This window comes from Bombina bombina, chromosome 4, assembly GCF_027579735.1.
Source record: "Bombina bombina isolate aBomBom1 chromosome 4, aBomBom1.pri, whole genome shotgun sequence".
Classification (NCBI taxonomy): Eukaryota; Metazoa; Chordata; class Amphibia; order Anura; family Bombinatoridae; genus Bombina; species Bombina bombina.
In genome coordinates, this window is record NC_069502.1 from 225,908,400 (window position 1) to 226,196,757 (window position 288,358).

A 288,358-nucleotide genomic window follows, 5' to 3' on the forward strand; every position below is an offset into this window, starting at 1 on the left:
TTAGATTAGGGTAGGGAATTTTTTTTTATTTTGGGGGGCTTTGTTATTTTATTAGGGGGCTTAGAGTAGGTGTAATTAGCTTAAAAATCTTGTAATCTTTTTTTATTTTTTGTAATTTAGTGTTTTTCTTTTTTTGTAATTTAGTTTAGTTTATTTAATTGTATGTAATTGTAGGTAATTTATTTAATTAATTTATTGATAGTGTAGTGTTAGGTTTAATTGTACCTAGTTAAAATAAATACAAAGTTGCCTGTAAAATAAATATAAATTGTAAAATAGCTACAATATAATTATTCGTTATATTGTAGCTAGTTTAGGGTTTATTTTACAGGTAAGTATTTAGTTTTAAATAGGAATACTTTAGTTGATAATATTTAATTTATTTTGTTAGATTAAAATTATATTTAATTTAGGGGGGTGTTAGGGTTAGGGTTAGACTTAGCTTTAGGGGTTAATACATTTATTAGAGTAGCGGCGAGGTCTGGTCGGAAGATTAGGGGTTAATACTTGAAGTTAGGTGGTGGCGATGTTAGGGAGGGCAGATTAGGGGTTAATACTATTTATTATAGGGTTTGTGAGGCAGGAGTGCGGAGGTTTAGGGGTTAATAACTTTATTAGAGTAGCGGCGAGGTCCGGTCGGCAGATTAGGGGTTAATAAGTGTAGGTAAGGTAGCGGCGATGTTGGGGGGGGCAGATTAGGGGTTAATAAATATTATGTAGGTTTTGGTGATGTTGGGGGCAGCAGATAAGGGGTACATAGGTATAATGTAGGTGGCGGCGGTGTCCGGAGCGGCAGATTAGGGGTTAATTGTGTAATGCAGGTGTCAGCGATAGCGGGGGCGGCAGATTAGGGGTTAATAAGTGTAAGGTTAGGGGTGTTTAGACTCGGGGTTCATGTTAGGGTGTTAGGTGCAGACTTAGAAACTGTTTCCCCATAGGAAACAATGGGGCTGCGTTAGGAACTTAACTCTGCTTTTTTGCAGGTGTTAGTTTTTTTTTCTGCCCAAACTGCCCCATTGTTTCCTATGGGGATATCGTGCACAAGCACGTTTTTCCAGCTAGCCGCTACCATAAGCAACGCTGGTATTGAGGGTTGAAGTTGCGGTAAATATGCCTTTACGCTCCCTTTTTGGAGCCTAACGCAGCCCTTCAGAGAACTCTAAATACCAGCGTTGTCTTAAGGGTGCGCTGGAAAAAAAAGCAGCGTTAGCTACGCGGGTCTTTACCGACAAAACTCTAAATCTAAATCTATTTAACTAAATTACAAAAAACAAACAAACACTAAATTACACAAAATTTAAAAAAAATTATCAGATATTTAAACTAATTACACCTAATCTAATAGCCCTATAAAAATAAAAAAGCCCCCCCAAAATAAAAAAAACCTAGCCTAAACTAAACTGCCAATAGCCCTTAAAAGGGCTTTTGTGGGGCATTGCCCCAAAGAAATCAGCTCTTTTATCTGTAAAAAAAATACAAACAACCCCCCAACAATAAAACCCACCACCCACACAACCAACCCCCCAAATAAAAACCTAATTAAAAAAAACCTAAGCTCCCCATTGCCCTGAAAGGGGCATTTGTATGGGCATTGCCCTTAAAAGGGCATTTAGATCTTTTTCCACCCAAACCCTAATCTAAAAATAAAACCCACCCAATAAACCCTTAAAAAAAACTAACACTAACCCCTGAAGATCAACTTACAGTTTTTGAAGACCCGACATCCATCCTCAACGAAGCCGGGAGAAGTCTTCATCCAAGCGGCAAGAAGTCCTCAATGAAGCGGCAGAAGTCTTCATCCAGACTGCATCTTCTATCTTCATCCATCCGGCGCGGAGCGGCTCCATCTTCAAGACATCCGGCACGGATGTTAATAGGTAGTTTATGGGTCTAAGTGTACTTTTTAGCACTTTAGTTATGAGTTTTATGTTACAGCTTTGTAGCGTAAAACCCATAACTACTGACTTTCAGTTTACGGTATGGATCTTGGCGGTATAGGGTGTACCGCTCACTTTTTGGCCTCCCAGGCAGACTCGTAATACCGGCGCTATGTAAGTCCCATTGAAAAAGGACTTTTTGAAAGCTGCGGTAATTACGTTGCGTTACGGCCAAAAATGTGTGCGGTGCCCCTAAACCTGCAAGACTCGTAATACCAGCAGTAGTGAAAAAGAGCCTTAACGCTGCTTTTTCACTAATACCGCAAAACTCGGAATCTAGCCGCTAGGTACTAGTTGCTGATTGGTGGAAGCATATATATACTGATTGTCATTGGCTCACCCATTTGTTCAGTTAGAAACCTGTAGTGCATTGCTGCTCCTTCAACAAATGATACCAAGAGAATGAAACAAATTAGATAATAGAAGTAAATAAGAAAGTTGTTTCAAATTGTATTCTCTATATGAATCATGAAAGAAAATGTTTGGGTTTCATGTCCCTTTAAAGAGGAATTTGCCACTCTTAAACAAAATATCAATGAGCTTGGCTTTCGTGTGGAGGCTCTAGAGGATGAAAAAGACCTATTTGCTAAAGATATCGATTTCACCGCCCTACTAGTGCACAAGACAAGACCAACAGATTGCAGAACTGAAATGCAAAATTGATGACCTTGAAAACCGAGGCAGAAGAAACAATTTGAGATTTAGTGGGATCCCTGAAATCATCCCTCCAGACTCACTCCAGCTATATGTCATAGACCTGATTAAAGCCCTTACAGATGAAGATTCCTCTGATATAGAAAACATTTGCATAGAAAGAATCCATAGAGCCCTAAGCCAGACCAACCACCTTGTGATGTCATAGCATACTTTTTAGGATACACAGACAAAGAACGTATCTTATCTTCAAGAAAACTTCCAAACTTTTAATTTCAGAACAACCGGATATAGGTTTTCTCAGGTCTCTCAATCTACACACTCCAACGCCAAAAATAACTCTCTATAACCACCATTCTGAGAGAAAAAAAAATCCCATACCGATGGAACTTTCCTTTTGCAATATCCATAATCTATATGGGAAAAAGATTGTCCTGCAAATCCACCAAAGAAATACCAACCATCTGTACTTTATTAGGACTCTCTATACCAGATCTCCAACAACCCTCTACCTCTGCGACACACAAAGATTCACCCTCTTCAACGGAACATAGCACCCCCAAACAATCTGCAGTCGATGAGGCCCCTAAACAAAAGAGAGCAATGTGGAGTGAAGTTGCAAAAACAAGATCCAGAACAAGACAAAATCTAGGACTATCTCACTTAAACACTGTTGTAACCTGAGTATATGACCTCTTCTTTCTTCTTATTACTCTCAGAAATGTTTAAACTTACATAGTTACATTTTTTACCCATTTGTAAAATGTTTACTCCTTTGGGTAACTACAATATCCCCCTTCCATACTACCCTTAATTCCACACCCTATCCATATCGATATTCTCTTTGAAAAACTTTCACAACAAACCGATCCAGAAGGAAGATTTTTGATACTAGTCTGCCTCCTATTTAACAGGCCTATTACCTTAGTTAATATTTATGCTCCACATATAGCCCATGCCACTTTCTTTAAAAAAATAATGAATAAAGTCTTAGACACATCTAAGGATCCCCTCTTTATTGGAGGCAACTTTAACCTCCCTTTAGATCCTAAATTAGATACATCCAATGGAACCTCACACCTATCAAATCATTTAATTAAATCAGTATAGAAAGCCTTATTAACAATTCCCACATTCGACATATGGCGCACTCATCATCCTTCCAAAAGAGACTATACATTTTTCTCGTCCACCCACAAACGATATTCTAGATTATATATTTACAGGCCATATAGGCCTCGCTTTAATTACTAAATCTTAAATCTCACACATAACAAGGTCTGATCGCAGAGCAATTTTTACATCCCTCAATCACCCAACAAATACAAACCAATTTACAAGAATTTTTCCCTGTTAACAATCCCATAGACACTGACCATTTTACTACATGGCAAGCTCATAAATGTACAATTAGTGGAAAACTTATCAAAGCCAAGGCCACACTAAAACAACACAGACAACAATACACTAACCTGACAGACACCTTAGCTGAAGCTGAAAAACAACACAAACTTCACCTCAAAGACTGTAACTTAGAGCAAAAAGTACAGGAAGCAAGAACTGACTTATCCTATTTACGTTTACAAGACACACGTAGACAATTAGGAATTCACTCAAAATATCACCTAGACAGTAATAAATCTGGTAAACTCCTTTCCAGATACCTAAAGAAAAAAATATTCAAGACTTATGTACATTCTTTGACAGTTAATAATGAAACTTCCACCACAAATGATAATTTAGCCAAAATCTTTCAACAGTATTATGCTAAATTGTTTTCAACTAGCCCTCCGTCTCAAACTTTAACAAACCCTCTGCCAGGTCTGTTAGATTATCTACAGCAAGCACACACTCCTAAATTATCATCAACCGACAAGGACAGTCTAGACGATTATTATTATTATTATCAGGTATTTGTAGAGCGCCAACAGATTCCGCAGCGCTGTGAACATAGTCAGTATACAGGATAGCTTTTGCAGGGATCAAGTGGGTAGAGGGCCCTGCCAAGAGTTTCACTGTTGTAGTCTGCTCTTATGAAGGCGATCTGCAAACAGCTGGGCTCATAGGCTTACATTCTAAGGGTTTCAAGGGGAAAGCAATGGAGTTAGGAAAGGTTAGTGTTGGTTGTAAACATCCTTGAATAGTAGAGTTTTTAGGGAGCGCTTGAAGCTGTTAAAACTAGGGGAGAGTCTTGTGGAGCGAGGCAGGGAGTTCCACAAGATGGGGGCCAGTCTGGAGAAGTCCTGTAAATGGGAATGTGAGGAAGTAACAAGAGAGGAGGAGCTCCTGAGCTGATCGAAGGGGACAGGAGGGAGAGTATCTGGCGGCAAGTTCTGAAATGTAGGGGGGAGCAGTGCAGTTAAGAGCTTTGTATGTCAAAGTGAGGATTTTGTGTTTAGTCCTAGAGGCAAGAGGAAGCCAGTGGAGGTATTGGCAGAGAGGCGCAGCAGATGAAGATCGACGAGTAAGGAAGATGAGCCTGTCAAAGGCATTCATAATGGATTGTAAAGGAGCTATGCAGCAGCTAGGTAGACCAGAGAGGACGGAGTTGCAGTAGTTGAGGCGGGAAAGGATGAGAGAGTGGATTAAAATCTTAGTTGTATCTTGTGTAAGGAAATGACTAATTTTAGAGATGTTTTTAAGGTGGAAGCGGCAGGCTTTAGCCAAGGACTGAATGTGAAGAGTGAAGGAAAGATCTGAGTCAAGTGTGACTCCAAGACATCGGGCATGCAGGGTAGGAGTAATGATGGAATTATCAACAGTTATAGAAAATTTGGGGTTGGAGACATTGGAAGAATTCACCACTCCACCCTCAAAATTAAAGACCGATATCTTTAATCAATATTGATGTCAAAATTTAAGCAAAAATACTAGCAAATAGGTTAAACAACATATTACCAGACCTCATACATCCCGACCAAACTGGTTTCATTCTGGGGCGTGAATCCAAAGACAATACTACCAGAGCTATACAATTATTACATATGGAAAAATCCTCATCGGCACAAACTATCTTTGTCTCTATTGATGCAGAGAAAGCTTTTGACAGGGTGTACTGACATTTATGTCTGCCACCCTGTCTCATTTTGGCTTTTTTCAACCCTTCATAAATACAATTTTCACTTGGTACTCTCATTCCACAGCCAAAGTCAGAATTACGGGGCACAATCTCATCCACCTTCCCAGTTTTAAACAGAACCCGGCAGGGCTGCCCCTTATCCCCCCTATTATTTGCTCTCTCCATAGAACTTCTAGCCTGTCTTCTCAGAGACAACAAACTCATTCAAGGCCTTAGAATCGATCAGACAAAATACAAAATATCACTCTTTGCAGACGATATCTTATTGACACTGACTTCACCTATCTCATCAATTCAACCCCTCATGTCCGAATTTACCACTTATAGCAGATGGTATAATTTTTCTATTAATTTATAACAAATCAGATATACTAAACATATCAGCTACTCCACAGACACTACATGAAATAAACAGATTAACACTCTTCAATAAAAACATGAAAACAATTAAATATCTAGGAATTACATTAGCAGACATATTCCTGACATATTTAATCTAAATTATTTACCCTTATCCCAAATGATCCATACAACACTCTCCTCCTGCATCTCACACCTCGGCCTGTCATACGGCTAGATTTAGAGTTTTGTCGGTAACGACCCGCGTAGCTAACGCTGGCTTTTTTCTGGCCGCACCTTTAAAATAACTCTGGTATTGAGAGTCCACAGAATGGCTGCGTTAGGCTCCAAAAAAGGAGCGTATAGCATATTTAACGCAACTTCAACTCTCGATACCAGAGTTGCTTACGGACGCGGCCAGCCTCAAAAACGTGCTCGTGCACGATTCCCCCATAGAAAACAATGGGGCTGTTTGAGCTGGAAAAAAACCTAACACCTGCAAAAAAGCAGCTTTCAGCTCCTAACGCAGCCCCATTGTTTGCTATGCGGAAACACTTCCTACGTCTGCACCTAACACCCTAACATGTACCCCGAGTCTAAACACCCCTAACCTTACACTTATTAACCCCTATTCTGCCACCCCCGCTATCGCTGACCCCTGCATATTATTTTTAACCCCTAATCTGCCGCTCCGTAAACCGCCGCTACTTACATTATCCCTATGTACCCCTAATCTGCTGCCCCTAACAGTGCCGACCCCTATATTATATTTATTAACCCCTAATCTGCCCCCCACAACGTCGCCTCCACCTGCCTACACTTATTAACCCCTAATCTGACGACCGGACCGCACCGCTATTATAATAAAGTTATTAACCCCTAATCCGCCTCACTAACCCTATAATAAATAGTATTAACCCCTAATCTGCCCTCCCTAACATCGCCGACACCTAACTTCAAACATTAACCCATAATCTGCCGACTGGAGCTCACCGCTATTCTAATAAATGTATTAACCCCTAAAGCTAAGTCTAACCCTAACACTAACACCCCCCTAAATTAAATATAATTTAAATCTAACGAAATTAATTAACTCTTATTAAATAAATTATTCCTATTTAAAGCTAAATACTTACCTGTAAAATAAATCCTAATATAGCTACAATATAAATTATATTTATATTATAGCTATTTTAGGATTTATATTTATTTTACAGGTAACTTTGTATTTATTTTAACCAGGTACAATAGCTATTAAATAGTTAAGAACTATTTAATAGCTAAAATAGTTAAAATAATTACAAATTACCTGTAAAATAAATCCTAACCTAAGTTACAATTAAACCTAACACTAGACTATCAATAAATTAATTAAATAAAATACCTACAATTACCTACAATTAAACCTAACACTACACTATCAATAAATTATTTAAATACAATATCTACAAATAAATACAATGAAATAAACTAACTAAAGTACAAAAAATAAAAAAGAACTAAGTTACAAAAAAAAAAAAATATTTACAAACATTAGAAAAATATTACAACAATTTTAAACTAATTACACCTACTCTAAGCCCCCTAATAAAATAACAAAGCCCCCCAAAATAAAAAAATGCCCTACCCTATTCTAAATTACAAAAGTTCAAAGCTCTTTTACCTTACCAGCCCTGAACAGGGCCCTTTGCGGGGCATGCCCCAAAGAATTCAGCTCTTTTGCCTGTAAAAAAAAAACATACAATACCCCCCCCCAACATTACAACCCACCACCCTCATACCCCTAATCTAACCCAAACCCCCCTTAAATAAACCTAACACTAAGCCCCTGAAGATCTTCCTACCTTATCTTCACCATACCAGGTTCACCGATCGATCCAGAAGAGCTCCTCTGATGTCCTGATCCAAGCCCAAGCAGGGGGCTGAAGAGGTCCATGATCCGGCTGAAGTCATCATCCAAGCGGGAGCTGAAGAGGTCCATGATCCGGCTGAAGTCATCATCCAAGCGGGAGCTGAAGAGGTCCATGATCCGGCTGAAGTCTTCTATCAATGGCATCTTCAATCTTCTTTCTTCCGGATCCATCTTGCAGACCTCCGACGCGGAACATCCTGCTGGCCCGACGGACTACCTACGAATGAAGGCTCCTTTAAGGGACGTCATCCAAGATGGCGTCCCTCGAATTCCGATTAGCTGATAGGATTCTATCAGCCAATCGGAATTAAGGTAGGAAAATTCTGATTGGCTGATGGAATCAGCCAATCAGAATCAAGTTCAATCTGATTGGCCGATCCGATCAGCCAATCAGATTGAGCTCGCATTTTATTGGCTGTTCCGGTTTGGGTTAGATTAGGGGTATGTGGGTGGTGGGTTGTAATGTTGGGGGGGGGGTATTGTATGTTTTTTTTTACAGGCAAAAGAGCTGAATTTCTTGGGGCATGCCCTGCCCTGTTCAGGGCTGGTAAGGTAAAAGAGCTTTGAACTTTTGTAATTTAGAATAGGGTAGGGCATTTTTTTATTTTGGGGGGCTTTGTTATTTTATTAGGGGGCTTAGAGTAGGTGTAATTAGTTTAAAATTGTTGTAATATTTTTCTAATGTTTGTAAATATTTTTTTATTTTTTGTAACTTAGTTCTTTTTTATTTTTTGTACTTTAGTTAGTTTATTTCATTGTATTTATTTGTAGGAATTGTATTTAATTAATTTATTGATAGTGTAGTGTTAGGTTTAATTGTAGATATTTGTAGGTATTGTATTTAATTAATTTATTGATAGTGTAGTGTTAGGTTTAATTGTAACTTAGGTTAGGATTTATTTTACAGGTAAATTTGTAATTATTTTAACTATTTTAGCTATTAAATAGTTCTTAACTATTTAATAGTTATTGTACCTGGTTAAAATAAATACAAAGTTACCTGTAAAATAAATATTAATCCTAAAATAGCTACAATATAATTATAATTTATATTGTAGCTATATTAGGATTTATTTTACAGGTAAGTATTTAGCTTTAAATAGGAATAATTTATTTAATAAGAGTTAATTAATTTATAATTTATATTTAATTTAGGGGGGTGTTAGTGTTAGGGTTAGACTTAGCTTTAGGGGTTAATACATTTATTAGAATAGCGGTGAGCTCCAGTCGGCAGATTAGGCAGATTAGGGGTTAATGGGGTTAATGTTTGAAGTTAGGTGTTGGCGATGTTAGGGAGGGCAGATTAGGGGTTAATACTATTTATTATAGGGTTAGTGAGGCGGATTAGGGGTTAATAACTTTATTATAATAGCAGTGCGGTCCGGTCGGCAGATTAGGGGTTAATAAGTGTAGGCAGGTGGAGGCGACGTTGTGGGGGGCAGATTAGGGGTTAATAAATATAATATAGGGGTCGGCGGTGTTAGGGGCAGCAGATTAGGGGTACATAAGGATAACGTAAGTAGCGGCGCTTTGCGGTCGGCAGATTAGGGGTTAATAAGTGGAGGCAGGTGGAGGCGACGTTGAGGGGGGCAGATTAGGGGTTAATAAATATAATATAGGGGTCGGCGGTGTTAGGGGCAGCAGATTAGGGGTACATAAGTATAACGTAGGTGGCGGTCGGCAGATTAGGGGTTAAAAATATTTAATTGAGTGTCGGCGATGTGGGGGGGGGGGGCTCGGTTTAGGGGTACATAGGTAGTTTATGGCTGTTAGTGTACTTTAGAGTACAGTAGTTAAGAGCTTTATGAACCGGCGTTAGCCCAGAAAGCTCTTAACTACTGACTTTTTTCTGCGGCTGGAGTTTTGTCGTTAGATTTCTAACGCTCACTTCAGACAAGACTCTAAATACCGGAGTTAGGGAGATCCCATTGAAAAGATAGGATACGCAATTGACGTAAGGGGATCTGCGGTATGGAAAAGTCGCGGCTGAAAAGTGAGCGTTAGACCCTTTTTTGACTGACTCCAAATACCGGCGGTAGCCTAAAACCAGCGTTAGGAGCCTCTAACGCTGGTTTTCACGGCTACCGCCAAACTCCAAATCTAGGCCATAGTTAGGTAGAATCACTGCAACCAAAATGACCGTCCTACCAAAAATTCTTAATACATTCCAAGTGGCCCCAATATCCCTACCAAAGTCATGTATACTATATCTACAATCACAGCTAAATCAATTCATATGGGGAAATAAATGCCCCAGAATAAAAAAAAAGCCAACATCTTATATAGACTCAAAGAAAAAGGTGGTCTAGGGGCACCAAACATCCTACAATACTATTATGCCATCCATCTATCCCGTATAATACAATGGAACAACCATCGAACAGATAAATTATGGATAACATTAGAAACAGACATGCTAAAAATAAAAAATTTAGGAGATCAAGGTTAGCTAGCTACAAAAGATAGAGACCCAAATACAATTTTTAACCCTTTGATCTTAGGCACTTTGAAAGTTTGGGATACCCTGATTGGCAAATATCCTGCACTATCAACAATTCCGTCTCTCTTAACACCATTACTTGGAAACAGAGGTTTTGTATTTTTTCACACCTATCTGCTGGTATACAAGTAGAAAACACAATATCCCATCTTCCTGCTTATAAACTATTCGAAGATCACTCATTAAAAACAATGATTGCCTTAAAATCAGAATTCCCAAGACTCTTCAATAATTGGCTTACTTATTTTCAGATTCGCAATTACCTATCCACTCATCCGAACAAAGAGTCTTTCGACAGGCCCTTGACGCCATTTGAAACTTTATGTTCTACACATATCCTTAAAAAAGGCACACTAGGTATCTCATACAAAATTTTATCCGAAATCACATCTAGGACCCTCCCCACTTACACAACCTCCTGGAACAGAGAACTTAATATTGACATAACTACGCAAGAATGGCAAAAAAATTCTTGTCCACAAAATAATCTTCGATTTCAGCATCTATACTTGAAAAAAACTATAAATTGCTACCAAGATGGTATCTAACACCAACACGACTAAAGTCCATATATCCCTCTACATCAGATAATTGTTGGAGAGAATGCGGTGAAACTGGGACAATAAGCCCTATTTGGTGGGATTGTAAAGTACTTAAACCATTTTGGTCACAAATAATGCTCCATATAAATACAATCCTACATGACCCCATCAACATATCCCCCCTGGTTGTCCTACTCAACTACCCACCCAAAATTCCATGCCAATATCAATTAACTCTATTCCAGATAATATTAAATAGTGCCAACGCCTCATACCAAGATATTGGAAAACAACTCAAATTAACTCTATCCTGGAATGGAAACAACTAGTTATAAAAACCTTACAATTAGAAAAACCACACTTTATTAAAACGGGAAATTTAGACTTCTTCCTCAATGCTAAATTCTACTGGAATGAAACTCCCTAAAAACATCATGGTTTCAGAAATAGCAATCTCACCTGGTCATTTAATTTTATTTCAGACCACAAATCACTTCTTCCTGACTTAAATAAAACTGTACTCCCAAATGTCAACACCTGTATTATTATGTTTCTTTCAAAAGGAAAACTTTATTATGTAATATAAACCCAAGTAACGCAAATAACAAGTACTTAAAACAGCAATGTAACACTTTTTGTCATGTTTACTTTCAAAGTCAATTATGTACATGCCTTATTATCCCCTACTTAATGTATGTCATAAATTTACAATGTTTATTTTTCTATGAAAAATTTAAAAAACTAAGGCCTAGATTTAGAGTTCGGCGGTAAAAGGGCTGTTAACGCTCCGCAGGTTTTTTTCTGGCCGCACCATAATTTTAACTCTGGTATCGAGAGTTCAAACAAATGCTGCGTTAGGCTCCAAAAAAGGAGCGTAGAGCATTTTTACCGCAAATGCAACTCTCGATACCAGAGCTGCTTACGGACGCGGCCGGCATCAAAAACGTGCTCGTGCACGATTCTCCCATAGGAAACAATGGGGCTGTTTGAGCTGAAAAAAAAACTAACACCTGCAAAAAAGCAGCGTTCAGCTCCTAACGCAGCCCCATTGTTTCCTATGGGGAAACACTTCCTACGTCTGCACCTAACACTCTAACATGTACCCCGAGTCTAAACACCCCTAGCCTTACACTTATTAACCCCTAATCTGCCGCCCACGCTATCGCTGACCCCTGCATTACACTTTTAACCCCTAATCTGCCGCTCCGTAAAACGCCGCCACCTACGTTATCCCTATGTACCCCTAATCTGCTGCCCTAACATCGCCGACCCCTATGTTATATTTATTAACCCCTAATCTGCCCCCCACAACGTCGCCGACACCTACCTACACTTATTAACCCCTAATCTGCCGAGCGGACCTGAGCGCTACTATAATAAAGTTATTAACCCCTAATCCGCCTCACTAACCCTATCATAAATAGTATTAACCCCTAATCTGCCCTCCCTAACATCGCCGACACCTACCTTCAATTATTAACCCCTAAACTTCCGATCGGAGCTCACCGCTATTCTAATAAATGGATTAACCCCTAAAGCTAAGTCTAACCCTAACACTAACACCCCCCTAAGTTAAATATAATTTTTATCTAACGAAATAAATTAACTCTTATTAAATAACTTATTCCTATTTAAAGCTAAATACTTACCTGTAAAATAAATCCTAATATAGCTACAATATAAATTATAATTATATTATAGCTATTTTAGGATTAATATTTATTTTACAGGCAACTTTGTAATTATTTTAACCAGGTACAATAGCTATTAAATAGTTAAGAACTATTTAATAGTTACCTAGTTAAAATAATAACAAATTTACCTGTAAAATAAATCCTAACCTAAGATATAATTAAACCTAACACTACCCTATCAATAAAATAATTAAATAAACTACCTACAATTACCTACAATTAACCTAACACTACACTATCAATAAATTAATTAAACACAATTGCTACAAATAAATACAATTAAATAAACTAACTAAAGTACAAAAAATAAAAAAGAACTAAGTTACAGAAAATAAAAAAATATTTACAAACATAAGAAAAATATTACAACAATTTTAAACTAATTACACCTACTCTAAGCCCCCTAATAAAATAACAAAGCCCCCCAAAATAAAAAATTCCCTACCCTATTCTAAATTAAAAAAGTTACAAGCTCTTTTACCTTACCAGCCCTGAACAGGGCCCTTTGCGGGGCATGCCCCAAGAATTTCAGCTCTTTTGCCTGTAAAAGAATAAATACAATACCCCCCCCCCCAACATTACAACCCACCACCCACATACCCCTAATCTAACCCAAACCCCCCTTAAATAAACCTAACACTAAGCCCCTGAAGATCTTCCTACCTTGTCTTCACCATCCAGGTATCACCGATCCGTCCTGGCTCCAAGATCTTCATCCAACCCAAGCGGGGGTTGGCGATCCATAATCCGGTGCTCCAAAGTCTTCCTCCTATCCGGCAAGAAGAGGACATCCGGACCGGCAAACATCTTCTCCAAGCGGCATCTTCGATCTTCTTCCATCCGGTGCGGAGCGGGTCCATCTTGAAGCAGGCGACGCGGATCCATCCTCTTCTTCCGATGTCTCCCGACTAATGACGGTTCCTTTAAGGGACGTCATCCAAGATGGCATCCCTCGAATTCCGATTGGCTGATAGGATTCTATCAGCCAATCGGAATTAAGGTAGGAATTTTCTGATTGGCTGATGGAATCAGCCAATCAGAATCTAGTTCAATCCGATTGGCCGATCCCATCAGCCAATCAGATTGAGCTCGCATTCTATTGGCTGATCGGAACAGCCAATAGAATGCAAGCTCAATCCGATTGGCTGATTGGATCAGCCAATCGGATTGAACTTGATTCTGATTGGCTGATTCCATCAGCCAATCAGAAAATTCCTACCTTAATTCCGATTGGCTGATAGAATCCTATCAGCCAATCGGAATTCGAGGGACGCCATCTTGGATGACGTCCCTTAAAGGAACCGTCATTAGTCGGGAGACATCGGAAGAAGAGGATGGATCCGCGTCGCCTGCTTCAAGATGGACCCGCTCCGCACCGGATGGAAGAAGATCGAAGATGCCGCTTGGAGAAGATGTTTGCCGGTCCAGATGTCCTCTTCTTGCCGGATAGGAGGAAGACTTTGGAGCACCGGATTATGGATCGCCAACCCCCGCTTGGGTTGGATGAAGATCTTGGAGCCAGGACGGATCGGTGATACCTGGATGGTGAAGACAAGGTAGGAAGATCTTCAGGGGATTAGTGTTAGGTTTATTTAAGGGGGGTTTGGGTTAGATTAGGGGTATGTGGGTGGTGGGTTGTAATGTTGGGGGGGGGGTATTGTATTTATTCTTTTACAGGCAAAAGAGCTGAAATTCTTGGGGCATGCCCCGCAAAGGGCCCTGTTCAGGGCTGGTAAGGTAAAATAGCTTGTAACCTTTTTAATTTAGAATAGGGTAGGGAATTTTTTATTTTGGGGGGCTTTGTTATTTTATTAGGGGGCTTAGAGTAGGTGTAATTAGTTTAAAATTGTTGTAATATTTTTCTTATGTTTGTAAATATTTTTTTATTTTCTGTAACTTAGTTCTTTTTTATTTTTTGTACTTTAGCTAGTTTATTTAATTGTATTTATTTGTAGCAATTGTGTTTAATTAATTTATTGATAGTGTAGTGTTAGGTTAATTGTAGGTAATTGTAGGTAGTTTATTTAATTATTTTATTGATAGGGTAGTGTTAGGTTTAATTATAACTTAGGTTAGGATTTATTTTACAGGTAAATTTGTTATTATTTTAACTAGGTAACTATTAAATAGTTCTTAACTATTTAATAGCTATTGTACCTGGTTAAAATAATTACAAAGTTGCCTGTAAAATAAATATTAATCCTAAAATAGCTATAATATAATTATAATTTATATTGTAGCTATATTAGGATTTATTTTACAGGTAAGTATTTAGCTTTAAATAGGAATAATTTATTTAATAAGAGTTAATTTATTTCGTTAGATAAAAATTATATTTAACTTAGGGGGGTGTTAGTGTTAGGGTTAGACTTAGCTTTAGGGGTTAATCCATTTATTAGAATAGCGGTGAGCTCCGATCGGAAGTTTAGGGGTTAATAATTGAAGGTAGGTGTCGGCGATGTTAGGGAGGGCAGATTAGGGGTTAATACTATTTATGATAGGGTTAGTGAGGCGGATTAGGGGTTAATAACTTTATTATAGTAGCGCTCAGGTCCGCTCGGCAGATTAGGGGTTAATAAGTGTAGGCAGGTGTCGGCGACGTTGAGGGGGGCAGATTAGGGGTTAATAAATATAATATAGTGGTCGGCGGTGTTAGGGGCAGCAGATTAGGGGTACATAGGGATAACGTAGGTGGCGGCGATTTGCGGTCGGAAGATTAGGGGTTAATTATTGTAAGTAGCTGGCGGCGACGTTGTGGGGGGCAGGTTAGGGGTGAATAAATATAATACAGGGGTCGGCGGGGTTAGGGGCAGCAGATTAGGGGTACATAAATATAACGTAGGTGGCGGTCGGCAGATTAGGGGTTAAAAATTTTAATCGAGTGGCGGCGATGTGGGGATAGCTCGGTTTAGGGGTACATAGGTAGTTTATGGGTGTTAGTGTACTTTAGGGTACAGTAGTTAAGAGCTTTATAAACCGGCGTTAGCCAGAAAGCTCTTAACTCCTGCTATTTTCAGGCGGCTGGAATCTTGTCGTTAGAGCTCTAACGCTCACTGCAGAAACGACTCTAAATACCGGCGTTAGAAAGATCCCATTGAAAAGATAGGCTACGCAAATGGCGTAGGGGGATCTGCGGTATGGAAAAGTCGCGGCTGAAAAGTGAGCGTTAGACCCTTTAATCACTGACTCCAAATACCAGCGGGCGCCCAAAACCAGCGTTAGGAGCCTCTAACGCTGGTTTTGACGGCTACCGCCGAACTCTAAATCTAGGCCTAAAAAAACAAAAAAAAAATAAGTGTAACACTTGATTTTAATGTATTTATGTTGTGCTTGGAGCAACTTTTTATTTAGCCCTAACCCTTTACTTGAGGACTTTAGTCGTGCTAAAGCGACGAGCACAAATATACTTTGCTCTTGTGTGGTCGCACTTACTTTCAACTTGTAATATGAGTCTAGTTAGCGTGCCACATGTAATCTAGCCTTATGTGTTTTCTGTAAACATTTTACTTTTTTTATATATTCTTCACATAGGAGAAAAGATTCTTTGTATTTATAAATATATATTCCTATATATATATTTGTATATAGATATATATTTTACCAAAAGATAATCATATCATATATATTTAAATATAAAAAGAAAATTTTCTTCTATGTTGAAAAACATTGTAATGTAAAATATTAATAACTCATGGTGGGTTGGGCTCACTTGGTCTAATGCAGTGTCAGATTTGCGCGCAAGCAATAAATGTTAGGTTTTTTTAGCAGCATGCTCCATTAAAGTCTAAGGGGAGAACATAGTATGGTCGCACTATCCAAAGTCCTCAAGTTAGTGTACGTCGGCTTTCGCTTGCACACAAACGATTTACTTTAAACTTATAATACGCAATGCTAACCTGCGCCAAAGCGCTAAATATATCACCACTTGTAATCTGGCTCATAGTATCTTCTTGCTGCATCTTTTGAGGACTAACACCAGAAAGATAGGAAGGTTTCCAATTTACATACTTATTATTATTATTATTATCGGTTATTTGTAGAGCGCCAACAGATTCCGCAGCGCTACTTCAGGCTGTACCATGGAAGTGTTTGTCAATTTCAACAATAGATTTCCACTGAGTGGTTAACAAGGCTTAGGTTACTTTACCTTATTGTTGAGGTCAGATTTACACTGCCGGAAATCCTAGGCTCTGTATAAAAAGATGCTTCATACATTTTTCAACTTGTTTCTGGAGATGTTGCTGCTTACATGTGCCTCCTCTTAAACATATATCTGCTTAAATAGACATGAAAGAAAAATGAAACTTGGTCTTATGGTTCAGAAAAAAGCAAGCAAATTAGCACAACTTTTCAATTTACTTCTATAAGAAAAAAAATGTAATCACTGTACAAGGCATAAATGTGTGCAGAATACTGTAAGATGATAGGCTAAGATCACTGGGGAGCATGCCTCATTAACAATAATGGCCCAGACACCATAGTCTTTAGCTAGCTGTAGCACCTGCAGTGCAGTGGGTGCAGACTTTAGGCAGCAAGCACAAGGTAATCTTCATTTCAATGTGCATATTTTAGATCTATCCATGCACACAAATATCTATATATGTGTACACAGACACATACACAGGTAGATATATACACACACAGAAATATATGTACACATATGTAGATGTACAAATATATATACACATAGACATATGCACGCACACACAAACATATGCATATATCTTTGTTGCTGTTGGGGACTATACATATACAAACACTTACAAAAATCTGCCATGTTTTACTTAAAGGGACAGTCTACACTAGAATTGTTATTGTTTTAAACGATAGATAATCCCTTTATTACCCATTTCCCAGTTTTGTATAACCAACACAGTTATAATAATATACTTTTAACCTCTGTGATTATCCTGTATCTAAGCCTCTGCAAACTGCCCCTTTTTTCAGTTATTTTGATAGACTTGCAGTCTAGCCAATCAGTGCCTGCTCCCAGATAACTTCTCGTGCACGAGCACAGTGTTATCTATATGAAATGCGTGAACTAACACCCTCTAGTGGTGAAAAACTGTTAAAATGCAATCTGAAAGAGGTGGGCTTCAAGGTCTAAGAAATTAGCATATGAACCTCCTAGGTTAAGCTTTCAACTAAGAATACCAAGAGAACAAAGCAAAATTGGTGATAAAAGTAAATTGGAAAATTGTTTAAAATTACATGCTCTATCTGAATCATGAAAGTTTATTTTGGCCTAGACTGTCCCTTTAATACCTCTAACATTCACTCTTTCTTTAATACATTAAAGGGAGGAGGTGTGGCTTCAGGAAAACCGCCGTGGATCAAAGCAAGCCTTTGGTCACAAACGTGTTGGAATGTATCCAAAACATCCACATATGAAAGCTTGAGGTGCAGGTCTAGAGAAAAGGACTGAGCATGTCCCAACACTATTGAAAAAAGAAAAGGCAGCTCTAACGGAATCCAAAAAATGGAATTTTAATAAAATGTTCTCAAAGGTATACACAAACACACGTACATGAGGAAAAAAGAGGGCATGTCCTTACGCGTTTCGTGCCGTGCGGCACTTAGTCATAGGATTTGGAGATAAGCGTGGAAAAGCAGCTGAGATTATTGAGAGCTTTGTTCTATGCAGTATATATCTTTAACTGTATTCTAAACCATATGGGGAGATAGTAAAGGGACTGGTAGAGTAGGGTTGATGATATGGATCAGCAACTTAGGTGAATGGGTCTTGCCGATAGGAGGAAGAAAAAGGGGGGTAAGGAGATTATTAAGGATACGTAGGAATAGGTTGTAGCAATCAATACAAGACAAAATAAGTTAGAGACATAATATTTGACGGTCTCTTGGGTAAAGAAAGAGTGAAAAAACAGAAAAGGCAGCACTCACAAAATAAAAAAAACAGAATTTTAATCCAACGTTCTGTTTACACAAACACACGTACATGAGGAAAAAAGGGGATGTGTCCTTACGCATTTCGTGCCGTGTGACACTTATTCATAGGATAACAGGTAAATATAGACTCAGTAGTCATATACCCTAACACCTCCACTCACAGCACAGAGCTCATTCATGGGAGTGGCAGGGCACACAAACAACACATGTGTATTTAAAAACAAACAGATGAAAGGATTATCAAGGAAAATCTTAACATAAAGAAAAAAGAAACAGTTCTAGACTATATTCTACTGGGAACTGCATCAAAGAGTACACTGATAGGCTCATAAAAATACTTTCTGAAGACAATATATTAGCTTTGCAACATTGTAAAAAAAATTGTTAAATTGCATGCCATGCAACAGCTGATAAAACAGCCTTGATAGAAGGCGTACAACAAATCAAAAATTTGTAGTGGTAACAATAACAGAAAAAGGAACAAGCTGTAATTATAAAAGGTTTGCTAAAGTATGCACATATACATATAATTACCCTCAAGCAAATGAAGTTTCTAATGAGATGCAATTTTATAATGATTACATGCAAATCATGGGATAAATAAATCCCTAGAAAATAAAAAATCAAAAAGAAAGAAACTTTTGGGATAAGGAGTAACAGATATGTACATAAAAGGCAAGAAATGATTCTCAACCTGTAAGTCCACGATACTAATTACATCTATAAAAATAAGGAAATAGTACAAAACTATTTAAAATATCATAGCATCTAAATCGTCTAATCAATGAAAAAGCTAATATCCCATTCCTTATTAAAACCATTTGGTTCCCTTGTGTTTAGTGTAAAAATCCAGTATAACTCCTTTTTCATAAGGATCTTATATTTATTACTGCCTCTCGGTGGTAATTTAGCAATATCAATCACTTTAACGTTGAAGTTAGGAATACTTGTAAAATGTAACCCATTGAAGTGACTGGCTATGTTGGAGTCTTTTACATAATTCTTAACATCTCTCTTATGCTCTCCTATTCTGGACCTGAGGCACCATGAGGTCTGACCATCATATTGAACCCCACAAGGATTGCACTCCAAAAGATAGACCACAAACGTGGAAGCACAATTAGCATAATGATCTAACCTATAGTTTAGACCTGTGGACGAATTTTTAAATGAATCACCTCTGGAAATAGTCTCACAAGTGCCACAATTATGGGTCAAACACTGAAAAGTGCCTTTCTTATTCAGCTAAGTTGATTTCTTCCTATTTTGATTGCTGACCACTAAACTAGGGGCTAGTTTATTTCCCAAAGTGGGAGCTTCTCTTGATACAAATTTTATTTCATCTACACAAGTAGAAAGTACCTCATCTCCCTTCAAAAATGTCAAATTACGCTTGATAATATCACAAATCTCTGTGTATTGAGAAGAGAATTCTGTAGAGAATTCAATGGATTTAGAGAAATTATCTTTTCTTTTTTGTGACTTATTCTTAACACTAGCCAAAGGCTTTTCCTTGACCTCCTTTAACGCTCTTTCAAGCAAACTGTGGTCATAGTCTCTGACCAAAAGTCTTTTTATAAGATTATTGGCCTGTTTCTCAAATAGGGAATCTGAAGATGCATTCCTATTCTTAAAAATTGACTCTTTGGGATAGCCTTTAACAAGTGTTTGGGGTGACAGGACTTGGCATGCAGGATTGTATTACCTGCAGTGGGTTTCCGAAAGGTGTCTGTTATGACTGACTTAGTCTGTATAGACCCACTCAGTTTGAGATCCAAATATTGGACCTCAGTATGATGCATGATTCCTGTAAACCTCAATCCTAGTTCATTATCATTAATGAAACTCAAAAAATCATCAAACACAAAGTCACCCCTGTCTATGAAGATGAGGTCGTCTATATATCTCATATATAATTCAATGTTGTCCCTGAAAGGATTAGTTTCATTATAGAGTGCGCCGAGCTCCCACCACCCCATAAACAAATTGGCAAATGAGGGGGCAAATTTTGCCCCCATTACCGTCCCACAAACATAAAAAAATTATGGGATAGTAGGAACTCAACACACTCACAAATGTGCGTACAGAACTCATCTGAATACTTTGTTCTATGACTCAAAAATAATTCTATAGCATCTATCCCTAAATGATGGGGAATGTTGGAATACAATGAGACCACATCAACCACCACCCAGCCTGAATCCTCACACCAACTGGTATTACCCAATAAAGAGATAAGATGGCCAGAGTCCCTTAGATAGCTGCCCAAGCCTTTCACCAATGGTTGCAGAATAGAGTCAACCCACTCTGATAATGGCAAGGTGGGTTGACTGTATCCTTATGGGTCTTGGGCAGGTGGTGAAAGATGGGGGTCACCGGATAAGAAAGTATCAGAGAAGACTTATCATCTTCTCTGAAAATTCCCAAACTCACTTCTTCATCTATGAGTTTCTCCAGCTTCTTCCTCCTAGTATTCACTGGATTAGATGACAATGGTCTATAAGTGACACCATCACTCAACTGCCTCATTGCTTCCCTTACATAGTCAGATTTGTTAATAACCACGACATTGCCACCCTTATCAGAAGATCGGATGACAATGTCGGGGTTATCTCGTAATTGCTTAATTGCCAGCTTTTCTTTTTGACTAAGATTACAAAATTTCTTATTAGTACTTATTGAAACCATTTGGTTCCCTTGTGTTTAGTGTAAAAATCCAGTATAACTCCTTTTTCATAAGGATCTTATATTTATTATTGCCTCTCGGTGGTAATTTAGCAATATCAATCACTTTAACGTTGAAGTTAGGAATGCTTGTAAAATGTAACCCATTGAAGTGACTGGCTATGTTGGAGTCTTTTACATAATTCTTAACATCTCTCTTATACTCTCCTATTCTGGACCTGAGGCACCATGAGGTCTGACCATCATATTGAACCCCACAAGGATTGCACTCTAAAAGATAGACCACAAACGTGGAAGCATAATTAGTATAATGATCTAACCTATAGTTTAGACCTGTGGACGAATTTTTAAATGAATCACCTCTGGAAATAGTCTCACAAGTGCCACAATTATGGGTGAAACACTGAAAAGTGCCTTTCTTATTCAGCCAAGTTGATTTCTTGCTATTTTGATTGCTGACCACTAAACTAGGGGCTAGTTTATTTCCCAAAGTGGGAGCTTTTCTTGATACAAATTTTATTTCATCTACACAAGTAGAAAGTACCTCATCTCCCTTCAAAAATGTCAAATTACGCTTGATAATATCACAAATCTCTGTGTATTGAGAAGAGAATTCTGTAGAGAATTCAATGGATTTAGAGAAATTATCTTTTCTTTTTTGTGACTTATTCTTAACACTAGCCAAAGGCTTTTCCTTGACCTCCTTTAACGCTCTTTCAAGCAAACTGTGGTCATAGTCTCTGACCAAAAGTCTTTTTATAAGATTATTGGCCTGTTTCTCAAATAGGGAATCTGAAGATGCATTCCTTCTAAATCTTAAAAAATTGACTCTTTGGGATAGCCTTTAACAGGTGTTTGGGGTGACAGGACTTGGCATGCAAGATTGTATTAACTGCAGTGGGTTTCTGAAAGGTGTCTGTTATGACTGACTTAGTCTGTATAGACCCACTCAGTTTGAGAGTGCGCCAAGCTCCCACCACCCCATAAACAAATTGGTAAATGAGGGGGCAAATTTTGCCCCCATTACCGTCCCACAAACATAAAAAAATTATGGGATAGAAGGAACTCAACACACTCACAAATGTACGTACAGAACTCATCTGAATACTTTGTTCTATGACTCAAAAGTAATTCTATAGCCTTTATCCCTAAATGATGGGGAATGTTGGAATACAATGAGACCACATCAACCACCACCCAGCCTGAATCCTCACACCAACTGGTATTACCCAATAAAGAGATAAGATGGCCAGAATCTCTTAGATAGCTGCCCAAGCCTTTCACCAATGGTTGCAGAATAGAGTCAACCCACTCTGATAATGGCAAGGTGGGTTGACTGTATCCTTATGGGTCTTGGGCAGGTGGTGAAAGATGGGGATCAACGGATAAAAAAGTATCAGAGAAGACTTATCATCTTCTCTAAAAATTCCCAAACTCACTTCTTCATCTATGAGTTTCTCCAGCTTCTTCCTCCTAGTATTCACTGGATTAGATGACAATGGTCTATAAGTGACACCATCACTCAACTGCCTCATTGCTTCCCTTACATAGTCAGATTTGTTAATAACCACGACATTGCCACCCTTATCAGAAGATCGGATGACAATGTTGGGGTTATCTCGTAATTGCTTAATTGCCAGCTTTTCTTTTTGACTAAGATTACAAAATTTCTTAGTAGTACTCAAAGATGTTTTTTGGAACAAATTTAAATGCATACCCCTAGATTGAACAGGATAAAAGCTAGAAGCAACTCTTTTGGGTTTCTCATTAGAAACATTTTCAGGGTGATCAGTGTTTTGAATTAATTTGCTTGAGGGTAATTATATGTATATGAGAATACCTAATCAAACCTTTTATAATTACAGCTTACTCCTTTTTCTGTTATTGTTATCACTACAAATTTTTGATTTGTTGTATGCCTTCTATCAAGGCTGTTTTTTTCAGCCGTTGCTTGGCGTGCAATTTAACAATTTATTTTACAATGTTGCAAAGCTAATATATTGTCTTCAGAACGTATTTTTATGAGCCTATCAGTGTACTCTTTGATGTCGTTCCCAGTAGAATATAGTCTAGAACTGTTTCTTTTTTCTTTATGTTAAGATTTTCCTTGATAATCCTTTCATCTGTTTGTTTTTAAATACACATGTGTTGTTTGTGTGCCCTGCCACTCCCATGAATAAGCTCTGTGCTGTGATTGGAGGTGTTAGGGTATATGACTACTGAGTCTATACTTACCTGTTATCCTATGACTAAGTGCCGCATGGCACGAAACGTGTAAGGACACGACCCCTTTTTTTTCTTATGTACGTGTGTTTGTGTATACTTTTGAGAACGTTGGATTAAAATTCCATTTTTTGGATTCCGTGAGTGCTGCCTTTTCTTTTTTCAAGCAGTGTTAGGACATGCTCCATCCTTTTCTCTAGGCCTGCACCTCAAGCTTTCATATGTGGATGTTTTTGATACATTCCAACACATTTGTGACCAGAGGCTTGCTTTTATCCATGGTTTTCCTGAAGCCACACCCCCTCCCTTCAATGTATCTATAAAACTTTGTGAAACTACGTGAAAAACTGCTTGAGCTCAGCTACACACCATTGGGAACTTTCAGTAAGTGCTTTTCATGTTCATGCATCTACTGTTCATTACTTTGTGCTTAAGAGACTGTTATGTATTTAGGGCATAGGTGTAATATTCACTGTTTTCTTCACTGTTTTCAGTGTTGAAAAATATAATGCTGTTTTTGATGCAATCATTTTAATAAGGTTGTAATTCGTTTGAATCACCCATAATTGCCCTTACATGACTAATAAGCTTGGAAGTAATAGCACTATTAGCTGGGTCACAGAACTTTCATTTAACCTACTGAAGCTGTGAGTTTTGGATATCCTATATACTATATACACACAAACATGGAGGAAGGGGCTATTAATCTGAATAAGTCTATTTTTAACCTTGTATTGTAAATAGAAAGGATTTATTTGAGAAAGTTTTTTCTACTGGCAATGATAATATAAGCAGAGATTTCAAGAGTATGTTTAATCAGCTGGAGAGGCTGTTACTAACTGATCTACGTTTAATGTAGGACACTGTAGCTTTTGAACACTATATTGGATAAAAGAGAGTACCTAGAGGTCTGAGGATAAGGAAATTTCCCTCATATGACCTGGAGGATGAAGGCCTGACACAGGAGTGGAAAGAGGCTCTTACCACATGCTCTATAACTTTATTGAACATTAGGAGTAAAAATATGAAAAGATAGGCCCATACAGACAATCAAGGCTGAACTTTAAGATCATAAAACAGATGAGATATATTCAGCATTAAAATCCACTATGAAAGCAAGAATTAAGAAGTCTAATGATGATTTAGCTTCATTAAAAGGACATAAGTTTAATCGTGATCAGGAGGATTATAGTAACAACAAAGTCTATGACTGGTCAAGATTTACAGGAAGACAAAGAAAATTCACCACTGGTGGTCAGAGAAGGTTTAAGAACCGTGAAAAATCTGATGCTAAAGATGACGGTAATGAAAGTCTGGATAAGGATGTTGAGAAAGAAAACAATAGAAGAAGAACAAAAAGAAGGGACATTGGATGAAGACATCAACACCAAAGTCTGAACCTAATTCAATTCTAAAGAAGAATACTACTGATCACAGGGTGAATTTTTCTTCCACTGAACCAGAAACATCTGAACCTAATTCTGCAACCTCAGAAGATAGTGAGGCGGGTACCTCCTCCTCTTCCTCCTCTCTCTCTCTCCCCAACCCTCTTTGTCATTGCTGGTCTTAAAAGATAAAGACTCTGAAGGAAAAGAACAGGTTGTGCGCCCCAAGACCAAGGATGAAGAGTTTCCAAAAGGGGATTGAAGAAGGACTAGATCTTGCAGTCCTTAATTTGTCCGACTATACTTTAAATGAGGGCCATTTAAAAGTATTGGCCAAGGGTTTGGGGTTTGCACCCACACATGACTTTTCTGTATTCTCTACTCTGTTAGATATTAACAAGTTTGTCCGCAAACTAGCTCTGAAGAGGTTTTTTTGTGAGTCTGATAGAGAGACTTTAAGTGCTATATTGATAGAGAGGGTACCAATGACACAGTTCCTGATATTGGTCATCTTGACACCACTCTCAATTTTAAAGATGCTGTAACTTTGGAAGTATTGAGAGATCTGGATATGGGTGATGGGGGACCTGATGATCTCAAAATTAACAAACCCAAAAGAGTAGCTTCTAGCTTTTATCCTGTTCAATCTAGGGATATGCATTTAAATTTGTTCCAAAAAAAAGTGGAACAAGATATTATACATTTTGGTCAGAATGTGGCATCTCTGAGTACTACTAAGAAATTTTGTAATCTTAGTCAAAAAGAAAAGCTGGCAATTAAGCAATTAGGAGATAACCACAACATTGTCATCTGATCTTCTGATAAGGGTGGCAATGTCGTGGTTATTAACAAATCTGACTATGTAAGGGAAGCAATGAGGCAGTTGAGTGACGGTGTCACTTATAGACCATTGTCATCTAATCCAGTGAATACTTTTAGGAAGAATTTGGAGAAACTCATAGATGAAGGAGTGAGTTTGGGAATTTTCAGAGAAGATGATAAGTCTTCTCTGATACCTTCTTATCCGGTGACCCCCATCTTTCACCACCTGCTCAAGAACCATAAGAATACAGTCAACCCACCTGGTCATCCAATTATTTCAGGAATAGGCTCGTTGTTTGAGCCATTATCAGAGTGGGTTGACTCTGTTCTGCAACCATTGGTGAAAGGCTTAAGCAGCTATCTAAGAGACTGTGGCCATCTTATCTCTTTATTGGGTAATACCAGTTGGTATGAGGATTCTGACTGGGTGGTGGTTGACGTGGTCTCATTGTATTCCAACATTCCCCATCATTTAGGGATAAAAGCTATAGAACTCTTTTTGAGTCATAGAACAAAGTATTTAGACGAGTTCTGTATGTACATGTGTGAGTGCGTTGAGTTCCTACTATCCCATAATTTTTTTATGTTTGATGACAAATATTATATGCAAACTTGTGGGACGGCAATGGGGGAAAAATTTGCCCCCTCATTTGCCAATTTGTTTATGGGGTGGTGGGAGCTCGGTGCACTCTATAATGAAACTAATCCTTTCAGGGACAACATTGAATTATATATGAGGTATATAGACGACCTCATCTTCATAGTCAGGGGTGACTTTATGTTTGATGATTTTTTGAGTTTCATTAATGATAATGAACTAGGATTGAAGTTTACAGGAATTATACATCATACTGAGGTCCAATATTTGGATCTCAAACTGAGTGGGTCTATACAGACTAAGTCAGTCATAACAGACACCTTTCAGAAACCCACTGCAGATAATACAATCCTGCATGCCAAGTCCTGTCACCCCAAACACCTGTTAAAGGCTATCCCAAAGAGTCAATTTTTAGGTCTTAGAAGGAATGCATCTTCAGATTCCCTATTTGAGAAACAGGCCAATAATCTTATAAAAAGACTTTTGGTTAGAGGCTATGACCACAGTTTGCTTGAAAGAGCTTTAAAGGAGGTCAAGGATAAGCCTTTGACTGATGTTAAGAATAAGTCACAAAAAAAAAAGATAATTTCTCTAAATCCACTATATTCTCTACAGAATTCTCTTCTCAATACACAGAGATTTGTGATATTATCAAGCGTAATTTGACATTTTTGAAGGGAGATGAGGTACTTTCTACTTGTGTAGATGAAATAAAATTTGTATCAAGAAAAGCTCCCATTTTGGGAAATAAACTAGCCCCTACTTTAGTGGTCAGCAATCAAAATAGGAAGAAATCAACTTGGCTGAATAAGAAAGGCACTTTTCAGTGTTTGACCCATAATTGTGGCACTTGTGAGATTATTTCCAGAGGTGATTCATTTAAAAGTTCATCCACAGGTCTAAAGTATAGGTTAGAACATTATGCTAATTGTGCTTCCACGTTTGTGGTCTATCTTTTGGAGTGCAATCCTTGTGGGGTTCAATATGTTGGTCAGACCTCACGGTGCCTCAGGTCCAGAATAGGAGAGCATAAGAGAGATGTTAAGAATTATGTAAAAGACTCCAATATAGCCAGTCACTTCAATGGGTTACATTTTACAAGTATTCCTAACTTCAACGTTAAAGTGATTGATATTGGTAAATTATCACAGAGAGGCAGTAATAAATATAAGATCCTTATGAAAAAGGAGTTATACTGGATTTTTACACTAAACACAAGGGAACCAAATGGTTTAAATAAGGAATGGGATATTAGCTTTCTCATTGATTAGATGATTTAGATGCTATGATATTTTAAATAGTTTTGTACTATTTCCTTATTTTTATAGATGTAATTAGTATTGTGGACTTACAGGTTGAGAATCATTTCTTGCCTTTTATGTACATATCTGTTACTCCTTATCCCAAAAGTTTCTTTCTTTTTGATTTTTTATTTGCTAGGGATTTATTTATCCCATGATTTGTATATAATCATTATAAAATAGCATCTCATTAGAAACTTTTCAGGGTGATCAGTGTTTTGAATTCATTTGCTTGAGGTTAATTATATGTATATGAGCATACTTAATCAAACCTTTTATAATTACAGCTTGTTCCTTATTCCGTTATTGTTACCACTACAAATATTTGATTTGTTGTACGCCTTCTATCAAGGCTGTTTTATCAGCCATTGCTTGGCGTGAAATTTAACAATTTATTTTACAATGTTGCAAAGTTAATATATTGTCTTCAGAAAGTATTTTTATGAGCCTATCAGTGTACGCTTTGATGCCGTTCCCAGTAGAATATAGTCGAGAACTGTTTCTTTTTTCTTTATGTTAAGATTTTCCTTGATAATCCTTTCATCTGTTTGTTTTTAAATACACATGTGTTGTATGTGTGCCCTGCCACTCCCATGAATGAGCTCTGTGCTGTGATTGGAGGTGTTAGGGTATATGACTACTGAGTCTATACTTACCTGTTATCCTATGACTAAGTGCCGCACGGCATGAAATGCGTAAGGACACGCCCCCTTTTTTCCTCATGTGCGTGTTTTTGTGTATACCTTTAAGAACGTTGGATTAAAATTCTGTTTTTTGGATTCCGTGAGTGCTGTCTTTTCTTTTTTTCTCTATTTCTTTACCCAAGAGACCATCAAAATATTATGTCTCTAACTTATTTTGTCTTGTATTAATTGCTGCAACCTATTCCTACGTATCCTTAATAATCTCCCTGCCCCCCTTTTTCTTCCTCCTATCGGCCAGACCCATTCACCTAAGTTGCTGATCCATATCATCAACCCTACTCTACCAGTCCCTTTACTATCTCCCCATATGGTTTAGAATACAGTTAAAGATATTTACTCCATAGAACAAAGCTCTCAATAACCTCAGCTGCTTTTCCACGCATATCTCCGAATATTCTACAAACTGCCCCCTCAAAATCAACCCCTAACCTACTTATGCTCCTATATAGGATCATATTAGTCCCCTAGTTACCTATCCTGCCTCCAAGACTTCTCATGTGCAGCCCTATACTTTCTGGAACTATCTACCCTGCTACATCACCTTGCAGAGCTTCAAGCTCAAGTCTTTAAAAACCCACACAAGAATTATCATCCTAAGCAGTAAAATAAATCTGTGTTCTATCTCACTTCTGTAACTATAATCCATGTGACAAGCTACCCTACACCTTATGTGTCCTAATCCTTCAACCTGTAGATTGTAAACTCTTCAGCGCAGGACCTTCTTCCTATTGTTCTCTTTTGTTTAGTCTGTTAATGTATCTGTGTTTTCTACTATGAATTAGTGTTAGTGTTTACATTAACCAAGTAACCAGCACTACAGAATTTGGTGGCGCTTTACAAAAAAACTAAATTATAATAATACACAATAATAATAATAAATACTCACACAGCAGAGCTCACAATAAGAAAAAGGGCTAAACCAGAAATTCCCATTCAGCTTAGCTCCATATAAAGTAATTAAGCTCCAAGAATGCAGAATCTTACAGAGGAGAGTGAATGTGACAGGGTTCACCTTGCCCTGATAGCATCATTTTTGTTCAATAACATACAAATCAAATGGCGCTGTTCTCAGTGTACAACTTGCATTTGTTCCTAGTTTTCTAAACATCTTTTTCCATCACTTTAAGCTCAATGCATACTTTGAAACAAATCACCACACTACATCCATCGAGAAGAAGCTACAAGACCTACGGCATTATTATGCCGTAGGTCTTGTAGCTTCTTCTCGATGGATGCTTAGGAAATTTCAATAACAAGTGCAGGGAAACTTCATATATGCCCAAGGAACGCCCCTGTGCTATCAGACTCATTTTACAAAAGGAATTTAAGGAACCCTTCAATTTTAATGTCTTGTTTCAATCCCCCCCCCCCTAATTTAAGATTACCTTACATTTGAATGTTGCTGTTTAAATTGAAAATGTTTTTTTCTGTGTATTTAAAGAACAATTTGTATGCCATAATGTAAGTTTACATTTTGCAGGGTTTTTTTTACACCTATGCGTATACATTCTATATATACAAGTTTTTATGTGTAACACGATTCCAATTTTCACATTGTACATTCACTTTTGATATGCATTTTTTATATATATATCAGAAAAGGCATAATTATTAACATTGACACAGTGAACAAATGGAAAACAAGAAATTATAGATATTATAAATTGAATTAATGTATATACAGCCTTCCAAGTATATATCAATATTTTCCCCCATCACCCTAATAAAAAAATAATAATAATAATTTCACCAGATTCCTAGTAACACTATTTCCGTATCTCTAAATGGATAAATCAAATACTCCATTTCTCTAGAGGGTAGGGTTTTAATAAATAGGGACCATTTCTTAAAGAATAAACATTCTTCGTTCATATTGGTATCATGTTGTTCTATTATGCATTGTTTTTTCAAGTAATTTTTAATTTCCAAAATGTTGGGAATAGCTTTCTCTTTCCGTTTCTTGAAAATTAAGTATCTTGCTGCTAAGATTATCATATTGACAATTGTTTATGTTTTAGGTTCTGAGCACCTTCCCATAAAAAGATTATTTGTAAAAGTGAGATGCCCCTGAATGGAAACTTTAATATTTTAATAATCCTCTGGGATCCTAACCATGGGTCCCACCCCCCAAGGCATGCTTTTAAAGGTTCTCGGACAGACCGGACTGTTATCCGACTTTACTCGGCATCTCCAAACTAGAGACGCTGAGTAAAGTCTATACAAAGAAGATTGTCTTGACAAAAGCTAATATTGTTAGCCGAAACGTCGACTGACCATTTGATGATGTTGAAATAAAGAAATATTTTTTTACTGATTCAAGTCCTGTGAGTGCCCTCATTTGTGGAATTATACTATATATATATATATATATATATATATATATATATATATATATATCTATATATATATATATATATAAGTCCCAAAATGGATTTGCACTCTCACCTCCCAAAAACAACTGGGTGTCAGGAAATGTAGGTTCAATCATACAAAACAAAAAATCCTCACTCACTGGATTTAAGTGAAATCAATTATTTTATAGTGACGTTTCAGGGTACAACACCCCTTCCTCAGACCCCGGTCTGAGGAAGGGGTGTTGTACCCTGAAACGTCACTATAAAATAATTGTTGTACCCCGAAACGTCACTATAAAATAATTTTATATATATATATATATATATATATATAGAGTGTGTGTGTATATAAATATATATATATATATATATGTATATATATATATAAACAAATACACACATACATATACATAGTACACACACTTTTTTAGCTAGTGAGAAGTGTTTCATGAAGCTAATATATTTGTTTTACAATTTTATGACCAGGAGCTTCCAAGTTATGGGATTTTTTTCCACCCCTGAAATAAATACAATTGTTTTTATATAACTAGGGGTCACCGGTGACATCATTATATTATTGTGCTTAACACCTAGGAGGATTCCTATCTAATGTGCTACACATTTATTCCTTTTGATGCGAGTTGGTCTGAAACCCATTTCAGGGTTTTCACACATCTCCCTGTCTTCTCTCACAGCTGTGCTATAAAGTAAAGCACTGCAGGTGTCTTAACAGCAAGAATCCTCTGCCTTTTTTTCTGTGTGTCTTTTCCTTTGAGCCTGTAGAATAGCTTGTTCACTGACATCAGCATAGCCTGGGTGGGGGGTGTGGGAGTGAGAATACGCAGGCGTGTTGTGTATTGGGTGGGGAGGGGAGAGAGATGTTGAGCAGAGCAGCCTGAAGCATCCTTATTCACCTACAGTAGTCCCTGCTCTCCCTGTCCTGGTACTGAAGAATTAACTCATTCATATCACACTGCAGACACCTCCTTGTTAACCCTCCTCCCCCTCCCTTCTCTCCAGCATCCCCTCAGCATCCTTTCCTCTTTGCACACACAGGACCAGGTGCCTTGAATCCCAGGCTGCGGGAAGGGATTCTGCTTTTACTCCTGCCCGCCCTGGTCCTGTCTCCTGGTCCTTCCCTGAGCATCATGTCTGCAGGGGGAGATTTTGGAAACCCTCTGAGAAAATTCAAGCTGGTTTTTCTTGGGGAACAAAGCGGTGAGTCTTATAAATAGGGGTGACTGTGATGGGAATACCTTGTAGCTTTATTAAAGGTGATAACCTTTGTGATATGAAACATACTGGTAGTGATCTGCATAACCATGTTTGAAAGATCCTTGTGGCTGCATAAACATTTATAGAGACATTTTCCTAAACAAGTCATATCTCTGCATGCTTCATACCTGCAGGTTCTGCCTATACTCATCAATGAGATTATTCCTTATAAATTTAAAAACCCAATAATATCAAGAGAGGTGGGTGCAGGTGAGGATTTAACCCCTCCCATGTTGACGCAGATCGTCACCCCCTCTCTGATTTTTTTCCCCCCAGTCTCTCATATTTGGTGCCAGTATTACTGATGTTTTTTCCACTCTTTTCTTAGAATCTGCATAAGAAATACAGGCACTACTCTTTTCAAATAATTGCAGCTTAAGTAATGTTTTTTTATGACTCAGATTAATTAAAAAAAAACTGTTAATGCTGGAATGGTAATGCCAGATATGCTAGGCTGGATGTATGGCTCATGTCTATAGGTATAAGCTTCATATAAGTGCAGAGGGCACTGCAATAAATAATATTCAATTTTACTTTGGCAATGTACATCTTTGAAGCTGCAGGATATATGTTTGTATGTATGCCTGTGTAATATTTGTGTGTGTATATATATATATATGTGTATATATATAAAATATTAGTGTTTTCAGGCTTTCAACAATATGAGAGAAGGTCTGTGAGCTGGACACGCCCTTAATTACTCTTGGGATATGAACAAGAGATGCACATGAGACTGTGGGCTTGTGTTAGCAAATGGTGGAAAAAGCTTATTTAATGTGGACTGATATGTATATATATATATATATATATATATATATATATATATATATATATATATATGTATGTATATATATATATATATATATATATATATATATATATATATATAGATATAGATATAGATATAGATATATAGATATATATATAGATATATATATATAGATATATATATATATATATATATATATATATATATATATATATATATATATATATATATATAGAGAGAGAGAGAGAGAGAGAGAGAGAGAGAGAGAGAGAGAGAGAGAGAGAGAGAGATGATGTCCTTGTGTGTGTGTGTGTGTATACATATATATAAATATATATATATTTATATATATATATAAATATAAAATATATATGACACAAATATATCAATGTATATACATAGATATACAGTATATATATACACACAGATAATTATTTATTGCATTAGAACACCATATAAGTTTAATAATGAGCTAGTTATATTTTCTATGGAATAGTTCTTTTTAAAGTCAAATACAATATTGCTTGTATCTCTGAAGAGATTTATGGCAAGCAGTAATAAAGGCATTATAGATTACGTTCATAGCATTGGACCAAGGACATTTCAATTCTTATTTTTTACTTTGCCTGCTGGGGTCAAAGTTTAAAGCTGTGGAATAATATTTAAAGGCCTTTTGACCTCAGGAATGTAATTTATTTCTGAAGTCTTCCACCAATAGTTGTCAAAGAATGGTTATTGAATGGAAATCGGGGGGTATGAGCTATTGGAACTAAGGATGACTGATCACAGACCCTTAAATGATACTGTTAGTTTATGGTTTACTACAGAGGCTTATGCTATAGTGGATTCATGCAGAAAGTGTTTAAAAATCTCTTACTCTCATGTGCATGCCATCCATTACACAAAACCATTAATAACAAGCTTGTCCATCTAAATTCTGGGGCCACATTGTGGCCCTCCAATGCATTTTATCTGGCATTCATTTTATTTATCCCTTCAAGGAGCAAATGTCTTCTGATAATGAAGTGTTGTATTCTACATCTATGCATTAAATCCAAATAAAGTTTTGAACATTTTAAGGTTGTTGATATATATTGTCTGGAATTACTAGTATTTCTTTCACTGGTCCTTTCACTGGGAAAAAAGATTGCAGTGTGGCCCTTCACATAAGTAGGACAGCCTTGTCTTAAAAAAGGATAGACAGTATAATGAGCAGTTATAATAATAAGCTAATAAGCAGGTTAGTAGACTTATCTACTGTTGTCTATTGTCTATAATGGTCTAGTACAAAGTTCCCAATGCATTGTGGGACGGGGGTAACACCGAAAACGTTCATCTAAGCAAAATTGGATTGATCAAATACGGAGAGTGCCTTTCTTATTCAATCTGGTATATATATATATATATATATATATATATATATATATATACGTTTAAGTTATAGTGGAGACAAAACTGTGAGATCTTTTCAAGTATCCCCACTTGTCAGACCACAGGAGTGGTCTGTGTGCTTGCGTGTGGATAGATAGATACACACACAAAATTCATTTTTGTCAATTGCCATCATGGTCTGTTCTGATTAAAACAAATCAACAGAGGTATTTTTGTCCAAAGTCCAAGAAGCCTGAGGCCTAGGAAGGTAAATTTAAAGGGTCAGCAGACAATCACTAAGGCCTGAATCCTGTCATTGTAAGCATAAAATTATCCTTACTGACAGTGCCTGGCTCTCCCTTTCTGGTGGCCACCTCGAAAATCAATTAGACGGAAAGATAAGCAGGAAGAAAAAAGAAGTAAATGAGAAGAGGAGGGAGGGGGAAGTATATTAGAATGGCCCTAGGGCAGCATAAAATCTGAATACAACCTTGCTCAGTACAATTTATAACATCACTGTGATTGGCTTATGAGGGGGATTGTCTGAGAGGGCACCTAACAGCCCATAACGTTTAGTGAAATATTTTTATTTAAAATGTTGTATATTACAAGTCAATTACACTTAGGAAGATAAATGTTCCCTTATAGTAAGGAATATATTTGTGTATAACCCTCTAAAAACGGTGCTAGAGCACAGAAAAAATGTACTATAAAGTGGTATAATCGCTACTCTTTCCTTTGCTGTATCTAAAAGGTATTTTAAAATGTATCACCTTTTTTTGTACATTAGATGCTGAAAACTTTATATTTTTATGCTTTTGTGAGGTCGCTAAAAACTAATACAGCTGTGGGAGTTGTCCTTATTATCCAGTTAGCAATCTGTCCCTGGGGATAATTTGTGCACAAAATATATTTCCTGTTAATTTCAATACCAGCTTAAACAACGCTAACATACCCCATGCAAGATATTTTACGATTTAATTGCTGCTTTTTCCTGTGTATGATGAAATATTAATGGTGTTTAAGTAAAAAGCAATCCATTGATTATATTGATATAATGTTTTACAGTAGAGAAACATACTAGGGTGGGGAAGCTGTATATGTATACATATGAAAGGCCAGAAATGAATTATTTTCTTTCACTAAAAGGGTATTTTAAAATTGCCTAATTTGATAGTGAAATGAAAAACTGATGCTCCAAAATAATTTGCTTACTAAGAAAGAAGTATATCTTCCATTTCTTAACAAAAAACCCCGCATACTTTGTAATCAATAATCAATAATGCTTTTGCATGAAGCTGATGAATAATGGTTCAAAAGTCTGTATCTCTCTCTCACGGTAACTTCCTGTTCTTTTGGTATAAAGGTTCTTCTACTTTATTTTTCCATCTTAAAGGGACATTAATCTCCAAAACCCTGTAAAGGGACAGATTACAAGAGGAGCTGTATTTTGCACTTCCGCTATAGCGCTAATTGCATTAGAATTTCATCTACCTAACAGCAAAGGGCTCCAATGCACATATTTATGTTTTTATAGGTCTGTAAATACATATATACACATATAAATACATAAATGCGTATGTATATATACATATATCTATCTATCTATATATATATATATATATACACACACACACATAAACATCTTTAGACATGTATATGTATGTATCTCAATGTTAAAGTCCTTTGCCTGAGACCTGAGACCTCATATCTTTGATCCCTTATAATATTTTTGTGCAATATTTTTTGTGTTGTGACATTTTAATTGTGCGAAACAGTTAACAACAGCTCTGAAATCGTGGTAATGATTCTAGCGTAATATGAGTGCAATTTTAATGGCAAGCAAATGATCGTGAAAACCCTTGCGCAATTGTTTGCCATTTGTAATCTAGCACAAACGGTTTAATTAAGTAAATAAAACAGCATTGCCGTTTAGATCCATCATTCATTTTTCCTACTAGTACTTTGAAAGAATACCTTCTCCGCCTGGAAGAAGACCTTCTCAGCTGGACTTCAGGAATGGTGAGTATATATTTGGGGCTTAGTTTTAGGATTTTTTATTTTTTTAAGATTAGGGTTTTAATGCGCTGCAAAAGAACTGATTGCCCTTTTAAGGGCAGTAAAAGAGCTGAATGCACTTTTAAGGGCAATGCCCATACAAATGCCTCTTATGGGGCAATGGGTAGTTTAGGTTTTTTTAGTGTTAGGTTTGTTATTTTGGAGGGTTTGCTGGGTGGGGTGTTTTTACTGTTAGGGTAGACTTAGTATTTTTTAAATGTAAAAGAGCTATTTAACTTAGGGCAATGCCCTACAAAAGGCCCTTTTAAGGGCTATAGGTAGTTTAGTTTAGATTAGGGGGTGTTTTTATTTTGGGGGGCTTTTTTATTTTCATAGTGATTAGGTTTAATTTTTTATATTTTTGATAATTTTGTTTATTTTTTACTGTAATTTTAGATTATTTTTTGTAATTTAATGTTAGGTTTTATTATTTAAAGTGTAACTTAGTATTGGGGTTAATTTAGGGGGTGTTAGGTTAGGGGGTTAGTAATAAAATAAGTTATTGGCGTTGTGGGGGGTTGGCGGTTTAGGAGCTAATAGGTTAATTAGGTTTATTGCGATGAGGGGGTTTGGCGGTTTAGGGGTTAATAGGTTAATTAGCTTTATTGCGATGTGAGGGTTTGGCGGTTTATAGGTTAATTAGGTTTATTGCGATGTGGGGGGTTGGCGGTTTAGGGGTTAATATTTTAATTATGTTATTTGCGTATTAGGGGTTAATTACTTTATTATTTTGCGATGTGGGGTTGGTGGTTTTAGTGTCTGTTAATACTTTGTGCGGGAGGTTAGGTTTTTTTTTTTATACTTTGTGCAGGCGGTTAGATTTTTTTTATTCCTTGCGGGTGGTTACGTGTTTTTTTGTTGTTTCGTGTGGGCGGTTGCGTTTTTTTTTAAGGCTTCGTTTGCCTACACTGCATCAAGGTGGATTCAGAAAATGGTAGGGTGGTGAAAGAATCCACCTGCAGTGATTTGCTGCATCCAGGTGGATTCTTTTGGCTGCCTCGCCCAGCCAACATTCCTTTGAGGATGTGTGCGCAACTGGCGATGGCAACGGACACGTTACAAATGCGATTATAGTATAGATATGTGTGTGTGTGTATATGTGTATCATCTTAAATAACCTTTTAAGTTTGCACATTTTGTATCCCTCTTCTTTCTTCATTCCACCTTTTCTGCATCACTGCTCCTCTCCCCCATACCTAATTTCTTTTTCTATTAAAATGTTGCTTTTTAGTTAACGTTGCTGGAATTACTCCCATGAGGTTATACGATTCAACAAAGCTGCAAGGTTCTTCTACTCTGTAATTAATTACACAAAATAGGGTTTCCCTCTAATATACAGCACTCAACAGAATAATAATGTCAAACAGAATCTGTTTTCCAGCAAATAGGATGTTCGTGCTGACAGTATTTCTGTTTCTATAACAGAGCTGTCATTCGCTCAGAGGAGACACAAGTAGAAAGCTGAAATGGTTGGTTACACTTTGGTTACACTAGGTGAATGCAGAACAATCACCTTTCTCTTTATAGCAGCCAGTTCATGGAAGGACACAGTCTTTGAGAAGAATTCTAATGATCTGTATTAGTCTGGGGTTAATTGTTAAAGGGTATCCCAGCTATACAACCAATGCCAAAGAGAGGTGCATTCTGGGATTTATCTCATTCTACAGAAGCAGGACCAGAGTTTTCATGAACAAAATAACTTTATCAGGTATTAGAGCTTTATTCTCTAAAGGTTGACAATTGTTTAAAATTCAGAAAGTGCTTTAATTTTCTTTGCCAAATGTGCTCTTTGAGTCTTCTATAGCAAAGTGAGTTTATTATAAATGTCTGTACAAGTAATTTTACAAATTAAATCTATAGATAAAATATGTTTGCATATATATTTTTTTAAATTAAATGAATTGGTTAGCGAGATTTAAAAAAATGAAAATATTTATAGTGTAGATGTGTGTAAGGTATTATGATTATTCATTGTACAGTAAAAGTTAACCCTTTTTGTTTAAAAAACAGGGGAGTGTGTTGTATGGGTACAAACCCCTTTGTCCAAACTGCTTGGTACCAGAAAAGGGTTGGACTTTGGAATAGTTTAGATGTTGGATTATTTGTATATTTGCATCTGTAAAATAGGAGACATCTTAAACAATATCTTGCATTTAGACAATATTTGCATGTCATAATACAGCTTACATACTATTTCATTTGAATTTTGTAAGATTGTGACTTACTGGTGGGGAAAAAAATGTATTTGTAAAAATTAGATTTTTTTAAAAATGATTAATAAAAAAAAGTGTGTTTTTTGGAATTCCAAATTTGGGGATTTATACCTGTACTGTTATTTACATACGCTGTTATTTCTTTATTTCATAAAATGTTTCTCACACATATTACATTTTTTTTTTTTTATTAAATTCAATATAAATAACACAAACCTGACCCAAATATTCTTTTGTAAAAAACTATACGTTAGTAAGAGTGGGTATGTCATTAACTTACATAGAAAAAGCCTCCCACATATAATTGTATTCTCAAAACAGGGTACCAAATTTGTACATCTTCTTACATGTTTGTGCTACAATTTCCCATCAATTGCCAGATTCTCCAAGCTTGCAAAACCTATACTTATAATAGAAGATACTTAAAATATAACATTTATGAAAAGGGATATCCCATTTTCTTTTAGAATTATGATGGCTTAAAACATTATGAGATCTACTATACAGACGTGATAAAAGCACGCAGCACAAACTAACCTGTGACCTTTAATCACTTTAAAGGGAAGTTCTAATGGATACACATTGTATTATGCAGGTTATGGCTGGTCAGCCAATTAGAAGCAGCATACTCATATAGCAGCTAATCATATACGGGAGTGCACAAAGGTCATTATCATTTTGTAAGAATTATATTATGTTATGTTACAATGTGAATGATAGATTGGCTTTTTCATTTATCGTTTGATCATAGCGAACGTTTTTCAAGAGTTCTGGGGCTGATAGTTTTCTTTATGATCCATAAATTGTATCCTGTTTAGGATTTGCATTGTGCTGCAGCTCTCTCTGGCATTACTTTAGCTATGTTTTTAACTACCTTGTGGGGACTAAAACAATAGTTTGCAAGGGATACAAATGCTAAAATTAAATGCTTTTCCAAACCAGACCATTTTATTTTTGCAAGACAAAATGTTTTATTGTTTAAAAAGATAGATAATCCCTTTATTACACATTCCCCAGTTTTGCACAGAAAGCATGGTTATAATTACACTTTTTACCTCTGTGATTACCTTGTTTCTAAGCATCTTCTGACGGCCCCCAGATCACTTGACTTTATCTATTGACTTGAATTTAAGCCAATTAGTGATGTGTTGTTAGAATCCACAGGCATCAGCACAATATTATCTATATGGCTCACATGAACTAGCTTCCCCTGATGCAAAAAAAATACAAGAGCATGTGATCATGGGGCTGTCTTTAGGGACTTAGAAACAGACAGAAATGTAGAGGTTTAAAGGTTATAAAGTATATTAATATATAAAACCATGTTTTTTGTGCAAAGCTGGGGAATGGGTAGTAAAGGCGTTATCTATCTTTTTAAACAATAACAATTTTTACGTTGACTGTCCCTTTAAACTGTCCCTGTAATGTTCTATTGTTTGTTGAAAATGATATATAACTTGTTTGGTTTAGAAACATATTCCTGTGTGTAGAGGGAGGTACATATTTAGTATGATTTCATTTTCTATTTATAGATATTTTCTGTCCTCCCTATATATTGGATAAAGGACATTTCTTAAACAAAGTCTCCATGGAATGTTCTCAGAAAAGCTGAAGTCCCTTCTGTCTTTGTTGCTATGTTACCATATATCAGAACAAAGAGACTGACAGAACTTTTGGACATTTTGTGTTGCTGCTGCAAACAAACCTTTTATTTTGTGTGAATTATATCTTTTTCTACAGTCTAGTTTATCTTTAATTAATTTTATATAAACGGAGCATGGAAAATAAAAAGGAACCTAACATTTAAACGAACAATTACAAAGGCATAGTGTACTGTGAAATTGGTTTCCTCTTAATGTGTTTCCAATGACTTGTTAAACCAGCTGCAGAGTATAAAATATATGGCAAATTACTCCTTTATGTTTAATTGTGTATGCAAAATAGCCGGTTTTGCTCATTACAACTACAACCCATTCATATGGGCTGAACTTGCAGGGTGACTTGGCATTTGTATCTTACCTTGCGGAACTTCTTATCTTCTGCAGTTAAAACTGTAGTACTGACATTTTCTGTATATCTGGGATACAACAGGCACAATTAACTATTTCTGGTGACAAAATAAAGTTAAATGATTGAGTTGTATACAATTTAATACACTCTACAAGATGGTTCTCTCTCTCTCTCTCTCTCTCTCTCTCTCTCTCTCTCTCTCTCTCTCTCTCTCTCTTCTAAATAAGATAGTCTGGAGACTGATAAACAATTTAACAGAAATACATTTATTTAAAACATTTATAAAAATTATAAGAAAAATTTTAAAACTTTTAGTCGTCGACTTAATACTGCTACTTTGTACCAGAAAGAAACAATGTCTGTTTCACAGTCCAATATAATGTTATCTTAGGCTGATTAAGTTGTTAGCTTTTTGTAGCAATGTCTCTTGATATATTGTATACATGCAAAGTTAGCTGTACTTGCAATAGTTCGGTGTGGATTTAATATTTTTTTTTGTGTATAGCACAATTATCACCAATATCGAAAACCTGGACCACGCTCCTGCGTGTATGGGTTTTATTCCTCTCTAACTTTGCATGTATACAATATATCAAGAGACATTGCTACAAAAAGCTAACAACTTAATCAGCCTAAGATAACATTATATTGGACTGTGAAACAGACATTGTCTCTTTCTGGTACAAAGTAGCAGTATTAAGTCGACGACTAAAAGCCGAAACTGCTAAATGTTTTAAAAATCTATGCTCTTGCCGCTAAACAATATCTGATTCAAGGTGGAATTTAAAGATAAATGTAGTATCCTACAAAGGTGGAATTATTTAGAAAATATATTAGAGCGCTCTTTTTTATACATTGTTTTTTATACATTGTCTCATTTTTAACCCTAAAGGGAGACGTCCCATGGTCAATTTTTCTTATAATTTTTATAAATGTTTTAAATAAATGTATTTCTGTTAAATTGTTTATCAGTCTCCAGACTATCTTATTTAGAATTCAGCGCTCCCAAACTATTATCTATTTTGTTATTTGCTTATTATCAAACGGTAATCATAGGGAAGATTACCTGTAAGGGAGCCTTAAAGGGACAGTCAAGTCCAAAAAAAACTTTTATTTTTCAAATAGGGCATGCAATTTTAAACAACTTTCCAATTTACTTTTATCAACAATTTTGCTTTGTTCTCTTGGTATTCTTAGTTGAAAGCTAAGAAAGCTCTCTCTCTCTCTCTCTCTCTCTCTCTCTCTCTCTCTCTCTCTCTCTCTCGTCCTCGCGCGCCTCTTACAGCTGAGCTGCTGCCGGGTCCTCGCGGCAAGAGTTTGTCTGAACTGCGCAGACAGTTTGGGAGCGCTAAATTCTAAATAAGATAGTCTGGAGACTGATAAACAATTTAACAGAAATACATTTATTTAAAACATTTATAAAAATTATAAGAAAAATTTTAAAACATTTAGCAGTTTCGACTTTTAGTCGTCGACTTAATACTGCTACTTTGTACCAGAAAGAAACAATGTCTGTTTCACAGTCCAATATAATGTTATCTTAGGCTGATTAAGTTGTTAGCTTTTTGTAGCAATGTCTCTTGATATATTGTATACATGCAAAGTTAGCTGTACTTGCAATAGTTCGGTGTGGATTTAATATTTTTTTTTGTGTATAGCACAATTATCACCAATATCGAAAACCTGGACCACGCTCCTGCGTGTATGGGTTTTATTCCTCTCTAACTTTGCATGTATACAATATATCAAGAGACATTGCTACAAAAAGCTAACAACTTAATCAGCCTAAGATAACATTATATTGGACTGTGAAACAGACATTGTCTCTTTCTGGTACAAAGTAGCAGTATTAAGTCGACGACTAAAAGCCGAAACTGCTAAATGTTTTAAAAATCTATGCTCTTGCCGCTAAACAATATCTGATTCAAGGTGGAATTTAAAGATAAATGTAGTATCCTACAAAGGTGGAATTATTTAGAAAATATATTAGAGCGCTCTTTTTTATACATTGTTTTTTATACATTGTCTCATTTTTAACCCTAAAGGGAGACGTCCCATGGTCAATTTTTCTTATAATTTTTATAAATGTTTTAAATAAATGTATTTCTGTTAAATTGTTTATCAGTCTCCAGACTATCTTATTTAGAATTCAGCGCTCCCAAACTATTATCTATTTTGTTATTTGCTTATTATCAAACGGTAATCATAGGGAAGATTACCTGTAAGGGAGCCTTAAAGGGACAGTCAAGTCCAAAAAAAAACTTTTATTTTTCAAATAGGGCATGCAATTTTAAACAACTTTCCAATTTACTTTTATCAACAATTTTGCTTTGTTCTCTTGGTATTCTTAGTTGAAAGCTAAGAAAGCTCTCTCTCTCTCTCTCTCTCTCTCTCTCTCTCTCTCTCTCTCTCTCTCTCTCTCTCTCTCGTCCTCGCGCGCCTCTTACAGCTGAGCTGCTGCCGGGTCCTCGCGGCAAGAGTTTGTCTGAACTGCGCAGACAGTTTGGGAGCGCTAAATTCTAAATAAGATAGTCTGGAGACTGATAAACAATTTAACAGAAATACATTTATTTAAAACATTTATAAAAATTATAAGAAAAATTTTAAAACATTTAGCAGTTTCGACTTTTAGTCGTCGACTTAATACTGCTACTTTGTACCAGAAAGAAACAATGTCTGTTTCACAGTCCAATATAATGTTATCTTAGGCTGATTAAGTTGTTAGCTTTTTGTAGCAATGTCTCTTGATATATTGTATACATGCAAAGTTAGCTGTACTTGCAATAGTTCGGTGTGGATTTAATATTTTTTTTTGTGTATAGCACAATTATCACCAATATCGAAAACCTGGACCACGCTCCTGCGTGTATGGGTTTTATTCCTCTCTAACTTTGCATGTATACAATATATCAAGAGACATTGCTACAAAAAGCTAACAACTTAATCAGCCTAAGATAACATTATATTGGACTGTGAAACAGACATTGTCTCTTTCTGGTACAAAGTAGCAGTATTAAGTCGACGACTAAAAGCCGAAACTGCTAAATGTTTTAAAAATCTATGCTCTTGCCGCTAAACAATATCTGATTCAAGGTGGAATTTAAAGATAAATGTAGTATCCTACAAAGGTGGAATTATTTAGAAAATATATTAGAGCGCTCTTTTTTATACATTGTTTTTTATACATTGTCTCATTTTTAACCCTAAAGGGAGACGTCCCATGGTCAATTTTTCTTATAATTTTTATAAATGTTTTAAATAAATGTATTTCTGTTAAATTGTTTATCAGTCTCCAGACTATCTTATTTAGAATTCAGCGCTCCCAAACTATTATCTATTTTGTTATTTGCTTATTATCAAACGGTAATCATAGGGAAGATTACCTGTAAGGGAGCCTTAAAGGGACAGTCAAGTCCAAAAAAAACTTTTATTTTTCAAATAGGGCATGCAATTTTAAACAACTTTCCAATTTACTTTTATCAACAATTTTGCTTTGTTCTCTTGGTATTCTTAGTTGAAAGCTAAGAAAGCTCTCTCTCTCTCTCTCTCTCTCTCTCTCTCTCTCTCTCTCTCTCTCTCTCTCTCTCGTCCTCGCGCGCCTCTTACAGCTGAGCTGCTGCCGGGTCCTCGCGGCAAGAGTTTGTCTGAACTGCGCAGACAGTTTGGGAGCGCTGAATTCTAAATAAGATAGTCTGGAGACTGATAAACAATTTAACAGAAATACATTTATTTAAAACATTTATAAAAATTATAAGAAAAATTTTAAAACATTTAGCAGTTTCGACTTTAGTCGTCGACTTAATACTGCTACTTTGTACCAGAAAGAAACAATGTCTGTTTCACAGTCCAATATAATGTTATCTTAGGCTGATTAAGTTGTTAGCTTTTTGTAGCAATGTCTCTTGATATATTGTATACATGCAAAGTTAGCTGTACTTGCAATAGTTCGGTGTGGATTTAATATTTTTTTTTGTGTATAGCACAATTATCACCAATATCGAAAACCTGGACCACGCTCCTGCGTGTATGGGTTTTATTCCTCTCTAACTTTGCATGTATACAATATATCAAGAGACATTGCTACAAAAAGCTAACAACTTAATCAGCCTAAGATAACATTATATTGGACTGTGAAACAGACATTGTCTCTTTCTGGTACAAAGTAGCAGTATTAAGTCGACGACTAAAAGCCGAAACTGCTAAATGTTTTAAAAATCTATGCTCTTGCCGCTAAACAATATCTGATTCAAGGTGGAATTTAAAGATAAATGTAGTATCCTACAAAGGTGGAATTATTTAGAAAATATATTAGAGCGCTCTTTTTTATACATTGTTTTTTATACATTGTCTCATTTTTAACCCTAAAGGGAGACGTCCCATGGTCAATTTTTCTTATAATTTTTATAAATGTTTTAAATAAATGTATTTCTGTTAAATTGTTTATCAGTCTCCAGACTATCTTATTTAGAATTCAGCGCTCCCAAACTATTATCTATTTTGTTATTTGCTTATTATCAAACGGTAATCATAGGGAAGATTACCTGTAAGGGAGCCTTAAAGGGACAGTCAAGTCCAAAAAAAACTTTTATTTTTCAAATAGGGCATGCAATTTTAAACAACTTTCCAATTTACTTTTATCAACAATTTTGCTTTGTTCTCTTGGTATTCTTAGTTGAAAGCTAGACCTAGGAAGGCTCATATGATAATTTCTAAGCCCTTGAAGACCTCCTCTAATCACATGCTTTGTATTTGCTTTTCACAGCAGGGGAGAGCTAGTTCAGGTAAACCCTATAGATAACATTGTGAGCATGCCCGTGGATTGTGGCAGACACTGCACTAATTGGCTAAAATGTAAGTCAATAGATAATAACTAAAAGTCATGTGATTAGGGGTGGTCAGAAGATGCTTAGATACAAGATAGTCACAGCAGTAAAAAGTGTATTAATATAACCGTGTTGGTTATGCAAAACTGGGGAATGGGTAATAAAGGGATTATCTATCTTTTTAAACAACAAAAATTCTGGTGTTGACTGTCCCTTTAAGATAAAATACTTGGCGCTGTTCTTTATATATCTATTTTTACAATATAGAATAAGACACCTAATATAGATAAGGTTTCTTTAAAAGTTAACCCCGACTATTATAAATAGCTCTAGAAAAAACATTTTGGAAGAAATTTACATCCACACTAATGGATTAATTTTGTGATGTAAAATAAAACCAAAACTTGAGCAAAAAAATAAATAAAAATAAAAGGTCTTATCTTTATTATTATAATCATCATCATATATTTATAAAATACATTATATTCTGCAGTGCTATAATATTAGGTGTATCTTACAGAGTGAAAAAGTAAAAGGCAAATAGCACAGACAACAAAGAGGTAAAGGCCCTGCCTATAAATTACCATCTTATTGGTAATGGATGCATTTTAGGTTTGAATAGAAGCATTTTTGCAATATACATCTATTAGCAAAAATGCTTCTAATAAAAGTTATGGCTGTGTCAAAAGTGTATTTAAGTATGCACCGTGCACCAGCATATTAAACACAGCACTTGCTCAGAGAGCATAAGGTGCTTGTACCATCTAGTCATGACTCAATTTGTTAATTGTTGACACCCTACAAGCCCCACTTGTGCTCTGAGCAGCTGCAGTATTTAAAATGCTGGTTCACTGAGAATATCTAGCTATGCTTCACATGCACGTGCAGAGAAACATGTTAACACTAAACCAGTGATAACTTTTTCTAGAAGCATTTTTGTCAATACATGTATGTTGTAAATATGTTTCAATTCAAAGATGTAATTCATCTATGTGTATTTATATTTTGACCGGATTGACCCTTTAAGTATTCTTCTTTTACACAAGGTGATCAATAGCTTATATTGGGCTCATGTGCTTACATACTAAAGAAGTACACAAGGACAATGGAGAAGTAAGAGAACTGAGGCAAGAAAGTAAAAGAAACAGGTTAATGTGTCTTTAGAGAAGCATACCATGGGGCCAATTTAACAAGCTCCGTATGGAGCTGTATGCAGCTGTTTCTGCGCGAGCCTTCAGGTTCACCGGAAACAGGAGTTAAGAAGCAGCGGTCTTAAGACCGCTGCTCCTTAACTCGCCCGCTGCCTCTGAGGCTGCGGACAGCAATCAGCCCGATCAGATACGATTGGGTTGATTGATACCCCTTGCTAGCGGGCGATTGGCCGCGAATCTGCAGGGGGCGGTATTGCACAAGCATTGCGTATGATGTCGGCATGTGCGGAGGACATGATAATTCGACCCCCATGTCTCTGGGCAAAATTAATCATGATTGCAGGCAGACAGGTTTGAAAGTAGTGAACATGTCCAGATGGAATACTGCATCACATGGCGAAATTTTTGCACAAGAGGTTTCTTGTACAATGCTGCTTCCTGCTCCTGGGCAACCAACTTGGCAAAAGTAGAGCATGTAATTTACCCAAACAAGCCAGTGTCTGTGAGGTGGTGGAGAGGAAAATTAAGCAGTTTCTGCTTCTTAAATTTGTGGCTGCAGTCTCGCTCATACAAGCCCGCTTCCCATAGCCTCAAAAGCTGCAAAAGCAGCTTCATAAATGTACCCCTCTGAATCAGAAACTCATCACCATCATTACCTGTCCATGGCCTACATCACTCATTACAGGCCACTCCCCCACCTAATGTCTCCAACTACCACTTAGATTGCGAGTTCTCTAGGGAGCAGGACCATCCCGTCTGGATTGTACTTTTAGTATAAAATTTTCATAGTTTTCTTGGTAACCATTGTTGAAAAGCTGGTAGGAAGGCTCATAAGCGTGTAAGTATTTGGAGCTCTATGTGGCAGTAGTTTTGCAAGAATATTTTAACAATGTTAAGAATGTACAAGAGTGTTTGCTGCCATTTAGTGTTTAAGACACATGCAAACTGCCTGCCTAGGTATGCTCTTCAAACAATACAATGAGAATTAAGCACATTCAGTAATATAATCATGAAAGAAAAATGTTGGATTCTATTGGGGCCGATTTATAAATGTCTGGCGGACATGATACGCTGTAGCATATCATGTCTGCCAGCCATCACTAAATGCCGACAGCATACTCTGTCGGCATTTAGTATTGCACAAGCAGTTCTTGTGAATTGCTTGTGCAATGCCACCCCTGCAGATTCGCAGCCAATTGGCCGCGAGCAGGGGGTGTCAATCAACCCTATCGTATTCAATCGGCTTGATTGCTGTCCACCACTCAGATGCAGTGGATTCAGTTAAGGAGCAGCTGTCTTAAGAAAAAGGGGGAAACAGAAACAGGGGGAGCAGGGGCCATTTGGCCCTTGATAATTCAACCCCTATAACGCTTTAACCCCTTAATGACAGACTTCATTCAGGGTACAACATCTGTTGTTAAGTCCCTTAAGGACAGGTGTCGTACTCTATACAATGACAGTGCCCTGGACTGTTAAAGGGCAAGCCATGCAGACAGGAGTAAGACAACACTATTTCTACAGGCCTGTCTAGTGAGGCATTGCAGACATAACATTTTGGTAGCCACTCTAGGCTAACAGTTGTCTCTGTGATTGCATGCCTGTCATTGGAGTGCCTCCATTACATGAGATATACTCTTCGATCAGTGTGTATCTCATGCTGTTGCTGGATGCCTGCATGTGATGCTATCCAGCAACAGTACAGTAACAGTCAAATATAAAATGTTACTGTGCATGCAATCACTGTGACAGTCAGTCACTGTAATTGTATACTAAATGGATCCTAGACACTGGCATGATGCGATGCATGATGTCATCAGGCTCACTAGGCTATCACTGGATGCCTCATGACTAAGGCAGTCCATTAATACCCAATCAAATGCCCCATAATCATGTGATCAATAAGTTCAGTTTCTTACACGATCAAAAGGCATATGGAAACTTTAGGTAATCCTGAAATGAGACCCAAAACCACAACAGAACTAGTCAGCTTTCCAGACAACCACTTCAACATCTTAAAGGGAAATGAAACCCACATTTTTTTCTTTCATGATTCAGATAAAGCATAAACTTTTAAGCAACTTACTTTCTAATTTACTCCTATTATCAATTTGTCATCATTTTCTTGTTATCTTTATTTTTTTTTTTTATTTAAAAGTTTTTTTATTGAGACAAAAATAAAACAACAACATTTCGGTGATGAGATAATTGAATAAACAAAGAAGATATTGACAATATATAATGGAGTCATTTCCACTTTACAGCGAATGTATATTCCAGTAGTGTAGTGTCTAAGTTCTATATCTTTTTGACAACTTGGTGTAAGGACAATGATCTGGGTAGTAAATCAGAACAGTCTCAGTTTCTTTTTAAGAGGGGTATTTGTGTAATGAACAGTCAGAATGGGTAGTTATCTCAGTGATATATATGTAAGTATTTAAGTATAAGCTTTGAGCGCATGTAATCTGCAAAAAGGTAGTAATGGAATAGTATGTGATCTGGGGGGGGAGAGAAGGGTGGGAAGAGGGAAGGGAGAGAAAAAAAAAAAAAAGGGGGAGAAGAAGAGGGGGAAGCAAACGGTGTAAGGAGAAACATAGGAGGGTAGGTGTATTTGTTATCTTTATTTTAAAAAGCAGGAATGTAAGCTTAGGAGCTGGCCCATTTCTGGTTCAGAAACTGGGAAGCGCTTGCTTATTGGTGGCTACATTTAGCCATTTAAAGGGGCTTTGAAATTTAAAAATGATAAAATAAGCATAAGAAATATAATAAATAAGAGTAAAGCTTACCTCACTTACCTCAACAAGTACTTCAATTCATTCCAAACTAGCCAGATTACATAAAACCCTCTCCTACACTTAGCAGCATAATCCTGCTGCCTGTTTTAATGATGATTTGCATTAAGTGACAGTAAAGGATCAGTATAGCAGGAGGTGGCTTGCTGTGGGAGTGGCTTGCTGTGCATGATAAAACGACACACCAGTACTGGGTGTCCAGAGGACCAGGTAAGTAAACGTACACAGGGCTAAAAATAAGGATATGAATGGACCTTGAATCTGCTACAAAGGCAGTAATAGGCATGCACTTGACATGTCTCCTGAGTGCTGTTTGTCTTACCTTATTTACTAAGGCAGATTAGGGGGCAAATATAAATAAAACACATATTATTATTATTATTATTATTATTTGTAGAGCAGCAACAGATACTGCAGCGCTAAAAAACATGGATCTAATATGCAAGGTAACAATCATGGGAGACAAAGAGAATGAGAGCCCTGCCAGGAGTTTCACTGTAGTAAATCATCTCTCATGAAGGTGATCTACAAAGCAGCTAGGCTCCTAGGCTTACATGCTAAGGGGGTTCAAGTGGATAACTGAAATAGGAGAGGGACTGATATAGGAAAATGTTAGTGTATATTATATGCATCCCTGAACAGTAGAGTTTTTAAGGAGTGCTTGACTGTTTGTAAACTAGAAGAGAGTTTTGTGGAGCGAAACAGAGAGATCCACAAAATAGAGGCCAAAATTGAGGAGAAGAGAAGAAGGTCATGAGCAGAGCGAAGAGGATGGGAGGGAGAGTATCTGGAGACTAGGTTGAAGATATAGGGGCATATTTATCAAGCTCCGTATGGAGCTTGATACCCTGTGTTTCCGCTAAAGACCGCTGCTCCATAACCTGTCCACCTGCTTTGAGGCGGTGGAAAGACATCGCCATGCTATTGGCCGCAAATCTGCAGGGGGCGGCATTGCACCAGCAGTTCACAAGAACTACTGGTGCAATGATATATGCTGAGAGCGTATGCTGTCGGCATTTATCGATGTGCAGCGGACATGATCCGCAATATCGCACAATGATAATTCAGCCCCATTGGGTGGACCAGTGTTATTAAGAGTTTTTAAAGAGTCAGGATTTTGTGTTTTATTTTGGAGGTTAGAGGAAGCCAGTGAAGGGACTGGCAGAGAGGTGCAGCAGGTGAGGAGCAACATGTAAGGAACATGTAAGGAAGATTAGCCTGGCAGAGGCATTTATTATGGATTTTTAATAAAGATAGATTGCAGCTAGGGAGGCTGGAGAGGATGGAGTTGCAATAGTCAAGGCAGGAAATGATGAGAGAGTGGATTAAAGTCTTAGTTGTGTCTTGTGCGAGGAAGTGGAGAATTTTGGAGATGATTTAAGGTGAAGGCGGCAGGAATTGGCAAAAGACTGGATATATGGAGTGAAAGAGAGATGTGAGTCAAGTGTGACCCCAAGACATCGTGAATGTGGGGTTGGGGTAATCATGTTATTATCCACAGTTAGAAAAAGTTGAGGGTAGGGATTGCGAAAGAAGGGGGAAAATAAGGAGCTCCGTTTTTTGAGAGATTTAGCTTAAAGTAGTGAGAAGACATCCAGGATGAAATATTAGAAAGACAGTTAGTGACACGAGATAGTAAGGGAGGGAATAGGTCTGGTGCAGAGATGTAGATTTGGGTATCATCAGCATACAAATGGTATTGAAACCCATGGGACTGTATTAAGGAACCTAAGGATGATGTATAAATTGAGAAGAGAAGGGTACCAAGGACAGAGCCTTGTGGTACCCCAACAGAAAGTGGTAAAGGGGCAGAGGATGTGCCAGAGAAGGTTACACTAAAGCTCCGGTTAAAAATATAAGAAGAGAGCCACAAGAGGACAGTGTCACAGATGCTTAAGGATTGGAGGGTTTGGAGCAAGAGAGTGTGGTCAACAAGTAGTCTCTGTGCTGCATTTAGGAGTGTCAGGTTTCTGATTTGCACGTAATACACTGTAGCTTTTCTGGGGCAGTGGAAGAGCTATAATATTATACACAAATTACAGGTAAACCAGGAAAATTAAATAATGAATGTGAACTGCAAAAGTCTTTTTCACTATGCCTCATTAAATGTTTTATAGGGAATTTAAGTTTAACATCACTTTAAAGGGACATTCTAGCAGTAAAGCTATGTCACATAATTTTCGCCAACTTTGTAATACACGTTATTGTTATTGTTTCATCAGAGACAGAAACCATTTGCATGTCCTCTGCTAGACTCACACATACACTGTTACTGATTAATGCATAAATGTGCACTTGATTAAATATGCAGAAAAGTTTTTTCTTTATTCAGATAGAGCATATAGTTTTAAATAACTTTCTAATTTACTTCTATAGTCTTTGTTCTATTGGTATCTTTTGTTGAAAAACAGGGAGTGTTCACGTGTCTAAAGCACTATGTGGCAGCAGTTTTGCAGAAATCTTATCCAATAGCAGGAGTACTAGATGGCACTATTTCCTGGCATGTGCTCCAGACACCTACATAGGTGCCTCTTCAACAAAAAATACCATGGAAAAAAGCAAATTTGATAATAGATAAACATTGGAAACTTTTTTACTATTGTATTCTCTGTCTGAATCACAAAATAAAATGTTTGGGTTTAATGTGCCTTCAAAATGTTATCTCCTCCCATAATGCACTTAACATCATTTATTGCAACGTGAGGTTTCAGTTGTAGAAACTAATGTGGATCTGTTACTAATTTACAGTTGGAAAAACATCGCTCATCACAAGGTTTATGTATGACAGTTTCGACCACACGTACCAGGTAAGAATATATATCTTACACTGAGCATAAAAACTTTATTCTTAGGTTCCAAAGCCCTGGTCACTCCCCCATACCAGCAACCGACTAAAGGACCAGTAAATAAAGTAGATTTGCATAATCAACAGATGCATGAGAAAAAGGCAATACAATAGCGCTTAGTGGTCGATTTATCACGACCTGAATGGGGCTGTATACACCCTGTTTCCACGTGAGCCTTCAGGCTCGCCGGAAACAGGAGTTAAGAAGCAGCGGCCTTAAGAGCTGGTGATTTAAAAAGTGTAAATATAAAAAGACTGTGTTCATTTTGTTAATGGAAGCAAATTGGAAAGTTGTTTAAAATTGCTACTCTATCTGAATCATGAAAGTTTAATTTTGACTTGAGTGTCCCTTTAAGTTTCCATTCAATTAATTGAATGGTTATAACCCTCTTCTTTTACCTTCTCACTCTAGGCTACAATTGGAATAGACTTTCTCTCAAAAACAATGTATCTAGAAGATCGGACGGTGAGTTTTTATTTTTGTTGTTATTGATGATAAAACCAATGGAGGGTTTAGAAAGTGGTCATTCTTCATATAAGGTCATGATTCTTTATTGTGATGCTATGGCTCTTTCCTTTGATGTCATATTTCTTAATTGTGATATCAGGGTTCTTCCAAGTCATTTTATGATAATATTTAGGTGTGACATTAATACAATGAGGACCATTTATCAAGCTCCGAACGGAACTTGAAGGGCTGTGTTTCTGGTGAGTCTTCAGACTCGCCAGAAACAGCAGTTATGAAGCAGCGGTCTGAAGACCGCTGCTCCATAACCCTGTCCGCCTGCTCTGATGAGGCGGACAGGAATCGCCACAATTCAACCCGATCGAATATGATCGGGTTTATTGACACCTCCCTGCTGGCGGCCCATTGGCTGCGAGTCTGCAGGGGGCGGCGTTGCACCAGCAGCTCTTGTGAGCTGCTGGTGCAATGCTGAATATGGAGAGTGTATTGCGGAGAGTATATGGCGGATCAGGTCCGACAGACATTTGATAATTCGGCCTCAGTGTGTCCTCTTTTATGTTAAAATAATTTTTATTGAGATAACATTTTCCAACAATACATCTGTATCATACAATAATTTACAGAGTCATTTTTCCAGACTTGGACATACAAAACTCAGTACATGTTGCTTTCAAGTTTTTACAAGCCTGTTACTGGTATCTTATATGTATGTTAAGTTTTTGAAACTGATGTCTCCCGTCTGCTATGTTTTGTTTGAAAGAAAAAAAAAAAAAACAGATCATCTAGTATATATCTCATTTTTGTATGCTAAGAAAAATTAAAATTAATCGAACAAAAACTAACTGAACAAATAAACTTGGCATTTGGTCTTTCAAGGTCTATTAATCAAATATCCATATAATCTCTTGTGGTTAGTTCTTCTAGTGTGTCACTCTCTTGTCAACTTCTCCGTATTTGTGGCATCCAAGTGAAGCAGGCTAAGTCTGATGCATGATCCAGTAGAACCAGATTTTGTGAAATGTGTCAGTCGTGCCCAGTATCGTTGCTGCTGTTTCATGTAAGGAGTATGTCATTTTAAATCTTTCTAATATTTCATGCCATGTCGGTACCCCTTCCTTCCAGTGTCTAGCAATACTAACCCTCGTGACCGTGCATAGTGTTCTAATGAGAGTATTAATATGTTTATTAAAATTTGGTAAGGGAGCATTTAACAATCCCTGAGGCATGGTTAACAGTATTTGCTCTTCTAAAAGAGAGCTTAAATGGGCTGATAGTTTGGTCCAGATATGTGCAACTCCAGGGCATTCCCACCACATATGTATATAGGTTCCGATTGTGCTACATCCCCTGTAGCAGTTCCTATTCCCCCCCTCTGTGTAGTGGGATGTTCTAAGTGGTGTTAAGTACCATCTGAATATGACTTTGAGGCTATTCTCCCGTAAATCAGCACTAATTAGGCCTCTGTAAGAGGAGTGAAACAAGTCCTGCCACTCTCCCAATTCCATAGTTGTGTTTGTGTCTGCTTCCCATTTAAGCATAATGGGTGTTTTGGCCTTCTCCCTCGAAGCCTGTAATGTTAAATATAGCTGTGAGATTGATTGTTTAGGTCTTATTTGAGCGCTGCAGAGCCTCTCGAGTGTTGTGCTGGGTTGTTTGCTAATGTTTGGTATGAATCTATTCAGGGCAGACATGATTTGCAGATATAAATACCACTTGAGGGGATAGGGTATTAATTTGTCTTGTGTCTGATTGAAGGTCAATGGTTTGCCATTTATTATTAGGTCTCCTACCCTATAGAGACCCTTATTTTCCCATTTGTCTAGTTGTTTTCGGTATTCAGTCGGGATAAGATATTTAATTGGCATTTTGGAGGAGAATTCTGGCATCCCACCCTTCTTGAATGCTACTGTCTTCCAGAGGTTGAGTGAGAGTGTGGTGATGGGGGAGCAATGTTTAATTTGGTGTTTATGTTGCGGTCTGTCCCAGATCAGGTCGTCTGGTGAATCCAGGTTCCCTATCTCTGATTCTAGTGTTTTCCACACTACATCCCCCAGTGGGGAACTCAATAAAGTAATTTGGGCTAATCTGGCTGCTTCATAATAGTCCAGTAGGTTAGGTACTCCCACACCCCCCAACTGTCTATGTCTCGTCAGTGTTGCGTGAGGAATTCTCGTCTGTCTCTTGCCATTTATAAAAAAGTTGATCTCTGACTGTAGGATTTTGAGATCAGTCTTTTGAATTGGGACAGGTAGGGTTCGGAACAGGTATAATATCCTAGGTAGGAAGTTCATTTTAATGGCAGATATTCTGCCGTACCAAGAAAAATTTAGCAATCTCCATTTAGCGATATCTGCCCGCAACTCTTTATACAGGGGGAGATAATTTATTTTATACAGGTCAGTATGTTGTGTTGATAGTTTGACTCCCAAATATTTTATATGTGATTTCACCCAAGAGAATGAAAAGTTTAATTCAATCAACTTTTTCGTGTGGGCTGGTAAAGCTATGGCCATTGCCTCACTTTTCTCCATGTTTATCTTGTAGCCTGATACCTGGGAGAACCTCTGTAGGATATCATATAGACCTGTAAGGGATGTCAGGGGTTTAGTCAATGTCAGTATGACGTCATCTGCAAATAGAGAAATCTTATAGTCTGTGTCTTTAATTTTAAGTCCGGTTATTTCGGGGGAATGTCTAATATTAGCTGCTAGCGGTTCCATGCATAAGGCAAATAATAGGGGGGAGAGTGGGCAGCCCTGTCTCGTCCCGTTTCTTATGTCTATGGTTTTGGAGTGGTGTCCCATGGCCCTTACCGTGGCCGTAGGAGTAGAGTATATACTATGTAAGGCGTCTATAAAGGGTCCCCTGAATCCCATTCTACCCAGGACTGTAAACATATATGTCCAGTCTATTCTATCGAACGCCTTCTCTGCGTCCAGAGATAGGACCAGAGAAGGCGTTCTTGTTTGGTCAAGTTGGGTTATCGCCGTAATTATTCGTCTGACATTGTCGGGGGCTTCTCTTCCCGTCACAAACCCCACCTGATCTGGGTGCACTATACTTGGTAAAACATGTTTTAATCTGTTTGCTAAAATTTTAGTAAAGATCTTTAGATCCTGGTTTATGAGAGAGATGGGCCTATAACTACTACAATGTTGTGGGCTTTTACCTGGTTTTGGTATTACGACTATCCTAGCTCCCAGTAACTCGTGTGGGATCTCATACCCCTGCATGATATAGTTCGAGAATTTAACTAAATGTGGTGTCAGGGAAGATTTAAATAGTTTATAGTATTCTCCAGGCAGTCCGTCAGGGCCTGGAGCTTTACCCGGTTTTAAGTCTTTGATGGCCCTTAGTACTTCTTCTGTCGTTATGTCATGGTTCAAACTGTCCCTGTCTTTTTCTGAAATAGAGGGTAGTTGCGCTTCATTCAGTAAGTTTGTTAGTATGGATTTAGTGGTCGGAGATTGGGCTACATGGGTTCCCCCATAGAGAGTGCTATAGTATTGGGCAAAGCAGTTTACAATTTCTTGAGGGTGAGTGGTTGTTGTGCCATCAGGTGTTTGGATATGTGCTATGGAAGCTATTCTCATACGTTCGCGGATCCTATTTGCTAGATATTTATCTGGCTTATTGGCATAGATATAATAGTTTGTCTTAAGTCGGAAGGCTGCTTTTACTGCTTGGTCATGTAGGATACCTGCCAGCTCTGTTCGTTTGCTTTGAAGCTGTGTCAGTACAATTTGAGATTGTGTGAGCTTGTGTTGCTTTTCTAATGTTTCTATCTCTTTCTGTAAAGCCAGTCTTTGAGAATTGTATTTTTTGAGGAGAGTCGATTTTTCCTTTATAAGCAAACCCCTTAAGTGAGTCTTATGTGCTGCCCATGTCATGATAGGATTAGTCGTTGTCCCCGTGTTAATGTCCCAATATTCTAACATATTGCGTGTAATTGTACTAAGAACCATGGGGTCTTTCAAACAAATTGGGTCATATGTCCATGATCTCGTCCTGTTTGGTACTTGGATATTGCCCAGTGTGAGTTGTACTATTGAATGATCTGACCATACACAAGAGTGGATGGCAGAGCTTATTAGTATGGGTTGTAAAAATTGGCTGATAAATATGTAATCCAGTTTACTATATGTTTTGTGCGCTGCTGAAAAAAAGGTGGTGTCGTTTGTGTGGCCATATAGTGTCTTCCAGGAATCTAGCAGTAGCCCTGTGTTTAAATAGTCTTGTATCACTTTAATCTTCTTGTATTGTTTAGTCTGCTTATTTGTGGGTGTGGAGTTTTGTTTTTTAGTTTGCAATGTTAGATCTACATTGAAATCACCCGCTAGGATGGTTCTGGTGTGAGACCACCCCGTCAGAAGATGTGTAATTTGTCTAAAAAAGGTATCTTGTTTATCATTGGGTGCGTAGACATTGCAGAGTAAGATGTCAGAGCCCTGAATCTGGCCTTTTACAATCAGATATCTACCCTCCCTATCTTCAATTGTTTCTTGGTGTATAAAGGGTAAGGAGGAGTGTATTAGTATGGATACCCCACGTTTTTTAGAATTTGAAGTGGAATGAAAGTGTTGCCGATAATCTTTAGTCCAGTATCTAGGTATCTGAGACTTTACAAAATGTGTTTCTTGAAGAAAGATCACATTTGCTTTCAAGGATCTGAATTGTGTGATCGCTGTCCTACGCTTAATGTCAGAGTTTAGCCCCTTAACATTATGTGAAATTAAATTAATGGTCCAAGGATCCATCTGTCCTAATGCTTGAATGAGTGCTATGATGTAGGAAGTTGTCTGTGAGTAGTATGTAAGTCAGGAGGAGAACACTATAATCTTTTGATGTGTGTATGTATAGGGGTGCGTTACAGAAGAATATATTACCCTTCACCTTGGATCTTCCTTTCACTTTCCTGGGTGCCTCAAATGGAGTCGAGTAGACACAATTAAGTAATGACCAAATGCATGTAACAATGATGTAGCATGAGCAAGCCCATGCTAAATCGGGAACAATAACTATGGAAAAAAGAACAAAACAATAATAACAACAAACCTCATTAACTTTTATGTGTACATTGTACACTACTTCTATCAGCATAAGTTAATTGCACAGTGGGTAAATGTGCAACGTTAAGCTGTACGTATCATAACAAAGAAAACATAATTTTTATAAGAGTGCTTGTATTAGCTTTCAACTATTGCTAATCTGACCAGTAGGCACAGGGTCAGTTTTAGATCTTATTGGCGAGGGCTTGCCTCTGCTACCGTTGTGGTAGTGAATTGTCCGGGTTCCATGCCCTAACTTATCTATTATGTCTTTCTCTGAGAGGCCAGAGTCCGTCAGGTAGGGCATGGTGTTTTGACATTGAAAGGGGTGTTCACCTATAAGGGCGAACTATTAGGTGTAAGAATTTCTCCGATAAGAGATTCCCCTGATTTTGAACAGTCCTTGTAGCCTTTGACTAAGGCTCTTTTCCTATTGTATGAAACCTATATCATGAGTCTCTCAGGTTTTTTGCTTCTTTTTCGCCACCTTGGTCCATCTGTCTCTGGTAGAAAGTGCCAGTTGTGAAGGTCGCTGATCTATTTCCTGTTCTTGCGGTGTTGGCAGGTCTGGGCATTCAAGTTTCAGTGCTTTGCAAATATGTGGTATCTCTTCCAGATTTTTAAGTGATAGTGTCTTTCCTTCATGCAGAATATTAAGAGAAAATGGAAATCCCCATCTGTAGGGTATTTGGTTCTTACGTAACAGTTGTGTGAGGGGGCGCATAGTGCTGCGTCTTTGGAGTGTTCTTAGACATAAGTCCTGAAAAAACTGAATTATTGAGCCTTTAAATTTGAAAGTGGGGTTTTTCCTGGATGCTGCTATTATTTCCTCTTTATCACGGAAGCGTAGCATCTTGATTATAATATCTCTTGGCGGATCTCCTTTTTTGGGTTTTGCTCTCAGCGCCCTGTGCGCTCTTTCCATTTCAAATTTACCCTCTTCTTTGGTGTCTGTAATGGCTTGAAAGAGTTGTAGAAGAAACTCAGGCAGCTCTGGTGTCAGTATTGTCTCAGGAACCCCTTTTAATCGTATATTGCATCTGCGGCTCCTGTTTTCCAGGTCCTCCATTTTATCCTTAATGTCTGCTAATTCTTGTTGTTGAGAGGACATATTTTGAGAGAGAATATGTATATCTTCCGTTGTAGTTTCTTCCTTTTCCTCTAGAGATTCAACTCTGGTACCTAAGTCTAAGATTTCTTGTTTCATTTCTGTGAAACTGTTTGTGACTGTGGTCTGTAGTGAATCCATCTTCTCCCACATCTTGGTGAAAACACTATTAATATCATGCTTAGACATTAGGTTCTGAAGATCTGCTTTTGTTACTGGAGTTAAGTCCATTTTATTAGATTGGGAGTCAGTGTCCGAGTCTATTTCTTCCTCTAGCAGCAATGTGTCTGTTTCTTGGCCCTTCTCTCCTCTGGAGGACCTAAAGAAAGGGTGCTGTGTTGACTGTTTTGTTCCAGTCCCTGGTTTATTTTGTTTTCTGGCAGACATTTTAAATCTTTATACTATGAGGGTTATTCAAACTTTGTCTTTGTCTGTTTTGTCTCTTGCTTTGCAGGCATATACAAAGAAAAAACTATATAAAGTATGTTTTACAGCAGACAGAAAGTTAGTGTGTGTTCTAGACTTATATCAGTGAATGGTTATAGTGCCTTTTTTACCGCCTTAGATTTCCTGTATTCTGCTATACACTGCTATTTAGACTTTCTTGGGATATCTGTCGTAATATGGGGCTTTTGATACAAACTTTCTTCCCACTTTTCAGCTTTTAGAACTTTAATACTGCCATCATAGCGGTTTTATTCCTTCATGGTGTGTCAAAATTAGTAGCTGCAAGAAGCTCTCAGTCTCTTAAACCGTGTATAAGATAAGATATGTAAGGTATCTGCAGTTATCCATTATATTGAGTATCTTTGTAGGTATGTTCATTATACTTCAATTTACCCCATATTCAGTGTGGTTCTTAGCCCCAGCCTGGATTCTGTGGTAGTTGCCTTATAGTGTCAGTCACTGCTTCAGCGCCAGAGTGTAAAGATGGCGGATCTCCATGCCGCGCAGTTCCTCCTTCCTCCTCCCCGGGAGCCCGATAAATAGTGAGTATATGGCGGGTTAAGTATAAAGTGCTTACCCGGTCTGGGGATTGAAGCGGTGGGTCTCTGTAGGAGTGCTGTTTTTCTTGTCTCCGGTGTTATGTTGGTTTATCAGCCTTTTTCATCGCTCCCCTCACATGCTGCAAATTTGTCTGCTTGAGGCCATATAGAGTTGCGCTGTCCTGTTGAGCGCCAGTCGTCAATGTCTGCCCCTACTCCTTCGATCCCCTATGTCTCAAAGGGGTCTCCTTCTGTTTTTAGTTGAAATAGATATCGTGCATGCTGTATTTCACTCTTAGTTTTCTCAGCTTGCACGGAGCTCAAAGATTAAGCAGCCATCAGCTTGCTCCTCCAGGCTCCGCCCCAGTGTGTCCTCTTTTAACCTTGTGATTATGATGAGTTGAGTGTCCAGTCTGTCATATTGCAATTGCACAGGCATCTATACTCTCTCTTACTGGGGATACTTGGCAGGTGCACCCAGGACTTCAGGAACATTTTGGAAATGTGTCTGTCCTTGAAGCTGGAATATGTGTCTGTTTGTGTAATTTGACTTCACTAGAATTATATGCATTTGCTTTACAAGTGAAGATGTTTATTTAAAATATTTATTCATTACACATTAGAGAAACTGAAAATGAGCTTTTGTTAATTTTCTAAGAAAGGAAATGTAAAATATAGTAAAATACATGACTTATATGTAAGGACATGGCATAACTCACTATTCTATCTAATATAAATGTAATTGCATTGTGATTTTAAAAACTCTTCCATACATGATGAAACGCAATTTAAAAAAAAAATTGTATTGTGTTCATGGATTTGGTAATTTATAACCTTCATCATTAGGAGACAACTGGAATGCGGGGATGCCGGTGACTGCCACGTCCATGTGTGGTAATGTCACCAAGCACTAGTGACCTAGAAGTTAAATGGCAGCTCCATAGGACTTAAGGGAGCTGGATGAGGGTAAGTATTTAAACCCCTCAATCTCAGCTCCACTAAGTCCTAGAAACCCCCAAGACCCACCATTTGAAAGGCAATTGCTGCCAGTGTGTCAGGATGTCATCATAGATGTAGGAGTAAAGACATCCGCACTCAAGGTAACATTCACAGAAGTAACCTTACTTCTGTGAATGTAACCTTGATAAAGGTCCAGGTTGAGGACTGAAACGTTGGGCTATATACACCATGGAGGTGGCACAATAAAGCATTGGAGTTGATCTGCAGTACTGGGCGCAAGGTATTTTAAGGTATCTGTTTCCTTTATTTTTTGAGACTCGGCACTGGCTATTTATTTACTTAAAGGAAGTGGGTTTATTGATCTCTCTCTCGCTCTCTCTCGTAATTTTAAGACACTTTTTAGTTCACTTCGTTCTCTTGGTACCCCTTCTTTAAAAAGAATATGCACATATCCTACACTAGTGGGGAGCAAGCTGCTGATTGGTGCCTGCACACATTTGTCTCTTGTGATTGGCTAACTAGATGTGTTCAACTAGCTGCCAGTAGTGCAATGGATAACAAGATAAAACAGCAAATTTGAAAATAGAAGTAAATTGGAAAGTTGCTTAAAATTTTATGTTTTATTCAAATTATGAAAACAAAAGTTGAGGTCTCCTGTCCCTTTAAACCATGAAAACATTGGCAAGTATATACAAAAGTTTATATATATATATACTGTATATATATATATATATATATATATATATATATATATATATATATATATATATATATATAAATTGCGTTTGAATGAAAGATTTGCTGGCCTTCTTTTGTATGTGCTAGAAAGGGAAACTCTGATTGATTGGCATAGACCCCATTCTTAGAAAGAGACTCATGAAATATTTACATTGGATTAGAATGTTCCTTTAAGGTAATGGAGAGGCACATACAAAATACAGACTGTATGGCACTTACAACCAATGACAGACACCGTATGAATGCAGATTAGAGCACTCTTATTCCTATGCATTCTCTGTCCTACCTTTGAGACAGACAAAACTCTGCTCTTTTTCACCATGAGTTAACCAGTTAAATAATTTAATGCTTCACATCAATACAAAGATTCATACACAAATCAAATCAATATTTCTTATTGTATTCATATTGTTTGCATTTCTAATTATTTGTTGTTTATAAAAGATCAAGGGCTGAATTCCATGCAATCAGCTATAAATAGCAACAGTCACAGCGTAGCTGCAGTCTGTAGCCATTAATAGCAATGTTACAGCTGTCATAATCAAGTCGCTCACAATTTAAGTGGCTCAATTACAGCTGCAGTTCCACTTGACAGCAATTGCTGTTTGTTTCTATGAGAGCCTTTAGAACATACTACTGATAGAATCCTATGACTGCTGCAGTCTTCCCGCTGACTAGGGCCAATGTGGTGAAAGTGCAATTCGCTTGGTAGAAAGAATAGTTCTGTGGACATTCGTTTTGGACAATCAAATGTTTATACGAATGAAAATCCATTAAAATTCAGAAATCGAATATTATTTCCAATTTGCTAATGTTACTTTTGTTTTTGAATGTTCATAATTAGATCAAATATCCACATTCGAAATTTAAAATGTAACATTCGATTTAGCAAATACTATACAGAAGTTCAATAGTTCATGTGGTAGGGAATTTAATAAATTGATACAATTTTATCAATTCAAAATTTTCTATTTTGAATATTGCATAATTTGAATATTACATTTAAAGTGACACTGAACCCAATTTTTTTCTTTCATGATTCAGATAAAGCATGAAGTTTTAAGCAACTTTCTAATTTACTCCTATTATCAATTTTTCTTTGTTCTCTTGCTATCTTTCTTTTAAAAGCAGGAATGTACAGTATCTCACAAAAGTGAGTACACCCTTCACATTTTTGTAAATATTTTATTATTTCTTTTCATGTGACAACACTGAAGAAATAACACTTTGCTACAATGTAAAGTCGTGAGTGTACAGCCTGTATGACAGTGTAAATTTGCTGTCCCCTCAAAATAACTCAACACACAGCCATTAAATGTCTAAACCGTTGGCAACAAAAGTAAATACACCCCTAAGTGGAAATGTCCAAATTGGGCCCAATTAGCCATTTTCCCACCCCAATGTCATGTGACTCGTTAGTGTTACAAGGTCTCAGGTGTGAATGGGGAGCAGGTGTATTAAATTTGGTGTTATCACTCTCACATTATCTCATACTGGTCACTGGAAGTTCAACATGGCACCTCATGGCAAATAACTCTCTGAGGATCTGAAATTTTTTTTTGTTGCTCTACATAAAGATGGCCTAGGCTATAAGAAGATTGCCGAGACCCTGAATTGAGCTGCAGCATGGTGAGCAAGACCATACAGCGGTTTCTCAGGACAGGTTCCACTCAGAACAGGCCTCGCCATGAACGACCAAAGAAGTTGAGTGCACGTGCTCAGCGTCATATCCATAGGTTGCCTTTGGGAAATAGACGCATGAGTGCTGCCAGAATTGCTGCAAAGGTTAAAGGGGTGGGGTTCAGTCTATCAGTGCTCAGACCATACGCTGCACACTGCATCAAATTGGTCTGCATGACTGTCGTCCCACAAGGAAGCCTCTTCTAAAGATGATGCACAAGAAAGCCCGCAATCAGTTTGCTAAAGACAAGCAGACTAAGGACATAGATTACTGGAACTATGTCCTGTAGTCCGATGAGACCAAGATAAACTTATTTGGTTCAGATGGTGTCAAGCGTGTGTGGCGGCAACCAGGTGAGGAGTACAAAAACAAGTGTGTCTTGCCTACATTCCAGCATGGTGGTGGGATTGTCATGGTCTGGACTTGCATGGGTGCTGCTGGCACAGGGGAGCTACAGTTCATTGAGGGAACCATCAATGCCAACATGTACTGTGACATACTGAAGAAGAGCATGATTCCCTCCCTTCGGAGACTGGGCCTCAGGTCAGTATTCCAACATGATAAAGACCACAAACACACCTCCAAGATGACCACTGCCTTGCTAAAGAAGCTGGGGTAAAGGTGATGGACTGGCCAAGCATATCACCATACTTAAACCCTATTGAGCATCTGTGGGGCATCCTCAAACTGAAGGTGGGGGAGCGCAAGGTCTATAACATTCACCAGCTCCATGATGTCATCATGGAGGAGTGGAAGAGGACTCCATTGGCAACCTGTGAAGCTCTGGTGAACTCCATGCCCAGGAGGGTTAAGGCAGTGCTGGAAAATAATGATGGCCACACAAAATATTGACAATTTGGGCCCAATTTGGACATTTCCACTTAGGGGTGTACTCACTTTTGTTGCCAACGGTTTAGACATTAATGGCTGTGTGTTTGAGTGATTTTGACGGGACAGCAAATTTACACTGTTACACAGGTTGCACAATCACTACTTTACATTGTAGCAAAGTGTAATTTCTTCAGTGTTGTCACATGAAAATATATAATTAAAAATGTATAAAAAGGTTAGGGGTGTACTCACTTTTGTGAGATATTGTAAATCTTAGCAGCCAGCCCATTTTAGGTTCAGCACCATGGATAGCGCTTGCCTATTGGAGGCTTACAGTTACCCATCAATAAGCAAGCATAACCCAGGTTCTCAACCAAAAATGGGCCGGCTCTTATGCATCACATTCCTGCTTTTTAAATAAAGATAGCAAGAGAACGAAGAAAAATTGATAATAGAAGTAAATAAGAAAGTTGCTTAAAATTGTATGCTCTATCTGAATCATGAAAGAAAAAGTTTGGGTTTAGTTTCCCTTTAAAGAGAGCATTAGAAACAGTATTACATTAAACAAATGTTAGAATGTTGTACAAAACATTCGCAATTCGAATGTTTCAACACTGCAAATAAACCTAACTGAGCTTTTCTGATGCTCCCAAACCTTAATTAATTCTGACAGTAATCTAAATAACCTCCCCATTGTTATGTCTACTCAATAATTTTTATTGTTTAAAAAGATAGATATTCCCTTTATTACCCATTCCAGTTCTGCATAACCAACACTGTTATATTAATATGCTTTTTACCTCTGTGATAAACTCATAAATAACTCCACGGGAGTGAGCACAATGTTATCTATATAGCACACATGAACTAGCGCTGTTTAGTTGTGAAAAACTGTCAAAATGCACTGAGATAAGAGGTGGCCTTCAAGGGTTTAGAAATTAGCATATGAGCCTACCTAGATTTAGCTTTCAACAAAGAATACTAAGAGAACGAAGCAAATTTGATGATAAATGTAAATTTGAAAGTTGTTTATAATTACATGCCCTATCTTAATCATGAAAGTTTATTTTTGACTAGACTGTCCCTTTAACATTCACTGTGACTGAATCATGAAAGTTTATTTTTGACTAGAGTGTCCCTTTAACATTCACTGTGACTTTTTTCCATAACAAATGCCCTTGAAGAGACAAAACACATTTTGTATTTACAACATTTATCTGCAGTCTAAAAAATAAATGCAATAAACTAACATACTGGGTGCGTTTGTTCCTATAGCAGATTGTTTTTTTTATTCCATAAGTTTTTAAGACCTCACAGGTCTCTTATTCAGATGTGAATTTTATTTACATTTGAAAAAGAGTCCTGTGAGGTCTTGAAAACTTATGGAATAAATAGCCTTGATTTTATTGGTTCATTAAAAGGTATCACGATCTATTAAAAGAACATTCTCTGTGGTACTAATACGGCAACAACTGTTTTTCTGGGGGGAAATATTTGAATGCATTTACATCTTGTTTGGTGCAATTGTTTTGAACAAACTCCACCCACAGCTTGCATAGTTTGGAGAAGCCAATCATGTCTTGTTACTGGGGTAGACAGAGCTAGCCACAGTCATTTTGTTACCTCTTTATTGTTTTGCACTTCTTATTATCTCTGCTGAGGACAATTAGGGACAGATATGTAGCAGGGTTAGGCTTGATAACCTGCCATGTGCACTATTAGTTCTCATAATTGAGCATCTCTTAAAGGGACACTGTAATCACAAAATAATTCCTCATAGATCAAAAATATACATCTAAATAAAGACATTTACAATGCATATCACCTAAAAATCAATCAGCCAATATGATTGAACTTTAAAAATAAATCCTAAAATAGCTACAATGTAATTATTAATTATATTGTAGCTATTTTAGGGTTTATTTTATAGGTAAGTATTTAGTTTTAAATAGGAATAATGTAGTTAATAATAGTTATATTATTTAGATTTATTTAAATAATAATTAAGTTAGGGGGGTGTTAGACTTAGGTTTAGGGTGTAATACATTTAATGTAGGTGGCGGCAGTGTAGGGGGGTAGATTAGGGGTTACTATATTTAATGTAGGTGGCAGCGGTGTAGGGGGGTCAGATTAGGTGTTAATACATTTAATGTAGGTGGCGACGGTGTAGGGGGGTCAGATTAGGGGGTAATACATTTAATGTAGGTGGCGGCGGGGTCCGGGAGCAGCGGTTTAGTGGTTAAACACTTTATTTAGTTGCTGCGGTTTAGGGGTTAATACACTTTCGCCTAGATTACGAGTTTTGCGCTAGCCTTAAAAAGCAGCGTTGAGATGTCCCAATGCTGCTTTTTACCTAACGCTGGTATTACGAGTCTGACAGGTACAGGCTCACCGCTCACTTTTCTTCCGCGACTCAAGGCTACCGCAAATCCCCTTACGTCAATTGCGTATCCTATCTTTTTAATGGGATTTGCCTAACGCTGGTATTACGAGTCTTGGAGAAAGTGAGCGGTAGAGCCTCTACCTCCAAGACTCCAACCGCATTTAAAACTCAGTAGTTAAGAGTTTTATGGGCTAACGCCAGAACATAAAGCTCTTAACTACAGTGCTACAAAGTACACTAACACCCATAAACTACCTATGAACCCCTAAACCGAGCCCCCCCCCCACATCGCAAACACTATACTAAAATTATTTAACCCCTAATCTGCCGACCACCGCCGCAACCTACATTATAGCTATGAACCCCTAATCTGCTGCCCCTAACATCGCCGACACCTATATTAAATTTATTAACCCCTAATCTGCCCCCCCACATCGCCGCCACCTACCTACACTTATTAACCCCTAATCTGCCAACCGGACATCGCCGCCACTATAATAAATGTATTAACCCCTAAACCGCCGCACTCCCGCCTCGCAAACACTGTAATACATTTTATTAACCCCTAATCTGCCCTCCCTAACATCGCCGCAACCTACCTACAATTATTAACCCCTAATCTCCCGCCCCCAACGTCGCTGCTACTATAATAAAGTTATTAACCCCTAAATCTAAGTCTAACCCTAACCCTACCCCCCTAAATTAAATATAATTTAAATTAAACAAAATAAATTTACAATAATTAAATAAATTATTCCTATTTAAAACTAAATGCTTACCTATAAAATAAACCATAAGATAGATACAATATAACTAATACTTACATTGTAGCTATTTTATTATTTATTTTTATTTTACAGGCAACTTTGTATTTATTTTAACTAGGTACAATAGCCATTAAATAGTTAATAACTATTTAATAGCTACCTAGTTAAAATAATTACAAAATTACCTGTAAAATAAATCCTAACCTAAGTTACAAATACACTATCAATAAATTAATTAAATAAATTAAATACAATTTTATAAAATAAAACACAATTAAATAAACTAAACTATATTACCAAAAAAACCAAACACTAAATTACAAAAAATAAAAAAATATTACAAGAATTTTAATCTAATTACACATAATCTAAGCCCCCTAATAAAATAAAAAATCCCCCCAAAATAATAAAATTCCCTACCCTATACTAAATTACAAAAGTAATCAGCTCTTTTACCTGTCAAATAAAATACAATACCCCCTCAACATTACAACCCACCACCCACACACCCCTACTCTAAAACCCACCCGATCGCCCCTTAAAAAAAACCTAACACTACCCCATTGAAGATCACCCTACCTTGAGCCGTGTTCACCCAGCTGGGCACCAATGGGCCAGAATAGGACATCTGGAGTGGCAAAAGTCTTCATCCGATCGGGGCAGAAGAGGTCCTCCATGAAGCAGAAGTCTTCATCCGATAGGGGCAGAAGAGGTCCTCCATCCAGCAAAAGTCTTCATCCAAGCGGCATCTTCTATCTTCATCCTTCCGGCGATGAGCGGCTCCATCTTGAAGACCTCCGGCGCGAGGTCCATTCTATTGGCTGATCCAATGAGCCAATCGGATTGAACTTCAATCCGATTGGCTGATTACATCAGCCAATCTGATTTTTTCTACCTTAATTCCGGTTGGCTAATAGAATCCTATCAGCCAATCGGAATTCGAGGGACGCCATCTTGGATGACGTCATTTAAAGGAACTGTCATTAGTCGTTAGTCCGTCATGCTGGAAGGAGGCTCCGCGCCGGAGGTCTTCAAGATGGAGTCGCTCCTCGCCGGAAGGATGAAAATAGAAGATGCTGCTTGGATGAAGACTCCTGCTAGATGGAGGACCTCTTCTTCCCCAATTGGATGAAGACTTCTGCTGGATGGAGGACCTCTTCTGCCCTGATCGGATGAAGACTTCTGCTGCTCCGGATGTCCTATTCTGGCCCATCGGTGCCCGGCTGGGTGAACACGGCTCAAGGTTGGGTGATCTTCAATGGGGTAGTGTTAGGTTTTTTTAAGGGGGGATCGGGTGGGTTTTAGAGTAGGGGTGTGTGGGTGGTGGGTTGTAATGTTGGGGGGGTATTGTATTTTATTTGACAGGTAAAAGAGCTGATTACTTTGGGGCAATGCCCCGCAAAAAGCCCTTTTAAGGGCTGGTAATAGAGCTGATTACTTTTGTAATTTACTATAGGGTAGGGAATTTTATTATTTTGGGGGGCTTTTTTATTTTATTAGGGGGCTTAGATTAGGTGTAATTAGATTAAAATTCTTGTAATATTTTTAGTGTTTGTTTTTTTGGTAATATAGTTTAGTTTATTTAATTGTATTTTATTTTATAAAATTGTATTTGATTTATTTAATTAATTTATTGATAGATTTATTGATAGTGTAGTGTTAGGTGTATTTGTAACTTAGGTTAGGATTTATTTTACAGGTAATTTTGTAATTATTTTAACTACTTAGCTATTAAATAGTTATTAACTATTAAATAGCTATTGTACCTAGTTAAAATAAATACAAAGTTGCCTGTAAAATAAAAATAAATCATAAAATAGCTACAATGTAAGTATTCGTTATATTGTATCTATCTTATGGTTTATTTTATAGGTAAGTATTTAGTTTTAAATAGGAATAATTTATTTAATTATAGTAAATTTATTTCGTTTAATTTAAATTATATTTAATTTAGGGGGGGTTAGGGTTAGACTTAGGTTTAGGGGTTAATAACTTTATTATAGTAGCGGCGACGTTGGGGGCGGGAGATTAGGGTTTAATAATTGTAGGTAGGTTGCGGCAATGTTAGGGAGGGCAGATTAGGGGTTAATAAAATTTAATATAGTGTTTGCGAGGCGGGAGTGTGGCGGTTTAGGGGTTAATACATTTATTATAGTGGCGGCGATGTCCGGTCGGCAGATTAGGGGTTAATAAGTGTAGGTAGGTGGCGGCAACATTGGGGGGGCAGATTAGGGGTTAATAAATTTAATATAGGTGTCGGCGATGTTGGGAGCAACAGATTAGGGGTTCATAGGGATAATGTAGGTTGCAGCGGTGTCCGGAGAGGCAGATTAGGGGTTAATAGTATAATGCAGGTGTCAGCGATAGCGGGGGCAGCAGATTAGGGGTTAATAAGTGTAAGGTTAGGGGTGTTTAGACTCGGGGTTCATATTAGGGTGTTAGGTGTAGTGATGTCGCAAACTTAAAATGTTCCGTTCGCGAACGGTGAACGCGAACGCCCGCAAATGTTCGAGAACGGGCGAACCGGGCGAACCGCCATTGATTTCATTAGGCAGGCGAACTTTAAAACCCACAGGGACTCTTTCTGGCCACAATAGTGATGGAAAAGTTGTTTCAAGGGTACTAACACCTGGACTGTGGCATGCCGGAGGGGGATCCATGGCAAAACTCCCACGGAAAATTACATAGTTGATGCAGAGTCTGGTTTTAATCCATAAAGGGCATAAATCACCTAACATTCCTAAATTGTTTGGAATAACGTGCTTTAAAACATTAGGTATGATGTTGTATCGATCGGGTAGTGTAAGGGTTACGCCCGCTTTACAGTGACAGACCAAACTCCCCGTTTAACGCACTGCAAACAACCGCAAACAGTCCATTTGCACAAGTGCAAACTCCCCATTGCCACAAGATAGATAGATTTGATAGATAGATAGATAGATACATAGATTAGATAAATAGATCAATAGATGCAATAGATACATTTGATAGATACGATAGATAGATAGATAGATTTTATAGATCAATAGATAGATTTGATAGATAATTTCCCAGACAGAGAATTACAAGACGTGCGGTCTGGGACCCATGGTAAGGTTCCCAGAGGCAGTTGCAGCGCCCGAGGCTCTGATTAGAACAGAGCACTCTGGAACGTATCTGCCCTCGGCCGAAATCGGAACATTCTTTAGCTTTCTATCTGTCGGCCAAATGTCCGTCTGCCAAATGTCCGTCTGCCAAATGTCCTTCTGCATTTTGTCAGAGCACCGTGTGCAATCTACTGTGCCAACAGATATGAGTGGTCTGTCAAGTAGTACTATTCTTATCAGTTTAATACCTGTTACGTCCCCTATCAGGGTACGTGTATATGGCATGGATTTTAGGAACCGGGAGATGGAAAAAGATGCTTGGTCGGTCCGGCCACGAGATAGATAGATTTGATAGATAGATAGATAGATAGATACATAGATTAGATAGATAGATCAATAGATGCAATAGATATGATAGATACGATAGATAGATTTGATAGATAAATAGATAGATTTGATAGATAGATAATTTCCCAGACAGAGAATTACAAGACGTGCGGTCTGGGACCCATAGTAAGGTTACTTCCTTTTGCACAATCGAGTACAGGTTGGGGATTGCCTTTTGTGCAAAGAAATTTCGGCCGGGTACCTTCCACTGCGGTGTACCCTATCAGGGGATGTGTAAATGGCATGGATTTTAGGAACCGGGAGATGGAAAAAGATGCTTGGTCAGTCCTCCTACTTCAAATGTGGGGCACTGCGTGTGCAATCTACTGTGCCACCAGATATGAGTGGTGTGTTAAGTAGTACTATTCTTATCAGTTTAATGCCTGTTACGTCCCCTATCAGGGGACATGTATATGGCATTGATTTTAGGAACCGGGAGATGGAAAAAGATGCTTGGTCGGTCCGGCCATGAGATAGATAGATTTGAAAGATAGAGATACATAGATTAGATAGATAGATCAATAGATGCAATAGATACATTTGATATATACGATAGATAGATTTGATAGATAAATAGATAGATTTGATAGATAGATAATTTCCCAGACAGAGAATTACAAGACGTGCGGTCTGGGACCCATGGTAAGGTTACTTCCTTTTGCACAATCAAGTACAGGTTGGGGATTGCCTTTTGTGCAAAGAAATTTTGGCCGGGTACCTTCCACTGCGGTGTCCCCTATCAGGGGAGGTGTATATGGCATGGATTATAGGAACCGAGAGATGGAAAAAGATGTTTGGTCGGTCCTCCTACTTCAAATTTGGGGCACTGCGCGTGCAATCTACTGTGTCACCAGATATGAGTGGTGTGTTAAGTAGTACTATTCTCATCAGTTTAATACCTGTTACGTCCCCTATCAGGGGACGTGTATATGGCATGGATTTTAGGAACCAGGAGATGGAAAAAGATGCTTGGTCGGTCCTCCTACTTCAAATATTGGGGCACTGCGCGTGCAATCTAATGTGCCACCTGATAGGAGTGGTGTGTTAAGTAGTACTATTCCTATCACTTTAATCCCTGTTACGTGCCTTTTTTTTTTTTTTTAAGCCACAGTGCAGCACCAGGGGCCAGAAAAATTTAGCATGTACACATACCTGAAAAATTAGGTATTGTTGCAGCCGCTGTTGGTGGCGGATAAGTCACGCAAGTCATCCTGCATTCGAAGAAAACATACAGCAGCTTGTGGACCATTTATAGCCCAAGACAGATCATCTCATCAGGCCTTTTTTACTCGAATGTATCGCCCAATGTCAGTTCCTTCGGGATCCATCCCTCATTCATCTTAATAAAGGTGAGGTAATCTAGACTTTTTTGACCTAGGCGACTTCTCTTCTCAGTGACAATACCTCCTGCTGCACTGAAGGTCCTTTCTGACAGGATACTTGAAGCGGGGCAGGCCAGAAGTTCTATTGCAAATTGGGATAGCTCAGGCCACAGGTCAAGCCTGCACACCCAGTAGTCAAGGGGTTCATTGCTCCTCAGAGTGTCGAGATCTGCAGTTAAGGCGAGATAGTCTGCTACCTGTCGGTCGAGTCGTTCTCTGAGGGTGGACCCCGAAGGGCTGTGGCGATGCATAGGAGTTAAAAAGCTCTGCATGTCCTCCATCAACAACACGTCTGTAAAGCGTCCTGTCCTTGCTGGCGTGGTTGTGGGAATCAGAGGATTACTTTCACCTCTTCCCCTGTTAGATTCCCGTTGTGCTGTGACATCACCCTTATACGCTGTGTAAAGCACACTTTTTAATTTATTTTGGAACTGCTGCATCCTTTCCGACTTGCAGGAATTTGGTAACATTTCAGGCACTTTATGCTTATACCGGGGGTCTAGTAGCGTGGACACCCAGTACAGGTCCTTCTCCTTCAGCTTTTTTATACGAGGGTCCCTCAACAGGCACGACAGCATGAAAGACCCCATTTGCACAAGGTTGGATGCCGAGCTACTCATGTCCCGTTCCTCATCCTCAGTGATCTCACTGAAGGTATCTTCTTCCCCCCAGCCACGTACAACACCACGGGTACCAGATAGGTGACAACGTGCACCCTGGGATGCCTGTTGTGGTTGGTCTTCCTCCTCCTCAAAGCCACATTCCTCCTCTGACTCCTCTTCCTCACAATCCTCTTCCAGCATTGCCGCTGGTCCAGCAAGCGATGCTGATAAGGCTGTTTCTGGTGGTGATGGTGACCACAACTCTTCCTCTTCCTCTTCACGCTCATCTACGACCTGATCCAGCACTCTTCGCAGGGCATGCTCCAGGAAGAAAATAAATGGTATGATGTCACTGATGGTGCCTTCGGTGCGACTGACTAGGTTTGTCACCTCCTCAAAAGGACACATGAGCCTACAGGCATTGCGCATGAGCGTCCAGTAACATGGCAAAAAAATCCCCAGCTCCGCAGAGGCTGTCCTAGCACCCCGGTCATACAAATACTTGTTAACGGCTTTTTCTTGTTGGAGCAGGTGGTCGAACATTAGGAGTGTTGAATTCCAACGTGTCAGGCTGTCACAAATCAAGCGCCTCACTGGCATGTTGTTTCGCCGCTGGATATCTGCAAAATTTGCCATAGCCATGTAGGAACACCTGAAATGGCCACACACCTTCCTGGCCTGCTTCAGGATGTCCTGTAAGCCTGGGTACTTATGCACAAAGCGTTGTACAATCATATTACACACATGTGCCATGCACGGCACATGTGTCAACTTGCCCAATTTCAATGCCGCCAACAAATTACTTCCGTTGTCAGAAACCACTTTGCCGATCTCCAGTTGGTGCGGAGTCAGCCACTGATCCACCTGTGCGTTCAGGGCGGACAGGAGTGCTGTTCTGGTGTTGACTGCTTTCATGCAAGTCAACCCCAAGACGGCGTGACACTGCCCTATCCGGGATGTGGAATAGTACCGGGGGGGGGAGTGCCGTTGATGTGGAGCAAGACGCAGCAACAGAAGAGGACTCAGCCGAGGAGGTTATGGAAGAGGATGGAGTAGGAGGAGTAGAGGAGGTGGCAGCAGGCCTGCCTGCAAGTCGTAGCGGTGTCACCAACTCCTCTGCAGAGCCACTCATTCCATGCTTGGCAGCCGTCAGCAGGTTTACCCAATGCGCAGTGTAGGTGATATACATGCCCTGACATGCTTTGCAGACCAGCTATCAGTGGTCAGATGGACCCTTTCCCCAACACTGTGTGCCAGACATGCCATTACGTCCTTTCGCACAATTGAGTACAGGTTGGGGATTGCCTTTTGTGCAAAGAAATTTCGGCTGGGTACCTTCCACTGAGGTGTCCCAATAGCTACAAATTTTTTTAATTGCCTCAGACTCCACCAGCTTGTATGGTAAAAGCTGGCGGGCTAAGAGTTCAGACAAACCAGCTGTCAGACGCCGGGCAAGGGGGTGACTTTGGGACATTGGCTTCTTACGCTCAAACATGTCCTTGACAGACACCTGACTGTGGGCAGATGAGCAGGAACTGCTACGGAAGAGAGACGGAGTGGCAGATGGTTGAGAGGGGGCAAGGAGGACAGCAGTGGTTGACATGGCTGAAGGGCTGAAGATGCTGGACCAGGAGGAGGATGGCGGCTTTGAGTTTGTGTGCTGCTTCTACTCATGTGTTCATCCCATCGGCGTTTGTGATGTGAGATCAGGTGCCTTCGCAAAGCAGTTGTACCTTGGTGGGTGTTGGACTTCCCACGACTCTTTTGGCACAGGTTGCAAATGGCATCGCTGTTGTCAGAGGCAGACACACAAAAAAAATGCCACACTGCTGAGCTCTGCAATGACGGCATTCTGGTGGTGGCAACAGCATGCGTTGATTGGCGTGCTGTCTGGCTGACCCCAGGTGCCGATGAATGCTGTCTGACTGTGCCACTAGCTCCTTGCGACGACCTCCCCCTGCTTCCAACTTGTCTCCTCCTCCTCCTCTCTGTCTCCCCATCTGAACTTTCCCCCTCTTCATCTTCTCTTCTAGCGGGCACCCACGTGACATCCACGGATGCATCATCATCAACCGCTTCACTTGTATCTGACAAATCAACAAAGGAAGCAGCAGCAGGTACAATATCATCATCATCACACCGTACGTCCATGTCTGTAATGCTGCCTGCCTGAGACATATCACTGTTATCTACATCCTCTGTCAATGATGGTTGCGCATCACTCATTTCTTCCAACTGATGTGTCAATAACTCCTCTGACAGATCAAGTGAAGTGGCTGTGGTGCTAGTGTTGGTGGTGGCGGCAGGCGGGCGAGTGGTCACTTGAGAGGTGTCCGAAGCTAAGCAGGAGGTGGATGGTGCATCAAGGTTTCGAGCGGAAGCTGTAGAAGATTGGGTGTCCTGTGTTAGCCAGTCAACTAGGTCCTCAGAACTTTTTGCGTTCATGGGATGTGGCCTCTGAACACTGGCCATTATTGTAGGGAATCACAGCACCACGACCACGAGGGCACCTGCGGGGTGGCCTGCTTCTGCCTAGCATTGTTTTTTAAATGTACACTTACACTACTATTAAACAAGATATGAGTGGTGCCACTGGGCAAGTGGGCACAGTATACGCTGTGAGCCTGACACAAAAAAGCAGACTGATGTTTCACAATCCAAAAAGATTTTTTTTTTAAATGTACACTTACACTACTATTAAACAAGATTTGAGTGGTGGCACTTGGCAAGTGGGCACAGTATACGCTGTGAGCCTGACACAAAAAAGCATACTGATGTTTCACAGTCAAAAAAGTTTTTTTTTTTTAAATGTACACTTACACTACTATTAAACTAGATATGAGTGGTGGCACTGGGCAAGTGGGCACAGTATACGCTGTGAGCCTGGCACACACGTGGCAAGCAGGCAACTGCAATTAGATTACACAAGCAGACTGATGTTTCACAGTCAAAAAAGTTTTTTTTTTTAAATTTACACTACTGTTACAACAGATATGAGTGGTGGCACTAGTTGGCAAGTGGGCCTGGCACACACGCTGGCAGGCAGGCAACTGCAATTAGATTACACTAGCAGACTGATGTTTCACAGTTAAAAATTAAAAAAAAAAAAATTAACACTACTGTTACAACAGATATGAGTGGTGGCACTAGTTGGCAAGTGGGTCTGGCACAAACGCTGGCAGACAGGCAACTGAAATTAGATTAAACTAGCAGACTGATGTTTCACAGTCAAAAAAGTTTTTTTTTTTTAAATTTACACTACTGTTACAACAGATATGAGTGGTGGCACTAGTTGGCAAGTGGGTCTGGCACACACGCTGGCAGGCAGGCAACTGCAATTAGATTATACTAGCAGACTGATGTTTCACAGTTAAAAAGTTTTTTTTAAAAAAATGTTTACACTACTGTTAAAACAGATATGAGTGGTGGCACTAGTTGGCAAGTGGGCCTGGCACACATGCTGGCAGGCAGGCAACTGCAATTAGATTCCACTATCAGACTGATGTTTCACAGTCAAAAAATTTTTTTTTTTAAATTTACACTACTGTTACAACAGATATGAGTGGTGGCACTAGTTGGCAAGTGGGCCTGGCACACACGCTGGCAGGCAGGAAACTGCAATTAGATTACACTAGCAGACTGATGTTTCACAGTCAAAAAAGTTTTTTTTTTTAATTTACACTACTGTTACAACAGATATGAGTGGTGGCACTAGTTGGCAAGTGGGCCTGGCACACACGCTGGCAGGCAGGCCACTGCAATTAGATTACACTAGCAGACTGATGTTTCACAGTCAAAAAAGTTTTTTTTTTTTTAAATTTACTCTACTGTTACAACAGATATGAGTGGTGGCACTAGTTGGCAAGTGGGCCTGGCACACACACTGGCAGGCAGGCAACTGCAATTAGATTACACTAGCAGACTGATGTTTCACAGTCAAAAAAAAAATAAAAAATTAACACTACTGTTAAAACAGATATGAGTGGTGGCACTAGTTGGCAAGTGGGCCTGGCACACACGCTGGCAGGCAGGCAACTGCAATTAGATTATACTAGCAGACTGATGTTTCACAGTTAAAAAAGTTTTTTTTAAAAAAAAATTTACACTACTGTTAAAACAGATATGAGTGGTGGCACTAGTTGGCAAGTGGGCCTGGCACACATGCTGGCAGGCAGGCAACTGCAATTAGATTACACTAGCAGAGTGATGTTTCACAGTCAAAAAAGTTTTTTTTTTAAATTTACACTACTGTTACAACAGATATGAGTGGTGGCACTAGTTGGCAAGTGGGCCTGGCACACACGCTGGCAGGCAGGCAACTGCTATTAGATTACACTAGCAGACTGATGTTTCACAGTCAAAAAAGTTTTTTTTTTAAATTTACACTACTGTTACAACAGATATGAGTGGTGGCACTAGTTGGCAAGTGGGCCTGGCACACAAGCTGGCAGGCAGGAAACTGCAATTAGATTATACTAGCAGACTGATGTTTCACAGTTAAAAAAGTTTTTTTTTAAAAAAATGTTTACACTACTGTTACAACAGATATGAGTGGTGGCACTAGTTGGCAAGTGGGCCTGACACACACGCTGGCAGGCAGGCAACTACAATTAGATTACACTAGCAGACTGATGTTTCACAGTCAAAAAAGTTTTTTTTTTTTAAATTTACACTACTGTTACAACAGATATGAGTGGTGGCACTAGTTGGCAAGTGGGCCTGGCACACACGCTGGCAGGCAGGCAACTGCAATTAGATTACACTAGCAGACTGATGTTTCACAGTCAAAAAAGTTTTTTTTTTTTTTAAATTTACTCTACTGTTACAACTGATATGAGTGGTGGCACTAGTTGGCAAGTGGGCCTGGCACACATGCTGGCAGGCAGGCAACTGCAATTAGATTACACTAGCAGACTGATGTTTCACAGTCAAAAAAGTTTTTTTTTTAAATTTACACTATTGTTACAACAGATATGAGTGGTGGCACTAGTTGGCAAGTGGGCCTGGCACACACGCTGGCAGGCAGGCAACTGCAATTAGATTACACTAGCAGACTGATGTTTCACAGTCAAAAAAGTTTTTTTTTTTTAAATTTACACTACTGTTACAACAGATAAGAGTGGTGGTACTAGTTGGCAAGTGGGCCTGGCACACACGCTGGCAGGCAGGCAACTACAATTAGATTACACTAGCAGACTGATGTTTCACAGTCAAAAATTAAAAAAAAAAAATTAACACTACTGTTACAACAGATATGAGTGGTGGCACTAGTTGGCAAGTGGGTCTGGCACAAACGCTGGCAGACAGGCAACTGAAATTAGATTACACTAGCAGACTGATGTTTCACAGTCAAAAAAGTTTTTTTTTTTTTAAATTTACACTACTGTTACAACAGATATGAGTGGTGGCACTAGTTGGCAAGTGGGCCTGGCACACACACTGGCAGGCAGGCAACTGCAATTAGATTACACTAGCAGACTGATGTTTCACAATCAAAAAATTTAAAAAAAAAAAATTAACACTACTGTTAAAACAGATATGAGTGGTGGCACTAGTTGGCAAGTGGGCCTGGCACACACGCTGGCAGGCAGGCAACTGCAATTAGATTATACTAGCAGACTGATGTTTCACAGTTAAAAAAGTTTTTTTTTTTTAAAATACACTACTGTTAAAACAGATATGAGTGGTGGCACTAGTTGGCAAGTGGGCCTGGCACACACGCTGGCAGGCAGGCAACTGCAATTAGATTACACTAGCAGACTGATGTTTCACAGTCAAAAAAAATTTTTTTTTAAATTTACACTACTGTTAAAACAGATATGAATGGTGGCACTAGTTGGCAAGTGGGCCTGGCACACACGCTGGCAGGCAGGCAACTACAATTAGATTACACTAGCAGACTGATGTTTCACAGTCAAAAAAGTTTTTTTTTTTTAAATTTACTCTACTGTTACAACTGATATGAGTGGTGGCACTAGTTGGCAAGTGGGCCTGGCACACATGCTGGCAGGCAGGCAACTGCAATTAGATTACACTAGCACACTGATGTTTCACAGTCAAAAAAGTTTTTTTTTTTTAAATTTACACTACTGTTACAACAGATAAGAGTGGTGGTACTAGTTGGCAAGTGGGCCTGGCACACACGCTGGCAGGCAGGCAACTACAATTAGATTACACTAGCAGACTGATGTTTCACAGTCAAAAATTAAAAAAAAAAAAAATTAACACTACTGTTACAACAGATATGAGTGGTGGCACTAGTTGGCAAGTGGGTCTGGCACAAACGCTGGCAGACAGGCAACTGAAATTAGATTACACTAGCAGACTGATGTTTCACAGTCAAAAAAGTTTTTTTTTTTTTAAATTTACACTACTGTTACAACAGATATGAGTGGTGGCACTAGTTGGCAAGTGGGCCTGGCACACACACTGGCAGGCAGGCAACTGCAATTAGATTACACTAGCAGACTGATGTTTCACAATCAAAAAATTAAAAAAAAAAAAATTAACACTACTGTTAAAACAGATATGAGTGGTGGCACTAGTTGGCAAGTGGGCCTGGCACACACGCTGGCAGGCAGGCAACTGCAATTAGATTATACTAGCAGACTGATGTTTCACAGTTAAAAAAGTTTTTTTTTTTTTAAATACACTACTGTTAAAACAGATATGAGTGGTGGCACTAGTTGGCAAGTGGGCCTGGCACACACGCTGGCAGGCAGGCAACTGCAATTAGATTACACTAGCAGACTGATGTTTCACAGTCAAAAAAAATTTTTTTTTAAATTTACACTACTGTTAAAACAGATATGAATGGTGGCACTAGTTGGCAAGTGGGCCTGGCACACACGCTGGCAGGCAGGCAACTACAATTAGATTACACTAGCAGACTGATGTTTCACAGTCAAAAAAGTTTTTTTTTTTTAAATTTACTCTACTGTTACAACTGATATGAGTGGTGGCACTAGTTGGCAAGTGGGCCTGGCACACATGCTGGCAGGCAGGCAACTGCAATTAGATTACACTAGCACACTGATGTTTCACAGTCAAAAAAGTTTTTTTTTTAAATTTACACTATTGTTACAACAGATATGAGTGGTGGCACTAGTTGGCAAGTGGGCCTGGCACACACGCTGGCAGGCAGGCAACTGCAATTAGATTACACTAGCAGACTGATGTTTCACAGTCAAAAAAGTTTTTTTTTTTTTAAATTTACACTACTGTTACAACAGATAAGAGTGGTGGTACTAGTTGGCAAGTGGGCCTGGCACACACGCTGGCAGGCAGGCAACTACAATTAGATTACACTAGCAGACTGATGTTTCACAGTCAAAAATTAAAAAAAAAAAAAAATTAACACTACTGTTACAACAGATATGAGTGGTGGCACTAGTTGGCAAGTGGGTCTGGCACAAACGCTGGCAGACAGGCAACTGAAATTAGATTACACTAGCAGACTGATGTTTCACAGTCAAAAAAGTTTTTTTTTTTTAAATTTACACTACTGTTACAACAGATATGAGTGGTGGCACTAGTTGGCAAGTGGGCCTGGGACACATGCTGGCCGGCAGGCAACTGCAATTAGATTGCACTAAGAGAGTGATGTTTCACAGTCAAAAAAGTTTTTTTTTTTAAATTTACACTACTGTTACAACAGATATGAGTGGTGGCACTAGTTGGCAAGTGGGCCTGGCACAAACGCTGGCAGGCAGGCAACTGCAATTAGATTATACTAGCAGACTGATGTTTCACAGTTAAAAAAGTTTTTTTTTAAAAAAATGTTTACACTACTGTTAAAACAGATATGAGTGGTGGCACTAGTTGGCAAGTGGGCCTGGCACACACGCTGGCAGGCAGGCAACTGCAATTAGATTACACTAGCAGACTGATGTTTCACAGTCAAAAAAGTTTTTTTTTTTTTTAAATTTACTCTACTGTTACAACAGATATGAGTGGTGGCACTAGTTGGCAAGTGGGCCTGGCACACATGCTGGCAGGCAGGCAACTGCAATTAGATTACACTAGCAGACTGATGTTTCACAGTCAAAAAAGTTTTTTTTAAATTTACACTACTGTTACAACAGATATGAGTGGTGGCACTAGTTGGCAAGTGGGCCTGACACACACGCTGGCAGGCAGGCAACTGCAATTAGATTATACTAGCAGACTGATGTTTCACAGTTAAAAAAGTTTTTTTTTTAAAAAATGTTTACACTACTGTTAAAACAGATATGAGTGGTGGCACTAGTTGGCAAGTGGGCCTGGCACACACGCTGGCAGGCAGGCAACTGCAATTAGATTATACTAGCAGACTGATGTTTCACAGTTAAAAAAGTTTTTTTTTTTTTAAAAATACACTACTGTTAAAACAGATATGAGTGGTGGCACTAGTTGACAAGTGGGCCTGGCACACACGCTGGCAGGCAGGCAACTGCAATTAGATTACACTATCAGACTGATGTTTCACAGTCAAAAAAGTTTTTTTTTTAAATTTACACTACTGTTAAAACAGATATGAATGGTGGCACTAGTTGGCAAGTGGGCCTGGCACACACGCTGGCAGGCAGGCAACTACAATTAGATTACACTAGCAGACTGATGTTTCACAGTCAAAAAAGTTTTTTTTTTAAATAAATTTACACTATGTTACAACAGATATGAGTGGTGGCACTAGTTGGCAAGTGGGCCTGACACACACGCTGGCAGGCAGGCAACTACAATTAGATTACACTAGCAGACTGATGTTTCACAGTCAAAAAAGTTTTTTTTTTTTAAATTTACACTACTGTTACAACAGATATGAGTGGTGGCACTAGTTGGCAAGTGGGCCTGGCACACACGCTGGCAGGCAGGCAACTGCAATTAGATTACACTAGCAGACTGATGTTTCACAGTCAAAAAAGTTTTTTTTTTTTAAATTTACTCTACTGTTACAACTGATATGAGTGGTGGCACTAGTTGGCAAGTGGGCCTGGCACACATGCTGGCAGGCAGGCAACTGCAATTAGATTACACTAGCACACTGATGTTTCACAGTCAAAAAAGTTTTTTTTTAAATTTACACTATTGTTACAACAGATATGAGTGGTGGCACTAGTTGGCAAGTGGGCCTGGCACACACGCTGGCAGGCAGGCAACTGTAATTAGATTACACTAGCAGACTGATGTTTCACAGTCAAAAAAGTTTTTTTTTTAAAAAATTTACACTACTGTTACAACAGATATGAGTGGTGGCACTAGTTGGCAAGTGGGCCTGGCACACACGCTGGCAGGCAGGCAACTACAATTAGATTACACTAGCAGACTGATGTTTCACAGTCAAAAATTAAAAAAAAAAAAAAAAAATTAACACTACTGTTACAACAGATATGAGTGGTGGCACTAGTTGGCAAGTGGGTCTGGCACAAACGCTGGCAGACAGGCAACTGAAATTAGATTACACTAGCAGACCGATGTTTCACAGTCAAACAAGTTTTTTTTTTTTAAATTTACACTACTGTTACAACAGATATGAGTGGTGGCACTAGTTGGCAAGTGGGCCTGGCACACACGCTGGCAGGCAGGCAACTACAATTAGATTACACTAGCAGACTGATGTTTCACAGTCAAAAATTAAAAAAAAAAAAAAAAATTAACACTACTGTTACAACAGATATGAGTGGTGGCACTAGTTGGCAAGTGGGTCTGGCACAAACGCTGGCAGACAGGCAACTGAAATTAGATTACACTAGCAGACCGATGTTTCACAGTCAAAAAAGTTTTTTTTTTTTAAATTTACACTACTGTTACAACAGATATGAGTGGTGGCACTAGTTGGCAAGTGGGCCTGGGACACATGCTGGCCGGCAGGCAACTGCAATTAGATTGCACTAAGAGAGTGATGTTTCACAGTCAAAAAAGTTGTTTTTTTTTTTAAATTTACACTACTGTTACAACAGATATGAGTGGTGGCACTAGTTGGCAAGTGGGCCTGGCACACACGCTGGCAGGCAGGCAACTGCTATTAGATTACACTAGCAGACTGATGTTTCACAGTCAAAAAAAATTTTTTTTTTAAATTTACACTACTGTTACAACAGATATGAGTGGTGGCACTAGTTGGCAAGTGGGCCTGGCACAAACGCTGGCAGGCAGGCAACTGCAATTAGATTATACTAGCAGACTGATGTTTCACAGTTAAAAAAGTTTTTTTTTAAAAAAATGTTTACACTACTGTTAAAACAGATATGAGTGGTGGCACTAGTTGGCAAGTGGGCCTGGCACACACGCTGGCAGGCAGGCAACTGCAATTAGATTACACTAGCAGACTGATGTTTCACAGTCAAAAAAGTTTTTTTTTTTTAAATTTACTCTACTGTTACAACAGATATGAGTGGTGGCACTAGTTGGCAAGTGGGCCTGGCACACATGCTGGCAGGCAGGCAACTGCAATTAGATTACACTAGCAGACTGATGTTTCACAGTCAAAAAAGTTTTTTTTAAATTTACACTACTGTTACAACAGATATGAGTGGTGGCACTAGTTGGCAAGTGGGCCTGGCACACACGCTGGCAGGCAGGCAGGCAGGCAACTGCAATTAGATTACACTAGCAGACTGATGTTTCACAGTCAAAAAAGTTTTTTTTTTTTTAATTTACACTACTGTTACAACAGTTATGAGTGGTGGCACTAGTTGGCAAGTGGGCCTGGCACACACGCTGGCAGGCAGGCAACTGCAATTAGATTACACTAGCAGACTGATGTTTCACAGTCAAAAAAGTTTTTTTTTAAAAATTTACACTACTGTTACAACAGATATGAGTGGTGGCACTAGTTGGCAAGTAGGCCTGGCACACACGCTGGCAGGCAGGCAGGCAACTGCAATTAGATTACACTAGCAGACTGATGTTTCACAGTCAAAAAAGTTTTTTTTTTTTTAAATTTACACTACTGTTACAACAGTTATGAGTGGTGGCACTAGTTGGCAAGTGGGCCTGGCACACACGCTGGCAAGCAGGCAACTGCAATTAGATTACACTAGCAGACTGATGTTTCACAGTCAAAAAAGTTTTTTTTTTTTTTTTATTTACTCTACTGTAACAACAGATATGAGTGGTGGCACTAGTTGGCAAGTGGGCCTGGCACACATGCTGGCAGGCAGGCAACTGCAATTAGATTACACTAGCAGACTGATGTTTCACAGTCAAAAAAGTTTTTTTAAAAAAAATTTACACTACTGTTACAACAGATAAGAGTGGTGGCACTAGTTGGCAAGTGGGCCTGGCACACACGCTGGCAGGAAGGCAACTACAATTAGATTACACTAGCAGACTGATGTTTCACAGTCAAAAATTAAAAAACAAAAAAAAATTAACACTACTGTTCCAACAGATATGAGTGGTGGCACTAGTTGGCAAGTGGGTCTGGCACAAACGCTGGCAGACAGACAACTGAAATTAGATTACACTAGCAGACTGATGTTTCACAGTCAAAAAAGTTTGATTTTTTAAAAATGTACACTACTGTTAAAACAGATATGAGTGGTGGCACTAGTTGGCAAGTGGGCCTGGCACACATGCTGGCAGGCAGGCAACTGCAATTAGATTGCACTAAGAGAGTGATGTTTCACAGTCAAAAAAGTTTTTTTTTTTTAAATTTACACTACTGTTACAACAGATATGAGTGGTGGCACTAGTTGGCAAGTGGGCCTGGCACACACGCTGGCAGGCTGGCAACTGCTATTAGATTACACTAGCAGACTGATGTTTCACAGTCAAAAAAGTTTTTTTTTTTAATTTACACTACTGTTACAACAGATATGAGTGGTGGCACTAGTTGGCAAGTGGGCCTGGCACACACGCTGGCAGGCAGGCAACTGCAATTAGATTACACTAGCAGACTGATGTTTCACAGTCAAAAAAGTTTTTTTTTTAAATTTACACTACTGTTACAACAGATATGAGTGGTGGCACTAGTTGGCAAGTGGGCCTGGCACACACGCTGGCAGGCAGGCAACTACAAATAGATTACACTAGCAGACTGATGTTTCACAGTCAAAAAAGTTTTTTTTTTAAATTTACACTACTGTTACAACAGATATGAGTGGTGGCACTAGTTGGCAAGTGGGCCTGGCACACACGCTGGCAGGCAGGCAACTGCAATTAGATTACACTAGCAGACTGATGTTTCACAGTCAAAAAAGTTTTTTTTTTTTTAAATTTACTCTACTGTTACAACAGATATGAGTGGTGGCACTAGTTGGCAAGTGGGCCTGGCACACATGCTGGCAGGCAGGCAACTGCAATTAGATTACACTAGCAGACAGATGTTTCACAGTCAAAAAAGTTTTTTTTTAAATTTACACTATTGTTACAACAGATATGAGTGGTGGCACTAGTTGGCAAGTGGGCCTGGCACACACGCTGGCAGGCAGGCAACTGCAATTAGATTACACTAGCAGACTGATGTTTCACAGTCAAAAAAGTTTTTTTTTAAAAAATTTACACTACTGTTACAACAGATAAGAGTGGTGGTACTAGTTGGCAAGTGGGCCTGGCACACACGCTGGCAGGCAGGCAACTACAATTAGATTACACTAGCAGACTGATGTTTCACAGTCAAAAAAGTTTTTTTTTTTTTAAATTTACACTACTGTTACAACAGATATGAGTGGTGGCACTAGTTGGCAAGTGGGCCTGGCACACACGCTGGCAGGCTGGCAACTGCTATTAGATTACACTAGCAGACTGATGTTTCACAGTCAAAAAAGTTTTTTTTTTAAATTTACACTACTGTTACAACAGATATGAGTGGTGGCACTAGTTGGCAAGTGGGCCTGGCACACACGCTGGCAGGCAGGCAACTGCAATTAGATTATACTAGCAGACTGATGTTTTACAGTTAAAAAAGTTTTTTTTTTAAAAAATGTTTACACTACTGTTACAACAGATATGAGTGGTGGCACTAGTTGGCAAGTGGGCCTGGCACACACGCTGGCAGGCAGGCAACTGCAATTAGATTACACTAGCAGACTGATGTTTCACAGTCAAAAAAGTTTTTTTTTTTAAATTTACACTACTGTTACAACAGATATGAGTGGTGGCACTAGTTGGCAAGTGGGCCTGACACACACGCTGGCAGGCAGGCAACTACAAATAGATTACACTAGCAGACTGATGTTTCACAGTCAAAAAAGTTTTTTTTTTAAATTTACACTACTGTTACAACAGATATGAGTGGTGGCACTAGTTGGCAAGTGGGCCTGGCACACACGCTGGCAGGCAGGCAACTGCAATTAGATTACACTAGCAGACTGATGTTTCACAGTCAAAAAAGTTTTTTTTTTTTAAATTTACTCTACTGTTACAACAGATATGAGTGGTGGCACTAGTTGGCAAGTGGGCCTGGCACACATGCTGGCAGGCAGGCAACTGCAATTAGATTACACTAGCAGACAGATGTTTCACAGTCAAAAAAGTTTTTTTTTAAATTTACACTATTGTTACAACAGATATGAGTGGTGGCACTAGTTGGCAAGTGGGCCTGGCACACACGCTGGCAGGCAGGCAACTGCAATTAGATTACACTAGCAGACTGATGTTTCACAGTCAAAAAAGTTTTTTTTTAAAAAATTTACACTACTGTTACAACAGATAAGAGTGGTGGTACTAGTTGGCAAGTGGGCCTGGCACACACGCTGGCAGGCAGGCAACTACAATTAGATTACACTAGCAGACTGATGTTTCACAGTCAAAAAAGTTTTTTTTTTTTAAATTTACACTACTGTTACAACAGATATGAGTGGTGGCACTAGTTGGCAAGTGGGCCTGGCACACACGCTGGCAGGCTGGCAACTGCTATTAGATTACACTAGCAGACTGATGTTTCACAGTCAAAAAAGTTTTTTTTTTAAATTTACACTACTGTTACAACAGATATGAGTGGTGGCACTAGTTGGCAAGTGGGCCTGGCACACACGCTGGCAGGCAGGCAACTGCAATTAGATTATACTAGCAGACTGATGTTTTACAGTTAAAAAAGTTTTTTTTTTAAAAAAATGTTTACACTACTGTTACAACAGATATGAGTGGTGGCACTAGTTGGCAAGTGGGCCTGGCACACACGCTGGCAGGCAGGCAACTGCAATTAGATTACACTAGCAGACTGATGTTTCACAGTCAAAAAAGTTTTTTTTTTAAATTTACACTACTGTTACAACAGATATGAGTGGTGGCACTAGTTGGCAAGTGGGCCTGACACACACGCTGGCAGGCAGGCAACTACAATTAGATTACACTAGCAGACTGATGTTTCACAGTCAAAAAAGTTTTTTTTTTAAATTTACACTACTGTTACAACAGATATGAGTGGTGGCACTAGTTGGCAAGTGGGCCTGGCACACACGCTGGCAGGAAGGCAACTGCAATTAGATTACACTAGCAGACTGATGTTTCACAGTCAAAAAGTTTTTTTTTTTTTTTAAATTTACTCTACTGTTACAACAGATATGAGTGGTGGCACTAGTTGGTAAGTGGGCCTGGCACACATGCTGGCAGGCAGGCAACTGCAATTAGATTACACTAGCAGACAGATGTTTCACAGTCAAAAAAGTTTTTTTTTTTAATTTACACTATTGTTACAACAGATATGAGTGGTGGCACTAGTTGGCAAGTGGGCCTGGCACACACGCTGGCAGGCAGGCAACTGCAATTAGATTACACTAGCAGACTGATGTTTCACAGTCAAAAAAGTTTTTTTTAAAAAAATTTACACTACTGTTACAACAGATAAGAGTGGTGGCACTAGTTGGCAAGTGGGCCTGGCACACACGCTGGCAGGCAGGCAACTACAATTAGATTACACTAGCAGACTGATGTTTCACAGTCAAAAAAGTTTTTTTTTAAATAAATTTACACTACTGTTACAACAGATATGAGTGGTGGCACTAGTTGGCAAGTGGGCCTGGCACACACGCTGGCAGGCAGGCAACTGCAATTAGATTACACTAGCAGACTGATGTTTCACAGTCAAAAAAGTTTTTTTTAAAAAATTTACACTACTGTTACAACAGATATGAGTGGTGGCACTAGTTGGCAAGTGGGCCTGGCACACACGCTGGCAGGCTGGCAACTGCTATTAGATTACACTAGCAGACTGATGTTTCACAGTCAAAAAAGTTTTTTTTTTAAATTTACACTACTGTTACAACAGATATGAGTGGTGGCACTAGTTGGCAAGTGGGCCTGGCACACACGCTGGCAGGCAGGCAGGCAACTGCAATTAGATTATACTAACAGACTGATGTTTCACAGTTAAAAAAGTTTTTTTTAAAAAAAATGTTTACACTACTGTTACAACAGATATGAGTGGTGGCACTAGTTGGCAAGTGGGCCTGGCACACACGCTGGCAGGCAGGCAACTGCAATTAGATTATACTAGCAGACTGATGTTTTACAGTTACAAAAAGTTTTTTTAAAAAAAAAATGTTTACACTACTGTTACAACAGATATGAGTGGTGGCACTAGTTGGCAAGTGGGCCTGACACACACGCTGGCAGGCAGGCAACTACAATTAGATTACACTAGCAGACTGATGTTTCACAGTCAAAAAAGTTTTGTTTTTAAAATTTACACTACTGTTACAACAGATATGAGTGGTGGCACTAGTTGGCAAGTGGGCCTGACACACACGCTGGCAGGCAGGCAACTGCAATTAGATTACACTAGCAGACTGATGTTTCACAGTCAAAAAAGTTTTTTTTTTTTTTAAATTTACTCTACTGTTACAACAGATATGAGTGGTGGCACTAGTTGGCAAGTGGGCCTGGCACACATGCTGGCAGGCAGGCAACTGCAATTAGATTACACTAGCAGACTGATGTTTCACAGTCAAAAAAGTTTTTTTTAAAATTTACACTATTGTTACAACAGATATGAGTGGTGGCACTAGTTGGCAAGTGGGCCTGGCACACACGCTGGCAGGCAGGCAACTGCAATTAGATTACACTAGCAGACTGATGTTTCACAGTCAAAAAAGTTTTTTTTTTTTAAATTTACACTACTGTTACAACAGATAAGAGTGGTGGCACTAGTTGGCAAGTGGGCCTGGCACACACGCTGGCAGGCAGGCAACTACAATTAGATTACACTAGCAGACTGATGTTTCACAGTCAAAAAAGTTTTTTTTAAAATAAATTTACACTACTTTTACAACAGATATGAGTGGTGGCACTAGTTGGCAAGTGGGCCTGGCACACACGCTGGCAGGCAGGCAACTGCAATTAGATTACACTAGCAGACTGATGTTTCACAGTCAAAAAAGTTTTTTTTAAAAAATTTACACTACTGTTACAACAGATATGAGTGGTGCAACTAGTTGGCAAGTGGGCCTGGCACACACGCTGGCAGGCTGGCAACTGCTATTAGATTACACTAGCAGACTGATGTTTCACAGTCAAAAAACTTTTTTTTTTTAAATTTACACTACTGGTACAACAGATATGAGTGGTGGCACTAGTTGGCAAGTGGGCCTGGCACACACGCTGGCAGGCAGGCAACTGCAATTAGATTATACTAGCAGACTGATGTTTCACAGTTAAAAAAGTTTTTTTTTAAAAAAATGTTTACACTACTGTTACAACAGATATGAGTGGTGGCACTAGTTGGCAAGTGGGCCTGGCACACATGATGGCAGGCTGGCAACTGCAATTAGATTACACTAGCAGACTGATGTTTCACAGTCAAAATAGTTTTTTTTTTAAATTTACACTACTGTTACAACAGATATGAGTGGTGGCACTAGTTGGCAAGTGGGCCTGACACACACGCTGGCAGGCAGGCAACTACAATTAGATTACACTAGCAGACTGATGTTTCACAGTCAAAAAAGTTTTTTTTAAAATTTACACTACTGTTACAACAGATATGAGTGGTGGCACTAGTTGGCAAGTGGGCCTGGCACACACGCTGGCAGGCAGGCAACTGCAATTAGATTACACTAGCAGACTGATGTTTCACAGTCAAAAAAGTTTTTTTTTTTTTAAATTTACTCTACTGTTACAAGAGATATGAGTGGTGGCACTAGTTGGCAAGTGGGCCTGGCACACACGCTGGCAGGCAGGCAACTGCAATTAGATTATACTAGCAGACTGTTGTTTCACAGTTAAAAAAGTTTTTTTTTTTTAAAATGTTTACACTACTGTTACAACAGATATGAGTGGTGGCACTAGTTGGCAAGTGGGCCTGGCACACACGCTGGCAGGCAGGTAACTGCAATTAGATTACACTAGCAGACTGATGTTTCACAGTCAAAAAGTTTTTTTTTTAAATTTACACTACTGTTACAACAGATATGAGTGGTGGCACTAGTTGGCAAGTGGGCCTGACACACACGCTGGCAGGCAGGCAACTACAATTAGATTACACTAGCAGACTGATGTTTCACAGTCAAAAAAGTTTTTTTTTTAAATTTACACTACTGTTACAACAGATATGAGTGGTGGCACTAGTTGGCAAGTGGGCCTGGCACACACGCTGGCAGGCAGGCAACTGCAATTAGATTACACTAGCAGACTGATGTTTCACAGTCAAAAAAGTTTTTTTTTTTTTTAAATTTACTCTACTGTTACAACAGATATGAGTGGTGGCACTAGTTGGCAAGTGGGCCTGGCACACATGCTGGCAGGCAGGCAACTGCAATTAGATTACACTAGCAGACTGATGTTTCACAGTCAAAAAAGTTTTTTTTTAAATTTACACTATTGTTACAACAGATATGAGTGGTGGCACTAGTTGGCAAGTGGGCCTGGCACACACGCTGGCAGGCAGGCAACTGCAATTAGATTACACTAGCAGATTGATGTTTCACAGTCAAAAAAGTTTTTTTTAAAAAAAATTTACACTACTGTTACAACAGATAAGAGTGGTGGCACTAGTTGGCAAGTGGGCCTGGCACACACGCTGGCAGGCAGGCAACTACAATTAGATTACACTAGCAGACTGATGTTTCACAGTCAAAAAAGTTTTTTTTTAAATAAATTTACACTACTGTTACAACAGATATGAGTGGTGGCACTAGTTGGCAAGTGGGCCTGGCACACACGCTGGCAGGCAGGCAACTGCAATTAGATTACACTAGCAGACTGATGTTTCACAGTCAAAAAATGTTTTTTTTTAAAAATTTACACTACTGTTACAACAGATATGAGTGGTGGCACTAGTTGGCAAGTGGGCCTGGCACACACGCTGGCAGGCTGGCAACTGCTATTAGATTACACTAGCAGACTGATGTTTCACAGTCAAAAAAGTTTGTTTTTTTTAATTTACACTACTGTTACAACAGATATGAGTGGTGGCACTAGTTGGCAAGTGGGCCTGGCACACACGCTGGCAGGCAGGCAACTGCAATTAGATTATACTAGCAGACTGATGTTTCACAGTTAAAAAAGTTTTTTTTTAAAAAAAATGTTTACACTACTGTTACAACAGATATGAGTGGTGGCACTAGTTGGCAAGTGGGCCTGGCACACACGCTGGCAGGCAGGCAACTGCAATTAGATAACACTAGCAGACTGATGTTTCACAGTCAAAAAGTTTTTTTTTTAAATTTACACTACTGTTACAACAGATATGAGTGGTGGCACTAGTTGGCAAGTGGGCCTGACACACACGCTGGCAGGCAGGCAACTACAATTAGATTACACTAGCAGACTGATGTTTCACAGTCAAAAAAGTTTTTTTTTTTTTAAATTTACACTACTGTTACAACAGATAAGAGTGGTGGCACTAGTTGGCAAGTGGGCCTGGCACACACACTGGCAGGCAGGCAACTACAATTAGATTACACTAGCAGACTGATGTTTCACAGTCAAAAAAGTTTTTTTTTTTAAAATTTACACTACTGTTACAACAGATAAGAGTGGTGGCACTAGTTGGCAAGTGGGCCTGGCACACACACTGGCAGGCAGGCAACTACAATTAGATTACACTAGCAGACTGATGTTTCACAGTCAAAAAAGTTTTTTTTTTTTAAATTTACACTACTGTTACAACAGATAAGAGTGGTGGCACTAGTTGGCAAGTGGGCCTGGCACACACACTGGCAGGCAGGCAACTACAATTAGATTACACTAGCAGACTGATGTTTCACAGTCAAAAAAGTTTTTTTTTAAAAAATTTACACTACTGTTACAACAGATAAGAGTGGTGGCACTAGTTGGCGTGTGGGCCTGGCACACACACTGGCAGGCAGGCAACTACAATTAGATTACACTAGCAGACTGATGTTTCACAGTCAAAAAAGTTTTTTTTTAAATAAATTTACACTACTGTTACAACAGATATGAGTGGTGGCACTAGTTGGCAAGTGGGCCTGGCACACACGCTGGCAGGCAGGCAACTGCAATTAGATTACACTAGCAGACTGATGTTTCACAGTCAAAAAAGTTTTTTTTTTTAAATTTACACTACTGTTACAACAGATATTAGTGGTTGCACTAGTTGGCAAGTGGGCCTGGCACACATGCTGGCAGGCAGGCAGGCAACTGCAATTAGATTACACTAGCAGACTGATGTTTCACAGTCAAAAAAGTTTTTTTTTTAAATTTACACTACTGTTACAACATATATGAGTGGTGGCACTAGTTGGCAAGTGGGCTTGGCACACACGCTGGCAGGCAGGCAACTGCTATTAGATTACACTAGCAGACTGATGTTTCACAGTAAAAAAAGTTTTTTTTTTTTAAAATGTACTCTACTGTTACAACAGATATGAGTGGTGGCACTAGTTGGCAAGTGGGCCTGGCACACACGCTGGCAGGCAGGCAACTACAATTAGATTACACTAGCAGACTGATGTTTCACAGTCAAAAAAGTTTTTTTTTAAAAATTTACACTACTGTTACAACAGATATGAGTGGTGGCACTAGTTGGCAAGTGGGCCTGGCACACACGCTGGCAGGCAGGCAACTGCAATTAGATTACACTAGCAGACTGATGTTTCACAGTCAAAAAAGTTTTTTTTTTTTAAATTTACACTACTGTTACACCAGATATGAGTGGTGTGGCACTGGGCAAGTGGGTCTGGCACACACGCTGGCAGGCAGGCAGGCAACTGCAATTAGATTACACTAGCAGACTGATGTTTCACAGACAAAAAAGTTTTTTTTAAAATTTACACTACTGTTACACCAGATATGAGTGGTGGCACTCGGCAAGTGGGCCTGGCACACACGCTGGCAGGCAGGCAGGCAACTGCAATTAGATTACACTAGCAGACTGATGTTTCACAGTCAAAAAAAGTTTTTTTTTTTTTTAATTTACACTACTGTTACACCAGATATGAGTGGTGGCACTGGGCAAGTGGGCCTGGCACACATGCTGGCAGGCAGGCAACTGCAATTACATTACACTAGCAGACTGATGTTTCACAGTCAAAAAAGTTTTTTTTTACATTTACACTACTGTTACACCAGATATGAGTGGTGGCACTGGGCAAGTGGCTTGGCAGGCAGGCAACTGCAATTAGATTACACAGGGAAAAAAAAATAAAAAAATTATGTTCTAGCCCTAAAAAGGGCTTTTTGAAGTGCTGTCCTTACAGCAGAGATTAGATGAGTCCTTCAGGACTGTAGTGGACACTGAATACACTAGCCTAGCTATCAATTTCCCTATTAAATCACCAGCAGCTACACTGTCCCTCCTCTCACTAACAATGCAGCTTCCGAATGAATCTTAAATGGCTGCTGTCCAGGAGCTGGGAGGGTCTGGGAGGGAGAGTCTGCTGCTGATTGGCTGTAATGTGTCTGCAGACTGTGAGATACAGGGTCAAAGTTTACTCAATGATGATGAATAGGGGGCGGATCGAACATCGCATATGTTCGCCCGCCGCGGCGAACGCGAACATGCTATGTTCGCCGGGAACTATTCGCCAGCAAACTATTCGCGACATCACTACTAGAGACTATAAATCTGCCAAATTAAATTGGTCAAGCTATCTAAAAGGGATACTAAAAACAATTTTTTTCTCTTTCATGATTCAGTTAGAGCAGCAATTTTAAGCAAATTTCTAATTTACTATCATATATATATATATTTATTATCACATTTTCTTTGTTCTCTTGCTATCTTTATTTAAAATCAGGAATATAAAGCTAAGGAGCCGGCCCATTTTTTATTCAGAACCTGGGTTATGTTAGCTTATTGGTGGCTAAATATAGGCATCAATAAGCAAGCACTATCCGGGTAGCTAATCTTAAAATGGGCCAGCTCCAAGACTTTACATTCTTGCTTTTTAAATAATAAAAGCAAGAGAATGAAGAAAAATTGATAATAGGAGTAAATTAGAAAGTTGCTTAAAGGGACACTGAACCCAAATTGTTTCTATCGTGATTCCGATAGAGCATGCAATTTTAAACAACTTTCTAATTTACTCCTATTACCAATTTTTCTTCATTCTCTTGCTTTCTTTATATGAAAAAGAAGGCATCTAAGCCTTTGGTTCAGAACCATGGAAAGCACTTGTTTATTGGTAAGTGAATTTACCCACCAATCAGCAAGAACAACACAGTGTGTTCACCAAAAATGGGCCGGCATCTAAACTTACATTCTTACATTTTAAATAAAGATACCAAGAGAATGAATTTTAAGCAACTTTCTAATTTACTCCTATTATCAAATTATTTTCATTCTCTTGGTATCTTTATTTAAAATGTAAGAATGTAAGTTTAGATGCCGGCCCATTTTTGGTGAACACACTGTGTTGTTCTTGCTGATTGGTGGGTAAATTCACTTACCAATAAACAAGTGCTTTCCATGGTTCTGAACCAAAGGCTTAGATGCCTTCTTTTTCATATAAAGAAAGCAAGAGAATGAAGAAAAATTGGTAATAGGAGTAAATTAGAAAGTTGTTTAAAATTGCATGCTCTATCTGAATCACGAAAGAAAAAAATTGAGTTCAGTGTCCCTTTAAAATTGCATGCTCTATCTGAATCATGAAAGAGAAAAAAAATGTTTTTAGTATCCCTTTAAGATAGCTTGACCAATTTAATTTGGCAGCTTTGTAGTCTCTAGTAGTAGTTACAAAGCTGCAAAATTTCAGCAAAATTATATTTAGTGTTTCAAAGTTATGCAACTTTAAAAAAATGGAATTATAATATAATGCAAAATTTACATTATCAAATTCTAATACAATTTAAAGTACATCATTTCCATTTGATAACATTAAAGGGACACTGAATCCAAAAAATTTCTTTTATAATTCGGGTAGTGAATACAATTTTTAACAACATTTTAATTTACTTCTATGATCTAATTTGCTTCATTTTTAGATATCCTTTGTTGAAGAAATAGCAATGCACATGGGTGAGTCAATCACTCGAGGCATCTATGTGCAGCCACCAATCAGCAGCTACTGAGTCTTTCTAGATATGTTTTTCAGTAAAGAATATCAAGAGAATGACGCAAATTAGATCATTGAAATAAATTAGAAAATTGTTAAAAACTGCATGCTCTTTCTAAAGCATGAAAGAGAAAATTTGGGTTTCATGTCCCTTTAAAGCATTAAAAATATATATTTTTAATTTTTTTAATAAGGCAACAATGCCAATATTCAATTTCATAAAATAAATCCTTATTCAAAACTTAGTTTATAATCATGCTTTTTAAAAACAAACAAAATAAAACTAAGAATAAAAAAACACCATATATACACACCAAGTATGTCCAAAATCAATTAATTAAATCAATAAACCTATAAAACGTTTTAATGAATGAAGGCCTGTAAATCAATGTCCCTCCCCATTAAGGTTTCTGGGATTCAGATTGTTCAACCCAAAAATCCACTGTGTTTCTCCTTGTCATAATGGTCTTAGTCAATATCCCTGTATTTCACAGATGGGATTCAATCGATGACTTTTACCAATTTTTAAGGATTATTGTCAAGACATCTTCTGAAGTATTCTGATGATGCTGTGATTTTGAAAAGGTTTATGGATGTTTTTGATGTGTTCCAAAACATATTTTTGCAAATCACTTTTCATAAGTATTGCTTAAAAAATGTAAAAGTATTACATTTAAAATGAAATTCTATATTAAATTAAAATTCAATATATAATCAGTTGTTTAAGATCCATATGTATCTCTCTCTGTGTTGCAAAATTAAATTACACATACTGCACCTACCAGATATATATACAGGTTATATGACTTTCACCAGAGAATTTATCAACTTTTCTGACCCCATTTACAAAATATTAACTGAAAATATATATATATATTTAAACATACTGCAAATGAACAATGATTTAGAATGATAAATAATCACAAATCAACATATGAAACCAGAAATCATTTAGGGCCAGATTACAAGTGGAGCTTTTTTTAAAGCTCCCGCTCGAGCGTTAACTGCGTTAAAAGAAAGCTTTTAGCATGCGCTGGGTAGTGCTCATATTACAAGTTGAAAGTAAACAGTTTTTGCTTGTGCGCTAACCTAACGAGTGTAAATAGCTGTTATTAGAATATTGCATGTGCGATAACGTATTCCCCCATAGAAGTCAATAAAGCAAAAAAAGTGGAAAAAACCTACCCTACACGTGCGCAAACCTGATCGCATATTCCCAAGAGAGTACCAGACATGAAAACATGAAAATATGAATATTTCACATTCCAGTGTTCTTCCAATAGAAGAATATGTTCTATTTATTCATAAATACATATATCTACATTTATCTGATGGTATTATATACAATATATATATATATATATATATATATATATATATATACATATATATATATATATACAGTATCTCACAAAAGTGAGTACACCCCTCACATTTTTGTAAATATTTTATTATATCTTTTCATGTGACAACACTGAAGAAATGACACTTTGCTACAATGTAAAGTAGTGAGTGTACAGCCTGTATGACAGTGTAAATTTGCTGTCCCCTCAAAACAACTCAACACACAGCCATTAATGTCTAAACTGTTGGCAACAATAGTGAGTACACCGCTAAGTGGAAATGTCCAAATTGGGCCCAAAGTGTCAATATGTTGTGTGGCCACCAGAGCTTCACAGGTTGCCACTGGAGTCCTCTTCCACTCCTCCATGAAGACATCACGGTGCTGGTGGATGTTAGAAACCTAGCACTCCCCCGCCTTCCTTTTGAGGATGCCCCACAGATGCTCAATAAGGCTTAATTCTGAAGACATGCTTGTCCAATCCATCACCTTTACCCTCAGCTTATTTAACAAGGCAGTGGTCGTCTTGGAGGTGTCTTTGGGGTCATTATCATGTTGGAATACTTCCCTGCGGCCGAGTCTCTGAAGGGAGGGGATCATGCTCTGCTTCAGTATGTCACAGTACATGTTGGCATTCATGGTTCCCTCAATGAACTGTAGCTCCCCAGTGCCGGCAGCACTCATGCAGGCCCAGACCATGACACTCCCACCACCATGCATGACTGTAGGCAGGGATAGGCAAGGTGTCCGTACACGGACACTGTTGTCCGTGACTGTCCCTTGCAGTGTCTGCCGCTCGTTGTGCGGTGGGTAGGGACTCGGGATGAGTAGATTCCTCCTTGACACATGTGACGCCATGTTTCGCAGGGTTGGGACAGCGCCCACGTGAGGACGCCACTCAGTAGCAGGAAAGTGACTCCGAGTAAGATGAGAGAGGGATGATTCAAGAAGCAAGCTGCCATTGCACTGTTACTTTATATGCAAAGGTAAAGCATAAAAAAGCAGTGCACCGATCTGAGATCTAGTGCTGATTATAAGGAAGCCAGAGAGGTAATTTTAGCTTGTGTCCTGCTTTTGCACATTTCTAGTTTACCTCAGTTATAAATGTATTACAATTTGAATTTCTTCAGCTGAAGACAATAGTTATTCTGATATCCCAGATTGTCATGATATATAAATACTCAATACTATTTTGTAATTTTGGTTATGTACATTTTAATTTAAAAAGCTTAATATTTATTAATTCAGGAGAATAGCTAAGAAAATCATAGTCTGATTTAAAGAAAAAATAAATAATGGAAAACTACTACACATTTTTTATTAAAAATGTAGTTTCATGTTTTTATCACATACAAATTACAGTTCAATCTTTTTCTTTTAAATATATTTATTTATTTCTCTCTGAAAGATTAGATTTTTAACTATTAATAATAATGAAATTGAAGAAATGTGTGGGGTTTCACAAACTAACAGGTCACAAAGAGGCCAGCATTCTATGAAACTTTTTAAATTTTGTTACTGTATTCTTTATGCCCTAAAGCCAACAAAATGGTGATATTTCCTTTTTAACCTTTCGTGCACCACACACAATATAATGTATGATCCAGTTAGATTAATGGAAATGTTTTTTCTATTAACCCCTTAACGACCACAGCACTTTTCCATTTTCTGTCCGTTTGGGACCAAGGCTATTTTTACATTTTTGCAGTGTTTGTGTTTAGCTGTAATTTTCCTCTTACTCATTTACTGTACCCACACATATTATATACCGTTTTTCTCGCCATTAAATGGACTTTGAAATATAGATATCATTATTTTCATCATATCTTATAATTTGCTGTAAAAAAGAAAAAAAAAAAATGAGGAAAAAATGGAAAAAAACACTTTTTCTAACTTTGACCCCCAAAATCTGTTACACATCTACAACCACCAAAAAACAACCATGCTAAATAGTTTCTAAATTTTGTCCTGAGTTTAAAAATACCCAATGTTTACATGTTCTTTGCTTTTTTTTGCAAGTTATAGGGCCATAAATACAAGTAGCACTTTGCTATTTTCAAACCACTTTTTTTCAAAATTAGCGCTAGTTACATTGGAAGACTGATATCTTTCAGGAATACCTGAATATCCCTTGACATGTATATATTTATTTTTAGAAGACATCCCAAAGTATTGATCTAGGTCCATTTTGGTATATTTCATGCCACCATTTCACCGCCAAATGTGATCAAATACATTTTTTTTTCACTTTTTCACACATTTTTTCACAAACTTTAGATTTCTCACTGAAATTATTTACAAACAACTTATGCAATTATGGCATAAATGGTTGTAAATGCTTCTCTGGGATCCCCTTTGTTCATAAATAGCAGACATATATAGATTTGGCTTTGCTTTTTGGTAATTAGAAGGCCGCTAAATGCCACTGCGTACCACAAGTGTATTATGCCCAGCAGTGAAGGGGTTAATTAGGGAGCATGTAGGGAGCTTCTAGGGTTAATTTTAGCTTTAGTGTAGTGTAGTAGACAACCACAAGTATTGATCTAGGCCCATTTTGGTATATTTCATGCTACCATTTCACTGCCAAATGCGATCAAATTAAAAAAAAACTTACATTTTTAACAATTTTAGGTTTCTCACTGAAATTATTTACAAACAGCTTGTGCAATTATGGCACAAATGGTTGTAAATGCTTCTCTGGGATCCCCTTTCTTCAGAAATAGCAGACATATATGACTTTGGCGTTGCTTTTTGGTAATTAAAAGGCCGCTAAATGCCGCTGCGCACCACACTTGTATTATGCCCAGCAGTGAAGGGGTTAATTAGGGAGCTTGTAGGGTTAATTTTAGCTTTAGAGTGGTGTAGTAGACAACCCAAAGTATTGATCTAGGCCCATTTTGGTATATTTCATGCCACCATTTCACCGCCAAAAGCTATCAAATAAAAAAAATTGTTCACTTTTTCACAAACTTTTTCACAAACTTTAGGTTTCTCACTGAAATTATTTACAAACAGCTTGTGCAATTATGGCACAAATAGTTGTAAATGCTTCTCTGGGATCCCCTTTGTTCAGAAATAGCAGACATATATGGCTTTGGGGTTGCTTTTTGGTAATTAGAAGGCCACTAAATGCCGCTGCGTATCACACGTGTATTATGGCTAGCAGTGAAGGGGTTAATTAGGTAGTTTGTAGGGAGCTTGCAGGGTTAATTTTAGCTTTAGTAGAGAGATCAGCCTCCCACCTGACATGTCACACCCCCTGATCCCTCCCAAACAGCTCCCTTCCCTCCCCCACCCCTCAATTGTCCCCTCCATCTTAAGTGCAGTACTGGCAGAAAGTCTGCCAGTACTAAAATAAAAAGTATCTTTGATTTTTTTTTTTTAGCATATTTACATATGCTGATGTGTAGGATCCCCCTTTAGCCCCCAACCTCCCTGATCCCCCCCCCAAACAGCTCTCTAACCCTCCCCCTCTGCCTTATTGGGGGCCATCTTGGGTTCTGGCCAGTGTCCAGTTTGCAAAAAAACAATAGGTTTTATTTATTTTTTTCATTTTTTTCTGTAGTGTAGCTTCCCCCCCCCCCACAGACCAACCCCCCCCCCACCCCCTGACTGATCGTTTTTTATAAAATGTATTCCCCCTCTTTTTCCAACTTTTAACACAAATTTTTCTGTAGTGTAGCGGTTCCCACCCACTCCCTCCATGTGCACGCGCCCGCCCCGCCTCCCCGTGCACACGCGCGCGTCCGTGCGCGCCCTCGGCTATCCCCGCCCACAATCGCACCCCTTCACCTCACAAGGCCCATCGATGGCCGCCACCTGCCTCCCACACCGGCTCCCACCCACCAACGATACCGACTTGCCATCGATGTCCAGTGCAGAGAGGGCCATAGAGTGGCTCTCTTTGCATCAGAGGGATAAAAAAGGTTATTGCAGGATGCCTCGATATCGAGGCATCACTGCAATAACCAGAAAGTGGCTGGAAGCGAGCAGGATCGCTTCCAGCTGCTTTCCAGAGCAAGGACGTGCAGGGTACATCCTCAGGCGTTAACTGTATTTTTTTTTAGGTTGTACCCTGCACGTCCTCGGTCATTAAGGGGTTAAAGGGACACTAAACCAAATTTTTTTTCTTTCATAATTCAGATAGAGCATGCAATTTTAAGCAACTTTATAATGTATTCCTATTATCAATTTCTCTTTGTTCTCTTGGTATCTTTATTTGAAAAAAGCAATAATGTAAGTTTAGTAGCCGGCCCATTTTTGATTGACCACCTGGGTTGAGCTTGCTGATTGGTAGCTAAATGTAGACCTTGGTGTCCTTCACTAAGGTCTGTACTTTGGAAAATGTCCGCCACAGCTTTGGTCCATGCCTATCCCTGCTGTAGGCAAGACACATTTGTCTTTGTACTCCTCACATGGTTGCTGCCACATACACACTTGACTCCATCTGAACCTAATACGTTTATCTTGGTCTTATCAGACCTCAGGACATAGTTCCAGTAATCCATGTCCTTAGTCTGCTTGGCTTCAGCAAACTGTTTTCGGGCTTTCTTGTGTATCATCTTTAGAAGATACTTCCTTCTGGGGCAACAACCATGCAGACCAATTTGATGCAGTGTGCGGCGTATGGTCTGAGCACTGACAGTCTGATCCCTCACCCCTTCAATCTCTGCAGCAATGCTGGCAGCACTCATACGTATATTTCCCAAAGACATCCTCTGGATATAATGCTCAGCATGGGCACTCAACTTCTTTGGTCGACCATGGCGAGGCCTGTTCTTAGTAGACCTTTCCTGTGAAACTGCTGTATGGTCTTGCCCACCGTGCTGCAGCTCCTGTTTCAGGGTCTTGGCAATCGTCTTATAGCCTAAGCCATATTTATGTAGAGCAACAATTCTTTTTTTAAGATCTTCAGAGAGTTCTTTGCCATGAGGTGCCATGTTGAACTTTTAGTGACCAGTATGAGAGAGTGTGAGAGCAATAACACCAAATTTAACACACCTGCTCCCCATTCACACCTGAGATCATGTAACACTAATGAGTCACATGACACCGGGGTGGGAAAATGGCTAATTGGGCCCAATTTGGACATTTCCACTTAGGGGTGTACTCACTTTTGTTGCCAACAGTTTACACATTAATGACTGTGTGTTGAATTATTTTGAGGGGACAGCAAATTTGCACTGTTATACAGGCTGTACAGTCACTACTTTACATTGTAACAAAGAGTAATTTCTTCAGTGTTGTCACATGAAAAGATATAATAAAATATTTACAAAAATGTGAGGGGAGCACTCACTTTTGTGAGATACTATATATATATATATATATATATATACACACATGATTATATATAGGTATAGATCTATACAAATTTATATATACAGTATATATGTATACTGTATATACAGGGAGTGCAGAATTATTAGGCAAATGAGTATTTTGACCACATCATCCTCTTTATGCATGTTGTCTTACTCCAAGCTGTATAGGCTCGAAAGCCTACTACCAATTAAGCATATTAGGTGATTTGCATCTCTGTAATGAGAAGGGGTGTGGTCTAATGACATCAACACCCTATATCAGGTGTGCATAATTATTAGGCAACTTCCTTTCCTTTGGCAAAATGGGTCAAAAGAAGGACTTGACAGGCTCAGAAAAGTCAAAAATAGTGAGATATCTTGCAGAGGGATGCAGCACTCTTAAAATTGCAAAGCTTCTGAAGCGTGATCATCGAACAATCAAGCGTTTCATTCAAAATAGTCAACAGGGTCGCAAGAAGCGTGTGGAAAAACCAAGGCGCAAAATAACTGCCCATGAACTGAGAAAAGTCAAGCGTGCAGCTGCCAAGGTGCCACTTGCCACCAGTTTGGCCATATTTCAGAGCTGCAACATCACTGGAGTGCCCAAAAGCACAAGGTGTGCAATACTCAGAGACATGGCCAAGGTAAGAAAGGCTGAAAGACGACCACCACTGAACAAGACACACAAGCTGAAACGTCAAGACTGGGCCAAGAAATATCTCAAGACTGATTTTTCTAAGGTTTTATGGACTGATGAAATGAGAGTGAGTCTTGATGGGCCAGATGGATGGGCCCGTGGTTGGATTGGTAAAGGGCAGAGAGCTCCAGTCCGACTCAGACGCCAGCAAGGTGGAGGTGGAGTACTGGTTTGGGCTGGTATCATCAAAGATGAGCTTGTGGGGCCTTTTCGGGTTGAGGATGGAGTCAAGCTCAACTCCCAGTCCTACTGCCAGTTTCTGGAAGACACCTTCTTCAAGCAGTGGTACAGGAAGAAGTCTGCATCCTTCAAGAAAAACATGATTTTCATGCAGGACAATGCTCCATCACACGCGTCCAAGTACTCCACAGCGTGGCTGGCAAGAAAGGGTATAAAAGAAGAAAATCTAATGACATGGCCTCCTTGTTCACCTGATCTGAACCCCATTGAGAACCTGTGGTCCATCATCAAATGTGAGATTTACAAGGAGGGAAAACAGTACACCTCTCTGAACAGTGTCTGGGAGGCTGTGGTTGCTGCTGCACGCAATGTTGATGGTGAACAGATCAAAACACTGACAGAATCCATGGATGGCAGGCTTTTGAGTGTCCTTGCAAAGAAAGGTGGCTATATTGGTCACTGATTTGTTTTTGTTTTGTTTTTGAATGTCAGAAATGTATATTTGTGAATGTTGAGATGTTATATTGGTTTCACTGGTAAAAATAAATAATTGAAATGGGTATATATTTGTTTTTTGTTAAGTTGCCTAATAATTATGCACAGTAATAGTCACCTGCAAACACAGATATCCCCCTAAAATAGCTATAACTAAAAACAAACTAAAAACTACTTCCAAAACTATTCAGCTTTGATATTAATGAGTTTTTTTGGGTTCATTGAGAACATGGTTGTTGTTCAATAATAAAATTAATCCTCAAAAATTCAACTTGCCTAATAATTCTGCACTCCCTGTATATATATATATATATATATATATATATATATATATATATATATATATATATATAGGGATATCTATTTATAAATATATAGAACAAATTCTGCTATGTGCAGAACATTGGAATGTGAAATATTTACAGTGAATACATAGTATAACACTTTATTAAAATTAAATATTACATAAATATGATTTTACATGTTTTCCTCTACTTAACTGCAAAGGGCTCCAATGCACTTATATATATGGCTATATTTGTGTACATATACATTTATGTGTTTATATGTGTATATATGTCTGTAAATACATATGTACATATATAAATACATAAATACATGTGTACACACATATATACATACATACATATCCATAATTAGTCATGTATATGTATTTATCGCATTTTTTTCCTCGTATCTTTAAGCCCTTATAACTTATTTTTGCAATATTTTAAAAAATAATTTTTATTAGACAGGTTATTATGAGTGTAACTGTACTTTGTAATGCTTTTATGATGTGTGATGTGACAATTTTTTGTTTCACGAAACAGTTAACCACAGCTTGGAGGCTGAGCTAACCCAACCAAGCAATTGTGTTTACTTTCTAAAAACATAACCCCCTTTTCACTTGCGCTCCACTCATAATCTAGCCCTTAATTAGCTGTACACAGAATGACCAGGAATGAGTTACATTTTGTGAAAATGATGAATGCTCTATATAATGTATTGGCTTCATGATAGATTTTTATGTGGTTTAGAGGAGGATTAGAGTAATCTTTCTACCTAACTTTTTCATCTTGCAGAGTTGTCATTGATACCCAAATGCTCTGTTCTTGTTTGTCATTTACTGTTAAGAATGCAATAACATAATTGTAGTGGAAATAACCTTCTTGTCTACAACAAATAAAACTATATAATCAAATGATAAAATTTCCTACGACGGATTCCAGCATGTATATACTCCCTTAACCTATTCACTCTGGAGAAGTGGTATACCTATATGTACAGAGATGGCCGGATATATGTCCTATTCTATTTCCATGGAAAGGCTTTTGTTTGTTGAGGTTAAGAGGGTATACATTCACATTATATGTAATGTTCTATGACTTAAAGGGACACTGAACCCAGATTTTTTCTTTCGTGATTCAGATAAAGCATGCAATTTTAAGCAACTTTCTAATTTACTCCTATTATCACATTTTCTTCATTCTCTTAGTATCTTTATTTGAAATGCAAGAATGTAAGTTTAAATGCCGGCCCATTTTTGTGAACAACCTGGGTTGTTCTTGCTGATTAGTGGATAAATTCACCCACTAATAAACAAGTGCTGTCCATAGTTCTAAACCAAAAATTGTCTGGCTCCTTAGCTTAGATCCCTTCTTTTTTAAATAAAGATATCAAGAGAATGAAGGAAAATTGATAATAGGAGTAAATTAGAAATTTGCTTAAAATTGCATGTTCTATCTGAATCACAAAAGAAAAAAATTGGGTTCAGTGTCTGTAAGGTGTTGGTTTCGGGGGGGGCCTAAGCCTCGGGCCCACTGTACCACCTCGAGATGACGTAGATTATTTGATAAGGACGTCCGGAGAACAGTAGTAATTGAGACCACGCAACAATCATCTAACACTATTCTGTTTATTGAAAGACACACAACATGTCTTATAGGCACCAATTACAGTGTACAGGGTTAACTTGATGACACGTTATGGCCGCGTCATTTTACACAGTTATACACAGTGTTGTTCAGGAAAGTTACTAGCTCTAAACAATATTTCTATAGTCATAATAAGGAGTGCATCTAGGATGAACACAAGGTAATTTGAACATCTTATAGAGATAGCGGTTTCCAGGCGTTTTGCCCAGAACAACTACAAGGCCAACTAGCTTTGCAGAAACCAATAACAAAAATATATTTCTCACTAGAGAATAAACTACTTATAATAAAGATTATTCAGACAAGATGGATGCCAAAGACAAAATGGCGCCCAAGAACAAGATGGCGCTACTTACGCTAACAATAATTCCTAACATACCACTCTTTTATTCTAACAGAATAACATAAAAATAGACAGGCGCAGAATATGAGGAAAGCCTTTAACAACAGTATGAGCCTAATACTATGGTAACAGAACTCTATGTGAGAAAAATATTCACATGTCGTGGTATAATTTTATAGGCCAATAGGGCACAATTAGTCACTGCACATAGGTGTGGCCTCTCCAATACTTTCCTTCTACCTTCCAGCATCCCCAAAACTACCAGTCTACCTGCACAAAGACCCAACCATTTTTTTATATTTTTTATATTTTTGTGATATTGGCTTTTTTGAGCATTATTTATATACACTATATGGACTTCCATCAGAGACACTAACTATATCACATATAAATTGGTAACTACCACCTCCGGATCTGGCACCTAGGGTGCTGAAGCGGCTCTGTATATAGGAGCACTTGTTTAGATTTTTAGAGATTTTTATGCGTAATTTTACACTCCTGGATTGTGGATATATTTGTTTTAATTTTTCAAGGGATTTTTTAAGACACACATTTTTTCATCTGTCTCTCATTTTTTTCACTTCTCGCTTCATTTTTTTCACTTGTCGCTTCTTTTTTTACACCGGATTTATTATTTATCTAAAAATAACATTTTGGTGTCTATCCGCACACCACCAGAACATATTGTTACACCTACACAAAACTTGGAAGACATTATGATTGATCTGCATTGAACTGTATTTTTTGTATATTTTTTTGTATCATTTTTTTTCACTAGCGCTAGTGTGGATTCACTTTTTTTTGGGGTTAAACACCGAATTTCTCATCAATGCCACGTTCTCTCACAGCCCCTCCTCCACTTGGTCCAATAATGGATCTCACACGCCTTTGATTATTGTATTGATTTTTGAATTTTGTATTGAAGTTTGAACGAATGTTTTTACACAATCATATGCTGAGATTTTAATGTTTATTTGAAAGTTGACATATTGTTTTTTGTTACACCTCGACTATCACATTGTTTTGATTTGAACCACAGTTCACACGTCCTTTTCATCAACAGACAATAGAACCATATCCAAAACTTCATAGTCAGGCAACCGACTCACTAATTAATCTATCCCAAACACACATATGTACTTTGGAGATAGCTACATTCAAGGTTTTGTATAACTAAAGTAGCCAGTTACACAACTCCTGTAAGAGTTTCATGGATCCATGAATTGAATTTTATTGTATGTCTATATGAACATTTTACCTGTGATTTTAATTCGAATGTATATGGAATAAATTATTTGCCAGAATTTAGCTTCCAGCCTTTTAAGCTTACTATCGCTCCCTATTCTGACCCAACCAGCCCCCCATCTACCCCCAAACACCGCTGCATCTTTTATTTCTCCACCTGCATTGCTAGCACCCCCCAATATGTCCAACAGTTCATTCTCCACAGTAAAGCATGACATGGTAACAGCACAAATGTCTCTAGGGGGCCTCCGATCACTTTAAGAACAGTCTTTGTCTATTTAGAGCGCTCCACCTTCCTCAGACACTTTGCTTTAATACAGTTCATTTGCAGTAGGGGTGCTTATCCAGTGTTCTTCCGCAGGGAGATGCTGGAAGTCTGATGGTTTGTTCATGGGGTAGACAAGGTAGCCAGTGGATCCCCATAGCAAGCAGACACTCGAGTCAGAAGGAGTCTGAGAAGGAAACAAAAACAGCACAAGATGAGTACACACCCCAATACAATCACAATTATGTCCAAATAAAACTTCTTTCATCTTTTTTTTGTAAGCATCACAATTTCTTTAGCTTAACTCATCCTATATCATTTAAAACCAAGAAAAAAGCATTGTGGATATATAATACAAACTAAATACATTGATACTTTTACAGAGAATAATTAACAGCTTCTCTATACAATTGAAATGATACTTCATCAAGAGGCTGAATGGCTATACTAAAACTTATGGTAAGGCCTGCCCTGTAGCAAAAATTAAAAAAAAAAAACAGTCAATAAAAATATTTTCTTAAAAAAAAATGAATCTCTTTACACGGTTACTTGGAACTACTAAAAATAAAAGAACCTAGTGTTTCTTTATTCTGCACAGCTACTATCTATAATTTTTTATAATTCTCCCACTAGGATCCTAATAGTCAACAATCTCATCTTATATAAACACTACTAGTTTACTAATTACTTTATGCAACCTAAATTCTCTCACACTCCTGTATGAGGAAAGAATACAATCATAACATCATTTAAAACTACAAAATCCTTTAAAGGAAAACACATCTTTATGGAAAAATAATACCTTTCATTGACAAACCTCTGGAACTACAACATTCAAATTGCAGATACCATACCAATTAATAAAAGGGAAAAATACATTTGCTTTCATAAACTATAATTATGCTACTCCCTAAATAAATATTTCTCTGTATAATTAATATAAACTTCTAGCTGAGACATATCCTCATTGCGTTCTATAGGGTGAAGGGTCTAAAATATTCTGATATATTGCAGCATTTTCTTTAAACTATAAAGGTGCAAACATATTTTCTATACTCAGTGGGCCATTCAATAGGTTACAATACTGCAAGGTTTAGAGTGATGCTTATCTAAAGGGTTACTTTGTTTAAGTACATAAACTACAATATCCACTAATACCAATAAGGCATATATGACTTCTTATAACTAATATGATCAACAGAAAATAACACCAATACAAAAGCATACAAACAAGAAATATAAGTAAACAAGTTAAAACAATACTCCCCTAATTGAATTGGTTGACCCTGTAACAGCATAACAGGTCCTCAATATCAACCGGCAAGGCACAGTCCAGAGAAGGATAGTCTTTATGTCCTGAAGACACACCTCATAGGAAACAGTCATGGATTACCCAGAGTCCAGTTCTGGGGCTTGTACCAGAATGCAATGCAAAGAATGGATCCAAAGATAGTTCAGCAACTTTTACTGCAGTATGGTGATTAAAACAAGCTTAACAAAAGGTATTTTATCCTCATTTTTCTCCATCTAAAAGGTTTACTTGCATTCAATCTTCCAGCTTTTGAAGAGTGCACTTATGGAATTTTATCTGTACAGATTTTACCTAAATATGGAAAACTCAAAAATAATTCAGTTAGTGTCTTTAATCTCTGGATACAGCTGCATGATCTCATCCTGCAAATACAAATATTGTGTTAAGAACAAAATAGAAAAATAAAAACATTTTAGTTTCACTTTCTTACTTAAAATAATAATCATCCATCTCACATAAAGATACTCATCAAGACTTCCCCCTTGTTTGCGTGAAACATCCCATGTGGCACGCAAACACAAGGTAACACGAAACTAAAAGACAAATCATGCACTCCACTCATACATGCAGAATACTATTCTCAATAGCAAGAAAAATCAAATACACCTCACTATTCAATATGCCATTCATACATCACACTTCCACACGCAGTCACAAAAGAGAAAAACATAACAATCTCTTAGAAAACATTTAAAACCAATTGTCACAAAACACAAATTTCACAAAACAAAACATTAACAGCCGACACAAACTTTAAACAACCACAATTAACCTGAAATTCAACACATATACTGACATTCACTGAAACACAGCACTCGCAAAACACTACAAATAATTAAAATCCTAAAAGAACCATCTATACCCTGGTTCTGCAACTTCTACTATGCACAATATTATGAGATCATATTAATGATGCAATCACTGCAGATGCTCAATAAACTCCAGTTGCATATCTACAAATAAAATCCCGAACCATAAATTTACAAAGTAACACACAAACACCTAAGTATCCTATTTTGGGAAAGATCAGATAACCATGGTACAGCCACTGTTCTATATAGCTCCTGCCTGCATGCACCATGCAAATCCACTGTTAAATAAATCAGGTGTGGCACAAATAATTTGTGAAAAGCTCTAGAATCCAGTCTATACTTTTACATAACCAAAATTTTAATAATAACACAATTATTTGATTTAACTTTGTTTATAAGTTGATATTCACCATTCTGCAGCTCTCTAGCCAAATATAACAATTGTATATATATATAAATATATTGTTATAACAGCTTTCTACAAAAGAATAATAAAAAAATTTCCCCTTTAAATTATTCCCAACGATCCATTGGCCTTACTTATAATAAAAATGTATACTGACGTTCATTAAATAGCCTAAGCAAGCATAACAAGCATAAAAACACACTCCCAGTGGGGTGCAGGTTAGTTAAAGGGACATTTTACCCAAATTAAAAATATATATATCTTTAATTGAAACTGCTGACACAGTTAAATATACTAGTGTTAGGCTTACAGTAAACCTCATTGTCTTCTCTGTAAACATTTTCTTAAAATCTCAGATTTTATATCAGTTTGCCTGTATCCCTTTAAATATTTTCTCTCCTCCTTTTTTTTTTTTTTTCCTCCGCTAGTCTCATAGATCGCAACACCAAGATTGTAGACAATTTATCAGTTCAGCTTGCATTACAGAGAGAATTAAGTTACACTGCGTAAATATCTGCTATCTAAACGGCAGATTTAAAAAGAATAATACAAAGAAAGGTCTCAAAAAATATATTTTGCAAACTGCTAATACAGTGCTATTGCTGCTCATGAACTTCTTTCACATGAGTGAACTGGTCCTTTAAATAATAAAATAACAATTTTCCATTGCTCTGTCTAAGCCCTAAGCTTCGGTTTTACAGACAAATATAAGATAAGGAACATAATAAAATATACTTATTATCCGAAATTCAACCCAATGCAATTTACTTCATATATACACATACACTCACAAATGCAACTCTCCTACATTTTAAACTATTCAGCTTGTATAACAAGCCATTGACAATACATTAATATCAAAACTATGTTACAGTGTACTGTCCCTTTAAGGACTAACCATTTATCACGTAAATTACATACGTATACCCTAACCATGATTTAGGCTGCATGTATTATTTACCACACAAATTCTACTGTATCATGACCTGCATATTAATTTACTCGCAACAGAAAGGACCCAAATACTTTTAGATACATTTAATGATATACATATTTTATCTATTCCACTAACTCCGTGCACAGATCTTGCAAATACAATGTTAATCTTTTTCATTTACCCGAACATGACCAAAGGTCCTCAATCATCCGCACATTCACAAATCCCTTAATTGGTTCACTTACAAAAAACAATATATTTATATGCTGCAACAGGTGGACAGTCTTTATATTTACATACAACAATTATCACTTAAAACTAAAAACTGCTATTAATAACACACATACTTAAAACATGCTGTTGACTTTAAAATACAATTATAAAGCTATAACAAGCAAACTTCAAATACCTCATTACAATGTCTGATTTCTTAGCTAATAAAATGGCTTAAATAATTAGCATACAGCACCAAAGTAATTTTTACAGCAATACACACACACAAGCTCATCTCATCTCGCATACCAGAAATTCACTCCCTTTTTCCTTCCTTCTCAGGAAAACATATATTTCATAACATACCAAAGACATATAAAAATACAATAAGATTAACTTTCCACCAAATTTAAAATGTATTTGAAAGTGTCCGAATTTGCAGAGAATGGCCATTTCCCCACAAATTGAGAAAAACACATTACAAACAGGATCAAACATCCTCCATTCTTTTTTTTTTTCTTTTTTTTTTTTATTGCAAACACGCATACAACAGAGCTTCTGTAACAGTCTTTTTCCTTTACACAGCTGTGCTCACTGACAGTTTTTTATGATCCCCCTCCCTTTCTCGAGTGGATGTCTCTCTGCTTCTGAAATACTTCTGTTAACCCCTTTGTAGACATTAAAAATGCAATAACATTCTCCTTTTCGAACACGCATTTATTATCAATATTTTACATGCAAATAAGAGCAGCAATGCTAAAATGCACAGTCACAACAGCACAGCACAGCAATTAAAAGCATGCAAGCAAAGCATCAAATATCAAACATCAGATCCAGGTAGGTAACAAAACTCTATTATAGGAATGGATATGGACAACTTTAACACACGTGAGACTCAAACTCACTGTCACAAAGCGATGCCAACTTGCACGGGGATATAAGACCCTCACGTCAAGTGCATGCCAACTTTTATCTTGCACGCTTCAATCAGACAGAACAACAATATCTGTCTTAAACTAGCACAGGACTATTAACCTGTCTAGAGGGATTATCACAAGTGCTGACAGGACTCAAACCTTCGCACAAACCCTGCTTCTTTCTTTACTGCAGGAATCCCTTTTAACCCTTTATCATATATTACCAACACCTATTACAAAAAATAAAACCAACTAAATTTAGGTTCAGATTCACAGAGGGAAAGTAGAGTAAAAAACACTCATCCACTTACCCCGTACAAATCAAATCCCACGAGCTGACACCAGAAACTGTAAGGTGTTCGTTTCGGGGGGGAGGGGGGTTGTGTCAAGTCAGGCCTAAGCCTCGGGCCCACTGTACCACCTGTAGATGATGTAGATTATTTGATAAGGATGTCCAGAGAACAGTAATTCAGACCACGCAGCAATGATCTAACACTATTCTGTTTATTGAAAGACACACAACATGTCTTATAGGCACCAATTACAGTGTACAGGGTTAACTTGATGACACGTTATGGCCGCGTCATTTTACACAGTTATACACAGTGTTGTTCAGGAAAGTTACTAGCTCTAAACAATATTTCTATAGTCATAATAAGGAGTGCATCTAGGATGAACACAAGGTAATTTGAACATCTTATAGAGATAGCGGTTTCCAGGCGTTTTGCCCAGAACAACTACAAGGCCAACTAGCTTTGCAGAAACCAATAACAAAAATATATTTCTCACTAGAGAATAAACTACTTATAATAAAGATTATTCAGACCAGATGGATGCCAAAGACAAAATGGCACCCAAGAACAAGATGGCGCTACTTACGCTAACAATAATTCCTAACAGTGTCCCTTTAACTATCTGATAGATCGGTCTATATATCTATTTGTCTGCCTGTCTGTCTAATTATAATTTTGAATTCAAATGTAATGAGTAGTGGGAGGGGAAGATACAGAGTTTATCTTAAATGTTTCCATTATGTACAAAAATACATTTAGGTATGTAACTTTCATTGAGAACTGAAAGTTTGACTTTAAGGGGGCATTGCACTGCAAAATTAGTTCCTCCTATTGTGTTCCCAATGGCTTGTTGCAGTATCTGCATAATTTAAAAATGTATGAGAAATGACTCCTTTAGGTTTATGTTTGTATATAAATGAGCTGTTTTTGCTGATTGAAGCTTCAATCCATGGTTGTCAAGAGCATATTCACATACATGGGCTGAGCCTGCAGAAAGAGCAGACCTCCTAAACTAATCTATCTCTCTTTACATTAAGGCCTCCTTATCTTAATGCTCTGTCTATATAAAATGGGCTGTTAAATTCATGTTTTTGTTGGTGGCATTTTAAAAACACTTTACAGTTTTTAATGGATATTCATGTACTAGAAAGATAACATTTTGCTTTTATGTAGATGTTCTTATCAGCCAGTGAGAAATCTATCCCACTGCCTATATTGCACAAACACGTACTTTCTGCTAGTCTCAATATCAAATGAACAGCTTTAACTTAAAAGGACACTGAACCCACATTTTTTCTTTCATGATTCAGAAAGAGCATGCAATTTTAAGCAACTTTCTAATTTACTCCTATTATCATTTTTTCTTCATTCTCTTGGTATCTTTATTTGAAAAGCAAGAATGTAAGTCTAGATGCCGGTCCATTTTTGGTGAACAACCTGGGTTGTTGTTGATGATTGGTGGATAAATTCACCCATGGTGCTGAACTAAAAATTGGCTGGCTCCTTAGCTTAGATGCCTTCTTTTTCAAATCAAGATAGCAAGAGAACGAAGAAAAATTTATAATAGGAGTAAATTAGAAAGTTGCTTAAAATTGCATGCTCTGAATCAGGAAAGAGTTCAGTGTTCTTTTAACCTTTTCCATGGAACAGACATTTTAATATGTTTAAAGGGATATGACACCCAAACATTTTCTTATGTGATTCAGACAGAGCAGACTATTTTAAAAAAGTTTGTAATTTACTTCTTTTATCAAATTTGCTTTGTTCCCATGATATTCTGTGTTAAAGAGATACCTAAGTAGGCATCTTGAGCACTATATGGCAGGAAATAGCGCTGCCCTCTAGTGCTCTTTTAAATTGATAACATTCTTGCAAAGCTGCTGCTATACAGTGCTCCAAAAATGGGCCGGCTCCTAAGCATACATCCCTGCTTTTCAACAAAAGATACCCAGAGAAAGAAGAAAAATTGAAAATAGAAGTTAATTAAAAAGATGTTTAAAATCCATGCTCTATCTATCTGAATCCTGAAAGAAAAAAACATAATTTATGTAAGAACTTACCTGATAAATTCATTTATTTCATATTGGCAAGAGTCCATGAGCTAGTGATGTATGGGATATACAATCCTATCAGGAGGGCCAAGTTTCCCAAACCTCAAAATGCCTATAAATACTATAAATACACCCCTCACCACACCCACAATTCAGTTTAACGAATAACCAAGTAGTGGGGTGATAAAGAAAGGAGTAAAAAGCATCAACAAAGGAATTTGTAAATAATTGTGCTTTATACAAAAAAATCATAACCACCATTAAAAAGGGTAGGCCTCATGGACTCTTGCCAGTAAGAAAGAAATTAATTTATCAGGTAAGTTCTTACATTAATTATGTTTTCTTTCATGTAATTGGCAAGAGTCCATGAGCTAGTGACGTATGGGATAGCAATACCCAAGATGTGGAACTCCACGCAAGAGTCACTAGAGAGTGAGGGATAAAAATAAACAACAGCCATATGCTGAAAAAATAATCCACAACCCAAAATATAAGTTTTTCTTATAAAGAAAAGAAAAACTTAAAACATCAGCAGAAGAATCAAACTGAAACAGCTGCCTGAAGAACTTTTCTACCAAAAACTGCTTCTGAAGAAGCAAATACATCAAAAATGGTAGAATTAAGTAAATGTATGTAAAGAGGACCAGATTGCCACTTGCAAATTTGATCAAGTGAAGCTTCATTCTTAAAAGCCCACGAAGTGGCGACTGATCTAGTAGAATGAGCTGTAATTCTCTGAATCGGGGCCTAACCCGACTTCAATAAGCTTGATGAATCAAAAGCTTTAATCAACAAACCAAGGAAATAGCAGAAGTTTTTCTGACCTTTCTTAGGACCAGAAAATATAACAAATAGACTAGAAGTCTTCCTGAAATCTTAGTAGCTTCAATATAATATTTCAAAGCTCTCACCACATCCAAAGAATGTAAAGATCTTTCCAAAGAATTCTTAGGATTAGGACACAAGAAAGGAACAACAATTTCTCTACTAATGTTATTAGAATTCACAACCTTAGGAAAACATTGAAATAAAGTCCGCAAAACCGCCTTATCCTGATGAAAAATCAGAAAAGGAGATTCACAAGAAAGAGCAGATAGCTCAGAAACTCTTCTAGCAGAAGAGATGGCCAAAAGGAATAATACTTTCCAAAAAAGTAGTTAAATGTCCAAAGAATGCATAGGCTCAATATGGAGGAGCCTGTAAAGCCTTCAAAACCAAATTAAGACTCCAAGGAGGAGAGATTGATTTAAAGACAGGCTTAAATACGAACTAAAGCCTGTACAAACAGTGAATATCAGGAAGATAGCAATCTTTCTGTGAATAAAACAGAAAGAGCAGAGATTTGTCCCTTCAAGGAACTTGCAGACAAAACCTTATCCAAACCATCCTGAAAAAAACTGTAAAATTCTTGCAACTCTAAAAGAATGCCAAGAGAATTTATGAGAAGAACACCATAAAATGTAGATCTTCCAAACTCGATAATAAATCTTTCTAGAGACAGATTTACGAGCTTGTAACATAGTATTAATCACTGAGTCAGAGAAACCTCTATGACTTAGCACTAAGCGTTCAATTTCCATACCTTCACATTTAATGATTGGAGATCCTGATGGAAAAATGGACCTTGAGACAGTAGGTCCGGCCTTAACGGAAGTGGCCAAGGTTGGCAACTGGACATCCGAACAAGATCCGTATACCAAAACCTGTGGGGCCATGTTGGAGCCACCAGCAACACAAACGATTGTTCCATTATGATTTTGGAAATCACTCTTGGAAGAAGAACTAGAGGCAGGAAGATATAAGCAGGTTGATAACACCAAGGAAGTGTCATCGCACTCACTGCTTCCACCTGAAAATCCCTGAACCTGGACAGGCATCTGGGAAGTCTCTTGTTTAGATCCGCCTCCCAATGTCTATACCTGGGATATGCACCACAGAAATTAGACAGGAGCTGGATTCCGCCCAAGCAAGTATCCGAGATACTTCTTCATAGCTTGTGGACTGTGAGTCCCAACCTGCTGATTGACAAATGCCACTGAATGTGATATTGTCTGTTTGAAAATAAATGAACAGTTCTCTCTTCAACAAAGGCCAAAACTGAAGAGCTCTGAGAATAGCACGGAGATCTAAAATATTGATTGGTAATCTCGCCTCTTGAGATTTCCAAAACCCCTTGTGCTGTCAGAGATCCCCAAACAGCTCCCCAACCTGAAAGACTTGCATCTGTAGAGATCATAGTCCAGGTTAGCCGAACAAAGAAGCCCCTTGAACTAAATGCTGGTGATTTACCACCACGTCAGAGAGTGTCAAACATTGGGATTTAAGGATATTAATTGTGATATTTTAGTATAATCCCTGCACCATGGATTCAGCAAACAAAGCTGGAGAGGTCTTATGTGAGAACGTGCAAAGGGAAATGCGTCCAATGCTGCAGTCATTAGACCTAAATTTTCCATGCACATAACCACTGAAGGGAATGACTGAGACTGAAGGTGCCGACAGGCTGCAACCACTTTCAAACGTCTCTTGTCTGTTAGAGACAGAGTCATGGACACTGAATCTATCTGGAAACCTAAAAAGGTGACCCTTGTCTGAGGAATCAAGTAACTTTTTGGTAAATTGATCCTCCAACTATGTTTCCGGAGAAACAACACTAGTTGGTTTGTGTGAGATTCTGCAGAACGGAAGGACTGAGCTAATACCAAAATATTGTCCAAATAAGGAAACACCGCAATACCCTGCTCTCTGGTTTCCATAAAGCAGGGCACCAAAAACCTTTAAAAAAGATTCTTTGAGCGGTTGCTAATCCAAAAAAGGAAAAGCAACAAATTGGTAACGCTTGTCTAGAAAAGAGAATCTCAGGAACTGATAATGATCTGAAAAAAAAAAACAACATATAAAGCAAAATTTGTCAATTTCCTTATATGACAGTTTCAGGAATGGGAAAAAAATGCAAATAGCATAGCCCTCTGACATAGAAAAAGGCAAGAGGCAAAAGCAATGGGGTAAATAAATAATGAAAAAAAATTTGAGCCAAGAATGACGCACAACGTAAATGGAACATTTTTTGGCGCCAACCATGTCCGGAAATGACACACTCGCGTCACTAACGACGCAACCCTGTGTGAACCTCTGCGTCAATTATGATGCTGGAAATGACAAACTTGCGTCAATGGACGTGCCATTAGCACCAAAAAATTCTCGCGCCAAGAGTGACGCAATAAAGTGTAGCATCTGGTGCACCCGCGAGCCTAAGTCAGCCCGCAATTTGAAACAAAGTAGTCAACTGAAAAAAAGACTACATCCCAGGTAAGAAAAATATTTCTTAATATTAACTTTCCCCAAATATGAAACTGACAATCAGCAAAAGGAAATACATGAACCTGACTCATGGCAAATATAAGTACAATACATATATTTAGAACTTTATATAAATGCATAAAGTGCCAAACCATAGCTGAGGTGTCTTAAGAAATAAAAACATACTTACCAAAAGACACCCATCCACATATAGCAGATAGCCAAACCAGTACTGAAACAGTTATCAGTAGAGGTAATGGAATATGGGAGTTTATCGTCGGTCTGAAAAGGGAGGTAGGAGATGAATCTCTATGACCAATAATAGAGAACCTAAGAAATAGACACCCGTTAGGGAAATCATTGCATTCAATAGGTGATACTCCCTTCACATCCCTCTGACATTCGCTGTACTCTGAGAGGAATCGGGCTTCAAAATGCTGAGAAGCGCATATCAACGTAGAAATCTTATCACAAACTTACTTCACCACCTCCATAGGAGGCAAAGTTTGTAAAACTGAATTCTGGGTGTGGTGAGGGGTGTATTTATAGGCATTTTGAGGTTTGGGAAACTTTGCCCCTCCTGGTAGGATTGTATATCCCATACTAGCTCATGGACTCTTGCTAATTACATGAAATAAATATGGGTTTCATATCTCTTTAAACAGTGTTCCTTTGTATGATATAAATGTATGGGGACCCATTTATCAAGCTCCGGATGGAGCTTGAGGGCCCGTGTTTCTGGCGAGCCTGCATACTCTCCAGAAACACCAGTTATGAAGCAGCGGTCTAAACACCGCTGCTACATAACCTATCCGCCACAATTCAACCCAATCAAGTACGATAGGGTTGATTGACACCCCCCTGCTGGCGGCCGAATCTGCAGGGGGCGGCGTTGCACCAGCAGCTCACAAGAGCTGCTGGTGCAATGCTGAATACGGAGAGCGTATTGCTCTCCACTTTCAGCCAGGTCTGAGGGCCCGTGTTTCTGGCGAGCCTGCATACTCTCCAGAAACACCAGTTATGAAGCAGCGGTCTAAACACCGCTGCTACATAACCTATCCGCCACAATTCAACCCAATCAAGTACGATAGGGTTGATTGACACCCCCCTGCTGGCGGCCGAATCTGCAGGGGGCGGCGTTGCACCAGCAGCTCACAAGAGCTGCTGGTGCAATGCTGAATACGGAGAGCGTATTGCTCTCCACTTTCAGCCAGGTCTGTCGGACCTGATCTGCACTGTCGGATTAGGTCCTACAGACCTTTGCTATATAGGTCCCTTAGAGTCCACATACAATAGGATACCACGTCGTTAGTATGAGTAACAATACTGTTCTATAATAGATAATTAAAAAGCATATTAGAAATAAAATTATTCCCATATAATTCCATAATAATTAAAGAGTAACTAAATCTACTAACTTGATACAATATATTGTATAACTAAATATATATATATATATATATATATATATATATATATATATATAAAGATCATATATAAATCAAGATCTATCTTTCTGCCTATATACCTACCTGTCTTTCTGTTTGTCTATCTATCTATCTATCTATCTATCTATCTATCTATCTATCTAACTAAATATAATTTTGAATTCAAATCTTATGAGTAGTGGGAGGGGAGGGTGCAGAGCTTATATTCAAAGTCTCTGTTATGTCTCTGTTATGTACAAATATAAACATAGTAACTTATGTAACTTTGATTGTGAATTGAAACTTTGTTTATGAAGGGGCATTGTAGTGTAAAACGAACTTCCCCTTAATGTGTTCCCAATCGCTTGTTGCAGTAGCTGCAAAGCATAATATGTATAGGAATTCATCTTTTAGGTTTATGTTTGTATATGAAATAGCATCAATCAATTGTTCTCAAGAACATGGCCATATACATATAGCAAACTTCCTAATCTTATTTATTTCTCTTTACATTTAAGGTCTCCGTATCTTAATGCTCTGTCTATACATAATGGTCAATACACAGAGAGAGATATTGGAAAGAAAAATGTATTACCTATCACTTCCACCCCCACTGGGACTTGAGCCTGTTTGCCTCTTGTTTACATAACTTCTCTATAAAGAAAAATAATAAAATATTCATGTTTTCAGTTTAGGTGGTGGTTTTAACAGGCAAAAGCAGGTGTTTTAAATTACAAAATAAAAGGCAAAGGATCTATTTATAAGCAATTTGATACACTCCAGCATGTAAAACAGATAATTGGGAACACATTAAAGTGGAGACAAATTTACAGTACAATGTCCCTTTAACAAAGTTGTCTCCCTTTTTATCCCCCTTGTTTTTTTTCTTTATATAAAGTAGTCATAGAGTAATTGATGGAAAATGGAATTAGAACCTTGTCAGTTATACATCAGGTAGCAACATAGTAACATAGTAGATGAGGTTGAAAAAAGACAGAAGTCCATCGAGTTCAAATATAAAATACTTACAAAAAGCTCCAGTTAAGATTAAATAATCCCACTAAAAGGTGACCCATTTAAAACAAGCAATCAAATCCATGAATTTTGTTTCTTGACAGTGGCATTCTAAACCAAGCACTAGGGACTAGATTACAAGTGGCGCGTTATTGTTAGCTAAGTTGCCTGTGTATTACAAGATGAAAGTAATTGCGTTTGCTCAAGTGCAAACGAAATGAGCACGTGTCGGGTTTGAACAAGTGAAGACCTAGGGGTAAATTTATCATGGTGCAGACAGACATGATCCGCTATAGCACATCGGCATTTATCATTGCACCAGCAGGGATGTGTCAATCACCCTGATCTTATTCGATCAGGCTGATTGCTGTCCCCACCTCAGAGGTGGCGGACGATTTAAGGTCTTAGGGCCGCTGCTTCTTAACTTCCGTTTCAGGCATCCGCTGCTTCATAAATCGACCCCCTAGCGTAAAGTGTGTGTAAATTTGAGTATGAATATATGTAAATATATGTGTGTATTTATGTGTTTATATATGTATATACATAGATATATACACATACATATAAATGTACCTACTTATACACACTGATATATACACTTTGGAGCCCTTTCCTCTCAAATACCTTAAACGTTGAAAACTATTTTTTTTATCAATTTAATTATTTAATTATGTATTTTAATGTGTTTTTACTGTAACTATTTAATATTCCAATGTCCATCATTTAGAAGAAAATGTCCTATATATATCTGTATACATACAGTTTATAGAAAAATTTTAAAGAGAAGGACTTGCACTCACACCTCAAACAGTCATCAGCCAGGGTGTCAAGAAAAATGTATACAATCCATAAAAAGTCAAATCCGAACTCTCTGGACTTATAATAGTAGTAGAAAATGTATTTCCGTGATGTTTCAGTGACATTTCGGAGCCCAAAAAGTCCCTTTTTTGGTCTGAGGAAGGGGTTTTTTGGGCTCCGAAACATCACTGAAATACATTTTCTACTAATACTATAAGTCCAGAGAGTGCGGATTCGACTTTTTATGGATTATTTATATAGAAATATTAATTTGAAAATAATATTTGCTTCTATATAAAGAAAATTGGAATGTGAATGTGAAATACTACTTTCGGGTTTAGCGCTGTAGTTCTAACATGGTTTCGGGTTAGCGCACTAGTGATAAGTTTTTTCTTTTTTTTATCTTTATGGTACATTGAAGTCTATGGGGTAAAGATGTCCTGAAGTTAGCGTGCATTGGGTTTCACTCGTGTGCAAACAATTTACTTTCAACTTGTAATATGCACGCTAACCCGCCCGCGAGCCTCTTGTAATCTGGCCTTATATGTATTAGTTAAAAACAAAAAACATAGCTCAGGCATGTCATAAATATCTGCTGTGGTTAGTCTGTAGCTGGTTTTTGCTGTCTTTAATAATTTCCTAAACCAGAAGCATAAAATTCAGTTCTCTGGAAAAAATCAATTTCCTGAAGGAATCAATGAAATGTTTTTTTTTTTTCCAACTATCCTTGCATACAAATGTCATTATTTTTAACAATTTGCAATTAAATATCTCAGAAATTATATAGATTTAGTTGCCAGCTCATTAGTTTTGTTTGTAAGCATGACTAAACTTTCTCATAAGACCATGTTATACAATGATATATGATATACATCAGAAAAAGAGCTTTTATTTTCACTGACAAATAAAATATGAGTACTAAAATAAGGGACAAACTGTCAGATTGACCTTTGTAGTTAAACTATATTGTTCTATGTCCTTTCCTTTCTCCCTTACACATCTAATACTTTCTTTTCATGTTCCGCTGCCTTAGGTCAGACTGCAGCTATGGGACACCGCAGGCCAGGAGAGGTTCCGCAGCCTCATCCCCAGTTATATCCGTGACTCAACGGTGGCTGTAGTCGTTTATGACATTACAAGTAAGTAAATAATACAAGCTGTGTACAGACAGCCTGCTGACATATTGTGCTGCAATGTACTAATAAAATAGCACAAAATATTTTGCTGAAAAAGTCAAATCACTAAGTGACAAAATGGATGGAGTCAGAGGTGTAACCATAGGGGGTCTCAGAGGTCTCAACTGAGTCTACACCTCTAACGGGCCCATCTGGCCCTGCAGTTAGTAATGGCATCACAACAGGAGAGGTTGGGGGGGAGGGGGCAGAGCCTGAATAAAAAGCAGTCCTGTAAAGATTTTAAGACCAGCCCTATATTCTGTCAATAGAATGCACACCCCCCATTTTTCACAAGACGATTACTGGGATACTCATTTCATTTGTAATAAAAAAATGCCAGATTGTTGTTATACAACTGCCCTACAGCCCAATGTAATCCATGACTCCCTTTCGCAGTGTGAAAATGATCATCCATAGTGTGATCTGGAGAAGACACTCAAAACAGTGTCACTCTGTCTCTCAACATGACTTAACTAGACACTAGAAACCATTCATAAGAAGGCTACTAAAATGGTACATGAAATAAAACGTACAAGTAAATACTTTGAACCACATATAGCTCAGAGGAGAAAAGACTATGATACAGATGCATCACTTTACCAGCAGTACCAACCCCATGTAGCTGTCCATGCCCCAGCTGCTGTGACCCATAGGGAAATCTCCTGGTGTCCTGATAGGCCAATCCAGCCTGAGGTGGGGCCCAGGTTCCACCTGCATAATAACTGGTACCTCTGTTTACTCCCTACAAAAAGGGCTCACAGTTTAAGGAAAGTGTATGGATTTGCCTTTACAATATGGTGGCAATGTTTTCAAGATGGCTGTCATAGTTTTTTTGTCCAGAAAAAATGCCACTATATTTGTACAGAAAGGCTGCACAAGGGCATATTCTTAGGTGTAAACTAAATAAGAGAGAAGGATGACTCACAATCACAGATACTCTTTCTTCTATGCTCAGATTTTGCAAAGGGCCAGAAAGGGCACTGTTGAAATGGGGGCCCGCTACAGCCTTTGCCCTAGGGTCCAGTGACAGTGAGATGTAGTTACGCTTCTGGGGGTCGATCCGATAAAGATTGTCGCCCGCAAAAGTCGGCGACGCCAATATTTGCGCGGTTTGGTATCCTATATACGGCGTAACGTATATTTCTGCCGTCGCCCGTAGTTTTTTGGGCCATAGGCAGGTATACCAAACCCGCGCAGTTTGGTATCCAATATACAGCGTAAGGACTTACGTGGCGAAAATGGAGAAATCTTACTCCATTTTCACCTCGCCACGAAAAGCAGCCGTAAGAAGCCTTACGCTGACTATTGGAGCCCCGTAACTCCCTAAACTGGCTGCTAAAATAAACCTAACACCTAACGCATGCGCAATGTCTATCTCCCTGTCAACCGCGATCCCCCGCCGCAATCCATAATAAAGTATTTAACCCCTAAACCGTTGCCATCTACATAAACTAACCCCCTACTGTGAGCCCCTAAAACCGCCACCATCTAACTGATCTATCCCCTAATGTGAACCCCTTACACCGCCGCCATCTATATTAAAATTATTAACCCCTAATTTAATCTACCTACCCCGCCGCCAGCTATATTATCTCTATTAACCCTAAGTATACTGTAGTGGTGGAAAAGTTGTTTCAAGGGGACTAACACCTGGACTGTGGCATGCCGGAGGGGGATCCATGGCAAATTATTATATAAAATGTATTATAGTTAATATAGTTATTACATTATATATATTAACTATATTAACCCTAATTATATTAGGGTTAATATAGTTAATATAGTTACTATAGTATTTATATAAACTATATTAACTCTATCTAACCCTAACACCCCTAACTAAATTCTTATTAACCCCTTAATGACAACTGACGTACCAGGTACGTCCTGCAAAAACTTGCAGTTAGTGACAATGGACGTACCTGGTACGTCAGTTGTCTAAGAGAGTGCTGGAAGCGATCGCAATCGCTTCCAGCAGCTCTCAGGGTATTGCAGTGATGCCTCGATATTGAGGCATCCTGCAATACCCTTTAAAAAGCATCCGATGCAGAGAGAGCCACTCTGTGGCCCTCTCTGCACCGGTAGCGATGGGGCCGTTCGTTGGTGGGTGGGAGCTTACAGGGAGGAGGGTGGGCGGCCCATCGCTACCCGGCATCCGGTTCCTTCAAGTGCATTGTGAACGCCGGATGCCGGGAGCGTGCGGGGGGGGCTGCGTGCACGCGCGTGCGTGCGTGTGTGTGCGCGCGCACGCGCAGCAATCACTGGCACTGCCACAAATGAATTTTGGTAAGAGGGAGGGGGGCAGAAAACAGTAAAAAATGTTTAATAATAATAGGATCTGGTAGGGTTAGGGGGGTGGGGGTACTGGGGGGGCAGCTACACTACAGAAAAAATGAAAAAAACCCATTTAAAAAAAAAAAAAAAAAAACACTTTATTTTTTGGGGAAAACTGGGTACTGGCAGACAGCTGCCAGTACCCAAGATGGTGGCAATTAGGTAGGTGGGGAGGGTTAGAGAGGTGTTTGGGGGGGATCAGGGAGGTTGGGGGTTAAGGCAGGAGTCCATCACAGCTGAATAATTAAAAAAACAAACAAAAAAAAAAAAACACCTTTTATTTTAGTACTGGCAGACTTTCTGCCAGTACTTAAGATGGCGGGGACAATTGTGGGGTGGGGGAGGGAAGAGAGCTGTCTGGGAGGGATCAGGGGGTGGGATGTGTCAGGTGGGAGGCTGATCTCTACACTAAAGCTAAAATTAACCCTGCAAGCTCTCTACAAGCTACCTAATTAACCCCTTCACTGCTGGGCTTAATACAAGTGTGGAGCGCAGCAGCATTTAGCGGCCTCCTAATTGCCAAAAAGCAACGCCAAAGCCATATATGTCTGCTATTTCTGAACAAAGGAGATCCCAGAGAAGCATTTACAACCATTTGTGCCATAATTGCACAAGCTGTTTGTAAATAATTTAAGTGAGAAACCTAAAATTGTGAAAAATGTCACTTTTTTTTATATTTGCTCGCATTTGGCGGTGAAATGGTGGCATGAAATATACCAAAATGGGCCTAGATCAATACTTTGGGTTGTCTACTACACTACACTAAAGCTAAAATTAACCCTTCAAGGTCCCTACAAGATCCCTAATTAACCCCTTCACTGCTGGGCATAATACACGTGTGGTGCGCAGCTGCATTTAGCGGCCTTCTAATTACCAAAAAGCAACGCCAAAGCCATATATGTCTGCTATTTCTGAACAAAGGGGATCCCAGAGAAGCATTTACAACCATTTGTGCCATAATTGCACAAACTGTTTGTAAATAATTTCAGTGAGAAACCTAAAGTTTGTGACAAAATTTGTGAAAAAGTGAACAATTTTTTTTATTTGCTCGCATTTGGCAGTGAAATGGTGGCATGAAATATACCAAAATGGGCATAAATCAATACTTTGGGTTGTCTTCTAAAAAAAAATATATACATGTCAAGAAATATTCAGGGATTCCGGACAGATATCAGTGTTCCAATGTAACTAGCGCTAATTTTGAAAAAAAGTGGTTTGGAAATAGCAAAGTTCTACTTGTACTTATTGCCCTATAACTTGCAAAAAAAGCAAACAACATGTAACCATTGGGTATTTCTAAACTCAGGACAAAATTTAGAAACTATTTAGCATGGGTGTTTTTTGGTGGTTGTAGATGTGTAACAGATTTTGGAGGTCAAAGTTAGAAAAAGTGTGTTTTTTTTCCATTTTTTCCTCATATTTTATATATTTTTTATATTAAATTATAAGATGTGATGAAAAAAATGGTATCTTTAGAAAGTCCATTTAATGGCGAGAAAAACGGTATATAATATGTGTGGGTACAGTAAATGAGTAAGAGGAAAATTACAGCTAAACACAAACACTGCAGAAATTTAAAAATAGCCATTGTCATTAAGGGTAAGAAAACTGAAAAATGGTCCGGTCATTAAGGGGTTAAATAAATCTAATTCATATTATAAACTAAAATATTCCTATTTAAATCTAAATACTTACCTATAAAATAAACCCTAAGATAGCTACAATATAATTAATAATTACATTATAGCTATGTTAGGGTTTATATTTATTTTACAGGTAAATTGTTAATTATTTTAACTAGGTATAATAGCTATTAAATAGTTATGAACTATTTAATAGCTACCTAGTTAAAATAATTACCCAATTACCTGTAAAATAGATCCTAACCTAAGTTACAAATACACCTACACTATCAATAAATTAAATAAACTACAAATATCTATCTAAAAATACAATTAAATAAACTAAACTAAATTACAAAAAAAAAAACACTAAATTACAAAAAATAAAAAAAGATTACAAGATTTTAAGCTAATTACACCTATTCTAAGCCCCCTAATAAAATAATAAAGCCCCCCAAAATAAAAAATTCCCTACCCTATTCTAAATTAAAACAAGTTCAAAGCTCTTTTACCTTACCAGCCCTTAAAAGGGCCTTTTGTGGGGGCATGCCCCAAAGAAAACTGCTCTTTTGCCTGCAAAAAAAAACACAATACCACCCCCCAACATTACAACCCACCACCCACATACCCCTAATCTAACCCAAACCCCCCTTAAATAAACCTAACACTACCCCCCTGAAGATCTCCCTACCTTGTATTCACCCAGCCGGGCCGAACCGATCCAGGCGATGTGTTCCAGCAAGCGGCAGTGAAGTCTTCATCCATCCGGGCGATGTCTTGAAGCAAGCGGGAGAGAGTCTTCTTCCATCGGCGACGTCTTCAAGCAAATCGGCCAATTGAACCAATCAGCCAATCGGATTGAACTTGAATCTGATTGGCTGATTCAATCAGCCAATCAGATTTTTCTACCTTAATTCCGATTGGCTGATAGAATCCTATCAGCCAATCGGAATTCGGCGGACGCCATCTTGGATGACGTCATTTAAAGGAACCTCATTCGTCGGGAAGTCGTCGTGCCGGAAGGATGCTCCGCGGCGGAGGAGCGAAGTAAGAAGATTGAAGATGCCGATTTGCTTGAAGATGTCGCAGATGGAAGAAGATTCTCTGCTGCTTGCTTCAAGACATCGCCCGGATGGATGAAGACTTCACTGCCGCTTGCTGGAACACATCGCCTGGATCGGTTCGGCCCGGCTGGGTGAATACAAGGTAGGGAGATCTTCAGGGGGGTAGTGTTAGGTTTATTTAAGGGGGGTTTGGGTTAGATTAGGGTTATGTGGGTGGTGGGTTGTAATGTTGGGGGGTGGTATTGTGGGTTTTTTTGCAGGCAAAAGAGCAGTTTTCTTTGGGGCATGCCCCCACAAAAGGCCCTTTTAAGGGCTGGTAAGGTAAAAGAGCTTTGAACTTGTTTTAATTTAGAATAGGGTAGGGAATTTTTTATTTTGGGGGGCTTTATTATTTTATTAGGGGGCTTAGGGGTGTAATTAGCTTAAAATCTTGTAATCTTTTTTTTATTTTTTGTAATTTAGTGTTTTTTTTTTTGTAATTTAGTTTAGTTTATTTAATTGTATTTTTAGATAGATATTTGTAGTTTATTTAATTTATTGATAGTGTAGGTGTATTTGTAACTTAGGTTAGGATTTATTTTATAGGTAATTGGGTAATTATTTTAACTAGGTAGCTATTAAATAGTTCATAACTATTTAATAGCTATTATACCTAGTTAAAATAATTAACAATTTACCTGTAAAATAAATATAAACCCTAACATAGCTATAATGTGATTATTAATTATATTGTAGCTATCTTAGGGTTTATTTTATAGGTAAGTATTTAGATTTAAATAGGAATATTTTAATTAATAATATTAATATTAGATTTATTTTAATAAGAGTTTAGTTAGGATGTTAGAGTTAGATAGGGTTATTATACTTAATATATATATAATATAATAACGATATTAACTATATGAACCCTAATATAATTAGGGTTAATATAGTTAATATATATAATATAATACCTATATTAACTATATTAACCCTAATATAATTAGGGTTAATATAGTTAATATAGCTGGCGGCGGTGTAGGGGGATTAGATTAGGGGTTAATACATTTATTATAGGTGGCCGCGGTGTAGGGGGATGTAGATTTTAGGCAAAAGAGCAGTTTACTTTGTGACAAAGCCCCGCCAAAAGCCCTTTTAAGGGCTGGCAAAAGAGCTGTTACTTTGGGGCAATGCCACGCAAAAAGCCCTTTTCAGGGCTATTTGTAGGGTTAGACTTAGGTTTAGTGGTAGGGATAGTTTAGTATTTTAGGGGTTGAATAATTTAATATAGATGGCGGCGGAGTAGGGGGATTAGATTAGGGGTTAATAATTTTAAAATAGAAAGCGGCGGGGTAGGGGCTCACTTTAGGGGGTAGGTAAGGTAGATGGCGGCGGTGTTAGGGGCTCACTTTAGGGGGTTATAGATTTAATATAGCTGGCGCCGGTTTAGGGGTTAATAACTTTATTAGGTAGTGGCAGTTAAGGGGTTAATACATATTTTATTGTTAGGCTAGTGAGGGGGGATAGCGGATAGAGGGTTAGACGTGTCGGGCTATGTTTGGGAGGCGTGTTAGACAGTGCGGGCTATGTTAGGGAGGCGTGTTAGACAGTGCGGGTGATTTAGACTTTAGTCAGGTTTTATAGGCGCCGGCAGTTTCTAACGTGCCGCAAGTCACTGGCGATGCCAGAAATTTGTACTTGCGCAGATTTCTGGACATCGCTGGTTTGTCAGACTTACGGCACGTTAGCATCTGACGGCGCCATATATGGGATAGCTCGAGTTGCGAGCTGAAACTGCGGGCGATGCGGGTTCCCTCGCTTGCGCCACAAACTGCGATCTATATCGGATCGCGCCCCAGGATGGAATTGTTGTCTAACTTTACATAACATATATATCACACACACACTTAAAGAAATAAATCTGAGGTTAACTCAAGCAACAAGTAAAAGAATCAGCCATTGGTAAGGTTGCCACCCACCTAGTTTATCACCAAAATGGCTGGTATTGTTAAATTTCAGTTTAGAAAATAAAGAATAAACAATTAAATAAAAGTCATGTTATTGTGAAGCTTATTGTGAGTGCATTAGAATCTAATATAAATATATAATCATTTAAATTCAGTCCTAGTCGCTTCATTTTCTGTGTTCTGTTGTATAATTATGAATGCAAATGTATGCTAAGGCACCCAGCAGATATTTTTTTCACCAAGAAAGGTAGCAACCCTAGCCATTGGTTAATAAATCTATTTTCCTTTGAGTAAGTCAACAAAAAATAACTGATTTAATTGATTATATTCTGAATCTATTAATACATCTTTGAAACTACTGATCAATTTTTTTTTATCATTTACCTACATAACATATCATAAAATATTGCACTTTATTAATTTATGTAAAGATTTTTTTTTTAAGGGTATTTGTTACAGTATTGTTTAATTTGATTTAGAAATGGGGTATCCCTTTAAAAGGGACATTCTAGTTAAAATTAAACTTTCATGATTCAGATAGGGCATGCAGTTTAAAACAACGTTCCAATTTACTTTTATCATCAAATTTGCTTTGTTCTCTTGGTATTCTTTGTTGAAAGTTAAACCTAGGTAGGCTCATACACTAATTTCTAAGCCCTTGAAGGCCGCCTCTTATCTGAATGCATTTGACAGTTCTTCACAGCTAGATGGCGTTAGTTCATGTATGCCATAAAGATAACATTGTGCTCACACCTGTGGCGTTACTTATGAGAGGGCACAGATTGGTTAAAATGCAAGTCTGTCAAAAGAACTGAAATTAAGGGGCAGCCTGCAGAGGTTTAAATACAAGGTAATCACAGAGGTAAAAAGTATATTAATATAACTGTGCTATCAACACCCAGCTCAAACTGTTTAACCTAGGATCGTAATATTTTGAAGGTACCTTGTTTTTATGACGTAAGAACCCACTAAAGAAGGATTTTTGGAAATTACGTCCCTAAGGGGGTTAAAAAGGGGGGGTGCATTTTTTTATGAGTATACCTACATCTCAAAAACTAAACATGTTACAGACATGAACATTTGTATTTAGAGTCTCCTTTAAGAATAAAGAAGCATGTGCTTTACCATTTCCCAAAAATCCCCTTAAGGGAGGTGAAAAGAGGGGGGGGGGGGATTTATGAGGATACCTATATCTAAAAAACTGAAGATGTTAGAAAAGTAAAAATAATATAATTTAAAATCTTCATTATAAAGTAAGTTTACATGCCAAATGTCTTGCTCCTAACGTCAGTAGTTCTCAAGATATGGATATTACTAATAAAAATGGTGTGAAAATGCGGGGTGATTTATGAGGATATCTATATCTTAAAACCCAAACATGTTACAGACATAAAAATTGGTATTTAGATTCTCCTTGAAAAATAAAGAAACACGTGTTTTACTACTTCCCAAAAATTCACTTAAGGGGGGTGAAAAGGGGGGTTGATTTAAAATATTCATTATAAAGTAAGTTTACATGCCATATTTCTTGCTCCTAACGTCAGTAGTTCTCAAGAAATGGATATCACTAAAAAAATGTATACTCTTTTTTTCACATCTGACAGTTGAGTCATAATATATAATTACAATTTAATATAACAATAATTCTCAACAGAATAATTAATAACATATTTTTAATGTGCCGGAAGGACGCCACTCCCACAACTTAGCTAATTGGTGCCCATGTACGAGAAAAACACTGAGAATGAAGGAAAACTCATGAAGTTAATGTCAGCGAGTGTGTGTGGCACACACGTGAGGGCACACGTTGTTGTGAGTGGTCGCGTTTTTCGTATATTTTTAATGTGACGGACGCCTCGCCCACAACTTAGCCGATTGGTGCCCATGTACGAGAAATTAAAGTCTAAAATAAACATTGCTTATTACGTTAAGACATCAACCTGTAAATTATATTTCGTAGATTTTGGCCAAAAAAACTCATGTTTCTTTTAAAAACAATTGTACTAAATCACAAAATATACGCGAGCGAAGCCAAGGGCAACAGTTAGTAATGCATAAAATGAAATAAAATAATGAAAATACACTTCTATTAGGACCGTGATAAAAAAGTCTACGATATACATAATATATAAATTAAAAAGTTTAGAATTATGCACAGATTCGGTCTTGAATGCTGCCTCTTTCCTTATTCTCTTCACTAATCTTCAGCCTCTTTTGACTCCAGCCCCTCCAGTTATTCTCTATGGTGCACCGTTGCATTTCATGAGAGAATTTATCAACATTTATAGAAAATTGTACAAATTATTTATATAATTACGTAACTATAATGATCAAATGAGGAGCAGGGCTCAATTTTTATACTCAAACTACTCAATTTTACCTCAGTTGATTAATAAATGTAAAAGAAAAAGAAAAGGCAACAGCAATTACTCTGATTTTTAAATGAACAGAACAGAAAAAAATCAATAATAAAAATAATGCAAAAACTAAACACGTAATGGGGAATTCAGTTGTAGATAGAATGGTATAGTTTACAGCTGGACACTAGATTTGGGCATTATTTGCACTTTTTGTTCTGCACTTTCTCTCTAATACATCCAGCGCTGAAATAAACTGAATGCCGCAAACTGTCAGAATTTGTCTATTGAACACAATGAAATCCTTTAGTTTTTTCCTCCTGTGGCTCCAGCGTTCTTGAAGGTCTTTTCCTTTATTTTAACCCTTTATAGGTGCTGGTTAAGGAAGCTCCATTTTTCATACTTGGCAACTCCATCTTGGAGTTTATATATTCTTGATCCCTGTGACAAATATAAAAAAGACCATATAAATATTATAGTGCAATGTAGTTACTGCATACCCGCAATGTCACTGATCTATGTATGTGTGCTGCTTCTGTCACAGAGTGCTAGAATAGTGATTAATTGTTAGTCAATTATTACTATTAGAAAAGAGTTTATTCTGAAATCATTAATGGCTCACTAGCATTAAAGGGACAGTAAAGTCGTAATTAGCCATTCATGATTTAAAGTGCTCACAATGTTAAACAACTTTCCAATTTACTTCTATTATTTAATTTGATTCCTTCTCTTGTTATACTTTGCTGAAAGGTTTATCTAGGTAAGCTCAGGAGCAGCAAAGAACCTAGGTTCTAGCTGCTTATTGGGTGGCTGCATATATATACTGATCAGGGGTCAAGTCGAGCGGGAACGCATAGGAACAGAGTTCCTGTACTATTTTTGCAGAGGGAACTAAGTTCCCTCTAGACAAAGAATAGAAATGCTTCAGTAAACACTGCTTCTGTTGGTGGGAGGATCTGGAGCAGGGTCGGCTCCAAGGGGGGTCATTGAGGGGCAATGCCCACCCAAATGCAATGCTGTGCCCCCTCAAAAAATTTATTTTTGGTGCCGCATGAGTGAAAATGTTGTAAATGTGGAAGCGGCTGCCTGCTTGTAGTGTGCACACAGAGTTAATCTGCGCCTGGCTGCAATTTAGAAGATATGAGGGTGTGGAGCTTGCTTGCGCTAAGCCTATCTGTGCACAGGGTGGAGTCTGAGAGGGAATATGGGAGCTGGATGCCTGGCTCTGCGTGACACTGACCGAGACTCTGTGTGAAAATGACTCTGAGCCACGTGAATGACGCCCAGGCCAGACCGGTACTGTCTGCAGTGAAGAGGTAGGAGGGCGGGTTATGAGGGTCAGGGTGGGACTCTGGGGGCCTGGGGCAGTCAGGGTGGAGAGGCCATAAGAAGCACCCAGGCCAGACCGGTGTTCTATTGAAAACTCCAATACATCGAGAACACTGGTACTGTCTGAAGTGAAGTGGTAGGAGGGCGGGTTCTAAGGGTGGCGGTAGTCAGAGTACAGAGGCCATAAGAAGTGGTAGCCGTGTGGCCCGGGGCTGTGCACATGATATGACGGTGTGACAGGGACCAACAGCGGCAGTGTGGCACTGTGACAGGCAGTAATTATAATAGTGGCAACTGAAGTCAAGTGCCATTGGCAATTACCACCCTCAGGCAGCTGAAGTGTTGACTTGAGACAGAGCAGAGGAGGACGGTGAGTGCACTGGCTCAGCTGGCAGCCACATTAACCCCATACAATTTAATTAAACAATAGTCACTTACACAGACAGACTCAGTCACAACCCAAATATATTTAAATATATTGGACTTTTTTATTAGAATTGGCTGTTATATACATAGGGGCTGGCAGACTTTGCCCTGGACCTGGGGCCCAGTGAGGTCTACTTAGACTTCTGTTTTTTTATCATCTCTTTGCAGGGGTTAAAGTAATCACATAATTATATGGAAGCATTTGTGAGAGAAAATACAATGTACTTTTATTATTGTATTGTTATGTATGACTGTCCAGGTGCAAAATCAGGATTAAATTGCTTGCTGATATAAAGTATGCACATATTACTTCATTACAGGGACATCGACCCCATAAATGTCATAATTTAGATAGAGAATACCATTTTAAACAACTATACAGTTTATCATTTGTTGAAGGAGCAGCAATGCACTACTGTTTTCTAACTGAACACATGGGTGAGCCAATAACAAGCAGTATATAAATCAAGACACCAATCAGCAGCTAGAACCTAGGTGCTTTGCTGCTCCTGAGCTTAAATAGATAAACCTTCATCAAAGAAAAGGATTACAAGAGAAGGAAACAAATTAAATAGAAGTAAATTGGAAAGTTGTTTAAAATTGTATGTTCTGTCTAAATCATGAATATATAATGACTTTAAGGTACTCCTCTGGCATTCCTTTAATACTATTTTAAATGTCTGTTCAACAGTTTATCGCTTGGCCTGCTGGTACATACACAGTGACATCCTTTTAATGATATTAACCAAATATCTCACAGTGCTTCGCCCACTGGGATTCCTTATGGCTCCTCGGAGTGCGGATACCTAGCTTATCCTTATCTGTATAGACTTAGAAAGATCAAAATCCAAGGAGCGCCTAAGAGTTGACTAAGGATGTATACTTAAAAATATTAACATTTATTTTCAGCAATAAAACTAACAGATAAATATAGTTGTAGATTATTCCAATTCCAATAAAAAACATGGATCCATGTAATTACTAACAAGTTAAAACAGTATATTGCAAATAGTCCTGTAAATCCAAATGGCTGAATATTCCTAATATTCCTAATAAAATTGCCCAGTTATGATTATTTTCTTAGTCTAATAGGTGGGGATAGATGGCAATGGATCCTTAAGGAATAATTTGTTCCTTCCCAAAGTTAGTGAAAAGGATAATGAGTGTTAGATTTGTAGTAAATGTGAAAAATGTGAAAAAAATATTAAAGATGTTGAAAAAACAAAAACCAAAATTCAAATGTTGACAAAATTCAAAAATGAACTCAGTGGGAAAAATTACATATCCAAAAATGTGTGTGTTAGAAAACGTATAAAAAGTAAATAAAAAATATAAAAATATATAATATTATAATCCTTCTTGGTGGTGAATCTTCAAATTGGGATTTAGATGCTGGAAAAACACAATTGGAGAAAAAAAATCAATTTTTTTATATATATCCAAAGTATAAGGTGTTTTAATTCAAGTCCATAAAATTTCAACGTATTTCGGCCCTTCCTTAGGCCTTTATCAAGACTTGATAAAGGTCTAAGGAAGAGCCGAAACACGTTGACATTTTATTTCATGTATGTATCCTCAGTCCTAGAGGTGTCAGTATATGTGTGTATACTCAGTCCTAGAGGTATCAGTGTATGTGTGTATCCTCAGTCCTAGAGGTGTCAGTGTATGTGTGTATCCTCAGTCCTAGAGGTGTCAGTATATGTGTGTATCCTCAGTCCTAAAGGTGTCAGTGTATGTGTGTATCCTCAGTCCTAGAGGTGTCAGTGTATGTGTGTATCCTTAGTCCTAGAGGTGTCAGTGTGTGTATCCTCAGTCCTAGAGGTGTCAGTGTATATGATTTAGCCTTTTTTCTTTTACCTAGTGATTTAGCACATATTCTCCAAATGTTAATAGTGGGGGATAAGCCAGCCATAAGCTACACTTTCCTGTAAAATATGTAGGTCTTCTCTTATTTTGACTCTCAAGCATGCTTTGTAAATGCGTGCCCCCTCGTGAAAAAAAAAATGCCCCCCCATTTCATTTGTTCTGGAGCCGAACCCTGATCTGGAGACCAGTCTCATTAGAGGGATAGTGAGATCCTCTAGTAATGGGCAGTAACACTTCCTACAATACACTAAATGCAAGCCTGTCCGAGGTCCTGCTGTATGATTGCCCTGCACTGTGTGGAACACATGGTGCTTTCATGTCTGTGTGGCTTGCTCTGAGGTTATGTAGCTCCCCTCAGCAGAAATAAGACGATTGCACCTTAAGTGGATGTTATTCTGTGACAGAGGAGGATTCTCAGGCCCAAAGGCAACCATTTAAACCTTCATTTGATTTAATTTGCTTTCATTAACAAAAGTGTACATATTATATACATATAAATACAGTGTGTGTGTGTGTGTATATATATATATATATATATATATAATATATATGTAAAACAATATTCATTGTGAGGGGGGGGGGGGGTTGGATGTCTTGGTGAGTTCCCACACTTTTTTTTGTAGGACTTGACCCCTGATACTGCTTGTCATTGACTCACCCATGTGTTCTGTTAGAAACCAGTAGTGCATTGCTGCTTCTTCTACAAATGATACAAAGAGAATGAAGCAAATTTGATAATAGAAGTAAACTGGAAAGTTGTTGTTAATTGTATGTTCTACCTAAATTATGAAATAAAAATTTTGGGTTTCATGTCCCTTTAATATTTATTACTCTTTATGTACTAGTTAAAGGGACACTCAAGTCAAAATTAAACTGTCATGATTCAGATACAGCAGCAATTTTAAACGGCTTTCCAATTTACTTCCATTAACAAAATGTGCACAGTATTTTTATATTCACACTTTTTGAGCTACCAGCTCCTACTGAGCTTGTGCAAAAAGTCAAGGAATATACGTATATGCATTTGTGATTGGCTGATGGCTGTCACATGCTACAAGGGGACTGGAAATAAACATAACTTTGAAATTTGTCAGAAAAAAATCTACTACTCATTTAAAGTTCTGATTTAGTGCTATTGCATTGTCTTGGTATCATGCATTTGTTGATTATGCAAATCTACTTTATTTACTGGTCCTTAAATAAAAACACAAAAATATACTAGAATAAAATTATAACAATTTCTATTCACTTTAATACTAGTTAAAATATAGGTTGTATCTATATAGTATTAAAAAATATATCTATACATAAAAAAACAGTTTGTCTCCTAATCCTCAGGGACGTCTCCCTTGTTTGCCATCTTTAGGAAAAAATAATAACGAAGTCTCTAAAAAATTAGATTAAATGCCGAACACCAAAGTGTGTCTATAAAATCCTTATTCTTGATTAATTACTTTTATTAGTCGTCCTTGTCAAAGGTATCCCGAGCCAGCCACTTACAAACACTCATAATGGTTTCTCCTGAAGGTCTGGAAGTTGTCTACAAATTATTGGGGTGTCCAAACTTTGCTCTCCAGAGGTTTTGGAACTACATTTCCCATGATGCTCAGCTAGATAAAATGCTGGCTGAGCATCATGGGAAATGTAGTTCCAAAACCTCTGGAGAGCAAAGTTTGGACACCCCACTCATCATGAAAGACAAGTTTTAGGTCACATCCTTTTAAAGTCTTTTAAAATATACGCAAGAAATATGGGTTTCATGTCCCTTTAACCCCTTCTCTATAAGAATGGATTGAAACATATTACATAGCAATTTGTTGCATCTCTCCCTGGTAGTCAGAGGGTAAAACCAATCTACACAGGGTGGAAGTACCAAATAAAATATTTCATTCTGAACAAAGAATAAAAATGCTTGTGCTTAGGTTGCTTAGATTAGATGATGAAGTGCTGCTAATGAGATAAATAAGATGCAGAGAAGGGAAAGATAATGGCTAGAAGACATACATAAGGGCATTTAATTAGAAGCGCCTCCCCCACAGTGTATTATGTGCACAATTAGATAATGAACTGCTGTTTTTAAAGCCCTTTTATTATTGCAGCATCTCATTAGCAGTTTCCGAGTTGCTGTTGAGGGCATCTCATTTCTGAAACCTGTGAAAACACTTTATAAACCTATTAGATAATTAACTGCTATTATTAGCAGCTTTTTAGCATGTTTAAATGATCCCTTTAGCACATTTGTCTGTGTTGGGTTTACAAGCGCAGACTTTGTGTACATGCAGTGAAAAAAGCTGATAGGAGACGCACATTTTAAGCCTAGAGGGAAGGAGAGAATTCACAGTGCATATTTCACTGTAACTTGGCACAAACTGAAGGTTTCGGCAACTAAAACGAAAGATATTGGAGTGTCCTCATCTTTTCCTTTCATCTTTATTCTTACAACCATCTCTTAGACTTTTTTCAAATGCAACACCCTTGACCATTTGAGACCACTGTTACACCAGCTTTTACTTTGGCTAGTAACTTCATAGCCACGCCCCCTAATATCGGGCTCCAGGAAAGGTATTGCAGGAATTCCAGATACTTGGCAGAATATTTTGTAGCACGACACAATCTATCCGCATCCATCCGGACTCAATATCGGTATATACTGCTCACTGCATACATATTGTGGACAGATACCTGAGTGCCTTTTGAAGGGGAGCGATATTGTGGCTTTTTTTAATTAGCTGTATATACTTTTAATAAATATTTGTTATATTTTAAATTCTGAGTATTGCCGGATGAATACTGGGTACCTGGCAGTATAAAATCAGTTGTGCATCATCTCCAGAGCTGGTTAGGCTCATCAAAGTGTGAGTAACCCCTTGGCGGCGCTGGTCCAATATATTATCACTTAAACTGTACTTCACTATATTTATTTTCTTTGTTTTTGAGGCAAGAAATCACTTGCAATACTGAAGTTTCACATTCTTTTTGACAACGAAGACTCAAGATATACCCACATCCTTATCAAAAGATATGGTTTATTTATGGTTTTCACTTTTTTTTAAGTAATATTTGTGTTTTTCATTTAAGTGAACACTGTACTTTTATTATGATAGGAAGAAAAAGACAAAGAAACTGTGATATGCTATGAAACAAGTGAGCTTTACCAAATAGACTAAAGGAGTGGAGAGTTTTCCAAGAGAAAGGAAGGCCGGTTTTGTCAAAGCTCAATAGTGTAGTGGTCCTTTATTTTGCCTTTATGTAGGTTACTAAATATTCAATCTAGCAAATTTTTGTTTATTTTATACACAATACGTTGTGCTACAATATCTAAATGTTGATTTTTGCTTTACAGATATGAATTCCTTCCATCAAACATCTAAATGGATTGATGATGTCAGAACAGAGCGAGGAAGTGATGTCATAATCATGCTTGTCGGAAATAAGACAGACCTTGCCGATAAAAGGTATAAAAAACATCTAATATCTCCATGTTGTGTTTTTTTAAATGATTTTTTCAGTGCATTGATTTTACACATAAGACTAATTTGGCAAATGATGTCTATTATATTAAACGATATGTGATTTCAGTTATTAAAATCTAAGTGGTGTGACTTCATAGATAAAATCCGGGTCCCAGAGCAAATACTTCCTAAAACAGGGATTCACAATTATATTTATAATTTATAAGCTTACTACACATTTTTTAGAAATCAGATATACAGTTAAATAGGGCAGACAGACATATATATACAGTATATATATATATATATATATATATATATATATATATATATATATATATATACATACTGTATATTTATATAGAATGCTCCAAAAAAAGAACAAGAAGTAACATTTTAGAAGCCATGTCTCTTATGATTTGTAACTCCCTGCCCTAAGACAATTTTGATTGCAAATTTCTGTACAGAAAGTGCTATGTAATTTGTAAAATATACACAGAAATATAAAAAGTATGATCCTAAATGCATTGCTGTATACAAAATTGAAATGCATTAAAACACTAATACCTAGATTATAGGTAAAACACTATTACTCATAATCTAGAATTACAAACCAATGGTAAAAAAGATTTTCCAGAGAATGTGTTTTTAGAAATTCCTTTAATATAATACAAAGTTTTTGAGATAAAATGGAGCACTATTGTCCCCACTTTCATACAATATACAATATACTACTAGTTTCAGTGACACGCCCCTTCCTCAGGAAGGGACATGTCCCTGAATCTAGTAGTGGTAACGTATACACAGAGTCTGGCCAGGCAAGTGTTTGCAGTTTCTTTCACTCTTCATTTATCAGAGTACTATATGATTTGTAGTTTTTAAAAAGGTTTTTATACTTGTGATTTAATACTGCATATTTGTATGTTGTAAATTTGTATATTGTATGAAAGTGGGGACAATAGTTCTCCATTTTATCTCAAAAACTTTAATTTGCCCTCCATTGTGCAAATAGTTTTTTAACCTATGTGCTAGGACTATATACAACAGCAACATTTAATATTATTGCTTTGTGAATAGGTATATGTTATATCTTTTAAAATGTTCTAAGACATGGTCTGTCAGTAAAATAAAGTGTTTTTTTCTACACATTGTGTATTTCTAGTTTATATTTGCTGTATACTGCGCTGTTTATATACTCTCATACATACGTATATATATATATATATATATATATATATATATATATGAATAATATATGTATATATATATATACATATACACACTCACCGACCACTTTATTAGGTACACCTTGCTAGTATTAGGTTGGACCCCCTTTTGCCCTCAGAACTGCCTTAGTTCTTTGTGGCATAGATTTAACAAGGTGTTGGAAACATTCTTTAGAGATTTTGGTTCATATTGACATGATAGCATCACAAAGTTGCTGCAGATTTGATGGCTGCACATCCATGATGCAAATCTCCCGTTCCACCACATCCCAAAGGTGCTCTATTGGATTGAGATCTGGTCACTGTTGAGGCCATTGGAGTACAGTGAACTCAGTGTCATGTTCAAGAAACTAGTTTGAGATTTGTGGCATGGTGCATTATCCTGCAGGAAATAGCCATCAGAAGATGGGTACACTGTAGTTATAAAGGGATGGACATGGTCAGCAACAATACTCAGGTAGGCCGTGCCATTTAAACAATGCTCAATTGGTACTAAGGGGCTCAAAGTGTGCCAAGAAAATATCCTCCACACCATTACACCACCACTACCAGCCTGAACCATTGATACAAGGCAGGATGGATCCATGCTTTCATGTTGTTTATGCCAAATTCTGACAATACCATGTGAATGTCGCAGCTGAAATCGAGACTCAGTAGACCAGGCAACATTTTTCCAATATTCTATTGTCCAATGTTGGTGAACCTGTGTGAATTGTAGCCTCAGTTTCCTGTTCTTAGCTGACAGGAGTGGCACCCGGTCTAGTCTTCTGCTGCTGTAGCCCATCTGCTTCAAGGTTCGATGTGTTGTGTGTTCAGAGATGGTATTTTGCATACCTTGGTTGTAAAGAGTGGTTATTTGAGTTACTGTTGCCTTTCTATCATCTCGAACCAGTCTGCCCATTCTCCTCTGACATCAACAAGGCATTTTCGTCCACACAACTGCCGCTCACTGGATATTTTATCTTTTTCGGACCATTCTCTGTAAACCCTAGAGATGGTTGTGCATGAAAATCCCAGTAGATAAGCAGTCTTTGAAATACTCAGACCAGCCCGTCTGGCACCAACAACCATACCATGTTCAAAGTCACTTAAATCCCCTTTCTTCCCTATTCTGATGCTCGGTTTGAACTTCAGCAAGTCGTCTTCACCACATCTAGATGCCTAAATGCATTGAGTTGCTGCCATGTGATTGGCTGATTAGCAATTTGTGTTACCAAGCAATTGAACGGGTGTACCTAAAACAGTGGCCAGTAAATATATATATATATATATATATATATATATATATATATATATTAAAAGAACATTTTCTTCTATGTGAAGAACATTGAAATGTAAAGTATTTCTATTCATAACATAATAAAAAATTAAAAATTATATTGCATGTAAAAAGGTAGTTGACTGGGAAAGTTACAAAATTGTGTGTGTGTATATGTGTGTGTGTGTATATATATATATATATATATATATATATATATATATATCGAATAGAAAACAGCACTCTCTGGTTTTAACAGCAAATAAATTACTTTTATTCGGTAACGTTACCGAATAAAAGTAATTTATTTGCTGTTAAGACCAGAGAGTGCTGTTTTCTATTCGCTATATCTTAACCTACTCTTGCACCCTGGCACCTGACGTATTGTTTGTGAGAGTGCACCTGTTTCTTGCTGTATTTATATATATATATATATATATATATATATATATATATATATATATATATATATATATATATATATATATACAGGGAGTGCAGAATTATTAGGCAAATGAGCATTTTGACCACATCATCCTCTTTATGCATGTTATCTTACTCCAAGCTGTATAGGCTCGAAAGCCTACTACCAATTAAGCATATTAGGTGATGTGCATCTCTGTAATGAGAAGGGGTGTGGTCTAATGACATCAACACCCTATATCAGGTGTGCATAATTATTAGGCAACTTCCTTTCCTTTGGCAAAATGGGTCAAAAGAAGGACTTGACAGGCTCAGAAAAGTAAAAAATAGTGAGATATCTTGCAGAGGGATGCAGCACTCTTAAAATTGCAAAGCTTCTGAAGCGTGATCATCGAACAATCAAGCCTTTCATTCAAAATAGTCAACAGGGTCGCAAGAAGCGTGTGGAAAAACCAAGGCGTAAAATAACTGCCCATGAACTGAGAAAAGTCAAGCGTGCAGCTGCCAAGATACCACTTGCCACCAGTTTGGCCATATTTTAGAGCTGCAACATCACTGGAGTGCCCAAAAGCACAAGGTGTGCAATACTCAGAGACATGGCCAAGGTAAGAAAGGCTGAAAGATGACCACCACTGAACAAGACACACAAGCTGAAACGTCAAGACTGGGCCAAGAAATATCTCAAGACTGATTTTTCTAAGGTTTTATGGACTGATGAAATGAGAGTGAGTCTTGATGGGCCAGATGGATGGGCCCGTGGCTGGATTGGTAAAGGGCAGAGAGCTCCAGTCCGACTCAGGCGCCAGCAAGGTGGAGGTGGAGTACTGGTTTGGGCTGGTATCATCAAAGATGAGCTTGTGGGGCCTTTTCGGGTTGAGGATGGAGCCAAGCTCAACTCCCAGTCCTACTGCCAGTTTCTGGAAGACACCTTCTTCAAGCAGTGGTACAGGAAGAAGTCTGCATCCTTCAAGAAAAACATGATTTTCATGCAGGACAATGCTCCATCACACGCGTCCAAGTACTCCACAGCATGGCCGGCAAGAAAGGGTATAAAAGAAGAAAATCTAATGACATGGCCTCCTTGTTCACCTGATCTGAACCCCATTGAGAACCTGTGGTCCATCATCAAATGTGAGATTTACAAGGAGGGAAAACAGTACACCTCTCTGAACAGTGTCTGGGAGGCTGTGGTTGCTGCTGCACGCAATGTTGATGGTGAACAGATCAAAACACTGACAGAATCCATGGATGGCAGGCTTTTGAGTGTCCTTGCAAAGAAAGGTGGCTATATTGGTCACTGATTTGTTTTTGTTTTGTTTTTGAATGTCAGAAATGTATATTTGTGAATGTTGAGATGTTATATTGGTTTCACTGGTAAAAATAAATAATTGAAATGGGTATATATTTGTTTTTTGTTAAGTTGCCTAATAATTATGCACAGTAATAGTCACCTGCACACACAGATATCCCCCTAAAATAGCTAAAACTAAAAACAAACTAAAAACTACTTCCAAAAATATTCAGTTTTGATATTAATGAGTTTTTTGGGTTCATTGAGAACATGGTTGTTGTTCAATAATAAAATTAATCCTCAAAAATACAACTTGCCTAATAATTCTGCACTCCCTGTATATATATATACACACACATGTGTAAATATCTGTTTATTTACAAATATAAACTGATAAATACACAAATTAACATATATATATATATATAACAACAATTCAAATTATGGGGAGGCGAAAAGTGAGTTTAAAATCCTCCACTAAATACAAAATGTAGAGAAAATAACTCATTACGTAAACTATTTACAAATCTTGACAAGTCAGAAGACTTGTTTTTCCCACAGAAACTCTCTGATTACATTGTTTCCAATGCAGCAAAGGATTCTGGGTGAGATATGCAAATGAGGTTCACAATGACTCACTTTTTTACTTTTAGCCTTTTAGCCTTTACTTTTTTTTAAATAGTTTACACAATTAGTTATTTTCTCTACATTTTGTATTTAGTGGAGGATTTTAAACTCACTTTTCGCCTCCCCATGAGTCATTGTGAACCTCATTTGCATATCTCACCCAGAATCCTTTGCTGCATTGGAAGCAATCACCTAGATTACGAGTTTTGCGTTAGAGGCTGTGCGGTGCTAACGAGCAGTTTTCCCTCACCGCTCACTTACCTACAGAACTGGTATTACGAGTTTTCAGAAACCCATCGTTAAAACACAAGAAGTGAGCGTTGAGCAAAATTTTGCTCATTACCGCACTCCAATACCAGCGCTGCTTAAGTCAGCGGTGAGCTGGTCGTACGCGCTCGTGCACAATTTCCCCATAGGGATCAACGGGGAGAGCCAGCTAAAAAAAAGTCTAACACCTGCAAAAAAACAGCGCAAAACTCCTTAACGCAGCCCCATTGATTCCTATGGTGAAATAAAAGTTATGTCTACACCTAACACCCTAACATGAATCCCGAGTCTAAACTCCCCTAATCTTACACTTATTAACCGTAATCTGCCGCCCCAGACATCCCCGACACCTACATTATATGTATTAACTCCTAATCTGCTGCCCCCAACATCGCCGACACCTACATACTACTTATTAACCCCTAATCTGCCACCCCCAACGTCGCCGCCACTATATTAAAGTTATTAACCCCTAAACCTAAGTCTAACCCTAACACCCCCTAACTAATATAATTTAAATAAATCTAAATAAAATTACTATCATTAACTACATTATTCCTTTTTAAAAGTAAATACCTATAAAAAAAAAAACCTAAGCTAGCTACAATATAACTAATAGTTACATTGTATCTATCTTAGGGTTTATTTTTATTTTACAGGCAAGTTTGTATTTATTTTAACTAGGTAAAATAGTTATTAAATAGTTATTAACTATTTAATAACTACCTAGCTAAAATAAATACAAATTTACCTGTAAAATAAAACCTAACCTAAGTTACAATAACACCTAACACTACACTATAATTAAATTAACTAAATTAAATACAATTACCTAAATAAAATTAAATTAGCTAAAGTACAAAAAAACAAACACTAAATTACAGAAAATAATAAACAAATTACAGATATTTAATCTAATTACACCTAATCTAATAGCCCTATTAAAATAAAAAAGCCCCCCAAAATAAAAAAAACCCTAGCCTAAACTATCAATAGCCCTTAAAAGGGCCTTTTGCGGGGCATTGCCCCAAAGTAATCAGCTCTTTTACCTGACAAAAAATACAAACAAACCCCCCAACTGTAAAACCCACCACCCACACAACCAACCCCCCAAATAAAATACTATCTAAAAAAAAACCTAAGCTCCCCATTGCCCTGAAAAGGGCATTTGGATGGGCATTGCCCTTAAAAGGGCAGTTAGCTCTATTGCAGCCCAAAGTTCCTAACCTAGAAAATAAAACCCACTCAATACACCCTTAAAAAAAATCTAACACTAACCCACTGAAGATCGACTTACCGGGAAAATTCTTCATCCAAGCCGGGCCGAAGTCCTCAACAAAGCCGGGAGAAGTCTTCATCCAAGCCAGGCGAAGTGGTCTTCCAGACGGGCAGAAGTCTTCATCCAGACGGCATCTTCTATCTTCATCCATCCGACGCGGAACGGGTCCATCCTAGTGTTAGGATTTTTTTTATTGGTAGTTAAGTTTTATTTAATTGGTAGTAAGTTTAATTGTAGTTTAATAATTATAATAGTTTAATTGTTAGTTTAAAATTATTTTATTTAATTTGACAGATAAGTTTTAATTGAATTTAAGCTAGGGAATTTTTAATTTTAATATAAAGTTAGGGGGTCGTTAGGTTTAGGCGTTACTAGTTTAAATTGGTTTATTGCATTGTGGGGGCTTTCGGTTTAGGAGTTAATAGTTTATTTTAGTATATTTCGTTGTGGGGGCTTGCGGTTTAGAGGTTAATAGGTTTATTATAGTGTCTGTCTGGGTGGACGGCAGATTAGGGGTTAATACTATTTAAATAGTGTTTGCAATGCAGGAGGGCGGCGGTTTAGGGGTTAATAAGTTTATTATTGTGGCGACAATGTCGGGGAGCGGCAGAATAGGTGTTAATACATTTTTTTAGTGGTGGCGATGTCGGGAGCGGCAGATTAAGGTTTAATAAGTTTAATATAGTGTTTGCGATGCGGGAGGGCCTCGGTTTAGGGGCTAATAGGTAGTTTATAGGTGTTAGTGTACTTTTCAGCAGTTTAGTTATGAGTTTTATGTTACAGCTTTGTAGCATAAAACTCATAACTACTGACTTTAGATGGCGTTACGGATCTTTTTGTTTTAGGCTATATCGCTCCCTTTTTAGCCGTACCGCAAAACTCGTAATACCAGCGCTATGGGAATCCCATGAAAAAATGCGGGACTGACGTTGTGGTACAGGCTAAAAGGTGTGCGTTACAGCTATACCGACAACACTTGTAATAGCTGCGGTGCTGTTTTAATGCTGAAAATGCCATATTTTTAGCGTTACAAGCCACAACGCAAAACTTGTAATCTGGCTGATTGTTATTAATTAACAACTTTACATGCAACATTGCTAAAAACATACAGATAACAATCTATACCAGACATAATCAACTGTAACTTCTTCCAGTCATAATTTATGATTTTTTAAGGTAGTTAGGATTCCGTCTATGTACGGCCCTTTTTATTTTATATTTATATTTCTTCTACCTCTGACACACCCTAACACATTTGGTAATGCAAATATAATATTAACAACGGATAATTTACAATAAAATACAGTTAGTAGCTATTAACCATAAACTCACAGAGTAATCTCTGTTCAACTCCCTCTCTGCTGTTCAGCCCAGTCTCTGCTTTTCAACTCTCTCTCTAATATTAAATTGCTCTTTTTCTGCAAAGCAACCCTGTCTCTGCTCAGAAGCTGTCTGCCCCTACTCCCAATCAAACCTCACCAAAAAGGTGCACAAACTTCTGTTGCCTCCTTTTACATGTGTCCACCACCGCAGCATGATGGGAACTATAGTTCCCCAGCAGCAGGGCAGCTAATAGCTGCATATATTGCATGATATAGCACTTCGATAGACATAAAAATTCAGTCAAAGTAAACAGTCATGATAAAAAAAATAGAACATTCCTTCAAAAGGTTCTGGGAACAAAGGGACAGTGGCCCATATTTGTCAAGCTCTGTACGGAGCTTGAAGGGCCGTGTTTCTGGAGAGTCTGAAGACCACTGCTCCATAACCCTGTCTGCCTGCTCTGAGCAGGCGGACAGGAATCGCCGGAAATCAACCTGATCGAATACTGACTCGCGGCCAATGGGCCACCAGCAGGGGGCGGCGTTTCACCAGCAGCTCTTGTGAGCTGCTGGTGCAATGTTAAATGCGGAGAGCGTATTGCTCTCCGCATTTAGCGAGGTCTTGCGGACCTTATCCACACTGTCGGATCAGGTCCGCAAGACCTTTGATAAATAGGGGCCAGTGTGTTAAAAAATTGGATAATCCCGTTAAAAACTTCTGGTCAACCTAATTTTTCAGAGTTGACTTTTGGCCATTAACCAATATACTCGTTTTCTGAGTTCGGCAAGTGTCCCTCAAGGTAATCCAGTCCGTATTATTCTATGAAACCCAAAATGGCCTCACATCTCTCAATTCTCTAATGATTGAACTCCCTAAACTAGAATTGAAATTGATGAGTCTGAGTATGAAGAGGTAGTTGAATAAATTTTGTTCAAGATATTTATTGAATAACTGCATCCTGTTTGAAAAAAAAAAAAAAACATAGAAAGATACAGTACCTCTTAGGTGCATGAAATGGTTTGTGCACCTAAGCTCACGTCACGTGTGCCAAATATCTTTTGTGAACAGAGTCCAGACTGATTTGTTTTTTTTAAGACAGTGTAAGGGAAAATATATCTTATGCAGCTGCTCAGTTCTCAGGAAATTTCTGTTTCAGATACATATGTGATATGTGTATGCTGGCAAAAGGATGCTGACCCTCCTTGTCTATTCACAACCAAGGAATGAAACATTCTGATTTCTATCTAGACTTTTAAATGGAATAATGGAAAGCAAATGAGGAAGAGAACTGCACTTCTGGTCTCTCCCTGTTGCTCTTGAGCTTCAGTATCTGTAGGACACCTACCCCTGGGGATTAGTGTACAGTGAAGCAGTGTATTATTTATTCATTCGCTGTGAAATGCTCATTCTGCTGGATCTTACCCATAATGCATCAGAGTCACTTAGCAGCATAACAAAACAGCAGAAGAAACCAATGCAAACAATTACTGTATTACATTCCCCCAATACAGAACCTCTCAGATTACAGTGCTGGTAATATTCATTAGATGGATAGTATAGTTGTGTGAGATAATGTTGCTAGGTTATTTTACAGAGGTTGTTTCGTCTGACAAATTCCATTAGTTCATGTATCAAACCTATCCATCAAGTTCTGTTACTGCAATGTTAAAAATAATACAAATATTTGATTACATAATTTTATTATTAATATTATAATAATATAATCCAGTAGTTATACTTTTTTTTCATACAGTAAACAAGGAGAGAACACACAAAATGTATTCCCCTGCTCCATAACCTGTCCGCCTGCTCTGAGGCGGCGGACAGAAATCAACCCGATCGAATACGATTGGGTTGATTGACACTCCCTGTTAGCGGCCACGAGTCTGCAGGGGGCGGTATTGCACCAGCAGTTCACAAGAACTGCTGGTGCAATGATAAATGCCTATAGCGTATGCTGTCGGTATTTATCGATGTGCGGCGGACATGGTTCGCTATAGCAGATCATGTCTGTCCGCACAATGATAAATGGACCCTAGGGTGAACCCATAGTTTAAGAGAAGTTATGATATGTGAGAATGTGCTAAAGATCAACAATAACTGCCCAATTAATACATGACCATGCCATTTTGAGGCATGGGACATTTGTTTTGTTATTTCTCATTTCCTGAATTATATCCAGGTTTGACAAAGTGGACCACCAAAACCCTGCCCATAAAATGCCCAATTTTGCCTGTGAACCTCTATGACCTAGCTCCCAGGCTGCTCAACAGCATTAGCTTCCAAGGCTCTGCCCAAATACTTTAAAGTGAAGGTAAAGTTCGCTCTATCGCATTATCTAATTAAACTTCTTCCCCTAAATGAATAGTACTTTCATTCATCATTTTTTTAATTCTAAGTATAAACTGAGTTTTAGCCGTTTATACTTACTTTTTTTCGATCGGTAAATTCAACCCTGTCTTTTTTTTTTCTCTTAATGGCAGGTCACGTTTTTTCAGCAGCCAATTGAAATTCTGTCCGTTAGGCAGCCGTCAAGCTACGTCATCCGCCTCCTGGATTATCTGCGCATGTGTTTAGAATTATTTCTTAGGCTTGTAAGACAAGCGTGCTCCCGTTTCGCCGCATCCCTATTGCAATCATTATTGATTTGCCATATTACGAAGAATGACGTCTGCATATTGGGAAAAAAAGTAGATCACTGCATGCGCATTGCTGAAAATAGTTGATGCTATGCATATCTGCAGTTCATTGGAGCCACGTGAACAAGCTTTGGAGACACGTATAGAGAGGGTGGGACCGCTCTATACGTCACTCTCTCTAAGATAAGGAAATGGCTGATGGGAGGAGTAAGGAACATAACGGTAGGGGAATATAATACATTGTGGAAAAAGTTAGCGATTGCATTATTTTAACTAAGACTAATTCATTAGTGTTTAGAGATAGGTAAAACTTTACCTTCACTTTAAGTAATGCATATATGTTACTGTAAAGGAGCTGAGAAAATCATTAAAGGTTTGACCATCCATATAAATGTCATAGATATAATGCTGACAAATGTGAGCTGGCATTAGAAAGGTCTAGAATGTCATGTAAACAGCCAATGGATAATACAATCATATCACTACCCTCACTTGTATCAGAAGGAACTGTATGTCGCAGAAAGTAACATATAAGATGGATAATACATGAAGAACAATTATCCCCACAAGTTTTTATAAAATACAGAATACGTTTAAAAAAATGTTACGTCCTATATGCGCTATCCATTGGCCACACTAAGAAAGTTTCTACCACGTTAAGATGCTTTAATTAAAATAGATTATTAGGGGGCGGAGCCAACTTCCGAAGCAGCAAGACGTGCCATCTCAGAGCTCCTGAAGTTTGATCACTAAAATATTAATTTATGGCACTCTAAGAATTTATATATTTCTATATCTGGCTCTTAGCATTTACTAGGACATGGATTACATAACCTGGGACTAAGATAAAACATAATTTATATAAAAACGTTACAGAGGCCTACTAGCTAGCTGAGACCGCGGCAGGGAGTACACTATTATACTTGAAGTCACCTACGCACCATCTCGGCTGACAGAGAAATAACTCCTACACTGTCATTACCCCTTCAGCACTCTAATGGGGAAACAAATCCTCGCTGCGTTGCAAGATTTAATGCGCTCCATGGATTCCCATCAGCAAGCCCTTGTCGCTGAACTGAAAGCTGTTATGGATCCACCACAGAATACAACGCTGATAAGGGAAGTTGCGGGGGAGACCAACTGGTTTGAACCAGATCCACCACAATGGAACAAAGATTCACCCCGAGATCCAGTAGAGTTGTAGACGATAGACATAGAGGATCTCAGTCCTGAGATGGCGGAACAGATGGAAATGGATGAGAAGAACAGTACCTTACAGCCCTTCTCTGTTCTCACAGGGTCGGCGCAGCAGAACAAAGCACATCCAGAGGTGTCGTGGACACAGCTGTTCAGATCGACCAGAGTATGCAACTTACAGCTGACAGCCTATTCTCCCTTCAATACTATGATGACAAACTCATCCGGAAGCCCTCCTGCAGATGTTGGGGCTAAGTCAAGTGGGAAGGCTGAACCGGGAGCTGAGCGGAACGCAACATACTTAAGATATACCGCGCTGTAGAAGACAGGGAAAAATAATTCTAACCATGAAGGATCTAAGGTGCAAACCATTGCTAGCCCATACCTGCAGCTTTCCGAGGCTGGATTGGCCTTATTTACACAAGAAGCCGTTTTTAGACATGGTTACTCACTCCACTCTCCGACTTACGCTGAGGTTCCACCACGGTCTCCTTTCAGGATTGGAGTGGGCTAACGAGTGATTCACTTGGTCCTTTGCTCCACCAGTACCGACCCAGAGTTAGAATTTATACATATACATACTATAGACTCAATATACTTAAGACATTGTCAAACCTCATAAGCCCTGGCGACGCTTAGTATTACTGCTGAACATTCTTTCTCCATGCTTTGGGACGCTATTACACAGCACTACCCTACCCTTGGTTCTGATGAGGAGATAGTTCTGTTCTCCCTCTGTTTTGATTTTTTTTTAAGCTTATCTTATGTAAGGAGTCACACTTTATTACTGCACTATTTCCTAAATTCATATGTATGTTTATAGCTTGTTCGGATTAATTACTTTATCCCCCCTCAAGCATTGCTATAATCTAGGACCTATATTACTCATTGGGAGTTTTACTTGGTTGGAATAAGGCTGTAGGTATATAACACAATGTTCTCTTTGTACAAGTTATATTGGCATCTACATATGTATACTGTGCCTTCACGTGATTTGACATACTCCACATGAGTGTATGGCTCAGCTCCAAGTTACTTGTGCATACTATATTAGTTCCCAGGGGTAGCTTTCCTTTGCCCATCCTTACATGTTAGAGGACATACACAGCATAACCACTTATACTGAAAATAAGAGTCTGTCTTAAATGGCCCCTTCTCAGATTTTTATACCATTAGATAGAGGTAAATGATAACATTGGTGTTTTTATATTCCTCAATTACATGTACCCCGTGTTCCACAATACCCTACTAGCTGAACATATACTCATAGCTATAAAAGGAGGGTTATATTTATGCCTATAAAGACTAATCATCATCTACCGGCTCCCTGACAGAAATCTTTTTTTTTTTTTTATTGCACTTACTATAAGGGGACCATAAATCTGAGATATAACTATATTCACCATGTTTGTATTACCAAGTTATTCATACCATCTATTTTGAACATATACTATGGTACTCCCTTATATCACTGCAACTATTAATATGCAATTTTACCTTGAATACTGTGATTATTGGTATATGTAGCTCCAGCTGATTTTAGTAATGTTATTACATGGCTCCACATTTATTGAAGGAACATTTGCAATGCTTGATCTTCAAAAGTATAGAGTTAAGCTAGTTTAAGGTACCTGGCGATTACTTCATAACATATGCATGTATTTATATCTTGTGTTAAACTGTGCCATTGCTACATGATAATTGTATATTCACTACAGCTATTTTATCTTCCACACATGTGGTCTCCATCCCACACACTAATCAACATTTCTTACAACGTCTCCTATAGGCTAATAAGCAAGAGTTACTGACAGGCTCATGCTGCCTATTCCCTTACATTTTTACACCACTCATAAAAAGATCGGATATACAGGCCCTCCCACATAATAATAGTGCTTAAACCATACTACCCTAGAGTGTGAATGTCTTTATATAAGGTAAGTGTGTAGTCTCGCACACATATATACGCTCCACAATCTACCCATTTCCTCTGGGTCCCTAGACTGCTACATATTCAAAGAACACTTTATCTCTAGTTCCCCTACATCTCGAGCCGCACGGTTAGAGACTCTTTATCTTAAGTCATAATTTACTCTGAGTCTCATTATGGTTACAGACTTACACACAGAAGCATTCCTACACACTTCTCCCCTGTTAGAACAATGTAATCAGCTGATATTGCAGCCCGCAATCTCAAGTTCTCACATAGCTGATGGGCAAGGATAGTCTGAGATTTTCATATATCTGTTTAGGACATGTTTCACTGTGGTGGCCAAAACATTTGAAGAAAGTTAGAACCTAGGTCTGAGTCGCCTAGCGTACTTAGTATTGTATTCCTGGATCTGCGACCAGGACCCCAGAGCATAATCACCCACCCTATTTAGCCTACCGCTAGATCCTTGTTACGATGAAACGGTGCAGCTACCATACAGTAGTTGGAGCATCTCCTACCACACTTTACCAAAACCAGGTAGTTATTACTTTCCCCTAGGTCCTTCACGCCCATCACACATAACAGATGTGTGATGGGTCTTATCATAATCCTCATGTTGTCTAGATTAGACTTGGCCCCTCTTGATTCAGTAATGTAGCCATGGCATTTAGAGTTACCTTAGATCCCCACTATATAGACTGCCCCTCCCCCCCCCTCCAAATTAAGAGTGGCTCTCGCCCACTGATCTCCCTATTATACACCCAAACCATACTACTACCCACTGCAACATATAGGTACACGCTATATAAATTTAACCCTTGGGTTCTTACCCCTTAGAGGGGTTTGAGTACCCTTGAACATTGAAACGCCTATACTCCATATACCTCAATAATAAGTTCTCCAAACTCATACACCTATATCATACTATGACCCGCTATACCATGTAATGTCTGGTTTAAAGAAAAAGAGGTTTCTACTATCTCTACACAGGTTACTCTTCCCCATCCTAATTGTTTCTCTCCTATAAGGTAACTTTGGATATTGAATAGGACAATCTATATTCGCTGTTGTAAACTTCTATTGTAGCATTTTATATTGTATGTAACCTGTGTGGACTGACAATTGAATGTTATTTTTTCTTTCAACCTCAATAAAAAAATGTTATTTAAAAAAAAAAATAGATTATGAGTGGAGCACTAACAGTTATACACGAGCAAAAAGGGGTTTATCGTATTACAAGTTGAACGTAAACGTAAACACTTGAGCGCAATCGTGATTTATGCTAGAATGATTACCGCGTCCTCAGAGCTCTGTTTCAAAGAAAAAAAAAATGTTGCACAAAACACATTAAAAATACATTAAAAAGTACAGTTACACTCATAATAACACTATATGCTAAAAATTATTGTTAAAAAAAGTTGCGCAAAAAAGTAATAAGGGCTCAAAGATATGAGGTTTCAGGTATTAGAAAAAAGCAGACAAAGGGCTTTAACATAGAGATACATACATATACATGTCTAAATATATATATATATATATATATATATATATATATATATATATATATATATAATCTGAATAGGAATAAGCACTCACTGGATTTCAAAACAACAAATATTTATTCGGCAGTGACGTTTCGGGGCATTCACCCCTTCCTCAGACAACCCAAAATGTGAAACAAGCAATGTTAAATAATGACTCAAACCCCTCCCTCATCAAATTTCAGCCAATCAAAATACATCCAAAGCAATCAATAGGGGATGTATGTTAAACAAAAACAATTACATTTCTGTATAATATCAACAAAGTGTATACTTTTACAAAGCACATGTGTGATATAACCATATATAGTGTACTGTATTAAGGTGTCAGCGACAGTGAAGTGGATGGCTGTGGAATATGCCAACAGATAGTAAATAATAAATCTGCCTTCTTATAATACACTCTGTAATCAAAACACGTGCAATTCGATGATCCAGAGCAAAACCTTTCATCATCCGCACACAAATCAGAGTTTTAAGATCCAACACCATCTAACCTGCTCTACCCCATTTGTGGTCTACCTGTTGAATTGCACATGTGGGATGTATTACGTCGGTAAGACGGATGATGACATCAAGAAGAGGATGGCTAACCATCGGAGTGCCATCAGGACTGCACTCAAGGATGGTACATCGGAACAACCGGTGGCACGCCATTTTATACAGATGAACCACACTGTGAAGGACTTGCGCTTCATACTTATTGATCATGTACCACCTTTGATACGGGGAGGCAACAGAAAGAAGAAACTCCTACAAATTGAGGCCAAGTGGATCCATAGACTTGGAACAGTACAACCAGGAGGATTGAACACAAATGTGGACTGGCATTGTTTCCTGTAGTACCTTTTCTAGGGACATAACTGGTAGGATGTCTATAAACATCCCATTTGTTAATGAGAGTCCATGTACACTTTATTAAATACTTGTGGACATATTAAGAATCCACACTTAGCCTACCTACTAGAGATCTCTTGTAATACCATACTCTGGGAGATACGAAGTTCCATTTTCAGGTAGGACTTTAATGATACATTGCCGTACTGTCATGTGTTCAACAATTAGTGTACCCAGTTGGTTAATCTGGCCTTGAGTTAATTTAGACATATGTGGTGTCCTGGATATCTCACTTGTCTATATGCTTAGACCCCTATTAAGAAACCACAGGATTTAGATCATCCCCAATACACTCTATGATTTTCCATTTTGATAGTAACTATTGACCCAATCATTATGCCGAGAGCAAGTCAGTATGTCTAGAACAGGACATTTTTGATCCAATAGTTAACTTATATATTGGCCTTTGTAACATTATAACACACGACTCATAATTTAGATTCGTGTTAGATTTTGATTGAATAATTGGCGGCTACAGATTCCTCAATGTTTGATCCCCTTTAGAAGATTTAATTACACCCATTATAGTCCTAGAGATTTTCTTAGAGTATATTATACACCAGTGAGCTTTAATTCCCATAACCGCTGTTATTTCTATCACTGGATAACTCCCAATGTGTTAGTTTATAATTAACCGCATATCTAGTTGCCACATAAGTATGTTCTTAATAAGCGAAACATTATTCGATCTGACATTGTTTGTTGGGTTGCCATGGTGACCTAGTACAGACCTACGTAGCATGGCCTCGGTCTGGTGTGGTTGGTGACGCCACGATAGGTTGCTATGGCAACGCATAACAACGCTTAGGGCACTGATTTCCAGTAGCGGGTCAAGATGCTAACCCGGATGCTGACACGCCCCCTCCGACCATGCGGTGGCCAGCGTGACAGCTAATGGCGGAGTATCCATACCCTCTGAGGTTTTAGATGCTTTTGATGCACAGTAAGTTGCCTGTCAGTTAAGTGAGTAAATGTCTCTGAGCATGTTATATGCGGTATTAATAAGCTACTTCTCCTGGCAACAACTAGTCTAGTGAACTCCTTATGTTTTGATTACAGAGTGTATTATAAGAAGGCAGATTTATTATTTACTATCTGTTGGCATATTCCACAGCCATCCACTTCACTGTCGCTGACACCTTAATACAGTACACTATATATGGTTATATCACACATGTGCTTTGTAAAAGTATACACTTTGTTGATATTATACAGAAATGTAATTGTTTTTGTTTAACATACATCCCCTATTGATTGCTTTGGATGTATTTTGATTGGCTGAAATTTGATGAGGGAGGGGTTTGAGTCATTATTTAACATTGCTTGTTTCACATTTTGGGTTGTCTGAGGAAGGGGTGAATGCCCCGAAACGTCACTGCCGAATAAATATTTGTTGTTTTGAAATCCAGTGAGTGCTTATTCCTATTCAGATTGTTCATTCCGTTAAGCACCCTGGTCTGTGTCTGGGTTGGCCAGTGAGAGTGCACTAAATCGAAGTCTCTATATATATATATATATATATATATATATATATATATATATATATATATATATGTGCATATTTGCACATCCTTGTGTACCGTTCCATAGACTCAGAAAACAAAACTCTGGTAACCTTACTCACATTCCTCTTGCATCTAAAGTCAATACCCCTTTCATTTGAGGACTCTGGAACTCTCGCTCTGTTTGCAACAAGTTCACTTCTATACATGACCTCTTTATTTCCCGCTCCCTCAACCTTTTGGCTCTAACAGAAACCTGGCTCTCTCCCCTAGACACAGCATCCACTGCTGCTCTGTCACATGGGGTCTCCACTTCAGCCACACTCCTAGGTCTGATAAAAGACAAGAAGGTGGTGTAGGTATTTGACTTTCCTCTCGTTGCACCTTCCAACAAATACAACCCATCTCTTCCTCACATTTTCCTCATTCGAAACCCACATAATTTGCTTATTCTCTCCCCTCTCTATGGGCGCGATCCGATATACGGCGCAGCTTTCGGTGCAAAGGTAGGAACCTGGTTCGCCCGTAATTTCACCTCGCACATCGGGGTATTACATATACGGCGCCGGCATTTCCTAAATGGCGTAAGTCTGATAAACTAGTGATGTCCAGAAATAAGCGTAAGTACACATTTCTGGAGTCGCCAGTGACTTACGCCACTTTAGAAGCTGCCGGTGCCTAAAAAAGCAAAGAAAATAACAAATCTCCCGTAAAAGTCTAACATGCCTCCCAAAAATAAGCCCGACACGTAAGACCCCTATTTATACTTAGTTGATTTTTATTTTTTAAGTAGTGTTAGTTTTATTTACATTTAATAGTAACGTTAGTATTTTGTAAATTAGGTAAGTTTAGTTCATTTAGGGGGTGTTAGGTTAGGGGGTGTTAGGTTAGGGGGGTTAGGTTAGGGGGGGTTAGGTTAGGGGTTAGGCTTATTGTGTTGTGGGCTATGGCGGTTTAGGGGTTAATAGACTTTATTAGTTATTGTGGTGGGGGGTTGCAGTTGACAGGTAGATAGACATTGCGCATGCGTTAGGTGTTAGTTGATTTTTGCAGGCATTTTAGGGAGTGACGTTGCTTTTTTAGTCAGTGCAAGGGTTGCTGCGCCTGCAATTTGTGGCGAGATGAAAATGGAGTAGATTTTCAGAATTCTGCGCGCGTAAGTCCTTACACTGTATATTGGATACCAAATTGCGCGTCTGTTCTTTGTTAGTCTATGGAAAAAAAAAATACGGGCGAAGGCTGAAATATACGCACGTAACTTGTATGCTACGCAGTATATGTAATACCAAAATCGCGCAAAATCTGGAGTTGCGGGCGACACTCTATATGTAATGGGGCCATAGATGTGTTGCAGTCATATACCGACCCCCTGGCTCCTCAACTCAATTTCTAGATCACTTGCCTGCCTGGCTACCTTATTTCCTCTCCTCAGGCACCCCTGCCCTCATTCTTGGCGATTTCAACATTTCTCTTGACAATTCCACTGCCTCCTCTGCAAAACAACTTCTGCAACTCACTTCCTCTTTCGGTTTGTCACAATGGACTGACTCTCCCACTCACAAAGATGGTCACTCCCTTGACCTGATCTTTAGCAATCGATGCACTATTTCAAACTTCACAAACTCTCCTTTTCATGTTTCTGACCACCATCTCCTCACTTGCAACATCTCATCCCTCCTTACAACTCTCCCTCCTTCTACTCCTCACACCAAACTTCACATAAGCATTATGTCATTAGATCAGTAACAGCTTGCTAATTCCCTCGAACATCTCCTCTTACCCATCTCCTCCTTCTCCTGCCCTGACCAATCTATCTGCCACTATAATTCCAACCTTACATTGGTCCTTAACAATCTGGCCCATTGCTCGGAAATCACACACTCATCCTCAGCCCTGGCATACTCCTCTGACACAGTACCTACGCAGATGTTCCCGTACTGCTGAGCGGCAGTGGAGAAAATCTCGGAGTTCAGCTGATTTCCTTCATTACAAGTTCATATTAAATTTCTACTATTCTGCCCTTAATCTCTATAAGCAACATTACTTCTCTACTCTTATCTCTAATCTTTCTTCAAACCCAAAACGTCTGTTCTCAACTTTCAATATTCTTCTCCGCCCACCCCCTAATACAACTTCTCTGTCAGCTCAAGACTTTGCCAGCTACTTCAATAGCAAAATCGACTCCATCAGAAACGAAATCATCTCTCAACATACTTCCATTCTCTCACCCCCTCAAACGCTTGCAATCAACCACAACCCACATAGCCATAAATTTAGCTCTTTCTCCCCTGTTACTGAGGAAGAAGTTTCAACACTTATACTGAGCTCTTACCTCAATACCTGTCCTCTTGACCCGATCCCCTCAAAGCTGCTCCCCACCCTATCTTCTACCCTTACACCTATACTCACACACATTTTCAACCTCTCCCTCAGCACCGGAATATTTCCTTCATCTCTGAAACATGCACTGGTCACACCTATCCTCAAAAAACCTTCTCTTGATCCAACCTCCCCATCCAACTACCGCCCTATTTCCCTACTCCCTCTTGCCTCAAAGCTTCTCAAAAAGCCAGTATATGCACGCCTATCCCATTTTCTTACATTAAACTCCCTCCTAAACCCACTGCATTCTGGATTTCGTCCCCATCACTCCATAGAGACAGCAATTGTTAAGGTTACCAACGACCTACTTACAGCACAATCAAAATACCACTTCTCTCTGCTTATCCTCCTTGATCTGTCTGCAGCCTTTGATACTGTTGACCACCCTCTTTTGCTCCAATCCTTCAGCATTTGTGACACAGCCCTCTCGTGGTTCTCTTCCTACCTGTCAAACCGTACCTTTTGTGTAGAATATTGTTTAAAATTACATGCCCTATCTGAATCATGAAAGTTTAATTTGAACTTTACTATCCCTTTTACCATCCCCTTGTAATACCACTTTTGCATTATTATTTGTAGTTGCACCCTGTGCTATTGATTGTGCTCCACTTGTAATGTAGTCTTTGGTGTTGCACCTGATAATCTTTCTTAACATCACTGCAGGCAAAATGTACGGCTTCATTTCTCTCTCGCTTTTTCACTCTCGCTACAGTTGACAGTAATATTTGTTAAGACTTCGGCACACAGAGAACTTCCAGACAGCCTGGATCATATCCAATAAATCGAATCACTGTGTCTAGGAATAATTCTTAGAAAAGGAATTCTGCCTTCTGACAAGAGAAATAAAAGCAGACAATTCAGCTCACACCTTGTCGCGGTTGATGGCGTACATGAGTTTGTTGTTAATTGCAGTCTGTCAGATGGAAAGAAGAATAGAGGGGTTGTGGCCCCCTATACATTTCTTTTATCATGTACTCCAAAGCTGAAGTCTGTAAAAGCAGATAATGATGCACTTCCAGTTCTGTATAAGCCTATGCACAAAAATCAGTTAAAGGGACACTAAAATCCCAATTCAAAATCACAAATGTTTAGTCAGTTGAACTGCTTTGATCGGATGAAATCTGATTCCTTTGACTTGGAAGTCCAAAAACTTTCTAAATAATACAAGTTTTAAATAAACTGTTGGATTTTTTATTATTTAACCATTTAGAGAATATTATAGAAAGGTTTCCAAAGATGTGGTAATAGTTTATTAAATCTTAAAGGATAGGGCAACATAAATAAATACTACAACCTATGCGGCAGAAAGTGAGAGGGGAATGGGAAGGTACAGACTAAACATATATATATATATATATATCTTAAAGCTAAAGGCCTTTAGGTTTTATATATATATATATATATATATATATATATATATATATATATATGTACATGATAAGTAACACTCTTTGGGGAAGCAAAAGAACAGTTAAACAAAAAATATTATATGTTATTCCCTTAAGAGATACAGGTAGGTGAGAGACTAAAACAGCTGTGAAGGCAGAGACAAAAATAAAAAAAATTGATAAGCAATACCAGAGAGTACAGCCCGATTAAAAAGAATAAGATCAAAAAATTAGAAAGGGCATCCTGGGAGGAATTAAACATTCTTCATGTTGTGCCTTTGCATATTTACTGGAAAGCAGAGCCAGCTCTATAAAGGCACCATGGGACCCAGGCAACATTCGACAGACACATCGCATGGGGCAAGTACCAATTTAAAGTAATCCCTAAGTGTGTCAGAACAGTGTGCCCTCTCAATACCATCTTACAGTACTCTCTGTGTGTGCCAGCACAGTGTGCCCTCTCAATACATCTTATAGTACTACCTGTGTGTGCCAGCACAGTGTGCCCTCTCAATACCATCTTACAGTACTCCCTGTGTGTGCCAGCACAGTGTGCCCTCTCAGTACCATTTTACAGTACTCTCTGTGTGTGCCAGCATAGTGTGCCCTCTCAATACCATCTTACAGTACTCACAGTGTGTGCCAGCACAGTGTGCCCTCTCAATACCATCTTACAGTACTACCTGTGTGTGCCAGCACAGTGTGCCCTCTCAATACCATCTTACAGTACTCCCTGTGTGTGCCAGCACAGTGTGCCCTCTCAATACCATCTTATAGTACTCTCTGTGTGTGCCACAGTGCCAGCACAGTGTGCCATCTCAATACCATCTTACAGTACTCCCTGTATGTACCAGCACAGTGTGCCCTCTCAATACTATCTTACAGTACTTCCTGTGTGTGCCAGCACAGTGTGCCCTCTCAATACCATCTTATAGTACTCTCTGTGTGTACCAGCACAGTGTGCCCTCTCAATACCATCTTACAGTACTCCCTGTGTGTGCCAGCTCAGTGTGCCCTCTCAATACCATCTTACAGTACTCTCTGTGTGTGTCAGCACAGTGTGCCCTCTCAATACCATCTTACAGTACTCCCTGTGTGTGCCAGCACAGTGTGCCCTCTCAATACCATCTTACAGTACTTCCTGTGTGTGCCAGCACAGTGTGCCCTCTCAATACCATCTTACAGTACTCCCTAAGTGTGACAGCACAGTGTGCCCTGTCAATACCATCTTACAGTACTCTCTGTGTTTGCCAGCACAGTGTGCCCTCTCAATATCATCTTACAGTACTCCCTGTGTGTGCCAGCACAGTGTGCCCTCTCAATACCATCTTACAATACTCCCTGTGTGTGCCAGCACAGTGTGCCCTCTCAATACCATCTTACAATACTCCCTGTGTGTGCCAGCACAGTGTGCCCTCTCAATACCATCTTATAGTACTCCCTGTGTGTGCCAGCAAAGTGTGCCCTCTCAATACCATCTTACAGTACTCCCTGAGTGTGCAAGCAGAGTGTGCCCTCTCAATACCATCTTACAGTACTCTATGTGTGTGCCAGCACAGTGTGCCCTCTCAATACCATCTTACAGTACTCTCTGTGTGTGCCAGCAGTGTTTCCTCTCAATACCATCTTACAGTACTCTCTGTGTGTGCCAGCACAGTGTGACCTCTCAACACCATCTTACAATGCTCCCTGTGTGTGCAAGTACAGTGTGCCCTCTCAATACCATCTTACAGTACTCCCTGTGTGTGCCAGCACAGTGTGCCCTCTCAATACAATCTTACAATACTCCCTGTGTGTGCCAGCACAGTGTGCCCTCTCAATACCATCTTATAGTACTACCTGTGTGTGCCAGCACAGTGTGCCCTCTCAATACCATCTTACAGTACTCCCTGTGTGTGCAAGCACAGTGTGCCCTCTCAATACCATCTTACAGTACTCTCTGTGTGTGCCAGCACAGTGTGCCCTCTCAATACCATCTTACAGTACTCCCTGTGTGTGCCAGCACAGTGTGCCCTCTCAATACCATCTTACAGTACTTCCTGTGTGTGCCAGCACAGTGTGCCTTCTCAATACCATCTTACAGTACTCCCTGTGTGTGCAAGCACAGTGTGCCCTCTCAATACCATCTTACAATACTCCCTGTGTGTGCCAGCACAGTGTGTCCTCTCAATACCATCTTACAGTACTCCCTGTATGTGCAAGCACAGTGTGCCCTCTCAATATCATCTTACAGTACTCCCAGTGTGTGCAAGCACCGTGGGACCTCTCAACACCATCTTACAGTTCTCCCAGTGTGTGCAAGCACTGTGGGCCCTCTCAATACCATCTTACATTACTCCCTGTGTGTGCCAGCACAGTGTGTCCTCTCAATACCATCTTACAGTACTCTCTGTGTTTGCCAGCACAGTGTGCCCTCTCAATACCATCTTACAGTGCTTTCTGTGTGTGCCAGCACAGTGTGCCATCTCAATACCATCTTACAGTACTCCCTGTGTGTGCAAGCACAGTGTGCCCTCTCAATACCATCTTACAATACTCCCTGTGTGTGCCAGCACAGTGTGCCCTCTCAATACCATCTTACAATACGCCCTGTGTGTTCCAGCACAGTGTGCCCTCTCAATACCATCTTATAGTACTCCCTGTGTGTGCCAGCACAGTGTGCCCTCTCAATACCATCTTACAGTACTCCCTGAGTGTGCAAGCACAGTGTGCCCTCTCAATACCATCTTACAGTACTCTCTGTGTGTGCCAGCACAGTGTGCCCTCTCAATACCATCTTACAGTACTTTCTGTGTGTGCCAGCAGTGTTTCCTCTCAATACCATCTAACAGTACTCCCTGTGTGTGCAAGCACAGTGTGCCCACTCAATGCCATCTTACAATACTCCCTGTGTGTGCCTGAAGTGTGCCCGCTCAATACCATCTTACAGTACTTCCTGTGTGTGCCAACACAGCGTGCCTTCTCTGTACCATCTTGCAGTACTCCCTGTGTGTGCCAGCACCATGTGCCCTCTCTGTACCATCTTGCAGTACTCCCTGTGTGTGCCAGCACTGTGTGCCCTCTCTGTACCATCTTGCAATACTCCCAGTGTGTGCCAGCACAGTGTGCCCTCTCAATACCATCTTACAGTACTCCCTGTGTGTGCCCGCACCATGTGCCCTCTCTGTACCATCTTGCAGTACTCCCTGTGTGTGCCAGCACAGTGTGCCCTCTCAATACCATCTTACAGTACTCTCTGTGTGTGCCAGCACAGTGTGCCCTCTCAATACCATCTTACAGTACTCCCTGTGTGTGCCAGCACAGTGTGCCCTCTCAATACCATCTTACAGTACTTCCTGAGTGTGCAAGCACAGTGTGTCCTCTCAATGCCATCTTACAGTACTCCCTGTGTGTGCCAGCACAGTGTGCCCTCTCAATGCCATCTTACAATACTCCCTGTGTGTGCCAGCACAGTGTTCCCTCTCAATACCATCTTACAGTAATCCCTATGTGTGCCAGCACAGTGTGCCCTCTCAATACCATCTTACAGTACTCCCTGTGTGTGCCAGCACAGTGTTTCCTATCAATACCATCTTACAGTACTCCCTGTGTGTGCCAGCACAGTGTGCCCTCTCAATACCATCTTACAGTACTCCCTGAGTGTGCCAGCACAGTGTGCCCTCTCAATACCATCTTACAGTACTCCCTGTGTGTGCCAGCACAGTGTGCCCTCTCAATACCATCTTACAGTACTCACTGTGTGTGCAAGCACAGTGTGCCCTCTCAATACCATCTTACAATACTCCCTGTGTGTGCCAGCACAGTGTGTCCTCTCAATACCATCTTACAGTACTCCCTGTATGTGCAAGCACAGTGTGCCCTCTCAATATCATCTTACAGTACTCCCAGTGTGTGCAAGCACCGTGGGCCCTCTCAACACCATCTTACAGTTCTCCCAGTGTGTGCAAGCACCGTGGGCCCTCTCAATACCATCTTACATTACTCCCTGTGTGTGCCAGCACAGTGTGTCCTCTCAATACCATCTTACAGTACTCTCTGTGTTTGCCAGCACAGTGTGCCCTCTCAATACCATCTTACAGTGCTTTCTGTGTGTGCCAGCACAGTGTGCCATCTCAATACCATCTTACAGTACTCCCTGTGTGTGCAAGCACAGTGTGCCCTCTCAATACCATCTTACAATACTCCCTGTGTGTGCCAGCACAGTGTGCCCTCTCAATACCATCTTACAATACTCCCTGTGTGTTCCAGCACAGTGTGCCCTCTCAATACCATCTTATAGTACTCCCTGTGTGTTCCAGCACAGTGTGCCCTCTCAATACCATCTTACAGTACTCCCTGAGTGTGCAAGCACAGTGTGCCCTCTCAATACCATCTTACAGTACTCTCTGTGTGTGCCAGCACAGTGTGCCCTCTCAATACCATCTTACAGTACTTTCTGTGTGTGCCAGCAGTGTTTCCTCTCAATACCATCTAACAGTACTCCCTGTGTGTGCAAGCACAGTGTGCCCTCTCAATGCCATCTTACAAAACTCCCTGTGTGTGCCTGCAGTGTGCCCGCTCAATACCATCTTACAGTACTTCCTGTGTATGCCAGCACAGCGTGCCTTCTCTGTACCATCTTGCAGTACTCCCTGTGTGTGCCAGCACCATGTGCCCTCTCTGTACCATCTTGCAGTACTTCCTGTGTGTGCAAGCACAGTGTGCCCTCTCAATACCATCTCACAGTACTCCCTGTGTGTGCCAGCACTGTGTGCCCTCTCTGTACCATCTTGCAATACTCCCAGTGTGTGCCAGCACAGTGTGCCCTCTCAATACCATCTTACAGTACTCCCTGTGTGTGCCCGCACCATGTGCCCTCTCTGTACCATCTTGCAGTACTCCCTGTGTGTGCCAGCACAGTGTGCCCTCTCAATACCATCTTACAGTACTCTCTGTGTGTGCCAGCACAGTGTGCCCTCTCAATACCATCTTACAGTACTCCCTGTGTGTGCCAGCACAGTGTGCCCTCTCAATACCATCTTACAGTACTTCCTGAGTGTGCAAGCACAGTGTGTCCTCTCAATGCCATCTTACAGTACTCCCTGTGTGTGCCAGCACAGTGTGCCCTCTCAATGCCATCTTACAATACTCCCTGTGTGTGCCAGCACAGTGTTCCCTCTCAATACCATCTTACAGTACTCCCTGTGTGTGCCAGCACAGTGTGCCCTCTCAATACCATCTTACAGTACTTCCTGAGTGTGCAAGCACAGTGTGTCCTCTCAATGCCATCTTACAATACTCCCTGTGTGTGCCAGCACAGTGTGCCCTCTCAATACCATCTTACAGTACTCCCTGAGTGTGCAAGCACAGTGTGCCCTCTCAATACCATCTTACAGTACTCTCTGTGTGTGCCAGCACAGTGTGCCCTCTCAATACCATCTTACAGTACTTTCTGTGTGTGCCAGCAGTGTTTCCTCTCAATACCATCTAACAGTACTCCCTGTGTGTGCAAGCACAGTGTGCCCACTCAATGCCATCTTACAATACTCCCTGTGTGTGCCTGCAGTGTGCCCGCTCAATACCATCTTACAGTACTTCCTGTGTGTGCGCCAACACAGCGTGCCTTCTCTGTACCATCTTGCAGTACTCCCTGTGTGTGCCAGCACCATGTGCCCTCTCTGTACCATCTTGCAGTACTCCCTGTGTGTGCCAGCACTGTGTGCCCTCTCTGTACCATCTTGCAATACTCCCAGTGTGTGCCAGCACAGTGTGCCCTCTCAATACCATCTTACAGTACTCCCTGTGTGTGCCCGCACCATGTGCCCTCTCTGTACCATCTTGCAGTACTCCCTGTGTGTGCCAGCACAGTGTGCCCTCTCAATACCATCTTACAGTACTCTCTGTGTGTGCCAGCACAGTGTGCCCTCTCAATACCATCTTACAGTACTCCCTGTGTGTGCCAGCACAGTGTGCCCTCTCAATACCATCTTACAGTACTTCCTGAGTGTGCAAGCACAGTGTGTCCTCTCAATGCCATCTTACAGTACTCCCTGTGTGTGCCAGCACAGTGTGCCCTCTCAATGCCATCTTACAATACTCCCTGTGTGTGCCAGCACAGTGTTCCCTCTCAATACCATCTTACAGTACTCCCTATGTGTGCCAGCACAGTGTGCCCTCTCAATACCATCTTACAGTACTCCCTGTGTGTGCCAGCACAGTGTTTCCTATCAATACCATCTTACAGTACTCCCTGTGTGTGCCAGCACAGTGTGCCCTCTCAATACCATCTTACAGTACTCCCTGAGTGTGCCAGCACAGTGTGCCCTCTCAATACCATTTTACAGTACTCCCTGTGTGTGCCAGCACAGTGTGCCTTCTCAATACCATCTTACAGTACTCACTGTGTGTGCAAGCACAGTGTGCCCTTTCAATACCATCTTACAATACTCCCTGTGTGTGCCAGCACAGTGTGTCCTCTCAATACCATCTTACAGTACTCCCTGTATGTGCAAGCACAGTGTGCCCTCTCAATATCATCTTACAGTACTCCCAGTGTGTGCAAGCACCGTGGGCCCTCTCAACACCATCTTACAGTTCTCCCAGTGTGTGCAAGCACCGTGGGCCCTCTCAATACCATCTTACATTACTCCCTGTGTGTGCCAGCACAGTGTGTCCTCTCAATACCATCTTACAGTACTCTCTGTGTTTGCCAGCACAGTGTGCCCTCTCAATACCATCTTACAGTGCTTTCTGTGTGTGCCAGCACAGTGTGCCATCTCAATACCATCTTACAGTACTCAATGTGTGTGCAAGCACAGTGTGCCCTCTCAATACCATCTTACAATACTCCCTGTGTGTGCCAGCACAGTGTGCCCTCTCAATACCATCTTACAATACTCCCTGTGTGTTCCAGCACAGTGTGCCCTCTCAATACCATCTTATAGTACTCCCTGTGTGTGCCAGCACAGTGTGCCCTCTCAATACCATCTTACAGTACTCCCTGAGTGTGCAAGCACAGTGTGCCCTCTCAATACCATCTTACAGTACTCTCTGTGTGTGCCAGCACAGTGTGCCCTCTCAATACCATCTTACAGTACTTTCTGTGTGTGCCAGCAGTGTTTCCTCTCAATACCATCTAACAGTACTCCCTGTGTGTGCAAGCACAGTGTGCCCTCTCAATGCCATCTTACAAAACTCCCTGTGTGTGCCTGCAGTGTGCCCGCTCAATACCATCTTACAGTACTTCCTGTGTATGCCAGCACAGCGTGCCTTCTCTGTACCATCTTGCAGTACTCCCTGTGTGTGCCAGCACCATGTGCCCTCTCTGTACCATCTTGCAGTACTCCCTGTGTGTGCAAGCACAGTGTGCCCTCTCAATACCATCTCACAGTACTCCCTGTGTGTGCCAGCACTGTGTGCCCTCTCTGTACCATCTTGCAATACTCCCAGTGTGTGCCAGCACAGTGTGCCCTCTCAATACCATCTTACAGTACTCCCTGTGTGTGCCCGCACCATGTGCCCTCTCTGTACCATCTTGCAGTACTCCCTGTGTGTGCCAGCACAGTGTGCCCTCTCAATACCATCTTACAGTACTCCCTGTGTGTGCCAGCACAGTGTGCCCTCTCAATACCATCTTACAGTACTCCCTGTGTGTGCCAGCACAGTGTGCCCTCTCAATACCATCTTACAGTACTCCCTGAGTGTGCAAGCACAGTGTGTCCTCTCAATGCCATCTTACAGTACTCCCTGTGTGTGCCAGCACAGTGTGCCCTCTCAATACCATCTTACAGTACTCCCTGTGTGTGCCAGCACAGTGTTCCCTCTCAATACCATCTTACAGTAATCCCTATGTGTGCCAGCACAGTGTGCCCTCTCAATACCATCTTACAGTACTCCCTGTGTGTGCCAGCACAGTGTTTCCTATCAATACCATCTTACAGTACTCCCTGTGTGTGCCAGCACAGTGTCCCCTCTCAATACCATCTTACAGTACTCCCTGAGTGTGCCAGCACAGTGTGCCCTCTCAATACCATCTTACAGTACTCCCTGTGTGTGCCAGCACAGTGTGCCTTCTCAATACCATCTTACAGTACTCCCTGAGTGTGCCAGCACAGTGTGCCCTCTAAATACCATCTTACAGTACTTCCTATGTGTGCCAGTACAGTGTGCCCTCTCAATACCATCTTACAGTACTCCCTGTGTGTGCCAGCACATTGTGCCCTCTCAATACCATCTTACAGTACTCCCTGAGTGTGCCAGCACAGTGTGCCCTCTCAATACCATCTTACAGTACTCCCTGTGTGTGCAAGCACAGTGTGTCCTCTCAGTACCATCTTACAGTACCCCCTGTGTGTGCCAGCAAAGTGTGCCCTCTCAATACCATCCCTGAGTGTGCCAGCACAGTGTGCCCTCTCAATACCATCTTATAATACTCCCTGTGTGTGCCAGCAGTGTACCCTCTCAGTACCATCTTACAGTACTCCCTGTGTGTGCCAGCACAGTGTGCCTTCTCAATACCATCTTACAATACTCCTTGTGTGTGCCAGGACAGTGTGCCCACTCAATACCATCTTACATTACTCCCTGTGTATGCAAGCACAGTGTGCCCTCTCAGTACCATTTTACAGTACTCTCTGTGTGTGCCAGCACAGTGTGCCCTCTCAATACCATCTTACAGTACTCACAGTGTGTGCCAGCACAGTGTGCCCTCTCAATACCATCTTATAGTACTACCTGTGTGTCCCAGCACAGTGTGCCCTCTCAATACCATCTTACAGTACTTCCTGTGTGTGCCAGCACAGTGTGCCCTCTCAATACCATCTTATAGTACTCTCTGTGTGTGCCACAGTGCCAGCACAGTGTGCCCTCTCAATACCATCTCACAGTACTCCCTGTGTGTGCCAGCACTGTGTGCCCTCTCTGTACCATCTTGCAATACTCCCAGTGTGTGCCAGCACAGTGTGCCCTCTCAATACCATCTTACAGTACTCCCTGTGTGTGCCCGCACCATGTGCCCTCTCTGTACCATCTTGCAGTACTCCCTGTGTGTGCCAGCACAGTGTGCCCTCTCAATGCCATCTTACAGTACTCTCTGTGTGTGCCAGCACAGTGTGCCCTCTCAATACCATCTTACAGTACTCCCTGTGTGTGCCAGCACAGTGTGCCCTCTCAATACCATCTTACAGTACTTCCTGAGTGTGCAAGCACAGTGTGTCCTCTCAATGCCATCTTACAGTACTCCCTGTGTGTGCCAGCACAGTGTGCCCTCTCAATGCCATCTTACAATACTCCCTGTGTGTGCCAGCACAGTGTTCCCTCTCAATACCATCTTACAGTAATCCCTATGTGTGCCAGCACAGTGTGCCCTCTCAATACCATCTTACAGTACTCCCTGTGTGTGCCAGCACAGTGTTTCCTATCAATACCATCTTACAGTACTCCCTGTGTGTGCCAGCACAGTGTCCCCTCTCAATACCATCTTACAGTACTCCCTGAGTGTGCCAGCACAGTGTGCCCTCTCAATACCATCTTACAGTACTCCCTGTGTGTGCCAGCACAGTGTGCCTTCTCAATACCATCTTACAGTACTCCCTGAGTGTGCCAGCACAGTGTGCCCTCTAAATACCATCTTACAGTACTTCCTATGTGTGCCAGTACAGTGTGCCCTCTCAATACCATCTTACAGTACTCCCTGTGTGTGCCAGCACATTGTGCCCTCTCAATACCATCTTACAGTACTCCCTGAGTGTGCCAGCACAGTGTGCCCTCTCAATACCATCTTACAGTACTCCCTGTGTGTGCAAGCACAGTGTGTCCTCTCAGTACCATCTTACAGTACCCCCTGTGTGTGCCAGCAAAGTGTGCCCTCTCAATACCATCCCTGAGTGTGCCAGCACAGTGTGCCCTCTCAATACCATCTTATAATACTCCCTGTGTGTGCCAGCAGTGTACCCTCTCAGTACCATCTTACAGTACTCCCTGTGTGTGCCAGCACAGTGTGCCTTCTCAATACCATCTTACAATACTCCTTGTGTGTGCCAGGACAGTGTGCCCACTCAATACCATCTTACATTACTCCCTGTGTATGCAAGCACAGTGTGCCCTCTCAGTACCATTTTACAGTACTCTCTGTGTGTGCCAGCACAGTGTGCCCTCTCAATACCATCTTACAGTACTCACAGTGTGTGCCAGCACAGTGTGCCCTCTCAATACCATCTTATAGTAATACCTGTGTGTCCCAGCACAGTGTGCCCTCTCAATACCATCTTACAGTACTTCCTATGTGTGCCAGCACAGTGTGCCCTCTCAATACCATCTTATAGTACTCTCTGTGTGTGCCACAGTGCCAGCACAGTGTGCCCTCTCAATACCATCTTACAGTACTCCCTGTGTGTACCAGCACAGTGTGCCCTCTAAATACTATCTTACAGTACTTCTTGTGTGTGCCAGCACAGTGTGCCCTCTCAATACCATCTTATAGTACTCTCTGTGTGTGCCAGCACAGTGTGCGCTCTCAATACCATCTTACAGTACTCCCTGTGTGTGCCAGCTCAGTGTGCCCTCTCAATACCATCTTACAGTACTCTCTGTGTGTGTCAGCACAGTGTGCCCTCTCAATACCATCTTACAATACTCCCTGTGTGTGCCAGCACAGTGTGCCCTCTCAATACCATCTTACAGTACTTCCTGTGTGTGCCAGCACAGTGTGCCCTCTCAATAGCATCTTACAGTACTCCCTAAGTGTGACAGCACAGTGTGCCCTGTCAATACTATCTTACAGTACTCTCTGTGTTTGCCAGCACAGTGTGCCCTCTCAATATCATCTTACAGTACTCCCTGTGTGTGCCAGCACAGTGTGCCCTCTCAATACCATCTTACAGTACTCCCTGTGTGTGCCAGCACAGTGTGCCCTCTCAATACCATCTTACAATACTCCCTGTGTGTGCCAGCACAGTGTGCCCTCTCAATACCATCTTACAATACTCCCTGTGTGTGCCAGCACAGTGTGCCCTCTCAATACCATCTTATAGTACTCCCTGTGTGTGCCAGCACAGTGTGCCCTCTCAATACCATCTTACAGTACTCCCTGAGTGTGCAAGCACAGTGTGCCCTCTCAATACCATCTTACAGTACTCTATGTGTGTGCCAGCACAGTGTGCCCTCTCAATACCATCTTACAGTACTCTCTGTGTGTGCCAGCACAGTGTGCCCTCTCAATACCATCTTACAGTACTTTCTGTGTGTGCCAGCAGTGTTTCCTCTCAATACCATCTAACAGTACTCCCTGTGTGTGCAAGCACAGTGTGCCCTCTCAATGCCATCTTACAATACTCCCTGTGTGTGCCTGCAGTGTGCCCGCTCAATACCATCTTACAGTACTTCCTGTGTGTGCCAACACAGCGTGCCTTCTCTGTACCATCTTGCAGTACTCCCTGTGTGTGCCAGCACCATGTGCCCTCTCTGTACCATCTTGCAGTACTCCCTGTGTGTGCCAGCACTGTGTGCCCTCTCTGTACCATCTTGCAATACTCCCAGTGTGTGCCAGCACAGTGTGCCCTCTCAATACCATCTTACAGTACTCCCTGTGTGTGCCCGCACCATGTGCCCTCTCTGTACCATCTTGCAGTACTCCCTGTGTGTGCCAGCACAGTGTGCCCTCTCAATACCATCTTACAGTACTCTCTGTGTGTGCCAGCACAGTGTGCCATCTCAATACCATCTTACAGTACTCCCTGTGTGTGCCAGCACAGTGTGCCCTCTCAATACCATCTTACAGTACTTCCTGAGTGTGCAAGCACAGTGTGTCCTCTCAATGCCATCTTACAGTACTCCCTGTGTGTGCCAGCACAGTGTGCCCTCTCAATGCCATCTTACAATACTCCCTGTGTGTGCCAGCACAGTGTTCCCTCTCAATACCATCTTACAGTAATCCCTATGTGTGCCAGCACAGTGTGCCCTCTCAATACCATCTTACAGTACTCCCTGTGTGTGCCAGCACAGTGTTTCCTATCAATACCATCTTACAGTACTCCCTGTGTGTGCCAGCACAGTGTGCCCTCTCAATACCATCTTACAGTACTCCCTGAGTGTGCCAGCACAGTGTGCCCTCTCAATACCATCTTACAGTACTCCCTGTGTGTGCCAGCACAGTGTGCCTTCTCAATACCATCTTACAGTACTCACTGTGTGTGCAAGCACAGTGTGCCCTCTCAATACCATCTTACAATACTCCCTGTGTGTGCCAGCACAGTGTGTCCTCTCAATACCATCTTACAGTACTCCCTGTATGTGCAAGCACAGTGTGCCCTCTCAATATCATCTTACAGTACTCCCAGTGTGTGCAAGCACCGTGGGCCCTCTCAACACCATCTTACAGTTCTCCCAGTGTGTGCAAGCACCGTGGGCCCTCTCAATAACATCTTACATTACTCCCTGTGTGTGCCAGCACAGTGTGTCCTCTCAATACCATCTTACAGTACTCTCTGTGTTTGCCAGCACAGTGTGCCCTCTCAATACCATCTAACAGTACTCCCTGTGTGTGCAAGCACAGTGTGCCCTCTCAATGCCATCTTACAATACTCCCTGTGTGTGCCTGCAGTGTGCCCGCTCAATACCATCTTACAGTACTTCCTGTGTGTGCCAACACAGCGTGCCTTCTCTGTACCATCTTGCAGTACTCCCTGTGTGTGCCAGCACCATGTGCCCTCTCTGTACCATCTTGCAGTACTCCCTGTGTGTGCCAGCACTGTGTGCCCTCTCTGTACCATCTTGCAATACTCCCAGTGTGTGCCAGCACAGTGTGCCCTCTCAATACCATCTTACAGTACTTCCTGAGTGTGCAAGCACAGTGTGTCCTCTCAATGCCATCTTACAGTACTCCCTGTGTGTGCCAGCACAGTGTGCCCTCTCAATGCCATCTTACAATACTCCCTGTGTGTGCCAGCACAGTGTTCCCTCTCAATACCATCTTACAGTAATCCCTATGTGTGCCAGCACAGTGTGCCCTCTCAATACCATCTTACAGTACTCCCTGTGTGTGCCAGCACAGTGTTTCCTATCAATACCATCTTACAGTACTCCCTGTGTGTGCCAGCACAGTGTGCCCTCTCAATACCATCTTACAGTACTCCCTGAGTGTGCCAGCACAGTGTGCCCTCTCAATACCATTTTACAGTACTCCCTGTGTGTGCCAGCACAGTGTGCCTTCTCAATACCATCTTACAGTACTCACTGTGTGTGCAAGCACAGTGTGCCCTCTCAATACCATCTTACAATACTCCCTGTGTGTGCCAGCACAGTGTGTCCTCTCAATACCATCTTACAGTACTCCCTGTATGTGCAAGCACAGTGTGCCCTCTCAATATCATCTTACAGTACTCCCAGTGTGTGCAAGCACCGTGGGCCCTCTCAACACCATCTTACAGTTCTCCCAGTGTGTGCAAGCACCGTGGGCCCTCTCAATACCATCTTACATTATTCCCTGTGTGTGCCAGCACAGTGTGTCCTCTCAATACCATCTTACAGTACTCTCTGTGTTTGCCAGCACAGTGTGCCCTCTCAATACCATCTTACAGTGCTTTCTGTGTGTGCCAGCACAGTGTGCCATCTCAATACCATCTTACAGTACTCCCTGTGTGTGCAAGCACAGTGTGCCCTCTCAATACCATCTTACAATACTCCCTGTGTGTGCCAGCACAGTGTGCCCTCTCAATACCATCTTACAATACTCCCTGTGTGTTCCAGCACAGTGTGCCCTCTCAATACCATCTTACAGTACTCCCTGTGTGTGCCAGCACAGTGTGCCCTCTCAATACCATCTTACAGTACTCCCTGAGTGTGCAAGCACAGTGTGCCCTCTCAATACCATCTTACAGTACTCTCTGTGTGTGCCAGCACAGTGTGCCCTCTCAATACCATCTTACAGTACTTTCTGTGTGTGCCAGCAGTGTTTCCTCTCAATACCATCTAACAGTACTCCCTGTGTGTGCAAGCACAGTGTGCCCTCTCAATGCCATCTTACAAAACTCCCTGTGTGTGCCTGCAGTGTGCCCGCTCAATACCATCTTACAGTACTTCCTGTGTATGCCAGCACAGCGTGCCTTCTCTGTACCATCTTGCAGTACTCCCTGTGTGTGCCAGCACCATGTGCCCTCTCTGTACCATCTTGCAGTACTCCCTGTGTGTGCAAGCACAGTGTGCCCTCTCAATACCATCTCACAGTACTCCCTGTGTGTGCCAGCACTGTGTGCCCTCTCTGTACCATCTTGCAATACTCCCAGTGTGTGCCAGCACAGTGTGCCCTCTCAATACCATCTTACAGTACTCCCTGTGTGTGCCCGCACCATGTGCCCTCTCTGTACCATCTTGCAGTACTCCCTGTGTGTGCCAGCACAGTGTGCCCTCTCAATACCATCTTACAGTACTCCCTGTGTGTGCCAGCACAGTGTGCCCTCTCAATACCATCTTACAGTACTCCCTGTGTGTGCCAGCACAGTGTGCCCTCTCAATACCATCTTACAGTACTCCCTGTGTGTGCAAGCACAGTGTGTCCTCTCAATGCCATCTTACAGTACTCCCTGTGTGTGCCAGCACAGTGTGCCCTCTCAATGCCATCTTACAATACTCCCTGTGTGTGCCAGCACAGTGTTCCCTCTCAATACCATCTTACAGTAATCCCTATGTGTGCCAGCACAGTGTGCCCTCTCAATACCATCTTACAGTACTCCCTGTGTGTGCCAGCACAGTGTTTCCTATCAATACCATCTTACAGTACTCCCTGTGTGTGCCAGCACAGTGTCCCCTCTCAATACCATCTTACAGTACTCCCTGAGTGTGCCAGCACAGTGTGCCCTCTCAATAGCATCTTACAGTACTCCCTGTGTGTGCCAGCACAGTGTGCCTTCTCAATACCATCTTACAGTACTCCCTGAGTGTGCCAGCACAGTGTGCCCTCTAAATACCATCTTACAGTACTTCCTATGTGTGCCAGTACAGTGTGCCCTCTCAATACCATCTTACAGTACTCCCTGTGTGTGCCAGCACAGTGTGCCCTCTCAATACCATCTTACAGTACTCCCTGAGTGTGCCAGCACAGTGTGCCCTCTCAATACCATCTTACAGTACTCCCTGTGTGTGCAAGCACAGTGTGTCCTCTCAGTACCATCTTACAGTACCCCCTGTGTGTGCCAGCAAAGTGTGCCCTCTCAATACCATCCCTGAGTGTGCCAGCACAGTGTGCCCTCTCAATACCATCTTATAATACTCCCTGTGTGTGCCAGCAGTGTACCCTCTCAGTACCATCTTACAGTACTCCCTGTGTGTGCCAGCACAGTGTGCCTTCTCAATACCATCTTACAATACTCCTTGTGTGTGCCAGGACAGTGTGCCCACTCAATACCATCTTACATTACTCCCTGTGTATGCAAGCACAGTGTGCCCTCTCAGTACCATTTTACAGTACTCTCTGTGTGTGCCAGCACAGTGTGCCCTCTCAATACCATCTTACAGTACTCACAGTGTGTGCCAGCACAGTGTGCCCTCTCAATACCATCTTATAGTACTACCTGTGTGTCCCAGCACAGTGTGCCCTCTCAATACCATCTTACAGTACTTCCTGTGTGTGCCAGCACAGTGTGCCCTCTCAATACCATCTTATAGTACTCTCTGTGTGTGCCACAGTGCCAGCACAGTGTGCCCTCTCAATACCATCTTACAGTACTCCCTGTGTGTACCAGCACAGTGTGCCCTCTAAATACTATCTTACAGTACTTCTTGTGTGTGCCAGCACAGTGTGCCCTCTCAATACCATCTTATAGTACTCTCTGTGTGTGCCAGCACAGTGTGCGCTCTCAATACCATCTTACAGTACTCACTGTGTGTGCCAGCTCAGTGTGCCCTCTCAATACCATCTTACAGTACTCTCTGTGTGTGTCAGCACAGTGTGCCCTCTCAATACCATCTTACAATACTCCCTGTGTGTGCCAGCACAGTGTGCCCTCTCAATACCATCTTACAGTACTTCCTGTGTGTGCCAGCACAGTGTGCCCTCTCAATACCATCTTACAGTACTCCCTAAGTGTGACAGCACAGTGTGCCCTGTCAATACTATCTTACAGTACTCTCTGTGTTTGCCAGCACAGTGTGCCCTCTCAATATCATCTTACAGTACTCCCTGTGTGTGCCAGCACAGTGTGCCCTCTCAATACCATCTTACAGTACTCCCTGTGTGTGCCAGCACAGTGTGCCCTCTCAATACCATCTTACAATACTCCCTGTGTGTGCCAGCACAGTGTGCCCTCTCAATACCATCTTACAATACTCCCTGTGTGTGCCAGCACAGTGTGCCCTCTCAATACCATCTTATAGTACTCCCTGTGTGTGTCAGCACAGTGTGCCCTCTCAATACCATCTTACAGTACTCCCTGAGTGTGCAAGCACAGTGTGCCCTCTCAATACCATCTTACAGTACTCTATGTGTGTGCCAGCACAGTGTGCCCTCTCAATACCATCTTACAGTACTCTCTGTGTGTGCCAGCAGTGTTTCCTCTCAATACCATCTTACAGTACTCGCTGTGTGTGCCAGCACAGTGTGCCCTCTCAACAACATCTTACAGTACTCACTGTGTGTGCCAGCACAGTGTGTCCTCTCAATACCATCTTACATTACTCCCTGTGTATGCAAGCACAGTGTGCCCTCTCAATACCATCTTACAGTACTCACTGTGTGTGCCAGCACAATGTGTCCTATCAATACCATCTTACAGTACTCCCTGTGTATGCCAGCACAGTGTGCCCTCTCAATACCATCTTACAGTACTCCCTGAGTGTGCCAGCACCGTGTGCCCTCTCAATACCATCTTACAGTACTCCCTGTGTGTGCCAGCACCGTGTGCCCTCTCAATACCATCTTACAGTACTCCCTGAGTGTGCCAGCACAGTGTGCCCTCTCAATACCATCTTACAGTACTCCCTGTGTGTGCCAGTACAGTGTGCCCTCTCAATACCATCTTACAGTACTCCCTGTGTGTGCCAGCACAGTTTGCCCTCTCAATACCATCTTACAGTACTCCCTGAGTGTGCCAGCACAGTGTGCCCTCTCAATACCATCTTACAGTACTTCCTCAGTGTGCCAGCACATTGTGCCCTCTCAATACCATCTTACAGTACTCCCTGTGTGTGCCAGCACAGTGTGCCCTCTCAATACCATCTTACAGTACTCCCTGTGTGTGCCAGCACAGTGTGCCCTCTCAGTACCATTTTACAGTACTTTCTGTGTGTGCCAGCACAGTGTGCCCTCTCAATACCATCTTACAGTACTCACAGTGTGTGCCAGCACAGTGTGCCCTCTCAATACCATCTTATAGTACTACCTGTGTGTGCCAGCACAGTGTGCCCTCTCAATACCATCTTACAGTACTCCCTGTGTGTGCCAGCACAGTGTGCCCTCTCAATACCATCTTATAGTACTCTCTGTGTGTGCCACAGTGCCAGCACAGTGTGCCCTCTCAATACCATCTTACAGTACTCCCTGTGTGTACCAGCACAGTGTGCCCTCTCAATACTATCTTACAGTACTTCCTGTGTGTGCCAGCACAGTGTGCCCTCTCAATACCATCTTATAGTACTCCCTGTGTGTGCCAGCACAGTGTGCCCTCTCAATACCATCTTGCAGTACTCCCTGTGTGTGCCAGCTCAGTGTGCCCTCTCAATACCATCTTACAGTACTCTCTGTGTGTGTCAGCACAGTGTGCCCTCTCAATACCATCTTACAATACTCCCTGTGTGTGCCAGCACAGTGTGCCCTCTCAATACCATCTTACAGTACTTCCTGTGTGTGCCAGCACAGTGTGCCCTCTCAATACCATCTTACAGTACTCCCTAAGTGTGACAGCACAGTGTGCCCTGTCAATACCATCTTACAGTACTCTCTGTGTTTGCCAGCACAGTGTGCTCTCTCAATATCATCTTACAGTACTCCCTGTGTGTGCCAGCACAGTGTGCCCTCTCAATACCATCTTACAGTACTCCCTGTGTGTGCCAGCACAGTGTGCCCTCTCAATACCATCTTACAATACTCCCTGTGTGTGCCAGCACAGTGTGCCCTCTCAATACCATCTTACAATACTCCCTGTGTGTGCCAGCACAGTGTGCCCTCTCAAAACCATCTTATAGTACTCCCTGTGTGTGCCAGCACAGTGTGCCCTCTCAATACCATCTTACAGTACTCCCTGAGTGTGCAAGCACAGTGTGCCCTCTCAATACCATCTTACAGTACTCTATGTGTGTGCCAGCACAGTGTGCCCTCTCAATACCATCTTACAGTACTCTCTGTGTGTGCCAGCAGTGTTTCCTCTCAATACCATCGTACAGTACTCTCTGTGTGTGCCAGCACAGTGTGCCCTCTCAACACCATCTTACAGTACTCACTGTGTGTGCCAGCACAGTGTGTCCTCTCAATACCATCTTACATTACTCCCTGTGTATGCAAGCACAGTGTGCCCTCTCAATACCATCTTACAGTACTCACTGTGTGTGCCAGCACAATGTGTCCTATCAATACCATCTTACAGTACTCCCTGTGTATGCCAGCACAGTGTGCCCTCTCAATACCATCTTACAGTACTCCCTGAGTGTGCCAGCACCGTGTGCCCTCTCAATACCATCTTACAGTACTCCCTGTGTGTGCCAGCACAGTGTGCCCTCTCAATACCATCTTACAGTACTCCCTGTGTGTGCCAGCACCGTGTGCCCTCTCAATACCATCTTACAGTACTCCCTGAGTGTGCCAGCACAGTGTGCCCTCTCAATACCATCTTACAGTACTCCCTGTGTGTGCCAGTACAGTGTGCCCTCTCAATACCATCTTACAGTACTCCCTGTGTGTGCCAGCACAGTTTGCCCTCTCAATACCATCTTACAGTACTCCCTGAGTGTGCCAGCACAGTGTGCCCTCTCAATACCATCTTACAGTACTCCCTGAGTGTGCAAGCACAATGTGCCCTCTCAATACCATCTTACAGTACTCTATGTGTGTGCCAGCACAGTGTGCCCTCTCAATACCATCTTACAGTACTCTCTGTGTGTGCCAGCAGTGTTTCCTCTCAATACCATCTTACAGTACTCTCTGTGTGTGCCAGCACAGTGTGCCCTCTCAACACCATCTTACAGTACTCGCTGTGTGTGCAAGTACAGTGTGCCCTCTCAATACCATCTTACAGTACTCCCTGTGTGTGCCAGCACAGTGTGCCCTCTCAATACCATCTTACAATACTCCCTGTGTGTGCCAGCACAGTGTGCCCTCTTAATACCATCTTATAGTACTACCTGTGTGTGCCAGCACAGTGTGCCCTCTCCATACCACCTTACAGTACTCCCTGTGTGTGCAAGCACAGTGTGCCCTCTCAATACCATCTTACAGTACTCTCTGTGTGTGCCACCACAGTGTGCCCTCTCAATACCATCTTACAGTACTCCCTGTGTGTGCCAGCACAGTGTGCCCTCTCAATACCATCTTACAGTACGTCCTGTGTGTGCCAGCACAGTGTGCTCTCTCAATACCATCTTACAGTACTCCCTGTGTGTGCAAGCACAGTGTGCCCTCTCAATACCATCTTACAATACTCCCTGTGTGTGCCAGCACAGTGTGTCCTCTCAATACCATCTTACAGTACTCCCTGTATGTGCAAGCACAGTGTGCCCTCTCAATACCATCTTACAGTACTCCCAGTGTGTGCAAGCACCGTGGGCCCTTTCAACACCATCTTACAGTTCTCCCAGTGTGTGCAAGCACTGTGGGCCCTCTCAATACCATCTTACATTACTCCCTGTGTGTGCCAGCACAGTGTGTCCTCTCAATACCATCTTACAGTACTCTCTGTGTTTGCCAGCACAGTGTGCCCTCTCAATACCATTTTACAGTACTCACTGTGTTGCCAGCACAATGTGCCTATCAATACCATCTTACAGTACTCCCTGTGTATGCCAGCACAGTGTGCCCTCTCAATACCATCTTACAGTATTCCCTGAGTGTGCCAGCACCGTGTGCCCTCTCAATACCATCTTACAGTACTCCCTGTGTGTGCCAGCACAGTGTGCCCTCTCAATACCATCTTACAGTACTCCCTGTGTGTGCCAGCACCGTGTGCCCTCTCAATACCATCTTACAGTACTCCCTGAGTGTGCCAGCACAGTGTGCCCTCTCAATACCATCTTACAGTACTCCCTGTGTGTGCCAGTACAGTGTGCCCTCTCAATACCATCTTACAGTACTCCCTGTGTGTGCCAGCACAGTTTGCCCTCTCAATACCATCTTACAGTACTCCCTGAGTGTGCCAGCACAGTGTGCCCTCTCAATACCATCTTACAGTACTCCCTCAGTGTGCCAGCACATTGTGCCCTCTCAATACCATCTTACAGTACTCCCTGTGTGTGCCAGCACAGTGTGCCCTCTCAATACCATCTTACAGTACTCCCTGTGTGTGCCAGCACAGTGTGCCCTCTCAATACCATCTTACAGTACTCCCTAAGTGTGAAAGCACAGTGTGCCCTGTCAATACCATCTTACAGTACTCTCTGTGTTTGCCAGCACAGTGTGCCATCTCAATATCATCTTACAGTACTCCCTGTGTGTGCCAGCACAGTGTGCCCTCTCAATACCATCTTACAGTACTCCCTGTGTGTGCCAGCACAGTGTGCCCTCTCAATACCATCTTACAATACTCCCTGTGTGTGCCAGCACAGTGTGCCCTCTCAATACCATCTTACAATACTCCCTGTGTGTGCCAGCACAGTGTGCCCTCTCAATACCATCTTATAGTACTCCCTGTGTGTGCCAGCACAGTGTGCCCTCTCAATACCATCTTACAGTACTCCCTGAGTGTGCAAGCACAGTGTGCCCTCTCAATACCATCTTACAGTACTCTATGTGTGTGCCAGCACAGTGTGCCCTCTCAATACCATCTTACAGTACTCTCTGTGTGTGCCAGCAGTGTTTCCTCTCAATACCATCTTACAGTACTCTCTGTGTGTGCAAGCACAGTGTGCCCTCTCAATACCATTTTACAGTACTCACTGTGTGTGCCAGCACAATGTGTCCTATCAATACCATCTTACAGTACTCCCTGTGTATGCCAGCACAGTGTGCCCTCTCAATACCATCTTACAGTATTCCCTGAGTGTGCCAGCACCGTGTGCCCTCTCAATACCATCTTACAGTACTCCCTGTGTGTGCCAGCACAGTGTGCCCTCTCAATACCATCTTACAGTACTCCCTGTGTGTGCCAGCACCGTGTGCCCTCTCAATACCATCTTACAGTACTCCCTGAGTGTGCCAGCACAGTGTGCCCTCTCAATACCATCTTACAGTACTCCCTGTGTGTGCCAGTACAGTGTGCCCTCTCAATACCATCTTACAGTACTCCCTGTGTGTGCCAGCACAGTTTGCCCTCTCAATACCATCTTACAGTACTCCCTGAGTGTGCCAGCACAGTGTGCCCTCTCAATACCATCTTACAGTACTTCCTCAGTGTGCCAGCACATTGTGCCCTCTCAATACCATCTTACACTACTCCCTGTGTGTGCCAGCACAGTGTGCCCTCTCAATACCATCTTACAGTACTCCCTGTGTGTGCCAGCACAGTGTGCCCTCTCAGTACCATTTTACAGTACTCTCTGTGTGTGCCAGCACAGTGTGCCCTCTCAATACCATCTTACAGTACTCACAGTGTGTGCCAGCACAGTGTGCCCTCTCAATACCATCTTATAGTACTACCTGTGTGTGCCAGCACAGTGTGCCCTCTCAATACCATCTTACAGTACTCCCTGTGTGTGCCAGCACAGTGTGCCCTCTCAATACCATCTTATAGTACTCTCTGTGTGTGCCACAGTGCCAGCACAGTGTGCCCTCTCAATACCATCTTACAGTACTCCCTGTGTGTACCAGCACAGTGTGCCCTCTCAATACTATCTTACAGTACTTCCTGTGTGTGCCAGCACAGTGTGCCCTCTCAATACCATCTTATAGTACTCTCTGTGTGTGCCAGCACAGTGTGCCCTCTCAATACCATCTTACAGTACTCCCTGTGTGTGCCAGCTCAGTGTGCCCTCTCAATACCATCTTACAGTACTCTCTGTGTGTGTCAGCACAGTGTGCCCTCTCAATACCATCTTACAATACTCCCTGTGTGTGCGAGCACAGTGTGCCATCTCAATACCATCTTACAGTACTTCCTGTGTGTGCCAGCACAGTGTGCCCTCTCAATATCATCTTACAGTACTCCCTAAGTGTGACAGCACAGTGTGCCCTGTCAATACCATCTTACAGTACTCTCTGTGTTTGCCAGCACAGTGTGCCCTCTCAATATCATCTTACAGTACTCCCTGTGTGTGCCAGCACAGTGTGCCCTCTCAATACCATCTTACAGTACTCCCTGTGTGTGCCAGCACAGTGTGCCCTCTCAATACCATCTTACAATACTCCCTGTGTGTGCCAACACAGTGTGCCCTCTCAATACCATCTTACAATACTCCCTGTGTGTGCCAGCACAGTGTGCCCTCTCAATACCATCTTATAGTACTCCCTGTGTGTGCCAGCACAGTGTGCCCTCTCAATACCATCTTACAGTACTCCCTGAGTGTGCAAGCACAGTGTGCCCTCTCAATACCATCTTACAGTACTCTATGTGTGTGCCAGCACAGTGTGCCCTCTCAATACCATCTTACAGTACTCTCTGTGTGTGCCAGCAGTGTTTCCTCTCAATACCATCTTACAGTACTCTCTGTGTGTGCCAGCACAGTGTGCCCTCTCAACACCATCTTACAGTACTCCCTGTGTGTGCAAGTACAGTGTGCCCTCTCAATACCATCTTACAGTACTCCCTGTCTGTGCCAGCACAGTGTGCCCTCTCAATACCATCTTACAATACTCCCTGTGTGTGCCAGCACAGTGTGCCCTCTCAATACCATCTTATAGTACTACCTGTGTGTGCCAGCACAGTGTGCCCTCTCCATACCATCTTACAGTACTCCCTGTGTGTGCAAGCACAGTGTGCCCTCTCAATACCATCTTACAGTACTCTCTGTGTGTGCCAGCACAGTGTGCCCTCTCAATACCATCTTACAGTACTCCCTGTGTGTGCCAGCACAGTGTGCCCTCTCAATACCATCTTACAGTACTTCCTGTGTGTGCCAGCACAGTGTGCCCTCTCAATACCATCTTACAGTACTCCCTGTGTGTGCAAGCACAGTGTGCCCTCTCAATACCATCTTACAATACTCCCTGTGTGTGCCAGCACAGTTTGTCCTCTCAATACCATCTTACAGTACTCCCTGTATGTGCAAGCACAGTGTGCCCTCTCAATACCATCTTACAGTACTCCCAGTGTGTGCAAGCACCGTGGGCCCTTTCAACACCATCTTACAGTTCTCCCAGTGTGTGCAAGCACTGTGGGCCTTTTCAATACCATCTTACATTACTCCCTGTGTGTGCCAGCACAGTGTGTCCTCTCAATACCATCTTACAGTACTCTCTGTGTTTGCCAGCACAGTGTGCCCTCTCAATACCTTCTTACAGTGCTCCCTGTGTTTGCCAGCACAGTGTGCAATCTCAATACCATCTTACAGTACTCCCTGTGTGTGCCAGCACAGTGTGCCCTCTCAATACCATCTTACAATACTCCCTGTGTGTTCCAGCACAGTGTGCCCTCTCAATACCATCTTACAATACTCCCTGTGTGTGCCAGCACAGTGTGCCCTCTCAATACCATCTTATAGTACTCCCTGTGTGTGCCAGCACAGTGTGCCCTCTAAATACCATCTTACAGTACTCCCTGAGTGTGCAAGCACAGTGTACCCTCTCAATACCATCTTACAGTACTCTCTGTGTGTGCCAGCACAGTGTGCCCTCTCAATACCATCTTACAGTACTCTCTGTGTGTGCCAGCAGTGTTTCCTCTCAATACCATCTAACAGTACTCCCTGTGTGTGCAAGCACAGTGTGCCCTCTCAATGCCATCTTACAATACTCCCTGTGTGTGCCTGCAGTGTGCCCGCTCAATACCATCTTACAGTACTCCCTGTGTGTGCCAGCACAGCGTGCCTTCTCTGTACCATCTTGCAGTACTCCCTGTGTGTGCCAGCAGCATGTGCCCTCTCTGTACCATCTTGCAGTACTCCCTGTGTGTGCAAGCACAGTGTGCCCTCTCAATACCATCTCACAGTACTCCCTGTGTGTGCCAGCACTGTGTGCCCTCTGTACCATCTTGCAGTACTCCCAGTGTGTGCCAGCACAGTGTGCCCTCTCAATACCATCTTACAGTACTCCCTGTGTGTGCCCGCACCATGTGCCCTCTCTGTACCATCTTGCAGTACTCCCTGTGTGTGCCAGCACAGTGTGCCCTCTCAATACCATCTTACAGTACTCTCTGTGTGTGCCAGCACAGTGTGCCCTCTCAATACCATCTTACAGTACTCCCTGTGTGTGCCAGCACAGTGTGCCCTCTCAATACCATCTTACAGTACTTCCTGAGTGTGCCAGCACAGTGTGTCCTCTCAATACCATCTTACAGTACTTCCTGTGTGTGCCAGCACAGTGTGCCCTCTCAATACCATCTTACAGTACTCCCTGTGTGTGCCAGCACAGTGTTTCCTATCAATACCATCTTACAGTACTCCCTGTGTGTGCCAGCACAGTGTGCCCTCTCAATACCATCTTACAGTACTCCATGAGTGTGCCAGCACAGTGTGCCCTCTCAATACCATCTTACAGTACTCCCTGTGTGTGCCAGCACAGTGTGCCTTCTCAATACCATCTTACAGTACTCCCGAAGTGTGCCAGCACAGTGTGCCCTCTCAATACCATCTTACAGTACTCCCTATGTGTGCCAGTACAGTGTGCCCTCTCAATACCATCTTACAGTACTCCCTGTGTGTGCCAGCACATTGTGCCCTCTCAATACCATCTTACAGTACTCCCTGAGTGTGCCAGCACAGTGTGCCCTCTCAATACCATCTTACAGTACTCCCTGTGTGTGCAAGCACAGTGTGTCCTCTCAGTACCATCTTACAGTACTCCCTGAGTGTGCCAGCACAGTGTGCCCTCTCAATACCATCTTATAATACTCCCTGTGTGTGCCAGCAGTGTACCCTCTTAGTACCATCTTACAGTACTCCCTGTGTGTGCCAGCACAGTGTGCCTTCTCAATACCATCTTACAATACTCCTTGTGTGTGCCAGGACAGTGTGCCCACTCAATACCATTTTACATTACTTCCTGTGTATGCAAGCACAGTGTGCCCTCTCAATGCCATCTTACAGTACTCCCTGTGTGTGCCAGCACAGTGTGCCCTCTCAATACCATCTTACAGTACTCCCTGTGTGTGCCAGCACAGTGTGCCCTCTCAATACCATCTTACAGTGCTCCCTGTGTTTGCCAGCACAGTGTGCAATCTCAATACCATCTTACAGTACTCCCTGTGTGTGCCTGCAGTGTGCCCGCTCAATACCATCTTACAGTACTCCCTGTGTGTGCCAGCACAGCGTGCCTTCTCTGTACCATCTTGCAGTACTCCCTGTGTGTGCCAGCAGCATGTGCCCTCTCTGTACCATCTTGCAGTACTCCCTGTGTGTGCAAGCACAGTGTGCCCTCTCAATACCATCTCACAGTACTCCCTGTGTGTGCCAGCACTGTGTGCCCTCTGTACCATCTTGCAGTACTCCCAGTGTGTGCCAGCACAGTGTGCCCTCTCAATACCATCTTACAGTACTCCCTGTGTGTGCCCGCACCATGTGCCCTCTCTGTACCATCTTGCAGTACTCCCTGTGTGTGCCAGCACAGTGTGCCCTCTCAATACCATCTTACAGTACTCCCTGTGTGTGCCAGCACAGTGTGCCCTCTCAATACCATCTTACAGTACTCCCTGTGTGTGCCAGCACAGTGTGCCCTCTCAATACCATCTTACAGTACTTCCTGAGTGTGCCAGCACAGTGTGTCCTCTCAATACCATCTTACAGTACTTCCTGTGTGTGCCAGCACAGTGTGCCCTCTCAATACCATCTTACAGTACTCCCTGTGTGTGCCAGCACAGTGTTTCCTATCAATACCATCTTACAGTACTCCCTGTGTGTGCCAGCACAGTGTGCCCTCTCAATACCATCTTACAGTACTCCATGAGTGTGCCAGCACAGTGTGCCCTCTCAATACCATCTTACAGTACTCCCTGTGTGTGCCAGCACAGTGTGCCTTCTCAATACCATCTTACAGTACTCCCGAAGTGTGCCAGCACAGTGTGCCCTCTCAATACCATCTTACAGTACTCCCTATGTGTGCCAGTACAGTGTGCCCTCTCAATACCATCTTACAGTACTCCCTGTGTGTGCCAGCACAGTGTGCCCTCTCAATACCATCTTACAGTACTCCCTGAGTGTGCCAGCACAGTGTGCCCTCTCAATACCATCTTACAGTACTCCCTGTGTGTGCAAGCACAGTGTGTCCTCTCAGTACCATCTTACAGTACCCCCTGTGTGTGCCAGCAAAGTGTGCCCTCTCAGTACCATCTTACAGTACTCCCTGAGTGTGCCAGCACAGTGTGCCCTCTCAATACCATCTTATAATACTCCCTGTGTGTGCCAGCAGTGTACCCTCTTAGTACCATCTTACAGTACTCCCTGTGTGTGCCAGCACAGTGTGCCTTCTCAATACCATCTTACAATACTCCTTGTGTGTGCCAGGACAGTGTGCCCACTCAATACCATTTTACATTACTCCCTGTGTATGCAAGCACAGTGTGCCCTCTCAATGCCATCTTACAGTACTCCCTGTGTGTGCCAGCACAGTGTGCCCTCTCAATACCATCTTACAGTACTCCCTATGTGTGCCAGCACAGTGTGCCCTCTCAATACCATCTTACAGTGCTCCCTGTGTTTGCCAGCACAGTGTGCAATCTCAATACCATCTTACAGTACTCCCTGTGTGTGCCAGCACAGTGTGCCCTCTCAATACCATCTTACAATACTCCCTGTGTGTGCCAGCACAGTGTGCCCTCTCAATACCATCTTACAATACTCCCTGTGTGTGCCAGCACAGTGTGCCCTCTCAATACCATCTTATAGTACTCCCTGTGTGTGCCAGCACAGTGTGCCCTCTAAATACCATCTTACAGTACTCCCTGAGTGTGCAAGCACAGTGTACCCTCTCAATACCATCTTACAGTACTCTCTGTGTGTGCCAGCACAGTGTGCCCTCTCAATACCATCTTACAGTACTCTCTGTGTGTGCCAGCAGTGTTTCCTCTCAATACCATCTAACAGTACTCCCTGTGTGTGCAAGCACAGTGTGCCCTCTCAATGCCATCTTACAATACTCCCTGTGTGTGCCTGCAGTGTGCCCGCTCAATACCATCTTACAGTACTCCCTGTGTGTGCCAGCACATCGTGCCTTCTCTGTACCGTCTTGCAGTACTTCCTGTGTGTGCCAGTAGCATGTGCCCTCTCTGTACCATCTTGCAGTACTCCCTGTGTGTGCAAGCACAGTGTGCCCTCTCAATACCATCTCACAGTACTCCCTGTGTGTGCCAGCACTGTGTGCCCTCTGTACCATCTTGCAGTACTCCCAGTGTGTGCCAGCACAGTGTGCCCTCTCAATACCATCTTACAGTACTCCCTGTGTGTGCCCGCACCATGTGCCCTCTCTGTACCATCTTGCAGTACTCCCTGTGTGTGCCAGCACAGTGTGCCCTCTCAATACCATCTTACAGTACTCTCTGTGTGTGCCAGCACAGTGTGCCCTCTCAATACCATCTTACAGTACTTCCTGTGTGTGCCAGCACAGTGTGCCCTCTCAATAGCATCTTACAGTACTTCCTGAGTGTGCCAGCACAGTGTGTCCTCTCAATACCATCTTACAGTACTTCCTGTGTGTGCCAGCACAGTGTGCCCTCTCAATACCATCTTACAGTACTCCCTGTGTGTGCCAGCACAGTGTTTCCTATCAATACCATCTTACAGTACTCCCTGTGTGTGCCAGCACAGTGTGCCCTCTCAATACCATCTTACAGTACTCCCTGAGTGTGCCAGCACAGTGTGCCCTCTCAATACCATCTTACAGTACTCCCTGTGTGTGCCAGCACAGTGTGCCTTCTCAATACCATCTTACAGTACTCCCTGAGTGTGCCAGCACAGTGTTTCCTCTAAATACCATCTTACAGTACTCCCTGAGTGTGCCAGCACAGTGTGCCCTCTCAATACCATCTTACAGTACTCTCTGTGTGTGCCAGCACAGTGTGCCCTCTCAATACCATCTTACAGTACTCCCTGTGTGTGCCAGCACAGTGTGCCCTCTCAATACCATCTTACAGTACTTCCTGTGTGTGCCAGCACAGTGTGCCCTCTCAATACCATCTTACAGTACTCCATGTGTGTGCCAGCACAGTGTGCCCTCTCAATACCATCTTACAGTACTTCCTGTGTGTGCCAGCACAGTTTGTCCTCTCAATACCATCTTACAGTACTCCCTGTATGTGCAAGCACAGTGTGCCCTCTCAATACCATCTTACAGTACTCCCAGTGTGTGCAAGCACCGTGGGCCCTTTCAACACCATCTTACAGTTCTCCCAGTGTGTGCAAGCACTGTGGGCCCTCTCAATACCATCTTACATTACTCCCTGTGTGTGCCAGCACAGTGTGTCCTCTCAATACCATCTTAGAGTACTCTCTGTGTTTGCCAGCACAGTGTGCCCTCTCAATACCATCTTACAGTGCTCCCTGTGTTTGCCAGCACAGTGTGCAATCTCAATACCATCTTACAGTACTCCCTGTGTGTGCCAGCACAGTGTGCCCTCTCAATACCATCTTACAATACTCCCTGTGTGTGCCAGCACAGTGTGCCCTCTCAATACCATCTTACAATACTCCCTGTGTGTGCCAGCACAGTGTGCCCTCTCAATACCATCTTATAGTACTCCCTGTGTGTGCCAGCACAGTGTGCCCTCTAAATACCATCTTACAGTACTCCCTGAGTGTGCAAGCACAGTGTACCCTCTCAATACCATCTTACAGTACTCTCTGTGTGTGCCAGCACAGTGTGCCCTCTCAATACCATCTTACAGTACTCTCTGTGTGTGCCAGCAGTGTTTCCTCTCAATACCATCTAACAGTACTCCCTGTGTGTGCAAGCACAGTGTGCCCTCTCAATGCCATCTTACAATACTCCCTGTGTGTGCCTGCAGTGTGCCCGCTCAATACCATCTTACAGTACTTCCTGTGTGTGCCAGCACAGCGTGCCTTCTCTGTACCATCTTGCAGTACTCCCTGTGTGTGCCAGCAGCATGTGCCCTCGCTGTACCATCTTGCAGTACTCCCTGTGTGTGCAAGCACAGTGTGCCCTCTCAATACCATCTCACAGTACTCCCTGTGTGTGCCAGCACTGTGTGCCCTCTGTACCATCTTGCAGTACTCCCAGTGTGTGCCAGCACAGTGTGCCCTCTCAATACCATCTTACAGTACTCCCTGTGTGTGCCCGCACCATGTGCCCTCTCTGTACCATCTTGCAGTACTCCCTGTGTGTGCCAGCACAGTGTGCCCTCTCAATACCATCTTACAGTACTCTCTGTGTGTGCCAGCACAGTGTGCCCTCTCAATACCATCTTACAGTACTCCCTGTGTGTGCCAGCACAGTGTGCCCTCTCAATACCATCTTACAGTACTTCCTGAGTGTGCCAGCACAGTGTGTCCTCTCAATACCATCTTACAGTACTTCCTGTGTGTGCCAGCACAGTGTGCCCTCTCAATACCATCTTACAGTACTCCCTGTGTGTGCCAGCACAGTGTTTCCTATCAATACCATCTTACAGTACTCCCTGTGTGTGCCAGCACAGTGTGCCCTCTCAATACCATCTTACAGTACTCCCTGAGTGTGCCAGCACAGTGTGCCCTCTCAATACCATCTTACAGTACTCCCTGTGTGTGCCAGCACAGTGTGCCTTCTCAATACCATCTTACAGTACTCCCTGAGTGTGCCAGCACAGTGTGCCCTCTCAATACCATCTTACAGTACTCCCTATGTGTGCCAGTACAGTGTGCCCTCTCAATACCATCTTACAGTACTCCCTGTGTGTGCCAGCACATTGTGCCCTCTCAATACCATCTTACAGTACTCCCTGAGTGTGCCAGCACAGTGTGCCCTCTCAATACCATCTTACAGTACTCCCTGTGTGTGCAAGCACAGTGTGTCCTCTCAGTACCATCTTACAGTACCCCCTGTGTGTGCCAGCAAAGTGTGCCCTCTCAGTACCATCTTACAGTACTCCCTGAGTGTGCCAGCACAGTGTGCCCTCTCAATACCATCTTATAATACTCCCTGTGTGTGCCAGCAGTGTACCCTCTTAGTACCATCTTACAGTACTCCCTGTGTGTGCCAGCACAGTGTGCCTTCTCAATACCATCTTACAATACTCCTTGTGTGTGCCAGGACAGTGTGCCCACTCAATACCATTTTACATTACTCCCTGTGTATGCAAGCACAGTGTGCCCTCTCAATGCCATCTTACAGTACTCCCTGTGTGTGCCAGCACAGTGTGCCCTCTCAATACCATCTTACAGTACTCTCTGTGTTTGCCAGCACAGTGTGCCCTCTCAATACCATCTTACAGTGCTCCCTGTGTTTGCCAGCACAGTGTGAAATCTCAATACCATCTTACAGTACTCCCTGTGTGTGCCAGCACAGTGTGCCCTCTCAATACCATCTTACAATACTCCCTGTGTGTGCCAGCACAGTGTGCCCTCTCAATACCATCTTACAATACTCCCTGTGTGTGCCAGCACAGTGTGCCCTCTCAATACCATCTTATAGTACTCCCTGTGTGTGCCAGCACAGTGTGCCCTCTAAATACCATCTTACAGTACTCCCTGAGTGTGCAAGCACAGTGTACCCTCTCAATACCATCTTACAGTACTCTCTGTGTGTGCCAGCACAGTGTGCCCTCTCAATACCATCTTACAGTACTCTCTGTGTGTGCCAGCAGTGTTTCCTCTCAATACCATCTAACAGTACTCCCTGTGTGTGCAAGCACAGTGTGCCCTCTCAATGCCATCTTACAATACTCCCTGTGTGTGCCTGCAGTGTGCCCGCTCAATACCATCTTACAGTACTCCCTGTGTGTGCCAGCACAGCGTGCCTTCTCTGTACCATCTTGCAGTACTCCCTGTGTGTGCCAGCAGCATGTGCCCTCTCTGTACCATCTTGCAGTACTCCCTGTGTGTGCAAGCACAGTGTGCCCTCTCAATACCATCTCACAGTACTCCCTGTGTGTGCCAGCACTGTGTGCCCTCTGTACCATCTTGCAGTACTCCCAGTGTGTGCCAGCACAGTGTGCCCTCTCAATACCATCTTACAGTACTCCCTGTGTGTGCCCGCACCATGTGCCCTCTCTGTACCATCTTGCAGTACTCCCTGTGTGTGCCAGCACAGTGTGCCCTCTCAATACCATCTTACAGTACTCCCTGTGTGTGCCAGCACAGTGTGCCCTCTCAATACCATCTTACAGTACTCCCTGTGTGTGCCAGCACAGTGTGCCCTCTCAATAGCATCTTACAGTACTTCCTGAGTGTGCCAGCACAGTGTGTCCTCTCAATACCATCTTACAGTACTTCCTGTGTGTGCCAGCACAGTGTGCCCTCTCAATACCATCTTACAGTACTCCCTGTGTGTGCCAGCACAGTGTTTCCTATCAATACCATCTTACAGTACTCCCTGTGTGTGCCAGCACAGTGTGCCCTCTCAATACCATCTTACAGTACTCCCTGAGTGTGCCAGCACAGTGTGCCCTCTCAATACCATCTTACAGTACTCCCTGTGTGTGCCAGCACAGTGTGCCTTCTCAATACCATCTTACAGTACTCCCTGAGTGTGCCAGCACAGTGTGCCCTCTAAATACCATCTTACAGTACTCCCTATGTGTGCCAGTACAGTGTGCCCTCTCAATACCATCTTACAGTACTCCCTGTGTGTGCCAGCACATTGTGCCCTCTCAATACCATCTTACAGTACTCCCTGAGTGTGCCAGCACAGTGTGCCCTCTCAATACCATCTTACAGTACTCCCTGTGTGTGCAAGCACAGTGTGTCCTCTCAGTACCATCTTACAGTACCCCCTGTGTGTGCCAGCAAAGTGTGCCCTCTCAGTACCATCTTACAGTACTCCCTGAGTGTGCCAGCACAGTGTGCCCTCTCAATACCATCTTATAATACTCCCTGTGTGTGCCAGCAGTGTACCCTCTTAGTACCATCTTACAGTACTCCCTGTGTGTGCCAGCACAGTGTGCCTTCTCAATACCATCTTACAATACTCCTTGTGTGTGCCAGGACAGTGTGCCCACTCAATACCATTTTACATTACTCCCTGTGTATGCAAGCACAGTGTGCCCTCTCAATGCCATCTTACAGTACTCCCTGTGTGTGCCAGCACAGTGTGCCCTCTCAATGCCATCTTACAATACTCCCTGTGTGTGCCAGCACAGTGTTCCCTCTCAATACCATCTTACAGTACTCCCTGTGTGTGCCAGCACAGTGTGTCCTCTCAATACCATCTTACAGTACTCCCTGTGTGTGCCAGCACAGTGTGCTCTCTCAATACCATCTTACAGTACTCCCTGTGTCTGCCAGCACAGTGTGCCCTCTCAATACCATCTTACAGTACTCCCTGAGTGTGCCAGCACAGTGTGTCCTCTCAATACCATCTTACAGTACTTCCTGTGTGTGCCAGCACAGTGTGCCCTCTCAATACCATCTTACAGTACTCACTGTGTGTGCCAGCACAGTGTGTCCTCTCAATACCATCTTACATTACTCCCTGTGTATGCAAGCACAGTGTGCCCTCTCAATACCATCTTACAGTACTCACTGTGTGTGCCAGCACAATGTGTCCTATCAATACCATCTTACAGTACTCCCTGTGTGTGCCAGCACAGTGTGCCCTCTCAATACCATCTTACAGTACTCCCTGAGTGTGCCAGCACCGTGTGCCCTCTCAATACCATCTTACAGTACTCCCTGTGTGTGCCAGCACCGTGTGCCCTCTCAATACCATCTTACAGTACTCCCTGAGTGTGCCAGCACAGTGTGCCCTCTCAATACCATCTTACAGTACTCCCTGTGTGTGCCAGTACAGTGTGCCCTCTCAATACCATCTTACAGTACTCCCTGTTTGTGCCAGCACAGTTTGCCCTCTCAATACCATCTTACAGTACTCTCTGAGTGTGCCAGCACAGTGTGCCCTCTTAATACCATCTTACAGTACTTCCTCAGTGTGCCAGCACATTGTGCCCTCTCAATACCATCTTACAGTACTCCCTGTGTGTGCAAGCACAGTGTGTCCTCTCAATACCATCTTACAGTACTACCTGTGTGTGCCAGCACAGTGTGCCCTCTCAATACCATCTTACAGTACTCCCTGTGTGTGCCAGCACAGTGTGCCCTCTCAATACCATCTTATAGTACTCTCTGTGTGTGCCACAGTGCCAGCACAGTGTGCCCTCTCAATACCATCTTACAGTACTCCCCGTGTGTACCAGCACAGTGTGCCCTCTCAATACTATCTTACAGTACTTCCTGTGTGTGCCAGCACAGTGTGCCCTCTCAATACCATCTTATAGTACTCTCTGTGTGTGCCAGCACAGTGTGCCCTCTCAATACCATCTTACAGTACTCCCTGTGTGTGCCAGCTCAGTGTGCCCTATCAATACCATCTTACAGTACTCTCTGCGTGTGTCAGCACAGTGTGCCCTCTCAATACCATCTTACAATACTCCCTGTGTGTGCCAGCACAGTGTGCCCTCTCAATATCATCTTACAGTACTTCCTGTGTGTGCCAGCACAGTGTGCCCTCTCAATACCATCTTACAGTACTCCCTAAGTGTGACAGCACAGTGTGCCCTGTCAATACCATCTGACAGTACTCTCTGTGTTTGCCAGCACAGTGTGCCCTCTCAATATCATCTTACAGTACTCCCTGTGTGTGCCAGCACAGTGTGCCCTCTCAATACCATCTTACAGTACTCCCTGTGTGTGCCAGCACAGTGTGCCCTCTCAATACCATCTTACTATACTCCCTGTGTGTGCCAGCTCAGTGTGCCCTCTCAATACCATCGTACAATACTCCCTGTGTGTGCCAGCACAGTGTGCCCTCTCAGTACCATTTTACAGTACTCTCTGTGTGTGCCAGCACAGTGTGCCCTCTCAATACCATCTTACAGTACTCACAGTGTGTGCCAGCACAGTGTGCCCTCTCAATACCATCTTATAGTACTACCTGTGTGTGCCAGCACAGTGTGCCCTCTCAATACCATCTTACAGTACTCCCTGTGTGTGCCAGCACAGTGTGCCCTCTATATACCATCTTACAGTACCCCTGTGTGTGCCAGCAAAGTGTGCCCTCTCAGTACCATCTTACAGTACTCCCTGAGTGTGCCAGCATAGTGTGCCCTCTCAATACCATCTTATTATACTCCCTGTGTGTGCCAGCAGTGTGCCCTCTCAGTACCATCTTACAGTACTCCCTGTGTGTGCCAGCACAGTGTGCCCTCTCAATACCATCTTACAATACTCCCTGTGTGTGCTAGGACAGTGTGCCCTCTCAATACCATCTTACAGTACTCCCTGTGTGTGCAAGCACAGTGTGCTCTCTCAATGCCATCTTACAGTACTCCCTGTGTGTGCCAGCACAGTGTGCCCTCTCAATGCCAACTTACAATACTCCCTGTGTGTGCCAGCAGTGTGCCCTCTCAATACCATCTTACAGTACTCCCTGTGTGTGCCAGCACAGTGTTCCCTCTCAATACCATCTTACAGTACTCCCTGTGTGTGCCAGCACAGTGTGCCCTCTCAATACCATCTTACAGTACTCCCTGTGTGTGCCAGCACAGTGTGCCCTCTCAGAACCATCTTACAGTACTCCCTGTGTGTGCCAGCACAGTGTGCCCTCTCAATACCATCTTACAGTACCCCCTGTGTGTGCCAGCACAGTGTGCCCTCTATGTACCATCTTACAGTACTCCCTGTGTGTGCCAGCACAGTGTGCCCTCTCTGTACCATCTTGCAGTACTCCCAGTGTGTGCCAGCACAGTGTGCCCTCTCAATGCCATTTTACAATACTCCCTGTGTGTGCAAGCACCGTGGGCCCTCTCAATACCATCTTATAGTACAGTGTGCCCTCTCAATACCATCTTACAGTACTCCCTGTGTGTGCCAGCACAGTGTTCCCTCTCAATACCATCTTACAGTACTCCCTGTGTGTGCCAGCACAGTGTGCCCTCTCAATACCATCTTACAGTACTCCCTGTGTGTGCCAGCACAGTGTGCCCTCTCAGAACCATCTTACAGTACTCCCTGTGTGTGCCAGCACAGTGTGCCCTCTCAATACCATCTTACAGTACCCCCTGTGTGTGCCAGCACAGTGTGCCCTCTATGTACCATCTTACAGTACTCCCTGTGTGTGCCAGCACAGTGTGCCCTCTCTGTACCATCTTGCAGTACTCCCAGTGTGTGCCAGCACAGTGTGCCCTCTCAATGCCATTTTACAATACTCCCTGTGTGTGCAAGCACCGTGGGCCCTCTCAATACCATCTTATAGTACAGTGTGCCCTCTCAATACCATCTTACAGTACTCCCTGTGTGTGCCAGCACAGTGTGCCCTGACAAGCTCTATCTCAATCTTGCAAGTTTAATTTTGACTTTGCTATCCCTTTATATATTATTATAGGTGAATAAAGAAACAACAAAATATCTAGAAAACCATTTTCTATGTTTTTTTCTACTTTAAAATAATATGGCAAGGGCGGAATGTGAATTTAAAGTGATGGTAAAGTTTCCCATTGCATAAGTAATTAATAAAATAAGCGTTATTTTCCATAGTTATTATCTGGTTAGCTGCTGCACAAAACTACGAAGTAAGAAAACAAAACAATCTAGAGAAGGGAGGTACGCGAATAAAAGGTTGTCAGATTAAACTATAACTTTGGTTTGGCGCATGAAAAGTAAGATCTTATCAATGAACTTTATACTAAAAGCTAAAATTTATTTGAATTATTATTTCTACAATGGGAAACTTTACAATCACTTTAATCTTCACACACATTAAAGGATTTCACAAAATACCTTGTTGAAAACCAAATTGTGCTAGAAAACCACTTGCTCTGAATTGGGTAAAAAAAGGCATATCCTTGCTCTGATAATGGTATAAAAAGCATGTCCAAGCTTAATATGCTTAGCAGTCAGCACGTTTGATACAGAGAGATAGCTATCAGCATCATGGTTCAAATAAAGTTGTATTTTGTGAATTTTCAATGTATCAGTGCAAAATGATGGTCCTTTGTACCTGTGGTTTAACATTAAAGCTATGTATTTTACAATTAACAGTTGGTTCACGCATCTGTTGCTTAAAGGGACACTGTAATTCAGAAAGAGCATGCCATTTTAAGCAACTTTCTAATTTACTCCTATTATCAATTTTTCTTCGTTCTCTTGCTATCATTATTTGAAAAAGAAGGCACCTAAGCTTTTTTTTTGGTTTCAGTACTCTGGACAGCACTTTTTTATTGGTGGATGAATTTATCCACCAATCAGCGAGGACAACCCAGGTTGTTCACCAAAAATGGTCCGGCATCTAAACTTACATTTTTGCATTTCAAATAAAGATACCAAGAGAATGAAGAAAATTTGATAATAGGAGTAAATTAGAAAGTTGCTTAAAATTTCATGCTCAATCTGAATCACGAAAGAAAAATTTTGAGTACAGTGTCCCTTTAATTGCTTACCATTTTTATTTTTATTTTTTATATAATGTTCATATGCTTTCAAATGTTTTTAAATTATCTTCTTTAATACTGGCCTGAATACAAAAATATTCTATAGAAAACTGGAAAAAGGACATACTGTCTGGAACAAATGGTTCTCATCTAACCTTATCTTCTATGCCTCACCTCAGTTTATTTCTTCTCTATGCTTCTATAGGCAAATCACAATTGAAGAGGGAGAGCAACGAGCGAAAGAACTGAATGTCATGTTTATTGAAACCAGTGCCAAAACCGGATACAATGTCAAACAGGTGACTTTACCCTCCCATTTCTAAGCTATTAAGCAATAATTAGGATCTTAAACACAGCTTGGTATGGTTTGCAAAATATCTAAAACATGGGTGGCCAGATCTGCTTCAGAAGAATTCAAAGGGACAGTCTAGTCCAAAACAAACGTTCATGATTCAGATAGGGCATGTAATTTTAAACAATTTTCCAATTTACTTTTATCACCAATTTTTCTTTGTTCTCTTGGTATTCTTAGTTGAAAGCTTAACCTAGGAGGTTCATATGCTAATTTCTTAGACCTTGAAGGCCGCCTCTTAAGAATGCATTTTAACAGGTTTTTCACCACTAGAGGGTGTTAGTTCATGTTTTTCATATAGATAACACTGTGCTAATGCACGTGAAGTTACCTGGGAGCCATCACTGATTGGCTAAACTGCAAGTCTGTCAAAAGAACTGAAATAAAGGGGCAGTTTGCAGAGGCTTAGATACAAGATAATCACAGAGGTAAAAATATATAAATATAACTGTTTTGGTTATGCAAAACTGGGGAATCGGTAAAAAAAGGGATTATCTTTCTTTTTAAACAATAAAAATTCTGGTGTAGACTGTCCCTTTAAGTATACTACCATAAGTCGGGTCATCAGTGGCTTGGTTTAGCATGAGTATGCTACTTACATGAAAGCCTGACTTATTAGAACTCCAGTAAAGTGTACTTAAATAATGGTCTATTATGGGTTTTCAACCACAAAACTATTACTGATATTAATGATGTTTAATGGCACAGGCTCCTTAGTCCATCTATGCTGTTGTCATGTTAAAATTAAATTCTTGCACTGTTACCATTGAGCTGGGAACATTGACATGACAGAGAAATAAATATACATAAATAGTTTTATTATTGTGATAAAAAGGAATGAATTTAACTTGTTTAACGCTAAATTGCTGATAAAAAGAAAACTTTAATTCAGAATACCACAATGATTTGTACAGAGATGTTTGGAATATAGGAAAGATTTTGCAACAGACTAAAGACATGATTGAAAAAGACACCAATTATGAACCATTGCACCACACTGACAATGAAGTCCTTGAGATCATTACACAATTGGGTGTGCAGACCTTTGATTAATAAGATTTCCATATAGACCATCAGGCCTAGGCCTGAAGGGGGAATTCAATCATTTTTTTCTAGGATGCAGATATTGTAATTGATAACTCGTTATACTAGATTCATATTCTTTTGTGCACCATCTATTGACCAGCCAATAACGATTTCCATCTTCACACACTTGATTTCTTTTGTTTGTCTGCACAGTTATTTCGTCGAGTGGCCTCTGCTCTCCCTGGTATGGAGTGTGCCGAAGAAAAGACCAAGGATGGCAGTATCCTTTAATTATCCCTAAATCTGGCAGAGATGCAACCTTTTCATGGCTTGTCAAAAGATACTCTGTAGGTTGCTATAGATTTAAAGGGACATGGTACTTATAAAATATTGTAGGATGTGTATGATTTTTTTAACGGAAAATAATTAAGTAAAAGATGTTTAAATTTTAACTGAAATGCAGGATTGTATAAAACTGTGTCCAGGGGACTCTACAGGTCATTGGCTAACATGGAAAATTTCCACAGCAATATGTGTTGGCGTATTCAGCACAAGAACATTTTTTTAAAATGTATTATTATAAAATCATTTAATACAATTTGAAACCATGTCCCTTTAATTTGTCATTTTTATAAATAAATTAGCAGACAAACAAAATATAATAATGTATTGCTAATTTATCTGTATTTGAGGCAAGGTATGTATACTATATACTCTAGTGCAATATTTCTCTTAACCACTTTACTTCAGTGATTGACATCAAGCTTGATAAACCCCAAGAACCGCAGGTGACTGATGCTGGATGTTCTTGCTAATATGCAGTGCCAAAGGGTCAGCTGCCAGAGGCAAAGTGCTTAGCCTGAAATGATTTCCTATTGGTTAGCCTGGAAAAACAAACATTCAGATAACACGTCTAGAGAATGCTGTGACCATCCACTACACCAAACTTTTACCACAACATGGAGACTTTGCTCATTCTCTTCCCCTCCCTCTTTGCACCTTCTGTCTTGCCATCTACCATCTTTCACAGCTGTTAGTCATTTAATTCCCCCTTCTACCTCTATGTGCTTAGATCCCCAGCTTTCTGCCTTTTTTCCTTAGAAATAAGTCTCTCACTCAAGATAAGCCAATCATTTGCAAAGATGTATTCATGAAGTCACTCATCTATTAGCAATCTAGACGCTAGAGATTGACAACAATTCACAGAGTGGTTGTAATATATTTTGACTGGTATTCCAAGAACACATAAAACTTAGTGTAAATGAGAGTTGAAGTTATTATGCACATTTAATCCAAGTTCCCACAAATCTTTCTTCTACTTGATATTAAAAGTTTCACACTAAATATTTCTTTAGATTTCACAAACTTTCATCCTTTTTATTCATTTGAAGAGGAAGGAAATCCTGGCTCTAAATGCTCTTACTAACATTATTCCTTTTTCACTTTTTTTTGTTGTAATATATAATTGTACTTTATTAAAATTGCCAAAAACTGTAAGTAACAGGATGTGTGTGGTACTGTGGTATTTTGGGGCTGTGCGTTGAAATTGATTCTGTCAATCAAACAAAAAAAAAATTGGTTAAAAGCCCCCCAAAGCTGATATGTTCAATTTTCCATTAATTTCTAATGAATGCATTTTTCAGATAATTTATAGCCCTGATTAAATTAAACACCTTTATTATATGCAGTACACAATTGCAATATACTTTCATTATTTAAATGTACCCTTTTCATATTATTTATCTCTAAATATTGTAGACCAGTTCCTATTTGAAGAGCAGACTCCAGACCTATTAACTCTGCTATATTCTACACAGCCATTGGCTCCACATTTAAGTGACTCATTTATAGCTATTCCTAATTGGTCCCAGCAGAGGAGGAAACTGATGCTACAATAATTAAATAATATATATAATTTTAGAAATACAGTACATCTGCATATTAGTCTCAGGCTAATACGTACGCATTGCAGTGAAGCTTAGTGCTCACAAGAGCGCACTCCCATAGGCTCCAATGGGAGCCTCGTTCTCATGCCTAGAGAACCTAGCACAGCGAAGGGGGTAAGTTGCGCATCGATGGGCAGCTCAAGTGAAATATATATGTATATGAATATATACACATATATATTAATATGTTTATATGTGTATATACATATATTAACACAAATCTAAATGTATATAAGCATATACATATGTATTTATAGAGAACACACAGTTCCCATAGACCGCTATGTAAAGGCACTTTTCAGTGCCGAACACCCCACACTCGCACACCTTAACCCCTAAAAACTGCTTTGTGCAGTTATTTAAAAAAAAAAAAAGATGCCATATTTTTTTATTCTAAAAGGAACCTAACACTTAGATAGATTAAGCTCCACACGTAATCTAGCCCTTAAAATTTAATTTGTTAATCTTGCAGTTCAACCCCTCTCTCAATTAAAGGGACAGTCTAGTATAAATTAAACTTTCATTATTCAGATAGGACTTTTAATTTTAGTCAACTTTCCAATTTACTTTTATCATCAAATTTGCTTTTTTCTTTTGGTATTCTTAGTTAAACTAAACATAGGTAGACTCATATGCTAATTTCTAAGCCTTTGAGGGCAGCCTCTTATCACAGGCTTTTAAATCTCCTTTCAACACAAAGAGACAGAAAGTACACGTGGGCCATCTAGATAACACTGTGTACAGGCACAGGGGGTTATTTAAGATCTAGCACAAAACAATGCTAAATTTAAGACAATAGATAATAAACAGTCACAGTCATGTGATCAGGGGGCTGGAAGAAGGCTCCTAGGTACAAGGTAATAACATAGGTAAAAAGTATATTAAAGTGTCAGTAAACCTAAAAAATAATGTTATATAATTCTGCACATAGTCCAGAATTATATAACATTATTTTAGTGCTATTGTTATAAAAGCTTTTTTTCCCTTTGAATTTTTTAAAAATATGGCGCTTTTACAGACCCGCTCTCTGCTGAGCGGGTCTGTTTTTTTACTCAGCGCATCGGGCCAGCTGTATAGTCACAGCCCGGCCCGACCGCGCCATAACATTAAGTGCAGCTCGCTCCTGCTCTGTCTAACAGCAGGAGCGAGCTGCGCTTAATGCTATGGCGCGGTCGGGCCGGGCTGTGACTATACAGCTGGCCAGAGTGTGTTGAGTAAAAAAAACAGACCCTTTTAGCAGAGAGCAGAGAGCGGGTCTGTAAAAGCGGCATATTTTTAAAAAAAATCAAAGGGAAAAAAAGCTTTTATAACAATAGCACTAAAATAATGTTATATAATTCTGCACTATGTGCAGAATTATATAACATTATTTTTTAGGTTTACTGTCCCTTTAATATAACTGTGTTGGTTATGCAAAACTGGGGAATGGGTAATAAAGGGATTATATATCTTTTAAAACAATAACAATTCTATGGTAGACTGTCCCTTTAAACAAAGGGATTTTGAACTGGCCAGCAGCACAGATTTCTTTGAAAGTAATAAGTGTGCATGAATTTTGGATGTTACCCCCAGCCAGGTACAAATAATTTTTACAAATCCTGTATTGACAATACCTGTTAATCTCTCTTTCCCAGCAAAGCCTTCATTCATTTGGTCACTGGCACATTCATTCTTTGAAAAAGAACCAAACTAAAGGATCATGTATAGTGACATACACACAATATAGATATACATTAAAAAAATGCACTAACACAGCTGGAGAATTAGAACTTGGTAACAATAATGTGAATAAACTTTGCAGTTTCTGCTCAGGACTGCTGATCAGTACTTCTATGTGTTTGCCCCTTTGCATACAGGTGCAGGGTCACTAATCTTAAAAATTACATGCTCTAATGAATTAGAAAATGTTAATTTTCTGTGTTTTTCAAGAACATACAGAAATGTATAGGCATACAGGCTTAATAAATATATACTTACATCACTATTATAAACATTGCCGAGAAAACATGGTAAAACAACCAAAAGTAGTTGTCCTCATTTTTGTCCCTGTCAAAATCAAACAAGACTACTATTGGGTCTTAGGTTATAGTAAAAAATAGAGATAATATAAAGATACGGTCTATTAAAGGGACATAAAACAGGTTGAGATCTGTGCATATCCTAAAAGGGCTAATTAATTAAAAATAGTTTTAATAAAAAAATGTTTAAAAACTGATGGAAAGTATTTTAAAATAATTTTCAAAAATAAGCAAAATGAATTACATAGCTTAGCTGCCTGGAGCAGCCAACTCCACCCCCCTTATCAGTGTTTAGACACAGGCATTGTATTTCAACTGAGTTCACAGCTTCTAGGCATGTTCCAGCAAATAATCCCGATTCACTTTTGCATTCTACCAAAAGAACAATAGATATAGATACAGCTATAGAAGGAAATGTGTGGGGGGAGTTAGAGCTTTATGATTCAGAAACTAAAAAGAAAGGGTTAATGGCGAGGCACTGTAGTATAAATTTGCAGGTAAACCAAATAAAGTACATATTATTATATTTTGTCTCTATCCCAACTCGTTTTATGTCCCTTTAAGAATGATGTATGATTATACTAACTTTTGAGACAATTGAAAACACTATATAAAGCTGTTAAAGTATGGTAAATAGGAATTAAGACCAAACTGAGGCCATTGATAACTGTTCTAAAATAAAAAGAACACCTTGTAAATGTAGCCTTCTTAAACATGGACAAGTGGCATACGTGATAAAAAATGGGAAGTAGGGAGTGGGAAATGAAGGTAGACTACCATAGCTTCATGACTAGCGATATAGGAAACATTGTTCTCCAAATTTGCTGTTGTAATATATCAGTATGTTGTGGTCATCTAGTGGTAGGCAAGAATCATTAACATCTGACATGGTGACTAAAGATGACATATTATACATGCATAGTGTATATTGTTTTGTCCCTCCCACAGCCACGGCCGCTGGCTGCTGAACAAGGATCAGAACATATGCTAATTGTATAAGCTATCTTAGATGTTGTTATTACATTGTTGGTACAAAATATGACCTAATCTTTCTATCCACCCTGCAGGTCTTTGAGCATTTGACGAGTAGTTTGTATGGAGATACGGGGTATAAAGCTGAGGCAATAACAATATTAAAGTAACATCTTCTAAGTTATAGTTAGCAATGTTGATATTGAGTAAAGGGGTTATACTAAAATATAGATAAGCATATAACTTGAAGCATTCACTCTTGTATTGAGGGTTCTATATATCTAATGCTAGTGGAGAACCTATATGTCTTAATTTACACAACATAAACATCAGATAAATCAGGTTCGTCTCATATAAAACAATTTATAATACTTTCTATAGGTAACTAATACTAGGAACATGAGTCTTTAGTAATCTCTAACTGGCAGTTATCACTAAGGGCAATGATAGTAGTGCAGATAAAGAGTGATCTTTAACCCTCTTCAAAATGTGTGATTGCTTGGGCAGTTATATTAGGTAAATACTATGTGCGCCACTTTATAATGATTAGTGAGTCACTTATGATGGGTATGCCGACCCAATAGATTATATGTGAGAGTCAGAGTGCTATTCGTCCACTCCCGCTTGAAGGTGATCCTCTGCAAGATTCCCTCTGGAAGTTTCCTGGCAACTTGGCAAGTAAGGTTGGGCTTTGCCCTTAAGGACATGTGGTATGATTTCAGGGAAGTTTTCTTTTGCTTCCGATAGTTGCTCTGATGATACGTGTAGCGATGAATTGGGTGGCATAATTATGTTCATGACTGGATGTTCTTGATGATTAAGTGTCCAAGTAAGCAGCGGTATGCTGGGGTTATGCAGATCCTCTTGAGGAACATTAGTTAGCTTAGATTCTGGGTGTGTACACATCTATCTACTACACAGTGCGGGGAAATAAAATTGTATCCTGCATCCTTGTTTCTCAACTTGTGGTACAAGTACTCCTGGGGTACCTGAAGCATTGGTAAGGGGTACTCCAGCCATTGCCCTGCAATGATGCCGCTACGGTTATCAGTCAATGTAACACAGAAATCAGTTTTTTCTCAGTTCTACAATTAGGTAAACCTTACAGGCCAGATTCTCGTTCCTTGCTGGTCTGGTTAGTTGCTCACTCACTGAGGCTGAAATTCAATATATAAGAGATAGAAAAGAAAGCATCCTCAAACACTTATTGCCCAATTAAAAGTATCTTGTCCAAAACAAACTATTACTTCATATAGATACTATACTATGACCTCACCTGTTCTAAGGAAAATAAATCCTTACAATACGGCCAGTTAGTGACATTTTAGTAATGAAGTTGAGAAATGCTGATATAAAACGTGTCATAAAGAAAGTGTCAGGTAAAGTGTATAGCACTGTAGAAAAGTGTCATGAGATGTGACATGTAGGGCCACAGTTAACCCCTTAACAACCACAACGTACCATGTACATCACCAATCATTAAGGGTTTTCTTGCTAATAATAGCACGGGTCGCTGGCTATTAATAATGCAAGCGCCATTAAAAGACCAGCGACATACAGGGTACGTCACTGGTCCTTAAGGGGTTAAATATCACAAGGAAAATATGCCATGGGAAATGTGCCAGGTAAAGTATTCAGAAACCCAATTATGTCGAAATAAAATGAGGCTGATGAAGTTAGAAGCAGAAATGTGGTACCATGAATAATACTTGCCTCTTCATAGTTTTTTCTAATGTAAGTGGCATAATATTTTTTTTTTTTATATTTTAATAATCTTTTATTGAGGGTTGTGCATGTTACAACAAATGATACATGCTCTTTCACAATAATAAGGAAAATTTAGGTGGTTCTTGGGGGGTATGGTTCTATAGCCAACATAATAGAGTAGATTGGAGTACACATAACTACATGACAATACTCTAGATCTTAAACTTACACATGAAATTTATATACTCTATATCGTAGCAAATGAAGAGGAGTAATTACAGCAGTGCTTATAACAGTATAATAGTAGTATTCTAGATATAGAGTGCACAAAGAAAACAAAACTACGTCAGTAACCATAGGTGATGCAAGTATCCGCAATAGGATAGAATGGAAGAACATGTCAGGCTGAAACCCCTTTTTTTAATATTATAGATATAAAATCCTATCAAATTGCAGAGGGCCGCTCATGGACCCCAGTAAGGAAGTAGTTTGGTTGAGGAGGTTTAGTTACTGAAAACATAATAGATGGTCACTTTTGGACCTTGGAATGATATAAAATGAAATAGCTTATGATATGGACACAACATAAAACAATGAAATCATAATAATATTAGAATATAAATGAAGTGAACAATATGGCATTCAGACCTTGGGATAATATAGCATTAGATAGCTTATGATAGAGACGATAAAGTAAGGATAAAGTTGGGAACTGATAAACAGTGTACATAAACATATATAGAAGCATTTGTAAGATATAGATAGGAAAACAGCAAATGAAAGCCGCTTCAGCGTAGTCCCTAAATATCTAGGGTTGCTAAATGTAGTTTCTGGACCTTAAAGAAACATTTGTAGTATAAACATGAGAATTTAAGCATTAATGACTCCGTAATTGGTAATGCACTCTAGACATATAGAGAAATGTAGGACTGAAGTAACCTTGGTTGAGGGAAAACTATCTAATCTAATAACCCTTGGTCGAATGAGACTAGGTAGTTAGGAGAAGGTAGACTCAGATAAACTAAGAGGGTACATATGTATCAAGTTGTAGTGAGTGCAAGTGCTCCTTATCAAAGACATGATGGTAGCTACTAGTAGTAGTTTAGAGAAGTCTCATCAGCTTACGTGGCTCCTGGATAAGTTAGCTATAGTAAGATAGTATCTGTTTAAACAAATTTTAGAAGTGACTGGACTCCACTGTCTCGGCCGCAGACAAGGAGATACAGCCCCTTATTTATGATCTATATATGCTAAATAATAGGACTCATATCCTGAGCTAGCATTCCTATATATGGAGTCTTAGGAATGAAGGCTAAATTCAAGGCTCGTGTAGTACAATGAGATTAGTATGTATATGGTCTCTTATTTACAAGACTCACTGCACCAGGTGACAATGAGGATTAGCTCAAACATACTTCAATTGAGCTCAGAAAGAAAGTAAACCGAATTGGAACAATAATGTGTAAATAATTCCCTGCAACCCATTTGTCCTCTATAACCTATTCCCCCATAGTACCAAGTACTAAGAGTTTGACCATGGAGGAACGACAGAATCATAAAAGAAAAAACAAGGGAACCCCTGTAGCTAGTATGAGACAACATTGCAGATGTTAACCTATGCCTGCTTTCAATGGTCGGGAGCTGTTGATATTCAAGTCTACATGGAAGATAATAGTACTCTGCAGCATGCCAAACGAGAGTGTGGTAGTGACTATTGAATAGAGCCATGTGAGAGGGTCAGAGGGTAAAGTCTCCGGTATGAGTGTCGCTGCTCTCAACGTCAGGATCCGAACGGATCAGTGATTTCCTCTGGTAGATTGGAAACGAACAATCCGGTGTTTTATCGACAACTCTAATACATCAAAAACTCCAAACTGACGTCACTTCCGGTGATTTCATACATCTAAATTGGTCTGTGTCCAGTAAGTGACAGGATTCACAACCAATCAGATGGGCACTGTAATCGCTTATATTCACTATCAATTCTGCCTCCGCCGCGAAGCCCCCCTTGTAAACCTCATACCCCAAAGTTTACTTGGGGTGTATGCCAGAGGATCGGCGTTGTTCCCCCCAGACAGAGGCAAAACAGATATTAAAATAGAATTGGAGTTTTCGAGGAATTGGAGTTCTCGACAGAACTCCGGCGCCATATAAACGACCTTGACTAAGGACCCACTGGTGATGTCTGTGACATCTGGATCCTCCACAATAGCTTCATCAGCGATCCCGTTATCTGCCGATTGCCTAACCTTTCCAACAAAAAAACTGTTCAAAAAATAAAAAAATAAAAAAAACATTAAAAAATCTTAGCACCCAGGTGGGAAAGTGCTTAGCACTCAAAGGGTTTTAAAGGGATACTAAACCCAAATTTCTTTCTTTAATGATTCAGATAGAGCATGCAATTTTAAGCAACTTTTTTAATTTACTCCTATTATCAATTTTTCTTCATTCTTTTGCTATCTTTATTTAAAAAGCAGGAATGTAAAGCATAGGAGCCGGCACATTTTTGGTTCAGGACCTGGGTTATGCTTGCTTATTGGTTTGCTAAATGTCAGCCACTAATAAAGCAAGCGCTATCCATGGTGCTGAACCTAAAATGGAACAAAGTTGATCCGCCCTAGTTAATACAGCATTGATTTTGAAATGTTTGACATAATATACGCTCCCGCGAGATCAATCAGATGCAAATCATTGCTTGCGTTATTCAAGCATAATACAGATCATCCGCCTTCACATTCTACTCCATTTGAGCGTATTTCTGATGATCCGCCTTCACATTCGACTCTATTTGACCATCTTACCAATTTATCAAAGATTGAACAGGTACGCTCGCGTCTATTCCAATGCAGCATACCAATCCTTCAAACCGCTACCTCTGAGGCCGCGAATGTCATAGAAATCAATGGGAGTCTGAAAAGGTTTTTTTCTATGCCGTTTGTCATCACAGACAGTTAACAATGAACATGCAAAATATTTTAAAATTTGTGATACTTTTATGATGCTGAAGGAGGATATTAATGAGCCATCTGAATCATGAAGTATAATAAAAATGTTTCATATCCCTTTAACCTTTTGTGATAACAAAATGTGTTAGGATCTGCCCTTATTACTTAATAAAATCAAGTAGGGAGATGTTACCCTACTTATGGGTTATGTTTCATCGCTCTGTCGAAGAGTTCATTACAAAGCAAGGGGACAAATTATTTATACAGGAATTAAAGAAAGGAACGCAGCCCCTGACCTTTCAGACGCAGAAGGAGGAGATTAATAAACCAGCATCAGGCTGCACAAGTTGATGTGCGCTAACAAAGACGCATATGAGTGTCAAGAATATTTCTCCCAAGAATTGGTCTATATCCTTTGAGTGAAAGGAAAGAACTCCTTTCACTAGTAGATGCTGTCAAACATATTGGGATAAAAGAGAACAAAATAGATATTATATAATATATTTAGATTACCAAAGAGTATAACTTAATTTGTTAATACATTTTTGGCGTCATGTTTAACGCATGGAACAACTACTCCATAGTTGAAAGAACTCTCACAACATTTCTGCTCCTTCTTTCACACAATACTCCAACTTCTAATAACCACCAAATAAGTCAATTATCAACTATGTTTTATTGGAAAATAGACGTGATTAATTAAATAAACTAATCAAAAGTTAACATACATTTTCTACTCTCTATAACGAATCGAATTGGTCAATACTGGTGGTATTGGCGTCGCAGTAGTAGTTATATCCGCATATCTGGGATAAATTTGACGCAGGGAATATGTATAAGGCGATATAGTGACCTTCGACGACGCAAAAAACAGTGTTATAAGGATATCAAATCAATTGTCGAAAATTGTAAGTGACATTTTTTAGATTGTGTATTATAATTGCTAGGACATACAATGGCTGTCACTTTCACATTATCAACAATTGGTTGTCACATGAACATAACCAAAAAAGATCAGACAATTAAATATTCAAAAAATACATAATTAGTCAACATTTGTAAGAGTATTATAATCAAATAAAATCTGCAAATGATGTTTGATTCAATATAATCTTAAGCAGAAAAGCATAGTCTACATAAAATTAAACTGGCATGATTCAGATATATCAGCAATTATAATCACCTCTATGTTTTCCGATTATCATTGTTTAAATCCCTCTCTTGAACGGTTTTAGAATTTAAAGGGACACTGAACACAAAATTTCTTTTGTGATTCAGATATAGCAGGAAATTTTAAGCAACTTTCTAATTTACTCCTATTATCAATTTTTCTTCGTTCTCTTGCTATCTTTATTTGAAAAAGAAGCCATCTAAGCTTTGTTTTTGGGTTCAGGACTCTGGACAGCACTTTTTTATTGGTGGATGAATTTATCCACCAATCAGCAAGAACAACCCAGGTTGTTCACCAAAAATGGGCCAGCATCTAAACTTACATTCTTGCATTTCAAATAAAGATACCAAGAGAATAAAGAAAATTTGATAATAGGAGTAAATTAGAAAGTTGCTTAAAATTTCATGCTCTATCTGAATTACAAAATAACAAATTTGGGTTCAGTGTCCCTTTAAAGGTTTAATCTAAAAGGCCAGCCCATGATTTTAACACCTGTGTAGTATTTGTCTTGAAATAGAGACTCCAATCAGGAAACAATACACAGATGTAGCACTAAAACCCGGCCAGCACTTGAAATTGCATCTTTTGTAAATGAAAATAAATTAAAAGATGAATAAGACATGCAAAAATGTTTGCAAAAAATATCAGAAATAAAACATATATATATACACAAGTATGTGTAAAAAGAGATAGGTACATATTTGAGCATTAAGGGTGAGATTACATATGCTGCGTCGCCCCCAAAAGCCGGCGACGCCGGTGTTTAGTCCGATTTTGCTATCACATATACGGTGCCATGTATAAATGCGGTGTGTATATTTCACCCGTTGCCCGCTATTTTTACTCTCATAAGCTAACATAGAACAGCGTCGCAAGTTGGTATCACATATTCAGCGCAAGGACTTACGCAGCGAAAATGGAGACATTTTACTCCATTCTCACCTCACCACACATAGGAAGACGCAGCAAGCCTTGCGTTAAAAATGTGAGCACCGTAACTCCCTGAAAATATAAAGTAACACCTAAAGCATGCGCAATATCTACGTGTCAACCGCAATCCCCCACCGCAATAACTAATAAAGTATATTAAGGCCTAATCCGCTGAACCCCCCCATCGCAATATGTCTAATTAAACTATTAATCCCTAAACCGCCATTCACCCACATCGCAAACGACCTAATAAAGTATATTAACCCCTAAACCTCCAACCCCCCACAACGCAAATAACTAATTAAATTACTAAGCCCTATAACCTAACACCCCCTAAATTAACCCCAAATTACCTAAAATTAAAAAATACTAAATTAAAATTAAAATAAAAAAACCTAACATTACTTTAAAAATAAAAAAACTAAGTTTAAATTAATCTAAAATTACTAAAAATAAAAGTCTAACATTACAGAAAATAATAAACCAAATTATCTAAATTAAAAAAATTAAACCTAATCCCTATGAAAATAAAAAAAGCCCCCCCCCCCAATAAAAAACACCCCCTAATCTAAACTTGCCCTAAATTAAACAGTTCTTTTACATTAAAAAAAAAACTAAAGTTCCCCCTAACAGTAAACCCCCCCCACCCACAAACCACCCAAAAAAAAAAAAAAAACTAACACTAAAAAACCTAAGCTACCCATTGCCCCTAAAGGGCATTTGTATGGGCATTGCTCTTAAAAGGGCATTCATCTTTTTTACCGCCCAATAAAATCCCTAATCTAAAAAAAAAAAAAAAAAAATTTAACCAAAAGCCTAAGTCTAAACCCCAGATAGGTACTCACGGTTCCTGAAGTCCGGCGGTGAAGTTTTTTCCAAGTGGCGCCATCTTCTTCCATCTCAGTGACCTCTTCTATCTTCATCCAGGACTGCGGCACTGAAGACCGGCGACTGCGGAGCCATGGAGCGTGGAGGATCCTTTTCGTACGATCACCGCCGTACACTGAATATTGAATGCAAGTTACACGTTTAAATATGGCATACCTTGCATTCCTATTGGCTGATTTGAATCTTCAAATTCAAATCGGCCAATAGTATGAGAGCTACTGAAATCAGCCAATAGGATTTAAGTAGCTCTCAGTTCCGCGGTCGCCGGTCTTCATGTCCCCGGTCCTGGATGAAGATAGAAGAGGTTGCTGCAATGAAAGAAGATGTCGCACCTATCTGGGGGTTAGACTTAGGCTTTTTCTTTTCTTTTGTAATTTTTTTTTTTTTTAGATTAGGGATTTTATTGGGCGGTAAAAGAGCTGAATGCCCATACAAATGCCCTTTTAGGAGCAATGAGTAGCATAGGTTTTTTTAGTGTTAGTTGTTTTTAGGGGGGGGGGTTTGGTGGGTGAGGGGGTTTACTGTTAGGGGGAACTTCGTTGTTTTTTTTTTAATGTAAAAGAGCTGTTTAACTTAGGGCAATGCTAGACTTATTTTTTGTAATTTTAGATTAATTTAGTTTAAAAAAACAAAAAACTAAGATTAAAGTACTGTTAGGATTTTTTAATTCAATTGTAATTTAGTATTTTATGTAATTTTGGGTTAATTTAGGTGGTGTTAGGTTTGGGGGCTTTGTAATTAAATTAGTTATTTGTGTTGTGGAGGGTTTTAGTGGTTTAGGAGTTAATAGATTAATTAGGTTAAGTTAGTTACTTTGCGATGAGGGGGTTTGACAGGTTTAGGGGTTAATAAGTTAATTAGTTACTTTGCGATGTGGGGGTTTGGCAGTTTAGGGGTTAATACATTTATTAGGTAGTTTGCAATGTTGGGGTTGGCAGATTTAGGGGTTAATACTTTTATTAGGTAGATCAGGATGTGGGTTAATAGTTTAATAAGGCATATTGCGTTGTGGGGGGTTGTCGGTTTAGGGGTTAATACTTTTATTATTAGTTGCAATGTGGGGGGATTACTGATTATATGGTTTTTTACGTGTTTGGTTTATTTTTTGGAGGCGGGTTAGACTTTAACTGGAAATTTAAATTTTTTTTTTTTTTTCCTAGGCACCAGCAGTTTCTAAAGTGCCTTAAGTCACTGGCGACTTCAGGAAATGTGTATTTATGCATATTTCTGGACATCGCTAGTTTATCAGACTTATGGCACTTTATGAACTGCCGGTAGGGTTTATGTGATTCCCCGATGTGTGAGGTGAAATTACGGCTGGCGCGGGGTTCAGCAGTTGCACTAAAGCCTGAGCCGCATATATAATCTCGCCCTACGAATCATATAAAATTGAGTATAAATAGTAAGATTGAAGCTTTTTGCAAAATATTATATATCCACAGGTACATTTCTATGATATTTATGGTTTGTTCAAGTATAAATCTAGCTATTTCAAGGACATTAATAGATGAAAAATAAAAGATTATCTTTAGAGAAATTTGCTTGTTCATGGACAGGAATGAAATGGTATAAATAAAGTTGAAAGAAGAAGAACTATCTTTATTTGATGGACATTCAGGGTAGATCATTTGATAAATGAGGATATCCGCGACATTGATGACTCTTATTTATCAACAGTCCGATACTAATCGTGCCGGACTTGATGTGCGTGTTTTTGACAGACTTGTTGATAAATAAGGCCGCCGAATGTAGATTGAATGGCGAGTGTATAGCCCATCACGAATGCGTTGAAATTGACGCCTTGATAAATCGGCCCCTATGCCCTAGGTTTGTCTTTTATGACCCTACAGAGCAATTTATATCCTACAATTCAATATCTACACACTTATCGAATACAGGTAGCCCTCAGTTTACGCCGGGGTTAGGTTCCAGAAGGAATGGTTGTAAATCGAAACCGTTGTAAATTGAAAACCAGTTTATAATGTAATTCAATGGGAAGTGAGTGAGTTAGAATCCAGGCCCCTCTCAAAATTGTCATAAGTAACACCTAATACATTATTTTTAAACCTTTGAAATGAAGACTTTAAATGCTAAACAGCATTATAAACCTAATAAAATATTCACACAACACAGAATATATAATTAAACTAAGTTAAATGAACAAAAACATTTGCTAAACAGCATTATAAACCTAATAAAATAATCACACAACACAGACTTTACTTGCATTTTTCTGTAAATAGTTCTTTCTATGCATTCCAATCTGGACTGATTTATAGACAGGAAGATCTTGTTCCTTTGAAATCTGCTCGATAGCTCAGGTCTGGTTAAACTGATTATTTTCAGCTTGCTTGGCTTGCATATCTTTGCTGCAACACAAGCGGACAGCTCCACCTAATGGCTATTTTAATCAATTCACTGCTTCTGAATAGCAGTCACATGACTGAAAAAAAAAGGTTGTTATTCTGAAACGGCGCAAATTGAACCGTTGTAAACGGAGGGCCACCTGTACAGATGTCTAATTTGTAATGGTCAGAACTTCAATGGTTATGAAGGTGTTAATATGAAATTGAAAGAGCAATAGATTCTAGTACCCTATTCTCTCATGCACAGCCTATGAATGTGTGTCCTTAGGCAATCACTTTAATCTAATGCTCAGACAGCCTGTCAAAATAATAAAGTAGTTACAATGGTATGAAATTAATTTTAAAATGTATTTGTTTTAACAAAACGATCTCTCAAAGTCAGAGAATGAGCTTGACAAGACTTTCCTTGGGTAGGATTGAAGCTTTCTTGCAGATGAGCCTGCCTGGCACATGGTAAAAATATGGCATTTGAGACAATATGTGTGATTCCCTATGGTCAGAGTGTGTTATTTTTGTGAATTCTGACATTATTATAAAATAAAAGGCAAGCACATTTAGGGCTTATGGTAATGATGCATGAGGAATGAGTCTAATACAGAGGTTTTCAAAGTCTTAAGCAGTGGGCCTCCCCTTTAGTGAAGCTTTCAAGATGACCCCCCCACCCCCACAATAGATGTTATTAAATGTATGACAGGCTTACAAACAGGAAAGAAGTTCAGTAGTTTATACCATAAATATATCATGGATACATATAAAAGCCTCATATGCAAACACACAAACTCATGCATACACACACAAACACATGCATACATACAAACTCATACATACACACAAACTGATGCATACATACACACACACACACACAGACACACAATATATGTTATTAAATGTATGACAGGCTTACAAACAGGAAAGAAGTTCAGTAGTTTATACCATAAATATATCATGGATACATATAAAAGCCCCATATGCAACTCATACACACGCAAACAAATACATACACACACGTACGCATACACACACGCACGCATACATACACACACCAACACCCACACACGAATGCACACACGCATACATATACACACAATATATGTTATTAAATGTATGACAGGCTTACAAACAGGAAAGAAGTTTCGTAGTTTATACCATGAATATATCATGGATACATATAAAATACTCATATGCAAACACACAAACTCATGCATACATACACACAAACTCATGCATACATATACACACACACACAAACTCATGCATACATACACACACACAAACAAACTCATGCATGCCTACACACACAATAGATGTTATTAAATGTATGACAGGCTTACAAACCAGGAAAGAAGTTCAGAAGTTTATACCATAAATATATCATGGAAACATATAAAAGTCTCATATGCAACTCATGCACACGCAAACTCATACATACACACACAAACACACACATGCATACATACACACCCACACATACGCATACATACACCCCCCCACACGCATACCCACACATGCATGCATACACAAACTCATGCATACATATACACACACACACACACACACAATAGATGTTATTAAATGTACGACAGGCTTACAAACAGGAAAGAAGTTTCGTAGTTTATACCATGAATATATCATGGATACATATAAAAGCCTCATATGCAAACACACAAACTCATGCATACATACACACACAAACTCTTACATACACACACACACACACACAAAGTAACTCATACATACACACACAAACACAATAGATGTTATTAAATGTATGACAGGCTTACAAACCAGGAAAGAAGTTCAGAAGTTTATACCATGAATATATCATGGATACATATAAAAGCCTCATATGCAAACACACAAACTCATGTATACACACACACACGCATACATACACACACGCATACATACAAACAAACTCATGCATACATACACACACAAAAACTCATTACATACACATTTAGCCACTAATCCGCAAGCGTTACCCTAAAATGGGCCGTTTCCTAAGCTTTCAAATCCTGCTTTTCAAATAAAGATACCAAGAGAGTGATGAAAAATTAATAATAGGAGTAAATTAGAAAGTTGCTTAAAATTGCATGCTCTTTCTGAATCTTGAAAGTTTAATTTTGACAAGACTATTCCTTTAAAAAATTCTCACACTGTAAATAGTGTTACAAAATACAGAGATTGCCACTATTTAAAAATAAAAAGCCGCTTCCGCCATACAGAACAGATTTTTAAAGTGCAGTAAACACCGTTTAATTACAAGACATTTCTGTAGTGATGCTATAGCATATATAACGTGAGCCAAGTCTTAAAGGGACACTGAACCCAAATGTTTTCTTTTGCGATTCAGAAAGAGCATGAAATTTTAAACAACTTTCTAATTTACTCCTATTATCAAATTTTCTTTATTCTTTTGGTATCTTTATTTGAATTGCAAGAATGTAAGTTTATTTGCCAACCCATTTTTGGTGAACAACCTGGGTTGTCCTTGCTGATTGGTGGATAAATTCATCCATCAATAAAAAAGTGCTGTCCATAGTCCTAAACCAAAAAAAAAAAAAAAGCTTAGGTCCCTTCTTTTCAAATAAAGATAGCAAGAGAACGAAGAAAATTTGATAATAGGAGTAAATTAGAAAGTTGCTTAAAATTGCATGCTCTATCTGAATCACAAAAGAAAAAAATTGGGTTCAGTGTCCCTTTAATGTTTTTAAAACAACCATTTTTTTACTACATTTAGTTTTCAGTAGCTAAACTCCACTCATCATTTTCCTTATTTGGAGGAGCCAATCTGGGCTATTGTCAGCAGACAACAAGACTAGACACTGTCATAAAGTTAGTATAAAGCTAATTGTTTTGCAGTTAGTTTTAGCCTTGGAAAGTCAGCAGGTGCATTTCAAGGTCTGAGAGTTAGAAATTGCTCTATTTATAGAGCTAAATTACATGAAAAGCAAAATAAATAATGAAAATATATTAAAAATCTGTTTCATTATGAAGAACTAAACATTTTATATAAAAGTATCAAGGTCTTTACTGTCCCTTCAATGTTAAGATCCCGTTTTTGTACAGTGAGAAATTACAGTATGATGTGACTGCTCAGCAGTTTCAATGGTGAATATGTTGTATTCTTTCAAAAGCACAAGTGTGTGATCTTTTTAAAACCCATTACTGTAAATGGGAAAAGTATGTATTAGTGTTTTATTTTATTATTGTATTTGTATGATCATACTGAGGTTTGCATGGCTAGATCAGCAATGTACTACTGGGAGCTGCTAGCGTGCACAGAGTGTAAGCGCGGTGTAGCAGCGTCCGGAACCGGCAAAGGTAAGTGAAATTCTCCAATAGAAGTAGCTGGCAGAGTGCCGTAGCCTGCGATCAACTCAAATCGCTGATATTGACTGAAACAGGAGGGCAAATGGCAGGCACTTCGAAAACCAAATAAGCGCAACTAAATTGTGTAAAAAATGAAAAACTTTAATGAAAAAAATATATATAAAATACACATAAGGCTGTACACAGAAACAGGGGGGGACAAGACAAACAAGCCTGACGCGTTTCGCACCCTCTAGTGGCGCTTATTCATAGGCTGCAGCACCAAGTGAGTAGTGCCTTTTTAAAGGGAAGAAAAACCATTAACCCTTTATGTGCAAAACATGATTAAAAACAGAAATATGTTAAAAGCATTAACAAATTTACATTGGGATTACTTACTTAAATATATACAGCTTCAGACATACTATGACAGTTAGGTGGAGTTCTAAGATACCTAAACATGATAATCAATTGAATGGATACCAATTATAAAAATTAAAATAATAATAACAAATGGAATCCCTATCCTCCAAAAATTGATATACTTACTTGATATATATACTATAGGAATTACATTGTAATGTAATTCCTATAGTATATATATCAAGTAAGTATATCAATTTTTGGAGGATATGGATTCCATTTGTTATTATTTTAATTTTTATAATTGGTATCCATTCAATTGATTATCATGTTTAGGTATCTTAGAACTCCACCTAACTGTCATAGTATGTCTGAAGCTGTATATATTTAAGTAAGTAATCCCAATGTAAATTTGTTAATGCTTTTAACATATTTCTGTTTTTAATCATGTTTTGCACATAAAGGGTTAATGGTTTTTCTTCCCTTTAAAAAGGCACTACTCACTTGGTGCTGCAGCCTATGAATAAGCGCCACTAGAGGGTGCAAAACGCGTCAGGCTTGTTTGTCTTGTCCCCCCCTGTTTCTGTGTACAGCCTTATGTGTATTTTATATATATTTTTTTCATTAAAGTTTTTCATTTTTTACACAATTTAGTTGCGCTTATTTGGTTTTCGAAGTGCCTGCCATTTGCCCTCCTACTACTGGGAGCTACCCGAACACGTGTGTAGCCACCAATGACCAGTAAGCTACCAGCACTGCATTGCTGTGGTTATTCAGGTATGAATACAGAAAGAACAAAGTGTATCTGATAATAGAAGTAAATTGAAAACTCTCTAAAAATTGCATGCTCTATCTGAACTATGAACATTTCATTGTGACTTTTATGTTCCTTTAAAGCAGTGTTTCCCAAACCCAGTCCTCAGGACCCTTAACAGGCCACATATTCATTATATCTTAACTAGAGCACAGGTGAAATAATCAATTCACCCATCAGCTGATCAGTTCACCTGTGCTCTTGTTAGTTAAAGGGACATAAAACCCATTTTTTTTCTTTAATGATTCAGATAGAACATACAATTTTAAACAACTTTCCAATGTACTTCTGTTATCAAATTTTCTTCATTTTCTTGATATCCTTTGTTGAAAAGCTGGGATGTAAGCTCATGAGTGTGCACGTGTCCACAACACTATATGGCAGCAGTTTTGCAACAAGGTTATGCATTAGCAGGAGCACTAGATGGCAGCACTATTTCCTGTCATGTAGTGCTTCAGGCATGTGCACGCTGCCTACCTAGGTATCCCTTCAACAAAGAATAACATGAAAACAAAACAAATTTGATAAAAAGAAGTAAATTGGAAACTTTTTAAAAATTGTATTCTCTATCTAAATAATGAAAGAAATGTTTGGGTTTACTGTCCCTTTGAGATATAATAAATATGTGGCCTATTAAGGGACATAAGGACTGGAGTTGGGAAACACTGCATAAAGGATAGCAGCAAAAACACAAAAGCTTTGTGTATTTATAAATTTTTGTATAATTTATAATCATCTGCATTTTTAGCAGAAATAATCCCAACAACATGAGCTGCCACGGGACACTTTAATAAAATAAAAATAACTAAAAATGTATGTAGCGAAAAAAACAACTTGCCCTCAACAAATGCAAACTTCTATACCCTTTAATATACCAAAATAAACAAAATGCATTGCTTTTTGTAAGCTTTACTTTGCAAATAGAAATACACATGTATAAACATAAAAATAAAAAGGTGCCACTTAACCCAGTTGTTGGAGTCACATGAATGGGCTACAGCAGCTGCTATGTAACACTGTTTTAGATGTCAAAAGCTTACAGTTCCGCCAAAGGTGTCCATAAACAAATAGCTGCATAATATATCCAACAGTTCTTAGTTTGGAAACCACTGTTGTTCTTGCAGAAGTCTAGCGTTACATTCTAGATAAGAGCCATTGTCCTTATATGTTGGGATCCTTCTGTTGCAAGTAGCCCTCTCACACAAGTTTCGCCAGCCACCCTTCCACGTTGCTTAAATTGGCATCGCCCTCCTCTTCCTTGCTGTCCCGGGCACTGCATTCCAGGAAGTCAACCTTCATTGGCAGCTGGGAAAATTCAAAGTCTTTTCCCTTCTTGCCCAGCTGTGTGGCTGCAGGAGAGTTGCTGCTGTCTAGAGTGCTGGGAGCGGCTGACCGAGTGACACGGAGTGTATTCCTGGAAAAGAAGGAAGGGAAGTGAGAGTCGTAAACTTTTAAAACATAAGATCGTATCAACAAACTGCACCCTACAACTATTTATTTTGTTTTCTAAAGGGGGGCGGGAAATTTGAAATGAAAATTCACAGGGTTGACAGAAAATTCTTCCGTTAAATCATGCACAAAGTAAAAAAATAAATCTGCTCGACACCATACATTCCTCCTCTTATATCTCTTTGCTGCTCCAATATCCATGTCTTACCACATGAAACTCGAAAAGAGCTGAAATGTTTTGCACAGAGATATTCTGTAGTAGAGACAGTCTCCACCCTTCAAAAACACCTTTCTTAAATCTTATGTAAATCTTATGGTTAAGTCACACACTATATGAGCAACTGAAGAACCATCACACCTACACCTGCCCCATTAACTGTGTTATAACATAGAGCTTACTGACTTCACTTTTTATCTTTACAATGGTTAAACTGTGTGGTCTGTCAGCCGCTAACCCCCTGCTGGCTCTTCTAGTCTGTGCTCATCACATAAGATAACTTTATAGCTTTTAGTTTGCAACAGATTCATTTTATTTAACAAAGATACAACACTACTTTTGAATACTTACAACTCTTTCTCCAACTGTTGCTGTATCAGTTTGGCTGACTTGGCCATTGAGATATCTGTATAATTAAAGGAGAGTTAGAGAGATACAGGTTAACTAATCAGCACCAGAGTTTTCTGCATTAAAGGGACAGTCTACACCAGATTTTTTATTGTTTTAGAAGATAGATAATCCCTTTATTACCCATTCCCTAGTTTTGCAAAATCAACAGTTATATAAATAAACGTTTTACCTCTTTGATTGCCTTGTATCTAAGCCTCTGCAAACTGCCCCCTTATTTCAGTTTTTTTGACACACTTGCATTTAAGCCAATCAGTGCTAACTCCTAGGTAACTCCACGAGCGTGTGCAGAGTATTATCTATACAATACACATGAACTAACCCCCTATAGTAGTGAAGAACTGTCAAAATGCATATAGATAAGAGGCGGCCTTCAAGGTCTAAGAAATTAGCATATGAACCTCCTAGGTTTAGCTTTCAACCAAGAATACCAAAAGAACAAAGCAAAATTGGTGATAAAAGTAAATTGGAAAGTTGTTTCAAATGACATTCTCTATCTGAATCATGAAAGTTTATTTTGGACTAGACTGTCCTTTTAATCTAAAGAAAAAAATGAAGTTCTACTATTCTACCCATGAAGGAGCAAAGACTATAGAGGCATAGAAGGGATAATGAACATTTTGTACACTTTACACATCACAAACCGTAGGTCATTAAAACAAGAACACTAGAATATTTTGGGGGATAAAGCCAAGCAGATGGCATGTCAAATTATGTCTATATAGAACATGTATTTCTCTTTATAGTTGAATATTATGCAGTTTTATTAAAAAGAAAACGGAGAACTTCTAACATTACACATTAAAGGCTTAATATAAATCTACTCAACAGATGAATCAACTTGACAAGGCCACTTTTTGCCTTAAAAGGGACAGTCTAGTCAAAACTAAACTTTCATGATTCAGATAGCGCATGTAATTTTACACAACTTTCCAATTTACTTTTATCATCAAATTTTGCTTTGTTCTCTTGGTATTATTTGTTGAAAGCTAAAACTAGATAGGCTCATATGCTAGTTTCTAAGCCCTCGAAGACAGCCTCATATCTTAGTGCATTTTGACAGTTTTTCACAGCTAGACAGCGCTAGTTCATGTGTGCCATATAGATAACATTGTGCTCACTACTGTGGAGTTACAAGGTAATCACAGAGGTAAAAAGTATATTAATATAACAGTGTTGGTTATGTAAAACAGGGGAATGAGTAATAAAGGGAATATCTATCTTTTTAAACAATAAAAATTTGGGAGTAGATTGTCCCTTTAAAGGGACATTATACACCCCAAAAAAATATGGGCTATTTAAAGAAGATAAAGTTTGTAATTGACATTTATTATCAATTTTGCTGCTAAAGGTCCTAAAAATTATGATGAAATTAGCATTGCTCTTACTATATTTAAAGGGACAGTCTACCATTGAATTGTTATTGTTTTAAAAAGATAGATAATCCCTTTATTACCCATTCTCCACATAGACTAACTACTTCAAGAGAAGAACCTACCTTGTTTGTTGCATGCGATTAGTATTGGGGGAGCATTGCGCAGTATTATGCTGTCTGTCAAAAGGAGATAGAGGAGTTCTGCAACTTCCTTCACCTCGCGCTGGAACGTAGAACTGTCCACCACGAACACCAGAGCTCTGCAAGAAACCAGCAGTTCATTAACAAGACCCCTTTTCTGTAATGTGTAGGACTGACTATGGAAATCTGTGCAAAGGCCGACAGACTTAAATTGGAAAATAAGTGCTTTACAATATTTAAATGCCATCATTTTGTTAGAACAATGTATACGGTTTACAAATCTACAACAATTTAGGAATACGTCCTTGAAAGGACTGTAGGAAATCATGATCCTGCAATCCTTTGCTGTGGCCAAAATGAAACAAATGTAAAATGAATTTGTATTCTAAGCAAACCAGTTATTCTGTAGAATGTTGCATGCTGACCATATGAAAGATAAATGTTATGTTTTATGTCCCCTTATTTAGTATCTAAATTTCTCTTTGATAATAAGAATCTTTAAAGGGACATTCCAGCCAAAACTGAAATCCACATTTATTAGCAAAATTGCTTCTAACAAAAGCTTTAGCGATTTCAAAAGGGTATTTAAGTATGCACTGTGCACCAGCATTTTAGATACAGCACTTGCTCATATGTTTGTTCCATCTGATATTGGCACAATTTGTTAATTGCTGACATGATACAGGCCCCACTGGCGTTCTGATCAGCCACAGTACTTAAAATGCTGGTGTACTGAGAATATCCAGCTATGCTTTACATGCACGTGCAAAGACATTTTTTTATCACTTAAGCATATATATATTTTTTTTTTTTACTAGAAGCATTTTTCCCAATACCTTAATATTGAAAATGTTACTATTCAAAGATGTTATTTATCTATGTGCATTTTAATTTTGACTGGTATGTCCCTTTAAAATTTAATTTCTATGATTATAATCTGCTCATGCATTTGGGAAACCTCCACATTTTAGTAAGCAGACAATTTAGAATCACAAAGGGATTTGAGAGAACCTCAACTTGTACCTAAGGCACTGGGGTATAAAGTGACCTCCCCAAACATCAGAACCAGCTACACTGAACTGTACAAGTCATCAATGAGTCATAATCAATATTGTAAGTTATTATGTTTACCAAATTTTGAGAAGGGACCAGGAAATTCTGCACAGCTATATGATTCCCCCCATCCCCAATACCTGACTGCGACTTTATACTGTTCCAGGTACTGATGCCTCAAGCTTTCATGACCAGGCAGGTCGACCAAGGTCAGTGTAGAGCCCTGTGGGTGCAGGAAAGAATGAATAAATCACTACAAAACATCACCAAGGTTATTTCCATTAGACAAAACCAAGTATACTTAGCATTTATAAATGAGAATAGATATTAGTCCATGAAGTTACACATTATTGCAATTATGTGTGAATGGACCAGTTCAAGAAAACAGCAGTTGGTACTTTGCTGTTGAGCATAGCAATGTTCAAGTACCTTATCCATGTACTACTGAAGGGTTTCTCAACTCAAAATGGCTGTTGCATTCTTGATTAAACCAATTTCAGTACAATAACTCCATTGTAGGGCCATTATAGTGTTAAAATTACATGCTCTAATTTGCTAAGAGTATGTTATTTTAACATTAGCAACAATGCAATTCTATGTGTACATAGTTAAAGTACCACTTTGGAGCTGCAAAGAATTTCTGGTTCTAAACAGACACGTCCGATGAGCCAATCCGTAGTGCTAGTCACATGACCATACTTATGAGCTAGAGCATGCCATTTAACACTATAATGGCTTTTTAAAATAAAAAAAAGGTTTCTGGCAAAAATCTGTGTGTTATTTAATATGTTTACTACATTAATGATGTTTAAATCAACATTAAAGGTGAACTAATAGACAGAGTGTAGAGCTTTCCCAGCCACAAGTTTTCTTCAAGCAGCATGTTTTTCTTTATTAAGAAATCTAAGAAGTTGCATTCAGCTTGTCACATCAGACACTAATTCAAACACATCTGTGAGTGAACACTATTTTGACCATGGAATTCCTAATTGAATAATCATAATTGATATTTAAAGAAATTCTGAATCAAACAAAGAAAAAGGAGTCTGGCAGTTGATATACATACATATTCAGCATACAGTTGTGCTCATAATGTTACATAACCTGGCAGAATTTATGATTTCCTGGCCATTTTTCAGAGAATATGAATAAAACAAAAACTCTTTTCACTCATGGTTAGTGTTTGGCTGAAGCCATTTATTATCAATCAACTGTGTTTACTCTTTTTTAAATAATAATGACAACAGAAACTACCCAAATGACCCTGATCAAAAGTTTACATACCCCAGTTCTAAATACAGTGTATTGCCCCCTTTAACATTAATGACATCTTGAAGTCTTTTGTGGTATTTGTGAATGAGGCTCTTTATCTTCTCAGATGGTAAAGCTGCCCATTCTTCCTGGCAAAAAGCCTCCAGTTCCTGTAAATTCTTGGGCTGTCTGGCATGAACTGCACGTTTGAGATCTCTTCAGAGTGGCTCAATGATATTGAGGTTAGGAGACTGAGATGGCCACTCCAGAACCTTCTCTTTATTCTGCTGCAGCTAATGACAGGTTGATTTTTCCTTGTGTTTAGGATCATTGTCATATTGGAATGTCCAAGTACGTCCCATGGGCAGCTACCGGGCTGATGAAGCAAACTTTCCTCCAGTATTTTTTGATAACATACTGCATTCATCTTGCCATCAATTCTGACCAAATTTCCTGTGCCTTTGTCGCTCACACATCCCCAAAACATCAGCGATCCACCTCTGTGTTTCACAGTAGTAATGGTGTACCTTTCATCATAGGCCTTGTTGACTCCTCTCCAAATGTAGCGTTTATGGTTGTGGCCAAAAAGCTAAATTTTGGTCTCATCACTCCAAATGACTTTGTGCCAGAAGGTTTGAGGCTTGTCTCTGTGCCGTTTGGCGTATTGTAAGCGGGATACTTTATGGCATTTGCGTAGTAATGGCTTTCTTCTGGCGACTCGACCATGCAGCCCATCTTTCTTCAAGTGCCTTCTTATTGTGCATCTTGAAACAGCCATACCACATGTTTTCAGAGAGTCCTGTATTTCACCTGAAGTTATTTGTGGGCTTTTCTTTGCATCCCAAACAATTGTCCTGGCAGTTGTGGCTGAAATTTTAGTTGGTCTACCTGACCGTGGTTTGGTTTCAACAGAACCCCTCATTTTCCACTTCATGATTAGAGTTTGAACACTGCTGATTGGCATTCTTAATTCATTGGATATCTTTTTATATCCCTTTCCTGTTTTATACAGTTCTACTACCTTTTCCCACAGATCCTTTGACAATTCTTTTGCTTTCCCCATGACTCAGAATCCAGAAACATCAGTGCAGCACTGAATGAAAGATGCAAAGGTCTGTCAGGAGTCCAGAAACTCATTGACCTTTTATACACGCACACTAATTACAAGCAAACAGATCACTGGTGAGGATGGTTACCTTTAATAGCCATTCAAACCCCTTTGTGTCAACTTGTGTGCATGTTATCAGGCCAAAATCACCAGGGTATGTAAACTTTTGATCAGAGTCATTTGGTTATTTTCTCTTGTCATAATTTAAAGAGAGTAAACACAGTTTATTGATAATAAATGGCTTCAGCCAAACACTAACCATGAGTGAAAGAAAAGTTTTTGTGTTATTCATATTCTCTAAAAAATGGCCAAGAAATCATAAATTCTTCCAAGGTATGTAAAATTATGAGCACAAATGTATATTGTGAGCTATGCTTTAGTTCTCCTGACTTCCAGTCATGTATTCTGAATAAGTCAGATTATTCTTGTTCGTTTGATGACGACTCAACCTTTGCTCAGCTGGATAAATCATTTAAAGCCATCTTGTTAGTAGCCCTGACAATGACTTTAGAAACATTGCTTTTTTTTAAATCCTAAAAAAAAATAGGAACATACAATGTCCCATGTCTGCTCAAGTACCAATTCAAATACATCATCTTACTAACAATCCCCTAAATGCTCACACGCTGCTCACAATGCTGCCAAAACACTCTTAAACAAGGAAACCTCTGGAATTTCGGTAGCTCTGAACCCTATATATGCAATCAATATTAAGTTAATCATCAAACTGACTGACATAAAATGTATTACAAACATGTAATGCAAACCTTACTTAAAAGGGATAGGAAGGGGGCAGTGGCTTGTATGACACACGTGAAGCCTTCACTGATAAAACACACCACCGTCATCTCTCTGTTTGAATCTTGATACTCTAAGCACATATGTGCCTATGACTCTACGGTAATACATTTTACAAGAAGCATGTGTGCTAATAGAAGTATATTGCAAAAATGCTTCTATTAAAACTGAAATGCAACGATGCACATTTCAAATTTGATATTGCTATCCCTTTAATAAAAAATACCTAGAATGCACTGTTTTCTTTGAGGAAAAAAACAAAAACCTACAGCTGCTCTTTGTCTAGAAATAACGTGTTTAGTCCCTATTTTTAATCTCTACTTGAAGAATCTAAATCAAAGATTCCTACCTTGTCACTTTTTACTCTGTACGCTGCAGAGCTGGCTGTGATTGAGGTCTGGGTCTTCTTGTACTGTCCGGTTAGCAGCTAAAATTAAACACAAGAACATATATAAAAGGAAGTATCTGTTAAAGGGACAGTGAATACTATTGGTACATGTTAAATAGGTTTATTGTGCCTTTAAAAGAGCACTGTGAGTCAAAGTTGTATTGCCCAGTGCACTTAAATAATAAGTATTGTATTGCATCCCCCAACTGGCAGCTTTTTTTCGAACTGTCAACGGCAGGCGGTACAGACAATGAGGATTGCACCGAGAGCGCCATTCAGTTTCCTTCCTGCATGCTCCTGGCAACAAGCTGTCGGTCTGTGTCTGCTATTTTGATAAATCCGCTTCATAAAATAACACAGGAACATGAGGGACCGAAGTGGGCTGTTAAAAGTGAATCTGTCACGTTAATACTAAATTGTAGGTTCATCAAAAATGTTATGGAAGTTTTATTAAATGAGTGAATTTTATGGACACCAATCTGTTTGCAATTTTACAGCTCTCTATGGTAATCTGTCAATGTTACAATAATAAAAAATTCAATACAACATGCCGGCTGAGGTTTACTCTTCAACAAAGGATACTAAGAGAATGAAGCACATTTGATAATAGAAGTAAATTAAAAAGTTGGTCAACATTACATGTTCTAAATGTTTATTTTTATTTTACTGTCCCTTTAAACCAGGGCTTGACAAACCCAGGAGTCAGGAGACCATTAGCTCCTAGAATTTTGTGTTATTTCTCCATATGTCTACATACAAATACCACTGTCTATCTCCTAAAAGCATGTCTAGATTCTAAATTTTCTTCCTGGCTCCTAAATTTTAAACAGATTTGTTGACCACTACTTTAAAAACAGTAAAACAAATGGACCAATGACCTACCCTGATGAAGAAGAGTGTTTTTCCCGAGTCACATACACCAAGGAGAAGCACAGCTCTGCGGCTTATCTGACTCCTTCGCAAAAGCTTCCATAATACTGTGAAAAACACATACAGTTATTATAAAACATCTTTCAATGGACAGTTAAATGTTAGGAAACTCCCTAATTGGGTTTCTTTTAGATATATACTATTACTAGTAACAGAAAGTCCCACTCTTTCATGAAAGTATCCAACATTCTCTCTGGTTGATTCTGCATTTCTTTAGCTTGGAAAAGGCAGAATGCCAAAGAATGTATAAGCATACTGTTGTTCAATACATAATTAACTATAGTGTTAACATTATATGATGGTACAGATCATGGTATCATGTTTATATTTCCAGAGTTGCTTATTTAGATTACATGGGATGCCGCTGATAATTTGTATTAAAAATAAGATGACTGATGTCATGATACGTAGTCAAATATGTCATTAATGCCTTACATGATACCAATAAATATTGAGCTGCACAGTTCCCAATTAAAAAAAGGATTTCAGAAGTCTGGTGTTTTCAATTGGTTTATCAAGGATAACTGTGTGGAAGGGGACTGCGGTATTGTACATTTGCTGTCCTTTAAAAAGACATAAAAGTATTATTTGCAGTACTATATGAACCTAGTAAGAGATCAAACAAAAAAAGTCTTAGAAACTTTACCTTTGTAGGTAGAATAAGCATATTTTACACAGCATCTTTACCGTGCCTCTGATACGGATATGAGACACAGAAAGTAGCTGATACAGCTGTATGAGCTATAAATTCACATTTGAGACCCAAAAATGAATCCAATAAAGGATCCTGTAAGGTTCTTGCTTCTGCTCAGAACGGTGCCAGGCATGAAGAAAAGGGAGTCAGATTCAAGAGTAATATTATACTTAAAATATAAATTTAGGCATATTTATGGGGATTTAGATACATTCATTATACTAAAGCCAAAAAGTACCAGGTAATAAATTAATTGTACACAATTTTAAAGTTATATATTTTACAGTTGTTCTTTAATAGATAACACATGTATTTGAGTGATACATTAAATAGAAAAAAATAGAAAACGATATATTTAATTTATACAAGTAGTTTTTGGCTAAGAGTATTTCAGTGTGGAAAATAACAGTGAATTGTATTTAAAAGGCAGTAAGTACACACATGCACATAAAACATGATCGTTAATAACTTACTGAAAAGTTATATTACAGGCTATGTTATGGGGTAATTTAAATAAATGATAATAAGCCACAGCACTGTCAAGGGATACGATATATATTAATACTTTTTGCATTTAATGTTTACTAAATACCGTAAGGTTTTCCCTTTTTAAACTAAATGTTTTATTATATCATATATATTATTATATTGTATATATGTTGAGACACTGCCTTTAAAATACCAACTCAATGAATTGATCTAGTGCTTGAACATATGTTTCCCAAATTCACCACTTACCAAGGCTGAGCAATACCACTAGCAAGGCTACTCCCACGGACAGCACGGTAGGATCCTGTTTCTGTAGTTCCTGCCTAACATACTCCATGTCGGGTAGCCACTGAGACCCTGGAGCCACCTGCACGTCCGCCATCGTTGTATACAACAGAATTAGATTAGAACGGAGAGAAACCTTGCGCATGCGCTTACCCTGTATTGACGTGTCATTGCGGTACAATACAGTTACTGATTTGCTGGGTAGAGCAAGGTATGCCGGGAGATGTCATCTCTGGCCTCAGAAGCATCACGGTACATGTAGTCCGATGCGATTCAAATGCAATGTGTAAGTGGTGTCAATCACTGTTGAGGGTATAGAATCCACGCACCACTGTGCATAACTTTATTTTACTTATTAATAAACTGTTAGGGAGCATTAGCAATGTATCAAGCAGAGAACAACCAAAGGAAATGGAAGTTATTTTAAAATATATCTTCCCTCAAGTTTTAATCCCTTTGCTTCGTACCTATTCTGCAGTACCCTGCATTTCTTTCATTCTTTACATTTATGCAATAGTGTGTTTTGTTTTCCAAGCTAGTCATTTTTTATTCCAACAGACCATTATTTAGAAAATATATGATGCTGAAGTTAGCTCCTTATTCGGCCAGCTTCTTATTCGAATGCTGAAGTTAGCTACTTATTCTGCCAGCTTCTTATTCGAATGCTGAAGTTAGCTACTTATTCTGCCAGCTTCTTATTCGAATGCTGAAGTTAGCTACTTATTCGGCCAGCTTCTTATTCGGCCAGCTTCTTATTCGAAGATTGAAGTTAGCTTACTATTCACCCAGCATCCTATTCTAGTTAGCTTCTTATTAATAAAATAAATTATTTATTAAACAACAATTAGCAAAGTTAATATGATATTAATCATTAAATTTGGCACCAAAGGTGGCACCATAATTTTCATTAATTTCAATAGGGAAATTCTGAATAAGATACCAAGCTTTTAATCTTGGCTCACTCACATTTTACTTGTTTTATACTAATTGGGCATCCCTCTATAGAAAAAGAATCAATCTAGCCTGAGCCAAATTGTATTGATCATGTAATATGGCACCAAACCTGGTACCCTCATTTCAATGCATTTCAATGGGAGATTTTGAATAAGTAACCAAGATTTTAATATATGAAAACCATCTTTGCTCACTCACATTTGGCATGTTTTATACTAATTGGGCATCCCTCTATATAAAAAAATTCAATGTAGCCTGAGCCAAATTATATTGATCATATAATATTGCATCAAAGCCGGCACACTAGCATCCATGTATTTCAATGGGAAATTGTGAATAAGTAACCAAGCATTTGCTCTATTAAAACCATCTTGGCTCACTCACATTTGGCTTGTTTTATACTAATTGGGCCCCTCTATCTAAAAATAATCAATCTGGGGGCGTGTCTCTGGGCAGCACCTTGAATGGTTGCAATATCGGTTGCTCCAAGGGGATCACAGATAATCTACCTTTTATCAGTGACTAAGAAGACCATCCAACTCTCACAACTAGATATTTAGAACCTACAGCTTAAGCTGATTCGGATGATATTATATTTTTGGACTTACCACCTTTGAGAACCGATCCGGAGGGTTGGGGCCTAAGGTAGCTACTTCTGTAAAAGGCTTCCAACACCCCCCCCGGTATCTAGTAAGCCGGGTACACAGTGCACAGACACTGCCAAATTCTACACCTAAGGAGAATAGCTGGTAACACATCTCCCAACAACGGAAATTCCGCTTCAATTATAACAAGAGACATACCATATACTTCAGTGTATTCACGCACTTTCCTATCCAAAATGGCGCTGAACTCTAAGCTACTTCTGAGGGAAGTCAGAGCCTTACTGGAAGAACATCATAATAAGCTCTGCGCAGTACTCAATGAGGAATTTAGTTCCCTTAAAGCGTTATGTGCCAAAGGAAAGAAACAGCCTCTACAGGAGGAGCAACACAAGTCTCTATTATACCCGATTCACCCTTTTACTATCAAAGTGGCTAGTGAACCCCTGCAACCTTCACCTAAGGGAGAAACTCACTCAAATGGGGACTCCGGTTCAGGCAGATCTAGCCTGGAGATGCTAGAGACTGGAGCTGGGATTCCGGTTCAAACCTCTCACGCTCCGGAGAGGCCACCTCCACAGGTCTGCCTCCTTGTACATGAAGGTGGCGACTTGTCCGCTGGGCTCAGCAGTTTGAAGTACCCCCATATGCTGGCTGAGGACTGCCCCGGCAGCTTGAGAGGACCCGAGGTGCCTGGCAATCTGGAGGGCTGCACCTTAACCCTGCTAAGATATGACACCGGGTGGAAGAGGGCGAGCAGTCTGCTACAGGCAATACACACAACGGAGCATCTGATACCCCAAAGGGATCATGGAGAAGTGGTATCGCCAGTCCAGATGAACAAGCAGCAAGTAGGTGAAGAGCTGAGGAAGATACCTCCGTTTTCATGCAGCCCTGCGCCCCGGCCATTGAGACAGTCACCAGCAAAATCAGGGGTGGGCTAGAGTATAAGCCGCTACTGCACTGAGCCCCGCTTACCCTGGGGACTTAATTTGATCTGGACACTCTGATTTTGGCCAGCATGTTAGTAAAATGCTTAATACTTGGGGTTTTTGAATAGCAACTTTTACTCTTACATCTTTACAACCATATATGAGGCAAGTAACGATATCGATAACAGGTGTTATGCCATAATTTTGGCCCATAATATACTCCCAGTGACTTCAGTACACCAATGTTATTATTTCATCAGCTGCTCTTTGATTTGACTGTGAAGTTGTTATAGACACTTATCGTTATAGGCTTTTATTAGGGACACAATTTGCTATGCCTACTACCATGCTCATTTTCCTATCTGCTTGTTTTAACAAATTATTGCAGCATACTTGAATTGTCCTCCTTCTGGTCTATCTCTAACACTCCACATAGCAATTATCGGAGACATGACTGCCTGTTTAGCTAAATAGCTCTGAGAGTTATACTAGCTAATGTGCCTCATTCTGTTGTTGCCCAGGATTGCTGGGCATTGGGGAGAGAGTTAAAGAATTGGCATACATGGTTTGTTTATTAAAATTGATCACAGGGCAATTACAGTTATATTCTATGTGTGTCCCATACTTACTAATAAGAACTAACAGACCCTCTCTGCCTGCATCCCTGGTCACCGTCATTGATTTACATCTCTTCTTATGTTTTAATTAATGTGTATAGCGGTAGGTTAACGACTTTTAAGGTGGGTTTTCAATGCTGCAATGTATACACTTTATGCATGACTTATAGAAGGGAGTTATCCCTTTTTAAAATTAGATTAGTATTTACTATATACCTATAATTCCCACTTATGCCCCTCAACTCCCTCAGGTTAATTGTGTTATTGGCAGATAGGGTCACATTTGCCCCTTAGGGGTCAGAATTAATTAATTTTTAGGGCCCAACCTGGGAACCTGGGGCCTGCGGCTGGGATGCGAGTCTCCAGGAGCCCATGTTATGATGGTGTATTGAGGGTCAATCCCTAATTCCCGCCTATCAGCTGCTATAGGGCAATAATTAATTTTCATTCACATCTGCCCAGAATATAAAGAGGAACATCTAAGTCTAAAGATAGGAGTATCACCCTATATATGAGAATTATGACTAATTCAGCACTTCTCTTTATGAGACTTCTGCTTACATGTCACCCCTGGGCCACATAATCTTTGCCCTTGTCAGGAATAATTCCTACCATATGTACTTTGCCCCTATGCTAAACGGCAAGTTTGCTACCTTACCAGGTCAGTGTCTGACTGCTGGCACTATGTGTCCTTCTATATCATTGGGAAATAACATAATAATTGACCTTAATGTTAGTACTATTTTTTCTGAATATGCAAGGAGATATCACTTGACTGGTATGTTGTTATTCATATGTTGGGTTAGAGGTGCTCCCTTTTGTGTTATTTTTTATTGTACTTTCCATTCCTATCAGTATCTCACATTTGTTCTCCATGAAGTTATCATAATACTTCAATCCTTAGGCCCAAGAGTGGCCTACTTGTTATTTTTTCTTTTTTCTCCTTAAAGTCCCCCAGCTTGTCTACATTACACTTCAGGAGGTCCAAGAGAGGCCTTGTTAGTTCTTTGGGGAACACAACTTAATTCTATATCATACATTATTGTATTTCAGGAGATCACTCTATATCAGAAAAACTGAGGTTCAATGTTTAAATTCTATTTATATTTCCAAGCAATCTGTGTGTTAATAGACGATATTTTATGGTGCATACCTAACTGTCAATTTTGTGCTTGGCTTTATGTTTTGTGTAATAACTTGCTTGTATCACTTATTTCAAAACCTCAATAAAAAATAAAAAAATAAAAAATAAAAAAAAATAATCAATCTAGCCTGAGCCAAATGATATTGATCATGTAATATGGCACCAAACCTGGTACCCTCATTTCAATGCATTTCAATGGGAGATATTGAATAAGTAACCAAGCTTTTAATCTATGAAAACCATCTTGGCTCACTTACATTTGGATTGTTTTATGCTAATTTTGCATCCCTCTATATAAAAAAAAATCTATGTAGCCTGAGCCAAATGATATTAAACATATAATATGGCATCAAAGCTGGCACCCTAGCATCCATGCATTTCAATGGGAAATTGTGAATAAGTAACCAAGCATTTCCTCTATTAAAACCATCTTGGCTCACTAACATTTTACTTGTTTTATACTAATTGGGCATCCCTCTATATAAAAAGAATCAATCTAGCCTGAGCCAAATGATATTGATCATGTAATATGGCACCAAACCTGGTACCCTCATTTTAATGTATTTCAATGGGAGATCTTGGCTCACTTACATTTGGCTTGTTTTATGCTAATTTTGCATCCCTCTATATAATAAAAATCTATGTAGCCTGAGCCAAATGATATTGAACATATAATATGGCATCAAAGCTGGCACCCTAGCATCCATGCATTTCAATGGGAGATTTTGATTAAGTAACCAAGCATTTACTCTATGAAAACCATCTTGGCTCACTCACATTTTACTTGTTTTATACTAATTGGACATCCCTCTATATAAAAGGAATCAATCTAGCCTGAGCCAAATTATATTGATCATGTAATATGGCACCAAACCTGGTACCCTCATTTCAATGGTAGATTTTTAATAAAAAACCAAGCTTTTAATCTATGAAACCCATCTTGGCTCACTCATATTTGGCTTGTTTTATACTAATTGGGCATCCCTCTATCTTAAAAGAATCAATCTAGCCTGAGCCAAATGATATTGATCATATAATATGGAACCAAACCATGTACCCTCATTTCAATGCATTTCAATGGTAGATTTTGAATAAGTAACCAAGCGTTTAATCTATGAAAACCATCTTGGCTCACTCACATTTTGCTTGTTTTATACTAATTGTGCATCCCTCTATATAAAAAGAATCAATTTAGGGGGCGTGTCCGAGCAGCGTTCTGAATAGGACGCACAACCTGAGAGCTCCAAGCAGAAATTTTAATAATCCGCTGATTATTATTACTTAACAGCACAAATAAGCAAATATCACGCAAAGGTTTCGCAGTTCTAGCAATTGTGACCCACATTGACTTTTTCAGCTGTACATATGACGCTGGAGACCCAGATCGGAACCTAAAGGCCTAAGGCAGCGGCCATATATTAGGCATTCACCTCCCCCCCGGGAAGAGCCGGGTGATCAGTGCTGCCGGGCAATCTGGCTTACTGAACCTCTTCACAAACTATCACTCTAACTGGATAACAAGGGAGATCCTTACCTACGCTGCGGGAAATCTACAAACAGAAAGGCTGAGAACAGCATTAATTGTAATATACCTCAAAATGACCTGCATCAAAGAATCGGAGTCCCAATGCTACTCAGCTTCATACTCTGAGAAAATAGAGAGACTTTTTGACAAGCTACTACAAAAGGCTCCTTATGATTTTTTACTAAGCAAGATATGTCCAAAGAATATAACGAGCACTCCCCTTTCTGAAACTGTCAGCCATGAAAGCGCTAAACATATGACACACCCGTCATCAAGAGCAGAGGTATGTGATCAGGGAGACTTAGAGAAAATGGCGGATTTCGTACCCATAACTGACATCACACCTGCCAAAGCGAAGGGAACAATAACCGGGAGCCCTGACACTGGAAACTGGTACCTGGCATCAAACGATCTCTTCAAACCGGCACTGGCAAGAAAACAAACCAGGACTCGGCAAGCAGCTCCATACTGGCGATACGTCGAGCAGCTAGAGGAGAGAGGCAAGGGCGCACAGATAAATAGTCCCGACCAGGGCCGCGGAAGGGCCATTACGCAAGCAGCTGCGGGGAAAAAGGTGATATTGAAGCCTCAACCAGCGGCGGGCCCTGCTGCTCCGCAAGGTAATTTTACATTGTTCATCTCCCCACATGGGCCTCCTCCGGTGGAAACCAGTCCATGTGATATGGCATGGAGCAAAACACAATACATATTATGGCCAGCACTAGAGGGGGATACCTTAGATCTGCCTCAGCAAAGTGCGGAGAGAAGACCATTGAGATCTCTGATGGACAGAAAATATGACTTTGCTGAACGTTCTTCCTGCACTAAAATTACTTTCGCAAATAAGACCCCCTGGCAGTCTTTTTACATAACTTTCAAGGGGTTCAGGTCCTGCTCCCCTGACATAACCCTCCTCCAGCACAGAGATGAAGGATAACCTATAGACTGACACCCTTATTCAGCAGTGATTACACTGCCCTGCAATCTAAATGTCTTGTGATAGGCATTTATCAACAGGACTGTTTTGAGTATATTTAGAGGTTAATGTTTTCCTGATAATGTTCAGTTTTATAACGCTTTGTACCACATAGATAAAACTATATAATGGCAACACAGTATGTGACGAAGCTTATGTTTTTCCTTTAGTATGTTTTGCATAGGCTACAGATAATACTTAGGAGGTGTTCCTTTTTCAAATGTTATTACATCATATGTCACCTTTTGAAAATACTAGCTACACACAGAAAAGATACCATATGTAGGACATCTAGGGTTGTAAACAAAATTAAACCCTGGCGCGGCTTTTGGCCGGAGCTGCGGTCAGGGAGGTAAACAAAAAGTGTAATCCCTTATAACCCAGATGCAGCGCAGGACACCTAGTATAGAGGACATCTTGAATTCACAATAGGTACATAGTAAACACAGCGTAAAAAGAAACTGTCACTACTCCACCATCAAGATACCGCCAAAGCCTGGTAACAACTAGGAAGCTAGGATAAATACACTACAGCCACTATTTGCCCCCTCACTTTACAAGCAACCAACTACCACACAGCAACACATATGCCTTCCCAAACAGGTAGGTATGCAACTCCACTACAATGTTTAAAGGATTTTTTTGTTTGTTTGTTTTTGTAAATAAGGTTTATTGTTAGTTAGGTTAACCCCAACACCAGCATATCCGAAGATCTTTATAGATATGGGATCCAAGAGAGGTCCCCATAGCTGGGGTATAGATAGAGCGATTATTAAGTTTAGTCCACTTGTCCTGTTCAACCAACATCTTCTTAGGTCCTCATCCATCTTCCCTCAAGCGTACCTTATGAACTGATAATACGCATTATTTGTTGGATAAGTGGATTCACAGCAAAAGCACGCAGTCTTATCACACCATCAGTAAATATGCAACAAACTTTTATTTGTCTATGTGCTATATGATATGTTATTCTTATAAGTGCTGTAAAATATCAATTCTCCTAATAAAGCTCTTTTGAAAACTAAAAAAAAAAAAAAAAGAATCAATCTAGCCTGAGCCAAATAATATTCATCATGTTATATGGCACCAAACCTAATACCTTAATTTCAATGCATTTCAAGGGGAGATTTTGAATAAGTAACCAAGTTTTTAATCTATGAAACCCATCTTTGCTCACTCACATTTTACTTGTTTTATGTTAATTGGACATCCCTCTATATAAAAAGAATCAATCTAGCCTAAGACAAATTATATTGATCATGTAATATGGCACCAAACATGGTACCCTAATTTCAATGCATTTCAATGGGAGATTTTGAATAAGTAACCAAGCTTTTAATCTATGAAAACCATCTTGGCTCACTTACATTTGGCTTGTTTTATGCTAATTTTGCATCCCTCTATATAAAAAAAATCTATGTAGCCTGAGCCAAATGATATTGATCATATAATATGGCATCAAAGCTGGCACCCTAGCATCCATGCATTTCAATGGGAAATTGTGAATAAGTAACCAAGCATTTCCTCTATTAAAACCATCTTGGCTCACTCACATTTTACTTGTTTTATACTAATTGGGAATCCCTCTATATAAAAAGAATCAATCTAGCCTGAGCCAAATTATATTGATCATGTAATATGGCACCAAACCTGGTACCCTCATTTTAATGCATTTCAATGGGAGATTCTGAATAAGTAACTAAGATTTTAATCTATGAAAACCATCTTGGCTCACTCACATTTGGCTTGTTTTATACTAATTGGGAATCCCTCTATCTAAAAAGAATCAATCTAGCCCGAGCCAAATGATATTGATCATGAAATATGGAACCAAACCATGTACCCTCATTTCAATGCATTTCAATGGTAGATTTTGAATAAGTAACCAAGCTTTTAATCTATGAAAACCATCTTGGCTCACTCACATTTTGCTTGTTTTATACTAATTGTGCATCCCTCTATATAAAAAGAATCAATCTAGCCTGAGCCAAATAATATCATGTTTTATGGCACCAAACCTAATACCCTAATTTCAATGCATTTCAATGGGAGATTTTGAATAAGTAACCAAGTTTTTAATCTATGAAAACCATCTTGGCTCACTCACATTTTACTTGTTTTATACTAATTGGGCATCCCTCTATATAAAAAGAATCAATCTAGGCGGGGCGTAACCGTGCAGGCTCATGGTTGCACTGTGAAACTGCTCCGTAGCCTTTCCCTGCTCAATGGCCCTATTTCTACTTAAAATTAACTAAATAAAGGCAATAAAACACCAAAAGAAGAAACCGTAACTTCTGCACTATAGATTTGCACAGAAAAAGCGAAGTCGGAACACAGAGACAAAGTCCTTCACTCGAGCCGCAGCACAATGACAAAGGCTCAGGCGCCATCTTGCCTGCTAGAACTGTTACTGACAAAATCCTAGATTCGCAAGGCGGTGGATGCCTGAGACATAAGATTAATCACATCATACTGCGGGACACAGACAGCGACCGACCGCATTGATAAGAAGGCACAGAGAGAGGCAAGTTATTTACACCACCCGTTATATGACATAACAACCGCGACTACGCTCCAAGTCATAGAGCGCTCCTCCATAATCACTATTATTCACTCTGAGCCTAATGACCCCCTAGACAAAAGACACAAAGTTAACAGGAGCCCATTATTAGAAACGCTCTTAGAGACATAAAACGAACGATGAGCACAATACAGTAAAACTAAAGGCAGCAGCCTAAGCGCTCAGAGAGCAAAAGCAGACAGTGAAAATTGCCACGTGGAGATTAAAGGTCGCATCTGTGGCTCACAATCTAACTAAAAATGCATAGGTTGTAATGGAACCTTTAATATAATCTTTCATAAAATAATCAAAGCCTAATACTCTCTCACTACTTTGATATCTGTAAATACTATCCCATAGTACTGAACTTTCACAACACAGATTCAAGAATCACATGGCAACAAGGAGATCTTCTAGACCCAGTAAAACTCCTATGAACAACTCCACAGCACCTGTCAGTTCCTTTTTTAAACCCAAAGGTAAAGATCATTCCTGCAAAACGAACTTACCTATACAAAATCCAATAATGGATTCTAAAACAAAGGATGATACTCAAACACTACCTCAAGATCAGCTGTCACAGATTCAACAGAACATAGCATCTCTTCCATCTAAAAGTGACATTGCTGATTTAAAGACATTCATCAAAAATGAAATATCTTCCCTAAGAAAAGATATGAATGACCTTAACTCAAAAATTGAATACATTGAAGAAGGGCAAGAACAGCTGGAAACACTAGTCAGTGAAAACACGCAACACTTGAATTGCCAACATTCTATCGTCCAATCTTTACAGTTAAAAGTCGAAGACTTAGATAATCGAGGACGACGCAGTAACCTAAGGATAAGAGGCATACCCGAGTCAGTCTCACAAGAAATTCTTATTGAATACCTCCTACAACTTTTTAAACACCTGGAACCTTCTCTAGATCTCGATGAAGCATCAATAGAACGAGCCCATCGAGCCCTCAGGCCAAAATCTAATCCACCGAACCCCCCCAGGGATATAATTATGAAGTTCACTAGCTTCCTACAGAAGGAAGCTATATGGAAACAAGCCAGGAGTCACAGAGAAATAGCACATCAGGGACACAACCTCCAAATATATCAGGACTTATGCCCTGCAACAATAGAACGAAGAAGATCACTACGCTTTATAACATCAACCCTGCAGGCACAGAATATAAAATACAGATGGGGTTTCCCATTTAGCCTTTTGGTACATAGAGATGGCAAGACTCTCATCTATAGGGACCTGGAGGACTTAGATTCCTTGGCTAAAGGCCTCAATCTTACTTTCGACTCTCCTCCAACTCAGGATAAAGATAACCCTGGGATCTCGAAAGATCAACTACCTAAGCCCCAAAGATCGCTATGGACCAGGGTATCCAGAAACCGTGCAAAGGACGATATACCAAAATGAACATTTTCCATCTGAAATGGAGGTCTTATCAGTGCCCACTCTTGGGCTCACACTCTGGAAAATCACAGATCGTATTAAAAATGTTTCACAATAAGATAGCAATCAAACATAGAGAACAGGTCTTGCATCTAGTTTAAATTAAAATGATGCATAAGTCAAACCTTGGGGTCAATGACCGGACTAAAATTTAATTTATCTCAGAGACTGAGACTCGGGTTTCAAAGAGAGATAATATGGGTTTGTAATTCATGTAGTTTATACTGTTTTAAGGACATTGCTCATAATTTCATAATTTTTCAATGTTAATGTTAATCTAAGTTAGATAACGTATTATATGTGTACCTCTTGTAGAATTATTGCTTTGGCTACAGGACTGTTCAGAACTCAGCACCAGAGAAATAGCTGATATTAAGGTAGTTTGTGTTGGGGGCTATGGGTTCGAAGCATAACATAACAATGTGCCCCAAGTTGATTATATCAAACTCAGTTATGGTTTATTGTAAAGTAATTATAAGCCTAATTATAGGGCTTTTGAGGGGGATTCGCTTCCTCATCAAAGGAATCTTGTTACTTGTTGGAAATGGTTTTGTTAACTCTGTATATGTTTTACCCTACTTCTTCTTTTAACTGCCTTTGTATGCTGCAAACTCTTGTATCTGTTAAATCTTATAGCAATCTACACCAATGCCATGTCACTATTATACTCAAACATCCTAACAAGTTCAAAATAAATCACAATGTCTGAACACCTCCACATTAAAAAAAAAACAATAACCGCCAACACAATAAAAATCCAGACCATAAACGCACAAGGGCTCAATATACCTGCGAAAAGATCACAAGCGCTAAGAGATTTTTATAGTAACAAATCAGATATAATATTTCTTCAGGAATCTCACTTCCGCAAAGGAAGGGAACCAAAAACATTCAACATTAAATTCGGCACATGTTACTATGCATCACATGAAAAATCCAAAAAACACGGAGTGGGTGTCCTGATCAAAAAAAATATTCCGTTCCAAGATATAAAAATAATACGGGATAGACTGGGCAGATATATCATAGTGGTGGGCCTCCTATACGGAAGACCGATCACTTTGGTCTCCTTCTATACCCCAAACAGTAAACAATCTACCTTTATTAAACAGTTAGCCAACTTAGTATTGGAGCATCAAAAAGGAATTCTAATAATGAGTGGAGACTTAAATATGCCACTGAACCCAGTAGTAGATTGCTCAGCCACACATTCATCAGTACCTTACTCACAAATCACACAAACACTCAACACGCTGAAAAAACTCACTGTGCAAGACCTATGGAGATTACACTACCCAGACAAAGAGGACTACATCTTTTACTCTTTTCCACATAAACAATATTCTAGAATAGATTATATTTTTACAGATGTCACAGGTCTTTCATTGTTTACTTCCACTCACATTACTCCCATAACGTGGTCAGACCACGCGTCAGTCATCGGGGTCCTCCGGTGGCCTACTAAGCCCATACACAATTATATCTGGAAAGTAGATGAACAAATACTAGCAGACCCAGTTATCGCACAACAAATTTCCAAATCCCTAACTGAGTATTTTACCAATAACAACACAACAGGGATAACACCTTCGACTCTGTGGGAGGCACATAAATGTGTAATACGGGGAGAACTAATGGCCATTAAGGCATCTATTAATAAACAAAGACGCAAGCAAACTGAGGACTTTATCACAAACATGGAGACACTAGAGAGCCACCACAAAATGCATCCAACAGACCACACACTATTATCAGCCATTCAAATAGAGAAAGATAAACTAGCAACCCACATAAATAAAGATCATAAAAGACAAGCACTACGCTTACAGCAATGGAATTATGAAGGGCAAAACAAACCAGGCAGATCACTGGCAAGATACCTAAGGCTAAAACAACAAAAAAATGATATCCTCCACATTAGAGACGGAGGAGGCAAGGTACACCACTCTACACAAACGATCACTAATATATTCCAAAAATATTTTAAAAATCTATATAATTTGCATAATGACTCGGTAACCACAGAAAATAAAATAAACGACATAAACACCTACCTCACATCTCTGAATTTGCCACAGCTATCAGAGGATCAACAATCCCAACTAGACAACCCTATAACGCTTGAAGAAATTAAAAAGGTGATTAGGGATCTCCCAGCAAACAAGGCTCCTGGTCCTGATGGTTTCAGTAATCAATATTATAAGTTATTCCAAGAAGATCTACTCCCCCATATTACTACCTACTTTAACCATATTGACGAAATCCAAAAGTTCTCTCCCAGCTCATTGGAAGCCCACATTATTCTTCTCCCCAAACCCAACAAAGCCCTGGATGACCCATCTCATTATAGACCCATCTCCCTAATAAACTCAGATGTGAAAATATTTGCGAAGGTCATAGCTAATAGACTGAATGGCATTCTCCCAGATTTAATACATCAGGACCAGGTGGGATTCGTCCCTAAGAGGGAGGCAAAAGACAACACGGTCAGGGCCCTTAATCTAATCCAATACATGAAAGATAAAAACATACCAGGCATATTATTGTCTATAGACGCAGAAAAGGCCTTTGACCGTGTTGGTTGGGACTTCCTGAAGGCAACATTACACATTATGGGATTGGGACCTAAAATTCTCAATAGAATTTTCGCTCTATATACGAGCCCTACAGCCAAATTAATGATCAACGGCACGTTGTCTAGCCCCTTTGAAATAAAAAATGGAACACGCCAAGGTTGCCCCCTATCCCCACTCCTCTTTGCTTGCTTTATAGAAACACTGGCCACAAAGATTAGACAAAATCCATCGATCCAAGGCATCCAGATAGATTCACAAACATACACAATCTCTTTATTTGCTGATGACATTTTATTCACTATAACAAACCCAGAAAATTCTATACCTCCCTTACTACGAGAATTCGACAAATTCAATTTATTATCAAATTTCTTGATCAACACCTCTAAAACTGAAGTTTTAAATATCACCTTAGACGAACAGACCCTAGCCAGAACAAAAGCAATCATGCCTTTCACTTGGTGCCCTCAAGCTCTTCATTATTTAGGGATAGATTTATCTACCTCAATAGATAACACATTCAAACTTAACTATATCCCCATTCAAAAGACCATAATAAGAGACCTATCCTCATGGCTGTCAAAAAAAATATCTTGGATGGGGAGGATAAATGTTTTGAAAATGAACATATTCCCAAGGCTCTTATATATTATGCAAGCTCTTCCGATCCCAATCCCCAAAACTTACATCCTAGCCACGCAGAAAGCTTTTAGCGATTATGTGTGGCGTAGATGTCCCCCAAGAATAAACCGTAAAATCATGCAAACCCCAAAATCAGAAGGTGGATTGGGAATACCCAATATAGAAAAATATCGCCAAGCCATTTTCTTACAGAGGGTTGTAGACTGGTGCATACACTTTGAACATAAAAGATGGGTCCAGCTGGAACACAGTATGTCAAGATCACCACACCTGGGAAGGCTGTGTTGGAACCCGGAGTCTGCAGCACTGAATGCGGGCTTTGGCTCCCAATTGATAGCTGAAATATATAAAGTTTGGGACACCACACTGGTAAATCACCCATATATATTGTCGAGACCTTCCCCTCTAACATCAATAATAGATAATGGGCAATTCACACTAGGGACTTACAATCAAAGAGAAAGCCCAGATTCCTTTTACAGAGATATCCCGATACACTTCATATCATCAAACGAAAATCTCTTACCACAAACCGAATTGATAGATAAGGGTTATAATTTATTCCGCAATTGGTTTCGGTACACCCGGGTACACTACTTTATAACGCAACATAAGCAATTCACGAATATGGTAAGGCCCCTGACCAATTTTGAATCCTTATGCATTAGATCCCCTCCAATAACTCACACCCTATCAACAATTTAATAAACTCCCAGGTTTCACCCCTACATTCATTGAAAAATGGGAAGATGAACTAGGCTTTCCCCAGTTAAGCTGAACCGCCTATACAGTAACAGATCCAGACGTTGCTGGAGATGCGGACACGGATATGGTAACTTAGCCCATATGTGGTGGTGGTGTAACGTAATCCAGAACTTCTGGAGAAATATCATAGGGGAAATAGAGAATATACTGGATATGCAACTACCACTAGACCCAACAATCTGGATTTTGAATCGACCCCCCAAAATTAAATTAAAACACTACAGAAAATTATTTCTCATAATGACTAATAGCATTAGATACCTTATAGCTAGAAACTGGAGATCTAAGGAAGTTCCCACTCTCCTCATGTGGCAACATAAAGTCACGGAACTACTTAATATAGAAGAATATTACTACCTTAAAAATGCTAAGATGGATATATTTGCGGAAGTGACCAATCTATGGAAACAATACATAAAGGATCGAGATTTTTAGGATATAAATAGTGGAGGTGTCATGGAACAACAAAATAAAAAAAAATAAAAAAAATAAAATAAAAAAAGACAGACCACATATATATATCAGAACAGAATAGAAGAGAACACATAGGCATGGTATGTACTTAGAAAATACCAATCAACAGATAAATGAAGATTTAACTTAAGGCTAAAAAAGCAGCAACTATCTTTCCCTCTCTTTCTCTCCCTTTCCATTTAACCTTCTTTTTCCTGTTCCTATCTTTTCCTTTCCAGTCCTTTCCTCATCCTCAAGTATACTCTTTACTCACTCAAGACAAGAGAATTCACTTGTTACAATATACAATGTTTAAAAGATGTATGCTTGTTTATTAACAATCAAACAGTTTGTTAAATATTGCCGATCACTTTATTAGGAAGCTGCGACTTCCACTCTGTAAGAACCTTTTTTTGGATAATAAAATCGGTATTTAAAAAAAAAAAAAAAAAAAAAAGAATCAATCTAGCCTGAGCCAAATTATATTGATCATGTAATATGGCACCAAACCTGGTACCCTAATTTCAATGCATTTCAATGGGAGATTTTGAATAAGTAACTAATAAGGTATACCAAAGCGCCAACTATACGAAGGCTGGGTCTGGACCTAATGCAATATTGTCAAACGATTACAATAAACAATTTATTGAGTACACAAATAAGTTAAAAACATGGATCCATGTATAAACAATCAAATTTATACAACAATAATAGCTAAATGAATAGTTAAAACAAATAGTTATGTAACGGATATAGCATTTAAAATGGTGCAAACATTGCTCTTAAAAATATTCATAAAAAATTCCAAATTTAGTATAAGGCTCACAACAGAAATTCAACTTTGTGTTTACCATATACACATACACAAATTTGTACAGCAATAATAGCTAAATGAATAGTTAAAACAAATAGTTAAATAGCAGATATGGCATTTAAAATTGTGCAAACAATGCTCTTAAAAAATATTCCTAAAAAATTCCAAATTAAGTATAAGGCTCACAACAAAAATTCAACTTTGTGTTTACCACATACACATAATAGGTGAAATTTATTAGTCAGTTATATAATATAATGCCGTTCTGGACCATTATTGGTTAGATAATATTATATAACTGACTAATAAATTTCACCTATTATGTGTATGTGGTAAACACAAAGTTGAATTTTTGTTGTGAGCCTTATACTTAATTTGGAATTTTTTAGGAATATTTTTTAAGAGCATTGTTTGCACAATTTTAAATGCCATATCTGCTATTTAACTATTTGTTTTAACTATTCATTTAGCTATTATTGCTGTACAAATTTGTGTATGTGTATATGGCAAACACAAAGTTGAATTTCTGTTTTGAGCCTTATACTAAATTTGGAATTTTTTATGAATATTTTTAAGAGCAATGTTTGCACCATTTTAAATGCTATATCCGTTACATAACTATTTGTTTTAACTATTCATTTAGCTATTATTGTTGTATAAATGTGATTGTTTATACATGGATCCATGTTTTTAACTTATTTGTGTACTCAATAAATTGTTTATTGTAATCGTTTGACAATATTGCATTAGGTCCAGACCCAGCCTTCGTATAGTTGGAGCTTTGGTATACCTTATTAGTTTCATCTTTCCATTTTGACAACTAGGTGTCAAATTATCAAAGCCAGAGGTCTTATTTAGTAGGCGCTAGGTGTACTCCACTATCAATTTTGAATAAGTAACCAAGCTTTTAATCTATGAAAACCATCTTGGCTCACTTACATTTGGCTTGTTTTATGCAATCTATGTAGCCTGAGCCAAATGATATTAAACATATAATATGGCATCAAAGCTGGCACCCTAGCATCCATGCATTTCAATGGGAAATTGTGAATAAGTAACCAAGCATTTCCTCTATTAAAACCATCTTGGCTCACTCACATTTTACTTGTTTTATACTAATTGGGAATCCCTCTATATAAAAAGAATCAATCTAGCCTGAGCCAAATGATATTGATCATGTAATATGGCACCAAACCTGGTACCCTCATTTTAATGCATTTCAATGGGAGATTCTGAATAAGTAACTAAGGCCTAGATTTAGAGTTGGGCGGTAGCCGTGAAAACCAGCGTTAGAGGGTCCTAACAGTGTTTTTTACCGCCCGCTGGTATTTGTAGTCAGTCAGGAAAGGGTCTAACGCTCACTTTCCAGCCGCAACTTTTCCATACCGCAGATCCCCCTATGCCATTTGCGTATCCTATCTTTTCAATGGGATCTTTCTAACGCCGGTATTTAGAGTCCAACTGAAGAATGAAGGTTCCTTTAAGGGACGTCATCCAAGATGGCGTCCCTCGAATTCCGATTGGCTGATAGGATTCTATGAGCCAATCGGAATTAAGGTAGTAAAATTCTGATTGGCTGATGGAATCAGCCAATCAGAATCAAGTTCAATCCGATTGGCTGATCCAATAAGCCAATCAGATTGAGCTCACATTCTATTGGCTGATCGGAACAGCCAATAGAATGCGAGCTCAATCTGATTGGCTGATCCAATCAGCCAATCGGATTGAACTTGAATCTGATTGGCTGATTCCATCAGCCAATCAGAATTTTCCTACCTTAATTCCGATTGGCTGATAGAATCCTATCAGCCAATCGGAATTCGAGGGACGCCATCTTGGATGACGTCCCTTAAAGGAACCTTCATTCTTCAGTTGGACGTCGGAAGAAGAGGATAGATCCGCGCTGGAGGTCTTCAGGATGGAGCCGTTCGTCATCGGATGAAGATAGAAGATGCCGCTTGGATCAAGATGGTTGCCGTTCCGGATCGCCTCTTCTTCCCGGATAGGATGAAGACTTTGGAGACTTCAGCCGGATTATGGATCGCCAGCCCCTGCTTGGGCTTGGATGAAGACTTCGGAGCAAGGACGGATCGGTGTGATACCCGGTGTGGTGAAGACAAGGTAGGATGATCTTCAGGGGGGTAGTGTTAGGTTTATTTAAGGGGGGTTTGGGTTAGATTAGGGGTATGTGGGTGGTGGGTTTTAATGTTGGGGGGTTTGTATTTTTCTTTTACAGGCAAAAGAGCTGAATTCTTTGGGGCATGCCCCACAAAGGGCCCTTTTAAGGGCTGGTAAGGTAAAAGAGCTTTGAACTTTTTTAATTTAGAATAGGGTAGGGCATTTTTTTTATTTTGGGGGGCTTTGTTATTTTATTAGGGGGCTTAGAGTAGGTGTAATTAGTTTAAAATTGTTGTAATATTTTTCTAATGTTTGTAAATATTTTTTTATTTTTTGTAACTTAGTTCTTTTTTATTTTTTGTACTTTAGTTAGTTTATTTAAATGTATTTATTTGTAGGTATTGTATTTAATTAATTTATTGATAGTGTAGTGTTAGGTTTAATTGTAGGTAATTGTAGGTATTTTATTTAATTTATTTATTGATAGTGTAGTGTTAGGTTTAATTGTAACTTAGGTTAGGATTTATTTTACAGGTAATTTTGTAATTATTTTAACTAGGTAACTATTAAATAGTTATTAACTATTTAATAGCTATTGTACCTGGTTAAAATAATTACAAAGTTACCTGTAAAATAAATATAAATCCTAAAATAGCTACAATATAATTATAATTTATATTGTAGCTATATTAGGGTTTATTTTGCAGGTAAGTATTTAGCTTTAAATAGGAATAATTTATTTAATAAGAGTTCATTTATTTCGTTAGATTTAAATTATATTTAACTTAGGGGGGTGTTAGTGTTAGGGTTAGAATTAGCTTTAGGGGTTAATACATTTATTATAGTAGCGGTGCGATCCGGTCGGCAGATTAGGGGTTAATGTTTGAAGTTAGGTGTCAGCGATGTTAGGGAGGGCAGATTAGGGGTTAATACTATTTATTATAGGGTTATTGAGGCGGGAGTGAGGCGGATTAGGGGTTAATACATTTATTATAGTAGCGGTGCGGTTCGGTCGGCAGATTAGGGGTTAATTATTGTAGGTAGGTGGAGGCGACCTTGTGGGGGGCAGATTAGGGGTTAATAAATATAATATAGGGGTCGGCGGTGTTAGGGGCAGCAGATTAGGGGTACATAGGTATAATGTAGGTAGCGGCGGTATACGGAGCGGTAGATTAGGGGTTAATAATAATATGCAGGTGTCAGCGATAGCGGGGTCGGCAGATTAGGGGTTAAAAAGTGTAAGGTTAGGGGTGTTTAGACTCGGGGTACATGTTAGAGTGTTAGGTGCAGACTTAGGAAGTGTTTCCCCATAGAAAACAATGGGGCTGCGTTAGGAGCTGAACGCTGCTTTTTTGCAGGTGTTAGGTTTTTTTTCATCTTAAACAGCCCCATTGTTTTCTATGGGGGAATCGTGCACAAGCACGTTTTTGAAGCTGGCCGCGTCCGTAAGCACCGCTGGTATCGAGAGTTAAATATGCTCTACGCTCCCTTTTTTGGAGCCTAACGCAGCCATTCTGTGAACTCTAAATACCAGCGGTATTTAAAACGTGCGGGGGAAAAAAAGCATGCGTAGCTAACGTACCCCTTTGGCCGCAGAACTCTAAATCTAGCCGCTAAGCTCCCCATTGCCCTGAAAAGGGCATTTGGATGGGCATTGCCCTTAAAAGGGCATTTAGCTCTATTGCGGCCCAAAGCCCAAACCTAAAAATAAAACCCACCCAATAAACCCTTTAAAAACCTAACACTAGCCCCTGAAGATCCACTTACAGTTTTGAAGATCCGACATCCATCCTCAATGAAGCCGGGAGAAGTCCTCAACGAAGCCGGGAGAAGTCTTCATCCAAGCCGGAAGAAGTAGTCCTCCAGACGGGCAGAAGTCTTCATCCAGACGGCCTCTTCTATCTTCATCCATCCGGCACGGAGCGGGTCCATCTTCAAGACATCCGACGTGGAGCATCCTCTTCTTCAGATTACTCTTCCAGAATGAAGGTTCCTTTAAGTGACATCATCCAAGATGGCGTCCCTTAGACTCCGATTGGCTGATAGAATTCTATCAGCCAATCGGAATTAAGGTTGAAAAAAGCCAATAGGATTGAGCTCGCATTCTATTGGCTGATTGGAACACATTCATAATGAATGGACACCAGTCCCTGTCCTCACTACAATATAACTGTAATTAACCATGCAGTGAGTCAGAGCTCAGTAGCAGCTAGATTTACCTTTGACCAGCACCTGTCTTTATGTGGAGAATTATATAACATTATTTGGTACATTTACTGGCCCTTTAACCCCTTGAGTGCTAACGACGGCTCTGAGCCATCGCAGAGTTTCTCACTCAGGTGCTAACGACGACTCAGAGCCGTCGCTAGCACTCTCCCACCTTGAGGGAGATCTGGGGGCTCCCACCCGCTCCTACCCCGGCGATCGTGCCTGTAGAGTGACAGGCATCGCCGGGGCTTCCCGTTTTGCGTGGTGACATCACCGCGCAACTTTATGTAAAAAAAGGACAATGGACAATATAGGGAAAAGGGGCATGCTGCTTAGAAGCCAATATCTCAGGCATCTAAGCAGCTACAGACCCCCAAGACCCACCATTGGAAAGGTAATCGCCTAAAATGAAAAGAAAAAAAGTAAAAAAAATAAAATAAATTAAAAATGTAAAATTAAAAAACCCTCAAATGTGCTTATCACCCAGGTGGGAAAGTGCTTAGCACTCAAAGGGTTAAGGAATAATTACATTGCACTTGCAGTGGCAATCACCAGACTAATGAGCCAATACAAATGAATTTATTTGAAAGAAGGAGCTCGTATTCCAAATGAAATAGATTTTAGGCTCTCTGTGTTGATGCTAAAAATATAGAAGCCACCGCATGCTTTGTGATTGAGAATAGTTGAATATGTGTCTTTCAGATCCAAATTATTAAAGAGACAGTAAAGTCAAACTTAAACTTTCATAAGTCAGATAGACCATGCAATTTTAAGCAACTTAGTTTACTTTTATTATCAATTATACTTAGTTCTTGTGGTATTCTTTGTTAAACAGTGACCCTAGGTGAGCTTAGGAGTGTACACGTGTCCTTAGCAATCTGGCAGCAGTGTTTGCAACAATGTTTATTGCAATGTTATTCATAGTTGCAAACTCGGCTGCAGCAAAGTGTCTGTAGCATTCTATGGCAACAATGTTTTTAACTATGTATAGCATTGCTATAAACATTGTTGCAAACACTGCTGCCAGATCGACATGTGCACCCTCCTGAGCTCATCTAGGGTTACTGTTTAACAAAGGATGCCAAGAGAACTAATTACAATTGATGATAGACGTTAACTGGTTAGTTGTTTAAAATTGTATGCTCTGTCAAATTCATTTAAGTTTCATTTTGAATGTACTTTCTCTTTATTCTTGCTGCCTCAAGGAATTCCCTTCATCTGGAAATGATGATACTTTACAACTACCCATAGGTGCATTATGTTTACAAATGACTGAATTTACCTACTCTTTAAGAAAAGAGTGGTAAGATGCCTTTGTCTTTCATTTTCAACATTTTCTTATTAGTGAGCTTTTGGCTTTTTCTTGAACAGATAATGAGGGATACAAATGTACGTGGGATCACAGAGTGATGGTGAATGTATCCAGTGACTGTTTGTAAACACATGTGTAGCATGAGCATTTGCCTGGCACAGAAAATAAATGAGTCTTATAGCAATCACAATCTTTTGCACATAGTGATGTAACTAAGAATTCCCTTTCATCAGATAATTCCTTGGGCTGAGTAGGGATGTCTCTACCATACGGAACCTTACAGTAGAAAAAAGACTTGCTCTAATTCATTACAGCATGCTATTTAAAGACTAGCGACGCTGCACCTCTGTCAGGCTCATAAGCATGGCAGCAGCTGTGCTATTCTTACTGCAGGCTGGGCTTTGCAGCACGCTAAGAGTCTCACTGTTCTCCAGGCTCGTTATTAGAAGGATAACTGCTGCAGTCAGGGCCAGGGGCCATACTACCTAATGTTAAATTAGCACAGCCAGGGGTGCGTGCCTAAGCAGCGGCCATGATAGGTCGCATTTTCTAAGGCTCTGTGAGAGTTCTATACAATCTACTATATATCCACTAAACTATACAAAATCCACCCTTCTTAAGCTCATATACAGATCTATGGACCCAAGCTGCACAGATCCATATGAGATTTACTGTATCTTCGTCCTTCCAATACCGACCTAGGCCAAAGAGACATCAAACTGCGGACTACCACGCATTACTCCAGCTCCCTGCCTCCGAACACGGGGCTAAAATAGTTCAGCATGGTGATACTACACAGGGAGGACTCTCACACAAGGATACATATCCTCTTTGCTGATCTTGAACGGTGAATGCAACATAACTTTGATGACCTGACTTTGTTAATAAAAGGAAGAGAAATAGAGGACCCACCCCAAAACTATTCCATCCCGGAGCCATCTACCTTCATAAATAACCAGAGGCATGCGGTTGGGGCTCTACACTCTCTGGTGCCAACCACCATGTGCCCTGCAGACGGAGCTGCAATAAAATGGAGACTGAATATGGCTACAACCTCCCTGGAGACAGATGCATCTGCAGCTGCGCATTGTCAAGTGGTACCACTGTTCAACCTGGGTGAGCAGCACTATGTCACACTAGCTTTTAACAAACTTCACCTACCCGGACCTACTCCTGCCCATTACATCTCGACAGTGGAGGGGGATCAGCTCTCAGCGCTTCCTTGGAGGGATGCAACCGACCTAAAGGGGGGCAACCCTCGCAGCGCTCGCCATCTGCACTTTCATGCTCCTTGTGACAGCCGATATATGCTGAGCTCCAGTGAGTTACACCCTGTGGCAGAAGAGGCAGCCAGACATGCTGTAGTGCTGGCGGCTCCTGGTTCCCACGGACATCAGGCACAACTAGCAGAACCGCTGAAGAAGCATAATGCACCATACCGGAGGGGGAGAGTTTTAGCCCGGCTACTTAGAGCTTTGGTGCCCACAGCTGTCCAATTTGTCGAGTTGGGATACTTACAGCATCCAACTCCACATACACCACATCAGGGCCGCCACTAGAAATTTTGGGGCCCCTGACTTAACCATTGATCAGGGCCCCCCCCTCCTTTGACATGTGCGATTATTGACCAAGTGACTAAAACGTATATGCACTTTATTCTTAATTGTCTATTTAAACTTGGAAATGTTGTAAAGGTAGAAACATACACTGAAACACACACACACACACTCACACATAAGGATTCACATACAGACACTCTAGCAAACACGCAAAGAAACTCAGACACAGACACCCAAACAGACACTTTTACATTGCCCTGACAAGTAATGAGGTAAACTACAGTTTTGTAAAAAAAAAAAAGGAGATTTAGAAAACAAAATATGGAGTTCTGATTATCTTTTTGCAAAGGAAGATGCCAACTAAATGATGACAACAGCTTTACAGTGGCTGAAAGGAAGGGCCCTGAACTGCCTAAACAATAATTTAAAGGTTAAATGGTAGATTGGTGACTTCCGGAAAGGTCTCATAAGTCTCAAAGTCTGTAGAAAGATGTGAATAATAAGTAGTAAGGTCAAAATGTCCTAAAAAGGAACATACAATGGACAATCACACACAAACTCAAACTTGCACATACACCCAAGGAAACACCAACAGAGACAGCCTCAGAAAACACACAAAGACATACACACACAGAGACACCCACAGAAAACACATAAAGACATACATACACACCCTCACTGAGACATCCACAGAAAACACACAAAGACATACACACCCTCACAGAGACACCCACAGAAAATACACACCCTCACAGAGACATCCACAGAAAACACAGACATACATACACACACACACACACACACACCCTCACAGAGACATCCACAGAAAACACAGACATACATACACACACACACACACACACACCCTCACAGAGACATCCACAGAAAACACAGACATACACACACACCCTCACAGAGGCATCCAGAGAAAATACACAAAGACAAACACACGCCCACCCTCACAGAGACACCCATAGAAAAAGCTCAAAAACATATGCACACACCCTCACAGACATCCACAGAAAATGCACAAAGACATACACACCCACCCTCACAGAGATACCAACAGAAAAAAATACATACACACTTATAGAGACACAAACCAAAGCACAAAGACATAAACACATACACCCACAGAAACACTCACAGGAGGAATCATTTATGCACCTTGCATCCCTTAAATCAACAGTGTGTGACATGCATGATAAAAAATGCAGAAATTAAGAGATCACTTTTTAAAGAATCATATTTGTAAATGTGCAAACAAAAATAATTCTGTGAATTCAAAATTGTACATTAATGATCTGGGTAGATGGCTAGATGAAGAAAAGTACTTTTAAAAGGTTGACATATGTTTGTTTGATATTTTCCCCATTTTCCCCAACCAAGAGCACCCCTTCAAATATAGTGTACAAATGTTCCCATCTGTCAGCTGTACTTGTGGATTTTGAAAATGCTGTACTCTATATGGTCTTGGTGGAACCATAAGCTGTGGTACTCATACCATTAGATCTGGTTAAATGCAGGATTTAAGCTTGTTGGTATGCATTTCAAAATTAAGTCAGCTGTAGAGTAAACTGAACAGTTTTAAGTTAACCTGTCTCATTTCCAACACTGAGCAATCTTAGTCTGAGAGTATAACATGTTATGCAGATGTAAAAATCTTAGATAAAATGCCTCCTTGTATCTGAAAAGTCCTTGCATAAAGGGGCAGTAAACTGGAATATGATATATATAATTTGTGTATTGAGGAGGAAACATTTCTGCATGGTTTTAAATATAGAATTTCTACAGCATTGTCAAATAATCATAAATACACTGCTGCTAAAAAAAAATGTGTTTTTATGGACCCCTGGCCCCACCATACAACTACTACCACACTGAAGTTACAATCTTAAATTGCACAAATAAAATAAAAAACATTTGCTAAGTAATTCCTACCTCCTCTGTAAATGAAAGTGATCAGCCGTCTGACTCAGGCACACACTCTACAAACAAAGTGCCAAGTCTGTCTCACACTGTGCATAGTGGTTTAGTGCACACTCAGAAATCCTCTCAAATGCTAATACTTTACTTCTTGTAATAACATTTCCCATGCTCAATTAGCACTCTGCTGTAGTACCCACTGGTGGCTGCCAAAATTTAAAAAAAAATAAAAAAATTTTTTTTTACTTCTTGCCTCATGGGGCCCCCCTAGCCCATTGGGCCCCTGACAGGAGTCACCCCTGTCACCCCCCGATGGCGTCCCTGTACCACATATCCTCCATGATATGTCGGCACCTGCCCAACGGTACAAAATTAATAAACGGTGTGGGTTAGAAACATAGACTTTGGCAGCAGCTGTCCCACTCTGCAATCTAGTTATTATTTATTCTATTTTTTTTATATATATATTTTTTTTGCAAGTAAGACATATTTTACTTCTATCCCCTTAAAAATGAGTTCACCTAGAGTAACAAACAATATTTCATTCTTACTAACAAATTAATCTGATAACAGTGAATGCTGTGTATATATATCTCCAAGTTTTGGTTTAACTTTTACTTCTCTACTTAAGAAAATTAGACTCAAGTTCTAGGTTATAAGTATAGAGTGTGCTAATTAAGTCTTTTTGAGAGATATGTTGACTACTCTCCTCTGTTAAATGGTGCTGTTTATATGGCAGTGCCCTTACTAGAACAGCTCTTTAACGTGTGCATAATTCATCCAGACTAAGTATATTAGTACAGACTTCAGTAGCCCTTACCTGTTTGGAAAGATTTATAGATCCCCGTTACATATACATATTTCCTCCTTCATGTTTTCGGAGGGGGAAAAAGTTAATGCCAGTTGAGTAACATGAGTAGGGGTATTTATAAGATTATGTTATGTCTTATGGTCTTGGATCTGGGTAATTCCTAGTTTAGTGTGTATGTCTCATGATCTCCACCTTTCGTCCCAAATGCAAATAAATTAGGCCCTCACCTGCTGTTCACTATGTAGACCTACAGGCACTTAAATATGAAGTTTATGTATTTATTCAATCTTACGCTGTCATATACTATTAAGAGCCCTATGCTTAGAAACTTTGCATTTCATTGAGGCAACCCCTCTATGTTCATATATCCTGCTTGATACGACATTAGCCTTCAGAATACTTATAGACATTCTGAGAGAACTATTGACCATTCCATGTTAAAATTGTTAGATATGGATATCTGCATTACACTTAATTCATGATTCTAGGAATATCAAAGTGGGCTATGTCTCTGAAGTTGCTCATATACCTCTTGTTAGAAGTAATCTTTTTATTACGCAAATAGTTCTATTATGCATTATCTTTGTGGGTTTGTTCAGATGCAATAGCATGTCACTACACATTGGCCTACTCAGCTACACAGTTTTGGGTAACAGATGCAATTGTGCGTCACATACCGGTAGCCTATAACACCTACACAACCAGCTATTTGTTTCTACACGCCACAAGCCGTAACTAAGCCCTATTGCAGCTCTATATACTGTTTGAAAGATGTCGCCACCTCAGTCTCTAACCCTTCTCACTTATTCTAACAATTGCAAGGGTCCTATTGGTCCTATAGCACTGATACTGCTAGAATGTTTACCCAAACATTATCATTTTGCGTCTACACTAGATATACATATAGTAACATCTTCAATGCAGATCTTCCTACATAATGGTTTCGTGTAAACAGGTGCATGTTTATCTGGTACCCAGTAGGTATATCTTCTTATTCTATTCATACTATAATGAGACATATTTCTCCCACATAATAGGTACACATGGGCCCAATGAGCTGGCCAAGATGACAAAGTTTATTGCATATATATTTTAATGATTATCTTATATATTACGCTGCAGCATGATATGGTATATCCTATATCTTTGACTACTTCTACTTATAATTACTCTCTGCATTGCGTTGTTATATTAGTTTGGAAGGCTCTACCCCACCTTCCCCTTCCCCCACTTTTAGCGGTGCTTACCCGCTGAATTATCCCCCCCTTTTGTTCGTTAGCATATTGACCCAACTTAGCTCGCAGTAAATCTTGATGAGGAGTTTCTTCTTAATTACCAGGATTTAGTTTACTAATCTGCTATATACCAGAATTCTGCCCCATACAAGTCATATTTTCATCAAGTTATCAGTTTTGTAAGGGTCACACACATAGCTAAAATGCCTTTTACCTTCCCTATATCAAATGGCCATGAAGTGGCCAAGATAATAGCTAACTTACGCCTAGATTTAGAGTTCTGCGGCCAAAGGGGTGCATTAGCTACGCATGCTTTTTCCCCCCCCCGCACCTTTTAAATACCGCTGGTATTTAGAGTTCACAGAAGGGCTGCGTTAGGCTCCAAAAAGGGAGCGTAGAGCATAATTTACCGCCACTGCAACTCTCAATACCAGCGGTGCTTACGGACGCAGCCAGCTTCAAAAACGTGCTTGTGCACGATTCCTCCATAGGAAACAATGGGGCCGTTTGAGCTGAAAAAAAACCTAACACCTGCAAAAAAGCAGCGTTAAGCTGATAACGCAGCCCCATTGTTTCCTATGGGGAAACACTTCCTAAGTCTGCAGCTAACATCATAACATGTACCCCGAGTCTAAACACCCCTAACCTTACACTTATTAACCCCTAATCTGCCGCCCCCGCTATAGCTGACCCCTGCATATTATTATTAACCCCTAATCTGCCGCAACCTACATTATCCCTATGTACCTCTAATCTGCTGCCCCTAACATCGCCGACCCCTATATTATATTTATTAACCCCTAATCTGCCCCCCAATGTCGCCGCTACCTACCTACAATTATTAACCCCTAATCTGCCGACCGGACCTCACCGCTACTCTAATAAATGTATTAACCCCTAAAGCTAAGTCTAACCCTAACCCTAACACCCCCCTAAGTCAAATATAATTTTTATCTAACAAAATAAAATAAATCTTATTAAATACATTAATCCTATTTAAAGCTAAATACTTACCTGTAAAATAAACCCTAATATAGCTACAATATAAATAATAATTATATTGTAGCTATTTTAGGATTAATATTTATTTTACAGGCAACTTTGTATTTATTTTAACCAGGTACAATAGCTATTAAATAGCTAATAACTATTTCTCTTGTTAAGTGTATCCAGTCCACGGATCATCTATTACTTATGGGATATTCTCCTTCCCAACAGGAAGTTGCAAGAGGATCACCCACAGCAGAGCTGCTATATAGCTCCTCCCCTAACTGCCATATCCAGTCATTCTCTTGCAACCCTCAACAAAGATGGAGGTCGTAAGAGGAGAGTGGTGTTTTATACTTAGTTTATTTCTTCAATCAAAAGTTTGTTATTTTTAAATGGTACCGGAGTGTGCTGTTTATCTCAGGCAGTATTTAGAAGAAGAATCTGCCTGCATTTTCTATGATCTTAGCAGAAGTAACTAAGATCCATGGCTGTTCTCACATATTCTGAGGAGTGAGGTAACTTCAGAGAGGGAATAGCGTGCAGGTTTTCCTGCAATAAGGTATGTGCAGTTAAAATATTTCTAGGGATGGAATTTTCTAGAAAATGCTGCTTATACCGGATTAATGTAAGTAAAGCCTTAAATGCAGTGATAGCTACTGGTATCAGGCTTATTAATAGAGATGCATACTCTTTTAAAAATGTAATATAAAACGTTTGCTGGCATGTTAATCGTTTTTATATATGTTTGGTGACAAAACTTATTGGGGCCTAGTTTTTTTCCACATGGATGGTTTGATTTCTGCCTAGAGACTTTTTCTCTTCGCCCAGGCGTAGGCAAGAGATGTTCAGGATCCCTGGGCGTTGGAGATCATATCTCAGGGATATCTTCTGGACTTCAAAGCTTCCCCTCCACAAGGGAGATTTCATCTTTCAAGGTTATCTGCAAATCAGATAAATAAAGAGGCATTCCTACGCTGTGTGCAAGACCTCCTAGTAATGGGAGTGATCCATCCAGTTCCGCGGACGGAACAAGGACAGGGTTTTTATTCAAATCTGTTTGTGGTTCCCAAAAAAGAGGGAACCTTCAGACCAATTTTGGATCTAAAGATCTTAAACAAATTCCTCAGAGTTCCATCTTTCAAAATGGAAACTATTCGGACCATCCTACCCATGATCCAAGAGGGTCAGTACATGACCACAGTGGACTTAAAGGATGCCTACCTTCACATACCGATTCACAAAGATTATCATCGGTTCCTAAGGTTTGCCTTTCTAGACAGGCATTACCAATTTGTAGCTCTTCCCTTCGGGCTGGCTACAGCCCTGAGAATCTTTACGAAGGTTCTGGGCTCACTTCTGGCGGTTCTAAGACCGCGAGGCATAGCGGTGGCTCCGTATCTAGACGACATCCTGATACAGGCGTCAAGCTTTCAAATTGCCAAGTCTCATACAGAGATAGTTCTGGCATTTCTGAGATCGCATGGGTGGAAAGTGAACGAGGAAAAGAGTTCTCTATCCCCACTCACAAGAGTCTCCTTCTTAGGGACTCTTATAGATTCTGTAGAGATGAAAATTTACCTGACGGAGTCCAGGTTATCAAAATTTCTAAATGCTTGCCGTATTCTTCATTCCATTCCACGCCCTTCGGTGGCTCAGTGTATGGAGGTGATCGGCTTAATGGTAGCGGCAATGGACATAGTGCCATTTGCGCGCCTACATCTCAGACCCCTGCAATTATGCATGCTAAGTCAGTGAAATGGGGATTACACAGATTTGTCCCCTCTGCTAAATCTGGATCAAGAGACCAGAGATTCTCTTCTCTGGTGGTTGTCTCGGGTCCACCTGTCCGAGGGTATGACCTTTCGCAGGCCAGATTGGACAATTGTAACAACAGATGCCAGCCTTCTAGGTTGGGGTGCTGTTATGTTTTCTGTCAGGTCTTTTGCAATTTATGAATAAAGTTCAGACAATGATATGAACTAAATGTTGTATTTGTAGCTATTTAAATAATCCAAAACTCTTATTGTCAGAAGAGCAAGGAAAGGGATTAAATAGCGTATTTAATCCAAATTAACAGGCAAAATAATAAAAGCACAACTCACAGTTAACTTTCACTGTAGTTGTAAAATAGCTCTTCTTAAATAAATACAAGCTTTAAATGGTGCTGCAGAGAAGGCAGTAAGTGGTTAAATTGTAGTTAGTATGCAAAGTTAATAAATCTCAAATTTAAGCAGAGATGAAGTCTGATTATGCGAACAGAGTTGTTCCGATATTTGTATAAGCAAAGTCTTTATGTGGAGTTAAGCAAACATGCAATAGAGTATTAATCAAGGCTTTTGATACTTGCGGTTTGTAGATAACTCCTCCGGTTCTTAGTTTTAGAGAGGTGATAAATCCTTTAAGTTTCTCCGTTGAAACCAACTGTTTGCTGTTAGTATTCCTTGAAGCTGTGTAGGAAGCAGGGTTAAAGGCTGTAGATGCAGTAGCTTGTGTAAACAGGTTGGCGTCTGAACGCTGTCTGCATATGCTGAGCTGGTGTCGGCTTGAATGACGTCACAGAGTTGCTATTCAGGAGCGGAGAGCAGTTTGTAAGCTGAGAGGTGAGAGTTCAGAATACAGATCTTCTTGATATGTTAAAGTCCTTAGAATATGCGAAGCAATGTTAATTGAAACAAAGTCTCAATTAGGATAAATGTTGAGACAGTTGAAGTGACTTATTTAATCACTAAAGGCTGGATAACAGGATAACAGTGGAGAGTCCTAACAACTAACTTTCCCTGTTACACTAAAATAATCAAGCAAGCAAATAGGGATCAGATGGTCCTTTTAAGGGTTGTGGAAAGGGAGGTGTCAGAAGGATTTAAAGAGAAAGGAGATCATAACAGATCCCCCCGTTCAAGATCGCATCACAGGGAGTCCTGGACCAGGCTTCAGGGGATGTCGAGAATGAAACGCAGCCAATAGACGTGGAGCATTCACATCAGACACAGGAACCCACGAATCCTCAGATGAAGCGTAACCCTTCCAGTGTACCAGATATTCAAGGATTCGATTACGAACTCTAGAATCCAGAATACGACCAATTTCATACTCATCCTCTGCTTCTATTAATGAAGTACTGTCAGGAACATCAGCGTCCAGAGAACCTGCATCCCCCTTAAATGGTTTCAAAAGAGAGACGTGGAAAGATGGGTGAATGGCTAGAGAGGTAGGTAACTTCAAAACAACAGCATTCTCATTTATGACCCTTGTGATAGGGAAGGGACCAAGGAACTGGGATGCTAGTTTCTTGCAGGGGACCTTCAATTTGATATTTTTGGTTGACAACCAAACCAAATCCCCCACTTTATACGAGGGTGGCAAAGCATGCTTCCTGTTATAGTAGATCTTTTGGGTCTCCTTTGCATTCTGTAGATGTTTTTGTATGGTAACAAAGTTGTCTCTCAATTTAATTGAGTAGTCCAGAGCTGAAGGAGAATTCGAACTGAAACCCATCTTCGGGAAACTAGATGGATGATACCCATAGGTGGCATAAAAGGGGGAGAAACCAGTTGAACTGTTGACTGAGTTATTGTAGGCAAATTCTGCCATCGAGAGCCAATCTGCCCAATCATCTTGTTGTGTAGAGATGTAACACCGGAGATATTGTTCGAGAGTTTGATTAAGTCTCTCAGTCAACCCATTTGTCTGGGGATGAAATGCCGTGGAATATTTAGGAGAGATCTTTAATTGAATGCATAAATTTCTCCAGAATTTTGAAGTAAATTGTGATCCTCGATCACTTACTATGGAAGTAGGTAGTCCATGAAGTTTTACGATATGAGAGAGGAATAACTTAGCAGTAGTTGGAGCAGATGGTGTTTGTTTTAGGGGTATAAAGTGAGCCAATTTGGTCAAGTGGTCTACGACCACCAAAATGGCTGTGTAACCATTTGATGGAGGAAGTTCCACTATGAAATCCATACCGACGATTGACCATGGCCTATCGGGTATGGGTAGTGGGCTAAGTAACCCGAATGGTTTATAGTGAACCTTCTTTTTCATGGAACAAATCCGACAATGAGATATGTATAATAGAAGATCTTCTTTTAATCTAGGCCACCAAAAGTATCGTTTTATTAGATCATAAGTTTTATTTATTCCTGGGTGCCCAGAAAGGGGTGAATCATGATACTGCTGCATAATCTGTTTTCTTAAATCAGTTGGTATATATATTAAATTATTAAAAGTGAAGAGTCCAGTTTCAGGATCTTTATGACATACTTCAGGAATAGAAAGATCCTTTTGTTGACTTGATAAAATTTCACTCTGAAGAGTAGATATTATTCCGAGGATTTTATGTGGAGGAATAATACTAAGTTTCTCTTCTTCTTCTGTTGGAGCTTGAAGAGATCTGGAGAGAGCATCTGCTTTTGTATTGTTTTTTCCGGGTCTGTATTGTAAGAGAAAATTAAAACGGTCCAAAAAGAGAGCCCATCGTACTTGACGAGATGATAATGTCTTATTTCTTTTAGATATTGAAGATTACGATGGTCTGTGTAAATTGTAAATGGAGTTGAGGTGCCTTCTAAAAGATGACGCCAATGCTCCAATGATGATTTAATTGCCAATAGCTCCTTATCGCCTATTGAGTAATTCTTTTCAGCTGAATTTAATAGCCTGGAATGGAATGCCACAGGATGTAACTCTTTCTTGTTTTCTCTCTCTGTAACGGCGATCCATTGTTATGCATAATTTAAATAAACCTTCTAAAGTATCAGGGAAATCCACCTTTGAGAGATCATCCTTTAGATGCTCAGAGAGTCCCAAACGGAACTGATTTTTTAGACTGACTGAATTCCATTCAGAATCCGTTGCCCAAAGTTGAAATTCAGCAATGTAATCTTCTACAGCCCGTTTACCTTGTTTTAGGGAGCGTAAAGTGTTCTCGGCTGTCTGTTGTTTGTGTATGTCTTCATACAATACTGCCATGTTTTGGAAAAAAGTATCCAGGGAGTTTAACATAGGATCGTCAGATTCAAAAAATCTATCCGCCCAAGCTCTAGGCTCTCCAGATAGAAATGAGATAGCGGTACATACCTTAACTTTATCATTTCGGTATGTACGTGGCTTCAAAGAAAACATTAGCATACAAGCATTTTTAAATTCTCTGAATTTAGAGCGGTCACCAGAGAAAGTGGCTGGGGGGTTAACTTGTGGTTCAGGAAACTCCGTTGTCTTTTGAGTGAGAAATTCATTAATAATCCTCCTGAGAGTGTTGTTCTCATTTTGCAGTGCAGTCATTCCCTGAGCTAATAAGTCAACCTTTTGATTTAGAGAGGTTATTTGATTACTCATCTCAACTGGATCCATATTTAGTTACAGTTGAGACTATTTTACAGGCTTGATTATTCTGTTATGTTTTCTGTCAGGTCTTTTGCAATTTATGAATAAAGTTCAGACAATGATATGAACTAAATGTTGTATTTGTAGCTATTTAAATAATCCAAAACTCTTATTGTCAGAAGAGCAAGGAAAGGGATTAAATAGCGTATTTAATCCAAATTAACAGGCAAAATAATAAAAGCACAACTCACAGTTAACTTTCACTGTAGTTGTAAAATAGCTCTTCTTAAATAAATACAAGCTTTAAATGGTGCTGCAGAGAAGGCAGTAAGTGGTTAAATTGAAGTTAGTATGCAAAGTTAATAAATCTCAAATTTAAGCAGAGATGAAGTCTGATTATGCGAACAGAGTTGTTCCGATATTTGTATAAGCAAAGTCTTTATGTGGAGTTAAGCAAACATGCAATAGAGTATTAATCAAGGCTTTTGATACTTGCGGTTTGTAGATAACTCCTCCGGTTCTTAGTTTTAGAGAGGTGATAAATCCTTTAAGTTTCTCCGTTGAAACCAACTGTTTGCTGTTAGTATTCCTTGAAGCTGTGTAGGAAGCAGGGTTAAAGGCTGTAGATGCAGTAGCTTGTGTAAACAGGTTGGCGTCTGAACGCTGTCTGCATATGCTGAGCTGGTGTCGGCTTGAATGACGTCACAGAGTTGCTATTCAGGAGCGGAGAGCAGTTTGTAAGCTGAGAGGTGAGAGTTCAGAATACAGATCTTCTTGATATGTTAAAGTCCTTAGAATATGCGAAGCAATGTTAATTGAAACAAAGTCTCAATTAGGATAAATGTTGAGACAGTTGAAGTGACTTATTTAATCACTAAAGGCTGGATAACAGGATAACAGTGGAGAGTCCTAACAACTAACTTTCCCTGTTACACTAAAATAATCAAGCAAGCAAATAGGGATCAGATGGTCCTTTTAAGGGTTGTGGAAAGGGAGGTGTCAGAAGGATTTAAAGAGAAAGGAGATCATAACAGGTGCAGTCTGGAACTCCCTGAAGGCACAGGGATCGTGGACTCATGAGGAGAAACTCCTTCCGATAAATATTCTGGAGTTAAGAGCAATATTCAATGCTCTTCTGGCTTGGCCTCAGTTATCAACACTGAGGTTCATCAGATTTCAGTCGGACAATATCATGACTGTGGCTTACATCAACCATCAAGGGGGAACCTAGCGATGTTAGAAGTCTCAAAAATAATTCGCTGGGCAGAGACTCACTCTTGCCACCTGTCAGCAATCCATATCCCAGGCGTGGAGAACTGGGAGGCGGATTTTCTAAGTCGTCAGACTTTTCACCCGGGGGAGTGGGAACTCCATCCGGAGGTGTTTGCTCAATTGATTCATCGTTGGGGCAAACCAGAGTTGGATCTCATGGCGTCTCGCCAGAACGCCAAGCTTCCTTGTTACGGATCCAGGTCCAGGGACCCAGAAGCGATGCTGATAGATGCTCTAGCAGCGCCTTGGTTCTTCAACCTGGCTTATGTGTTTCCACCGTTTCCTCTGCTCCCTCGACTGATTGCCAAAATCAAACAGGAGAGAGCATCAGTGATTCTAATAGCGCCTGCGTGGCCACGCAGGACCTGGTATGCAGACCTAGTGGACATGTCATCCTTTCCACCATGGACTCTGCCTCTAAGACAGGACCTTCTAATACAAGGTCCTTTCAATCATCCAAATCTAATTTCTCTGAGACTGACTGCATGGAGATTGAATGCTTGATTCTATCAAAGCGTGGCTTCTCCGAGTCAGTCATTGATACCTTAATACAGGCACGAAAGCCTGTTACCAGGAAAATCTATCACAAGATATGGCGTACATATCTTTACTGGTGTGAATCCAAGAATTACTCATGGAGTAAGGTTAGGATTCCTAGGATATTGTCCTTTCTCCAAGAGGGTTTGGACAAAGGATTATCAGCTAGTTCCTTAAAGGGACAGATTTCTGCTCTGTCTATTCTTTTGCACAAGCGTCTGGCAGAAGTTCCAGACGTCCAGGCATTTTGTCAGGCTTTGGTTAGAATTAAGCCTGTGTTTAAACCTGTTGCTCCCCCATGGAGCTTAAACTTGGTTCTTAAAGTTCTTCAAGGAGTTCCGTTTGAACCCCTTCATTCCATTGATATTAAGCTTTTATCTTGGAAAGTTCTGTTTTTGATGGCTATTTCCTCGGCTCGGAGAGTCTCTGAGCTATCTGCCTTACAATGTGATTCTCCTTATCTGATTTTTCATGCAGATAAGGTAGTTCTGTGTACCAAACCTGGGTTTTTACCTAAGGTGGTTTCTACCAAGAATATCAATCAAGAGATTGTTGTTCCATCATTGTGTCCTAATCCTTCTTCAAAGAAGGAACGTCTTTTACATAATCTGGACGTAGTCCGTGCCTTGAAGTTTTACTTACAAGCTACTAAAGATTTTCGTCAAACATCTTCCCTGTTTGTCGTTTATTCTGGACAGAGGAGAGGTCAAAAAGCTTCGGCAACCTCTCTTTCCTTTTGGCTTCGGAGTATTATACGCCTAGCCTATGAGACTGCTGGACAGCAGCCCCCTGAAAGAATTACAGCTCATTCTACTAGAGCTGTGGCTTCCACCTGGGCCTTTAAAAATGAGGCCTCTGTTGAACAGATTTGCAAGGCCGCGACTTGGTCTTCGCTTCACACTTTTCAAAATTTTACAAATTTGATACTTTTGCTTCTTCGGAGGCTGTTTTTGGGAGAAAGGTTCTTCAGGCAGTGGTTCCTTCCGCTTAATCCCTGCCTTGTCCCTCCCATCATCCGTGTACTTTAGCTTTGGTATTGGTATCCCATAAGTAATGGATGATCCGTGGACTGGATACACTTAACAAGAGAAAACATAATTTATGCTTACCTGATAAATTTATTTCTCTTATGGTGTATCTAGTCCACAGCCCGCCCTGTCATTTTAAGGCAGGTCTAAAATTTAATTAAACTACAGTCACCACTGCACCCTATGGTTTCTCCTTTCTCTGTTTGTTTCGGTCGAATGACTGGATATGGCAGTTAGGGGAGGAGCTATATAGCAGCTCTGCTGTGGGTGATCCTCTTGCAACTTCAGGTAAGCATAAATTATGTTTTAATAGCTACCTAGTTAAAATAATTACAAAAGTACCTGTAAAATAAATCCTAACCTAAGTTATAATTAAACCTAACACTACACTATCAATAAATTAATTAAATAAACTACCTACAATTATCTACAATTAAACCTAGCACTACACTATTAATAAATAAATTAAATACAAATACCTACAAATAAATACACTAACTAAAGTACAAAAAATAAAAAAAGAACTAAGTTACAAAAAATAAAAAAAGAACTAAGTTACAAAAAATAAAAAAATAATTTACAAATATTATAAAAATATTACGACAATTTTAAGCTAATTACACCTACTCTAAGCCCCCTAATAAAATAACAAATCCCCCCAAAATAAAAAAATGCCCTACCCTATTCTAAAATAAAAATTTAAAAGCTCTTTTACCTTACCAGCCCTTAAAAGGGCCTTTTGCGGGGCATGCCCCAAAGAATTCTGCTCTTTTGCCTGTAAAAAAAAAATACAATACCCCCCCCCAACATTACAACCCACCACCCACATACCCCTAATCTAACCCAAACCCCCCTTAAATAAACCTAACACTAAGCCCCTGAAGATCTTCCTACCTTGTCTTCACCACGCTGGGTATCACCGATCCGTCCAGAAGAGGGTCCGAAGTCTTCCTCCTATCCGGGGCTGAAGAGGTCCATCATCCGGCTGAAGTCTTTATCCAAGCGGGGGCTGAAGAGGTCCATCATCCGGCTGAAGTCTTTATCCAAGTGGGGGCTGAAGAGGTCCATCATCCGGCTGAAGTCTTCTATCAAGTGGCATCTTCAATCTTCTTTCTTCCGGATCCATCTTCATCCTGCCGACGCGGAACATCCATCCTGGCCGACAACTTCCCGACGAATGACGGTTCCTTTAAGGGTCATCCAAGATGGCGTACCTCAAATTCCGATTGGCTGATAGGATTCTATCAGCCAATCGGAATTAAGGTAGGAAAATTCTGATTGGCTGATGGAATCAGCCAATCAGATTCAAGTTCAATCCGAACTTGAATATTGGAACAGCCAATAGAATGCGAGCTCAATCTGATTGGCTGATTGGTTCAGCCAATCGGATTGAACTTGAATCTGATTGGCTGATTCCATCAGCCAATCAGAATTTTCCTACCTTAATTCCGATTGGCTGATAGAATCCTATCAGCCAATCGGAATTCGAGGGACGCCATCTTGGATGACGTCCCTTAAAGGAACCGTCATTCGTCGGGAAGTTGTCGGCTGCCAGGATGGATGTTCCGCATCGGCGGGATGAAGATGGATCCGGAAGAAAGAAGATTGAAGATGCCGCTTGATAGAAGACTTCAGCCGGATGATGGACCTCTTCAGCCCCCGCTTGGATAAAGACTTCAGCCGGATGATGGACCTCTTCAGCCCCGAATAGGAGGAAGACTTCGGACCCTCTTCTGGATCGGTGATACCCGGCGTGGTGAAGACAAGGTAGGAAGATCTTCAGGGGCTTAGTGTTAGGTTTATTTAAGGGGGGTTTGGGTTAGATTAGGGGTATGGGTTGTAATGTTGGGGGGGTATTGTATGTTTTTTTTACAGGCAAAAGAGCATAATTCTTTGGGGCATGCCCCGCAAAAGGCCCTTTTAAGGGCTGGGAAGGTAAAAGAGCTTTGGGCTTTGTTATTTTATTAGGGGGCTTAGAGTAGGTGTAATTAGCTTAAAATTGTTGTAATATTTTTATAATGTTTGTAAATTATTTTTTTATTTTTTGTAACTTAGTTCTTTTTTTATTTTTTGTACTTTAGTTAGTGGTTTAATTGTAGATAATTGTAGGTAGTTTATTTAATTAATTTATTGATAGTGTAGTGTTAGGTTTAATTGTAACTTAGGTTAGGATTTATTTTACAGGTACTTTTGTAATTATTTTAACTAGGTAGCTATTAAATAGTTATTAACTATTTAATAGCTATTGTACCTACCTAGTTAAAATAAATACAAAGTTGCCTGTAAAATAAATATTAATCCTAAAATAGCTACAATATAATTATTATTTATATTGTAGCTATATTAGGGTTTATTTTACAGGTAAGTATTTAGCTTTACATAGGATTAATTTATTTAATAAGATTTATGATTTATTTTATTTTGTTAGATAAAAATTATATTTAACTTAGGGGGGTGTTAGGGTTAGGGTTAGAATTAGCTTTAGGGGTTAATACATTTATTAGAGTAGCGGTGAGGTCCGGTCGGCAGATTAGGGGTTAATAATTGTAGGTAAGGTAGCAGCGACGTTGGGGGGGCAGATTAGGGGTTAATAAATATTATGTAGGGGTCGGCAGTTTTAGGGGCAGCAGATTAGGGGTACATAGGGATAATGTAGGTTGCGGCGGTGTGCGGTCGGCAGATTAGGGGTTAAAAAAATTTAATAGTGTGGCGGGCCTCGGTTTAGGGGTACATAGGTAGTTTATGGGTGTTAGTGTACTTTAGAGCACAGTAGTTAAGAGCTTTATGAACCGGCGTTAGCCCAGAAAGCTCTTAACTCCTGACTTTTCTCTGCGGCTGGAGTTTTGTTGTTAGAATTCTAACGCTCACTTCAGCCAAGACTCTAAATACCGGCGTTAGAAAGATCCCATTGAAAAGATAGGCTACGCAATTGGCGTAAGGGGATCTGCGGTATGAAAAAGTCGCGGCTGGAAAGTGAGCGTTAGACCCTTTCCTGACTAACTCTAAATACCAGCGGGTGGCCAAAACCAGCGTTAGGACCCCCTAACGCTGGTTTTGACGGCTAACACAGAACTCTAGGCGTTAATTACATAGAATATATGCTTATAAGTGAGGTTTCCACATTTTTCTCTTAACAGCATGACATAATAACCTTGTTCTATTTCTTATTGTTTTGTAGTACTACTGTTATGAATATACCTGTGACATTGGACTACTGATGTCTGTTAAACATTAACTCTTGTACTACTGTCAAATCTCAATACAAAAATATTTGACTGAATTAGCCCAGCCAACTCTCTGGATACTCTCCTACCTGTGCATTTTACTAAGCTATGGCATCATAAAGTTTTAGCACTCTTTATACCTTTCCTTTGACCCTGGCCTTGTTCCTGGCACCAAGCATGAATTGGTGGTGTTAAAAGGTCATCTCAGACTCTCATTCAGTGCTTGGTTGTTTTGCAGGAAGACTGAAACATTCTTGTTCCTGACCTGTTCCACTGTCCTTGACCTTGGCAAAGTTTCTAGCTGACTCTTTCACTCTTCTGTCGTGAGCAGTCTTAAAGGGACATTAAACACTTTGAGATGGTAATATAAAATGATAAATCGTATATATAAGCAGAAGTCTGCAATATACTTTCATTATTTATTTTGTCCCCCTTTCCTGTAATTCCATTCTGAAATTGTAAGCTTATCAGTTCCTGTTAGAAATGGAAGTGCAGAAGACTTATATTCCACACAGCCATTGACTCCACACTCTAGTGACTTATTTATAACTGTCCCTTATTTGCCACAGCAGAGAAGGTAACCTAAGTTACAACATGGCAGCTCCCATTGTTTTATAGACACTAAAACATTACACTTATTTTGTCAATATTTATACATCTAATGAAACTTTAAAAAATGTATCTACATGTTATTCTCAGATTAATCTTTTCTTTGAATGCATCATTCTATCTAGCATTTATTTAGTGTTTAATGTCCCTTTAAGTTCCTAAGGACATACAACAGAGAAAGTTTGCTGGGCAACTCAGAGGTTTCAGCCTGCTAGACCACATTGTGAGTACAATTCTAGAAGCACCATGTACACTGTGTGATTTTGGGAGTCGTTTGATACGATATGTGGTACTATGCTATACTGGGCCAGATTATGAGTAGCGCGCTAACAGTTATGCGCAAGCAATATCGGGTTTATCGTGGCTGTTTGCTAGTGTCGGAAGGAGCGCTCATATTACAAGTTGAAAGTAAATGTGAACATGTGGGTGCAATCACAATTTACAGTAGAATGATTACTGTGACCTCAGAGTTCTGGTTAACTGTTACGCGAGACAAACAAGTGTCACAAAACACACCAAAAATGCATTTCATAATAACACCATCTAATAAAAATTATCTAAAAAATATTGCACAAACAAGTTATAAGGACTCAAAGATATGAGATCTCAGGTGTTAGGAAAAACATAGAAATACATACATATACATGTCTAAATTTGTATATATATATATATATATATATATATATATATATATATATATATATATATATATATATATATATATATATATATATATATATATATATATATGGAAAAGTATAACTATGTAGGATCAGAAGCTCCCGCTCGCGTGCTAAAGAAGTAAGCTTTTTGGAGCAAAAAAGTGGGGGAAAAAAATAACACTCTAATTGCGTGCAAACACTATTGCAAATTCTCAATTCTCTCCGCTAACCGGACATGAAAATATCAATATTTCACATTCCTATGTTCTTCATATATATATTTAGACATGTATATGTATGTATGTATCTGTATGTTAAAGCCTTTTTGTGCAATATTTTTTTTTAAATGATTTTGATTAGATAGTGTTATTATGAGTGTAGCTGTACTTTTAAATGTGTTTTTTTTCACCGTTTTTTGTTTTGCAAAACAGTTAACCAGAGCGATCACATTTACTTTCAACCTGTAATACAAGCGGTCAGTTTTGGGGCCTATTTTGTTTAACATATTTATCCGTGATTTCAGCATGGGGTGAATGGGAATGTACATGCTACAAAAATTTGTAGTTGATGTCCTGGGAGGGGGGGGTGGATCAGAAGAGTCATGATAACATAAAATTTGAGGGTTGGACAAATGACTGGGATCTAATGTGCAAATTATTCAGAATAGAAAAATGCATTTAGGAATGAAAATACATAGGTTAATTACAAACTCATTCACATTTTCTGACTGTTACAAAAGAGGAAAAGGACTGGAATCTGGAATCTGTTCAAAGGTGGGCTACTAAAATAGTGCATGGTTTAAAAAAATAAAACTTACAAAGAAAGACTTGATGACCTGAATATGTTTAGCTTAGACGAGGACAGAAGGGAAATAAGTTATACGATAGAAACTTTGAAGTAAATTAAGAGGCTTGATACCACTGAGGCTGTATTTTTCACAAATACAGCAAAACAAGAACAAGGGGTAATGATCTCAAAATCAAGGTTAGTAAGTTCTGATGTAAATTGCAAAATCACTTCTTTACAGAAAGGGTGATTGATTCTTGGAATAAACGTCCATTAGAGGTGGTAAAGATAAACACTGTGGGGGACTTCAAGAATGCCTGGGATAAGCATAAGGCTATCCTACAAACTAATAAGGCTCACACCTTATAGGAACTATGTGCAGACTTGTTGGGCCTTTAATTCCTGTCATGTGCCGTCAAAATAATCTATGTGACAAACTTAATTGACTGTCAAGCATATGTGAAATGGGCAGGGCCACCATCAGGGGTTGACTGGGGTTACTGGGCCCCTACCTCCAGAGTAGTGGACAGTTTTATTTGTGCCATGCACTGCTTGTTTCCTGCCTGCTACATCAGAGATGTGACTGGAAACCTGGCTGCCTGTAAACAATCAAGCTGGTGGGGTGCAGGCACCCTATGTCATTCCCTCTATAAGATGGTTCCAAGTTTCTGTGCTCGCATTTTGTTGGCAGGGGAGGGCGCAATCAGACTACTAGTGAAGACCCTGTTAGATGGTCCTTCTGTGGAAGGCCAGCCTGGCCACTGCTTCTAGGTAACTGTAATTCCAACTTTAATTGCAGCACATAATATTTACTGAATAAATAAATATGTACCCCTGATCAGCCTTTTTTCGAATTTTGTAGAAAGTATCCCCTAGTATAACAGCAGAATGTTTTTTGTTACGCCAAGACCTGCAATACCTATCTAAAGGTGAGTATTTGTGTATTTCACTGTTAGCCACTTAGTATTATTTTGGACTGAAAGTTTGTCTGTGTCTCAGTCTGTGTCTCTGTGTGTGTGTGTCTCTGTGTGTGTCTTAGTGTTTCTGTGTGTGTCTGTGTCTCAGTGTGTGTTTGTGTATCTCTGTGAGTGTGTGTCTCTGTGTGTGTCTTAGTGTCTCTGTGTGTGTCTCTCTATGTGAATATGTGTGTAACTGTGTGCCTGTTAATGTTTTTGTGTTTATAGATATTTGTTACTACCTTTAGAACAGTTTCAACTTTGAATATACTAAAAAATAAATTGGGTATACATTTTAGTCAACTGGACAAAAAAACGTACAGGTCAAAGCAGGGAGAGGGCCCCTACTAAACCATTCTTCAGGAGCCCCCTCCTCGCTTTGAAATGTGCAAAATTCTAGTGGCAGCCCTGGTCACAAGTGTCAGTAATCATACAAATTATATTACTTTTAAATATCACAGTAATATCTGATAAAATTCTTCAGCAAATAAATGCATTAGATTAATTACCTATCTGTGATTTTATATTTTACTCTATTTTTCCATCTTTATGATTGAGGACAGTTTATTTTTTTCTCACATGGCTATAGATATTTAATTCTAGCTTTTATTAGCTCTCAATACTAATATTTTCATTTTTAACCAAACTTCTCCTTTTGTACAGAACTTGAATGTAATAATTGTTTCCCTTTTTAGCAGGGTAATGTCATTGTAAAAGGGTTTTATTACATGTTGATTATAGTAAAACATATTATGCCACTAGTCTTTTTTTAGTCTGAAAATGTTCCTTCTTATTCCCCTCAGAATGGCATTTTGATTTGTTACTTGATGCCAAAAATGATATAAGGAAGGTGTGTTCCTTAGATTTTGCATTGAAGTATTCAAAATCAGTTGTCCTTAGCTAGCACCAGATTGTGTTCTTTTGAGCTTTCTGGTCTTGCCATTTCATTAGTGTTATGTAGAGTTAACTAAAGAAGACAATCAATATATTTAGGAACAGATCTAAACTATTTATTGGAAAGACTGGAAGTAGAGACAGGTTATAATGTTACACAAAATGACTGCAAGTTGTAGAAGGGGGGGGGTTGGTTAAGGGAAAATGCTCTTCTGATTGTGGCAAACGTGGTGTCTTCATCTTAACAATAACTCATCAACATTTGTGAAATGTACACGCAGAAAGGAGCTCTGTGGAGAGAACATGATCATAATTAGCAAAGATTATCATGAGCTTTTGACAAATGACTTACCATAGCAGCACTTTAAACTTTTCATGTTTTAAGTTTAACTATTGCTAATGCATTTAGTTTTCATTTTACAATACATTGAAAAGTATGCTCAAGAAAGTGCACGTGCCTTGGACACCATGTGGTAGCAGGTGTGTAGTAGTTTGCATAACCATTCTTTAGATTGAGCTTTAGAGTGTTGTATTTTCAGACACTCAATGATAAATCTTTATTTATCGCTTTATGAGACATCTTATTTGACAGCTGATCAGAGTTGTTGTTTACAATCCATAATGAATGCCTCTGTCAGGCTCACCTTCCTTACACGTCACTATTCATCTGCTGCACCTCTCTGGCAATCCCTTCACTGGCTTCCTCCTGCCTCCAGGATTAAACACAAAATTCTGATTCTGACATACAAAGCTCTCAACTGCACTGCTCCCCCCTACATCTCAGACCTTGTCTCCAGATACTCTCCCTCCCGTCTCCTTCGCTCCGCTCCCGATATCCTCCTCTCCTCCTCTCTTATACCTCCTCACATTCCCGTTTACAGGACTTCTCCAGACTGACTTCCATCTTGTGGAACTCTCTGCATTGCTCCACAAGACTCTCCCTGAGTTTTGGAAGCTTTAAGCGCTTCTTAAAGACTCTACTGTTCAGGGATTCATATAACCTAAACTAACCTTTTCTAACTCCATTTCTATCCCCTTGAACCCCTTAGCATGTAAGCCTATGAGCCCAGCTGTTTGTAGATCACCTTCATAGGAGCTGACTACAACAGTGCAACTCATGGCAGGGCCCTCATTTGATCCCTATAAATGTTATCTTGTATACCGCCTATGTTTATAGCGGTGCAGAATCTGTTGGCGCTCTACAAATACCTGATGATGATGATGATTTAACAGCTGCTGGGATTTTTGGAGAAAAAAACTTTAGACCACATATTGGAAAAGTTACCTGATTTTGGTGAACATTCATTGAGACCAGATACTGCAGAGTTGTATTCATCTCCAAGAAATTCTTCCATTGTAGTACCCTCAGGAACAGTCAACAAACATTGTGTGGAGTCCTTAAAAAGGAGGTCCTTGCCTATTGTAGATCCAAACAAACTGTACGTTTTCTTCTGAGACCCTTGGCGTCCATACAAAGACTGTAAAAATAATAATAAATGTGTATGTTAGAACTGGATTTTAAATATTTTAACAAACATGCTAAAAACACTTGTTAAGTGACATAACTGTTAATAGTGTACTGGGGAATTTTACAATTTAAATCCTGAATGTTAAAAAAATTGTGCATTAGCTTTTTTTTAATCCTTAGATCAACCCCTGGTGCACATGGTCACTAGTGGGAATGCACCTGGTACAAATTTGCCCATAAAACAAGCTAGAGCAGAAGAGATTACTTAACAATAGGACTGCGCAATATTGAAACAACAAATACAAATATTTTTTTAAACATACATTTTGTTTTAAAAAATGCATTTAAATGTTCAAAACAGTGGCTTGTTCCCTTTGCAGTTTGCACTACAGGCTGAATAGGCCAAAGAAAAGAGCACCACCAGTCACCTTACTTGTCTGTGCACAGAACTGGAGCAACAAACCAGGCAAGCAAATTGGCGTTGGTAGCGTTATGTGCTGTGGCACTGATGTGATGCTTCCTGGTCTGCCCCCCTAGGAAGAGTGATCAGTGCTGCTGCTGGGCTGGAGCATTTGTGTGACTGACAGAATAGAACATATTCTCCTATGTGAAGACCATTGGAATGTGAAATATTCGTTGGGTTAGCGCACAAGTAGGGTGTTTTTTTCCACTTTTTTTGCTCCATTGACTTTCATGGGGGAATGGGTAATCGTACGCGATATTCTAAGTTTGGCTTTTTGCGCTTGTTGGGTTAGCATGTGAGAAAAAACAGTTTACTTTCAACTCATAATACAAACGCAACCCCACGTACGCAAAAAGCTTTCTTCTAGCGCAGTTAATACTCAAGCTGGATCGTTAATTAGCACTCCACTTGTAATCTGGCCCTTAGTGTTGAATGAACCAATGTCAGTGAACCATTGAGAAAAAAGAAGAAAGTAGATTAGGCAGACATGAAAAAAGGAGGAGACAGACAATATGAAAAAGAAAAGTGAGACACATTTCAAAGAGAGAGAGACTGGTGTATGACAGCTCAAATCTGTTTATGCTGTGTAGTATATATCAGGTGGTCTTTTAAAAGAAATAGAATTTTTGCATTTGGGGAGGGTACCAGCATGACATGAGGTTTCAGCAGGGTGCATATGGGGTGCCCATGTCCAGTGGAAGTCAAACTGAAAATGAAAGTTGAATGAAACACCTGCTGGCCAGGTGATCGCTACCATGACAATGGTTGCACACTGAGAAACTAAACGTAAAGTTTTACAAAGCTCATCTCCTTGACTTTAAACTGAGGCCATTTTCTGACTTCTTTCTAGCTGCTGCTTAGTTTGATGTATTGTAATATAACTTGACCTATCTTAGTAAAGTAAACTGTATTAAAGAATTACACTATGAAAGATTATAAAAGCAAAGTTTACATTGCCTTTCAAAAAAATAAAAATAATAATAATTACAAACTTTAAATAAAAGTTTTTTTTTAAATTGCTCACCATGTGGGTGTGTTTCTTGTTAATCATATGCCCTGCTTATGCTTACTGATAATAGATGCAAAATAATATATAGGGGCCTATTTATTATGTGTCTGTCCGACCTGATCAGATCAGTGGATCATGTGCGACAGACATCGCTGAATGCGGAGAGCAATACGCTCTCCACATTCAGCATTGCACCAGCACCTCTTGTGAACTGCTGGTGCAACGCCGCCCCCCTGCAGATTCGCGCCCAATAGGCTGCTAGCAGGGGGGTGTTAATCAACCCGATCATATTCGATCGGGTTGAATTGCGGCGATGTCTGTCCACCTCCTCAGAGCAGGCGGACAAGGTTATGGAGCAGCGGTCTTTAGACCGCTGCTTTATAACTGGTGTTTCTGGCGACATTTACTTTGCCACATTTAAAGGGACATTATACACTCATGTTTTTTCTTTGCATAAATGTTTTGTAGATGATCTATTTATATAGCCCATAAAGTTTGTTTGTTTTTTAAATGTATAGTTTTGCTTATTTTTAAATAACATTGCTCTAATTTTCAGACTCCTAACCAAACCCCAAAGTTCTAGGAGAATACTGATGTATACCTACTCCAGCTTGCTCCTGTTTGTGTAAAGGGTCTTTTCATATGTAAAGGAAGGGGGAGGGGGAGTGTCTGATATTTCCCACTTGCAGTGGGTGTTCCAGTAACCTTTTAAACAGAGCTAAATTGGAAGCTTCTAAGTACGTTTTACTTACTTTTTGTATCAGTATCTGTGCATCTTATTCTTTATAGTAGTGTCTATTACATGCAGTTATATGAAAATGAGTGTATACTGTCCCTTTAAGCTCTCTGCACAAGAAGGGTGTTCTTTATCCTTTGAGTCATCTGTGGGGCTTTACCTGCTGGTTAGTAATGATGTTTACAACTTCCTTCCTCTTTTCTGGTCGTGTGACAACAGCATGAGCAGGAACTTCCGCAAGATGGCATTCCTTATATTTATCAACAGGCTTACGACCACCATTAAGACACAGGAGTTCAAACTCTGCTGATTTCAGATTTTTTGCCCAATCAGCAGGGTTAGCACCTGGAAATAAATATGCACATATATATTTTACACATAGTCTATTCACAACCCCAAAAACAAATGTATGTATTGGAGTACTTTACAAATATCTATAGAGAGAACATGAAAGAGTAGTTTCATCTAGATTAAATATTTTTTATTAATATTTATATGACTATTTTTTAGCAGACAGTGTTTATATGAGTGTAACTGTATTTTTTAAATGTATTTATGTTGTGTTTGGTGCAACTTTTTTTTTATCCCTAACCCTTTAAACAAGGGGCCCGATCCGATATGCAGCATCGCCCGCAGAAGCCGGCGACGCCAAATATTGCGCGGGTTTGGTATCACATATACGGCGTAACCTAGAAGTTACTCTTGTATATTTCACCCTTCGGCCGTAGTTTTTTGGCCCATAGAGTGATATACCAAACCCGCGGAGTTTGGTATTTTTTTTTTTTTTTAAATATTTTTTTATTGAAGTTGGAATATATATTCACAAACAAGATTCGCCCTAAGGCCAGTGTTACATCAGAGTGAGTAAAACATTGTCTATAAACTGACATTATTAGAGAACAAAAAGAAAAAATACAAAATACATATGTGACAAGATAAATACATATCCAATCTTAGCATAAATATAGACAAGAGTTTAGGCGAGATAGAATATAACTTCATTTTTTGTTATACTATTAACGATTAATCTCCACAGTACTATAGAGAACAGTCGATAGATTACCTGAGTCAAAGATATCAGCCTGTGGAGAATTAGCATACATGTCAGCCACTTTTGGGCTGAGATATATAGGGGGGGAAGGGAGATTCAGCGGGTAAGCACCGCTATGTATATAGGGAAGGCGGTGGAAAAGTGGGGGGCGGAGCCTAAAATAAGTGTAGGTAGCTTAAGGTATGTGATAGGAGCTTAGGAGTGTTCAAGTGAAGGGATCCCGGGACCATCAAAACAAAATTATATCTAAACATAGTGTGAAATAGGTTAGTCTCTGCCTTTAAATTTCCCCTCTAATAATATGGTTGTACCTATAAGGGTGATGGTATAAAAGTTAGTAAAGGAGCGTTATCGAAGCTTAAAATGGCTAATTACTGACATCACAGCAGGATTTGTAAACTATGGGACAGAAGATTGGGGGAATATGCTGTTTTTTACTGATACTAAAGTTATGGTAGTGGGGGTTATTAGAAAGTATGGGGCATAGGAGACTTCTGGGTGAGCTCCTCTCCTGGGGAAATGCTAGCTATAAGCGATGTGGGGAAAAGGACTAGGGATATGACCCGCAGGCAACATGTACCGGCGGGAAAGGGAAGAGAGGAGCTCAGTATGGGCACAAAATTTGCGCTACAAATAGATTCTACATAGGCGGTATGCCCCTCTTAGCAGGGGACATGAGTGGACTAAGTAGAGAGAGTACCCCTATGTAGGGGGGGATAAAAAATAACACTTGACATGCTTATAAGATAGATAACAAACATAAGACAAACATAAATAACAAAGCTCAGGGACATAGGCATAAGATAACTATGTGTACTTAAAATATTGATAATGACATATTCCTTTTGCAATCACTGTCATTTAGTAAATAAGATATATAGTAGTATAATTTAACAGCAAGTGGATGAGCATAGTTCCGCGCAGTTTGGTATTTAATATACAGCGTAAGGACTTACGTGGCGAAAATGGAGAAATCTTACTCCATTTTCACCTCGCCACAAATTGCAGGCGTAGAAAGTCTTACGCTGAGTATTGGAGCCCCGTAACTCCCTAAATTGCCTGCAAAATAAAACCTAACACCTAACCCATGCGCAATGTCTATCTACCTGTCAACCGCAATCCCCCGCCGCAATCCCTAATAAAGTGTTTAACCCCTAAACCGCCGCTTCCGGACCCCACCGCCACCTATATTATATGTATTACCCCTTAATCTGATTCCCCTACACCGCCGCCAGCTATATTAAATTTATTACCCCCTAATCTGAGCCCCCTACACTGCCGCCACCTACATTAACTATATTACCCCCTAATGTGAGCCCCCTACCCCGCCGCCACCTATTTTAACTATATTAACCCCTAATGTGAGCCACCTACCCCGCCGCCACCTATTTTAACTATATTAACCCCTAATGTGAGCCCCCTACCCCGCCGCCACCTATATTAAATTTATTAACCCCTAATCTAATCCCCCCTACACCGACGCCGCCACCTATATTAAATATATTAACCACTAAACCTAAGTCTAACCCTAACACCCCCTAACTTAATTATTATTGAAATAAATCTAAAAAATATTAATATTATTAACTAAATTATTCCTATTTAAAACTAAATACTTACCTATAAAATAAACCCTATGATAGCTACAATATAATTAATAGTTACATTGTAGCTATTTTAGGGTTTATATTTATTTTACAGATAACTTTGTATTTATTTTAACTAGGTACAATAGCTATTAAATAGTTAATAACTATTTAATAGCTACCTAGTTAAAATAATTACCAAATTACCTGTAAAATAAATCCTAACCTAAGTTACCATTACACCTAACACTACCCTATCAATAAATTAATTAAATAAACTACAAATATCTAAACTAAAATACAATTAAATACACTAAACTATATTACAAAACAAACACTAAATTACAAAAAATAAAAAAAGATTACAAGAATTTTAAGCTAATTACACCTAATCTCAGCCCCCTAATAAAATAAAAAAGCCCCCCAAAATAATAAAATTTCACTACCCTAAACCAGCCGGCGCGGAGCGGAGGAGTTGAAGACCGATGACCGCGGAGCTGAAGACCGTCCACTCTGGAACTGAAGACCAGCGATGCTGGAACTGAAGATCGGCGACACTGGAACTGAAGACCGGAGTCATGGAGCGTGGAGGATCCTCTTCATACGATCTCCGCCGTACACTGAATAGGAATTCAAGGTACGCGATTAAAAATGGCGTCCCTTGAATTCCTATTGGCTGATTTGAGCCTTCAAATTCAAATCAGCCAATCGGATGAGAGCTACTTTAATTCTATTGGCTGATTTGAATAGCCAATAGAATAAGAGCTACTGTAATTCTATTGACTATACTAATCAGCCAATAGAATTACAGTAGCTCTTATTCTATTGGCTATTCAAATCAGCCAATAGAATTAAAGTAGCTCTCATTCAATTGGCTGATTTGAATTTGAAGGCTCAAATCAGCCAATAGGAATTCAAGGGACACCATTTTTAATTGCGTACCTTGAATTCCTATTCAGTGTACGGCGGAGATCGTATGAAGAGGATCCTCCACGCTCCATGGCTCCGGTCTTCAGTTCCAGCGTCGCCGATCTTCAGTTCCAGCATCGCCGGTCTTCAGTTCCAGAGTGGACGGTCTTCAACTCCTCCGCTCCGCGCCGGCTGGTTCCTGGAAGAAGAAGAGGTCGCCGTCTGGAAGAAGACTTCTCCGCCTGGAACAGGACCTTCTCCACCGGTCTTCAGGACAGGTAAGGACCACTTGGGTGTTAGACTTAGGTTTTTTTAAGGGGGGATCGGGTGGGTTTTAGAGTAGGGGTGTGTGAGTGGTGGGTTGTAATGGGGGGGTTGTTCTTTTTTTTACAGGTAAAAGAGCTGATTACTTTGGGGCAATGCCCCGCAAAAGGCCCTTTTAAGGGCTGTTAATAGAGCTGATTACTTTTTTAATTTAGTTTAGGGAAGGGAAATTTTATTATTTTGGGGGCTTTTTTATTTTATTAGGGGGCTTAGATTAGGTGTAATTAGCTTAAAATTCTTGTAATCTTTTTTATTTTTTTGTAATTTGGTGGGTTTTTTTTGTAATATAGTTTAGTGTATTTAATTGTATTTTAGTTTAGATATTTGTAGTTTATTTAATTAATTTATTGATAGGGTAGTGTTAGGTGTAATGGTAACTTAGGTTAGGATTTATTTTACAGGTAATTTGGTAATTATTTTAACTAGGTAGCTATTAAATAGTTATTAACTATTTAATAGCTATTGTACCTAGTTAAAATAAATACAAAGTTACCTGTAAAATATATATAAACCCTAAAATAGCTACACTGTAATTATTAATATATTGTAGCTAGCTTAGGGTTTATTTCTCTTGTAAGGTGTATCCAGTCCACGGATCATCCATTACTTGTGGGATATTCTCCTTCCCAACAGGAAGCTGCAAGAGGATCACCCACAGCAGAGCTATCTATATAGCTCCTCCCCTAACTGCCACCCCCAGTCATTCTCTTCCTGCTCTCGACAAGGGAAGTAGCTAGATATATGTGGTGACTTAGTGTAGTTTATCTTCAATCAAAAGTTTGTTATTTTTAAATGGTACCGGCGTTATACTGTTTTTACCACAGGCAGAAATTAGAAGAAGAGTTTTGCCTGAGGTTTTTGATGATCTTAGCAGGTTGTAACTAAGATCCACTGCTGTTCTCACACATAACTGAAGAGTATGGGAAAACTTCAGCTGGGGGAACGGCCTGCAGAATTAACTGCCCTGAGGTATGTTCAGTATATTTTTTTCTAGAGTGATGATAAGAAGTCTAGAAAATGCTGACAGTGCCTGATATATTTAAGGTAAGCCTGATTGCAGTGATTTAATAGCGACTGGCATCATGCTTGCAGTAAAGGGTAATATTCATGGTACTTGCTCTTATGGCTTAGTATGTTAAACGTTTACAGGATTTATAAAGAACGTTTTTTACTAAGGGTGATAAATCTTTATTTGGGGCCTAGTTTTCCACATGGCTGTTATTTTACTCCTAGGAGTAGTTTTTAAGGCCCTCTGACTTTGAGTGCATGGTGGGAGGGGCCTATTTTTGCGCTCTAATTGCGCAGTAGTTTTTACATTCTGAGACATCCAGCTTCCCTGAAGGAGTCCCCTGACATATTGGACCTCTGTAAAGGGTTTTTGTGACTACAAAAGTCGTTTTATGGGAAGGTAGGAGCCACAGTAGAGCTGTGGCAGTTTGCTTGTGACTGTTATAACGGTTTTACCATTTTTTTGCTTCGTTTTTGAGCCTGAGGGGTTAATCATCCATTTGCAAGTGGGTGCAATGCTATTTTAGTCTAGTATATACACTGTAAAAATTTCATAGAGTTAACGGCTTTTTTCACTGTTTTGCAGTTTTTGTGTTTGTTTTTTTCCCTTAAAGGCACAGTACCGTTTTTTATATTCTGCTTTTTCACATTAATTAAAGTGTTTTCAAAGCTTGCTGGTCTCATTACTAGTCTGTTAAACATGTCTGACATAGAGGAAACTCCTTGTTCATTATATTTAGAAGCCATTGTGGAACCCCCTCTTAGAATGTGTACCAAATGCACTGATCTTACTATAAGTTATAAAGACCATATTCTGGCTTTAAACGATTTATCACCAGAGGAAATTGACAAGGGGGAAGTTATGCCGACTAACTCTCCCCACGTGTCAGAACCTATATCTCCCGCTCAAGGGACGCCAAGTACATCTAGTGCGCCCATAGCGTTTACCTTACAAGACATGGCAGCAGTTATGGATCATAACCTTACAGCGGTATTGTCCAAACTGCCAGGGTTACAAGGAAAGCGAGTCAGCTCTGGGGCTAGGAAAAATACAGAGCTCTCTGACGCTTTAGTAGCTATGTCTGATATACCCTCACAATGTGCAGAAGCTGAGGCAGGAGAGCTTCTATCTGTGGGTGATTTTTCTGACTCAGGGAAGACACTTCAACCTGATTCTGATATGTCTACATTTAAGTTTAAGCTTGAACACCTCTGCGTGTTGCTCAGGGAGGTTTTAGCAACTCTGGATGACTGTGACACCATTATAGTCCCAGAGAAATTGTGTAGATTGGATAAATACTATGCAGTGCCTGTTTACACTGATGTTTTTCCAATACCTAAGAGGTTTTCAGAAATTATTACTAAGGAATGAGATAGACCAGGTGTACCGTTCTCTCCCCCTCCTGTTTTTAAAAAGATGTTTCCCATAGATGCTGCTACACGGGACTTGTGGCAAACGGTCCCTAAGGTGGAGGGAGCAGTCTCTACCCTAGCTAAGCGTACAACTATCCCCGTCGAACACAGTTGTGCTTTCCTAGATCCAATGGATAAAAAATTAGAGGGTTACCTTAAGAAAATGTTTATTCAACAAGGTTTTATTCTCCAGCCCCTTGCATGCATTGCCCCTGTAACTGCTGCTGCGGCCTTCTGGTTTGAGTCTCTAGAAGAGGCTCTACAGGTAGAAACCCCATTGGATGATATCCTTGACAAGCTTAAAGCTCTTAAGCTAGCCAATTCATTTGTTTCTGACGTCGTTGTTCATTTAACCAAACTAACGGCTAAGAACTCAGGTTTTGCTATTCAGGCGCGTAGGGCGTTATGGCTTAAATCCTGGTCAGCTGACGTTACTTCAAAGTCTAAGCTTCACAACATTCCCTTCAAGGGGCAGACCCTATTCGGGCCTGGACTGAAGGAGATCATTTCTGATATTACTGGAGGAAAAGGTCACGCCCTTCCTCAGGATAGGTCCAACAAATTAAGGACCAAACAGACTAATTTTCGTGCCTTTCGAAACTTCAAGAGTGGCGCAGCTTCAACTTCCTCTAATACAAAACAAGAGGGAAATTTTGCCCAGTCCAAGCCGGTCTGGAGACCTAACCAGGCTTGGAACAAAGGAAAGCAGGCCAAAAAACCTGCTGCTGCCTCTAAGACAGCATGAAAGATCAGCCCCCGATCCGGTAACGGATCTAGTAGGGGGCAGACTTTCTCTCTTCGCCCAGGCTTGGGCAAGAGTTGTCCAGGATCCCTGGGCGTTGGAAATTGTGTCCCAGGGATATCTTCTGGACTTCAAAGCTTCTTCCCCAAAAGGAAGATTTCATCTCTCACAATTATCTGCAAACCAGATAAAGAGAGAGGCATTCTTACATTGTGTTCAAGACCTCCTAGTTATGGGAGTGATCCACCCAGTTCCAAAGGAGGAACAGGGGCAAGGCTTCTATTCAAATCTGTTTGTAATTCCCAAGAAAGAGGGAACCTTCAGACCAATCTTAGATCTCAAGATCCTAAACAAATTTCTCAGGGTCCCATCCATCAAGATAGAGACTATTCGAACCATCCTACCTATGATCCAGGAGGGTCAATATATGACTACCGTGGACTTAAAGGATGCTTATCTTCACATTCCGATACACAGAGATCATCATCGGTTTCTCAGGTTCGCCTTCCTAGACAGGCATTACCAGTTTGTGGCTCTTCCCTTTGGGTTAGCTACGGCACCAAAAATCTTTACTAAGGTTCTGGGGTCACTCCTGGCGGTCCTAAGGCCGCGCGCTATAGCAGTAGCCCCTTACCTAGACGGCATTCTGATACAGGCATCGAATTTTCAAATCGCCAGGTCCCATACGGACATTGTTCTGGCATTCCTGAGGTCTCATGGGTGGAAAGTGAACAAAGAAAAGAGTTCTCTATCCCCTCTCACAAGAGTTTCCTTCCTAGAAATGAAGATTTACCTGACAGAGGCCAGGTTGTCAAAACTTCTAAATTCCTGCCGTGTTCTTTATTCTACTTCTCGCCCTTCAGTGGCTCAGTGTATGGAAGTAATCGGCTTAATGGTAGCGGCAATGGACGTAGTGCCGTTTGCCGGCCTACATCTCAGACCGCTGCAACTCTGCATGCTCAGTCAGTGGAATGGGGATTACACAGATTTGTCCCCTCTACTAAATCTGGATCAAGAGACCAGGGATTCTCTTCTCTGGTGGCTATCTTGGGTCCATCTGTCCAAGGGTATGACCTTCCGCAGGCCAGATTGGACAATAGTAACGACAGATGCCAGCCTTTTGGGCTTGGGTGCAGTCTGGAACTCCCTGAAGGCTCAGGGCTCATGGACTCAGGAGGAGGCACTTCTTCCGATAAACATATTCAATGCTCTTCAGGCTTGGCCTCAGCTTGCTGCGGTCAGGTTCATCAGATTTCAGTCGGACAATATCACGACTGTAGCCTACATCAACCATCAAGGGGGAACAAGGAGTTCCCTAGCAATGTTGGAGGTTTCAAAAATAATTCTATGGGCAGAGGTTCACTCTTGCATTCTATCAGCTATCCATATCCCAGGAGTAGAGAACTGGGAGGCGGATTTTCTAAGTCGACAGACTTTTCATCCGGGGGAGTGGGAACTCCATCCGGAGGTGTTTGCGCAGTTGATTCAATTTTGGGGCAAACCAGAACTGGATCTCATGGCGTCTTGTCAGAACGCCAAGTTTCCTTGTTACGGATCCAGGTCCAGGGATCCCAAGGCAGCACTGATAGATGCTCTAACAGCGCCTTGGTCCTTCAACCTGGCTTATGTGTTTCCACCGTTTCCTCTGCTCCCTCGTCTGATTGCCAAGATCAAGCAGGAGAGAGCTTCGGTGATTTTGATAGCACCTGCGTGGCCACGCAGGACTTGGTATGCAGATCTGGTGGACATGTCATCCTTTCCACCATGGACTCTGCCGCTGAGACAGGACCTTCTACTTCAGGGTCCTTTCAACCATCCAAATCTAATTTCTCTGCGTCGGACTGCTTGGAGATTGAATGCTTGATTTTATCAAAGCGTGGTTTCTCCGAGTCGGTCATTGATACCTTAATACAGGCGCGAAAGCCTGTCACCAGGAAAATCTATCATAAGATATGGTGTAAATATCTTCATTGGTGTGAATCCAAGGGTTACTCATGGAGTAAAGTCAGGATTCCTAGGATATTATCCTTTCTCCAAGAAGGATTGGAGAAGGGTTTGTCAGCTAGTTCCTTAAAGGGACAGATTTCTGCTCTGTCTATTCTTTTGCACAAACGTCTGGCTGAGGTTCCAGATGTTCAGGCGTTTTGTCAGGCTTTGGTTAGAATCAAGCCTGTGTTTAAACCTGTTGCTCCGCCATGGAGTTTAAATTTAGTTCTTAAAGTTCTTCAAGGGGTTCCGTTTGAACCTTTGCATTCCATAGATATTAAGCTCTTATCTTGGAAAGTTCTGTTTTTAGTAGCTATCTCCTCGGCTCGAAGAGTTTCGGAGTTATCTGCTTTACAATGTGATTCCCCTTATCTCATTTTCCATGCAGATAAGGTAGTGTTACGTACCAAACCTGGTTTTCTACCTAAGGTGGTATCTAATAAGAATATCAATCAGGAGATTGTTGTTCCTTCACTGTGTCCTAATCCTTCTTCAAAGAAGGAACGTCTATTACACAATCTTGACGTGGTTCGTGCTTTAAAGTTTTATTTACAAGCTACTAAAGATTTTCGTCAAACATCTGCATTGTTTGTTGTCTACTCTGGACAGAGGAGAGGCCAAAAGGCTTCGGCAACTTCTCTGTCTTTTTGGCTAAGAAGTATAATCCGCTTAGTTTATGAGACTGCTGGCCAGTAGTGATGTCCCGAACTGTTCGCCCGCGAACGGTTCACAGCGAACATAGCGCGTTCGCGTTTGTGGGCGAACACATGGCGATCCGCCCCTATGTGTCATCATTGTGGAAACTTTGACCCTTTATATCACAGCCGCCTGACACATTAGAGCCAATCAACATCAGACACTCCCTCACAGACCCTCCCAGCTACTCGGAATCCGCCATTTTAGACTCATAACGACCTTGCTTTCTTAATGAGAGGACGTGTTGTGTTTTTGCTCCTGACATTAATAGGAAAAACATAGCTAGGCTAGTGTATTTACAGTCCAGAAGGACTCCACTCATCTCTGCTGCAAGCACAGCACCCCAAAAAGCCCTTTTTAGGGCTATATTTCGTGCCGTTTTTTTTTTTTTTCGTTTTTTTTTTTATTAGCATTTGCCTGGCTTTCAGGCTGTGTGTTTAAGTCTCACAGCATATGCTGTGATTACTGCCACCACTGATATCTCCCTAACAACATTAGTTTAAATTTAACTAACCAAAAAATGTAATTATTTTTCTAGTGTAATTTTTTTTCATTTTCTATCAGGCCAGTGTCACACAGCATATACTCTGGTTCATTGCTCTGTGCCAGCCAGCAGCCACCAGTGTTAATATCCGTTTATAACATTATTTTAAATTTAAAAAAAAAAAATATATATATATTTTGCTAGTGTAATCTAATTACATTTACTATCAGGCCTGTGTCTGTCAGGCTCACTCAGCATTAATATACCTCATTTTTTTTCAGTCTTTTGGTTAATTGGTCTGTGCCAGGCAGCCACCCAGCACTCATATCTATTCTTCTTCACCTTAATTTTAATATATAAAAAAAAAAGTTTAAATTTGTTTGCTAGTGTAATCTAATATAATTTTCTATCCGGCCTGTGTGTTTTGCTGACATACAGAGCCTACTGTGTTTACTTGCTGCCCTCCCTAGTCTATGAGCCACGACTCATATGTGTTTAACCTTTTTTTTAATTTCCCCCCCCAAAAAATAATTTCAATCATTTTTCTAGTGTAATCTAATAGTATTTTCTATCAGGCGTGTGTGTATCCGACTTACAGAGCCTACTGTTTTTAATAGCTGCCCTTCCAAGGCTATCAGCCACGACTCATATGTATGTGCTTAACCTTTTTCTTTAAATTTCCATATAGAGCTGCCACCATTCGGTGTTGTATCAGCTATAAAAATAATAAGAACTGTACTATCAAAATACAGCCAATGAAGGGCCTATGAAGACTGAGCAAAGGTTGGATTGTAGTATTTTGTTCGGCTAATCATGATGGCCATGTAGACCACCCGTAACAGGGATGAAAGTGCTAAGAATAGTACTAATTGAAACAACCGAGTTAGCCATGGGTGTTAGTCTAAGACCACTCAGCTTTTTTTGGGGTTTGGGTGCAGCTAATCATGAAGGCCAGATAGACCTGCCACCATTTGGTGTTGTAACAGGTATTAAACTGCAAAGAACAGTACTACTTAACACAACCTACTTACCATGGGTCCCAGAGCATATGTTTGGTTATTATATTTTGTAAGGGTAATTATGCAGGCCATATAGACCTCCACCGATAGGGTGAGTATGAGTAACAGCTATTAAAATGCGAAGGACATTACTAATTAACACAACATAGTTACCATGGGTCGCAGACCAAGAGCAGATGTCTTATTATTATATTTTGTATGGGTAATCATCCAGGCCGTATAGACCTCACCAAATAGGGGGAGTTACAGAGATTAAAGTGCTAAGAATGGTAGTACTTAAAACACAACCTAGTTAAAATAGGTACCAGACCGCATGTCTTATTATTATATTTTTTCAGGGTAATCAGGCAGGCCATATAGAACACCCCCGATAGGGGGGGGGAACAGGGATTAAAGTGCTAAGAAAAGTACTAATTAACACAAGCTAGTTGGGTCCAAGAACGCATGTTTAATTATTAGAATTTATTAGGGTAATTATATATCTAACAAATCTATCTATTTCTCTTCTATCGATTCTATCTAACTATCAATCTATGTATATCTATCTATCCTATCTATCAATCTATCTTCTGTCCGGGATGTTTTGAGACAGCCACTTTGGGAATGTTAGTTGATTTAGGCCCATTATGGCTTAAAAGCAGACTCTGCATAAACTATGTAATTTTCCATGGGAGTTTTGCCAGGGATCCCCCTCCAGCATGCGACAGTCCAGGTGTTAGTACCCTTGAAACAACTTTTTCATCACTATTGTGGCCAGAAAGAGTCCTTGTAGGTTTTAAAGTTTGCCTGCCTATTGAATTCAAAATTTTAGGTTTGAGACATCACTACTGGCCAGCAGCCTCCTGAAAGAATTACAGCTCATTCTACTAGAGCGGTAGCTTCCACATGGGCTTTTAAGAATGAGGCTTCTGTTGAACAGATTTGTAAGGCGGCGACTTGGTCTTCGCTTCATACTTTTTCTAAATTCTACAAATTTGATACTTTTGCTTCTTTGAAGGCTATTTTTGGGAGAAAGGTCTTACAGGCAGTGGTGCCTTCCGTTTAAGCGCCTGCCTTGTCCCTCCCTTCATCCGTGTCCTATAGCTTTGGTATTGGTATCCCACAAGTAATGGATGATCCGTGGACTGGATACACCTTACAAGAGAAAACAAAATTTATGCTTACCTGATAAATTTATTTCTCTTGTGGTGTATCCAGTCCACGGCCCGCTCTGTCATTTTAAGGCAGGTGTTTTTTTTATTTATTTTTAAACTACAGTCACCACTGCACCCTATAGTTTCTCCTTTCTCTTGCTTGTCTTCGGTCGAATGACTGGGGGTGGCAGTTAGGGGAGGAGCTATATAGACAGCTCTGCTGTGGGTGATCCTCTTGCAGCTTCCTGTTGGGAAGGAGAATATCCCACAAGTAATGAATGATCCGTGGACTGGATACACCACAAGAGAAATACATTTATCAGGTAAGCATAAATTTTGTTTTTATAGGTAAGTATTTAGTTTTAAATAGGAATAATTTAGTTAATATTAATATTATTTAGATTTATTTAAATAATAATTAAGTTAGGGGGTGTTAGGGTTAGACTTAGGTTTAGGGGTTAATATATTTAAAATAGGTGGCGGCTGTGTAGGGGGCTCAGATTAGGGGTTAATATATTTAAAATAGGTGGCGGCGGTGTAGGGGGATTAGATTAGGGGTTAATATATTTAAAATAGGTGGCGGTGGGGTAGGGGGCTCACATTAGGGGGTAATATAGTTAATGTAGGTGGCGGCGGGGTAGGGGGCTCACATTAGGGGGTAATATAGTTAATGTAGGTAGCGGCGGGGTCCGGGAGCGGCGGTTTAGGGGTTAATATATTTATTATTAGGAGTGAGAGGGGGGATTGCGGATAGAGGGGTATATGTGTCGGGATGATATTTGGGAGGCGTGTTAGACAGTAACGAGAGATTATAGACTTTAGTTAGTTTTTTTATGCGGCAGCAGTTTCTAAAGTGCCGTAAGTCACTGGTGACTCCAGAAATTTGTACTTACGCTGATTTCTGGACATCGCTAGTTTATCCGACTTACGGCACTTTAGGAACTGTTAGCACCGTATATGTGATAGGTCGCTCTGCGAGATGAAACTACGGGCGGCGCAGGTTTCCACGCTTGCGCCGAAACCTGCGCCGTATATCGGATCGCGCCCAAGGTTTTTAGTCACCGCGTTAAATTATATTGTGCTCAAGTGAAGACATTTACTTTCAACTTGTTTTACGTGCACAAATTAACACACCTGCAATATCCTTAAATGGCTCTTGTGCAAAAGTTAGCACGCCACTTGTAATCTAGTCTATACTATTCACATGGGTTGCTCTTACATGGGTGCCAGTAGAGGGGCAAGAGGGGGCAGATTTATCCCCTGGAATTATGGCTTTTATGTCAAAATAAATCGTTTTTTCATGTTGTAAAGGAACCTGAAAGTCAAAAATAAAACTTTCATAATTCAGATTGAGAATGTAATTTTAAAACACACTGGTTCTCTTGATATCCTTTGTTAGAAAGCATATGTACATATGCACAGCAGCAACAGTTTCATCTCGCAGAGCGACCTATCACATATACGGTGCCGACAGTTCCTAAAGTGCCGTAAGTCGGATAAACTAGCGATGTCCAGAAATCAGCGTAAGTACAAATTTCTGGAGTCGCCAGTGACTTACGGCACTTTAGAAACTGCCGCCGCATAAAAAAAGTAACTAAAGTCTAAAATCTCCCGTTACTGTCTAACACGCCTCCCAAATATCATCCCGACACGTATACCCCTCTATCCGCAATCCCCCCTCTCACTCCGAATAATAAATATATTAACCCCTAAACCGCCGCTCCCGGACCCCGCTGCTACCTACATTAACTATATTACCCCCTAATGTGAGTCCCCTACCCCGCCGCCACCTACATTAACTATATTACACCCTAATGTGAGCCCCCTACCCCACCGCCACCTATTTTAAATATATTAACCCCTAATCTAATCCCCCTACACCGCCGCCACCTATTTTAAATATATTAACCCCTAATCTGAGC

General features: G+C 39.6%; 3 protein-coding genes across 3 annotated transcripts in view; 1 reads left to right on the plus strand and 2 right to left on the minus strand.

The window, feature by feature from the left end:
* The first annotated feature begins 31,595 nt into the window (after positions 1 to 31,595).
* Positions 31,596 to 198,423, plus strand: RAB6B (RAB6B, member RAS oncogene family). Its single transcript, XM_053709797.1, has 8 exons — positions 31,596 to 31,854; positions 51,844 to 51,902; positions 52,353 to 52,406; positions 121,059 to 121,164; positions 137,488 to 137,599; positions 195,745 to 195,838; positions 197,131 to 197,197; positions 197,668 to 198,423. The coding sequence occupies exons 1-8, from the start codon at positions 31,785 to 31,787 to the stop codon at positions 197,730 to 197,732; spliced, it is 627 nt and encodes a 208-aa protein (XP_053565772.1). The 5' UTR covers positions 31,596 to 31,784; the 3' UTR covers positions 197,733 to 198,423.
* Positions 198,424 to 217,197: 18,774 nt separating this feature from the next.
* On the minus strand, positions 217,198 to 227,070 carry SRPRB (SRP receptor subunit beta). The gene is made up of 7 exons (XM_053709798.1): positions 226,900 to 227,070; positions 225,420 to 225,514; positions 224,499 to 224,576; positions 221,133 to 221,215; positions 219,922 to 220,058; positions 218,367 to 218,421; positions 217,198 to 217,763 (listed from the first exon to the last, which is right to left on the minus strand). The coding sequence occupies exons 1-7, from the start codon at positions 227,030 to 227,032 to the stop codon at positions 217,547 to 217,549; spliced, it is 798 nt and encodes a 265-aa protein (XP_053565773.1). The 5' UTR covers positions 227,033 to 227,070; the 3' UTR covers positions 217,198 to 217,546.
* Positions 227,071 to 270,493: 43,423 nt separating this feature from the next.
* Positions 270,494 to 288,358, minus strand: part of LOC128656102 (serotransferrin-B) — a 132,635-nt gene continuing 114,770 nt past the window's right edge. Inside the window, exons 15-17 of the mRNA XM_053709799.1 lie at positions 274,246 to 274,430; positions 271,695 to 271,887; positions 270,494 to 270,699 (exon numbers count right to left, since the gene is read on the minus strand). Of these exons, the coding sequence (XP_053565774.1) occupies positions 270,665 to 270,699; positions 271,695 to 271,887; positions 274,246 to 274,430 (413 nt within the window). The 3' untranslated portion in view covers positions 270,494 to 270,664. The remainder of the gene's footprint in view (positions 270,700 to 271,694; positions 271,888 to 274,245; positions 274,431 to 288,358) is intronic.

Coding starts and splice junctions, on each gene's coding strand:
- RAB6B (XM_053709797.1), top strand. CDS start 31,785: ATGTCTGCAGGGGGAGATTTTGGAAACCCTCTGAGAAAATTCAAGCTG. Junction 121,165..137,487: donor AGTCGTTTATGACATTACAA/GTAAGTAAATAA, acceptor TTTGCTTTACAG/ATATGAATTCCTTCCATCAA. Junction 197,198..197,667: donor AGAAAAGACCAAGGATGGCA/GTATCCTTTAAT, acceptor ACTTTACTTCAG/TGATTGACATCAAGCTTGAT.
- SRPRB (XM_053709798.1), bottom strand. CDS start 227,032: ATGGCGGACGTGCAGGTGGCTCCAGGGTCTCAGTGGCTACCCGACATG. Junction 224,577..225,419: donor AAACACTCTTCTTCATCAGG/GTAGGTCATTGG, acceptor GTTTAATTTTAG/CTGCTAACCGGACAGTACAA. Junction 220,059..221,132: donor CAGTATAAAGTCGCAGTCAG/GTATTGGGGATG, acceptor GGTTTCTTGCAG/AGCTCTGGTGTTCGTGGTGG.